Here is a 205,977-nt window from a genome sequence, read left to right on the forward strand (position 1 = left end):
TTTTCAATAAATATGTAATGTGTACAAATACAAAAGACTGAAACAGTTAATAGTTCTGCCTATTGACATTTATTACTGTTTCTTGCTGTTAACCCCTCATTGATAAACATTATATATTGAGCAACCTATGGATTGTTCCTTTATGACCAGTATAAACTATTATTAAAGGTGTTATTATGTACAACACGCACGGGAAATTGGTTCTGAAATATGCGGGCAGCATTGTAAAGTCAGATACAGTGTGGTGTCTCGTTTGTATGTCTGCATTTGTGCGTATGATGCGATTCGATTACTAACGCCGATAGAATTTTTATTTCTTGAAATTATCTGTGGGTTTAATTACGTAAGCAGAGAGAAACTCATACTATATAGGAAGTTAGAGTTGAACACTGAAAATAAAGAAAAAAATAAATCGAAGTAGATGTACTTTTTTTTGTTTTTTTTTGTTTCGGACTTGTTTATTCTAAAAAAAATTCTACTCTCCGTCCGGAAACCTTCATGGACTGTCAGTATAATGGTTTATACTCGGGCGCGGATCCAATGACGGGCGTATCGGACGTAAGCCCCCTAGAATTGAAAAAAACCCAACATTTTTTGCATGAAATCTTGATTTTTTACAAATTTTACCCACAAAATTTTCTTTAATTCTATTTACGCCCCCCTAACCTGAGATCCAGTATCCGCCCCTGATACTGTTCTAAACCGATATATTTTCTTCCAGTTATTCTTCAGAGAGACTTTCTCTCCGCTCTTTTCATCAAATTACCATACCCTTCACGAAGTAACTGTACATAAACATATTGTTTAAGACATTTCTGAAGAATCACCATCTTACAGAAAATGAATATTTTATATTTCTAACAATGGCTTGTGGACAAACTGTACAAAACGTGTAGACTAGGGTAAACTGTCTTCATAACGTTATCTCTTAGATAGATTTGCATCATAAAAAATTATGCCTTTTGTATATTTGACCTATTTAGAATAGTTTTAGAATAAGATAGAAAAGGTACAGAATAAAGCAGTGCGCTTAACTGCGGGTGGAAGAAAACTAACTTCTTTCCGGAAGTTATGAATGATCATGTTCTGTAAGATGGTGATTCTTCAGCTCCAAAATATTTGAAAAAATAGATTTGGATCATTGCATAAACATATCACACGACAGCCCTGTAACATCCGAGAAGCTCGCACAAGAACTCACTTGTATTGAAATATATAAATATTAAAAAGAACAGATATGGTGAAATGTAACAAATGCACCGGCGTATAACCTAAATTCCCCTTTTTTTCCTGTGATTACTACACCAGAAATCTCCTAGTGTAGTTAAAAATATTGCCACAAACTGTCCAACTAATACTTTACAAAAGCAAGTCTGAATATTTTAGAAGACTATTATACTTGAAAAAGGAAAAAAATTAGTCGTTTTTTTAAGGCACTGGTCCATTTCAAACCTCCAACGCAACAGGGATGACGTTCTATACGTTCTATATTTCAAAATCTAGACCATTCACATGATATTAATTACAACGAACCCACGAATATTCGTACATCCCATGGTTATCTTTTTATTTCAGTTCCTTTTCTGTTATGTCATGTCCAACATTTTAAGTACAAAAGTAAAAAATTTCACAAGAAGTATTGGATGCATTTTATATGCATTCAAAAATTGTGCATATTAATGAAATCGGCAGGTGAACCAAATTGCACAAGACTATTTATCATTAATAAAATCCTACATGTCAGCTGGCAAGCGGTGTTGGAATACTTTCATTCACGAATTTCTATGAATGAAATATAATAAATGACCTTAACATACATTACAGCTGCCTTATCTCACGTGAGGTCACACAGAGATCATAGATTTGGGCATAATTAATGATTTTGTTGAATATCACTTTTCTAGTGGTTTCCAAAATATATTAATTAACTCATATCATTGATATCGTCTTAAACTACCTGGTAAAAAATAAACGCACCAGTCATTAATTTTGTTAACATTCTATATGAATGAATGCGTGAACCCGTTGTACTGACGAAAATAATCATTATGATTTCGTGTGATGATCCAACGTTTGGTACGTACCAATAGAGTAAAAAATTCTTTCAGATCTGGCATTGTTTTATACGAATACCATATGTACCAATTAATGTAAGCATTGTAAGGTTCTTTTACGGTATTTGACAGAAAATGTAAGTAATTTACTCATAAAACTACATTTAAAAATTTGAAAAGAAACTATTAAAACACAAACTTTTTTTTCTTCAACTTAATCAAGTACTCCATTTCTATTCTCCATGATTCATAATTGTGACTTTTTGTCATTAATAATACAACAAAGGAAACTCATATAACGCTAATTGCATATAAGTATATTGAGGTATGCGGCAAGAATTTGTTAATATGTTTCATGACACCCAGTAAATGTTATCTATCGGTTACCGTAGTAAATAGTTGATAAATAGAATATTGAACGTGGGCAATTGACACCAGAACCAGGTGCACAGGTAGGGTAAGCGTCCTTTTCTTTTCTAGAAGCACCCGCCGAGATTTTATTTCTTGATTCGTCTGCCCCCAAAGTGGCATTTTATGAGTATGGCGGCGGGTGTTTCTAGAAAAGCAGAGGACGCTTTCCCTACCGATGCATCTGGTCCGTGCTCATTTACTTTTGTTTCTTTAATTTATTCTTGTATTTTTTTTCGTTCTTCGTTGTGTGAGTCTGTTTTCCATGTATTCTTTTGATTTTAGTTCTGTTGATTGCTCTTTCTCATAAAATGTCATGTCCGGTGAAGTCGAAAAGGGAAAGGAAAACTATGACACAGTTAAAAATCGGTTCTCGTGATGCAGACGATCCACGAGTTCATGATGACGACCATAAACTTTTGTAGATGATGCAAATAAGTATGTTTATCCTGTTAGAAGGCTTTCTGCTAATACAAGTGAAGGGTGTCGAATAACACAAAGCTTTATCCGCCATTACACAATAACAACTCCTGGTTACCTTTTCAGTTATGGGCAACGTCAAAAACAGGAATCAGGTAACAAGTTTAAGGGTGCACGCGACCCTTCCGCTCAAAAGGTTGTTAAAAAATCAACTATTTTGGGCAAATTTCGCATGGTTTATTTAGAGTTTGTGGTTGCAGGATAAAAACATACATGTATATTGCCGAAAATATCAGTATATATTTATTTGTACTCGCTCCAAAACATTCAGATTAGTTGGGGGAACCGTCGTAATCTGATTGTTCCTAAAGCTCATCAAATAAATTTGATATTTTTCGGCAATATACATGTATTGTATATGAATCTGATTGTATTTACCGAATGGATTTTAAAAAAATATATTCATATATGAATGGGTATGGTATAAATCAAAACTTTAGCCGCATGTTCATGCCAAAATTTACAACAAATTAGGGGGATATTATGGTACAGTTATTTCACTGTCAGTGTTAAGCTTTGGTCTATAGTTTGTACATTCTTCATATACAGGACACAGAAGGATTAAACCGATATCATATTTTGGAATTTTAAGCAAATGCTTCTGTGTTCTTCAGTACAATCAATAAAATTTGAATTAAATTACTTAATATCTATTAAACGAAAGTCAACCTGTTACACTGCTTGAATGTTGTCATATTTAAAGAAATACCCGTGGGAAAGTGACAAGGAAAAGTTTTCCGGCAATGTCTTGCCATATGTCACCAAATCTATACGGTATATGTGGTCATAATTCACGTTTAAATGCGAAAATCTTTCAGATAAGATGCATTTATAAATGGCCTTAAATTGTCATAAATACTCTTGAATTGCAAACAAGTGCAATACCGTGGTGATAAAAAGTGATTCCATTTTCGAACGAAACATGCTCCATTAAACTCAATTCATAAAGTATATCAAGACCAGGAAATGATATGCAATGCCCTTAACACTTATTCTGTTATATGCACTTTCATGTACATGTACATGTAATAATTCAATAAATGTATCTCATATAATAAGACATACATGAATTTGCACGTATAGCATTTTACGCAGTTTGATAAGCTTCTAGGGAACACCAATCATTCTATTATCGTGAGAGGAAATGGATGCAAAAAAAAATCTGACGAACGAAATAAAAAAATTATCAAGCATACCTCTCTTTCAGTAATAAAATAGTTGATAGTCTAGAGCTACCAATAAAGATCTGTAATCCTGGAATTTATTAACAATAATAGTATCGGTTGACCTACATACCTAAAACATGCACAGCAGGGGCGGATCCAGAAACTTTGATAGAAGGGATGCCAAACGGGGTTCTTCAGGAAAAAGGGGGATGGTAGGACATAATTTACCATTTTTGCCATATTTACATATGAAAATGACAAATTTTCCAATAAAAAGGAGGAATGCCAACCTCCTGCACCCCAGGAGATGCCACTGTACCGTCGTTAGTTGTACCATTTACCTAGCAAGCCTTATATGGTCACTTTCATTGTTGAATATTTTTTAGGTATAAGGGATGTTCGAACTCACCCTCATGATTCTATCCAATCTCAATATCAAACAAAAAATATAACAATTTGCAATCCTAGAGTATGAATAAAAAATCAACAAACGATTCTCCTCAAACCGGATATCTCCTCAAACCGGATAGCTCCTCAAACCTAGATATAATTATGTGTGTAATATTCCATGGCTTGCTCCTTTGCATTTGGAGACAAAGAAAATACCAATTTTAAAATTTATGCGATATTGTTTTGATTTTTACATTTATGAGAGTTTATGACACATTAATGACTCTTGGAACCAACTCCGACCAGCACGTGCAGTCACGTGCTATAACCAATGTGTAGCACGCGCGTCCGTGACTTGCAAATGATTTTTTTACCAATCTCTACCACAATTTTACAAATTATTGTTATCCCTTAAAAGTTTTAGCTACAAAATGCAAATTAAATACCAAATACGAACGCGTCGTATTTTTGTAAAAACTGGTTTATTTTAAAAATTATTGAAATTGAAATACTTAAAGGCCATTACTATCAGGAAAATATTAGACGGCATCTGACCTTACATAGATAATGATAACCAATTACAATATTGGTGAAGATGTGAAAGAGACAACAACCCCACCAGGATGAAAATTGTCAGCTCAAGGCATTGTTCCTTTTATAATGGAGACCGCTTGATAACTTGGAAATCATTTATTCTAATAAATTCGTTTTAAATCTTTCACATAAAAATAAAAGTAGTCTTCTAGTTAAAAAATGTTTTGCGCAACGAATATTACGACCTTGGAAATTGTATTCATTTACCAGGAGACAACTATGACGACTCATATTTTCTATGTGTTGTGAATGAAATGGAAAATCTTCGCTCAGCACCTGTTATCACGTAAGACACACCTGTAAGGTAATATATCGACAGAATTAGATGTATGAACTGCTATAACATCGATACCGATGCATTATTTTCTCATTTGAGGCAAAATATTTTTAAATGTTGCACGCCTGAGATTGTTTTCTAAATGCACTTTTCCCAAATTGTAAACCAACCCCGATCTGTTTAATTTGTTTTGAATGTTTATAAGATAATCCATATCACTGCAATACGTATGTTTTCAAATTGTCAAATTATGTGCTAAGATTTTTCCAAGAAATATTAGAAATATTGGTAAACTGGTAAGTGTATACATTTTCAGGCAATGCCAGTGATTGTAGATCGACAAGTACCTTCATGTATATTTCATTTCCGAAACACACACACACACACACACACACACACACACACACACACACACACAGAGAATAATTGAGCAACCCAGAATCCGCTATAAACATGGAGTAAACCGGTATAGTAAGCGTCCTATGCTTTTCAAGATGTTAAATCCGAGTTAAAACGAAGGAGGGTAATTGCAACATTTTGATTAAATTTGTTATTATGACGGAGTTAACCATACCATAAAGACCAACTTGTTCATGATGTCTTCCGAAAAAAAAATTTGGAAGGTTTTACTTGTACTTAGATATTATAATAATAAGATTTTTAGTTATGAGATGTAAGTGTTCACACGAGTAAATAACTTTACACGAGTCAAAATTTTGCACAAAATTGACAAAACATTTTCCAACAAAAGGGGACAGGTGAGGGTTCTAATCACCGGAACTCTCCCTGAATATTCCAAGGGTCTGAGTGGTTCTATAATTACATCACAATCTTTGACCGATTTTTTCAGGTATTCAGTCAACCTATACATGTCATCAAAAGAAGAGCTAGAGTTTCTGTCATCCCTATGGACAAATATTGTTTATACGGAATGAAATTTTCGTTGAAATTTTACACTTGTTTTATTGAAAATTTTACATGAATCATATTGATAGAGCAGATGACACATTATTGACATCATGAACCTGCTGTGATCTGCACGTGCAACGTACGCGAAATTGTTAATTGGCCCCGTGCGTTTGTGATTCAAAGAACAAAAGAATTACTAACTTTTTTCGCCATGAATAGCTTCCGTTAACATCATTATCAAAATTGCAAAAAAATAATTGAACAATCAAAGTCACTAATCGTCTATGCCACTGATTTTGGCTTGCTTTCTACATCCGAAATGGCACGAATGCGATTTGCTCTCAAATCGGACAGGGAATATATATATGAAATATGAAGTCCCTGAATCACGTGACTTCCACATATAGAATCTTGGTTCCCTTGGTATGATAACTCTTTCGTTACCGTAAAAATGGACCATAACAAAAACGGACCATGAACAGAGACCAATAACCCATAAGCCGTACCCATTAAGAAAACATTTTGATAGTTTAAAGGGTAGTTTTTTTTGTAATCAACACCGATCACAATTTTGAGTTAAAAAATACGACTGTTAATTATGTTTATGGAACTCGTTAATTCAATTAAATTGGATTAATTAACAAGATTATCATAACGTGCTCAGGCCCGATCAATCACGATAATTGATAACTGGCGCCTGCTCATATGTGCTTGATGTTCTGTCCTCATACTTTATATGCATTACAGTAGTATTATTTTTCTTCGAATAACTAATAAGCTTCTTTATGTTGTTGGATAGAAATATTTTATTTTCTATTTTCTTTTAATGTCTTAAGAGCTGCCCCAGGTATATCTACCTTGTTATATTATTGTTTTATATACCTTGTTAGTGCTGGAGTACTATTTGTAAGATATGTATGTCAAGAGAAACCTTAAATATTTTGTTCGAAACCTTAATTATTTCAATACTATTTACTATAGTTTTAAGCATACTAGAATAAATGACATGATACGATTCCATTTCTACGATGATGTGAATACATTAACACGAATGCATGTTGATCAACTATAATTCTAATAATAAAAAGAAAATATAACAAAGAATAGAAACAAACTTTTCCCAAATTGAAGCTGATTTTTTACACTCTTATAACTAACATACCTTGTTCAAGAGTAATCAAGTGAAACAAGACTCGCGCAGAATAAGGATAATGACCAGACAGGGAAAAGAGACACACACAATAAAGAAAATGATATAACCAAAATAACACGTACAAAGAAGCAATGTAAATGAGCAACTCGGACGCCACCAAAAACTGGGAGCATGAACCTGGTGCACCGGTAGGGTAGGCGTCCTCTGCGGTTATAGAAAAAACCCACCGAGTTGCTCATACAATGTCAAGCTCGGGGTAGACGAATTAGAAAATGAAAACTATGACACATTAACAAATCGGTTTTCATGGTGCAGATGGATGCACCGTAACGGTCAACGAGTTCATGATGACGACCATAAAAGCCTAGCAAACTCTAAAACAACGTCTGACGTTCGAAATTCAATCTAGACGCTGCAGTCAGTCATATCAGAAATGCAAGAATCTTGCAAAGTCGGGAAAATGTGAATGATTCTACACGACGTTATCTGATTGTCAAACGACGTTTTTACTTGAATAATATCGAAAAGCCTGTCTGCAGCGGTTGGTAACCAAGAAAATGAGTCAGATTTCCGCTGTGTGGAGCTTGCATTGAACCCAAGTCATAAGATGTCGAGCACTGTACAAAAAGTCCATGGATTTACGGCAAGTTCTTTGTATAACGTACGTTATAGTCGTTATACGAAAACTTTATACAGGTGCTGAAAGAATGGTACCACATGTGAAAGGAAAGTTGAAAATACAGAATGAGAAGTTATCGTGTTTGTCGTATAGTTTTGTCATAAGTTTTGCTTTACCATCGGTCAAAAGACATAATGTTATTCTCAGGTTCCATGAAAATCAATTCTCAGGTGATTATCTCTATGAGAAATTACAGCACATGTTTTGACATACTCGCAGATAGCGACGAATGAAGAAAAGCTTAAGTAAGCTTTTGAAAAATACAACGACTTCTGATCTTTACTGATTTTGGTTTAATTTTTTGATAACTTAATATATATTAAGCAAACTCATTTAATGTTTTGAGAGATACCCAAACTAAACATGATTTCAAAAACCGTCTTTTTTGTTACATATAGGCCCTTAAAGTAGGATTTTGATACTGCACGAAAGTGCTACCATTGCCAACATGGATTATCGATCAATGTAGTGTTTTTATTAATGTCGTCGAAGTTATCACCAGATATTACACGGCATGATGTATCCAACTGCATCACGAGAACTGATTTGTTCATCGTGTCATAGTTGTCCTTTCCTCATCTCTCGTTTACCCATGATGTGATTATGTTCATGAGCAACTTAGCGGATGTTTCTAGAAAAGTAAAGGATGCTTATTCTACCGATACACCTGGTCCATGTACTAAGATTTTATTGAAGTCCGGCTTACTCGTTTACTTTAATTCCTTTTTCTGTGCTATTCTGTTTATTTTATGTTCTTAGTTGTGTGTTCTAGTCGCTATCCTTGGATTATGTTCTTTTTTATTATCGTCCGAATCCTTGTTCCCTCGATTTCTATCTATATTTCACATCAAATTGTATCACTACTATATTATTCCCAATTCTTTTGAATTTTGAAACACGGACTAAATGCTATTTTTAAATGAACAATGTCTACACCTAGCAAGAGGTGATATGCCAGAGTTTCTCATTGTCTTCATATTTGTCACTTATGGAGGGACATTAATATATCGACATTCACTTATTTTGCCCTCTCCTAGTCGATCTGTTTTTTTTTAATTCATATGGATCAGAGTTCCTTCAAATCTTGTTGTATTATTGTATGAGAAGCAGTAAGACAAACGTTATAAGAAAATATGCCTCATACATTGCCTAAAAAAGTTTTGTTTCCGATATCCAGACTTTATTGAGAGATATTATGTTTCTGACAAACAAATTCTAGAGAATAAATTTTCATAATGTCAACAATTGATTTTCTGTATAATTTACTTGTATACTTGTATAATTTTATATTCATCTTGAACTTGACTCGTCTTTCCCAAAAGTTCAAGACTTATTTTTGGAAGTTTGTGTTTTGGATTTACTTAATTTCAATTGTTTTTAATTCTTTTTATTGTTCGTCTTAGAGAACCGATTTTGCCGATTTTGGCCGGTGGCAATTGTATGCTACCCGTTTGTATTGAAATATACCCGAAATAATGAACTGCAGTAGAAGTGGGAGGTGTAGTGCGCTATAAAACCTTGTTTAAACCATATTTTCATATTAGAAAAGCACGTACCAAGTAAGGACCATTGCGATGATTTCCAACATCCAGGTTTTACCCTGATATTACCATTTGTTACATGGACTTTCCCTTTGATTATTCCTTATGACTATTACATAGGTTTTGTCAGGTCGGTAATTTTCTTGTTACCCTTAAAATGTAGAAATAAAAACAATAAGTGACTTACGCAAAACCAATGTTGTTTCCAGTCGCAATGAACACATTATTCACAAGCATAAAGTGAAACCAAAAATAACTACGGAACGATATCTATATTTAGGGTTATATATGGTTTGATTTTAAGATGTTTCAAAATAATGATCTTGTCGATCTGTCCGTGTCCAAAATAAATGACAATCAATAATCGAAACTTCATATTGTATTCATACACATATCTTGAATGAAGTTCTTAAATGCAATCTCACGGGAAAACTTCTATCAGTTCCTTTTTGTAGGTATAGTTTAATTATTTAGTATGCGCATAAATGTAGAAACAAATGTTTTTGTTGACAATATTTGTTGTAGTATCCAGCATCAATTATTATATCACTGAAACATTTCTTTATAAATGTTTGCTAAAACTATGCGGGGATAATCTTTGAAAAAATACAATACTCTAACTGATTAATTCCAAGTCATTTTGGCGCCTGTTTGGACCACCAATAAGGATGCATCTACTGTAGAAATTGGTCTAGCATATGATAAGTTCAGAGTTCAGGGTTGTGAGTATATCTATGGGTGGTCAGTAGTTGATGATGACAAATTTCTTACTGACAAGTTCCCCTAACGACGGTTTTGAAACTACTGTGATTATGTTAGTTAATCAAATTGACTTATGGTAGTAATGTTTTTAATTAGTGTAAGAGCATGTCTTTTATATTTATGGTTCAATTATGTAAGTCTTTAAATTTAGATGGCTAGTATATGGGTGTTTTTTTCCATATGTTTCGGAAGGGTATGGTATTATAACCGCACATCGTTACCGACATTTAAGGCAAGTGCTCACTCGTTATGACGTCAGCTGGCTTGTTATGGAACTGAATTATAATGTTTTTTTTCTTCGATTCATTTCTAAAATCAATCTTATAATCTCAAAAATAAATCAATAAAAACATGATTTGCAACTGTACCCTTAGCAGGTATTTTTTTAAGTTATGAAGCGAATTAATCATTTTAAACAGAAATCTAACTAAACTTCTAAAATAATTGAATCAAATTACTATAATGGATGGTATAGATGTATCAGTAATTAATGTAAATAAAAATGTTATCCATCACACACAAGACGAAATGGGAATTTTCAATTTTTTTGTTAAAACAAAATTGTTACAATGATTATATAATCATAAAATCGATATTTTTTACCAAAAAAATATTGAATACCTTTCTAACTATGATTTGTATTTTTTAATTTTAAAAGAAAAAAAAATAATATTACAAATAGAAATGTTTAGAAAAATGTACACTTAAGAAAAAAAAATAAAAAGATGGATTTATCAATGAATTTAATGATTGTATCATGTGTTGGATTAAATTTAACAAATTAAGTTACATTGTATTATCCAAATACTCATAAACATTTAACCTTTATGTTCATTATTTCATTGTCGATCTCATATTAAAATAAATTGATAGTGAATGGAGGGTAATAAAAAGAAAATTACCGAAATCTAGGCAGTATAAGCAAAAGGAAAGTTTTAAAAGGAAAGTCCGTATAACAAATGGCAATATCAGGTCGAAAACCGGAACGTTGGAAAACCAGCGCAATGGTTCTGACTTGGTACAGGTATTTCAAAATGAAAGGTTGGTTAAACCAGGTTTTTTAGCGCGTTAAATCTCCCGCTTCCATTACGGTTCATTATTTCCGTTAATTTCAACAAAAAATAGGCAGCACCAAATTACAACCAGTCAGAATCGGTAAAAATAGTAGTCAAAACAGTACAGAAGATATGAACAATAAATAAGTGAAAAAAAAAGGAACTAAATTAATTTAACATGATGTAAATCCTATAGCCACGAGTTTCAAAAAAGCATTGAAATTTGTGTGGAAGGTGCGTTAAGTTAAAGATGAAATAATAGCAATATACAAGTAAAAATTACAGAAAGCACTTTGTATACATTACTGAAATCCATCATAACGTAATGCGAACCTGCTTATAGCTTAATAGCAACTTGTTTGCTGTCATTTTGTTCTTAAATAGTTTTTTATTATTTCAACCACAGAGGCATGTCACAACCATATCTTCTCACCAGCTTCAGTCTAGCAACCACAGTAAGAAGAACTGTGTTTTTGGATTTTGGAATTTGGAGATGCACCATTATACATATCGACTGTTTATTATAAAGAATCTATGAACTTCTTTCTATGTGTTACTTTAATTGTGTTGTTATATTGTCTTTCATTATTGCTTTTTTATTTTGTTTTCAGCTGAAGTCGTGCTTTAATTATAATTAGAAGAAGCATTTCCATTTGGCTTTTCTTTGTTGTATGTTGACAAATATAGAAATGTGCTTCTTTGAATAACTTTTCTTTAAAACGCTTATGGTTGTTGAATCATACCATTTTGAATTTTATTCTGCCTAATATTGACTCATAGTATCAATCTGAGTCAAATAAAAAAATGATTTACATCAGAAAACATATTCATATGAGTAAATAAAGATAGAAAATCTCATCCCACTAAATCATTTCACAGAAATTCAAAGGACAAAACAAATAAACAAATCCAACAAACAATACAGATATCAATCTATCTAATCTAGCTTCACCTATACATATACAATTGTTCAAAAGGTCAAATTGCTGTAAAAACAAGACAAGCACTTAACTATACTCGGCGTCACATAAATAACATACTGTTAAAATTTGAATAAAAATATTTTCTACGACTTTATTGACACCTACCTCGTTTAAATTGTTCACTTCACATTGTACTAAGGAAAAATTACAATAATTGTATGTACCACATTTGACAGCTACGGTAAAATAGAAACACTTCCACATTGATATCTTCATATATGATTTACCTCTTATTTTTGTAGGTTACAAGTTATTTAGGCATAATAAAATTTGTAAGAACAAATTATCCTTGGTGCCTAGAACCTCCAGTATATTTACTGTGAGTGGTATTTCTGTATTAAGCGACCACTAGACCGATGTCACTGCTGGTCCAAGTTATATCAAAGAATACATACAGTATCATAATATTTCATATAAAAAACGCTAAAACATTGAGGCTCTATTCCTTGTATCGAATTCAGTACAACTAGATAATATATTAAAATGATCGGAAGTCATCGGCTTTACACGTAACATATGCTAGAACTATTTGCTAAAATACAATACAAGTATCATATAGGTCACATTCCTTAAATGATAAAACGTCTCACCTTTTATATTTATTCGATCAAATAATTAAGTTTACAACAACAAAATAACGGAAAAAAAAGAGAGGAACCGGTCACTAAGACATAAACAAAATGGACTAACATAAGAACGTTTATCATGTACATAGAAATCATACGATCCCCTACGGATATCAACTTTTATTCAGTCTTTTAAATAAACATAAATGCCGAGCTTAACGGGTTATTTTCTTTTTTTCCATCTCTACAACTAATCCGTTTCAATTTTGTGATTATCAAGCGCTTACTTAATTTCCAAAGAAAACTTTTATACATGCATATAAAAGAGCCTGAAGGAAAGTTGTTGATAGTTTCATGGTATAAGAAAGTACCGCTGTGTGTCGAAATTCCATATAAGGTTTCCTACTCGTATATTCAAAGCCGAAGTTTATTAGAAATAATGCTTTTCAGAAAGATTATCTAAAATGAATCAGTACCTACTAGAATAGTTTTTACTAAATAATGGCACGGAATAAACTTGAAGTAATAATTTCAGAAATTCGTTAGGCAAATTAAAGGAACCAGGATTTGAACGGTAATGATGAAGAAGATAATCCTGACATGAAATAAACATGCACAACAAATAACATTAAATAACATGAAATAACCCTAAATAGAAGGAAAACTAAATGAGTATTTCAGACTCCACTACCAACTGGGAGCATGGACCAGGTGCGTCCATTGCTTTTCTAGAAACACCATAGTAGATGCATAGTTTTACAGGTTCATTCTAGCTATCTATCATGGTTTCAATCATTTTACTCTTTAAAATGTAAGTTTTAGATTTGATTTTGTTGAATTATTTAAATGTTTATTCACTATTAGAAATATTTTTAGTTTTGATCATGCATGCAAATGCATATTTAGATAAATTAGAAAATTTGGATACAATATTATTAAGGCCCCGCCTTAGGCGGGTCGCCCTATAGTGATCAGTCTGTCCGTCCGTCCGTAACAAATTCGTGTCCGCTCTATATCCTGAGAACCGTTATGATTTCAAAGTTTATACTTGACACGTATATTTAACAACACCAGAGGGTGTGTCATAATGTATGAAAATAATGATTCATATCAGCTTATTTACCACATGTTATTGACAGCGGGGCCTACAGATATGGCTCCCATCTCAATGATATCGAGTTATTATTATTCTTATATTTCATGAATATTATAGAATGATGGACGTTTTAAATGCAAACTTTATAATGCTATGTTTTTGTTTTGTTTTGTTTTGTTTTTGTTTGTTTGTTTGTTTGTTTTTATAAATAGGTCGTGTTGTGGTAAAACGTTTTGTTTTTGTAAGACGGGTAGCTATTTGAATTACAAACTTAATGCATAAAATTGAAAATATAAATGACATTAATATTGAGTTTTCTTTCGAATTAATGGTATTTTTTCCTGAATATTTTAGTAGGAAGATTTAGGCCTTATGGGCCCCCATTCTTTGGCATCATTTCATTAAAAAAGAATCTTTCGTCAATTCTGTCATCATAATTTTGCATATCTTAACCTATTTAAAAGTAGTTAAAGTATCGCAATGATGTTTAGGTTGAGCAAAAATATGTCTACGAAAGTATGGTATATGTTTATTTTAATATTGGTGGAAAGGAAGATAACTCTAAAACAACAATAAGATTGGGTTTAGGTTAGGGAAGTTGCAGTATTATTAAGCAGGGAAGACCGGTGCAACCACAACTTGACATGCAATTTTAGCAACATGGGGTATTTTTTTTTATACTGGACCGAATATTATTGTTTTTGGTCGTATAATGGTAGCACTGTTGTACATTGAGTCCGTTTACAGTTGTTTATTTTGTGATAAAGTTAGTTGTTACTGGTTTTTGGGGACACGGCGGAGGGCTCTATGATGTTAGGGGGTTTTGCTCCCCATTGAAAATCAGGAGACAATGGGGGAAAGGTGTTATATTAGTAGACGTTATAGAAAAAAATATTGTTAATGCCACTTTGATGATTTGGATGTCTATGTGTTCCTTTTGAAATTCTACGTAATGCAATTTAAAGGAAAAAACTTATCTTAAACTGTTTTGAGTAAAAGGAGTAAAAAAGTTTTGCCCATTAAAAAATTGTTTAAATCACATAAAAATGAATGTATAATGTATTGCAATTAACAAATTTCAAGCAGTAACTAGACACTTGAACAATACAACATATTCAAGCAGTAACTAGACACTTGAACAATACAACATATTCAAGCAGTAACTAGACACTTGAACAATACAACATATTCAAGCAGTGAAATAATTACATCTATACTAGATAGAACAGAAACGTAAATTAATGGAATTTTACACACCAGAAGACCTACAAAAGTACCAAAGGGTAAAAGTTTTTATTGCACTCTTTATTTAAAGTTATTGGCCTTTTTTATATAGCACATAACATAAATAATTAGTTGCGTTTAATTGCATAACAGTATTTTCACAATGGCCAACTTTATAAAGGGGATGGTTGTGATCACACCAAAGTACTTTAGCCCCGCTTTATTTATTTGCGCCTGTCCCAAGTCAAGGAATTTTTTGTCTCTGTATGTAATGTGTTTTCACTTTCACTCTACGTTTATGTTGCTGGAGTATATGATACAACTATTTCACTGTACCTGTGTCTTATGTTGTTTTGTGGCCAGTTACAGTCTGCCCCTGTGTTGTGAGGGTTTCCTCATCATTTATTGAAGACCCATGGGTGGCCTAACTCTTTTTTTTTTATCCCGGTTGGGTTGTTGTTTCTTTGACAAAATCAACATATCCCTTTTCGTTATATAACGATAATAGATTTTTAAATTGATGAACTGATCCATTTAGGTAGGTCTACAAAAATGTAAGTAGTTTTATAACAAATCAAGAATTTGTCACCTGCCACTGATGACCAGGTGCGCGAAATGTTTCATTTTATGATTTCAATCTGAATATATATATAGAGAGACACTTAATTTGCTCTTACCACGTTTATATTACTACATTTCTATTTAATAAAACCATGAATACAGATTCAAGGATCGGCACAAATCATTTTCACACTTTAATTGGACACACTCTTTTCTATCAATACAAGTCATGGGACATGGTTTATATATCACATGTCAGTTTGGGACATTCATATTTCTCTGACAAGTTTCAGAATTTGTACCACATAGGCTTAATTAAGGAGCATGCTTTTTGTCATCATGAATATTATACAGAAGCTTGTATTTTCAATGAGTATATAGTGTTTCAAATGTTTAACTGTCTTTGAATTTTTGGCATTAAAGCATATTTGGTAAAATTATAAGCATTTGTCGTAGTAAAAAACACCTTTCCATGTAGAAGATAATTGGCAGAAAAATGTTTAATAGAAATGAAATGGGAATTTAAAAAGAAACGTTCGTTGGCCCCCTTTTTCTTTCTTAAATATGAAAGATGTCATATAAGTATTCTTTATACATTTTCTTAATAAATGCTTTCTACTGGTTTTTCATAGTAAGGAAAAAAGTGAATATTCCCTACATAATCTAGATGTTCCATTAAGGCTCAATATCTAAAATTAAGTTCTATGACCTATGTTTTTCATATTCTAATTTTACAGTATGTTCATTCAAGGTCATATAGGAGAAAACTTAGGTATATCTCTAGACAAAAAAAGAATGGTATGGTCTTCCTGAATGTCCATAGCCACTCTTAAGTGTTCACTAATTTGTGTTGTAATCGCGGAATAATACGTATCACTTTGATAAAATTACCGGTATGAAGACGGTTATTCAAGACAGCTTCTCCGCTGAAATTTTGTAATATTGTTTAATCTATTAATTCAACTTGAAAAACAATTGACGAAAAACAACAACACTCGATATACACTGTTGTTGTTTGTCTTTTATTGATATATTTACGATGGAGAATTAAGAAAACTAAAAAGGACTTATATTTGTTGAAAGTAGGTTTACTTATAATTAGTTGAGCCTCGCACCAGTCCACAGTCAGGAGATGTTAGTCATTGTAACGAAGTGGGACTCCACGTCTGGGTTCTTACAACTGTGTTAATTTAAATCATTGACTGAGATCATTGGGCTTGAAAATGCAAACAAAATAAAAATATACATTTATTTACACCACAACCACAAGACAAATAAATAATCAAAAGAAAAAAAAACACACGCACGACAATTCTCAACACACACAACACTCAGACACCATGACAACAGTACACAACAAAAGGCACCAAGCACACTAAATAAATACACTTAATTAAAATATAAGAATTTAAATAAATAGATATTAAGTCTATGTCTGGTCTATATCACAGTCAATATCAATGTTCAACATATCACATTTCTGTTTAGCTCATCACAACAGTATTACTTTGAATTAAGTGTATTATCCAATGCATTACTACAAACGGACTAGTATATTTAACAACAGAATTCCAAAAGGCTAGTTAATATTATGACAAATTATAATTTATATTCACTCTCCATTTCAACCAAAGGTTTTATTAAACTGAAAATATTGATAGTTCCATATGACAGAGTTGTAATCAACTCTATGTAAATATATCTTCCAAATTATAGCTGTACATCAGAATACCACAGTAGGGTTCTTTAACGTGCGAGGAACGTGGCATCTTTCCCAACACGGTGCACCACTATGGTTTGTGGTCAGGTTTTCCGTATTATAGCCTGACAACCCCAGCATGTAACAAGCCAGGGGTACCCCATTCCACCACCTGGGGCACACATCCCAGTTGCTCTGTGGGCAGAGCGCCCTAGCCCCCGGTTAGGGTTCTGAGCACTATGTAGTCGGCTTTTACAAGCGTAGCGCTGCTGCAGGCCTATTCTTTTAACACTCGGACCTGCACGGGGCTTAAAGGTATGTTAGCAATTGTTGGAAGACCTTACGGTGACCTTTGCAGGTACTTACTGATTTTGATTCAAGTTATATTCTGGTGAATTTGTTGTGTTTAAGCATATGCGTTCTTTTCTCTGTTGATGGCAAAGATCGTGTTATGTGTGAATTCAGTATGTCGACTTTAATGATTGTGTACAGTTAAGTTTAATACTGAAAATATAATTGTTACAGTAACGCTTCATTTGCAAATTAAAAATGTAAATAAATATATGATAAAAAAATTTTGCATTTGTTCTGTTTTATTTGCTAGAATCAAACCTATTTAGTACTTGACGTTACTACTCCAAATCCAGTCTACTGGAATTGTAGTGACCGATTATTTCAAAGGCTGATTATTTTGATGGTATTGTCATTCTTGAGCTGGCTTCCTGTAACTGCAGGCGTTCTTTAATTTGATATTTCATTTTTTCTATATGTTGTATGCTGAGGTATCCCATTAAGAAGAATTGGATATATTACCCTGTCAACTTTATGGTGTGTTTATTTGTTGTTACAATTCATTTTTACCTCACATAAATGGGGGATGGTTAATGCCTTATAAAACTATTTTAAGCCCATGGCAGACATGCGCCTTTCCACAGTCAGGATGTACTGGTCATTAATGCGTCTTCATGTTGTTATTTGACTCTTTAGTATATTTTACCATATTTGTTCCTTTTTCTATACCTCCGAATATGACACTTTCAATAGACAATATAGTAACTTCTTTGACAAAAGTGGCTAAATCAGATGATTCACTACGGTTCTCTATTACAATTTTTGATCACATCGCTATCCCGAGAGTGCATTTAAATTACCAATTTAGATGCCCATTTCTATAGAGGTGAGATTTATTTTATCCTCTACCGGAAGTGGATGTGTTTGATAATGATTTTTTTCTATATTCATAGCACACTTCAATATGTTAGACATTTTATCTTGTATCTATGCCGTGGTTTGGCTTTTCCAAAAACACATTTTATTTTGACTTTTAGTCTATACACATTTAAAATAAAATGTCCTAAAAATATTTCTTATGTTCGAGGTACACGAATACCCTTATATGTATTCTTACACAGGTCCGGCTATAGTAAAGGTTACAGACCACCAATTCAACCAATAAGCATTTGTAACGTACGCAAAAATAATCCTACGCAGAAATTACCCCTGTTGCTCATAGTGCTGTGAAAAAAGCTCTCATCTTATGTAAAAAAATTAAAGTTTCTGAAAGGAAAAACATTTCTGTACATTTTATAGGTGCATTTTGCTTCTTGTGATGTGAAGCCTAATCTCCATAATGATTTCTAAATATACCCCTATCTTGTGAAAACACTGGGATTTCCCATGCTATTTATAGACACTTCACTACCGGTGACCAGTACTGCACTGCAAGTCTGCTAAACCTACATGCCATTCTGAGGATTGTGAGCTGACATATGTAGAATCATGCTGATATATAGTCCTCTGCAGGTTAAAGTTAAGGTAAAGTCCAGAGAAACCATTGAGTATTGTGAAATTAGCATAGAAGCCTATGGGAAGTGGAATTAGTGGTTTCTAGCCTAAATGTTAATATTTTATAGCCGGACCTGTGTAAGATTTTTGATTGAACTCCTTTTTTTAGAAGTTGGAAACGTCGTGCTATTGTATTAAAACATTTACCAAGATATGCATTTTTTTTTTAAAATCTTCAAGTAAATTTTCATAGTACGGTTTATTGTTTGTAACATCAACCTTAAGATTGAATTCAAAATTAAAAAATATATATTGAAAATGTTTAATGTTGTTTTTTCGTTGCTTGATCTAATTTTTGTCAATTTCGGATGTTTATGCACTATTCCCAAGTTGTCTACTGCGCTTGTAGCACGATACTTTGTTAGAAATGAATGATTTCGTCCTAATGTCAAAAGTGTTTGACAATGTGTTTATTCATGTGTATCAGTGCCCTTATTTAACTTTTTAGTTAATTTTGAAGAAATTTCACCGTTCTATTTCAGTGGATATTATTACTTTTGTTGTCAGGGCTTTCAGGACCTATTTGAAGGTGATCCCTGTAAGTATTTATTATTTTTATGGAGGTTATACGATGTAGCATTTTTTGCGTTTCACCATATTTGCTCCTTTTTAAAATTAAAGTTAATGGCCTCGACAAAAAGAGTCTCGGATAGAATAGTTAACATCTGCATGAATTTATCAGAAGAAAAAAACAGAAATGCTAAGATGATGAACGTATTTGTATTGTACAGATTATATATATATATACAATGTCACAGAATGTGACGACTCTATTCTCTACACTGCTCCATCGGATCAAATTGATACAGGGAAGATAACGTAAACTTATAGAAGGGTCTGAAAAATTCCCAACGATGTTAGAACTGTCAAATTTGCGAAGCAAATTTTTGTCGTTCCCTCCGCGGGACTCGAACTCATACCGCTGTGACATCTATGGCAACACCGCCTGCACTAAGTCCAGCGCCCTAGACCACTCGGCCAGCTAGGCTATATAAAATATAGCTTTCGCTGGCCGGGTGATTCCTCCTCGTAGGATTAATCTAGTGTTGCCATAGATGTCACCGCCTGCACTAAGTCCAGCGCCCTAGACCACTCGGCCAGCTAGGCTATATAAAATATAGCTTTCGCTGGCTGGGTGATTCCCCCTCGTAGGATTAATCTAGTGTTGCCATAGATGTCACAGCGGTATGAGGTCGAGTCCCGCGGAGGGAACGACAAAAATTTGCTTCGCAAATTTGACAGTTCTAACATCGTTGGGAATTTTTCAGACCCTTTTATAAGTTTACGTTATCTTCCCTGTATCAATTTGATCCAATGGAGCAGTGTAGAGAATAGAGTCGTCACATTCTGAGACGTTGTATAATATTGATTTATCCTCTATCCTACATAATAACACATAGATGAACTGTCCCGTACTACCATACATCGTGTACTAAGTTACAGCCCTAGATTAATCCTACGAGGAGGAATCACCCGGCCAGCGAAAGCTATATTTTATACAGCCTAGCTGGCCGAGTGGTCTAGGGCGCTGCACTTAGTGCAGGCGGTGTTGCCATAGATGTCACAGCGGTATGAGTTCGAGTACCGCGGAGGGAACGACAAAAATTTGCTTCACAAATTTGACAGTTCTAACATCGTTGGGAATTTTTCAGACCCTTATATATATGTGCGGTTTGTTTAATATAATGAAACATACAAATTAGTACTTCTTCTCTTATATATGTTCCTTGCACAAGTCTTATCTTTCTTGAATTTCTTTTTATCGACTTGTCCAATAGCAGCATAATCCTAGTTCCCATGATTTCACTTTTTAATTTTGTCTCAAACTAACAAAGAAACTTTGTTAATATCTTCATCAAATGAGTGTGATGTTTCTTCATTACTGTCTGCTTTCTGTTTAAATGTACACATGTTTGTGATTTTATCATACACTCCAGCACTACATCCCTCATGGTATAAACACTGCATTACACATTCTACTTTACTAGCAGAGGTAACAGTTCTGGTTGAATTACCATTATATATCTGGTCCTCAAATACACAGGCATGCCTGACGTTGTTTTGCACATGTAAAGAATCTTAAAAAAATAATTATCTTTTAAATTACTGATTATCGGTTCCGTAGGATTGAAGATGACTAATAGTTCGAAAGTTTAACGCACAATTTATAGTACCTATTAAAACAAATCCGCCATCCTCACACTGACACCAATATAATATCTTATTATATTGATAGCAGTGATTAACCGAAGATTCCCGGTGTAAAAAAATCGATTATTCACACTGTGAAATAAATTCGGCATTTCACTTTCGTACTTTTTCCCGCCAAAACGTCACAACACGAATATCAATCCACTGTTCACATTTTTTAAATTTATATTGAAAAAAGCAACGATTAATGGAGAAAATCTATATAATAAATAGGATGATCAACTGGTTATCGTAAATAACCTAAATATTATCACTCGTGCCAAGAACACATTAGGATTTAACTCGTGCATTGAACAAGTTCCTCACATTCTTTAAATCTAGGCGTTCTTCGACACTTGTGATCATAATTTGGTTACTCAATCTTTCCAATTAATTATCCTCTTATTACCATTTTGATTTGTAGGTTGCCTTCCGTAAACCTCAACCTCACAAAGACATAGGTACTGGTAGTATCTAAATTTGACTCGAACAAATCTTCCAACCGTATCAGAAGGACATGATGCGTTGAGGAACGTCGTGGAAGATTCTTGATAATGACACAGGCTTTGTTTACCTCTGTTATAGGTTGCCCACTTGTCATCAAAACACTCAGGTTCAGCAACGACTTCTATATCAAAATTTGTTAACCAAAGCCAAGTACCTATAAGAAATACTGTCAATTAGCAACATTCTTACGTGTAAAATTGGTAAATAAAGAGTAGGACATTGTGTTTTATACTTTAAATGGAATTTGAAACTAAAAATCTTGACTAAAAATAAAGAATTGATACCGTACAGTACTATAATACTCCATATAATTAATAAAAATACACCAAACCGATGCGTGTAAGTAATTCGCAAATATTGCACTAGTGCAAGTATAGCATAAAGTAATATCGTTATCGAAATAAAAAAAAAGTTTTTTTAACAAAAGATTTACTACAAAGTAAAGTGCATGAGAATTGAAAAAATCATACCTTTCATTTTACATGTTGCATTTTCAAGCGAGCACAATATTTTATTTTTTCGGACAATATATTTCTTATCCAAAAAAAAAGTAGTAATTTAGGTCGCGTGACCATGTCATATCTTTCTGTATTGTACAAACGGAAGTTTCGAATTGAACGTTACGTTAATTATTTACTGTCCAAAACAAGGATATCATATACAACGGCGTGTATTACTGTTTTTCGGGGGCAATTACTCTGCCTATATTTTCAATGGTAGCTGTATAATTCAATTACAAAGTTATAAAACAGTTTATTTTTAATACAGTTTAGTTAACTGTATTGTACCCACCAATACCAATTTATACGGGTTTCAAATATTAAAATGACTCGTGCAATATTTCCTTGAATTTAACATTTAACTGTAAAATAACCTATTACAACTTGAGACAATGTTTTATAATATTCATTCATTAACTCAACATTTTTGTCGTAATATGAATTCTTACACAATGATGATATTTGGGAAGAATACCGAGCTTTTAAAAGTCTTAAAAAATATTAGTATACGATGTCTTAGGAAGTGTAATCAAGGGAACCAACGTCATAGCAGTAATCAAAAGAATGTAATCCAGGGACAAAGACCACACATGGAAAACAGACATATACAAAAAAGAACATAAAGTAACTAAAATAATGCATACAAAGTAACAAAAGCAAACGAGCAACTAGGACTCCATTAACTGGGTGCATGGACCAGGTGCACCGGTAGGGTATAGAACTATATAGAAATCTATATTTCCTGTCATTACCATCAAGTCTTCCATACACTATAATGTAATTGACGTCATATGTGCTTTCTAGGTCAACTGTCCACCATGAATAACCATAGTTTTCAGTAGAGGAACACAGGTTTCCACCACCAACTCGTGCTGAAAGATCTCCATCGACCACAAGACTGGAAAGACGTCCTCCACGCGTAGTCGACTGTCTTGTTGGCTTTCCTAATGCTAGATTGGATGCTTTAAAGTAAAAGTGTGGATACCATAATTACAACAATAATCATAATCTGGAGACAAATACAAGGCAAAGACAGCAGACAAATCATTTTAAATTCCATAAATAAACTAAGAGAATACACACTGAAACTAATGAAAAATGCTCCTAAAAAAATGGCCCCAGCCAGCGCCTCAAAAATTTAAAAATTACTTTAGTCTGAGAAAATTCTCAACGGTTTGTGATGTCATCAATTTCAAACACTTTCTATGAAGTTAACATGGAATTAAAGAATAATTCTAGACTTAAGTATTTTTATTATTATTATTATTGTGTTGCCGGGCCCGGATGCATAAATTGTATACTAACGATATTTTGTAAAATGGTCAGTTCTTCCTGGCCGAGTGTAGATGTGTACTTAACTCAGTAAGTTCTTAAATATCCACAACAGAATTATAGAAGCCAACGCACATTTTTTTCTAATGCAATAACTTATGGCTTTTGTCCCAAAAAAAGGTGTCATATCAACGTTCCAAATTAAAATTAATTGAATGTTTGTTCAAGTATTGGTGACATATTTAATGTGACTTCTTTAATTACTCAGTTTTAGTTTACGTTAGTTATTCAGTTATGGATTTCTGGATTCTGAAGGAATGCCTGTTCTGTTATATTCGTGTCGTCAAAGTTGTTTATTCACTATCAGTAACATGAGTAAGTGTGTGTGTGTGTTTTAAATTCGGTTTGTTTGCTTTTTTGTTGTTGCTGAGTCTGTTTTCACTGCTTTGTCTTTAGTAACCAGCTCATTTATATTCTTGGATTTCCTAAAATTCATGTTCACTTGATTGTATTCCAGTGAAGGCATTTGAAAAAAAGGTGTGTTTTTTTTTAACTTAGTAGCGATCGAAACAAACTGTATCGAAATTACGTGCCATGTGCTAAGTTCTTGAATGAAATGTAGAAAATTATTAGTAAAAAGAACAAAATTTTACTGCATCGGCTATCTTTTTTTTAAAGACAGTACTTGTGTTTCTTTGTTGTGACTTCTTAGTATATGCCAATGGTACTTCCTCTTAATTCCATAGCTGATTGAAGAACACAGTTCTAATTGATTAAATAACATACCTATATCAATAAATTCTAAAGGAAGCTACCAACCAGTAAACTTAATAGGTATCGGATCGTTGCGTCATGACGATACAGCACAAACAAACAAATTATGTAAGTCTAAAGGATTGTACAACGATATCGTTAAAGTTTTTATAACAGAATATAAACAAGCAGAATTTTCAGTCAACTTATATTTTCAAATACAATCCTTGTCTACAAAAACAGCCATACTACCATTTTTGAGCACTGGACCTCTGTCGTGAAAATTCCACACAATCCAAAATGAATTCTGAGCCACCTATGATCGCTTTCAGACAGTCAGACAGTTTGTGTAATCTGTTAGTACGGGCAGAAATATCTAAGCCCAGCTTATCTCTATGTGCAAGTCGATCCTATGGTGACAAAAGGTGTAAATGCTGCAAACAGATGCACCAATCGTCGACATTTACTAGCACTGTCATGGGGAAACGTTTCAATATATTTCGTAACTTACACTGCAAGAGTGCAAATGTGATTTATTTACATCGCTGCCCCGTCTGTGAACTCCAATATGTTGGCGAATCCAAACAATCTTTCCACAAACGTTTAAATGAACACAGGAGCGGCCTTACAAAAAAGCCTTTACTTCCAAAATGTCAACATTTCAGGTTACCAAACCCCAATTTCACGAGGTTGAAGCGGGTAGGGTTTTGGTAAAAGAACTCTATGTCTTCCATCTACACGGAATAAATTAAAAACATTAACTTCTTCTATGCTTGTATAGTTCATTTTCTCTATAGTGTTTGTTTATGTTTCTAGTTGATTTTTTTACAAAGTTTAAGATCATCTGAAATTTGAATTTTAAATTTTATACTTTCGACAAAATATTTAATACGTCACATGTATTCACTTGATGATCAAGTGAGTTTTGTTCACGTTATTTTCACACCCAGTTTATGCTTAGCACTGAAGAAGGTCATAAGTTGACTGAAAATTTTGCTCGTTTATATTCTTTTATGACATTTTTATCGGTATCGTTGTACAATCCTTTAGACGTATATATAATAATACCTTTAGTTTTTGTCATGGCTAATATTATCACCACAAGGTTAAAGAACCAGTCTTTCTTGGTAACCATCTCTCGCACTCGTTTTTCACTTAATACTAGCACATATCAAATATTTCAATTTGTATATAGATGTAAATCCATCATGTACTCTTGGTTTGATTTAAGTCACTTTTATATTTGTATGGCTTCAATGGATATTATCTTAGAATATATCAATTTATTTAATGGTAACAGTTAGTAGGTATTCCGAGGGGACTTGACCATATATTAAAAGACCACAACTGAACTTTTAAACTCTTCAGAAGTAAAATAATTAATAACGGCGATTTAAAATACAGACATTGATCTTCATGAAAAAGAGCAAGCAGTGTCTATATATTTAGAATTATACCAATGATATACAACGATCATTCGATTTATAACAAACACTACAGAAATTTCGTTCATAATACTGATTGAACTACCAAGTTATGGCATATTTATTGTACTAAAATGAATTAAATAACTAGACGGAAACAACTGAACAGGTTCTCTTAAAAAAAGACACGTAGTCCTAATTTATTCGTACGACTTTTGTAGAATCCTGGTTGATTATATATACTTTAAGTGTTTATAAAATTCTTCCATTCGATTTCTACAGTTTTGTTGTTTCTGTCTCTGTTTTTATTGGTTCATTTTTTACTTCCTGCTCTGGTTTTAACCCATTTCTATTGTCTTCATTCTTTCTCTGATTTTAGTTACATTCGTAACCACCGAGATCTAGTGACATGATGATTTGTTTTCTGTGCTGAATATTACTTAGATGTTTTCTTGTCATACGATTATCTCTTACTTGCATTTTTGATATTATTACTTCTTTTTTATGGCATTTGATAAATTGATTCTCTGTGAGAGTGGGTAAAGGCCGTGAGGTCTTTATATTAGAAACGAATAAAAGTTTTAAGTAGGTCAATGAGTGTCAATGCTACATCAGTTTTCAAATACCCCGATGTAGCAAAAACATTGTCTAATATTCATTATGGATATGTTGTCGTACAGCAGACAAAGCCCTAAACAACGTAGTTTTTGTCTACAAAACGTATGACATCAAATGTTTATTACCAGAGATAGACGCAGACAATAATAGCAGTGATAAGACCTGTACTGCCACTACACTCTCAAAAGAAGAGATAGTGCAAAACCATAAATTTGTGCTATCCTCTCTTGATCTCCCTACCAAAGACCATGATTGTGTATTGGATTCCTTAACTCCACAATAATCCATACCAAGAACGTTACATTACTGGATCTGCTAAATGTACCACCAAACCTCTTTCAAAACTTCAACATTCACAACTGTCAAATAGGGCCTTCAGTCCTAACACAACATTTGTTTATCCCGTAGTGGTATTAAAATGTAATTCAATGTGGGTCCTGAAAAATTCGAAAGATCTTCTGGAGACCCTCAAGTCAAGATTTTTACCAGATTATAATAGCATGAAAACCTATGATTTTTCAACACTTTATTCATAGTTTTCCTTTCCTTGTTTGTCTACCCCGGACTTGACTTTTATGAGCACCTCGTCGGGTGTTTCTAGAAAAGCAGAGGACGCTTACCCTACCGATGCACCTGGTCCATGCTCCCAGTTTTTAGTGGAGTCCGAGTTGCTCATTTGCTTTTGTTACTTTGTATGTATGATTTTAGTTACTTTATGTTCTTTGTTGTATATGTCTGTTTTCCATATCTGGTCATTGTCCCTGGCGAACAAATGTACCATTTCACATGTTTAAACTGTATGACTGATTGCTGCGATGTCCTTGTTTTGTGTGGAATGGTCTTAAAAAAAGAAACAAATTGGTCGATATATGGAAAAATACGAGAAAAAAGATCATTTATAACAAAAACGTTTAGTTGCCACAAGATATCACATCTAACCTCCTTGATTGTTATTGTATGGCCATCTTTACCACGGGAACAGATCATTTCACAATGTCGATAGTGGATTTAACATCTAATTCTGATATGACGTCCTTCAAAGGCTTTGAGACCACAACTGTGGTTGATTTTCGATTGCTATATGAGCAGCTATCACTCGGGGTAAAATAATGCGGCATAAATAGTCAACCCGTGGTAAAACAATAATAAACTGGAGTTTCCGTGATTTATTTCTTAATTACATAATTGGCAGGTGTTTCAAGAAGAGCAGAAGACGCTCGTCCTAATGGTCCATACTCCCATATTATTGTGGTTAGAATTGTTGTATTGTTCTTTACTTTTATAGTTACTCTCTAATGATTCGTGGGTCATTCGTGGTAATTAGTCTTTTTTAAGTCAGTGTCTACGGATCATGAGTATCCTATCACTGGTTCTAATCATAATTTCTGTGCTTTAACGTTAAATATCAGCCTATGTATGATGGATTTTGAACTGCCTACACAATTATATATATATATATAATTATAATTATATATAATGTGACGACTCTATTCGCTACACATCGGATCAAATTGAAACAGGGGGAAGATAACGTAAACTTATAGAAGGGTCTGAAAAATTCCCAACGATGTTAGAACTGTCAAAATTTTTGGTCGTTCCCTCCGCGGGAATTTCAAATAAGGACTAGTATCAAGAAAGTTGCTAGAGTCAACCGTTAGATCAAGGATCAGGTCTTTGGTAAGGATTAGGTTCATGGTTATGTGTAGATTTAGGCCTATGATTATGTTTATGGTTGGGGTCAGATAACGCTGTTTGTCTAGGGTTATGGTTAAGTCTAGAGTTAGGTTTGTGTCAAGTCTTAGACTTTATGAAAGTCACACATAGAGTTTGTCATGGAGATTGGGGTCAGGTCTCGATCGTTACTTGTTCGGGTTCGGGGCTATGACTTGGGTCAGTGTTAGATTTAGATAGTTAGCGTGCGGGGCAAAGAACTAGGGTTAGAGTTTCTGGTAAGGTCCAATATCAAGAAATTTGTTAGAGTTAAACGTTAGGTCTAGGTTCAGGTTAGGATTAGCGGTATGTATAAGTAAAGGGTTAGGCTTAGGTTTATGTTTAGGGTCGGGATCAAGCAATGTTATTTGTCTAAAGTTAGGTTTAGGGCTATGGCCGATAAATGTGAGAAATAGTTTATCGATTAAGTTACGGTTTGAGGAGGAGATACACTTTGATGTCGAATAAAGTTAGTTGAAAGAAAATGGTTAAGGATAGAGTTAGGGTTGAATCTTCAGAATTGCGCAGGGTTACTTGTGTACTAGGTTTTGTATTGGTTAAGGCTTCGTATTAGACCTATGTGTTATGAATGTTAGTGTTACAAAAATAACCATCTAGTGTTAAACCTCATGTCAGGTTAAAAGTTTAAAGATAGAAATAGTTAAGGTTATGAGAAGTGAAGGGGAAATTGTAAGTGATTAGAATCAGTAGAGTAGAGACAAAATTCGTTATAGTCGGGGGTGAGAGTCAAGAATTGTCAGAGTCTGGAGTAAGAGTCAAGAGTCGTTAGAGTCGGGGGTACGAGTCAAAAGCCGGAATAAAGAGTCGCTAGAGTCGGGGTAGGAGTCAAGAGCCGGAGTAAAGAATCGATAGAGTCAAGAGTCGTTAAAGTCGGGGATAAGAGTCAAGAATCGTTGGAGTCGGGAGTAAGAGTCAAGAATCGTTAGAGTCGGGGGTACGAGTCAAACGCCGGAATAAAGAGTCGTTAGAGTCGTGGTAGGAGTCAAGAGCCGGAGTAAAGAATCGTTAGAGTCGAATTCAAGAGTCAATATTAAGGGTCAAAAGAAAGAAAGAGGAGAGTAAAGAGCTAAACATAGCCTCAAAAAGGGAGGGGGTTAGAGTATGGAAGGAATATCAGCGAGTAAACTTGCAAAAAATAGTCTTAAAAATAAAAGTAAAAAAGAATTGTTATCATTTTGTTCTCAGTTGTCGAAGAAGAAGGTCGTCGTTTACAAGATGTCCACAATCTGTCCAGAATGCAAGATGATCTTTACAAGTAGGTATAATATGAAACGTCATTTTAGGAAAACTCATGGATACGAAGCTTCAATTCATCGCAGTGAAACCAGGTGTTCTCCTTATTTTAGACCATCGCAAGGATCACTGCGTCCATCATGCTACGAGAACCATGCAAACAGACCAATACAGTGCACATACGCATCCTGTTCAGCAAAAGACAACCTTTGAAAGACAGAATCGATGCAAATGGTTTATTGGACAACGATACTTTGATGACAGAACTACACCAATATGGTTTGAGAAAAGAAAAAACCAGGATACTTTCATGAATGGACTACGCCAAGACCCTTTTACTTCGATGAAAGGGCTACGCCCATCGATCCAGGATGAAACTTAAGAAAGCTTGCCCAAGGATCCACCTGACAAAAACGTTTTCATACAACCGACAGACGATACCTTACCTTTCGACGTACCCAAAGGATACTTGGACGACCATTTCATGCCCTGGGCCCATCCCTTTACCAGTATTTTAGCAGGAGCCACCGGAAGTGGAAAAACGATGTTTGTACGCCGATTCGTACAAAACGTGAAACACATGATGATGCCTAGACCCGATCAAATAACGTGGTGCTACGATGTGTACCAGACCATTTATGGAACCATGGAGGATGTCGACTTTGTGCAAGGACTCCCAGACCTTGGCACCTTGGATCCCTGAGAGAGACACTTGCTTGTTCTAGACGATATGATGAATTCTGTCACTGAATCTATCTCAAATCTCTTCATGAAATATTCGCACCATAAAAATATAAGTGTCATGTCGTTAGTCCAGAATCTGGTCAACAAAAACAAGTATCACAGAACCACCAGTCTGAATGCTAATTACCTGGTTCTTTTTTAAAAAATCCCAGAGACATATCACAGGCCATGACCATGGCCCAAAAACGTTTCCCAAAAAGACAAACTACTTTATGAAATCGTACGAGTATGCCACCGCCAAACCCCACAGATGATCGACATGAAACAGGGCATTCACGACAACTTGAGATTGAGAAACAAGATTTTCCCATGGGAAATTAAGGATGTGTTCTTGGATGAAAAAGGATAAGTGATCACTTCTTAGTTGACTCGCGAAGGAATTGGACGCACCCGGAGCAATAAAGATTTACAAGATAGTTCCCTGTCGAGGGATTCATTTAGAAGAGGTCACCAGACGTGTTGCCATACACGTGAAATGGACGACAGAATGTGCACAACGCAAACCAAAGAATGAACTGTCAACAGAAAAAGAGGTCCCAAAAAGACCTCGTGATAGACTAGCGGGAGAAAAGAAAAAAGTCAACCAGAAAACAGATGTGACACCTATAAATGGAACTATATAGAGAGGATTTAGGAACAAAGATCGTATAGCTGTATTAAGAACGTAAAACTTACAACATCAGAATATCAGATACTAGTGGAAACCAGAGTAGAGTATCGTACATCCTTGTACAACGACCTTGAGAAATCAAGAAAGTTACAAAAGTTCAACAAGATGAATATTGATCTACGATACCAGGACCTTATACAATGAGAGGATGTTTCATCAAAAATAGCAGGAGCTATATGGGATATTCAACGAACACCAGAAGTCATGTTACCAAGGAACAAAAGGAAGAGAAGGTTAAATGGAGTGGGAAAAAACAACCTTGACGTCAACGATACTCAGACGGCAAGAAGACTCATAGTAAAGCAGAATCAAAAGAAGATCGGATCGTGAAGTGTTATTTAAAGGGGAAGAAGAACACTTCATGGAACAGACCATTGAGCAGGACCCGGATTTGAAATACAGACGATATAACGACTGATGGAATATGAATTGCAAATAAAATATAAAAGAAAAAAATGCGAGAGCATAATAATTATATTTACTATAAGAGCCTAATAACACTGGTCGAAGTTTGAGTGTAAGTAACTTGAAAACATACTAAAGCAGTTCAGAATCCTTATTAAAAACCCATCATACACAATACTTAAACAAAAAAGGGGGCGAAGGAAACAAACCACAAATGAAAATATGGAGAGAAAAAAAATTCGTAGTACAATGGTTTACCCCCATGACAGGTAAAATCAAGTACACGCGACATGTAAACACTGAAAATATGAAAACAAGAATTTACCCACTAGTGCCCCATACTACGGATAAAATCGATGTAAAGGTTGAGTGTGTCTGTAATAGGTGATGAAATGGTTGACAATAAAAATCTGAAATAAATGAAAGGCAATACACCATTCAAAAGCTCTTAACGTTCCGATTGTACAACGGGTAAACCTTACAATGTTCAGTATAACCTTTAGACAATCGAAAGGATAAAATAGAAGCATTAAATATTCAAACTGAATACAAACAAATATAAAACATAATTAAACAAAAATAATTGACACAAAGATAAAATTGATTTCCCTGTTGTAAACATTGCACCACACGTCCATACACCTGTAATGTATTCCTAAAGCACAATAAAAAGCGGTAAAAAATCAATACATGGGCTATTGGGGCTATTGAAATCACCAGTAAAAATGGAAGTTTCAAACATCTGTCTAATCCGTGAGACATCTATTCAAATTACATAATCAATTGAACACAAATAAAATCAAAGAAAAGTGCCCATTCAGTTTGTCATTATTACACAAAGACAATGAAATAACAAACAAATAATATACAAAAATAATTAAAAAAAACAATTAACATTAATGAAAATATCGAATTAAAACAGCAATATAAAAAAGAAAGATAATACACCACTTTTTATACTTACCTGTTTGTAGAACGTCATACTATATAATGACACTAATTAAAACATTTAAGGGGATACCTATGGAGGTCGTTTCTTCCCTCCAACCTTTAAGGACCCCATGTACTAGATCAAAGGGTCCCCCTGTTCCCATTATTGGGCATGGATCCCCAAGGTCCACTTCTGGTCCCCTCTTACAGTCACTTCCGGTCCACAACCACCGGATGTGACGTCATGCGCATAGGAGTGCTCCACCTGCCTCCACCTGAAAATAAATTAGGCTAGAGCTCATACTAAATTACTTACCCTCTAATCTATATGTTATTTATTTCATTATACTGAATGTTCCATTGTCATTCATTGTCAAATTAAATCCTAGGCTAATAATAAATTCTGTATGTTTGTCTTACGTCTGTATTTTCATCTTTAATTCTTGTTTTCAAGTTTTTTTGAAACTCTATACGTCCACAGTGGATTACACCCTTTTTGTGACCTATATTCAATATACCAGTAATGGCTTTTCTCCCTGCAATGTCAATAAGAGGCTGAATTAACGACAACAACAAACCAAAACAAAAACAAAAACAAAAAAGTCAAGGATTCAGTATTTAACAACAATGTCATTGACGTGAATTATAATTTGAAAACTTTTTTTTCCAGTCCCAATTTAATCTGACACATTAAACATTTGACCATACAATTAGAAATATTTGGATACAGATTCATAGTAACTTCAGAAAATATATCGCTTATTTTCATTCATTGATCGGACAGTGTTCTTCAAACGGAAAACTGACTATGATTGAACTGGTACTTAATATTTACCGGAACCAGTTTAGATCTTCACGAGAGGGTAATAAAACAAAACTATCACTCTCTGAGACATGTAATAGAGCAGAATATTACCTTCGTGTTGAATCAATCCAAATTCAGCAAATTGACATAGTATAATAATATTTTTACTTTGAGTTACTTACATTACCATGTTCTTCAAACAAAACAATGTAAAACGTACAGGTATAGGTAACGCGCTAAAAGGACTTTCCATACCCGTGCATGTCCGGGTGTCAAAAGAATAGGCCTGCAGCAGCGCTGAGCTTGTCGTAAAAGGCGACTGAATAGTGCTCTGTCCACAAAGCAACTGGGTTGTGTGCCCCAGGTGGTGGAATGGGGTACCTCTGGCGTGTTCCATGCTGGGGTTGTCAGGCTATAATACGGAAAACCTGACCGGAAACCATAGTGTTGCACCGTGTTGGGAAAGATGCCACGTTCCTCGCACGTTAAAGAACCCTACTGTGATATTCTCCCGGAGTAGGAACCATAGGGCTCCGCCACAGGAGGCTAAATTGCCCGACTCTACCCACCTTTCCCAATTTCCAGTGGCAATCAAAAGTTTTCGACCCTATTATCCTTGTGTCCCATCCCTTTTTCATTTCATCATCATTTCATGTTCATTTTATCATCAATTTCATGTTTATTTTATCATCAATTTCATGTTCATCGCCTGAATATAGCTGAAATATTGCTGCTCGGACGTTAAACCCCAACAAACAAACAAACATAAACTCTCTAATATAATTTCAGATGAATTATGAATTCAGACTTACTCTACTACATGTAATAGAAGCTGATACAAATGTACTTATATCACAAGTTTATAGGTCAGTAAAAAATAAGAGAAGCATTGAAAAAGAAGTAACAGTGTGATTTTATCATCATGTTACAAACGTGGGATTGCTTTCATTAGTGATACATTAATTATATTTATAATCTTAGAAGTTGGGTTAGTCATTGTCAATATTTCACACTTTGTGAAGGTAATGATGGTAAAAAAACCGAGTTGTTACCTGCGTTTAACGGCGAATTGTTTAATGATACTGTGATCACTATGAATGATGTGTGATCAGTGTAAATAGTAGGTCTGACATTTATTCACTATAATTCATAAGATGGCGATTGCATAAAGAATGTCTACACAAAATATCCTTCTAGCATGCCGTACTGTTCTGATAGTTTACTACTCATTTATGTGAACAGTGAGAAATAACTGATAACAGATGGGTAAAAAGTTCTCTGTAACAAAATTGTATGAGTTGCGAAATACTCTCGGACCAACATGATGTATGGAAATAGACCAGATCGTCATCAGAGCTGTTAGGTCATTACGTTAGAAGAGATCATCGGCTAGTTAAGTGTCCAACAACAGCATGTTAAAAGAGAAGTGACATAAAAATTTCATTTTTAAACAACATTTATATTTATAAAAACTAGAGTATGTTTAGATACGAGTATAACAAACGTTTTCACATTAGGTTAGCGCTAAATAAAGTTAGAATGATTCTTTGTGTAATCACGACGACATAATTAATATGCATAAATGTAAACCGGAAGTAACACCCACTTACCATATATGGAAGTGCTACGTCATTGATTAATATGGAAGTGCTACGTCATTGATTAATATGGAAGTGCTACTTCATTGGTTCTCAATCTTCATTTGGGTGCATTGAAAATGTATACACATGCCCGAAAAAAAAAAATCTTCAAAAATAGCTTGTATATATAATGCAGACTGATCCAATTATCTGTATATGAGCCCGCTAATCGTATTTAGGAAGTAAGAAGACTAAAGTTCTTCTCGTTTTCATCTTCGTTAGGCATACACTTTTACAGGAAGTTGCAAATAAAATAGTGACACTCTGTGTATTGTTCTTTCTTTGAGGCTGGGTTATATCAATTAACAAGCCCGGTAGACTTAATAATGGCCAAGAGAAAGCGTGGGCGGCTTCTTTTATCTTTACATGGTTCGACGCCTTTTGACACAGGTGTCGACACAAGTGTATGACTTCGTCTTTTGTCTTACGAATTTTGAAATAAGACAACTTACATGGAGAATTAATTTGACAGAATACACAATTTATAATAGGCGACCCTAGGTGAGTTTAAGAAAGTTCTTCTGGTACGAACAATATTTCTTTATAGGTCATTTAAAACATTTAATTTTAGCAAAACAGATTTGGAATACGAGGAAGCTTCAGCACGAAACCTTTATGGGTTTCAAATGGAATTATCAAAAACAAATGAAAAATAAACATGTTCGTATTATCCTATAGCTGTACTTGCGGGGTATGGGTACACTTGTCAGCAGTAACGTTCCGGGCGAAATCAATAGACAATAGACAACCTTTATTTAAAGTCGGGAAGACATAAAACAATAAACATAAGCTCTTATGAGCTTTTGAACCGACAAACATAATATTTACAGTCATACATAATCTTGCAGGTAAGTAAAACAATACTTACATATACACACAGAAGATATTTGGACAAACATAAAAACGCATAATTATATCAGTCAGTAGTAAGATACGAGAATACATGCATATGAAGCATGCAAACACTTATAAAAAACTACTGATACTAGCTAAAGAATAAAGTAATAAGCATATAAGGAAAAAAACTATCGTGCAACTAAAGCAAAGTAACCAAAAATTAATACTAAAACTGAACCAAAATGAAAAAAAGTCTAGTATGTGTGGTTGGTATGCTGCATCAGTAAGAAAATTTTAGTCTGATTTTTTTAAAACAAGACAAGTACATTCTTTACCACTGCAGAAAGATAATTGACTTTTGAACTGACTAAAACTTGAAATTTGCCTGAAAGATTCGTTCAGTGAATTCCAAAGAACAGGAGCAGCATACCTGAAAGATTTCTTACCATAGCTAGTAGTTTTCACACTTGGAATCTGCAATAAATGTGTGTATATAAAATTATACTTGTGGTCTTTCTTTTAAATAAGATTTTATAAAACAGGAGGTGCTAAATTATTAAGTATTTTGAATATTTCTATTGTCATTGTTCTTGTTCTTTTTATATACATTGTTGGCATTTTTACCTTGGTTTAAAAATCTTCATGTCGAAATATAGTCTTCATAAACAAATCTTAGAGCCCTTTCCTGTATTTTTTCAATTTTTTTAGTATCATCTTCTGAACAAACATGCCATGATAGTGGGCAAAAATTAAATTTGACTGTATAAATGTGTGAAATATCGTTAGTCGATTTAATTTGCTCAAGTTTTTTCCTATTCTTTTTAAAATGTTTAACTGTTGCACTGCCTTTTTACACACATTCTGTATATGGAAATTAAAATTTAGTTTAAAGTCCTAAGAATTTTACAGTTTCATCACAGCTTTTTTTGCAGATTCAATAATAAGTTTTATCAAAGGTCTTTTTGCGAACAGCTATGGCCTGAAACTTTTCAGGATTTGCCTGCATACAATTAAAGTGAAACCAGTTTATTAAAATAGTACTTTCTGATTGTAGTGCATCTAAATTTAGCGAATGAAAAAATAATATGTTGTCATTAGCATAGTTGTAAAAATCTCCTTTTTGAATAAAATAGAAAATGTCATTAATAAATACTTTTTTCGAATATTTTTGATGGAATTGGTAGTAAACTGACTGGTCGTTGTAAAAAGGTCATTCGTTTTAAATAATGGAGTGACTTGTGCCTCTTTTAGTCTGGTTGGAAATATTGAAGTTTCTATTGAATGGTTAACTAGTTTAGTTATTGTTGGCACTAAGGATGATTTGCCATATTTCATGAGTTAAACTGATATTTTATCAACTCCTGTTGCTTTCTTCACATTAAATTTGTCAATGACCTTTGATACAAAAGATTCATTTGTTGGAACAATTCAAAGTTATTCTGTTTAAGTTCTGCATAAATTTTTGGAGTTGGTCAAGATAACATTTAAAGGTGACCCATTACAGTTTTTCTTATGACATCTTGACTCTTTTATCAAATTTTTTAGGTCAAATATATCAATTAAATCTGCTAGTGTCTTTCCTTTTTCATTCATTCAATAAATCATAGTTCAGATCTCCAATAACCATATAATGATAATCATATTGTGTAATACATTGGGCTAGTGTATTAGAAAACTCTTTACTAAATAATGAGTCTTTTATACATGGTGGTCTATAAATACATATGATTGTCAGTTTTGCTCGAAAAATAATATTTTCTAAAGTTTTATTTTCTAAGTCACACCTTCTTCTAGCTGGTATTTCAGTTCTTATATATGCTGCAATATCGTCACCATTACAATTTCTATCTTTTCTTTTAAGTTTATAACCTGGAACACCCCCTCGGTATCTGTATGATGAGTCAAGTTTTGTCTCTGAAAAAAAAAAAATAAGATCTACAATTTTGTTACTGAATATTTCTTTAACTTCACCAAATTTTGATTTCAAACTGTTGATATTTAGATGAGATACCATGAATTTAATTTTGATGAGTTTTTCTAATAGCCTGAATTTCTTCAAATACTGATACAAGTTCTTCAGAACTACAAGACTTGTTACTGTCAGATGATAACAAGTAGTAGAAAAAAGATTCAGTAAAAGGACAAGCCAAACAGTTTTTCACAGCCATGGATCCGTAGATTTATTGAGTTCTTTATATTCTGATGGCGATATCCCGACTTAAAAACATTATACATCGTTGTTTTTCCAAAACAGATGGTACACCTAGATACAAATATATAGTTCTTGGAAGAGATTCCTTATAATTTGTAAGAAATAATTCAAAATCATCTTCCAAATATACAGAGGAAGATGTTTACAAAATGCTGGAATTTTTAATCGACAACATATTTGTCCAGTGTGGTGGACGTGTTTTTCAACAAACGGTCGGCATTCCAATGGGAACAAATTGTGCTCCTTTACTTGCTGACCTATTCCTTCACTCTTATGAGGCTGACTTTATAGCTGATCTGATCAGAAAGAAAGAATATCGTTTGGCTAGATCCTTCAATCTCAGTTTCCGCTATATAGATGACGTATTATCTTTAAACAATCCTAATTTCTAGGATTTGATACATCACATCTACCCAAAAGAACTTGAGATAAAGGATACTACAGACACTGTGAAGTCAGCCTCATATCTTGACCTACACTTAGAAATCAATGGTAAAGGAAAACTATTGACCAAACTTTACGACAAACGTGATGACTTTTCATTCAGAATTGTTAGCTTTCATTTCATCTGTGGCAACATCCCTTCGGCTCCTGCGTATGGAGTGTTCATATCACAACTCATACGTTATGCCAGAGCTTGCCGAAACTACGCAGACTTTTTGTATCGCGCTATAACTCTAACAAATAGGCTTCTGGAACAGGGTTATGTTGCTACAAGATTGAAGTCATCACTACAGACGTTTTATGGTCGTCATCATGAACTCGTGGATCGTTACGGTGTATCCATCAGCACCATGAAAACTGATGTATTAAACGGGTCATAGTTTTCCTTTCCTCGTTTGTCTACCCCGGACTTGACTTTTTATGAGCAACTCGGCGGGTGTTTCTAGAAAAGCAGAGGACGCTTACCCTACCGGTGCACCTGGTCCATGCTCCCAGTTTTTAGTGCAGTCCGAGTTGCTCATTTACTTTTGTTACTTTGTATGTATGATTTTAGTTACTTTATGTTCTTTGTTGTGAATGTCTGTTTTCCATGTCTGGTCTTTGTCCCTTGATTACATTCTTTTGATTACAGCTATAACCTTGGTTCCCTTGATTACTCTTGGCACATTTAATATGGTAATGGTAGTAGCAGTCTTTACACATTAACGTTTTGTGAGTGCGTGCAACAGCTTTAAAACATTCACCACAGGGATTTCTAACTGGGCCTGGGTTTAACGCGATGTCTCCACTTATAATTAAAATAGCAATACGTCTGTGGCATCTACACTTCAATGCTATCAGAATGGATAGAGGATAATACCTGTTGTGTCTGATATGATGATAAATTGCTGTAAAATTATCAATTACTACGTCGTTTGCAAATTTCACTTCAAAAATTGCGTTAACGTTTAGAGTTCTGCTGTGAGTTATATGTAAAAACAGCTGATTCGAAATGTCAATATGTAGGTCGTCATTGACAGTATTGTTTACATTTTGGATCAGGAAATTCGTGTGATTTGCTTCTAATAAATCCATTATTGCGATCGACATGGTGTTCTAAAAGGTTCATATAAAAGGACAACAGTAAAAGTACACATGCCACTGTGTGGTTCAGCAACATTTTCATTGAAGATCGAAATCGGAACAGTTTAAATCTTAGAATGTGAATTTAATTTTCTTTATGTAAAAAGTTCAATCGAACATGATAGAACATAATGAAATTTTTCTATGTAATCTTCGAAAAGAAGTGATGTCGTCTCTCTGTGGAGTCTAGTCTAAACCAATGATGTAGCACGATCACGTGACCATATGGCTAATTAAAATTCGTATGACTTGGGCCATCGTCGACTTTGAATCAATTTATCTTCAATTAAATGACGTAAGTGACTTCAAGGGGCGTTTCTATGATATATATTAGGTGTAATAAATCAAATCAACCAAAAATTGAAAAAAATAATTTTTTGTGTCATTTTTTTTAACCATTTCAACACGCGGTTTTCGAAGCATCGCAGTAGGGGTCCGACTTAACTAGATCTGAAAGGATAGTCGATGTCAATAATAACCACTAGTAATACTAACAAGAAGTTAATAGATTAAAAGAGTAACCAAGAGAACCAAGATTCTAATCAAAAGAATGGACAAAGACCAGATATAGAAAACAGACACATTCACACAACAAAGAGCATAAAATAACAAAAGTAATACATGCAAAGTAACAAAAGTAAATGAGCAACTCGGACTTTACTAAAACCTGGGAGGATGAAACAGGTGCATCGCTGGAGTAAGCTATTCTAGAAACACCCACCGAGTTTTTCATAAATTGTCAAATCAAGTGTTGACGAAATAGGAAAGAAAAACTATGACACGTTGAACAAATCAGTTTTCATGTTGCAGATGTATACACCGTAACGAGTTCATAAAGACGACCATAAAACATCTGTAGTGATGACTTCAATCCTTTAGCTACATATCTCTGTTCAATCAGCCTAATTGTAGGAAATCTAGCGTGATATAAAAAAAAATCTTCGTACTTACGGCAAGATTTGGTATAAAGTATGAGTTTTGATATGAAAATGACATGGATAAAAAGTTCAGTTTTATTACTTAACTCAATAGTCAGATAAGCAAATGATATGTTCGTATTAGACCCAAAAAAGTTTAACATTTCTTCATTTGTTTCCACTTTCTGTTTTAATGCATGCGCAAAGGCTATTTGATCAAACACTCCTGCCACACATCCTTGTTGGTAAATGCAATGCATAACACACTCTATCTGACTTTGTGAAGTTACGGTAATGGTTGTATTTTCATAATATAACTTGTGATCAAACACACATGCTTGTCTAACATTCACTGGCACTGAAATATAATCCAGATAATTTAAGGATGATACGATATTGCATGCAGTAAGCATTATTAAAGCTATGACCATTAAAATAAATGTTGCGTCAACTGTTTAAAAATATAAAAATAAAATAAACTGATACCTTACCTTTCTGACGTTTTACACGATTTCCATAAACTTAAACCTTACAAAGAGAGAGATATTGGTAGTATCTGAATTTGATCCGAACAAACCTTCCAACTGTATCAGCAGGGCATGACGCATTTACAAACGTAGTGGCAGACTTTTGAAAATGACACAGACTTCGTTTACCTCTATAAAAAGTTGCCCACTTATCTCCAAAACACTCGGGTCGAGAAAATACTTCAATATCGAAATTGGAGAGCCGAACATGTGTTTCTGTATAAGACAATAAATATTTCTGAATAACAATACACAGAAACTACATTTTATAGTTCTATCATATTGGTCATTGTTTCCTTGTTTTATATCATAGCGGACATGACATAGTAAATAGGTGTTTCTCAAAAGTCGCGCTCACTGTAGTTCTCCTTGTTTTTTTTTTGTTTTTTTTTTTATAATATCCGAGATTCTCATTTTATACCTTTACGTCTTTGTTCTTATTTCATTCTTCTAAGGTTATTTCTTTCGTTTTTCTTTGTAATGTTTTAATTAAATATCAATTTTTAATTTAAACAAAAATATTGAAATATCGAACACAACCAGAACAAGGCATGAACTGTCCACCATGAATAGTCATTTTTTTCGGTATGGGAACATAAATTGTAACCGCCCGCTCGATCTTGAGAGATCATCATCTACAGCCCAGCTGGAAAGACGCCCTCCTCTCGTCGTTGACCGTCTCGGCGTTTTTAAGGCTAGATTGGATCCCTAAAAGATATTTTAGTTGTGAAAATGGAGAACATTTTTTAAATGTACAGAAATCAAGAGGTTGTGTCATTTTCCATGCTAAACATACCCTTACTCGTAATTAACGAACGTGGCATATTTGTGTCGGTACAAGTTTTAAGTGTTTTTTTAAGAAAAAAACATATTCGACTTATTTTACTACTCTTTTTGTACAATTTTGTACAGATTATTTTTGTTTTATTATTTCGCATACAAAACAAAAAAAACTGCTATGTAGATAAAGTATCATATTTTCGGAATTTGATACATCTACCCCAAAAAACTTGAGATAAAAGATACTAGAGATACTGTGAAGTCAGTTTGATATCTTGATATCTTTACCTTCTCTTAGAGATCGATGGTAAAGGAAAACCATTGACCAAACTATACGACAAACGCAATGACTTTTCATTCCGTTTTGTCAACTTTCCTTTCATCTGCAACAGCCCTTCAGCACATGCGTATGGAGTTTTCATATCACAATTCATACGTTATGTGAGAGCTTGCCGTAACTACGCTGACGTTTTGTATCACGTTAGACTTATTATAATTAGGCTTCTGAAACTGAGTTATAATGCTACAAGATTGAAGTCATCACTTTAGAAGATTTATGATCTTCATCATGAACTCGTGGATTGTTTCAGTGTATACATCTAAACCATAAATACTTATGTGACAATGCTGTATTTTACGGTCTTTAGAAAACAATAAACACTATCTCAGGTTCTAATAGGTTCTTTATTCATTCAAAGAAAGTATGGTTATAAAACCCTGAAATAACAATAAAGATATTCTAACTATCTATTCAACAATTACTATAAAATACCTTATAAATCTAGTAATTATATATGATACAGGAAAAGTACAATATTCCCATAATTACCAAATATGAATATATTAAAAATGTATACGGTAATATCGGATGTGTTCAAAATCAGTATGATGCATTCTGATTGTAATCTATACTTGTTTGTGATCATAGTTAAATGCACATCTTAAAGAATGCATCTGCACATCACAGTAAATAATATATTTGCTGTATTTGATCTTGTTTTAAATGTTGTGTAGTAAAAATATAAAATAACATATTAGTTAAGCAAAAGCAAATGTTAAAGCAACATTACAATATGTTAATAAACAATACATAAGCAAAGCAAAAGCACACATAAGTACAACAAAACATACCTTGCAGGTTTTGCAAAGGTTAGGTTTACAACCCAAGATAATCTGCTACATAGTACACAGTAATAATAACGTACACTGTATCCACCTGAAGATATAAATATTAAGCTACTAAAAATCTAATCAAAAATGGACAAAAATATTATCTCCCTTGTCTATTTATCCAGTTATTTACATATTGAGTTTATATGCTTATTTAAGTATTAAAATCATAATCAAACACTCATTCAATATGATAAAATCCTAGTTAATGGTTTTTATGTCAAAATTATCACTTTAACCATTATTTATAAATTATTTACAACAATCAAATAATTTATATACCAGATTTAATTGATTTATCTGTATTAGTTACTTTATGCAGTTTAATATATAAGTTTAAAAGTTTATATCAAGTCACACACACTTACACACACTTTTCATACAATCAATCAGCCATTCACACTATGTCATTCATAACTCTCAATCTCACAACTCAAACCAGTTAAAATAAGGTTTCATAGATATATTAATAAAGGATTGAAGTAATAAGACTAACCTTCAAAAGAATAGGAAACTATCCATAATAAGAAGTCCAAAATATGAGTTCAAGTTAGACAAACAAAATAATGGCTTCCATCAGTCAAAACATATAAAGTCAAGTGACCAAAACAAAGACAAAGGATTCCCGCCTTAAATATGACACATGATTGTCCCACAATTCCTATCACCAAAACTGACCAATAGAAATAAATAACCAAAAGTACTGTTATAAATTACTACTCTGAAAATAATTATTACAAGATTAGAATTACTAAATTAAGACTAACTGCTATCAGGAGAATACTATCAGCTGAAAACATGAATACTATAAATTAACTGTAATCAGGTAGATTCAATCAGCTGAAAACATAATTTCATAAATTTAATTAAGAATAAAATTAATGAAATACTAAACTATAATTAACATGACAATTAATAAAATATGTACAAAACTTGACTCTGCCACACTTATTTGCTCTACGTGTCAAAGTTTTTCTTTCCACTTTCGTCTACCCCGGATCTGACTTTTCATGATCGATTCGGCAAGTGTTCAAGAAAAGCAGAGGACGCTTACCCTACCGGTGCACCTGATCCATGCTCACAGGTTTGAGTTGCTCAATAACTTTTGTTACTTTGTATTTATTATTTTGGTTATTTTACGTTCTTTCTTGCGTGTGTATCATGTCTGGTCTTTGTCCCTGTATTACAATATTTTGATTTCCGATACTACATTGGCAACATTTTTGGTATATCCCCTCAAGTGAGAAGTCTGAGGACTTACCTTATTTGTATTGAGTTCCAAAACCAAATAAAATATAAAAATCCATACAAACAAAGGTACATAGCAGGATCATCTACTTGTTTAACAAAAAAGTTGCTCGTACGGCTGACTACAATTTTGTCCGCAGTGTAGGATGAACAACAACAATACTGTTTACTCGCGTAGTGTTATTTATCAAATGTGGATTCTCAAAACTATACTTTCAATGATTTTCGCTCCATTCGCAGAAGAAGTGAACTCTATTAAATTGTTGACTTTTTAACATTATATAATACCTCATCCCACGATAAATACAAACACTGACAAAAAGGGATTATCCACTAAGAATTAACTGCAACAATGACGCATGAACCTGTTCATTAAGTCAATCTTAAACTAGACCATCTTCTGTCTTTATAGTTAGACAAGCGGGTGCAACTGTAGGTAAGTCAATTACAATTTATAGTTTTTTTTTAGAAACAATCCAATGCGAGCAGATTGTATAGCTATAGTGCTATAGTGTCTGTTACCATATGATTAAAATATTTTTCGTTTCAATTTTTATCTGAGCATTTGGATATTGCCTTGTGTAATAAAAGAGCATGTATCATAGAGCAAACATTTTCTTTCCAATAACTTGCTTATTAATATTTTAAGAAATGTGTTTTACTAGGCCAGGTATATATTCTTGATTATAATAATGATCCACGAATGATTGTAGGAAATTTCGTTTTTTTTTTACTCCGTTAGGATGGTCCTAAGACATATAAATGATTTTACAATATACGCATTCGTCTTGAGACATTAGTGCAGAAAAGTGTGTAACTTACACATTTTAAGAGTAATCAAGGGAACCAAGGATATAGCGGTAATCAAAAGAATGTAATCCAGGGACAAAGACCCGACATAGAAAACAGACATACACAACAAAGAACATACAGTAACTAAAATCATACATACAAAGTAACAAAAGCAAATGAGCAACTCGGACTGCACTAAAAACTGGGAGCATAAACCAGGTGCACAGGTAGGGTAAGCGTCCTCTGCTTTTCTAGAAACACCCGCCGAGTTCCTCATAAAAAGTCAAGTCCGGGGTAGACAAACGAGGAAAGGATGCGCCATAACGATCCACGAGTTCATGATGACGACCATAGAACTTCTGTAGTGATGACTTCAATCTTGTAGCAACATAACCCTGTTTAAGAAGCCTATTTGTTAGAGTTCTAGTGCGATACAAAAAGTCTGCGTAGTTTCGGCAAGCTCTGGCATAACGTATGAGTTGTGATATGAACACTCCATTCGCAGATGATGAAGGGATGTTGCCACAGATGAAAGGAAAGTTCACAATTTTGAATATAAAGTCATCACGTTTGTCGTAGTTTGGTGAATAGTTTTCCTTTACCATCGATTTCTAAGTGTAGGTCAAGATAAGAGGCTGACTTCACAGTGTCTGTAGTATCCTTTATCTCAAGTTCTTTTGGGTAGATGCGATTTATCAAATCCCCGAAATTAGGATTGTTTAACGATAATACGTCATCTGTATAGCGGAAACTGAGATTGGAGGATCTAGTCAAACGATATTCTTTCTTTCTGATCAGATCAGCTATGAAGTCAGCCTCATAAGAGTGAAGGAATAGGTCAGCAAGTAAAGGAGCACAATTTGTTCCCATTGGAATGCCGACCATTTGTTGAAAAACACGTCCACCACACTGGACAAATATGTTTAAAAATTCCAGCATTTTGTAAGCATCTTCCTCTGTATATTTGGAAGATGATTTTGAATTATTTCTCACAAAGTATAGAAGTGATAGAATATGTTGTGTAAAGTTAAAATTGGAAAAAAATCAGGTTTTTATACCGTCAACACCATTCAAACATTAATGCGGCATGTATTTGGATAGTATTCATTTCATTTATTGTACCCTTCTATTCATGCTAACTTCAATTTTATATATTTTATGCTGAGCATGATTCTTCAACAAGTAAAGTATTTTCTAATGAGTCAATGTCAAACGGTACAGTATTAGTATAAGCTCCAAGCTCTAGATAAAAAAATAAGAAGTACAATACAACAAATTTATTTAAAAAAAACTGATTTATAATACATTTACCAAATCTTATGTCCGGAAAACTTAAACGTTGTATGAAAGCATGTATAAACAAAAAAAGATAATATTTTTGAAGAATAAACATTGGGCTTTTAAGTAGTAGTCTTTTTAAGAATCATGCAAAGTCTGAAATATATGATACACCCCCAAAAAAGGCTATATATTTTTATTTTTGTAATTAGGTTGCCTTATGGGTCTATATTGTGAAATGTGTAATTATTCATTCATATCTGCCTGCTCTTAGGAGATAATCAACATTGAAAACCAATAGATTCTATTGTATTTGAGTGTCATTTACAGAGTTATCTCCCTTAATTTTGAAATCTACAGTGCATTCTATATATTTTTCATCTCCTATGAACATGGAGTGTATGAAAAACCACATGTTACTTTCTGTTTACTATGACATTTTAAATAAAATATCAAAAATAAAAATATGTAGGCTTTCTAACGATAAATCACATTTTGCATGATTCTTAAGTGGAGTTTTACTTAATTGGTTGGTAAGAAAAGTTCTTTTGGTGTAGCCTTCAAAATTTTATTTACAAGCTGATGTTAAATGATAATGGAGTACAAATTATACATTAGAATTCATGAAAGCGTAAAACTAACATTCATAGACTCAGAACGATGTTACAATGACAATTGTTTTCTAATACACCAAAATATGATACAATATGATAGAATAGGAAGAGTTTTTAGTGACTTTTTGTCACGAAAAGACAAGTCATGAACGTCTCTCTTTTTCTCAATATTATAATTAAACGGAACAATTGTAAAAGTTATAATATGTTTACTGCAAAAACTTCCAATGTTTGTCTTAAGATAACTCATCATAATCTTGTTAATACTTGTACAAATTCAGTACAAATTGGTAAATATTATACACATATTAGGTGCAGTAGATTATGCTACTTAATCGGATTACCATCCAATATTCATAACTAACTTTAAAAGAAATCATGTGTGCTTATTTCCCAGTTATGGTAAAAACCTTTACTGTAATATGCGTTATGTTTTAGCTTAAAAATAGATTGAACGTCCGAATTACAATGTAAACCATGCACCCATTTTCATTAGTACAAAACCACAGAAGCTATAGATAATGGGCCAACGAGTCTTATTTGCATTTTCCGATACTATTATTATCACATTACCGATTTAAATTTTATACAACGAAAACACTATTTCACATTGATTTACCCATTCTCCCATTTCGCTTCTCCGTCTTTATTTGTCTTTCGTTGACGTGACTTCTCAATTTATGACTTGACAATTGTCAATATACCTTGCTAAAGACAAAGAAGCCAACTTATTACTTAGGTTTAATTTTCCTGATACTTGAACTTCGCACTTAAGAATTGTGCTAGTGACAATATATCCGACAGTATAATAAAACCACAGCACAAAGATAAAACAATGCCTCCTGTATATCCTATATATTGAGCTGAAGGTCTGTTATCCATAGCACTCACTCGTGATCGTTTATGTGATGATAGAGACTTTTTATCTATTGCCAATTCTTTTTTCAAATTTTTCAATCGCTCCTCTAAATCTGGCACATGTTGTGAGGACAATACGGGGCACTTGCATTTCTCAGTAGATGTCACTGGTGTGGATGTTGTTTGTAAGTTCCTTGTCGACGGCAACGCACGTGACTGTGACGTCTCAGCGTTCGTATTACCACTTGTTGATACAGATGTTTCGATCAATAACGTCGTCCATGGAGTAGTATAATCACTGTTGGATATAGTCGGCACGTCATCAAATGTCGGAACTATTGTACTTGTTCGATCATGGAAATCTGTCACTGGGTTTGTCGATAATTGTATACTGTCGCTACCTACTGTTGATACCTTGTCATATATTGAATTTGTCCTTTGTGAAAATGTTGTCGATTTATGTGGTGAAGCCGAAGAAGGCTTAATGTTCTCATGTGACAATGAATGTGTTAAGGTTGTCGTATAAGCCGTTGTATTACGGTGTGAAGCAAAATCATCAACAATTTTCATGAAATATTGTTTTGCTAATGATTTGCCTGGACATAAAGTTTCTGAAATATAATTCATTCTTTATTTCGTTATGCTTGGATATGGCTAATACGTTTTAATGACAACTAGTACATGCAACTCGCAAAGGGTTTGTAAGAGGTCATACTAAGTTACCGAGGGTTCCACTCTATAGATAGGTCTCTGCAGATAATTCTATGAAAATTTGTAGAAAAAAAATGTATTGAGACACTCAAACAAGCAAATCCAACAATTTTTTCCCTGTAAAACGTGTATATCGTTGAACTCCTTACATTATGGAGATACATGTAAAAAAAGATAGATATTCTATATTTTATTATAAAATCTGTAGCCATGATAACATTATGAAAACCATATATCAGTATTCATAACAAAGTTGTTGGCTTCCCAAAATCAAGTGTCAAAACATGTTTTCTAAATATCGGGCACTTCAATCTTATTGGCTTTTAATTAGACTGCTGGCACTTTAAAACGGCAAGGAAAAGGAAGGAGACGTAGTGTTGTTGTTAAAATATAAGTGCATCTTTTTTCTGCTCATTTGTTCATGATTTTCAAAAGTTTCGTATTTAATTTTTTGAAAAAAACAGCCAGCTGGTGTAGAGAACTTAATCTGAAAAGGATCTGAATCTTTTGAGATTGTTTAAAGCATACATTTTAAACCTATTTACCTACACAAGTATTACGTCTACTTATGCATGAATACTCTACTAATCACAGTTGATATGTACACCAAGTTTCATCTTTAATTTTCAAGTTTTACTAAATTAGACCGGGTCAACTTTCGACAGTGCTCCACGGTCGAATATGCATAGTGCAAACAAAGATATTACCCGGATGTATGGCAATTGTATCAGCATGAGACGATACAATTTCAAAACAATCCTGTAATATCCTAGGTAACGCACTTACGCCAGGCCTGCTAGTGTGAAAGGCTAAAAATCGGTATTTAAACCACCCGAAATAATCTAAATTGCAACTTCATATCAACTGCGGGCAAACAAAAATATTCGCGTAGAATAGAAGAAAATGTCCTTTTGGCTAGGTTGAGTATGGTACCTGTGTAAGAACCTTGTTTTATCTACTTTTGTAAGTTGGCGTAAGGAGGTAGGCCTAGGGTAAGTGACATAACTCTTGAAATCAGTGTTATGTTTGTATCAAAATCAATTTCACCAAAGCCTGTCAAGCTTTCATTAGAAACTGAATGAAATCAGTTCAAGTTACTTTGATGCTTATATGGGATTGATGTAAAATGCTGAAAACAAAAGTTCCAGTTATTTGTAAGAGTTGTGTCCCTTACCCTAGGTCTACCTCCTTAAGTCACATTATCATTTCGTCAATAGAAATAGAATCAAGTTATGATTTTTTAAATAAATGTATTTGTGTGTAAGTGTAGAGCATCTGCAGTGTTTAAAACAAACAGAATAAAATAAAGGTATCAGAGAATAAGAAACATTTTATGTGGAATAACATATTAAACGGATGTATGATGTGACTTTCGAATGAGTTACAAGTCCACGATGAATACGGGACCAATAAAAACAAACTCTATAATTACTATACCGAAGCGTCAAATTGAAAGCAGATGGCTAAATAATGAAAACAGGAGACAAATGGGGCCTCACTGGAAACAACAGAAAAAATATAATTACTTTCAAAAAATGAAGATGACAGAAAAAATTAAGCATTGCAATAAGAATTGACTTTACAATTGTGTTGCGAAGTAAGTATGTTATGCGGCAACAGCAGCACTGTCGCTTTCCAGGGAGTAAATTTGATAAGTACAAGTTACAAGTTCACTGGTTTTTGAAATACGTGTGCAGAATACTGAAATTTGCAATATATTCTATGACTGATTTTTCTGGAGACGTGATATTATATGACGGATTAGAATTTGAAAATCAAAATCCCTGCGTTTTTAATCATAAAGGTCCAATTTTAAATCTCTATCATCTATGTTCAATGTAAAGTCTAGGTTTGAGGCCCAAGAAGGTACATCAGTTGTATCTTTAACTTAAAGGGAATTGAGAAAATCTTACTAGACGTACAAAATTGATATGCTAAAATTTCTTACTTGTGAGATTAGTTTTAGATTGCAAAATGTCAAAACAATCACATTTTGGAGTTAACGGAGGTAAAACTTTCCGAAAGTATAAAATCCATATTTGTGCCTGTGTTTTTTCCGTATTGATGCTGTCTGTTTAACTGTATTTGTCCAGTTATTGATTTTTGTACCTTTTCGTAAGAAAATTTCGATGAATAATTGTATTTATATGCACTACCGTAAATTGGGAAATGTTGGCATTAGTTTTTGTTTTGGAAGATAACGAAAAGTTAAAACACTAATCGTAATGAATGCACCAAAACTAAACACACCCATACTAAACATGACCATTTTGACAGAAAACCGTCAAATCAACCCGACACTAAAATATCCCAATTTACGATAGTACACAGTGATACATGTATGTAATGAATGCATTAACCTGACTTCTATTGATGATATAAAGATAAGAGTGGTACCGAATTCCGCTTTAACTGACAGCAGGATTGAGGTCTATCAGTTTTTATTATTGTTATTATTATTTATCTGACTAAGAATGTAGCAGTTATTTTTGATACATCAGTTTCTGTATTCGTAGTTATACATAACTATTACTTTTTAAAAAGTAAAACAATGTGTAGTGTTGGTCACTCTGTGAATACCATTGAAAATGATTTTTCATCTTTTGCTCATATTTACTGATGTAATATAGTGGAAATTACTTTACTAACCGTTATACCAAAATCCTTTAAATATAACCAAAGGCGCTCTAGAAAAATCACCTGAAATTTTGCAAAACATATAATGTTTACTGAACAAGAATTACAATAAAACTGAGCTTGTAATTCATTAAAACACATTGTTGACAAATTTCTCTTTAATCTCCATACCAGCCAGTTTTTCATAGGTACTGCAATATTGAAAGTATGTTGCTGTATTGCTTCGACTTTTCGCTTTGTGTATCAATTTCGTTAAAATTGTTCCTCTTTCCTAGCGATACGTACCGTTTTAAGGGTTTCATTTAAGTATGCATTCATGTGGTGTCCTCTCATCTGTATTTTTATTTTTAAATGTATATTTGTAAAATATTTTAGTTACCTTTAATGCGGGTTTTATATAGAATTATTTTGCCCCAGCTTGGGGCCTCAGGAATAAATGTTACCCGAAGGCATCGAACATTCTTTAACACAAGTCTGTGAACATGACCAAAACTGAAAACCTGCAATTTATTATTTCACATAATTTTACATTTGTTTAGAATTTATATGTATTATTGGGAAAAGATAATAAAAAAATTAAAATATGTAACGGATATTCATTCAAACGCCCCTTCTAAAAGGCAAGTCTGGCTCTATACAGAAAAAAAATAACAGGCATTTTTATGGTATTTTTTGTTTTTGTTTTTGTTCTTTTTGTTTTGTTTTGTTTTGCTAAAAATGGAGACATATGTCTTAGTTATTTAGGGTTATTCTCTTATATAAAAAATAACGTTTTTCATAAAAAGTCTTGATCAGTTAAATACCTGTTCTCTGTTCGAGTTGGAATCTGTATATTGTTCATATTGCGTCTCGATTGAATTTGTGCATTTCAAACTAGTGTATGCCAACGTCATAGTCATAGTTTTGGAATTAAAGATCATATCATACAATCCGTATGCTTTTATGTTTCCAATTTCAGTGTTTTCAGGTATATCTAACTAAAATAGAATGGTTGTGAATGATAAATGGTTGATAATCATATTTAAGGCCAACATATAACAGCATATATCTGTTCATGGTTTAATTTGTGACGAAACCGTTTAGATTATTGCATTTGCCTTTCTTATTGTCTGTACTGTTTATATAGCGTTGCAATTAGTCTTACTTTAAAAGAAGTCTATACTGGAATCAAAGATAAAGATTAACTCTCAGTCATTTCGAAGTTATTTTTCCAACCACAAAGTTGGGATTTATGCTGTTTATCTTTCAAAGATTGTTTAATAACAATAGTAAGTATCTGAATAAACAAAAGATCCTTTGTAAAAGGTTGATATTTTTATTTTTAATACAATATTGTCAGTCAGTAAATAAACAGATCGAAAGTTCTATATAAGGACACTGCATACCTGTACAAGTAACAATGCTGACCCGAAATGACCTACCAATTATGACAATTACATACCTAGATATGTCATAATTGCATACTTACTACAAGTTATTTATATGTTTAGGTATTTTTCAAGTGATATATTCTGATAAAAACGTATTTGTGTCTTCTTTTTGACATAGAATATTGGAGTAATAATAGAGTAGTTCCATGAACCGATTGACTGTCTGTAAATTTGTAAGTAAATAACATTATTTTGAATACGGGTAACAACAAAATTACCGAACACTAATCCGATATATAATCAAGTCAAGTCCAAAAGAAATCTGACAAAATAGATATTACATCATCGGAGTAGGTGGTATCACGATGGTCCTGACTTTTTATAGGCATTTCAAGCGATATGGTGCGTTAAATTTAGGTTTACAGCGCGCCAAACCTCCTTCTTCCATTTAGCCGTGAATATACAGGTGGTGATTAATAGCATTTGCAAGCCATAGTTTCATAATCGGTAAATCAGTGGTCATATCAGTACAAAGAATAACTTACAAGAACAATCATTAGTCATTGTTTTAGAAGAGTATTTTTCAAATAAGGACTTATATCTGAAAAATAATTTGGAAACAGACCTTTTGAGACGCATTTCCATATGTTCCTGGTCAGGGGTCTGTTACGCAGATATTTTATGGCGTTTTAGGAAATCGGAGTAGTTGGTACTTGCTCTAGCGTAGTTAATCAATTGTGAAGTATAAACACCATATGCCGTCTTTTTATCGTACATCTTAGTACTGAGATGACCATTGTTGTCGAATTCGAGATGAAGGTAAAAAAAAACAAGCTGTTTCTATAGTCTCCTTATCTCAAGCTCTGGTGGATATATTGAAAGTAACCATTTACCAAAAGAATGGTTGTTAATATTAACGCAAAATGTATTACGTCTGTATGTAAACTTAAAGGATTTCGCATCTTTTATATTTCTATTCTTAAGGAGAAAACTCAGTCGCGTATGAATACCAAAACAAATCGGCTATGAGAGAAGCAGTAAGCGCCCATCGGAGTGCCAACATGTTAATGAAATAGAGCTCCTCCAAATGTGACAAATATGTTATTGAGAAAACTAAGCATGCTACAAACCTGCTTTTCTGTGTAATACACTTTACTCTTCTGAGACGCTTAAGAAAAATATGTGGGTTTGTAACCATGTTTGTTGTCCATCTATTACTGCTAACAATAGCTTTGTAAGTTGAATTGACATCTCTTTCGTGGAGCAAGATGAAGATCCAGCTATATACCGTTTTTATGGATTATTATATGTTTTGGACATGAAAGTTTTATTTCGAGGTTGAGAGAAGACATGAATGACCTGTGGGTGTTAAAGATTTCATCTTTGTCAAAAGAAGTACGTTTGAATGTGGCATTACCTGGAGGGTTACTATCAATTCCAAATTCCTTGAAATGGGCTGCACAAACAAATACAATGCTGTTTGAAGCTTTGTCGGCAGAAACGATTACATATTTGTAGTAAGTGATTATCTCCATCGACAATGGTGGATCAGGTATTACTTTAGAGTTAAATCCTTACTGTGTAATAAAATTTTTATCTTTGTCTTATTTGATATGAATTGAATGTGTTAGTAACAAGAATATGATTTGGAACAAAACATTACGGGAAAAATTAAATGATTGGCAAATTGCTAGTTCAGTTAAAGTTGTGGACATCGATTTGACAACTCACGAATTTGGTCACGGGGGTTTGACATTTTTTAATGTCAGAAATCTAGTGGTCTTTGCCTCTCTTTGTTTAAAAAGGGCAAACAAAAGAATCTTTTAACTGAACGAATCCTTTTCTCTGCAAAGTAGCAAAAAAATAATAACCATCTTTTGTTTACGGAACAGTTCTTCTACATACTATGTCTTGGCCACTAGAAAAATTCTTTGTGAACAAATGAAAAATCAAACATGATATGTAGCTAAAATTTTGAACATTTCAATCGATAACATATTTGTACATTTTTTTTATTATATGTTTTAACAGTCATTAGACATCTTAATGGATGTCAATTTATTTATACATATATTCGTATAGTGTGGACTGTATCCAAAAATACTACCACAAACCCCAAATTTGCAGTTCTTTTATTATTTAGCAATAATGTACATGTTTCATGTGATTCAACTCAAGACATACACTTTTCTAAAAATTGCTACCATTACATAAATTTCATAACGACTCTCAGCGAATAACACAAAAACTACTTGAAAAGGAGGCTTTTGTAGATGAGAACAATCAACTTGTCTTTTATGTTTCTAAGGGGAAAATGAAGACTTTGGTATCCCATCAATGAACTGGAAGATTTTAACTCATAAGTTTCCATAGAAAGAGCAAGGGCACTACCAAATTCCCTTAAATCTGCTTTTTTTTTCAGAAATTCACCAATGCAAAACAAATGGCCGATCAACTAAACCAGATGTATACTTGAAAATATGACAGAAAGTCTTATATCGTGATCTCTTGGTCTATTTAAAAACATGAACATGTTTATGTTTCCACTTTGTACGCAAGTAATACACGACTGCAAATTTTAATTCATCGCCGCGACCACTTTGTTTTTTCAAATTTTCAATTATCCATTTCTTAGTACTTCATTCTATTGCTACAGTGCATGCTTTCATAATGCCAAATGTCATACGTTTTTCTATACAAGAATCAGCAGTCTTCACATAAGTCACCTGATCAAGATTATACTAGTTATGTTGGTCATATTAGGTAGAAGCCTTAGAGTAAACATTACAATTTGTCATTTGGCATCCATCTTTTGTACACGCTCGATTATAATACATTGCATTTAACGCATTTCAGGCAAATTCCAAATGTTCCTTTAATCAGACACGAATTCAGCACCTGCATATGGAGTTTTCATATAACAACTCACGCGTTTTGCGAGAGTTTACCGAACTAAGCAAACTATTTTTTACCATGCTAAACTCCTTACAATTAGGCTTCTGGACAGGGTTATATAACTACTACATTTTTATGGTAGTAAAAGATATCGTTATAGTGTATCTATGAGTGAGAACCGATTTTTTTTGCCGTGTCATAGTTTTCCTTTCCCCTTTCAAATATCTGGGAAATGGCAATTTATGAGCAACTCAGTTGATGTTTTTAGAAAAGCAAAGGATGGTTATCCAGCAGTTGCGTCTGATCCATGCTCCTAGTTTTTGGAAGAGTTATCCGGGTAGCACATTTGATTTTGTTTCTTTGTTCCTTTTATTTTGTTGTTTCATGTTCCTTGTTGTATGTGTCTATATTCCTTGTCTAGTCATTTTCCGTGGAATGTGTTCTTATTGATTAACGTTCGAATGCTCGTTACCCTTGACTTGCCTTTCATTTAAAGGTTAAGGTTCATCAACAATAGAATACTACACAGTGTTTAATGTGGTATACAAACAATGTATATATCAAATGCTAATTGTCAAAGACAAAACATTCCTGGGCAAATATGATTTCCTTGTCTGGTCTTTGATCTTGGAGAATACCTCTTTCTTTTCCACTCGAATCTTGATTCCCTTGATTACACTTTCATTTAAAGATGGTATGAGTAAAACTTAATATTGTTGACAGACTTACCATATTGGTTTGATTATAGTTTTTCTTGATTTCATATTCAACTGTCCGATTAGATGATACCATGTTTGAATCTTTGTGAGAAAAAGAAAACGATGATTTGAAACTTAGTATTTTTCATAGTTGCGAATATTGATTTCTGCCATTTAAACTGCCATAAAGAAAAACCTCATTAAAAATACTTGGACAGCGTCTGTCTTAGATATGATTATTCATTAACAAAAGACATGGGAAAATGAAAAAGAACATTAGGAGCTCATGTAACAATAATGTTTTTGCTGAATAAATGATAGAAAAATGATACCATATTTCACAAGGGTTTTTGTTTTTCATGAAATTAAAACAAAAGAAAGTGTCTTGTATTTAGTTGATCTTATAAGAACATTTTATTTTGATAAAGCATATAGGAAAAACAGTAATACTCATTTCCCTGCATTAGATTGACCAACCGTGTACCCTATTCATATTACAAAAAATATGGGTATACTGACAAAGTTTGTAATAATGATTTTTCTCTCTTAGATTTTTAAAGGATAAACGTATATTTAAAGAATTTAGATTATTTTTTATCCTTGAAAGTACATAAGTTATGAAATGTTAAAAAGACTGCATATTACAAATGAGTGAGGAATCAAAAACATGCGTAAGTTCATACTTTTGATGGTGGTCGAAAAAAAAAGATTGTCAATCCCTATTGCCATGGTGATTTTTCGAATCTCTGAATGAAAGTTATATAACAAAAACAGTTTTTGAGTCTTAGTTTTAATTAGAAATTACCTGAAAAACTTGAAAAGATAAGTACTGTCGGCTATGGAAAAAAATAAATATTACTGCTTTCACTACATGCTCATTCTGATATGTCTTTAATCTGATGTTTGAATAACTGTTTAGCATTTCCGAGAGATTCGATGTTTTAGTTTTTAAAAGAATCATTCACAAGTGAATCTTTTAAGCCATTTTGATTTGAAAATTCCAACGGATGTCGTTTTGAAGCGTCCTATTGTGCTTAGAATAACCAGCTACCAGCCTCGAGAAAGCCATTAAAACTTTATTTTAAATTTCAAAACTTATAAGATTATTGTTTGCCTGATTAATGGTATTTATATAACAAGAACAGTACTTTTACTACAGGTTCTTTACTGCGTGTTTAATATAAACAAACATATTCAATTCTTTAATCATAAAGGAAAGTATGGTATGAATGGAACAAGCATTCATAGATTCAAAGTTAAGTTATGTATGCTTTAACGATACTGTTTATGCAAACGAAAACAACTATTTGACAAATTCGTTTAGGTATTTATGTAGGAATTACAAACGTGCCCGATTTCAATTATGTGTAAAACAAAGTCACATAACGACGATTTTTTCCAAATTACCAAAACAGCTGAGGACCAAAACTATTCTATAAAAATATCTAGCTCAAAACATTATATCATTTGATGGTGTTAAAGGTTGAAATTTAGAACGTGAACACAATGTAGCAGGTTTCATACATTAACGTAATGAAGGGGCATCTGTACACGAACGCAACGTGAATTAAGAACAATGTGCGAGAAAATGTAATTAGGGGTGCTCATGCGCGGTTGGAAGATGAAGTTTTTGGCCTTTGCGTTTGGTCTAAAAAAGTTTTATCCATCGATGTATTGTTCAAACTTCCGCCATAAATCATAATAATCCAGGTTTTTGAGTTCATTGAAGAAAAACATACATTTAAATTTTATTGTATCGTCAGGTTTCAAATTAGCACTTTTTTTGTTAAAGAAAGTTGAAGTTTGAAGATTTTATATATAAAAGCGGTTTGATAATGTCATGTTCACAACTTTATTCTTAAAAAAGTCGGGCGCAAGTTGTTCGATTAAATGAATATGTTCACGTTTGTGCGAGTCGAATAGAAAAGTATGATTTTTTTCGTAAATGTTTGTACTACGCGTGAAATTTAAGTTTTAAGTGATTTCCTTCGGTTTTTTTTATGTGTGTGTGTTTTTATTCTTTTATCCTAAAGATTTAGGCAAACAAAATCTGAATATTTTTTATGTTTTCATCAATGTATTAAAGAAAAAAGACAACACTACCGAAAAAAATATTATAAATACACACCTTGATACAGATATACTTTAATAAGTCCAGTGTAATAACAATTGCACAGCAGCGATATTATTATACATTGTACTCGTAGAAGATCCAGGTTATTCATCTTTTCCGTCTCAAATTCCTAGAAAAGGCATGAATGTGTTTACAAAAAGTAACACCACTTATCTTTATACAGAAAATCATGTAATTCTTTTTTTGCGCCGTCCCAAATCAAGCTAAGTCACAACACAATGCTATGAAGGTGAAACGTTTAGAATGGGTTTTTTTCAAGTTTTTACTTAAACATCTGTATTTGTTGTTTTTCAAAGCTCAATTGCCTGCCAGCATGTTTTTGTAAACTGAATATTCTAAGAATGTCATTATTATACCTTGTATGAATTATCAGTGTTTCAAAGTCCGCCGTTATCATACAGACGCAAAATCTTATGGCTGTCAAACGATTAGGTTCATACGGTATATTTTTTTCATATTTTTTCAGATGGAATCGGTTTTATTAATTCAAAATGCTTCCTGTTAATAGAGACACACTTTAAGGAATTTGATTTGATTAAAATCTTAATATTGTTCACAAAATCAGAAAAAAAGGTACAATTCTGTGTCATGGTGGAACATGATATGACTTGAAGGAATCTCTATTTTGAGTGTAAAAATCATTTGCTTAGGGCCATAACGTTCTGAAATAAATTTCTGTCACTGTTATGTTCATTCTGTCCATTTTTCTACAGATTTTGTCAATAATATCAAGTTATTTTTTACCCGAAACTTGTCTTTAATGTAATAACCTACTCGTTCAAAACCATAAACATCGAAGTTCCCCTTAATTGAATTTTCCGCCTGTTTAAAAAAAATATTTTATTTTTCGTTGATCTTCACTTTAATTATTACGTCTTTTGTTATCATTTTGTTGTTAACGCAGTCAATACATTATGAACAGCTTTCTAAGTATTTCTTTCCAATAAAACATAATTTGAATGATTAATTATATGATTAAACAGCTATTTTCGGTCGCTCATGCATGTATGAACGTATCTCCTCGGAGCTCCCAAACTCAATGAACGGCTAAAGGCCGTTCATGTAACGTTTGGCAGTGGAAAGATCAGTTCATACATGCACGGACGACCGAAAATAGCTGTTTAATCCTTGTAATTCCATCCCGACATTTGGAAATTCTTATTTTTTAATGTGCTGAACCGGTAATTGTATTTATAGAATTTAGTTATAGGACAATTTAATTTTTGGGGCGAACTTAATTGTAGTTAGATTTTAAGCATTTATAAGTTTCTTTCCCCGAGCTAAAAATTACTCTCTGTAAACAAACTGTACCGGTAAAATCAATGTCAATGTAATTAACTCTTCTTACGGCCATATTATGCCGTTTTGGTCGTTGCCAAACTCTCTCGAACTATACAGTCGCCATATTAGTTTCAATTTGACCGGCGTTCATGCATGTATGAACGTTCTCGCGAAGTCCATGGAAGTGTAAACTTTCTGGTATCGACCAATCAAAAACGGCTATAAGCATGAAGAATCTTATGATTAGAATTATTATAATATGATTGAATCAATCATTGTAGGCGAAAATATTATGTTATAAAGACATGCAGTAAAACAGACGTCTTAATCACATTTTCAAAACACATGATAAGTTTCATTTTTGGAAAGCGTTACTTAAGGTAAAATGTTTATGTCATGATTGATAAACATTCTTGTTAAAATGGTAAATTATATACTGTGAAATGATAATAAAGGCTATTAATATTGACTTCAAGCATTCGTGAAGTTTTATTTCGGAAAGAAAAGCATCTAAAGCATCTTATTAGTCACCAACTTAATACATTATATCAAATAATCTGCTCACATGTATTTTATAGTTATTTAGAATAGTTTTCAAAAAAATGAGTACTATAATAAGCCAGACTGACATTTTTTTTCGCTTTTTAATTTAAAGTATATCAGAACGTATATATTTTTATTACAGCAAAAGCAGTTGAATAAACATATTACTGAAATGTCGGTTAAAATATAACGTAAAGACATTGCCTTTACGTGAAAAAATAAAACAGATACGACCGAAACTCCGGAAAACCAATCTTAATATAATTAAGTTTAAATGTACATGATGTAAGAGGTTGAAAAAAATAAGGGGTTACTGTCCCTTTTCTCGTTTTTTGTAAATAATAAAATTTCAATTACTTTTTTTATAGAACACATTACCGCAAACTTCATTTGGAGATAATGGAGTCTAAACAATATTTACAGGATGTCATATAATGCATGTAGATTGTACAGGAACCGTTCGCTCTCCGTGTAACAAAGACGGTCTACATACACAAGTAGTTAGCAGATTAAAACTAAATGCATAAAAATTAGAGGTAAGGGAAAGACAGACGAAACACATAACGTTTGAGTTAAATAGTCTTTTGTTAAGGAAGAAGCTTTCATATCATATCAAGCAGTATTTGTTCTTAATAGTTCACATTTAGAATAATCTGATACTCTTAATTCTGAAAAAAAAAAAAAGATTATCTATGTACAGGTATGTTCTGCATGACAAGTTCTTAATTATTATTTCGTAAATGACAATGACCGAGTGCACATAAACACGATATCAATTGTTTAAAACAAGATATGTTTACAATTGATTTGTAAAAAGGATATTTGGCAGTGAATACCAAGAGTTGTTTAAACATAGCGCAAATATGACAGGGGATTAGGTCTCATATACATTTGTTCACCTTTCTGGTTATTCGTTTTTTTTTTAAGAAGTCCGAATCCGCATTTGGTTTTAGTTCTAAACTGTGCGTAGATGAACCTTACATATTGCATATCTACACTTGGTCCTTCAGGGCCCATGAAGCTCTTGTGCGTAAATGTTTGTAGTTAATTCTATTTCCTGACTTGTCTTCTTTTCCTGATTTTTGAGACATCAGTCTTCGTTTGCCTACTTTTTAACGTTGTCAACTCACTTACTCGAGCAACTTCATTGTCCATTGTAGACATACAATTATTTTTTTTTATTATTATTTTTAATCATTTTTCTTTTCATTTCACAAACACAGTCTGCGATTATCCAGAAAAGCAGAGGACGCTTACCCTACCGGTGCACCTGGTCCATGCTCCCAATTTTAGTGGAGTCCGAGTTGCTCATTTGCTTGTTTTACTTTGTATGTATGATTTTAGTTACTTTATGTTCTCTGTTGTGTATGTCTCTTTTCCATGTCTGGTCTTTGTCCCTGGATTGCATTCTTTTGATTACCGCTATAACCGTGGTTCCCTCTTCCAAACATAAAGTAGTTTAAGATGACAAAAAAATAAAAAGTTTCAAAAATCGATTTCATTACATGTAACAGAATTTTGCACTTGTGTATACTTTGCACAACATACTAGCATCTTGTAACATTTTTGTACTATAATTATTTTTACCTTAGAAACATTAATGTTGGTTTGATATAATGTTTTATAATTTGTCGATTCGTTGCATGAATTCTCACTGTATTTCAAAGTAAATCTCCATAAACTTGTGTTAGATCTCGTTACGGAGGTTACCATTATGTATTGGATGGTAGTTGGTTCTGTTCCAAATTCTTCCATTAGGTCTATCTAAATTAAACGACAAAAGTTGTTTTTGTAAAATGATATTTCTGTAACCCATGTCGCTTAGATACTTACATTGATCACAAAACAAAGTAACTCCATAAGATAACACATCTGTATACTACACATGTTTATACTGACATAAAAATGATAGATACAAGATTTACAAATTCTTATCATATGAAACATGAAAAATGATATATTATAAAAGAGTAATCAAGGGAACCAAGGTTATAACGGTAATCAAAAGAAAGTAATCCAGTGACAAAGGCCAGACATGGAAAATAGACACACACAACAAAGAACATGTAGTAACTAGCCATACATAAGTAACAAAAGCAAATGAGCATCTCGGACTCCAATTAAATTCGTATCACATACTTACAGCAGACTCTTCAGCTTATATTGGCCGAGGATAATACGGCATATGAAACAGATTTTGGCATGTATCAAGATTAAATATTTTATGAAAGTACATACCTCTAACAGCTTTTGATTCCTAAAGTAGAATATTCCTATTGTAATCGGAGAAGTATCCATATCATCTAGATAAAAAAGCTGATTCATCAGACATTTAATGCAAAAAATATCTGGAGTGCATGTTAATATTCCTTTAAGAGTCCCTTAAATTGTATTTCATTTTTTTTAAATTTTTGTGTTCATATTATCTAAGATATTCACACATGTCGGTATTTACAATATTCAAGTTTTACTGGAATCATGACCTTGTAAACTGAAAACAGGAGAAGGGTCCTTGATAAATTAACAATTTTTTTTTCTTTGCTTATTCACATTTTTCAAAACAAATATTACATATTCCACAATTGTCATTCCTTGATCAATTGCAACCCGCAGGAAGGTGTTGCAAAAATAAAAATAAAATAAAATAAATTCGTTATTTCGTTCCAAGTTTTGTCTTGACATTGAAAATCTTTATTTTTCATGAATATGCATGGTCCTATGTATCGCGATTGTTAATTAAAAAGAGAAAGATAATAGAAACCAACCAAACTAACAGGGGTATCTAGAATTTCCCAGAATGTAATTATGACCACTTCAATCGAAACATCTGGATATCCCAGAAAATAACGATGAACACTTCAATCGAAACATCGAGAATAACCCAGAATGTAACTATGGCCACTTCAATCGAAACATCTGAATATCCCAGAATGTGACCATGACCACTTCAATCGAAACACATCGGATCATGTCAGTAGGATTATTATAAATATCAGGTTATGACAACTTTCAAAAAATGAACTTTGAAATTTGCAACCCAATTTGCTGAATATGTTAAATGATAGTTTTAACATTTTGTATAGCTAACTGAATATCAAAGAGGTAAAAAAAACATTTTTGTTAACTCCTCTGATTATCATTTTTCAAGGAAAGGGCAGACAGACATAAATACATTAACAAATACGCCTAATACCGAGATCAAATATGAAAGACAAATAGTTACAGATTAGACATTTTATTTCTACATTATGTCCACACACATACTAAAAGTCGTAAATACCTCTCGAAGTTAAACAATAAATAACACAAATTCACAGTCTTGATTCAATTTGCTGCAATATAAAACTTAAGAATCTTTAGATCAACAATGAAGTTATAGACTATCAACGATATTATATGACAAATTTGCTATATTTGGTCTTCCCACACTACATAATAATAAACACATTACACCACAAACAAATTCTCTTACACCAAGTTTGTCATGAGAGAATAATGTAAAAAGCCTGAACCCTATCACTTACTTATAACCAACAAACACTTTCTTATCATCAATTAGATCAATACAGAACAAAGAGTATGAATGTACATGTACATTACCAAACAATTACAAAGTTAAATTAAATTTTAAAAAATCAAATTAGACTTTAAGAAGCGATTAGCGGACTAACAACAATATATTTTTTTTTCAAATCATCAAGACAACCTTGTCAAAAATGCTGGAATTCTTGATTAACAAGTACTTGTTAAGTGCAGTGGATGTGTTACTTCAACTGAAAGTCAGCACTCCATTGAACAATATATGGTCCGATGCTTGCTGATTTATTCTTTCACTGTTATGAGGATGACTTTATAGCTTATTTAAAGGGATAAGCCAAAACATTCGGTCTTAGATTCAGTTATAGAGATAACATTTTGTTTTGTTTTGTTTTGTTTTGTTTTAAATAAGACTTGATTCGGATATTTTATTGGAAAGGAAAACTTATGACCAAACTATATGGCACACCCAATGACTGCTCATTTCGTATTGTCAACTTTCGTTCATCTTCAGCACCTGCATGTACAATTGTCATATCATAACTAAAGTGTTATACAAGAATGTTGCCGAAACTATGCGGGCTTTTTGTACCGCGCTAGACTTTTCACGATTACAATAATGCTTCTAGAACAGGGTTATATTGATACAAGATTTGTCATCCCTACAAAATTATATTATTGTCATCATGAACTTATGAGTCATAATGGTTAATGGTGTATCAATATTCACCATGGGAACCGATTTGTTTGCAGTGTCTACTACGAACGTGACATTTTACAATCTATTCAGTCGGTGTCTGTTTCTAGGAGGACGCTTACCCTACCAGTGCACTTGGTCCATGATAAAATGAGTGTAGTACAGTTTGCTCATTTATTCCTTTTTCCTTGAACGTATGTTGGTTGTTTTAAGTATTTTATTGTGTTTAGCTATTTTCGTTGTCAAGACATTATACTTTGATTATGTTTCTCTTGATTAGTTTCGAATCTTTGTTCCCTTGATTTCACTTAAATTTAAAGGGTAACTGTCACCAACAATAAAATACTAACTATTGTTTAATTTAGTCAAACAAACTAGATATCAAATCTAATAGTAACTAAATGACAAAACATTATAGGCATGATTTTTATCGACTCAATGAAGGACAGATGAACCGACTTATCAATGCTGGGACGCCTTAAGACGTGGCGACTTTTAACGATCTGTTTTTATTTATTTATTCATTTATTTATTTTCTGATTTTTTATCTATCAATCTATTTATTTGTTTTCATGTATCAATATTTTACCTTGGGGTGCATTAAATGGTTCAGAAAAATTATTTGGTATTAAAAAATACGGTTCTCCCCAACTTGTTCCATTGAGTAAGCCTGTGTTTAGTATGGCAAACCATGCATCATAATGATACGTAAGTGTGGTAATCAATAGCTGGTACAATGGATCCCTGAAAAAAGTAACTTATATAAAGGGGGACTGCAATTTTTATGATATAAAGTGATTTAATATTTACTCTTGCAGAGACAAATTAGTACTTATTGTATAATGTAACTTATGTATATTTGAGCCATTTGAGCCATCCTGTTCTACTGAAAATAAAAAAAAGTATCATTTTATCGGTTATAACGTAAGAAAAAGGCGGTCGTTCCGAAAAAAAAAACACGTGCAGGATTCTTTTACTTTGCGTCGGATTAACTCTTTTATATTATAATTAAGATATGTTTTCTAATTTGTTTAACTTTTTTTGTGCATTTTCTTCATGTTTTCATGTGCTTTTATTATTTCAGTATTTCTTTTCTCTGCTTCTCCTTTGGTATGGACTTTAAAGTTTTGGAATTGAGTATCTAAACTTACGTCCAATTAAACTTCACTTGTAATGCTGCATTATTAAACGAGCTGTCGACCAGTCTATCTGTTGTCATCCATGTTTTCATTTCCTTTGAATTTGACAGTGAAGTATTGAACACCATCCAAGCATGAATATCTCCATACGTATTGAGGGTTATAAGGGCAACCTGTGTGAATATACAATACTATAGATGTTAGCGTACTTGTAAGTATATGAGTACACTGAATTAATTCTCTATGATTTGTTCGCTTATCTGCTTCTTGAACGGCTAAATATGCAATAACACACCATAAATAATGCGATACGGACAAGTGATGTCTATATTTGATATTAAAATCACGTGGTTGTGACTCGTTGTCTTGTTTGTTTTTATTGTGACGCATTTCTAATAAAATGTGATTGGTCGATAGCGGAGTTATGACATTTCTTACGTTTTTTTCTGTCACAACTGATAACTTCATTGACAGACGATCGCTAGAATCAGATAGAAAAAGATTTTATGACCAGTAAAATTGGTGTTTCATGCGCATTGTGTATTTTCGGGTAACATGTATATGTTTGACTATAAAGTAAGTTGAACAAGATGGGAAATACAGTAAACATTCAAGAGTTTACAAAGTAATGGAACGTTACACCTGTACTTTGATGTTATTGGAGATTCAAAATATTATTTTCTATTTAGATAAAAAAAAAGTAGTTTTTAATACAAACAAATCAATAAGACATTAATTTGTTCATTTTTTGGAATACTGATGCAATTAAATTAAAATAATATTTTTTTTTATGATTAACCTAATAAGATGTCGTATTCAGAGTCAAATTCAGAATGTACATTTGCTGTTTTTTTCTCGATATACAGATGTAGATATGAATTTGTACGTATATGAAATGGTATGAGATAATTTTCAAATGCTTCAAGGATAAAAGCTGTAAAGTATACTTAATGTGTAGTCATAATGGCGTACAACAACTGACACTTAACTAAATCCAAAAAGGTATTTGGCCTGTATATACACATTTTATAGCTAACCCTTCAAAATCGTTATTTGATCAATTTTAAATTATTACACATGAGCATTGTTAAAACATAACAAAACATTTACTCCTGTTAAGTATTTCCATCTGATCATACTATTAATATGCTATGAACAATGATCACAGTGGAAATTTTACATATTTTGCCACTATTTGCCCTTGGATTACATTCTTTTGATTACAGCTAGAACCTTGGTTCCCTTGATTACTCCTTCCTGAAATAATGTTTGTACAATACAAACCTCGTCAGGTGGATCACTTTGCCAGCTATCAATTACAAAGCTTCGGAAGTTACCATATAATATAAGATCTGGTAGTTGCATTATTTGCATATATCTGTCCCAATTATCAATGCTTCCTAGTGTACTGGAACGACTCCAGTAATCTAGCATGTTGACAATTCTACCTTCTTGAAGCAGCATTAGATTGTACACCTTCCTTATACCTAAAGATAAACGATACTATTCCTCGATGGCAATTCCTTTTAAATATACAGTCTGCAATTTGCAGCAGTAAAAGACGAAAAATGTAGCAATAGTATAACCACTACTATGGTATTTCACAAATTAATGTTGAGGATTTGGAATTTCCCCCACTTCATCCACCTTTTTTGCAACGAATTTCATTCATGGAGATCGAGAGTAACTACACTAGGTTTTCCCAAGAAAAAACGGTATTTTTCAAGCAATTTATATATCTTTCGTGAATGCAAAGCCGTAATCATTTTCCTTAAACATTTATGTGATATTATGTTGCCTAAACATAAATTGCTTGTGTGTTGTGCCTGTGGTTGTGAAATATTGTTTATATTGTTTCACTTTCGAAATAACACTAAGACTTGCTTGTTAGACTATAATGCATAGAAGAATGTTCACGTTTACATTTTGGGAAGCTGTACACGTGGGAACTAGACAGATCTTATTATATGGACAGATCAGGGTAAATTTCGTATCCCCCAATTTATTTTCCATTGTAATGTTTAGATCAAAGAGTAATTTCCCTTTATTTTAAATTTTCTAGTGCGTTCTATGTTATTTATTTCATTCTTTCTATTTCAGTCAATTGCAAAACAATGTCCATTTTGTTAGATTACACTGTCTTTCGGTTTTCCATGACAGGCCCTTAAAACTTTCTTTGTACCATTTAAATTGATGAAACGGACACCAACATATGTGACTTATTCATATTAACTCAATTTTAATAGAGATATTTATAAGATAAAGAGCTAATATTAATGGGATTAAACTGTCGGGACATTCCTCTTATTTTATCACAATTTTAATAGAATAAATAAAATATCCCACACCTAAACTAACATCAAGCAGGTTGTTCAACGTGTAACATTACAAAAATGTCTGTTGGAACACACTAGATGTCTACTACAATTTGCAATGACCATAGTAAACGTTAATTTATCAGTGATCGTACGTTGCATTTCAGAGACGGTCCATATAGAAACCAGGCAGGTTATAATATATTGACGACACAGAGTAAAATCGTATCCACAAATTTGTTTGTTCCTATGTAATGTTTAAACTCGTTAGAGAATTGTTTCTGTATCAAAAACTTGTGGGTGACTCAGAACATACATTACAAATTCCCTACCAATTGAATTATGAGAATATCAAATAGTCATTTCCCTTTTTTAAACGTTTCAAGTGCTTTATAGGGATTTTTTTATATTCTTACCTTATTAGTTAATCAAAAACCAACATTCACTTAAAAAAAGCCTAAGTTTGTTTTTCCTAATAGATAAACACGATTGAGAAACAAAATTTGTTATGTGCCAATCATTGCATGTGTTTTCTATGAACACTTCTTAAAAGCTCAATAATGTCTTAATTTATGAAATACGAGGTATTCCAAATTTTTTAAAGCTGACGCAGTTTCGAAACGTGATCTACAACTGGGCACACACTTTGTATATTTTTATCTCTTTATTTTCATATACAGTTATCCATTCATTGGTCATTGTTTAGGCATGCCTTTGTTCTTTTATGTTATCTTATATAATTTTCAATCAGACAACCTAGAAAGGGCAATTAACGACCCTTCAAATCATATATCGGACAGCCGTGAGTAAGATAAGTGCATTAAGTCCAGACATTTGTGTTCTTGTGCTAGGTTATGATGAGTCGTTTGAAAAAAGAAATACAGGAAATAGACATTAGTATATAGAAATAATAGAATTATTAATAATAAAAGAAATTTTAGCACCCGACATCATTTTTCACTAATATAATGAAGGGTATAAACAAAATTATCGAACTGACTATCTCTAGGCAATAGTCATAGGAATATGATTAACCCTAGGCAATAATTATAGGAATATGATTAACCCTAGGCAATAGTCATAGAATAGACAAAATGGAAAGTCTCTTCAATAAACGGCAATATCAGGGTAAAGACTGAAGAGGTGTAAACTACCAAAATGGTCCTGACTTGGTACAGGAATTCCGATTGAAAGGGTTAATTAAAGCAGGTTTTATAAAATTGCCACCGGTCAAAATTTGGAAAATCAGTAATCGAAAAAGTACAGAATATATTAACAATAATCAAATGAAAATAAAAGGAACTAAACAAGTGCATGTACATTACAAGTAAACACACAACACAAACTGCAAAATAAAACCTGAACTTTGGGGGTATAGAAGTACAGAAAATGAATTTGTAGATATTATAATATATTATTAATCAATCATATATAATCTGTTTGTCAGAAACAGTATATTTCCCAATAAGATATGGATATCGGAAATAAAACTTTTTAGGCAGAGTACGAGACGTTTGTATTAACACCATGGCAGAAAAGGTGCTACTAGAACTAGAATACCTGAACCACAGAGAAATTAACACCATATACAAAGGCAGCTGGTATATTACTGCACAAGAAAAGACAATTTTAAATTTTAAAATCAAAACCTTCTCGTTTGTCATTAATGTTCGTCCTTCGAGGTGAATGTCTGAAAATAATGCAGTGAGAGATGTGTTAGTAGTCTCCTGAATTTCTAGTTCTGGTGGATAAATAAACGGAAATCACTGTCCAAATTTAGGATTATTAAAACAAAGAACATCGTAAATACATGTATATCGATGTGAAAAAAGTCGATAAATCTGTGCATATATTAATTGCTAAAACATTTATTTATTCATTATTGATAAGAGAAATCAAACAAATATAACAAGACATTTAGAATTTTTAAAAATACTTACCAGGTGCCGCCCTTGCTATGTTTATCAAAAGTATTATATGTAAAGCATTAAATAAAACCATGTTTTCGCTTCCCTGTCCTAAAACATTACTGTTTTATCCAACGGGTTATAGATCATATCCCATATGCTGAAAACACAAATGATTTCTGTGAGAAGAAAGTTGTGCGTTAGAAATAAATGTATATAATTATATGAATAAATTGATATTCATCTAGAGTACTAAGAAATCCCAGCTTCATAATAAAGCAAACTCCTTTACACCCGCGATGTTCGAAATCAAGCAGCGTCAAATGAATGGTAAACATAATTCAAATGAAAAATAATTAAAATGTTGCATGAGCAAAAAATGAATAAAAAATATATTAGATGAAGTTACTTCCTATCTGTAAGTCAATGCATGAACGGTTTGAGTGCTGAGAATCGCACCAGGAAATCAGTTCCAACGACATTGATATGTGCAAGGTACATTAACTTGGATTTACAACAACAGCAAGTTCTGCACGAGAACACAAACAACTCTCAATTCACAGATCTCGGAAAGTTCAATGTGCTTTTCACAACTGATGTTCTAACTGCAAATGAAATTAGTTCCATTTCGCTTAATATAAATAAAGTTTGATTATTTGAAATAGAATATTACTCTTGAAAATGTCAAACTTGTTAATAAAACCACTCATGTGTAACCTTAAGAACCTTTGTTAAAAACATTCGTCCAGACTGTTATACTTATCAAAAACACTGACCATCTATTCATTGTGTATAATATGAATACAAATATATTTGTATGCAATTCGTAAACTTCAAGTTATGCGAATATCTTACTATAAAACGATTAAAAAATGCCCCAAATATAATGTACATGTACAAATGATTTTCACCACATATAAACAGTAAAGACCAGAAAATAAGTTAAACAGTTCGTGTAAATGTTAATTTTTATTTTGTAAAGCAAACAACAAGTGGCAAATATCAGTAGAGGAAACTACACTTAAACTTCTACATCATTAATATCAAAATGTGACACGGAACTCACGTGTGTTGTATTTGTTACATGGCCATATACTATAGCATTCATATAGGATGAATTAATGCTTCTACAGATTGATTCTAAGGATAGTTTTGTGTTGCACATACGAAAAAAAATTGTATGAGACTATCTTTTTTCTCATAGAAGAGACCAGAAAATTCCTAGTTATACATTTGCAAGAATTCCTCATCTCAATTACGAGTTAAGGATGTTAGCTTTTCATGTTCGGACTCCTCTGGTTTTAATTATTTCATAGCATTTATATTTTTTACATAGTAACCCCCACATTTCTTTTCATAATTTCATTTAAGCACACCTTAAAATGGTATTTGGTAAACTTTTATGAAACCATTATTATTTCTTCAGTGTTTTAATAGATAAAACATACTAGGACAAAACCAATCTGCCAAAATATCAAATGCTTGTATAAAAAAACAAGCACATTTTTTTCTATTACAAGATTTCACAACCCTCTGAAATCCCTGGTTTTCTTAAATAGAGCAGCGAACCTTCTGAAGATATTCGTGAAAAGAAAAAATGACATATTTAAACTCGTGCTTCACACTTTCGAGCCGACAAGCATACAAGAATTAAGGGTAACAACAAAATTACCGAGTACTTACCCGATCCGTAATCAACTCAAGTCCCGACTTGGTAAAGTCATTTCAAACGAAATGGTGGGTTAAATCTATGTTTTACAGCGCGCCAAATACCCTCTTTCACTGCGGCGTAAGGTGAATGACATTTGCATGCTACAGTGTCATAATCGGTAAATTAGTGGTCACATCAGTACAAAATTATAAAACAAAATTAGATGAAATAAATAGCATTTACATAAAAATCATGTAGTATCAGCAAAGATAGACTAAATAAACACAATATTGAAGGCAACTTCCTGGTTGTAATTCACTGCATGATTGGTAGAATGGTTTGAATCGCAATAAGAAATCAGTTATGACATTCATATGTTAAAGGTACATTAATTAGGAATTTACCGACTGCAAATCCTTAACGAGAACAAGAACGAGAGACGGTTCTACAATTTATTTAATCTTAATTAAGTGATGTTTAACTTTCAGACAAAAAAAAACATTGGGTCAATATTTCACCTTTAGACTTTTTCTGCTAACATTCTTAACACTTTACCATTATGTGTTTTATTGTTCCTTTGCATACGATTTCAACAATAATTTATAAAACACAATGGCTTTCTTGCTAACAGACATACAGTGACAAACGTGGGCTTATTACAAAGTCCATCCATCCTTCATAATAAACTACAAAATTGTAGGTTTTAGCATGTTGTCAAGTGATAGTAGTCTAAAATGCACGCGCGATTTGCCGTAAATTTTGCGTATAAATAAGCCGTAAAGTAACCGTATAATGGCATTTTGGGTAGCTGGATGTCATTTTACTGAGTATTATCCAAGACCAAAATTTCAACTTTTTTACGTTTCGACTAAACATATTTGATTTTTTGTCTCGTATTCTAAGCTATAAAACGTGTACATAGTACAACATGCATCTTTTTTAGTTATAATATTGATTGACATCGATAAATAATAAGTCATTTACTATACAATATCTATTACTTTCATTTTCAGTTTGAATTTAAGTTTAGTTAGTTCTTTTAATATGGTAGTTTGTTTGTTTGTTTGTTTTTATTTTGGTTTGGTTTGGTTTGGTTTTGGTTTTGGTTTTGTTTTTTGTTTTTGTTTTTGTTTTTTTTTTTAATTGATGACCACCTACGGGATTCGATCCAGAGTCCTTTAGGTTTGTAGTTCCTTGTCTTAACCATACATTCGGTTTCTGCGACACATTATAGGATGATGGGAAAAAAGGAACTAATACATTGGATTGTCATTGGTTTTACTAGTGTTTTATACGCATTTTAACAAACGATATGTAATTGTTAGACGGTTAAAGCATTTTTATTTGAAAGTATAGTACATTTATGTAAAACACCTTGGCTAGCTTAGGGAAGATCTATTTTTTCATCAGTATCATCTATGGGTCAGGAAATAGCATTTGGATCATTTTATTCGGATATTAGTGTACATTTTTCAGTTGCAGATTAAAAAGCCCATTAAGGTGTACTAATTGCCAGCAAAAAATAGAAGTAAAATATGATTTCACTTCTTCAAAAGATGCCAAAATTAAAATGTTAATAAAATTGTAATTACTGTAATTATTTTCAATACCTTAGCGTGTACGCGAAATAAGAATCTCATTTAATATAACTGTATGCAGAACAAGTAACAAAATGTCCATGGATCTGAATAATGCTTTATATTGAAATATGTCATAATAGACAGAATTAATTGATCAGTATGGAGACAATTTTGTGGACTTTTGTGTCTCCACCATTCGTATGCCTATACGTCAATGACTTTCTTGTCCAAAATAAAGTAGACTATCAGCTTTCTTTTAAGCTCTAGTGTTTTGTTCTAAGTGAGGTTTTAAATCATCAGCTGCACATTTTAGTAATCAACAATACCAAAAATGTGTTTATGTCCCGTTAGAGGGACATTGAACGGTAAAGAGTCTCTGAAAACGATGGTTCCTTCTCCTTCATATTGACATAATTGTTCATTTGGAATTTCCCATCATCATTATTCTACAGTTTGGAAGTGATATTAATGCGTGGTACATTAAAGAAGCTGGATTGCCGAATTGCGTTATTGCTTACATATTTCATATCATTAACGTAAACAAGATTTATTTTAAATCAATGTTAGCTTGAATACATATTGTTTTTTTATTGATCTCTGATAAACATATTTTCAAGTACAGTAAATAAAAAACTATTCGGGTCCAACATTTATTATTCAGGTTAGCCGTAAATGTTTAACATATGAATTCGGTTTAGCAAGTACACTGTTGTAACTACTCATCTATGTTCTGCATTTCAACTTACTAGTAACATTTCTTCTTTTATGAAAAGCAAAAAAGCTGAGTGTGTTCTACTCATGCAAACAAACAAAGAAACAAACAAAAAAATAGCTACGTGGACTCATAGCTACGTGGACTCCACTATAAACGGGAACCATGTACCGTGTGCAAATTTTCATTGTTGTACTACCGTCATACATAAACATAACAACACGTTAATATGTGTTCGCCGCCGCTTATTAATGCAGCTTATTCCGAAACGTCAACAAAATGTGTTTTATTGTAATGGTATTGTTGTATGCACATGTACATTTTATTTCAATGCATTTTACATGAGCATAGAGCATGCATTCAGTTAAACATCGTTGGGATTATATATATATCTATATATATAATGTCTCAGAATGTGACGACTCTATTCGCTACACCGCTCCATCGGACCAAATTGATACAGGAAAGATATGTAAACGTATAGAAAGGTCTGAAAAATTCCCAACGATGTTAGAACTGTCAAATTTGCAATGCAAATTTTTGGTCGTTCCCTCCGTGGGACTCGAACTCGTACCGCTGTGACATCTAAGGCGACACCGCCTGCACAAAGTCCAGCGCCCTAGACCACTGGGCCAGCTAGCCTATATAAAAATACAGCTTTCGCTGGCCGGGTCATTCCTCCTCGTAGGATTAATGTAGGGCTGTAACTTAGTACACGATGTATGGTAGTACGGGACAGTTCATTTAGATTTTATTATGTAGGATGGAGGATCAAATTAATGATGCATGTCAGAACGAATCAATATTATACAACGTCTCAGAATGTGACGACTCTATTCGCTACACCGCGACAATATATATATATTCAAGTTGGGTATAAATAAAGAAATTTTCATAAAATATGTTAAGTTCATCGAAATCAAAATATTGGTAACATCTCAACTTAAAAACAACAAATCCAATCAAAAATATAAGGAACCTGACCAGGTAAACAAACTAATTTTGACGGTTGGGTAGGTTTACAGACGGAAGGAAACACCACTACGAACTCCTTTCTTCGCATTCCGTTTTTGAGTGCTTAAACCAAAGTATACAACGTCCTAGTAAGTTTTGAAACAATATAACGATAAAATGGAAAGTAGTATTAATTCAGGATTGGCAAAGCAATGTTTTGTGCCTGGGGTCATATTCCTGCACTGGAACATCAACATGAATATGTCATTCGGTAAAACGAGATTTTAAAATGCTTCTGTTGGAGAGGAACGACAATACTTAATATTTCGTACTTAAAAGACTGACAGTCCGGAACTTTCGTAAGGACTGAAGTATCGATGTTGGGACGTATACCACCTAATATAGATAACACATGTATTTCCGGAGTGGATTCCCATAATGATGTTTTAATGATTACTTATGTATAATTACTTACTTGACATATTGCATTTCTCCTTCTTCCTGTTCGTCCCAAAGATTTACAAGATTGTGAAAAACAAAAAAATCGTGATCATATTCAAGGAAATATTTAAATAGTTGGATACTTTACTTGTTAAGTAGTTTTAAAAGTTAGTGTTTGAGTTTTAGTTTGATTTTCATCCGATTACTTTGCCGGATTTAGGATCTATTTTACTTATGTTTTGCTTTGAAGAAAGCTTCAGGATGACTTCAGTTGTCTTATTTGTTTTAATACCCTTAGCAATGACGATGGCTGCACAACTTAACTCTGGAAAAGGAGTTTGTCGTAAGGTCGAGATGTAAGTTAATAGAAGAGTTTATTCCTTATCACGGTATATAATATACTTAAGAAATTGGAAAACCTATATATGTAGTTGTTAAGTATTCGAAAAGTCTTACGGATGAAATAAGTTTTTTTCTTTTAAAATATATAAAAAATTGAAAACATCTTTTCAACAGATACAAAACAAAAACTCAGAAACAAATAAATATTTGTAAAAGAGTAATCAAGGGAACCAAGTTTCTGGCGAAAATTAAAAGAATGTAATCCAGGAACAAAGACCAGACATGGAAGGCAGACAATCACAACAAAGAACATAAAGTAACTAAAATAATACTACAAAGTAACAAAAGTAAATGAGCAACTCGGACTCCACAAAAAACTTGGAGCATGGACCAGGTGCACCGATAGGGTAAGCGTCCTTTGCAAGTCCGGGATAGGAAAAAGGAAATCTATGACACGTTGAATAAATAAAAGAACATAATGCAGATGGATATACCGTAACGATCCAAGAGTTCATGATGACAACCATAAAACTTCTGTAGAGATGACTTCAATCTTGTAGCAACACAACCCTGTTCCAGAAGCCTAATTGTAAGAAGTCTAGCGCGATACAAAAAGAACAGCGTTCCAATGTCCCCCGCGACAAATTTCGACCAACAAACTGCCTTCTTTATCAGTGTCAATGTAATGTTACAATAACCCTGAACAGGGCTATATAAAAATATTTAGAAAACATGATGTTTTACTAGCATTCTGTTATATAAAAAAGTGCGGAAAACTTTAACTTGAAATTCATTGAAATTTTCTAAGTCCAAGGGCCGTAACTTCGGTAAAAATCATTCAACTGTATCCAGAGTCGAACTTAATCTGTAACTTCTCATAGTAAGGCTACTTATAAAAGATAAAATAAATTGGTAATAGCGTTACAAAAAAAGTGCGGAAAACTTTGAATTCACTGAAGTTTAAGGGTCGTAACTTTTGTAAAAATCATTCAATCATAACCCTAAAGTCGAACTTAATCTGTAACTATCCATAATAAGGCTTCATACCAAAAACAAAGTTATTTGGTAGGAGCATTACAAAAAAAGTGCGGAAAACTCAAACGGACGCCCGGCATTTCCATATCCCCTCGCGGCGCGTGGCGGGGGACCAAAAAAAAAAAAAAACAACAAATACTAGTACTTTACTTTCAAAAATCATAAAGTAGTTATTTCAATATAATATAAAATGATTAATAGATTGTAACAGTACTGGTTCAGAGGTAGTTTCGTGCTTATCGTACAAAACTCTGAGAATGTATGCAATCAAATAATGTTAAAATATTAAAGTATTAGTAAGACTAAAGACAGCCGAATATTTTGTATTAGAATCTATTTTATTGAAGGAAAACCATCACAACTGTTGTGCAAAGAGAGGTTGTGGTAGGAACGACAGAGATCCCATGTGTTATTCTCAGTTTTTTAGACGAACTGTCCTGCATGAACCGACCAATCAAAACAAGGTATGGCGTTTACTATATATCACGTACTTATTAGTGTATATGTCATTCGTTGAACTCTTTGCGTGTCAAAGTTGTGACTTATTGCACTTCGTGTTTTGAAAGGATAAAGTTATGGTTTTCTTATACAAATTACGGAATGTAAAACCGGTTCAAAATACAAAGATCTCATCGTCTTTCAGATACAGTATTATGAATCATTTGTGACTAATATTAGATGTTTTGTCGTTCCTTAACAGAAATGTGACAGAAATGAGAAGCGCGACAGTGGTAGAAAAAATACCACAGATAGTTAGATTCTGTTGCCCTGGGTATCAATTAGTAAATGGTCGTTGTTCACTGGGTAAGTCTCAAATAATAAGTCATGTGCTTGAATAATATTTTCTGCATATTAAGAACCCATAAATTGAGTTTTTTGATCTCGTATAACTTCAATTTCTAGTTTCATTTAAACCAGTTCGTTCAGTTATAGTTTTCATTTTAACGCACCTCTCTGGATGCTATTGTTATCCTTTTGACCCGATTAACTTCTCTCCTCTTAAAATTAGTGTATGAGCAACACATAATGTTCAATCTGTCCGCTTCGTATTGTTTTTGAATGAATATACACGTTTACTTTCTATAAAAAACTTGTAGCAACTTCAATTAATTTGGCTCATTCAGTTACTGTCTACCGATCTCCAATTAGATTCTTTATATAGCTAAAATATCGTCAACTTGTACATGTACTAAACTCTGCAACACTAATTTCATTTAAATAACTTTAAATAGTAACGACGAATTCAACTACAACAAAGTCAACAACAACTAAATTGTCTTCAACAACCACAACATCACCAACAACCACATTATCCACTACAACGACTAAGTCGACAACAACTAAACTACCTACAACAACACGAAAAACAACTCCATCAACTACCATAACAACTCAATCAACAATTAAATCAACAAGAAAACCAATGAGACAACCATCAACAACTTCCGGAGACCAGATCACTGAGGATGTTGTCACATACATTAAAGATTTGAATAAAATAGTTACTCAAAGCCCCGTAAAAGAAGAGAGCAATTCAGATCCCATTAACATGAAGGACATTATGCTTTATGTTGCTACATCCTGTGGATTGGTTTCTATGGTTGCTATGGTAATTGTAATTGGAATTTGTTACAGAAACTCGCGTAGAAACAATAGAAGGTAAGCTATAGACATATCGATTCCGATTTTATTAATGGAAGCTGCTTCCAGATAAAGGAATCTTTTTACAAGATAGGAATAATCATTTGAATGCATAGACGAAAAAAAATATGTTTACTAGAATTAATCACAAGCAACTACGTATACGAATCAATATGTTTCACTATTATCTGAGGTAAATTAGACTAGGCCTTGACAAAGTTTGTCTGGAAGCAACAATATTTTTGTTCCTAAATTCTAAACATTTTTAAATGTAATTGTATATTATTCTGTTTGCAACAAAGTGTATGAAGGTTGTCTTTGTTTTCTGATTTTTTTGTGTTTGGGCCATGTACTTGGATTTTTGTGTGTGTTTGGGCCATGTACTTGGATTTTTGTGTGTTTGGGCCATGTACTTGGATTTTTGTGTGTGTTTGGGCCATGTACTTGGATTTTTGTGTGTTTGGGCAATGCACTTGGATTTTGGTGTGTGTTTTGGCCATGTACTTGGATTTTTGTGTGTTTTGGCCATGTACTTGGATTTTGGTGTGTGTTTAGGCCATGCACTTGGATTTTTGTGTGTTTGGGTCATGTACTTGGATTTTTGTGTGTTTGGGCCACGTACTTGGATTTTGGTGTGTGTTTGGGCCATGTACTTGGATTTTGGTGCATCTAGATTTTCCTATTATTTCCTATAATTTTTTTTACCGTTGTAGATCTCAAAACACCGAGATTGCTATGGAAACGAGTAAGTATAAATACAGGACATACCAAATGTGTCTCTTTCAGTATAGAAATTTCGATCTGCAGAATAATACATTACACAACTGATAGAAATGGAACAGTGAAATAAACTTAAGTTATATGTAAGGTGGATAAACAATCCAAGATTATAAATTCTCTTTTGTCTAAAAGTAATGAGTTTTGTGTTGACATTTCAAACAAAAAATGGTAAAACTTCAAGTAACTGACTATAACGTATGTGCCTCTTTGCAATTTATTCTTCATTAGTATTGTCTACTTGAAGATTAACATATGGTTTGTTAAATATAAAATATGACATTTCAAGACTAACAACAAAAACTTCGGTACAAACAAAGCTATCACTTCTGATAAACTTGAAAATATAGGAATCTTATATGGTAACAAGTATGTCATGTAACGGTAGCTAAATAGGTTTACTTAAACAGGGTGTAACTATACGTTTACTTCTATTATTAGACTGTTGCCTTTAGGTTAATACATTTTTATTTGTAGACAACACAAAAATATTGCATATCTTCTTTTGCAGTCAACAACATTATAAATCAAACTAACAGTTGTGCCGTCCAAAACATGTCGATTCCAACCCGCCAGGGTAGTCAAATAACTTCAAATCTGTGTAGAAACAAATCATCAACCCCACCTCAAAGATCACCAGAGAGTATTTACACAGCAAGGAGTCAGAACTGTCAAAATGACTATACAGAATTGCGCATGTCTGGCCAACGTCCATCTAGTGCAACTTCCGCTGGATCCAACACATATGACGATTTGATTGGCTTTCTAGAAGATCCGTATTCAGTATACGACGAATTACCAGACTGTGAGAATGCATCAATTTGCAAAAACAGTACAAACATTTGAGGATACAGTTGATTTGGTCACTTGGTTTTTGTTTTTGTTTTTTTTTCAAAACTTAGGATTAAGTTTTTTTTTCTAGTATGATTTTTGGCTTTGCCTTAATGGAACTCAAAAAAACATCTGACTTTGTTGATAATGCTCCGCTATGGTGTTATATCGCTGATGTCAGGCCAACAAAAAATGTGAGTCTTCCTATAATACCATGTGCGTCTACGTTAAAATTTGAAAACGATTACTATATGTCATTTCCGAATTACATCACTTCCGACAGAAAGATTTGAACCATTCATCTAGATACATTGTATTTAGGACGTTTCTGACAGTCCGTTCCTAATGAAGACCAATAAATACAACTACGGGGGTTGATATAAATAATTATGACGGGTCCGAGGGTTCCGGGGATTAAAATAGTTTGATGATTTCGTGTAAAATATGGGCAGAAATGAAACAAATGAAAACCTGAGCAACCCCTTCCAACTTTGATGGATCGGCACCTCAAAATGTATACATGACAACGGGACCATTGAGATTTTGGTATGATGGTGATCAGGTTTTTTTTTTTTTTTTTTTTTTTTTTTTGGGTGGGGGGGGGGGGTCGGTTATGTTTGGAGGGGTTGTATTTTTTTTTGGTTACAACCTGCACAATGTTGTATGTCTTATGAGTGTAACATCGTCGTCTCACTACAGTTTCATCATTTGCGCGAGATTTTTTCAAGTACATTTGTGAACAACACTATGTAACCACAATATAAGTGCAAGTATCTTGGACTTCAAACTGTAATGTAAACTACACCAAGATCCGGTGAATCAATTTCTATTCGTGGTTTTGTCTTAAGTAGGACTCCACCTAAGGATCATGCAAAATGTGATTCATGGGTAAAAAGCCTACATATTTTTATTTTTGATATTTTGTTTGATATATAATAGTAAACAAAAATTAACATGTGGTTTTTCATATAACCGTGCTCTTAGGAGTTAAATATTATATAGAATGCACCGTAGATTTCAAAATTAAAGGAGATAAGTCTGTAAATGGCACTCAAATACAAATTAGTCTACTGGATTTTCAAAGTGGATTATCTCCTAAGAGCAGGCAGATTTGAATGATTAATTACACATAAAACAACTTGATTACAAAAATAAAAATATGTAGCCTTTTTTGGGGTGTATCACATTTTTCAGATCTTGCATGATTCTTACAAAGACAGCTACTTAAGTAGTAACATCAGTTATTCAGTAGAAAATTAGTAACTAGTCATAATTATTTTTGGTTGATGGGGTATGTTTTGTTATGAGACGTTGGTTTATTTAGTAATTTTATTCTATTTTTTAGCTAAACCAACGAACGATTTATATATGTAGGGTGCAAAGAGACCTATTCTGATAAACACCTCTTTTTTTAAATATTAAGTATACTGAGAAAAAGTGTGTATTAATAAACCTACTTTTTTATCCTCGTGTTTAACTATAGATCATTGTATGACTAAATATTTTGATATGAAAAGCGATATATATTGTCTGTCTTGTAAATATCATTCCATGTAATATTTTTTTATATTTATGGTCAATTCAAACTTGATATTTAGTGTTAATTGAAAAGTTAATTATAGTGTTGTCATAACTAAGAGGTCAAGCCGGAATCTTGTAATGAAAGTTATACCGCCCTAATCTTTTTTTTTAATTTCCTTGTCTGACCTAAATTAACGGGTAACGGAAACTAGAAATGCAAATTATCAATATCAGTATCTTAAATACTTTTTAAGTTTTGTTTTCTGAAAAAAAAATTTATTTTACTCAATGAGTCAATAATAGTAGTTATATTAATTTTTTGACGTTGCTTAGTAACGATAAAGGAAAACCATATTTAAAATGAAATATGAAAATGTTTTGAACTACTAAACAAAATTTAGTTCGAAACCGACATTTTTCTGTTTTATTATGCTTTGCGCGTTATGCTCCTTTCTTTCTCTGTTTTTATTTTATCTTCACATTTTCACATTTGAATATACGTATGATGGGGGTATTGATTAGTTTTTAACAATTCATATAAAATTCAAACACTGCTAATTATAGAGGTAATTTATGGTGCAGAAAAAACACCAAACAAACGATGTTTTTTCGATGTATAAATGAATTATATCTTTACGTAGCTATTCATTTTTTAGAAATCATACCATCACTCACATAACTCCATCAAATAATGCAAAGTTCCAAATTCATACTTTAATTTGCAGGATTATAAATTAAAACCTGTAATGTGAACTGTAACTGCTTCTAAATGTGATATAAAAGTGAACGTGGTGGGTTATTTACATGCATGATTTACATATTGTCTGATTTGTATGTAGACTGCTCAACTAGTAATGAAAAGGTCATCGCCTTCTCTGTTTGATAATTTCCTAAAATCCCCTATTCCTCATTTTGTAGTTCTGCTTGATAATGCATTCTGTAGTTTCTATGTGTATTCATTTAAGTAACAGTGTATATAAAAGCAGACAGGAGGTGATTTGTGCATGCCAAAAACCCACCAATTACAGTTACAGACCACATACATAGTCTGTTTTTTTTTTTTTTTTTTTTTTTTTTTTGGTTGTTGCGCTTCTTAAAAAAAAATTATATAGTATGTGTGTGAAATTGGTACTTTGCAGGAGTTATTGTTCTTGATTTGGTTGATTTTAGTGGTAGATTAATGTGTGGTTTTCTCAAAAGTGCAGATAAAAAAAAAAGAACTACCGTGATATAAAAATATAGCATATGTAGACGGGAAAAAAATCATGTTTGGTGGGTTTTTCTACATCATGAATCATCTAGTTTACGTGTATTAAAAAGAAAATCATGGAACTGTGTAAATGCTCATGTCATGACTTTTTTTAATTTACAGAAAATTAATCGACTGAATCAATAATTCTCCCAAAGAGAAAATGTATGCGGATACATCTATTTCAAAAATAGGAACAAAGAAAGATAACTCTGATTAGTCAATAGTTCATTAATTTTTGAAAATCTAAATTTGGGTGAAAAGGATAACTAAAATATATATTACATGTTGTCAAGGGGGTTAAATGATATAACAAAGTCCATGAACAATCAAGTCTTAGAAAGGTTATACCAGGACATTGTGATATATTGTTAGAAGAACAGCCGAACAGATATATCCTTGATTTTTTGATGTTCTCAATATAATTCAAGAAAAATCATAGAACAGAAGTCATCCAAGATCATTAATGTGAAAAATCATTGGGTCATTATACATATGACCGTATTTATTTTTATCCGGGTAGAATTTGTGATACATCAAAATTTAATTATTTGTTTTTGTCCTAATTTTAGACGGACGTTCACCGCAGATCTACCCAGCTATGATCGGTAACGTCAAACGGCAATTTTGACGTTTTGAAACACAATTACAACTAAAGTTTGTTTTATTTTTACATTTATTGAAACCCCTTTTTTTTAGATTTTTAAATGTTGTAACTATAATACACCAAGATGTTTTTGAATAAAGGATATGTAATTTATATATACATTGTCGTCTACTTCAGTTTGGATTATTTGTTGTATTTCAGCATATTTAGATGAGTTTATAGTATTTGCCTGTGAAGGACGAAGACATTTGTCCTCTAATAACACTTAACTTGATAATGCGCCGCTTTGTTTAATCGCTGATGCCCAGACCAATGGTATTTATGCGAGACCTTCTATATATAACACACGTTGTGCGTCAACCTTGGATGTTTTTTAACAATCACTTCCTAACTGAATACATTATTTCCGAAATACGAAACTTCCGACAGTAGGCCATTCATATTTCAGAGTATTTAATAAGGTGAATGTTAAGCATCAACAATTTGATTTTATGACACTGGGTTGCATTGTTTGAAAAACAAGTTTAGTTTAAAAGAGAAACAATAATTGTCAGTTGGTCGCAACGATGAAGCAGGATATTCTGCAAGAATTAAAACACGGAAGTGAAAATTGAAGTTCAAATTTTCAGACTGTTAATTCTGTCAATAAAGGTCCGGCTTAGTTTATTTGAAGTATGTAGGGTACAAAGAAATACCCGGTAGTTGGATGGTCAATGTGGAAAGAAGTAAGAATAAAGTGAAATGTTGGATGCACCTAGAGTAAACTGACATGATGCTTGTATAGTATGAATTCAAAAGCAGTAATGGATGTACCACTGGTTACTGCTTAGATTGAACAATCGAAAGATAATTGTCGCAAACCTGATATATGTGTAGATAACTACATTCCATTAGAAGTTGAAACAAACTGAAACATCCTAATTAAAAAAAATTTAATGTTTTCTTCTCTAAATCGACGTGAAGAGATTTAAAAAATAACAAGAGAAAAAATTATAAAGATTAAATACCGATAGAAGATTAACAAATTTCAGCCTTGCAACCTTCATAACCTCGCCTGTCTTAATCCTGATCATACAATAACGAAATTATAACCCCAATACATAAAGGCAATCCAATACACATGGTACCCAAAACAACTTAGTTCAAGTGACTACCATAATGACCATATAATAAGATTGCTTTCAAAGAGTAACAAATTTCTTATAATTAATTTTAATAAGAAGATTAAAATTGAAGCGTTGAGAATCTTAGTCGTTTGGTTAATTGTAATTTTCTACCCGAAGTACTCCAGTTATTTTTCTAACATGATCACATCGATATTTTCTCTTCAGGTATTTTTGACTTGAAAGCAAAATTATAGTGTCATTAGCTGGGTCATTATTTCTAGTGCTAGATTAATGGTCATGCTATTTATTTTATGTTGATCTAGTTTTCTTATTCATTAACCTGCGGACGTTTTTATTAGAACTGGAGTAGTATTTATAAAGCTGTATAAACTACAGATGAGTTTTGTGTCTACGCGAATGCAATCATCGCATTGTAAATGGAACTTTTAATCCAGTCTTATCCTTAGATTCTGTGAGATTTCGGGTTTTTTTTCTCATTGGAGATGTAATTTGTGATAGACCTCAGCTGAACCCACAGGTATAAATTACATTGAATTTAAAATGAGCACATTGCAAGTGAAAGGTGGCTCGGGTCCAGCCGGACGGACTCTGAAAACTTTAAACAACAAGAATAATTTAGCCACATTGTATATGAAGAAACAGCTAGAACAATTACACAGGGAACAGACATTTTGTATATCACATTTAGACAGACATAGGTTCGAGGTACACGACTTTCTACAACAAGTACAGAGAAAGGATTCAGACAAACACCCAGCTTCCATAAAGTAAGTCATTTTTGTTAGTGGCAGAAGCAGTGATGAATTTTAACTCTAAATCGGCACATAATTTGGGAAACCACCCTAGGACACCCATCCCCTTCTCATCCTCGTAAAATACATGGTGCAACTATTGCGTTTATGGAAACTTAAAACAAAAGGAAAGAACGACAAAAATAAGATTGTCTTCAATTTTCTTTCAATAAAGTATTTTGTTTATATTTTTTTCTAATACTAATCTTCTTAAAAATTTAAAACGTCAAAATTTAAATCCTACTAATCTAGGTTAATTACATGGCCATAATGCCGTGATGACGCCAGGTTTATTTTAAGTTTAATCGCACATGAAACCGTTAAATAAGGTAACCAGTGTACCTGTTTCAATCCATCAACTGTTTCCACTGGAAAAAAACACTCTTCCATTTTATGTAAATTGAAAACAACAAAAACTATAACTTCATTTTTTTTCCTGAAAATATAATAGAAATCAAGGAAAACCTTTTTCACGGGATAAAAAAAAAAACGATTTATAAGCCAATATTATGATATTGATATGAATTAATAGCGCACTATAACTATGAATCGAGAAGGGACAAATTTTAACTTAAGCAGATTCTACAACAGGGTCATTACTTTTCTAGACGCCCATCGATCTTATAATACCATACACAATAGACAAACATACATATAAAAGATAGAAAGGGAAAAATGACGTCTTTGCGATGAAGATGGAAATGCTTTATTAAAGACAGTGTTGACAATTATTGAGTATCGACATGACCCTCTTTGATAGGTCTTATTAAGGTTTGGTAAAATATAGAGACAGTGTGAGCCACGAGTCATATTGAATAGAAAAAATGTGAAGGATCGTATTTATGCCTTTAAATTTCTCTGGAATTCAGCCTTTCACAGCCTTTCAGATGAACCCATACAAGTATCAGTATTACCAGGTATAAAAGTACAACGTATATATATTTTCAGATACCTCGGAAAGGCGGAACTATCAGAAGATTTCGATAAAAATAAAAATGAGACACCAAGAAGACAAGATTGCCGACAACGAAATCGACGACATCGTCGGGTCAAACCGGAAAGACCCTCCACGAACAGTGAAACGCCCGTGCATCGGTCTAGCTCCACCATACAAGATCCAATTCCAAGGATATCTAGTGAGAAGTTGATCGACCGACAAAAAACGTTCAGCGTCCCAATCCAAAAACAGTTGTTGACGTCGACTGTAACACCACTTCCATCACTTAACGGTAGACGAGAATCGGTTTATTTTCAAATTGCGTCGTCTACCGCAGCCGACATGAGTAGTGATTCATCCGACGGCGAAGACGACGAACCAACAATAGAGGTTAAAGCAAAAGATCTGTCGAATAGACGGAGATCATCTTTTGTTGCATGGGTTCAAGAAAATGGTGCAGACCAAGCAAAGAAGTTGAAAGAGAGGTTGTACCAGATGTCGTTAAAAGACAATCCTCTGGAACAGCGAAGAAATTCTTTTTCAAAGTTTTTAAAACGTTTCAAAAGTAAAAAATCCATGACGCCGGTCGAATCGCGTCAGTTGCAAGAGATTTCAGAAACTACAAGCCCAGAAGGTGAAGAACTACAAAGATTTAATTATTCGTATCCTATGGACAATAACCAGAATGACATGATGAAATCTATTATGCTCAACAAGGAACGAAGGAAAATCCCTTTAGACGATAGAATTGATTCATTTTATGAACGACTTGCCCATTTGAAAATTCCAGTTTTCAATTTCAAAGATCCTCGCCCGAGGTTGACTGCACTGGAAAGACGAAGGTACACTTTATTAACGAAAGGACTGAAAGCGGCTTTAAATGAATCTAGCGACGAAGAAGACTGATATAAAACAACTGTTTTGTGATATATTTTCTATTCTATAGGAAGGTGATATCAGATGGAGCTCATTTGTATGTATGATTTCTACAATTCACAAATATCTCTATTTGTAATTGTAACTTAACTTTGAATTTGAGGCACACTTCTTTAGTCATTCTAGAACGGATATAGTTAAGAAGCAACATTATTACATTTTGAAACGTCCTCTTTACGCGTGAAAAATGATAAATCTTTGAAAAGGTAAACTTATTCGGTAACATAATCCTGTATTCATAAACATGTTTTGCTATGGGTGAATGGTTTTAAGTGTTGGACGAATGTGAATTTTAGCTCAGCTTTCAATGGAGGATTATGGCGCGCAACCCAAACATTTGGTAAACCTTGATGAAAATACTGAAGTTTGCTAAGAAATATAAGTGTATTTAGCTTGAACAAGAAGATTGAACATGAAAATTATGATTTTGAATTAGGAATGAATATCTTTCAACTCATGAGAGGAGAAAATTATTATTTTGAATGTTCAAATCATGAGAGGTTGGAATTCCAAATGATTGGAACTACACGTGTAATAATTTCTTTTATTTCACTTTTTAAGTTTAATTTTTAAAGAACTCCGGGGGAAATGTCTTTTAAACCACGTGCAGCATCTTTTGATTTTTCATGTCAACTTTAATGCACGATTCATCCATAGAACCAAACTAACCGTGCGAAAATTGTCAAACTTCGACACCTAGAGGACCGGATACGTTCACGTTAAATTCATTTCTTCGCTTTATGAATATTTGATGTCAGGAATAAGAGAATATTCCGGTAATTAAAATACTATATGTTATGGTTCCTAAAATGAACTACTGAGTTATTTGATGAAAACTGCAAGAAGTCATTTTTCGTTTGAAGGGCACAAAACAAAGTGTCTTTCTACAACTTGGACTTAAATGAGACTTTTGTATACCTTATCATAAAGATCATATTATAAATTAAAAGTTGCAATCTATGATGGTTTTCAAGACGACGACGGAGGCCAAATAATGATATAAGGCTCACGTGGACGGTTGGTCAAGATGCGTTCAAAAGAAATCGAATAAAAAATATAGTCCTAAATAGCCCAGAGGAGCTTGTTTAGGGTAGTAGCGCCCATTGAAAACATAATCCGTAAAATCACTCTAAACGAGCCCCATGAAATAATGCGTTATTTTATATGCATATATACCCGTTACTTTTTAACACATTCCGTTTTAAGACGACGAAAAGTTTTTGAGCCAAAAAGTACCAGCAATGTCATTTTTATATAAAAAGGAAAATAGATAATAGGTCAAATTAATCATTATCCATTTATAATACACAATTAACTGTTTAGGGTTCAGGGAAGCTAACAATCTAATACCCATATCACATTGAAGCATGAAGAAAACCGAAACAGGACACAAAATGAGATGAATGAATTGGCATTAGTTAAGGACATTAACTAAAATGAAACAAACACTCAAAGGAACTAAATATTTCATGCATTTAAGAACAACAACGTTGGATCAATTATACAAACCAGCTTCGCATTAGTCTTAACACACTGAACTGGATTTTAATGTGCTACCTTAAACGAAAAGTGAAGCCACTGGTAGGCACGTTACCCTACCTGAACACAATTATTGAACTCCAAGCCAACCAGTTGTCACTCAATGTCTGATATGCCACATGCTTGCGACAGAAGTAATGACTACCAATTTTAAAGTCTCTTTGGGATGACTCGACCATGGATTGGACTCACTGCAGGCGAACACACTACCATGAGACCACTGAGGTGGATCCAATAGAACTTTGTTGCGTTTGCAAAAAGGTGTAACTAAAATTTCGACATTTACAAAATATCCATGTTTATTTACCTGTACCAGGACAATACAAAATATCAATAACAAGTTCAATTAAAAACAAATATAATCTTTCATTAACAATCCTGCTGTATCATTCATATAATTTCTAAGTGTGAAATTTTCAATGGAACAAACCGTTTAATGAAATATTATTAAGAATAAATTATTTATAAGAGAGCAAGAAAAACAATAATCAAGGAATGAATAAGTGGTGAAGCCAGGGGGTCCAAGGGATGGAACCCCTTTTTTGAAATTTTTTTCAAATTTCATCCAAAATTTTTGCATAAATGAACAAATACTAGATGGGAACCTCCTTTTCAAATGTTCAGCTGAGAAGCACCATTAGAAAACTAGGACTCTAGTTTTGACACCCACCGAAAAATAGTGGTTTGCTCCATATAACATTTTGTCTATATCACCTCAATGTATACACAATAAAGTCCACTACATTGTTTGTTATGGAAGTACCAATGTTCTTATAATGGTACTTTCTAAAAATAGGGTAAAATTTACATCTACAAATGAAAGAGTAATTATAGATTACACTAAAGGAATGTTCAGAGCTAAGATAAAAACTAACTAAAATGAACTACCTCAATAAGTGATAAGCATTAAAGAAAATATTGGAAAGAGGTTCTGATACCATGATCAAACCAAAACACAGTTCATTATTTCCCTTTAACCCTCATAACAAATACCTGAATCGTGTACTATTAGTATTTTGAACATAACCTCAGCTCTGGCCCAAGTGCCAAGAAGTTTAAAAATACTTAAGTCTGAAAATATTCTTAACTTCCATGGTTACTCCTATCAAAATCTTGGAAACTGATGATATCATTAATAGTTAAAAATTTTCTTAGACAAGAAATTTTTCAAGTTTTGTGGAGCTGGCATCATTTGATAAAGCACTCACTAGACTTATGTACATGTAAATTCCTTAACAAGCCAAAGGGACCTACATGCACGTAAGTCTTAAGTTAGCTTTGTGAAACAATGACCTGGTGACAAAATTAATTTTGTAATTAGTAACTGCAAGCAGTACAGTGTACATTGTACATGGTTATATTTACTTTTTATATTTGATCACTATTCTTCATGTACATGTACTAACAATATAAATATGAACAAAAAAAGTAAATCTAAAAATACATGTAATTATCATACTACATGTACTTGACTAGAATATAGTTATGGCAACTTTTTGTAGTTATCTTGTGACCCTTGATACACAAGAAATGATACAAAAATATCTTAATACACCATTACCAGGAATGGATTCAATGAGGGACCCAATGTGCCTTTCCAAAATAGTAAAAAAATTATTATTTCACAATTGTACTCTCTACCCTAAAAAAAAACCTCTTAGAAATAGCAATCATGACTCACTTTAACTTAACTATTAAGGAGGGTAAAAATCTTAAAGATTAAACCAAACTGGGTGGCAAAATTTCTGATGAAAAATAAACCAAACATTTAAGCATCTTCTTATCAGGTATACACAATGATAGCTTATTCAATACCCAAAATAATGGGTAGATAATTTTTATCATTGACTAACGTTCGTTGGCTATGCCTCAGTCCAATATGGCTAACCTTGGACCAATAACTAAGCCAATACTGAAAACCTTGCGCAATAATACTATAATCCAACAGGTAACTATACAGAACCAGATAAAACTGATAGTCACATCATAAATAGGTTAAAGCCACTTAGAAGAATGACTGTTAGTATTGAAATGGACAAGGATAATCCATTTTGCTCCAAATAAAGATATAAAAAAATTCAGTTGCCGTGATCAATTTACGTACAGTAATAGAAAGAAATAAAAAATGTTCATACCCATAAGATTCATAAAAATATATGTACTTCATCAAAGCAGGTACAGTGGTTCTGTGTATTATCAAAAGTTATCAATTGAAAAAATATATTTTAAGGAATAAAGGATAAGGTGCACTTACTGAATGTTTCATTTAGTACAATCCTAGCCACCATGCTAATTATGGACTTGGGGTATTTTTGAAAAAAAATTGATATACATTTCTTTGCAGCAACAATAAGCTGTCAAAATAAACAAACAAAATGACCAAACTATGACAATTTCTTTCCTGTTGTAAATTGTTTGAAATATTGTGAACGAAACATCAACGATCATAAAAAAGTGAGCCAATTTCATTCATAAATCTACCTCTTCCTTACTGGCAATTTTACTACAATGACAGGATGAAATACAATACTTTAAAGTCACAAACAATACATCAGGATTTTGTGAGGACAGATTATCAGGGAGATAAAGTGACATATACATATAAAAATCAAACCAAAACATTCAATAGATTACTGATGGGTACAATAGTTGGTAAAAATTATTGTCATGGATATCAATGTACACAGTTTCCAAATTATTTTCTGGTTAAATAGAACTTTAATTTGTGAAGTAAACATGATAACATAACTTATTAATACATAATTTCATAGTTTAACAGAACAAAAAATGGTACCCTCTAGACAATACTTTTTCCACTTATTTTTCATTGGGAAACCACACTTGAGTCGACAGAACATTACAAAATAAACTATAAAAGCGCAATAACTAATTAGGTCACAGATATTACTCATGAAGGCATGAATTGTGGATAGAATATCATGATATTAAGATCTTTGAGTACAAGTAGATCCATTTACACAAACTGTCTATTTCTATATTAAAGTGTTCATTTCATCTGAATTTGTACAACACCACATAAAAATTGTTAGAATAAAATACATCTTTCATAAAAATAACAATTAAATTTGAGCTGCTTATATGTAACAATTGACCAATCAAAGAGTATGGAAGTCATGTGATACTGTTTATTGGAATATATAAGTAAACTGATTATTCTTTGATTTTTTTTCCTGAAATGATAAATTAATGTTTTTAAGCCAAATTGTAAAGCATAAAGTAAAATAAATTGGTTATTGCCAAAGCAATTAAAAACTTTAAAACATAAACATAGCACTGCTTTCATGAACAGCAGATACAACAGATTCTCAAAACATTCTATAATTAAGGCACAACAAAATATCTTCCTCAACAAAAGCACAGCTTAAAACAACCCTTGCTAAAAGGTATGCAGGATCTTAAAGAACCACTTTTGCAACACAACATACATTCAAGTTTTTATAAAGCAATTTATGTGCTGGTAGGTTTACAAAAGAGGACAATGTATATTACGATAAGTAATCTTATACATATAACATCAAGATCACAAAGGCATCAACATATTTACTAATGCAAATTTCAATAAAAAAAGAATCAACCAGAGATACAGAATACTGATCAACAAGTCAGAACATGAGAAATTCGAAAGAAACAAACAGGTTATTATATAAAGTTTTATCATCTAATATAAGCACTCATGCGAAAAATTCTACTCATACAACCATACGAAAGGAGAGGAAAATAAATGTGCATCTAAAAATATGGCAACATCTTGGGGGATTAAAGCATAAACAATTAAGATCCTTTCAGAAATTGGTCACTATTTTATTTAATTTTTTTTAAGCTTGTATTTCTAATGCATATACTTGTAAAAAGGATAAAAACTCAAAATAAAATATTTTTTTTATAATTATAATGCCTACTACAAAAAACATTTTTTTTCAAAACTAGTGCATTATGGGTATCCATATTTCTTTAACAAACAGAAATAATAATGTCTATGTTTTAAGACTATTCAAAAATGTCAGTTGTTACCCACAATGCAACTTTTTATCATCACAAATATTCTCACACAATTTGTTCACCAACTCACATTATCTACAGAGATTTCTCAATGGAATCAAAAAGCATTTCAAAACAATGATGAAAATAAGTTTATATGATGAATTTAAATCCACAGTATGCAGATGAAAGACCTGAAACCAATATAATAAATAATGCAGTCATTTCTAAAATAATACCCAAGGATGAGTGTTAACAAACACAAGCAGTGGTAATGAATGCAGCCTAATGCCAACATGTGATGAAGAATATTGATAGAATGCTGTGACAAATGGCTTAATAATATTGACAAGTTGGTGTATTAGAAATGACTGCTGAAATCATACTGTATTTTAATCTTATATAATGTATGTCCATTTCTCCCAATAGCAAAAAGATGGTTTTGTATGGTTGGCCTTTTCTAACTAACTTTTGCTTTCATAAATTCAGTTACCATGAAAACACATCTTAAATATAAGTAAAATTCATAGCACTATTTTTGTAGAGCTATAATTACTTATGTGTTTATCTTAATCATTCAAATTAATCAAAGTGTAAAGTGATCTATAATTTCGATAGATATTGTGTTTTACAAAGAAAGAAAACAGGAGAATTATTTCCATGGTGATGTTTGGTGTTCTTCTTTAGTGACCTCCCTGTTGTTGAACTTGAGGTTGTCCTTGACCATGTTGTACTGGTACTTGCCCTGGCTGTAATAAAAACAACAAAATTATAGAATGTTTACACATATCCAATAGGATTTTACCTGACACTATATTTAGGTATACACTGAAGCTTTCATAAGTGATGAACACCTTGAGTGCCACTTTGCAGGGTGATCCTCTTAATATGCAAAGGACCATAAAGTATCAATTGAACCAATTAAAATCCTGATTCTTTATGGTCATATAATGAAATATGTTTTGTACCGGTACTTCTTTTATGCAAAGTCTCAATAAAAGTAGTACATTTTTATAGATGATGCAGTGCCAACACACAAAGAGACCCATTCTCACATTAAAATAATAAATAATCTCCCTTTAAGAACCTCAGATTAGAATTATTTTACTAGTTGAAATCTACAGGGCCTGTACTTTCTTAGGACAAAACTTCACTAAATTTTACAAATGCTTCAGGAAAGTTGCAGTGCGACACTTAACTGACAAGATATCATAAGTTCCCTCCTTTAATTTAAAAGTGTGAAACAAAAGCAGTTTATCCCTGCTAAGAAATATCTACAACTTCTGCTATTTTTTTGTGGCCGAATGTGTGCTAAGAAAATATCTTGAAGGTGTTCTAAATTATTAAAGTGTAAATTAAGTGTAAGTGTTTGTAAGAATCAGGCTAAATGGGAAAAATCAGAAACATGCATGTCAAAACCCCAGCGATCTGACAATAAACTATCACTCAAGGATGCTTTCTCTATTTGAAAAGACTATTATTTGATCTCTGCATCACTGGCTTCACGCAGATATTTTTTCATAGAATCTTAGAAAAATGAGGTTTTTGACAGAGTTGTTTGCCCTTGAAATGTTCATTTTCAATGCATTTCAATGAAATTGTTACTCTATGGTCCAGCTTGACATGGAAAATCTTGTCTATTTTCCTTGATTCTGATAGTGCAAATAGTCAAATTACACTATCAAAATGATGGGTTTTTTCATACTATGTTTCATCTACTGCCTGATATTTACAGGGACTGACACTTAATTAAACAATGTATGATATGTTATCAATGCCATGTAACCAGTGGCTATGAATATGAAAGGAACCATTTCAAAAAAATAAAAGTTTCTACTACTGAAATCATTAATGCCTACCTGATTATGTCCAACAACTGGCTGAACATTTTGAGCTTGTTGATGATGAGCTGGTACCCCTCCTTGTTGATATACTGGTACCTGGTGTTGTTGTTGCATTGGAACTCCACCTTGCTGTACTGGTACTTGTTCCCTATGTACTACAACTTGTGGTTGTTGTTGTTGAGCTGGTACCCCTCCTTGTTGACCTGGAAGGGGTTGCTGACCTGGTACATGGCTAACTGGTGCCCCTCCTTGTTGAGGGACACCCTGGTGATGAGCTGGGCCACCTTGGGGTACACCTTGGGCAGCCATCTGGGCCTGATGTTGGGCTGCCATTTGTGCCTGGTGTTGTTGTGCTGCCATTTGAGCCTGATGTTGCTGTTGTTGGTCCATATGAGCCTGGTTAAGTTGAGCTTGTTGTTGGAAATGGAGTGCAGCATCAGGGTTTGGATGGACTTGTTGCTGTTGCATTTGCATGTGATCTACATTCTGATCATGTGGAGGCTGCATCTATTTATAGAATAATCATACAATTAGAAAGAACTGAACTGTTTAAAACAATTGAAAAAAAATAATGTTCTATCAAAACACACCCAATTTTGTGCTTTCAATATTACTTAGTATAGGTAATATAAAGAGAAAGAATATTTACTGTAACTAATCAAGGACAGCATAGTTTTATGTTTTAAAAAACCATGTCAGGGTTATAGGTAACAATAACTAATTAGAAAAGGCGAAAAAAAATCTACTGTAAAAGGCAGGAAAATTAACTAACCACCAGACCAGGTTGAGCATGAGAGTCAAATCCACCTTGCTGTCTTCGTTTCATTTCTTCCTCCATCAACATTTTTTCATATGCTTTGTATTCCTCATCTGTGTATTGCTGCTTCTGATCAATGGTCTGAAGAAGCAAAAGGAAGATTAGAAAAGTAAAAATATTTTAGTCCCCCCCCCAAAAAAAAAGAAAAAGGACTGCCGAAGTCATAAGACAACTTGGAGTCTTGGCTCTCTGAAACATTCAACTTATCAATGTCAACATATCCTAAACTTTTTAGCCTTCAGTTACATGTACATTTATTATTCATCATTTTACATATAAAGAATGTAAACTGATTGAACATACTTAATATATTTTATAATATAGTTGTTTCTTTTTTATATACTACAATTGCCAATAAACTTAATCAATATTTCAGTCTATTTTAACTCAAATAAAAGTAACAGGATTTTATGAAATCATAAACAGTTAAGAAAACTCTCTGACTTTTTTTCAAGTTTTGTGGTTCTGGGGCATGATTTTACAAATGGAATTCCTATTCTTTCTCTGATATTTTTTAAAACCATAGTGCCCATTACTACCAGAGTATGTGGCAACAGACATGAATAAACTTTTTAACAATGCAAAAGTTCATGTTCAAAACATCATCTTAAGGAGGTAGACCTAGGGTAAGGGACATGACTCTTGAAGTCAGTGACATGTTTGTATTATATCCAATTTCACCAAAGCCTTTCAAGCTTTCCTTTGAAACAGAATGAAATCAGTTCAAGTTAAATTGATGCTTACATTAGATTGATATAAAATGGTGAATATAAAATTCCAATGATTTGAAGAGTTGTGTCTCTTAACCAACATGTAGGTCTACCTCCTTAAATCTGCTGGAGTATTTAATACAATGTATTTGTATGAGCCTTCAGTTCATAGATTCTTAAACATTAAACAATACCAGAAGTTTTACTTTTCACTTTAATCAATTACAGCGTTTCTTCAGGACAAAGTTGAATAAGTGACACTGACAATTATTTACTCTCTTTGACAAATTGTTTCCTTATGAAGCCCTTTAATTAGAAACTGGTTTATTTATAGATCATATTCTGGAAATCCAAAATTAATACCACATTGTTGATATTTCATAACTGGTTAGTATTTCTAAGTACAGTTTACAACCCTTATTATCCAGAAAATCCATTTTGTTTAAATCTTACTTCAACCCAATAAGGACAACCGAAACAAAAATAATCCTGCTGCCTTACCTCCCAAGGTTCGTCTTTCTCAAATTCATTACTAGCAGTATATTTCATGAATTCCTCGAAGCTAACTAGCTTGTCTTTGTCCTTGTCTAATTCATTCATAACATGTTCTCTCATGCGATTCATTTCTTCATATCTTTCATTCATATCGTCCTCCGGTGCATTAGGGTCATACATTTGGTCGAGCTAAAAGTAGAGAAAAAATTACATGTTAATCAAGGAGAGAAATTGCATGGTTGTTGTGCAAGGCATATCCCCACTGATACAGGAAGTTTATAACAGAAAGAAACCAAAATCTGTTACACCATATGACCCATCTATATAAATCTAAACACAAAGGTTACAATAAATCCACCCATTTGGAGCACAGATTTTTCCATCAATCCAATTTGTGAAAATTGCAAAGACCCATGAAACAATTTTTTTTCTTTATGAAATAAAAATATTGCACTCACACCCTTGTGCAATATAAAACACCATTTGAGTTATGTTCCCAACACTGTACTATTTCTCCAACAATTTAACCTATATGGTAGTGGCAGATCCAGAGTGAGGTGCTGGGAGTTGGCAACCCTACTTTTGAATCGGAAAATTTGTCATTTTTCATGAGCAAAATTGACAAAAAATGGCAAACAATGTCCTGGCACCCCCTTTTTAAGGAACCTCAGCTGGCACCCCTCCATTTCAAAGTGTCTGGATCCATGGCTATAAAGTGATGGATAAAACTACAATACTGTACCTCCTTCTGGAATAAAGCTTCAACTTCCTCCTCATCCAAGAATCCATCACCATTAATGTCTGTAATAATTAAAGGAATTCAGGAATTAAATAAGTGGGGAGCATGACAAAGAAAGTATCTTCCTGTTTTAATAACAAGGAATATAAACAATGTCAAAGGTCAAATATAGTTCATTTAACAGGGAATATGTGGGAAAAATGATTTTTTCCTCCCAAATATTAAGTTTATGAAAAGATAGCAACTAAGTCTCTCCAAAACTTAGATGAAAAAGATAGCAATGCAGCATTCCCAAAATTGCTGATGTAAATGTCTGTTAATTTACTTATATTTAGGAAAATCTCACACAGAATTCAATTATTCATCATAAAAATGTACTTGAGCTGCAATGAAATAGTGATATCATGGACTAACCACACTTCAAGAACTGTAATAAACTAGTACATAATACAACAAATGTGTTTTTATGTGTATTAGTGTAATATTACAGTCACAAAGCACACATTTCCAGTTTCCAGTCAAACATGGGGTTTCTTGTGATGTTGTGTTAAGAATTGAGTAATCTGTAGCAGTTAAATTGATTCCCACATACAAGCCAAACTTTGTTCTTGATTTTTCACAAAACTTTTTTTCTCAAAATCCTTTATGGTTACCTAATGCAAAATCAATATGACACAGGCAAAGGGGGACTTAAATCTTGTAGGATGTTAAATACCATCAAAATCTTCAACCCCTATGCACACCTTAATAAAGGCAATTGTGAAATTACCTGTCAACAAGATAATGGGAAAATCTAACCAGTGATGCTACTCAAAGCAGAGCAAAAATATAAAACTAAGGAATTCATCTTCCCTTCCTTCCATACATTTATTAACATTTCTAGAAGTGCATGACACATGTAGCTAAAAATATAAACTACACATGTATTATGGTACCATAACAGAGACAAGTCATTCTTCTGTCAAAATTAAGGGAGATAACTCTGTAAATGACACTCAAGTACAATAGAATCTATTTGATTTTCAATGTGGATTATCTCCTAAAGGCAGGAAAATTTGAATGAATAAGTACACATTTCATAGTATAGACCCATAAAACAACTTAATTACAAAAATAAAAATATGTAGCCTTTTTTGGGGTGTATCACATTTTTCAGATTTTGCATGATTCTTACAAAGACAGCTACTTCAAGATTATGACATTGAAAGCATGTTGTAAAATTTAGAAACAAACAGTAATACAACTAATTCTACTTCATATACTTCCAATTCCTCCTTCACCAAATAAAAAAAAATCAAACCTATTACCGATCACACCCTAATATATTTATAACCTGATCCATACCGTGCATCTTGAAGAATGTTTTAGGTTGGAAATCATTGGGGTCCAAGTGATCATTTTTTTCCCAAACTTCTTCAAGTTGGTGTTTGCTTCCCTAATAAAATTCAGAAAAAGTATTAGCATCGGAAAAGGGAATGAAAAGGCAGGGAAGGTAAACAGCAGTATATACAGTTAGTACAGGACTTATCAGGGAGTTAACCATGTTCACAAATACTGCAGAAAAATTTAATTGAACTAAATATTCTGATTAAATAGATTTTTATAACTGATTATTTAAACTATTTCAATGATCTTCCTGTGTACATGCAAACACTAGCATGCTACTCAAAAGAAAGAGGTTCTAGTATATGTAGTTCATTTTCAAATTTTTATACTTCTGCAATCAGTTGCCAGCATGAACATGATTACCTCCCCTACTACCAATCAAGCAGACATTTTTTGGCCAGATTATCATGAAATATCTCAAATTAAGGCTTTTGGTAGTTTAGTAATTCTTAATACTGTGAAAAGTTTGATTTGAGTAAAAAAAAAATATAATAAAAGCCTTTTTGAGATGTTTCATGGGTCCACGACCAGGACAATATTTGACAGCAGATCCTACCATGCATGTGGAAAAATGTCTTAGGATTAAAATCATCTTTATCCATATGGTCATTCTTTTCCCAGACATCTTCCAACTGAGCTTTACTGGCCTACAAATCATGAGGAATATCTCGATGTTATGACAGCAATACATAGGCTGATAGCACACACCTCTAAATGACAAACTGGTCTTGATATAGAATAAATCTACTACTGAAGTTGATATTCATGAAAATATATGTACAATATATACTACCAAACAATTCTATTTAAAAAGTAAGAGATTATGAAGATCCGAAAATCAAAAGCCTCAGAAAAATTTAGTCTTCTATGATATGATATCTTTTATCTTTGCATAATTTCTTTTAGGGAAAATTTATCAAGAAAAGCAAATGTACTTTTCATCGCTCTCAAACAAGTATTCTAAATATCCCAACTTTATTTGATAAATTTTTTGTGTTTTAGTAGGTTTGTAAGGCACTGAAAAACCTTATTTTTTTTGTTTTGTCTCTCAGTTAAAATGGTATAAATAAATGTGAGGCCTTACAGGATGATGAAGTTTAGGATGTTCTCTATGTTTCTTCTGCTGTTCTTCATATGTTTCTTCAGCTTTCTTCTTTTCTTCCTCGGGTAACTTCTTCAATTCTTCTTGTCTCTCATGTTCTTTCTGCATTTCATATTCTTTAAATTCTTCCCTTCTTTTCTTATCAAGTTCGTCTAAGTCATTGGTAGCCTGAAATGGGAAAAAAAACATTTATTTTACTTAGTAACACAAGAAGAGTAAGACCTTTCAAAATTAATTACCTGGTTCTTGGACATTCCCCGGTCTCTTTAGAGAATGTCTCATTACACATTTGTAGTTCTATGTCAATAAAATAAAAAGGAAAAAGGCATCCTTGTCACTTTTTAGGAAATAAAAGGAATGTTTCCTTCCCTTCTTTTTGGAAAAAAATGTCTTGGAACCAAGAAATTAACTTAAAAGGGCAAAAGGGCAAACAAGCCTAACCATGTTTAACATATTCTACCGATCTAGATGATTATCTACATAATGAAAAAAATACTTCTTTATTCTTGAATCAGGATGCTTAACCGCTGAAGGCTTTGGTCTAACATTACTGAAGAGTATGTTGCTGGAAAAAAAGGCAATGAACAGACAGACAGACAGATAGACTTGTACCATCATATGCCATCTATTTATGTTCAAATCAATTTAAAATAAACAAATCTTCTACCTTAACAATAAGTTTTTCCAAATCTTTGACTTCAAAACTATGAGGATTTTGTACATCAAGATGGTGTAGAATTCTTTCATCAATTTTCTGTATACCTAATGAGTAATAGTAAAAAAATATTAAAAGGAGCATCACAAATATACATACAATAGCATATTAAGTAAAATGATAGATAGAAAAGTGATATACTATATTTTTTAGGCTCGACCTTTGTGAAGATAGAATACTAAGTAAAATGATAGATAGGAAAGTCATAAATTATTTTACTATATTTTTTAGGCTCGACCTTTGTGAAGACATATAGAGCCTGCATTTTAACCTGAAAAACAATCTAAGGTCTAAAGACTACATATATATACATGTATATATATCCTATTCTGTCTTCACCGATCATGTCAATACAATATTGTACTAAACAGGGAAAAAATACTTTAATGTTTTTTTTTTGCTTCCTCAAATAATATCTACATAAAAATCAATCAGAATTTTGTAAAAATTTATATTGCTCTACTAGGAAGAAAATTAATCATTTTTTGCAATTGATACTATTTATAGAAATCTAATAAATCAATAACTGATACTTAGGGAGTTAGAATACAATACCACCATAAAAATAACCCTAATAACTCTCATACAAGTAACTATCACCAAAATGAAAGGAAAAAAAGATGTAAAAACAACCAATCACCCAATAGTAAGGTGAAAAAGTTGGAATTGAATATAAAATTTACACAACAAGCTAAAATCAAAGTACATCTATTTAATTAAATGAATCATAACACCTAAATGGAAAGCTGGGGCCTTTCAACCATTTTATCTCAGTTAAAATAAAATTGTTTTCTCAAAAGCATTTCTCTTACATACAAAACTCCATTGATTCAACTTGACTACTAGATATACATTAATTTCATGACTACTAACTGAAATGAACTCAACATGAAGTTAAGGACAGATACTTTAATTCCTAATTTTACTCATTAAATGGCATGATTTTATATCCTAGTTAATTATTAATCTTAATGGGACTCTGATTCAGGAGATGTTGTGGCAAGTACATGTAAAGTGTTATACTGCATGTCTTTAGGAGTGAAGTACACCTTAAATGACTCATTTTAAATATTAAATATTCCACATTTTCCTATTTGTTCTTCCTCCCCCTCCCTGCCCCCAAATCTCTTCAGGCACCAAAACCTAATCCTGGATCCATAATAGATTCCAACCAAAAATATGTAATTTCACCTTTATAAAATCTCATACAATTGCAAGCTTCTAGCATCCAAATATGGGAACTTATCACACGTTTCCTCTTGATTATTTCTGGAGGAAAATATTACATTGATGTACAACAATGAACTATATCATACATCTAGATTGAAATATGCTTGTCTAGTAAATGCATAATAAGTGATTGTATATAAAACCCTGTATCGAATACCCCATATGCTGGTGGCCCTTGGGGTGATATAGGAGTCTCAGGTTGATACTGCATGTGATACAGATTTTGGCATGTATCGAACTATTATATAGGTATTAATATTGATTAACTAATATATACATATTATCACAATTATATTAAGTTAACAGCTATATATTTAACAGATTAAGTGACTTTTTCCTTGTAAGAATCGTACTACCATGAAACACCTGCTACATATATCATGTTTAACCTTTAAATAAAACAACATTTCAAACTTTGTTACAAGATTTTATAACGGCAAATAATTCAGAATTCTTTTTTCTATACATACATGATAGGAAGGCTTGGTAAAGTGTTATACAACTAAATCAACTTTTTCTACAGATCATAGAAATTCTTTCGTTCTCAGTGATATTATTGGTCAATATTTGAGTTGTAAATCTAAATACAAGGTGTTTTATGAAACTTAAATGATGAGACCAATGGTCATTTTCTATATGCCACATTCAGCTACAAAAACTGGTTTCTTAATACAGTGAAACTTCTCTAAACTAAACATGATTAATCAGAAGACCTGTATAAAGCAAGCATTTTTAAAAGTCTTTTGTGACACTTTTTGATGTATTTTGAACTTGTCTAAACCAAACACCTGTCTAAATAAAACTAAACTCCGAAAGGGTTTTTTTTGCACAGGTGTTACTGTGTAAATTTTCAAAATGATACCAACAGTAGAAAAGAGTTTGATGGTAGTACAGTTCTTGTCAGAAGTGCTTGTGTTAAATGTGTACAGGTGAGGTCAACATTGTGTATTTGTTGATGTGCTACAGATCAGACTACATATCAATATGTCTACATTGGCAGGATTTCAATATACTGTGAAGTTATCCCTGTTTGTTGTTTATTAATATCATGATTTCCGTTTCCATGATGAATTGAAACCGGAATTAAAAACAAAAAACACTAGATAAAGTGATGCCCCCGCATTTAACCATCATACAGATATATCATAACTCATAATTGTAAAAAGCACTTTGTCAGATGTGTTATTGTGTCTGTGAGACACAAATGAAAACTGTTATTTCCATGAAATTTTTTAAGTTCAGGGCCCATATTTTTGGTAAAACTCAGCGTAGCGGAATGAAACTTTAACTCATTCTGTAACTAATCATGAAAGACTCACATACCAAAAATCAGTTCACTATCTTCAAGGATTTTCAAAAAAAAGTGCGAAAAACTTATGGGACGGACAGAATTACGGACGGAATTACGGATGGACGGACAGGGGTAAAACAATATGCCCCCCAACTTATCGTTGCAGGGGCATAAAAATGTTAACTTTACATTCATGAAAAGATAGGTGGTGAGAAATTCCTTAGATTACTGAAATTTTGGGAAACCATGAAAAACTGCTTCAACAAATAAATATGTACACTGTATTATTACACAAGTTGAGAAAAGCATTTTTGACTAATTAAATAGGAAAATATGTCATGTCTAACTAAAATAAATACTCTGAAGTGTTCATTTCATCATATTGCTGCAGAAATAAAGTTGATCATTTGACTTGGTTAATTAAGAAAGAAATCAGTTAGAAATCATAGATCAAGTTATGACAGAAATCTGTCTTACTATGGTTATGCATGTGTGATGTATATCAGAGATTTACATCAAGGATGAATGGTAGATCTAATTTATACTTCTAAATCCAATTATATTTAATGTACCATTGTACTTGTATTTTTCAGTCAAGTAAACAAAATTATACAAACTTATTCCCTACAAATGATAAACCAGATTACCAATATCAGTCAAATATAAACACAGAGAAACCTGTCTTAACCAAACCCTATAAAAGCTAAATGTCTGTCTAAACCACACACAATTAAAAGTCCCATTTTATGGCCAATTAAAATCAATTAATAGATTTTCAAAAATACACCTGCCCCATTTTTTTTTACATTTTTTCACATTTACAATTTCCAGATTTTTTTCCCTGTCCGGTGTGGTACAGGTTTAAGACTGCTTATTTAAACATCCTTGTAATAAAAATGGTGTTAACTATACTTCGTGTTATTGCCAGTCAAAATACAGAGAAAAGAGGATGGTATGCGAGGATAAAACATATGGCTTAATATCAATATGCATGAAAGAAGATCTCTCCATGTTATTTTAAGTGTTTAATGATTTAAAATGACAGTTCCATCTGCCTCTTGTAAATCTAGACAAGTCACAGGACAAAAATGAAGATAAAAAATAAAATACTCCCACCTGCCCCACTTTTTTGTGGACCCCTCAATGAAAATCGATCACTTGAAATTTAGCTGGCCTATCAATTAAATGTATATAAAACCTTGGTAAACAAAATACCAGTCTAAACTGAACAAATGATTAAGTCTGAAGGAGTTTAATTTACACAGGTTTCACTGTAATAAATCAGAACATAATCTAGAAGGAGAAATGAGCAAAAACTTCTCCTAGTTTGCGCTCACTTCCCCCTTTTGTCTTCAACAGTGAGAAGTTTTTGTAATAGATTACATAGACAAAAATGTCAATATTGTAATTTTGCAGTTATAATTTATCGAAACTTCTCCCCCTCACTGATGGCTAGATTAAGCCCTGATAAATAAGTTCATTAATTCAAAGCTTAATAAAATTACATTGGATATAGGTAAGATAAGTCTGTACTATCTATTGGTGAACTCACTACACTGCAAAGAAAAACAAAATCGTGAGAACCACATCAGCACAACAACTAAGAATGCAGTTTTTACTAGGCCAGTTTGTCGTTCATTCATTCACAGTTTTTAATGACAACACGCATGTATAGTTGCTAAAATAATATTATGGAATGAGGATTTTTCGTTAAATATTGACACTCTTCTTTTGTTATGATGATGTGATAAAAATACCCACTGACAAGGAGAGTTAGGAAGACAGCAGCTGCAGCAACATGTCAATCTGAAAAAAGTCATACCTCCATGACGCGATATGTAATGAAAGACTTCCATACCATTCATGGTCTTCACTTTTTCACGAGCTAAAATACGTAGTCTGTCGACTTCTCGTCTTTTGATCTCATCAAGTCTCTCTCTGATATTGTGAGCAACCATTTCTAGATGTACTGATATCTTGCCATTCTAGAGGGAAATATATAGTATAAAAAATAATAAATACACTTTAAAAAATACAAATAAAACTTTACTACTGTTGGTCACTGTATCTTCGAAAGTTTGTAATGATCAGAGGTTCAAATAACAGGCTTTCAAATTTACTTTTCAAGGATGAAGGTTCAGGCCTTTTAAATCCTAAAATGAAAGTTAAATCTCCTCAATAATAGTAATGAAAACATTGTAGGACCTAAATGTAAGAAATTACAATGATCCTGCATCAGAAGTAGAGGGTCATCGACATCAGACAAGTGCTACTTTGAACCCATGATTTAGACCTTATTATAAAACAGATTTAGACCTTATTATAAAACAGAATGCACCTTAGAACATATTCAAAATAATGCACATCTATTTGTATTGTTTCAATAGGTTATTCAGAACTTTTCTTCACTGACTTTAGTTTTTACACACAGTACAAAAAATACATGTATATACAGCTTCTCCTGCAGTAATGAGTGATTTTATTTATTTTTCCACTCAAGGTGGTCAATTTAAAATTTTCAACTCAACATGTGAGCATCGGCAAGCATGATCAAATCCTAATTTTACCTTAGAGAGTAGAGAAATAATATAAATCAAGAACAGGCTGAAGGTGAATTGGTTTCTCCCATGAAATCTGTAGAAAATTAGGAAATGTAAAATGGCGGGAAAACTCTCGCAGAAATTTAATCACATGCATTTTAATCACTGGCTCAGAATGAGAGAAATAGTATTACATCTGTTTATAGATCAATAATATTAAATTCTATAATGATTCTGACATGAAAGTGTAAACTGTGAAAACTGAGAACCCCAATTAGCAGGGGGATTAACACCTAGATATGTGTATATAACACTGAATGTAATGACAGGTGTTGTCCTAGTAACTTACAAAGTAAACACTGGAAATCAACAAAACTATTACTACATCACAAATCTAAAACTACATGTATATCAACAGCTATAACATATATGTGGAATGCACATGTACAAAAAGATGTAAGGAAAAATCTTCAATGTACATTTGGTGGTAAAAACAATAATGTACACATATTTGATTAGGACAGTTGAACTGGGTATTAATATACTCCAGATAGAGTTCACTGCAGGTTTTGGGAGGGAGCTCAGCTATTTATTATTCTTTTTTGGGGGGTAGTATTAACATCCTGCCCTTTTCTCAAACCTATTAACCTTTGAAACAGTTTATGTGGGAGATTCTCCCCCATGGACACTATCTCATGGGGAGATTTTCACATACAAACAATTTTTTATGTAAAAAAAAAATTTTTTCAGAATTTTTCACAGTAAATATAGTAACTTACAAAAAGCCTACCTCAAATCTTATATTTTTGTGTGGGAGTTTCTAAATTTTTCATTGTTTTTGAGGAAGTCTCCCCCTAATGTGGGAGATTTAACAGTATGCTTTTTCTGTCAATTTCCCCTAAATAGATGGCATTGTTGCATGCATAATGTGCCTTCAAATTTTCTTATAATGTGCTAGAGTGACCTCATATTTTCCCTCAGTTACTCTGCCCTTTTCAAAGCTGTAGGGAACAATACCAGATTTATGCTGATAAGGCTTAAATACAAGATATCACAAATTAGAGCAAACCTTTATATCTGTAGCATTTGTTTCTTCTAATTTCTTTCTAAACTCAGGGTCTTCCTCTAAAGCCTGGACAACTTCTTTTAAATACCTATCATATTCTAGACCTGTGTCCTGAAATAATAATAACATCTGTTATCTATCTAATATTTGAACTCCTACAGTAGGTTAGTAATACACTGAAAATTAAAGCTGCCATCATGATCATAATCATAAATGTAAAATTATAGTCTTACATTTACTTTTTACTACACCTAACAATAAATACAGTTTAAGTTTTTTTTTAAACATCATTCTAACCACAGACTCCGTTTCAATTCTAATATACAAAACCTAGGTACAAAAAAAGACTAAAAGAACAACTTCATTTTCAGTGACTATAATATTATCATTACATTGTTTATCACACATAAAAATATGAAGTTGTTTCATGGGTGTGGACAGTTTTCTGGATGTAAACTACATGTCCGAAAAACAACAAAATTTACAATTGTCAGGAGTTTTTGATAAATCACGGATCATTGTAGCATCATTATGACATCATTACAATGAACTTACTCAACAAAACAAAATTTTTTTCTGTGTATTTATACGTTTTACTATTCCATGAACAATGTTTACATTTGTATGTTATTACAACCTGATCAATATTTTAAGCAATATTCATAGCTTAATGAGCCTACACATTTAGATTTAGTGAGAGTAAATTTTCAGTACTTGCTAAATTTTGCTAGTAGAAACATTTCTTAGATTCAATCCTTGCAAAGATTTATTTTAGAAAACAACTAAATTTGGCTTATTACAATTAAAGGTAGTTCTACTACTAATGTATATGTAATTGAATGTATTGGCAGTAGTTTACAAAGTTTTGATGTCTATCCTTTGGCAGATACATCAAATTTACTCAAATATTTTCAAATCCCAAAACAGTTCTGAACAAGAACAGTATATTATTAACTGACCTGATCTTCATTTTCACCTTCTGTACCGCCTTCTTCTGGTTTAGCATCAGGTTTTACAGGAGGACACACAATGCAATGGAAACTCAGGCAAACACCTAAAAGACCTATAAGGATCTTCATTTTTCTGAAAATGTAGTAGCAAAGATTTGTAATTAATTTATATCTGGAATTTTTTTAAGCAATCTAATTTTCACAAAATTTTGCAGCTACCAACGGTCAACAGATCTCAAAAATTGAAATAGTAATATATTTTACCTGAAGTACTTGTAACTCAAGATAAATTATGAATTTTCCATGCAAGGTTATAGAGTACAAAAAAAAAATAGATTCAGCAATAATAGAATAAACAGAATCTGCAGAAATTATAAGTTATAAGGTGTTTTTATCACTTATCTTCTTCTAAATACATTTTGTAGATCCAATTTTATAAAATTTATAGAACTGAATTATAAAAAGATGAATTTTATTTCCCCCTTATTTGTACCAGTAGCAATTATCCATATAATTAACACAAAACAAAATGTACCTAACAGAGACAGAAAGTCTTTATGTTCTGCATGGAAACAATGTACAGTACAACTGAACAAGAAGTTCACAGTAAACATTTATGTGACTCAGGTAAAGTTATTGACCAATAAAAACATGACAGTTTATAACTTACCGTTAAGTAACATGCATTTTCATTCTTTTGAATGCAAAAAACGTAACATGAACATTTGTACATACTTCTTCATGTAGATTTTTTAACTCATCTAAAGCTTTGATACATAGTATTTATACTTGCAAAAATGCATGTTTTAAAAAATGATAATCATTAATGATGAATTGGTGTAAAATGACAACGGTATTTACTTAGAGAGATGCAATAACAATACATTATAGTTATACAATTCATGATGGATTATACCACACCATAAACATAAAAAAAAAGTCTATGTAAAACACATTTCAAATTTAAATTATTCTGATGTAATAGCTAAATACTGTTCATTTTCAAAGATGAACAAACCTGGGCACTTTTAGGTACATATAAAAGAAATTATAATACTTCAGTACCTATTTAAATATATAAAAGTATTACAGTAATTTTGCTGTTTCATTCTTTCAAGTCGTCTAGATAACTATTTCCCCTCCCAGTGAAATAGTTTTGACTATTTTTTCTTCCGCAGTAAATTTCACAATCAAATTTCTCTGAATTTTTTTGGGGTCATTCATTTCATTGGTTTAAATTGAATGATGTCATGGGAGAAAACTCAGAAGTTATTATAGTTTTCAATATAATAAAACACTTATTAACTGAGTAGTAGCAGTTTTATTGTCCCCTCTGTACTAACTACTGCCCTTGGCGTTGCCTCAGACAATACTTAGTACCTGGGGGACAATAAAACTGCTATTACAGTTCCTTCAAACCAATAAATGTATAATACTGCAATAGATAATGGTAAATCTCTAGCACAATTTTATGCTTTAGGTTTAACATTTGTGTATGCTAAGGTAGATACATTTGTAAATTTTGTGCATTTTTGCAATTTCAAAATCCTGAAATCATTTTTCACCGTTACTATATTCATGAGGTCTTGCATCATATTTTACATGCTGTAAGGAAAGGAATAACAGTTATATTGATTTTACTAAAACAGAGTTTATATGATATCTGCAAACTGTCAATTTTTTATATGAATAATTTAAAGAATGGAAAATAAAGATATTCTTCCTCCTTGAGAAAATAAGTGACTGTGGAAGAAGATAAGAAAACTATGCACATGTTCTGTATTTGAAAGTATGGAAACAGTCAAACTTGTTTAAACCAAACCCCTTTTGAAAGAGCAACCAAGGGAACCAAGATTCTAGTGGAAATAAAAATAATATAATCCAGGGACAGAGACCAGACAAGGAAAACAGACACATACAAGAAAGAACATAAAATAACCAAAATAATACATACAAAGTAGCAATAGTAAATAAGCAACTCAGACTCCACTAAAAACTGGGAGCATGGATCAGGTGCACCAATAGGGTAAGAATCCTCTGCTTTTCTAGAAACACCTGCAGAGTTGCTCATAAGAAGTCCAAACCAGAATAGATGAAAGAGGAAAGGAAAACTATGACACCATGAACAAATCAGTTCTCATGGAGTAGATAGATACATTGTAATGATCCATGAGTTCATGATGACAACCATAAACTTCTTTGATAACTAAAGGTATTGAACATACATGTACAGGTTACATACAGAGATGGGGTAATTGTATTCATTAATCAGCCAAAAATCTGATTACATGTCATTTAATTTAATCAATTACTTTTCAAAATACCCTGTAATTCTGATTACTTTATGATTACAATGGAAATATTAAAGCCTCAAATGGTACCTATGAATAATGTATTATGTCAACAACACAAAAAAACAGTAAAATGATTGTTAATCATTCACTGCTTTTTGTGTAAATTGTTCATTTGTTTGTTTTTTTTTCTTCTTTTTTTGTGAAGATATTACAAAATGTTGATTCAATACCAACAAGTAAAAACAAAAATATAATTTTTCTGATGATGAAATGTTAGTTAGAGCTATCAAAAGATCCTATATAATTGTTTTAATGAATTAGATAACAATAAAATGGTGCAAAATTGATGTGTGAGGCAGACATGGGTAGTTATGAAAATCTGCTAAAGGACAAAGTTGTGAGCTTGAAAGGCAATGATATACATGTAGATACAATTGATGAAACAAATTCTCCTCCAAGGAAGAAAGCCAAGACCAAACTGTTTTCCTTTCTTGATTCTCCTGCTACAAGAAGAAAGTGTCATAATTCTGTAGTTGGTTGTCAAGTAGCAGACTACTTAAATGAGCCACTGTAAAATATGGAATGTGATCCTTTACAATTTTGGAAAACTAAACAGAGTGTTTATCATCAACTGTCCAATCTAGCTTTGGAATATTTTCCCATTCAGGCATCATCAGCTGCAGTAGAAGGACTTTTCTGCATAGGGGGGAAAACATTTTGACCAGACCAATGCAGACTTAAATTTAAAACATTTCAAAGATAGATGATGATCAAGTGCAATGGTTCTTAAAAATTCAAGTGAAAGTCACAAATTGTTACTTACATAGCATATATTTTATAGATCTATGTGGTCTAATAAATTGGTGAAGGTTGATGTTCTACTATATTTTAAAAAATAAATTCATAGTTATTTGTGAATTCATTGTTATGATTACTTGCCAATGTAATCATTAATTTAATCAATTACTCCCAGAAATGCTGTAATAATTAATTTAATTTAATCATACATTTGACTAAGTAATTGTAATTTAATCAAATAAACTGAAAGTAATCAGACCCATCTCTAGTTACATAAATTGAAGTAAAGTTATCACAGATTAAATGCTTCTGAAAGTACATGTATATTATACAGTACTCTTAAATCATTGATAAAACAGATCTAATTTACCCTGAGTGACAATTACTATGCCTATGTTCACAGTTCAAATTTCTCCCAGAACTGTTTCTTCATTCCACTTTGGTTATGTTTTTCTCTTTTCTTCCAGTTTTAGTACAAAAGCAGAGAGAAAAGCCAATAATGAGGACACACAGGTGTATGTTGTTGATAAACCTGAACTAAATGAACAGAGTGGTAGAATTTTATACCATTATTTCATAAAATTTCATACTAACTTATTCAGGAATCGTTTTCAAAGGAATTGCATGTATGATTAATAATTCCTTAAAACCTGCTTAGGAAAAAGAATTGTCAGCTTTGTGAAATTATGCTCTTGTCATTTCAATATGTGCTGCAGAAACTAGTGATGGCTTAAGCAGTCTAAGCCTTATCATTGTTTCACAAACTGGTGAGTCTTTGAAAACAGCAGAACTTAGAATCTTACACCATCATTCAAGACATTTGTTGTATGTCAAAATACTCCAGATAATCATGACATCTGCTACGGCATCTTTTAAAACTGATGTACATTGTAAATAAGAATTAGTTTCCCAAGACGTTTAAATCATTTGGACTAATTAAAGTAATTTTGTATTTTGTCTATGAATATATATGTCTGTAGAAGTCAATAATTAAGTTACAAAAATGTATGTAGAGCTTGAATTCGACAGAAAGATTAATAACTACTTGGCTAATATGAGCTTTTGGTTTTTGTGGGGAAGAAAAGCCTAATAATCCGGACTGGAATAATGTTTAAACCCCTGAGCAAGAGTAGTGAAACATGGACACATGTGGGATTCTTCCCCACATGACCCACATTCTTGACCACTAGCTCTGCCAAACTGCCACTGGACAATTCTCAGATGTGCCTTGTCTAGATAACCATGACGCTTTTTTGGGGTATTTTGATTAAAACTTATCTAACGTTTGTGTCACACTAATGTCAAATAATAACTTGCGGCACAACTATTTGGACTATCGCCGTATCGGAACTGGTGAAGTCAAAGAGACCAAATTATTGACTTTAAACCATATGGAAAGTTGAAATACAAGTGAGGAAATGCTCTGTACCTTCGAAATCGATATTGTTTTTGTTGTCGTTAAATTATACATAATATTTTGTTCTTTGTTTTGCCGTTCGGATATTAGAAAGCAGTTGAATTACGATAAACTCGAGTATTTTTACCTGAAACGTGTTGATCCTCTTGTTCAGAAATGTTTATGTCAAACCGGAAATCAACATAAAATTGACGTGTCGTTCCGAAAAATTGTAACGACAACTTTGATTGGATAATGAGGTGTAGAAAGGCGGGGTTATTCAAATAGTAATCTTAATTTTTTACCACAAGTTTCACCCCATAATATTTTTAGCCTTGCTTTGCACCGCATTTAGGTTCCAAAATATAGATAGGTCACTGCAGAAAACTTTCTGACAATTAGTGGAAATAAAGCTATATAGAGACACTTAAACAAGCAAATCCATATATTGTTTACTGTAAAAAGTATTTATATTTTTCAAAACCTTACATAATGGAGATCCATAAAAAAGATAGATATTCTTTTCTATTTTGTTGTGAAAATCTGGTAAGATAATAAAAGTATACACCAGTTTTCATAACAAATTTTGGGTGCCTTCCCAAAATTAATTGTCAAAGACAGGATTTCTAAAATATCAGGCACTTAAAAACCGCCAGATAAAGTAAGTTGGCATGGCATTATTGTAAAAAAAAACATTAAAAAGGGTACCTTTTTCTGCTATTTTTTTTCATGATTTTAATTCTTTAAGTTCGTGCAAAATTTTGCATTTTTGAAAAACAGCCTGTTGGTACAGGGAAGAGAATCCAATCCGGTGAGGACCTGAATCTTTCCGGATAGCTTAAACCTCTTCACTTTTATATTTAAGTACGATTGCTCTACAATCCACAATCATATTTCCAACAAATTTCATCTTTTATTTTTCAGTTTTACAAAATTAGAACCGGGTCAGTTTTGTGTACGAAACAGTGCACCTGAATCCCATTTGTATAGTGCAACCTACATGTAATTCAATTAACGCCTCCCCCCAAACTCAAATCCCAGATCCGTCCTTGAAATGATGATTGGGGGGTTTTACGGTCTTGACTATCCTTACGTATCTCGCACGACCGCCCTTTACGGGGATTCTGTTAGTAGTTGGAGGTAGCGGAGCCCAGACTTCAGGATACCCGACCGAAGAACTGTCAAAGTATGCCCCTGAAATCCACAGTTTCTTCACATTTATAGGGTATGTAAGTCTCGTCACGTGACTCCGTGGTTTCGTAAAAATGGGTCCTAGTCTACCATTCAAATGTATGGAGGTTCGTCATTTACATAGCATTGAGTTCAATATTAAAAGCGAAGTATCATTTTTGGGTAAAAATGCTGATTAAAAATGACAATTATCAAGTTCTAAGAGATAAACATGTTCAGAATAGCATAAAATAGAAGATTTTGCATTGTGAGGCAGCGTTTGAATTTCTCGGAAGTACACACTACAATGCATATCGGTCTTCGGATTTCAATACGTTCTACACCGGAAATTCCGGAAGGGAAACTGAAACTAGAACGAGACTTACAAACCCTATATCAACTGTACACGCGTCGGTGAGTTTTTAGTTACTGCTTTCAATGGCTTTCCACTTTGAACAAGTACACTTGTGTGGGAACAACGGGCTTATTCCTATTACCAAATATGCAAATTGGTTGATTGATTGTTGGTGTTCAACGCCCGAGCAGCAATGTCATTTTCAGCTATATCCAGGCGTACTCCTACAGCGTAGGAGGTTGGAATTCTGTTCCTCCATACCCCAACGTTAGGAAATAGCTTGCCAGACAACCTCTAGCACTGCTGGAGTATCTCCAGGCGATGGACATGAAATGGATGATAAAATGAAAAAGAATGATGATGAAATGAAAAATGGGATGGGACACAAGGATTATAGGCTAAAAACCACTAATTCCACTTCCCATAGGCTTCTATGCTAATTTCACAATATTCAATGGCTTCTCTGGACTTTACCTTAACTTTAACCTGCAGAGGACTATATATCAGCATGATTCTACATATGTCAGCTCACAATCCTCAGAATGGCATGTGGGGTTAGCAGACTTGCAGTGCAGTACTGGTCACCGGAAGTGAAGGGTCTATAAATAGCATGGGAAATCCCAGTGTTTTCACAAGATAGGGGTATATTTAAAAATCATTATGGAGATTAGGCTTCACATCACAAGAAGCAAAATGCACCTATAAAATGTACAGAAATGTTTTTCCTGTCAGAAACTGTTTAAATTTTTTAAATAAGATGAGAACTTTTTTCACAGCACTATGAGGAACAGGGGTAATTTCTGCGTAGGACTATTTTTGCGTACATTCCAAATGCTCATTGGTTGAATTGGTGGTCTGTAACCTATAAGGTCGACGAATTTTGTGTGCAGTTGGAAATAGCTAGAATCGGACAATTTAGCCTCCTGAGCGCGAAGTGTACTACAGGTTTTCCGTATTATGGCCTCGTGACCCCAGCATGTAACACGTACGTCAGGGGTACTCCATTCAACCACCTGAGGCACACAACCCAGATGCTCTGTGGGCACAGCGCCCGAGCCCCATGATCACTATTTAGTCGCCTTTTACGACAAGCTTAGCGCTGCTGCGGACCTATTCTTTTGACACCCGGACCTGCACGGGACCCAATTAATGCAAATACTGGTGATATAAATCTCCTTCTCTTAGATGTTGAGGAAGGGCTCAGCATCAAATGTAGTTTTGATTAGTTTTGTTTTTGTTTTTTGTTTTGTTTTTTGTTTGTTTTTGGGTTTTTTTTTGTGGTGGCTCTTTAATCAACCCCGCGGAAAGTTTGCTGGAGATCTTCTGTATATTATTTTTTTGTTTATTGGGCCAATTTAAAGCCCTCCTTTTTCTTTCAACCCTTTCCAATCACAGCATGCACTTAAATAAATACATGTAAACTAAAGAATTTCCTATAGAATATATGTTATAATACATTGATTTTATTCTAAAGTTCCTCGGAAGGGGCTTAACTTTGAGGTATTGCTGTATAATGTGTATCACACACATACAAATTTAGCATAGAATGCCAAATCCATTATCAATATGGATACAATAGGAAACACATTTTTTCTTTGAAAAACTGGAAATTGCCCATTCAAGAAATTTCCTTCTTAAGCACTGAAAATATTATTACATGTGAAATTTTAGGGTACAATTGATGAAACTTAGCTGTCATCAAAACCACTGAAAAGAGCAAATGAATGCATGTATTCGTGCGAAGCCCTAACTATGATTCATCATGTGCTGATCTATGACCGAACATTTTCTTTAATGGGATTTCCTAAGAGAGCAGCAAAATTATTGCTGTAAGCAAATAGAAAAAAATCAAGAGAATAATTACTGTATGTACATAAACCTAAAATAAAGGAAGGCTCTAATTTCTATCTCATGTTTCGCGTATTAAATGACCAACAGATTTTCCCCCGTGGCTTGAATTCTGTAACCTGGAAGTACCCCTGCGCCAACACGAAATTCCGCCCCACATGCAACATACTGCATGTCTGTTATGTAAATAATATCATCATGTCACAATTGTTGTAATTGTTTTTCTTTTACATCAGTTAAACGTGTTGGGACCGTTTCGCCATGTTGGGGACGTCTGATTTCTGCTTGAAAACCAGTCGTATAAGTCGCCGCTGGAAAATGAGGGGTAGGCACCTGTTGCAAAGAATTTCAATGTTTTGTATGTCATATTTCCCATTCAAACGTGGTTAAAAACCGTTCTAAGAAACATGGGAGTTCCGAAATGCAGTCCACTTGGTGTAACAAATCATTTACACGTCACAGTAGACCTTGGAACAATAACTTAACCCTTTAACCTCGCTTAAAATTGCCGTCCAGAATGTTATATTGCACAGGGTGTATACGAGATATCTAAAATATGCAATTAATATGAAAACTGCTTATCACAGAATCTGTCTTTTTTATGAAAACCTGCAAGTCGTGTTCGTTTTTCTTGCTTTTGTTTCCAGGTCTCAGTTCCATATAACAGCACAAACTTTACATGGTCTCAAAGGTCCTCGTTTTTGTAACTTGTAAGTCATTGTTGTTATATTGTTTTTGTGGTTACTGATATTTGGCGGGAATATTGCGATATGACATCGTATAACCCCTATAAAAATAGTAAATATTTCCAGGGTGCATCAAAAGACCAGTTCTTCAATAAGTCTTAACACGCCTTCAAGTAAGCTCCGTGAAAGGCCCCAACAACAAAATAAATTCTGTAATAGAACGATGACATACGACTCGAAGACACATTAATTACCAATATTAGAGCGAAATCGTCCATTTCTAACCAAGTATTATGCTACAAGCACAACAGACTGCGACAAAGATGAATGATTTCTTTACTATAAACTACTTGAACAAAACTCCAGTCTTTGTTTAAGTGTATATAGTTATCGCCCTTTAAAAGAATCAAACGACCTGCTCAGAACCACTCCTTACCCGTAATACCAAAACAGTTGGGGCAACATACCTCCAAATCAATACCAATCTTTCTTTTGTAGTTTGGAACCTTCCTGTAAATCAACCATCACATGTATTGTATCGAATGGAAACCAAGTGTAGACAAAAGGCGACAGTGCCATACCAATAATCGCCAACATTTGTTCACAGTATAAAAATGATAATAGCATAGCTTAATTAATGGGAATGATGAGCAATAGCCACGTCTAAAATTTAAAAGGGAACTACATGCATATAAAACGTAAAAAAAATAATAAAATGGGCCTAAATTTTCGGCCTTCGTCAGGCGCAGAAAGTGTATTTATTATTTTTAAATTAATGAGGACCTTCTTTTCGAGCCCTTAATATCCATTACCCCAATAATCATCACCAGTCATCCCTAAGAAGTGTCAAATCTTGTGAACTTCTGGGAAGCGCCACAAATAATCACATGGAAACCAACAGAAGACATAAAAACATATTTAATTAAGCCCATCATTAAAAAAGAGTTTGCTGTTTACCGACTTACGATTTTAGATTAGTAAGAAGGTGATTTTTTTCTTTGAAAAATGCCAAATGCCAAAAAGTGAATCTAATGTGCTTAAAACAATAAAAAAATAAAATTTTTAGGTCGTCCCAAGTAAAAAAGAAGTTTTTTTTAGTTGTTTATATTTAAGTGTATACCTTAGAAGGCTTGGTGTTAAATTTGAATCCAATCTATTGGTTTAAATAAGACTTGATGATTAACACAACACTGACCTGCACATAACAGATGTGGTTTTACGGAACCAACCGAAAAATAATTCAAAAATCAAAACAAAACAAAAAATTGCTCGACTGAAGTTAATATACGGTAGAGAAAGACCCTAACAGAAAATTTCTAATTTTAACAAGAGGCTCAAGAGAAACCGAATCGCTCACCTGGTTCATTTGCGTATGTGAAAAACCTGAAGAATGAGACAGGCTAATTTAAAATTAATTTGTCAAATGCAGGAAATGCATTTACACGACCTGAACCAGAATTTTGCGAAAGGCAAGAGTTTTTGGATAATAAAAAAACTGATCTTAATGATGTTAAATGGTATTAGTTAAGATTTTCAAAGGCGTCCAAGTGAAAACAAAAACAAAAACAATGCTTCAGGGGCTAGAACTGCTACATCAGTTGACGAATTGTTTCGAACATTCCAGCTCAAATCCTTCTCGTGTTAAATAATATAACCCTGTCAGAATTTAGTTAAAGGAATTGGTTCTCGAGTTAATTGCAAAAAAAACTGTCGTCCGACCCCGTTGCTCTATTTTTAATAACGACGGCCATGTTTTTTTTTACAGATAAAAAAATTCCAACTGTCAATTTGTGTGGGATACCCCAAGTAACCAATACAAAACTTTCATTGAATTCTGTGAAATGGTTCGCAAGGTGATTTTCAAAGTTGTCCATGTGAAAAATGTTTCAGGGGTGACAACTCCTACATCAAATGTTGAATTGTTTTGAAAATTTCAGCTAGGTCGGTCTCTTGATGCTAAACAATATTACCCACAGCCAGAATTGGACTAAAAGCAATGGTTTTCGAGTTGCTTGAAAAAGAATGGTTTCAGACCCCTATGTTAAATTTTTAGTAAGTGGCCATGTTTTTTTCATGGATCATCAATCCCAAGTCATTTTGTGCACTATATTCTAGAAAACAAAGATACGCAGTTAACATCCTGCAGGTCTAGTTGTTTCAGAGATTTTCGAAAATTTATCCATGATGAACGGATGCCAAATGATGGCATAAGCTCACCTGGCCTTTGGCTAGGTGAGCTAAAGTGAAATTATGTTTCAATGCATAATCGTGTCCGACTTAAAAAGTGAATGGTGTTAAATGAAATTGAACAAAATGTAACTCTATCCCACAGCTATTACTTGAATCTAAAGAAATGTTGCAATACTTTCATATCATTAGCTGCAGACCATGCTAAATCATTGTACCAAGCATTAGAACTTTGGAAAAATGCAACCAACAAATTTTATATGGAGCCAGTAAAAACATGACAACTTGCAAAGATCATGGTAAAAACATTGTGTGCATGTAGAATTAAATGCTCCAGGTCATGTTTGTTTAATGAAGATAAAAAAACAGCAATAACAAGATGTTTATGATTTAATGGATGTAGGTAAAAACTAACAATGACTGGAACAATTTTTGCACTGATTTTTAAATATCAACACAGTGTGGTAAAAACAGCGAGACAACATGATAATAAAAGATCTATACAGCTCAATGATATGACATGATAAATGACACAGATGAAGTGTTTATGCTGATGCTGCTTCTACTTGTTGTTCATTGTCATTTGATTCAACTTTAGAGGTCTCATCTACTTTAACCTTTTTTGTTGGACTGGTTTCCTCTGAATCCTCCTCTACAGATCTTTTTTCTGCTGTATTTTCTTCTGGAAAATAGAAAAAAATAATATCTAAATACATGTTGACAGAAATGACAAAATGGAACTCAAGCAATGTAGCAAAAATGGGTCAAGGACCGGAATGGCAGTTGCTATAAACATTTAACCTGAAGTAGAAGACGAGTGACAGACCTGAAATCACATCCCACAACGTAAGCCAAATACTTAAGCTGGGTACCAAATATTTAGTGACTTCAATTCATAATCGTTGAGAAAAATGTAACAGAAATATTCTCACTGCCCACACAATGACCATTTAATAAATAGATTTACACCAAGACAAATAGACCAAAAATTTGACTAAATTGACCAAAAACTTGACTATCAACTACAGATCTGTACATTTGGTACAGATAAAACCAATGTTTCTGTGACAGGAAATGTACAAGGGGAAAATTTCATGAGTAATCCCAATTTTTTATTCAAAATCCGACTAAAAATTGTACAAATTAAACTTCAAAACGGTTCAAGATCGGCCCATCTACCCTGTATACATTTTCAAGACTAAATTTCAAAAGAATAGATTAGAGACCTGAATCATAAAAATCATGTTTTTTTCTATTGATTTTAATGATAACACCTGTTTTTCACCTCTTAGACTGATTTCCAAATGGGTTTTAATCATAAGAGGCCCTCAAAACATAGGTCAACATTAACTCTTTAGTTGCAATAAAATAAAACCGATAGAGGTTAACCCAATAGTTGTCAACAACAAAATAATATCTAGTTCTGGCTAAAACCCATAAAATTTGGTAAATGGGATACACTGTTGAAGCTTTTGAGAAAAATATTTATGAAAAGCTAAACAATGATGTATATGGAAATATCATTTGTCAACTTGTTTAATGTTGTATATTGAAAATCAATGACTGATGATGAATCTTACTAGCATAATATAAGATGAACAAGATGAGTTAGAGAAGTCATACACAATTTTCATTTCTTTTCATGTGTATATCATGTTGTATTTTAATTCTATAATTGAATTATCTCCCTTAGTTTAATGGTTTAATACTCAAAATTTTGACTCATCTGAAGTGGTATTTTTTGTTTTTAATAAAATATGAATTTTAAGTATACCTGTGCTTTCTTCTGTTGATGCATTCTGATTTGTATTTTCGTCACTTCCATTTTCTTGTGTTTCTGTTTTTTCTTCTTTATTCTCAGCCTCCTCCGACTCTGTTGTTGTTGATTCTGTTTTGGTCTGAAGCATAGATTAATAGCTCAATAAACAAAAACAAATTAAAAAAAAAGATCTTTTTAAAAACAATATGGTTTTTATTTGTTTTATTTTTAATGTATATGAGCAAAAAGAAAATGCAGTCAATCAACTGTCAGGTTAAACACCTCGAACTAAAAATATAACAGGACTTCCTTAGATCATTCAAATATTACACTGAAGAATTTACCTCTTCTGTCGTTTCTTTCACTTCTTTAGTTTCTGTGGTCTGGGCCTCAGTTGTCTCAGTAGCGGCATCCCTAAAATTTGTAGGAGAAAATAACAAAAATGATCGGGAAATTAAAATCAAGCGTCATAAAGCCACCGCGTCCCTTCCAAACAAAGAGATAACAAATACGCCACAGGTAAAAGAATTTCTGATTCCTCATTTTAAAAATTGCATGTCAACACGCCGGAAGAATAAGACAGATATTTATGGCTTGTGGTAACATAGGAATATTATTGGAAAACCCAGATATCATGGCGGCATCTTCTGTATTTACGTCATACATAAATTATCGTTTTTTCGTTCACTACTCAATTTGCAACATCCTAAATTGTACATAACAACACTAGCCGAAAATATTACAGATATGTTATAGTTTTTCTTCGAAAACCTTAAGCCAAAGGTTACCGGGTTCAATGTGTCTTTGTTCTGTGTTGACGGAAAAGATGATCAAGAACAAAGGAATTTGGTTCTTGTACAATGATGTGATCACTCAAAACCAATTTTTTGTACGATTTTACACACAAACTACTACTACATAATACATCAAATGGTTACTTACTTTTCTACGGGCATTTTGATTCTTTTAATAGGATGTTTTTTTAACAAAGAAATACGTTAAACAGCTTCCTGCTTTGTTACACGCCGGTATGCAGACGACTGAACTTCCCGCCGGACCAAGCGACAACCTTTAGGCGCAAAGTGCACGTGGCAAATCAAAGCTTTTGATTGGTCGAAAGATATCGTATTTTAATTGGACGCTTATAATTAACACTAAAATGAATTCACGTGATCAAAAAATGGCAGCGCACTGCAATTTTGATGCATTGAACAGTTTATTGAAGGTTTCCGAATTAGATCGAATTTCTTAAATTTGTAACATTTTCCCACCTTTACTCATTATATACATCGATCATACATCATATTGGCCGGTCAAGGTCAAGGAGTAGTTATCGCGTGCATTTTTTCATCCTAATATCTACCGAAATTATAAGTTCATGCCCAAATTTAATTTAAGTCGGAGAAATACGGCTTGCACATTTTTGATAATTTGCTCTAAATAATTTGCTATCATACAGCAGTTTTCATCAAGGAATAATATTTTTGAGAGCAGATCAGCAAGAATTGCTTCTGTCTCGAAAATGGCGAGATCTATTCCCTGACCAGTAGATGTTTCTTCTTTCTAATTGCATAGTGGGCGTGTATAATTTCTTTTATATAAGCCCATAGTGCCTTTCTTCATCCTATTTTCTCTGATGAGAACTACCCCACCCCCATCTGAGCCTCATTCCTTACTCTCTTGTTTTCTTTTGATTACTGTAAAGTACTGTCCTGACAACATGCATGATAACTTTATGTTAATTTTGCCTATAAATTTCATTGAAGGTATGGAGACATTTAGTATCATGAGGCTCAAGATTAAAACTTAAAAGTTTCATTTCTTAAAAACTTTCCTGTAACATATTTATAAATTTGAGTGAAATTTTGTATGATGCTTCAGGTGTAGGTCGATGAAGTATGTTAGAAAAATAACAAATTCATTCTTAAAAGATATATTTAGATATAAATTGTGTCTGGACACCTCAAAATGTAGGAGGTATAGCAGAGATAGGCTTCATAAACGATTTCATCCATTGCAATGTATTTTTTATATCTTAAAATTTTTCTTTTTAACAATCTTAGAAGTTCTTTTAAACAGTCTTAGTTCCTTGTTAGTGAAAATATTCATTAGGATAACTGAAGATATTTCTTCTAGAAAAATCAGGATTTACCTTACTCTGCATATGAACTTGCAACTTACAAATTGTTCCCTGTTAATTTAATACATCACATTGTCAAGGATAACTAACAAATAAAAATGAAATAATCAAGATTTGCATTGTATGTATTTTTTATTTTATTATAATTCAATTTCATGTGTGGTTTGGTTATATCTAAATATTAAGAGAAAGTAATAAACATAAATGAAATTGTTTTAATGAGACCATATGGTTGTTGATCATTTAACTTAAATGGATAAAAAATTCTGTTGACCATGTCTTGGTTTCTAAATTTTTTCCAACACTTACTGTGTAAAAGGTTGATCAAAAGTGTTGTGGGCTCCCAGTACAAAAATTGCTAATTCTTTTGAGTGTTTTTTTTTTGTTTTTTTTTTTTTTTTTTATAAGATCTGAAAACTGTCTTGGAAGGAATATTGTTCAATAAATTACTACACATTAATTAACACTATTAAATATTATTTTCATTTTTTTTTGGCCACTTGTACTCTACATGTTGGCTGATTTCACATTTTAAATAAAATTTAAAATGCTTTTATATATCAAATTGTTACCAAAATGAAACATAAAAATGATTACCCTACCACCCTATGTACAGTGACACTATGATATATACTAATATGTTGCAATAATAAAAAAAAAATTCTGATTACCATACCCATGTGTTAATATATTAGTGAGATAAAGGTGCATTGATTTCTAACACCCAGATCAACTTTATAATCATGTTTTTATTATCATGGTACTCGCTATACCTTGACTCGTTATACTGCAGGCATCATCAAAAGACGCAGTGGTAAGGATTTGTAATGAGACAGCCATTCATACAGGGACCCAGTTTTCTAATACTGTCATTGCCAATGTTTCTAATTGCCTGTCATGTGATCAGAGAAATGCTCAACAGGTATGTTTTAGTAAATGTATCAAGGTTGTACACATTTTACCAGACATTCTGTCCATTTGAAGTGTTTAAATGGTCATTAAAATATATAAATTATCAAAATATATACGGTATATGCATATTTTGTACCGCATATGCATTTTGTCAATTTATCTAAAATGCTGGCTTATTAATATTGTCTGTCTTCAAACTGAAATGGGATGAAAGTGAAAGGGAGAATATTAATTGCTATGTGACGATCTCATGATGTAAATTTGCTTGTATTTGTTACAATATTTGTGATTTTAACGAAAGGAATCTTTATATAACTGAGAAGTTACTACAAAAAATTTTTCAATATCACAAGCTCATAAAAACATTCACAAAATTTTTCAACAGATACAAGGAACTTACTTTCAAAGACAGATGTACTTGTAAAGGATTAATACTTGCAGACATCTCTCACCCTTTATTATATGGTAATATTCTACACAATGCATTGAAACCTCAATACTTATATACTAAGTTATCTAAACTTTCGAATAGGCTCATTCGTAAGGTGTGTTTAATTGTGTAATATTTTTTATCACAGTGGCCAGAATTTAAAGGGGCAAGGTTGTGATCATGCCGAAGTTATCCTGCCACAATTTTGTGCCTGGCCCAAGTCAGGAATTTCTGGCCTCTGTATGTCTTGTTTCATTTTTGCCTTTACTTTATTTTTTATGTTACTTAAGTATATAGGGGCAACTATTTCGGTGTACCTGTGTATAATGATGTTTTGGGGCAAGCTGCAGCCTGCCTTGTGATATGAGGATTTCCATGTCATTCATTGAAGACCATTGGGTGGCTTTGGGCCGACATTTTCATCCCGGTGGGGGTTTTGTCTCCTTGACGTATTCAGTACACCATACCTATTTTCGTTCTATTGTATACTTCAAGTCCTCTTCTGGTATTTAAGTAAGATTTTTAGAAGTTCAAGAAATTGTTTAAGTTTTTAAAATAATTTAGGTCACTATTGTTATTTTACATTCTCTCTGCAACACATCACTTTCAGACGCTGAATTTTTGTTCTCATCATACTGTACCCTGCTGACTTGTATATGCATGTTGCCGTAGAGCTCTCAGCTTGAGCTGTGCTCGGTATTAATATGAGGCAGGTGTAACTTTTAAGAGTATGAATTCATAAGACAGAGAAGCCTGTTAGAAAGCTATGACACTTTACTTTTAAAATGAAATATTTAGCTTTTTCATAATGTCCCAAATAAGTTTGGTTTGTTTTCATGGTTATCAAAATGTGAAACAACCAATGAACTTTTAATAAATCCTGACTTAGTAGTGGTATTATGACATGGTGTCCTGGTCACAGGAGTTTTGATTCCTGCTACTCTAGCTAATAGCAATTTGCAGGAGAAGGTGACCAATTATTATCCTTGGTTTTCAAATCCCTTGCTTGTACTCAAAGTCATTCATCTGTATCTCAGGCTCTATATTTCCTTAATTTAAATAAAAAATCCCTATAAGTTTGTCAATCCGTTATAATTCCTATATTTTTGTCTGAAGTTTCTTTTTTTCCTTCATCTTAGCATATTCATCTTCTAAAAATGTGATTTGGTTATCTTCAAGACTATGTCAAAGTACATATACTTTGTATGTTGTAACTTGGTAAGCAATTATTTGATTCTTGTTAAAATAGGTATATATAATACCCCCCTTCCAACCAAATGGAGGACATACTGTTTTTGTCGTATCCATTTGTGTCTGTCTGTCCATCACACATTGGTAAACACAAATCCTCAGAAACTACTGCAGTGAATTTCATGAACTTTTGTAGGTAGTTAGGGTTTGATATTTAATTGTGCACTGTATTCAAATTTTTTTATACAACCGCAAAAAATTTGCAGTGGTACATGTATATAGGTGTGGCGCTGTCATTGTCGTCTGTAGACTTGTTGTTTTCATGTGATAATCTGTCAGTACCAGTAAGTTGATCTTTATAAAATTTCATAACAATGTTCTAAACTGAAAAAGAAAGGTTGATGTTGATTTTGAGGGTTATAGAATTAGAGGCCAAAAAGAAGCATTTCATGAAATTTTACTGTACAACTCCAATAAAAGAATAGGAATGTCTGTGATAATGTTCCAAAACATTCTTTACCACAATGGTCAAACTTGGATGTTTTTTGTTTTTTGTTTTTTTTTTTTGAGGGGGGGGTGGGAATGACTTGAATTTTTCAGAAATTAGGGGCTAAAAACAGGACCAGAAACATGCATTTTCCTGTTGTCCAGATAATAACTTTAGTATTAGTGTATAAATCTTTTTGAAATTGTATTTCAATGTGCAAAACCACATAAGGAAGACTGAGATTGATTATCAAAGTTGTGACTTAAGCAAAGTAAGAATAAGAGGCCATGAAGGGGCCATGCCCAAAAAAATTGACTTGTTAAATTTTTTGCTGATTTTGAAATTTTTTTATTTTTTTTTATTGGATCCCATATGGAAAATCCCAGTCTAAATACAAGAGCTTTAAGAAGTATGCTTACCAAATTAACTACAAAAAATGTCAATTTTACATATTGTAAATTTCGATATGCTATGCATGTGTTTTAAGGAGAAACTTCTCATTAGCAGCATTAAAATAAAAAATGTAGGATGATCATAATCAAAATGTGATTTTGAACCCCTATCAATTACTGTTTTTTGAGATAATGAGGTACAAAGTGATCCATGAATGCACCCTGAAGCAGACTTAAATTGAATTTCAAAATATTGTTCAATATTGTGTCCAAATGGGTTGTTGTGTCCATATGAAATGTAAGTCCCTATGTTTAGTGTATCAAAAACTAATATTGTGTCCACACTTGCCTAAAGTGAACAGAGTTCAACTGGTTGTATTCATATCATGCTGCATTCTGCAAAGCTGTTTTTTGTCTGTGGAATTTGTGGGAGAAATGCCACATTGAACTAAGAAATATTCCAAAATATACAACTTAGGCAGCTTGTCCTCCTAACTACTCTGAGATTTCCCTTTAACAAGGGATGCAACTCTTACGAATACCTATATTCTTATACATTCTTCCTTTTTTGGGAAGAAAGATAGATGAAATGAACAGGCTCTATTTGATGCAACAGTATTTGTTGCTTCTCATGAAATAAGTAAAATGACCTTCTTATTTGTAGTATGATAAAATTGATAAGTTTGATAGCTCAGAATATGTCAATTTTGTACCCACTGGAACTACTCAATAGAAATGGCAGGTAGGCTCAGTTGAATTTTGTACATTTTGACTTTGGAGGAATAATTTTCCGAATGAGTGTGTTAATGATTTATAATGTATATAATATTAAATATTTTTCCTTTGTTATAAGTTATATCTTTGAATGTCATTGAAATTTGGCTTAATACATGTAATCAAGTTTGGTGAAAGGAGAATTTTTAAAACTTAATTTCAAACTTGAACCAAATTATCAAATCTATGACAATATTTGTACTTATCATGTACTTGGGAGACATTTTACATACAGAAAAAAACTGTAATCATTATTCTGTTTTGGAGAGAATATGACTTATCTCCCTTATTTGATAAAAAATCTGATAAGAGATCTGGTTAGTAAAATTTAAAGTTTACTAACGGGTGTTGTAGACATTTTTCAGTGGATATTTGGAATAAATTCCATCAAACTAAAGTTAAAATATCTTCTGTTGCAATGAGTTTAAAGCTGGGTTCAGTGTTTTTTGTTAAGTACAAGTATGTATTAACAATGGTGTTCTAAAATCATTGTTACCACATAAATGTTTACCAAACAGAATTATCTCCCCTTAAGGTTATTTGCAACTTTGTCCTAATATACTACAGGTTGTAAAATAAGTTATTGATTAAGCATGTCATAACATCCCCAAGGCTAAGCTAGATAAAATCAGGTAACACTTTGATGTATTGATTAGCATATCTAGCTCGGCAGGTATTTTCAGGTGTTCCATGTTAATTCCAACAAACCTGTTCCTATATTCTTTCTTATCAGTTTATTCTGACATGACAAGGGAAGTAATTTTAATGTCAATCACAACCTCTTACCATTTTTAACAGATTCCTTATAAGTTGCTAGATCTTAGAATATCTATTAATTTCCATAGTGATTTTCATTTATTATTAATAACTATTCTATAGTTCATTTATGCCATTCATACGTTTATTGAAATAGATTATTGGTAAATTGTCACCTTCCATAAATGGTATATAGAAGCTACTACTTAGAAATTCTATTCTTTGTCCAGTATCTCAACAAAAATCATAATCTTAATTCTCTTGTTTATAAATTAAAAGCAAAATTAACATTAATGTTAATTTTTTTGTATATTGTGATATGGGAATAAAAAAAAAAATCTTGAAAACAGTATGAATACACTTACCACTCTCCCTAAAATTAAATCAGATCTTGAATTATTTTACAATTGATTTGTAGTAACATTTATTATTATTAAACCCCCACTTGTTTGTTAAGGGATTGAATTTGAATTCACATGTAAACATTGAGCCCATGATTAATTCATCTTTGAATGTTATTAATAGTTCAGATTTTGATATAAAAGAAGCTGTAAATTTATAACCTTTAATACTTAGGGCCTTATATATGCAGTGTTAATTTCCCTGATATTTCTGAATATCCTCTTAAGAGTAATCAAGGGAACCAAGGTTATAGCGGTAATAAAAAAGAGTGCAATTAAGGATGTTCACTGGTCATGTTCAGCCATTTTTGTCTGATTTTCCCACTTCTCAGGATTTATCTATTTCATAGCATTAATATTTTTATCCTGACTGTCACTTTTCTTTTCATACTTTCATTAAACTCACCTTAAAATATTTTTTTTTAAGTTTTGATGAAATCCTTGTTATTTCTTCAGTGTTTTTAATGGATAAAACCTACTACCGTAAATTGGGATATTTTGTTTTAGTGGTTTTCTCCTAAAATAGGGGCGTTTTATTGTGGTGGTTTTAATTTTGGTGGTTACCACACATTTTCATGGACAGTTCTAGCAGTCACAATTTTTGGGGTGTTAAATTTGGCACTGATAAGACAGGTGCCAAATATGCCAAAATCAAAATACATGAAAAATTTCCCAATTTTTGGTAAAACAAAACCTATGGAAAATTTAGAGAAGTCCTTTTCCCACCAATATTTCAAATGCTTATATCTCAAAAAACAAGCATGCTGACCCAACTATTATTTCTTCCTATTATGTTCTAGCATGAAAAATGTTACAAGATTTCTCAATTCTCTCAACCCTTTAAAATTCTTAAATAGAGCAGAAAACATCCTTTTAAAAATGAAAATGGCATGAAATCATTTCTAAGAACCAGTAGCTTAATCCAAAAGTCAGAAACAAATATCTGTGATCTTTAAATACTCAAAATCCTCAAGTAGGCTGTAACAAATAAATCACCAAAGGTCAAATGTGTAATTTTCAAAACTGTGTCATATGTCACAAATTGAACACTACTGAAACATGTGCTAAATGTTACTAAATGCACCAGGAAATATATTGCTTGAGAATATGGTGGTGTCATCCATAAAAAAATCAGATTTATTTTACCAATGATTGAAAGTCCTCACCAGGTTGTCAGTAGTGTCTCTATCTCTTTTACTTTCATTTGGCAGGTTTTTTCTACATACACAAAAGCTCTTTAAATGTAATTTAATGTTTCTAGGAAATGTTTTCACCTAAAAAAATACCCAGGAATACAATATTTTGTAAGTATCTGAGCCAGGTTATAAATGGTTAACTATAAATTTTCCTTTTTAAGGTACTGCTAAATTTAACCACGCTGTTCCTACAAAAAGATATGGTTAAAATTAGCTCACATGTGATTGCTTGATTTATGACTTTAAATTTATGTGAAATGTTTAAATTGTACACATTATTAAATCAGTATTGATTTTAAACACACAAGGGCTTCATTGTGATAAAAAAAGCTGTGAATACTTGAATTAGCACATCAACGGACAAAGACAGATGGTATCGATTTATAAAAAAAGATATTTAAATCTAAAAAGTATTGTGACTTGGTCACTTCTTTTAAAGCTAACAATGTCTTTTTTTTTAATTCAAGTTCAGAGAGATTTTATTGTGTCATATTTTGATAATTATATATTTAAAAAGTAAAAGATAGATCCCATTATAAGTATTTCTCATTACAAGAATATATGGTATTATTGTTATTTTGAGAGGCATGGTTATTTCATAGGTGTGGATTAATTCAGGTATTTCTCATATCAGAGTAACATTAAAGAAATGCAATTAAACAGTTACCTTTCAGTTACAAAATGAGGTCACTATAGCCAGTTTTTGTAACACCTTTCATAAAGGAATTCTTTGTTTGGCTAGAGTGTAGTATGAAAATAGTTATTCCCAAGGATAGAAGGGTGAATTAAAAGATATACCCAGCATTGACTGCTGGAATGTTTTGACAGTCAAGTAATGGTTAGAATTCCTGTAGGTGGTACATATCCTAAGGCCTTCCTTTTTTGTGCCAACAAAAGAAAAGAATGAATGTACTATCTGTGATTTTATCAGAGATTTGCTACTTGTTGATAAAGAATTGAATATCTAGCTGTTCTCTGTATGGCAGTACTACCCATTGTTGGAAAAAGGGGGAAACAAGGGAAAAACACTATAGGGGTCGCTAGGCTATTTTTGCATGTAAATATTCAAGCTTAAACCTAGTTTAAGCAAAATTTATAGAAACTGAATGACTAATTTTAGTTTTATATGAGGAAATGATTTTGTGATGTTGTTCTATATAAATTTTGTGTATTATCTAAGTTAAAATCTCCATATTTTAATAGACCACTTGATTGAAGTGGTTTTAAATGTTTTACTTGCACTTTACATGCTCAGATTACACACAGCATTATGTATACTTAATGCATTCATAACCACCCATGCAATATCATATCTATTCAAGAATAGAGAAAATTAGCAAGAACCTATTTGAAACTGGAAGAATTTTTGATTTTGTAAAATAAATAGGTAAAATTTGTTTTTACTAGCCTTTACTATGAAGTTAAGTTAGATTTGACTGCATTTTTTAAAAAACTAAAACTGTACCCAGTTAGCCATGAGTGCAAAACTTACTTCTATAAAAGGTAAATAAAATTTTTGTTTCATGTAATGCTTTGTTTATATAGAAATATTCCACATTTAACAAGGTTTTATTTGAATTTAGAATTATTTTGCATTTATGAAAATAAGTATTTATAAAACTTGCCCCTACTAAGGGGGTTAGTCATGCTGTCATGACTAAGGGGGGTTAGTAAGTTTTCCTTACCTTACCCATCTAAGCCATGTCAGCTTGACAAACCTCCTTTGTAACAAACAGTTTTACAAATTATGTTTTTGTAAATTCCAAAATAATTCCTAATTAAATTAATATCTTGTTATTTGTAGTTCATGGGGATAAAAAAAATTGCAAATTCAGTTTACTAGGGATATATTAAAGTTATTGATACATTGACAAAAGAAAGGGTGCACGGCTTTATATTGTGTATATTGGTTCAATATTCAAGGAAGACTATTCAAGTGGTTAATTTTAAGCAAGTATGCTGAATTTAGTATATATATCTTGGGGAATTAATTAAAATTCTCCTATTAAAAGACAACATATTTGCATATCATTGAGGTTTGTGGCATTATATTATGTTTGAAGAAAAAACTACCTGACCAGAAAAGTAATCAGAAAAATCTGATAAAGTGACCAGCATTATTGCAGTTTGTGATAAATCAATAAATCTAATTGTTACTAAGTATGGTGTATATTATCTGAGGATCAACACTAAGTAACAATGACATCTTACCTAAGTCTGTATTACATAATATTATATGTGTGGTAAGCTTTATTGGAGGCACTAATTGGGTTACTCGTAGTTATAGCCCTTTGTATTATGAAAATTTCAATCCATGAACACATTACACATGTTAATCATTTTTTGTGGTTTTATACACTGAGAAAGTAAATAAAGGTGGTTCTATAATAAGCTTTTATATATACACAATGTACACACATGAATCATAAGTTTTTGCCATCAAATTGATTTGTATACATTCCTGTAGGTGTACACCTGCCTAATTTTAGTTAAGATAATGTTTGAATGGCTGATACATATATATAGTTTTTTCCCTTTTGATGTTGCTTTGTCAATTAAACTGTGTATATTTTTACCATTCCATGGACAATTATATCACAAAAGAATTATCTGTCAATTATCTTTAGTTGATGTATGTCAGGGTGTACAAGCATACACACAGTGTGCTACAAAAAAATTCAAAGTAAAAAAATCCAGTTCTAAAATATGACAAAGTTAAAAATTCCTGTTGTGTTTATAACTTAAGAGAAAATCCTGTAACTGTGCTGGTAATGACCAGGAAAGTACAAGTAACTGTAGCAGGAATTGAAAGCAGGACAAGGATTCTCATGTTAGGAATTTTCATTTATTACATGTCTCGCTCTTCAACAGGAGGATTTTTGTTATCTTTTCAAAACCCTGCTGGAATCCTGGTTTAGTCCAGTTGGAGTCCAGTTGACATTTTTACACAGGAAACCTATGTATAGTTTTGCATAAACTTAACATATTCAGGGTTGTTTCCAATTGTAACACAAGTTCCTACATGTACATGTATATGTATAATTGATTGGTTGGTGGGGTGGTTTATATAAAAAAGAAATAATTTGTCATGTTGGATTTATTAAATATGCAAAAATACATATTGGTTATATTGTTTGCTTTTAGTATGGCAACAAAGACTTTGATAGATGTCCAAAAGTTAATAGTCAATGTGCATTTTTTCATAATTACCTAGAAGTCCATGAAGGTAATAATGACTAAGTTTCAACTGGGATGTGTGTAGCAAAGAATTTAGAACAAAGTATTATTTGTGCCAACACTATAACTGCTCAAATTGGGAAAGATGTTATTAATTTCAAGATAATGTTCAAAATGAATCAAATTTGATAGACTTAATTTTTGTGTGACTTTTGACACAAAGTTCATTGATTGATTTCACTAAAAGTTTAAGATTGATTGTAATTAAATAGCAGTCTTTCTAAGAATCATGCAAAATCTGAAAAATGTGATACACCCCAAAAAAGGCTACATATTTTTATTTATGTAATTAAGTTGTCTTATGAGTATATTGTGAAATGTGTAATTATTCATTCAGATCTGCCTGCTCTTAGGAGATAATCAACATTGAAAATCCAATAGATTCTATTATATTTGAGTGTCATTTACAGTCTCCCTTAATTTTGAAATCTACAGTGCATTCTATATAATTTTTATCTCCTATGAACATGGGTTGTATGAAAAACTGCATGTTACTTTCTGTTTACTATGACATTTTAAACAAAATATCAGAAATAAAAATATGTAGGCTTTCCAACCATGCATCACATTTTGCATAATTCTTATGTGGAGTGCAACTTAAGGTCTAATAAAACAATTGGAGAATATATTTTGACATTAAAACTTTCTTCAATGTTTCACTATACAGTTTTCTAATTGAAACAAACTGCAGATAATGAGTGCCTAAGCGGGATTACAGGCCTTCCTGTAATTTTTGATGTAGCAGTATGAAAAATCAACATGGACTCAAAGGGAAGGACCAAAATAAAGTCTTCTTGATATATCAGTTAGAATTAGATGTCTTGTTTAAATACTGTTAGTCAGTTCTAGTTTCTAGTTGGTATGCTTTATATGGAGGATCCTGGAATGTATACAATATAGAGGAACACATATGTAGCATAAAAAATGGGGAGCAAAAAAGTTGTTTGTTAAGAATTTAATTCTGGATGTAGCATCTCTTCTAATTAGTTGCCTTCATATTCACCAACATTTTTTCACAATCAGTCCTTGCATTAATAAATTTAAATGAAATTATTTTACTTAATTTCACAACAGAAACTATTATTATACATGTGTACCACTACCAGCTTGTTGAGCGGGTGGTATATCGGAATCACTTTGCACATCCGTCCATCTGTCCTTCAGTCAAAATTTCCTTCTCAATTATCTTGGATCCCATTATGGATAGATTTATTTCAAATTTGGTGTTTGGCTTCATATAGATGAGGCATCTGTTGTATATATTTTTGCTGCTCTCTAATATCAACTTCCTGTAAGAATTGGGGTCTGTATAGCATGACAGTGCACACACCTTCATGTTATTTATCCGATATAATTTCCACAGGAAAGTTTCCACTCAGATTGGAAATACTTGAATTCACTGAAATATATGACAAATTGTTGCTTTTTCTATGAGAATCCTTTATTTGACTTTGTTTTTTCACACAGCTCAACACACATTCACCGTTTGAACAAGTATAACAATGTTTGGCTGATTATACAAATTGAAATCTTTCACACACCTTAAAAAATTAGAGTCTTCCTTTAAAAGCTTGAAACATGGAGTATCATAAGGATAATGACACCAGATTTTGGTATTGAAAAGTATATTAATATATTTTCTTCTTTTTTTCAGTTATTAGAATCATTGAAAGGTCTTCTACAAACAGCTGTATTCCACAGTTACACATCTCCTGAACAGTTACAGTCCTTGTTTCCAAGTGTGTTCATAGTGATGCCATACTTAATAGCTTTTTACATGACTGCAAAAAATTACGATCATATAATGGTATCATGCTGTCATCATTGTTGGCTTAAGACATTTCATGTCAAGACAATATCTTGAGTATAAGTTTATAGATCTTTATAATTTTAAACCACATGTGAGGGCGGGCATTGATTTTGTGGGATTTGCTTTTTGAGGAATAAGGTGCAAAAAAGGTTTTATTTGATTCTGGTCAAATTCTTTTTCTGCTCAAAAAGAAGCTTGGGATTGATTTTGGGGGTTGTGACTTGAACCATTAAGGAATTTGGGGCCAAAAAAGGCTGGAAACAAATATTTTTATGATGTCTGGATGTGGAAATGTGAATCGATCTTTTTGAAATTGTACCACAAGGTGTCATTCCACAAAAGGAAGGCTAGTATATTGGGGTTTTGACTTGGACCATTTAGGAATCATGGGTCAAAGAAGCATTTTCATAATGTCAGGACAATAAGTTGGGTACAAGTGAATCAATCTCTCTGAAATTGTTTTTTCAAGGTGCCATACCACAAAAAGAAGGCTAGGATTGATTCTAGGGTGTGACTTGAACTGATATGTAATGGGAGGCCTAAAAGAGGGCAAAAAACAAGCATTTTCTGATGCGCAGATAATTAATGATTAGTAATGGCCTGCCATGCTAAAACAGCTCATGGAGAACCCTGAACTACTTGAGTAAAATTGAATGGATCTCTTTGAAGTTGTAGTCCCAGGTGCCATACCCCTCAAACGAAGGCTGGCATTGATTTTTTTGGATTTGATTATTGAGGAATAATTTTATTGCCTACATTATGTTAGGAGCAGTGATTATTAATTGAAGAAAACTGCACATTCAGTTAAACATGATCGCTAGGGAAGCAGAGAGTATGGCTAATTCTGTTAACAATATTTTGGACTTGATCAAGTTCAGCTTTGTCTCAATGGTTGCAAAATAAATGAAAACACAGCAGGGGAGTTGATGTTGGGTTACGATTCTTTTGAGGCCATATCACTAATCTGGTTGTAAGAAATTTCTATTGAACAGCAGAGGCATGTTAGGTAAAATTAACTGAAAAGGGCAGGGCACTTATATAGAAACCATCAAATAGAGCTGGGTGCCCTCACCCACTCAAAACCATCTGAAGGGATCACTGTAAAAATGAAAAAAAAACTTGGGCACAAATATTTTATTGTTTTATTTTATCACTATACATGCATGCTGAACCAGACTTTACAACCATTTATTATTGATGTCATGCATTTTTTATCTTCATTTTGTTTCAGGTAGTTTTCATAAGAGCTTAAAAGACTTGCTGATAAAGATAACAGTGGATAATATAAATAGCTGGAAAAATTATTCTATAAATAATCAAGGTAAACCTTAAACATTATCTCTTCTCATATGTCTCACTGAAAGGTTTCTCATTAGACCTATGGGTGTTCAATGATTAGAGGGTGACTACACAGATGAAACCTTTTCATTGTGTGACATTAAGAATAATAAATTTGGGAGTCATTTTACTTTAAAAAAAAAGAAACACACCCTAACCAATCATACACTATCAACAGAAATTTGATTTCAAAGGGTAATTTTTACTCGTATATTTATTAAGTATTGGCTTTTAACAAAGTCAGTATGTTATATATGAACCTGTTCAGATTATATTGACCGAGGATGAGGTCCGAGATCAATATAATCTAACAGGTCCAGATATAATTATTGATTCAGTGAAAGTCCTTAATTTATATATTATATATGTAGATAATGTATTTTCATTTTTGTATGCATTGTCTGCGATGCTTCAGCCATGATATGCTGACAGTAATTGCGGAACGGAACAGTTTACATCCTGATCTAAATGTAGAAGTATAGCGTCAATATACATATAAATAGAAACCTAGCATCAATATATTTAAAAATATAAACAAGGCTTTATATACGTTGAATATCTTTTGCATCATGTGATCATAATAACCAATGAACAAAGAAGATTGTTACACCATATGTAATATTAATGAATACCTAAAGTCTTGAATAACTGCCATGAATGTGAACTATTCCATCATTTCCAGAGTAGATCCTTGAGGAACAAAGGAAAGACTGAATTTCATACTTAGTGAAACTTACCTCAGATTGTCATTCTGAATGAGTATAAGACTCCATTTCTTTTACTTACCACCATCAAACAATATGACTCCGAAATGAAGATTGTAAAAATTATAATAAAATTTGTAAATTTTTGTTTAATATGAACTAATGAACCATAGATTTCATGTGTTTGTCTCTTGTTTGTTTTGTTTTTTTTCCATTTTTTAAACACATAGCAATTGAAGAAAAAAGTCTGCATTGATGCAAGGATAGAACTGTTCAGAAAAATTTTGTTTTAAACAATTTAGAGATTGAACTGATGTTGACTATAAATATTCCCATTCAAGTACAGTTGTAATGTTTGTCAACTCACATGTATACAAAGATCTTCACTTTTAATGCATACACACTTTATGCATAAAATCACAAAATTACTAGATGTTTTGCTGGCCAAGTATTTTACACTATAGAGGAAAAAAAATTACTTTCAAGAGAGGCTTTACCAAGTTTAAATTTGCCTGAATATAGCTGAAATATTGCTGCTCGGGTGTTAAACCTCAATAATCAATCAACCGAGTTTAAATCAAAGGTCCACTTGGGAAACCCACAAGGCCTCAAAAGGGGTTAAAGGTCCAGGACCACGGTAAATTAATAAGAGGGTCTTAGATCTTGGACCACCACATATTTGAAACTAATGAAGGTGGCTACAAAGAAGAGAAATAAACTTTACAGTAAATGGAAGGCAAGGGACTGTAACGTTTTAGAATTATAACATCTTGAAATAAGTGCTACTCTTTGTCAGTACATGGGTAAAAAACACACAAGTCTTTCAATGAAATCTTGTTCAAAATATTATCTGAAATGCAGAAATGGTATTCATTTATATTTTTTGGTGTCAGTAATTTGAAATATACATTATATGAAATGCACTGCTATTTCATTATCTAAGGGAGATAACTCACTTTCCCCATCATTTTATTGTAACTTTGAACTTACTTTTCTGTATCCTCTGACACTTCAAAGATGAACAAACTGTCAATTCCTCTTCAATGGACCAATAACTATGTGCCCACATTGTCAAATTCATGTTTTTTTTCCATGATTCATTATTTATACAATAGTTGCTTATAAAGAGGGCATTACCATGATAAATTGACTGCTCGAGGACAGTGATATTGCCCGAGATCACAATAATGTCTGAGACACATTCAAGAGCATTATTATGGTTGAAGGCAATATTACTGTTTCAAGGGCTATCAATTTATCATGGTAATGCCTTCTATACAAGCAACTATTGTGTTTATTTCATTGAAGAAAATGTGATTTAAAAGACGCAAATAGTGTTTCTGCATCAGGAGCAGATGTGCGGCTTGCCGTATTTACATTGACAACTGCTTGATCACAAATGTGTTTGAAGAAGGGGATGTAACTCTAAACTTGTAACTTGGCATTACCACGAGGTGATAATTATCATATCATGGTATTGACTGGTAAAACTTTTTACTGCAGGTTAATTAATACCATGTGAAAAGGTTTTATCGTATTGAAGTTACTGATTTTTCACTGATATGAAATAATTTTCGATTTTGCATGACTTACAGATTCCAGCACTTTTTAAGAAGATCTTTAAAAAGATCTGAATGAAGGAAAGTATGTCAGTGTTAAGTTTTTACTCTAAATCTATATATTTCAGTTTCTTTAGCACGACTTGTTGATTTTGATTGGAGAGTTGATGTTAAGACAGCTTCAGATTCTATCAGCCGAATGTCTGTACCTACCTGTATACTACAAATGAAGGTAATTAGAAAATAGTTTCCCCTAGCAACAGGGTATACATGTGACTGACACTGGGTAGATGGCCATGATCTTGGGGTACTGTTACAATATTAGATTTCAAGGTGTTCTAATTTTGGCTATTTTTCCAGTGGACAGAAAAGGAGAAAAAAAATTTATACCTGTGATTATGTTCACTTGAAGGAATCTGCAAAAACTAGCAACCAGCAAGAAATTAATATGTTAACAGTACCAAATTTCCAATGAAATGTTAATTTTCTATTGAAACCCATAATTAAATCCCCAGTGTAAAAATCCAAAATTTCTGACAAACCACTATACATGCTAAATATGATACCAATGACTGTAAGGACCTGGGGATTATTTTAATTGCATATAAGTTTTGTTGCAAAAGATTTTCATATGCCTTACTGTCTTAGTGAATGTACTGTGATCCAGATAAAAAAAAAATGTGAAAAGGGCACTCAGAATTTAAAGGCATAATATCTGTGGTAGATATGCTTTGTCATTAATTTATGGGTCTGTATGATGAAAGGTATAAGTATTATTCCCAATCTGTCTGGACTTAGGAGATAATTTACATTAAAAAAAAAACCAATACTTTTTATAGTATTTCAGGGTCATTTTCTCTGCAACTGCTTGTCTCAATCTTGATATTTTGACACAGGCTTGGTATAGGTTTGCCATATCATAGAATTTGAATTCCGACTTGTCCATCTACAACTTCTCATTGCTGAACATGTATTAATTTGACCCTAAAATGTTCATAACAGTTTTCTCTGCAACTACTTGTCACAGTCAGTTGTTTCTTTTGTTTCAGGTACAAGAGGATATAACTAAAGTTGGAGAAACAGCAGATGAAACAAATATAAATGTAGAACTTTCAAAGGAGACACTTGATACCATGTTGGATGGTCTATCTAAAATCAGAGACCAGCTCTCATCAGTAGCTAAGCGGTGATATGTTTCTGGAAAAGGAAACTAGTGGCCATTTAATTAGAACCGTTATGTTTATGCAAAAAATATTGACTGGGGCCCAAATTTTAGTGTCACAAAGTCAATGGTGCAATAAATGTATATTTGTAATGTTTTCATATATTCAAAACAACCTATTTGAGAATTGTGATTTGTTCTTGAGTTAAAGAAAAAATGTGAAGAACTAAAATTTTGTCTAGGATGTCTATTCTTTTGAACTTAAAATTGTATTATGATTTAGAAGAATAGCCCATAGTGAGATGTTTTGAAATAAGAAAGATCTTGTTTTTATTTAAGTCATATTTGGAAGAAGTAAACTTTGTTTAATGAAGTTTAAACCTATACCACTGTTTTAAAAATTTTTTGTAAGTATCAGATTGCCTAAAAACTGCATTGATGAAAAAATATTGGAGCTGGTCTATCACTGTCAACAAATTGAGTATTGAAAACCAAAAATATTGAAGCCAACTCCAGCACTTAGATATTCACATATGTACCATATACATAATGAAGTCTCAAGATGAAATGATTAAGTTTGAATTTTTCAGATAGATTGGAATTGCTTGTGATATTGACTTGAGAGTTGGTTTGCAGTTAGATCTTGGTATTGTATTTTTTTTTGGTTTGGTTTAATTGAATAATTTCAAACATTTGGCCCTAGGACTTAGTATTTCATATAAAAATGTCTCTTTCTTTTTTTGAAAAAGTTGAATTAGGTACATGTATTTTCAATTTACTTGTAATATCTACGACAGTCAATATCACTAGTAAATTTTTAATTTCATTTAGAAGTTATAATTTATCATGACATGACAGAGTTATATCCCTTTGATTTTATTTTTTCTTTGGTTTGAATGAGTCATTATGTTTACCTTCTCACAATACTCGGTGGATCTTGGTTTTTATACAACCAAAAAAAAACTGAATTTATAATGATATCATACTATCATCCTCATTGTCATCATTCATAGACATGTGGTTTCCAGATAATAAGTAAAATACAAAGGTGTAGATCCTTGTGATATTGTACCACTAAAATCGGAGTTTGTTGATTGTGCGTGAATCTTTTATAAATTTGGAAAATAGGCCAGAAACAAGTATTTTCTTGAAGTTTGAAGAGTAACTTGAGTAAAAGTGAATGGATCTTTGGGAATTGTGCTAGTAGGTGCCATACTGCTAAAGGAGATTGGTTGAGGCTGTGACTATAATATTTAGGGATTGAAAAGGGACAAGTTTGATTCCAGTCAATTTTTTATCCTTTGAATGTTTTGTCACAATCCGAGCTGCATCAAGCTTGAATAAAGTGTCCATATTTTCCCAAACTATTGAGAGTTTGAACTGTTGGCTGCAATGTGCTTTAATTAGGATTTTTTTATGATGTGCCAATGAAGGATGTTTTTAGATAAAGGAGACCCTAGAACCAATATTAAGGAGATAGACCTAGGGTAAGGGATACCACTCTTACATATGATTGGAATGTTTGTATTCACCATTTCACATCATTCTCATGTAAGCAGCAAAGTAACTTGCACCAGGGGTATTATAGTATAGGGGAGAGAAACCCATTACAAAATGTGTGGAAGATTTTTGGGGTATTTAGTTACACCATTTGTGAAGCGGACCTTTTTACTTGACTTTGACTAAAGTACTTTATCGTTACTATCCGACGAGATAGTATAGACAAAAAAATTGCCGTTCTAACAGCCTGTGACATAGATTGGTTATAAATATACATTTCATGCTTCTTTACATGAATAAGGATTTTATTTTAATCAATACATATGACAAATGTTAAGATAGCTGTCAATATTCCTATTTTTCATGCCTGGTCATTCAAATATTTGATTTTTTGTATATACTTCGCAAAGTGGTTTTGTTCTTTCAGTTGTTACAGTCTGGCATTGAATTAAAAATTGGACGATTATATATGTAAACTAAATGAATGGAATGTATTTGGATGCAGGGGTTCTGAAACGTCCCTGCATCACAATACATTTCATTCATTTATTTTGTTCATATAAACATCCAATTAATTCAGCATCAAGTTTTTAAAAAAAAAGAAATAATTTTATCCTTTAACTTTTATACTAATTTTGGAACTCAGTTGCATGTTTAACCCAATAAGACATGGACTTCATATTCCTAATAGTATTATATAGTCTCTGAGTAAAGCTATATCCAACCTCAGAATTCCACTGAGTGCATGATTGAGGTATTTTGGCTTTAACGGGACCAATATGGGTAAAAATCAATGATATCTTTATTGAGAAGTTGTGAAGGATATGATAACAGTTTTAGATGTACATCTTGAAGACTACTAGATTTTTCATTTTTTTTTTTTTTGGTGAGCACATTTTGTTTTTGTTTCGGTTTATGTAGTATAAACAGGCTCTTTTCCTTTGTTATTCATTTGTGTCTTTATTTCCTCATTAATATATAATGCCAATACTTTAAACAATCATATTCCAACTAAAGGTGCATTGTAATCAGGAAGTCAACATAAAAAAAAACATTGAAGAGTACACAGGTTAAATGATGCATATATATATATACATATATGCATGCATATACATAGTATATTTGTAAGTTTTATTAGGTGCTTTCTGCATTAGCGTTTGCCCAAGAACTCAGGAGTAAATTACACTTTCCAAGGCATTGCATAACATGAACATGTTATTATCTCATAAAATTGTATGTATGGATTAGATTGGTGTCAGTGGTTTTCCTAAAAGTACTTCAACAACTGGAGATTTTTAGAATAAAACATGTATGTAAAGTGGTCTTGATTATTTTCCTTTTAAAATAAACTCTTACAGTGTTTAAAAAGATTTTTTAAAGTTTGCTTTAAAATAAGTCTCATGATTACACCAAGATTCATATCACAGGGTCTGTCAATTAATACTTGTCATGTCTAATATACATGTAGTCACTGACTGGGCTAAAATTCATTCATAAATATATAACTTCTATATTTATTCAGATATAAAACTTTATCACAAATATGTCCACGGTACGGCGAGTTAATTCCAAAGTTTATTTTCCTCCACATAAGACCTGAAACACAGAAAATTAGTTTAATCAACGAAGAGTATGAAATCACTAAATCATACATACCTACGTTCAGATATGTCAGAAAGCATCAGTCTACAACATGGAAATTAGTCTAACCGATTTAGTTATTTACTCAGTTAATTATGATGAAGTAACTCCTGTCGTCTAGTTGCTTTTATTAACAATACCTTTAAATTCAATGTGAACATATCAAATGGTATTATGCAATATTTTGATATGCAAAATTATCATTAGTACTACATGATTTGACACTTAAAAACATTTTACTGAAAATCAAAAATATAAATTGTCCATATAGATGTAAATAATATAACTATAACATTATGGTTTTTACATTAATTGTTCAAAGTAATTCATTCACGACCACTAAGACAGACAACTTTATCTGAGCTGAAGGCATTAATTGCCACACAAACAAAGGTGGACAATTTGTAAACAAACACAAAATACATTGTGCATTACTGATGGTTTTAAAACGACCAAATTAAGTAGTAACATATTTCTATACAGTTAAAAAGCCATAGATATTGCCACGAAAGTGAAATTATACGAAGATATTTCTTTTCCGACAAAATTTGTCGTTGGAACTCTTCGTTACTCCCCATTATAACCAAAATTTCAACTGTTGATTTCGGTAATATGCTTCATTGTACAGCTATAAAAAATAGATAGCAAAAATCTGTAGACATAAATAAATTTCCGTTCCCAAAATGAGCCTGATATATGCATGGAGTTAAGAGAAATCACACTTTTACCTCGCCATTCTACAACTATTTATCGATCCGCCATCTTGGTATCCTGGGTTGCATATCCCTGCTTGCGCTGATTTTATTCTTTTTCAAAGGATGGCTTGAAAGGCTTTGGTGAAATTGGGTATGATACAAACATATCACTGATTTCAAAAGTTATGTCCCTTACCCTAGGTCTACCTCCTTAAAGTTTTCAGTTTGGTTAGTTAGTGATTTATATTCCAGGTTAAGTTATTTGTAACGTTATGAACAGATAAAATACCTTATCTAATAAAACAGAAAGTACCGCATACATACTACACCATGCCATTTTTTTGTTAAACAATATCAGGAATATGCTCAGGTTGTGACATATATTCAAGTTCTTTATTTTCTAGGATCAAGAAACATTGTTGAAGCTTAAGCCCAGGGCCCATGTTTCAAAAATAAAATCTCAAAATGAGATTTTCTTCAGTCTTCGTCGATTGAAATTTCAACCAATCATATTACTTGAAATAAAAGATTTCACTTGCGCAAAATCTCAGTTAGAGAATTTTAATGAAACTGCGCCCTGGGCAGATCAGCTATAAAGTATAAACACTTATTCATACCCCCACTTTGTGATTTCAAATCTGGAATGTGGCTTTATACATATAGGTTGTAAGTTATGATGGTTGCTGCCTGATATGAACTTCCTTTGTGAGTTGGAGGGTATACCTAGCACATTACCTAACACAAACAACATGTGAAACTTTAAAATGTTCCAGGCTGGTTATGAATTTAAAGGCATACGATACTTTTCAAGATGTAACATTTGCTGTTTAAGGCCTTTTAAAGTTAATTTCTTGGGTCTCAATCTGTTTTATACAAGCCTAAAACAATTTGAGTTATATAATGATCTGTAGTCATCATTGTGTTTCGCTGTTGTTAGGTGTTTGTAGACAATTTTCTGTCCAGACAATAACTTGAGTATAAGTGTAAAAATATTTATGATATTATACAAAAAGTTGCCATACCACAAAAAGTTGCCATACCACAAAAAGTTGCCACACCACAAAAAGAAAGCTTGGATGTATTTTAGGGCTTGACACTTGCACCTTTTCTCATTCGGGGCCAGAAACCTGTATTTTCATAATTCTTATCCTGTGTCAAATGATAAATCGGAATCAAAATTCAGATCTGTATAAAGCTTATTTGGTGTGTCCATACTTGCACCAACTGTTCAGGGATAAAAAAAAAACTGCACTCAGGATATTTTATTTATGAAAGCAACAAGGGAGTTATTTCTGTTTTAACCTTTTTTTTTTGCCCCCATCCTTTTTTAAAAAAAAAACTAAATAATACAGGTGCTTTTTACATTGTTTATTGACAGAAAAAGATTCATGATCATTTTATTGAAAATAAATTTGAATTCATTTTAACTTTTATGCAAATGGTAAATGAGATGCGGGATGTTCTGAGATCCAAGTATTTAAGTAATTAACTTTGTGATGCCTAGTTATGTTTTATTAGAGAGGTCGAGTTTTAGAGTAAGTATCCCGCAAGGTTTGTCTAAGCTGTGTTACAGTTCTATCAAAGCTGTTCCTTATATCTTAATTAAGGAATGTTGAAACATAACCCCAACAGCTTTTATGAAAACAAGTTACGTAAACTCGACGAGTACTATTTTACAAGCATTTTCCGAGCGTATTTTTTTTTATATAAAAACTACTCGGGACATATCCATACACAAAAGAGTGTATAAGACTTTTCCTCCTTTTATCAATTTGAATTTTTTTTGTTTCACTGAAGTTTTCTTAAAAGTGAAATAAGGGTAAAAAAATCACGACTAAAGGCTTACTCATTTTTCAAATATTTCAAGTAATAATGTTAATGATTTTAGTGCAGTTAAACCTGTCTAAACCAGATCCTGAATACTTTGAAGAGCTGTCTTAAACAAACTCTGAATGCTCTGAAAGCCGGTCTAAACTTGTCTAAACCAAACCATGAATAGTCTGAAAACCTGTCTAAACCAAACCCTGAATACACTGAAAACTTGTCTAAACCAGGCACTTTTTAAAGTCCTTTTTTATCGATTTAGACGTATTAACCAAACACCTATCTAAACTGAACTACTTTGGTTTATGCAGTTTCACTGTATAAGGACAGAATTGTTCCCTTCAGCTGTATACTGTTATCAGTAAAGCTATCTCAGTTCTGTTTATCATGTAAGTCACTGGGCTGATAATTTGTGTCTCTGGTATATATCTAATACCCCTCATATATTTTAGGGGGGGGCATGCAAATGATTACATCCCTCTGTCCATCTATATACCTTGTAAACACAACTACTTATTGTGTTTCGAGGAAACTTAATATGAAAGGTCGTGCCATCATATGAGATAAGGAGATAGTACAACTAAAGGGTTTTATTTGATGTCAACAGGAAGGTATCATTCAGAGTATTATTCAGAGAACCCACTCAATTTCTAGTTGTTAAAAGTTTTCCTGCGAGTTGATAGAGGTAGTTAAATGTTTCATACCATGACACAGAAGTTATCATATAAGTTCATGATGGAAAACTTGTACCTATACATCTTAATATTAGCTTTAACTATATCCTTTAAATCTGATAGGAGAAACTCCCAAAACTCCATAATTCGTTCGTAATAAAATTTTATAACAAGGTTACAAACCACAAAGGGAAGGTTGATATTGATTTTGTGGGTTATAGACCCAACTCTTGTAGAGTTAGGGTAAAAAAAAACCAAGTATTTCATAGACTTCAACTATGTAACTCCAGTAAAAGGTTAGGAATGTCTATATTGTTCCACAATATTCTACACCACAATGGTCAGACTTGGATTGATTTTTGGGGTAGAGACTTGAACTTTAGAAATTAGGGGCCAGAAAATGTCCAGACAATATTTTGATCCTATTTCTTAATTTTTCAATTGGATACCCTGCATTTTCACATAACTCTTATGCTTCATGAGTTATAAGTATCGAAGGCGCCACACTCCAAAAAATCTACTTTTTAATTTTTAGTCTGATTTTGCAATTTTTTTTAAATGGATACATTTTGAAAATCCCTGCCTGCATTTTCCAATAAGATTTAAGATATCTCAAAGGTTTTCAAGTTGTAAGGGTTTAAAGGGGTTTCACTCCAAAAAATCTAATTTTAATTTTTTGGTCTGATTTTGAAAAGTTTTAATTGAATTTCAATTTTGTGTTATTTTATGACCAAACCAGTTGTTGTGTACATAATGAAATATTAGTCCATCTGTTTAAGTGTGTCGAAAACTAATAGTGTGTCCACATTTGCCCCAACTATTCAGGGTTCGAACACTGTAGTCGTACCATGCTGTGCTTCCTGAAGCTTTTTATTCTTGATTACAATTACACAAATACCAGTTCTATGTATACTATTCATTTAAATGTAAGGTCTGAAGAAACCCACCTAGTCAGAAATCCATAAATCACAAACTTCATATCTTTACAGTCAAAACATGTACCTTTTTTGCTCATCTCAACAAAAGATCCATGTAATCTATTGTCATCACTTTACATATGTTGTCATATGTTGTTAACTTTTTAAAAATAATCTTCTCTTCTGAAGCTGCTCTGTGAATTACATTTGTATAACCAATATCGTCACTGTCGTCCTTTGGGTATCTACTTTTAAAATGTGTAGATCTGTGTTTCTTGACAAAAAAGACTAGAATGTGAAATAAACAGTTATCACAGAGACAAGTCTTGCCTTTTCGATATTGTTAATATAATGGTGTGTTTGTTTGTTTTTTTTTTTTTTGTGTGTGTGTTGCTTTCATATTTTGTATAATAGTATGAAATTACCCAAACAAAATGCACTAGGCAACAGATAGATGAACAAGCTTCATAGAGATCAATTAAGTTCCCTTTGAGTTTCCTCCAAACCAAAGTAAATGCAAAGAAAGAAGAACCAGAAAAAAAGAAGAACCGGTGAAAAGAGTAATAGAGTACACCCTCATTACATTGCCACCTTTTGGACCAGACAAATTTGTGGCGGTATAAGAAGTTAGGGATATATCGAGGGAATAAATTGCATATAACTTTAGGTAAAGTGAACTTAAGAAATTGATGGCAATAAAAGAGGGACGGCCATTAAAGAGGAGTGTTATAGCAAGGGAGCACTGTAAATCCCTTCCACTCATGCAGTGGATGGAATTCAAATAAAAATGTCTACATGAATAAGAAACCCTAATGTTAAAATTTAACATTAAATTTTCTAAATAAACAAATCAAGGCTGTGGAAGTATATGCATAAAATTGGCATAAATTTGTGATGCAATGATGGTAATGCATCTGCACACCAAATATCAGTGACCTAGCATAAGGGGTTCATGTTTAAATGAACTTACTAGAAAACTAAACGTTAGGTTTGTTGATGCTATCGCCACCATCATCGCCAGAAAAGCAAAACCTAAGTCTAGCCTTCCACAACTTTCAACGCAGGCGAGACAAAAATAATATATGTACAGTGGAAAGCATTCAGTGGGGTTTTGTACACACCATCTCCTCTCTTCTATTTGCAGTGTCTGAATTTTAGTCCTATTTCTACTGTACTACAACAATTTAGTTTATACTGTATATTTATTTAATTATTATATTACAATTGACAACAGTGATTGTTCAATACAGTAACATTTTATATATGTCACTGGCAAGTATCACATCTACAAAAAATGGCACTCTAGTACAAATAACAGTTAGTAGAATCTCAGTTAAACATAAGAATATTGTGCAATTAAGTCAAAAAAAGCAACAAAAAAAAAAAAAACATAATACATGGTTTCCTAATGGTAATTGGGAATTATAGAAATTTTTTGGTGACCAAAATTCTTGGATATAAAATCATTTATGTTATGTATGGCTTTCCAATGAATGATTTACTTTTGTCACATTTAAGGTAATCAAAACTACTTGATATGCAAAACAAATTTGGATATCATATGATACAAATACCAGGATTTATTATCTATACTACATCACTTTCCAAAGCTTTGGACAAATACATAATCGACCAACAGAGTGGTTAAGAATGTGCAAACAGACATATAAATGAGACGGGTGAAATTGTACTAGGTAATCATAAGTTTATATATGTAATTCATTATGTAAGTGAGATCTTCTATGGGACTCTCCTTTAGTCTGTAGGGATTTAGAGAGTGACATGTAAGAATTAATTGTAATTAGATAGGTGTAAACTGGAGATACTGTCACATGATATCCTATTGTCTATACTATAAAGAGCTTGAATCATTTATATTGTAGCTTGACAATAATTTTTTTGTAGCAATGCTTGTTGCATTTCATACAAAATAATGCAGCAGTTTTTTAAACTATGTATATTACAGCGAGTACTATTATTAACTTCAGGAAACACAGTTGGTTTTCCAATGACAGAATGACCATTACCTGATGAAATGTCTTTGGTAGTTAACTGGACCATTACCAAGGAAATTCAAACTTTACATCATTTCACAGGTAGTCTCAAGTTTGAAAGTTTAAACCTTTATGTCAATAGTCTAGTAACTACCAGGTGATTGTCATTTAATCAAGAGCGGACCAACTCTATTCTCTGAAGTTAACTAATTTACTTGCTGTAATTGTATGTTTTACAGAAGCTAAACATTATATTTTTTTACAGAAACTTAACATTATATTTTTAAACTATTAAGATTTGCTTACTACAATCACAGTCAGAGTAGAATTTCAAATTGAAAAAAAAGTTCACAGCAATATTACACAATCTGTTTCAAGGTACGAAATCTTATCAGCACTTACTGTTGGGAACAGACAACAAACATGACGTAACCAGGACGTGTGGCCCAGACGGGATAATCACCACAATCAATCATTAACAATAACAACAATGTAACATCAACATGAGCAATTAACAGACTAACAATGGACTTGGAATGTTTGTTCTTCCAACTAAAATCCATGACGGAGGATTACGGTAGTGTAAATTCAGAAATCATTGCTAAAAATGTGACAGGGTTGGGATAGAAAAAAATTTAAACTCTAATTCTGGGATTTTAAAGTATCGATGTGTCAGAAGCAGTCTTAATATATTCCGATCTAAAAATACAAAATCAACAGTATTAATGCACTCAATAATATCTGAATTTACAGAATACAGATTTAATCTTCAAAATGAAATGAATAGTACACAAATAGCAAAGATATGAAATAATAATCTGTTATTAATAATGCATTATGTGCTGCAAGAAGTGCCCAAAATAGAAAATATTATAATACATGTGTAATCATGTGCTTCATATGATTTTCATGTTAGTTACAAGCACACAATCACATGAAAAACATCATAATGTGACTGAATACTTAAAATATATATGTATAAACTATTTTCCAAAATAAAAGGAATGATTGGCCTAAGATGGAATGTACAACTGAATTCATACTTCAATTAAAATATGAGAATACTTGTACTTAGAACTCTTAGTTATCAGAATTTTGACAATGTATATGAAAAACTGAATACTAGTACTTTTATCATGTATATGACAATGAAACCTAACAAAAATTGAACAAGTAAACTGAAAACCCTATCAAATGAAACCCTGTATAAATCACACGTTCATTTAACCCAATCATATTCATAATATTTCTACATTTTAACCTGGTCCCCTTCAAAACCCACCCTCCCCAAAAAAAAATCTGTCCAAAAGTATTTGTTTCTACAGGTTTCATATGATGATAAGAGTTATAAGATGTGAAGCAAAAAAGCCCAATATAACACTGCTGTTAAATAAAATAAAGAAAAAAAACAAGACCAAAAAACAAAAAAAAATCCAGGCTGTTATATATATTTAAAAAGAATTTGATGTTTAAAGATGCTGCGGTACCTGATGCGATATGTCTACCTTGCTTACAACTTGAGCAGAATAATACCCTGTCCTGAAGTTTGAACTGTTTCAATGAAATGACAACAATTTTAAGTATTTAACCACATTTATCATTTGGTCAGACCAGATAAGGAGTAAAAATTACTTTCAGTGATTACATTGTATTTTCAACAGAAACACAAAACTATATTGATGAAAAATTTCTATAACAACTTAAATGTGACCTTCATTTCTATACATTGATCAAAGTGAGGTTTCATTCTTATACTGTAAACACACCTATTTTCATGATAAATTTTAAATTTGCTAATTTAGCCATGATATTCTCTTATTTTACAAGCAAGAAAATTTTATGAAATCCCCATGATAAGTCTTTGGATTATGGAATAGATACCAAACATGGTGCAAGTCACAAAAATAAATAGCAGAGAAATTGAATAGATATCCCAAAACACAAAAATATGTACCAGTGAAAATAACCTGGTTTATATTAATATGAAATATTACACATTTTATGACAGACAGACAAATAGAAAGGACAGAAACTAAGAGTCTTGCCCAGACAGACAGGACAGAAACAAAGAATCTTGGCTAGACAGGCAGGGCAGAAACAAAGAGTCTTACCTAGACAGACAGGGCAGAAACAAAGAGTCTTGCCTGGACAGAAAGGGCAGAAACAAAGAGTCTTACCTAGACAGACAGGGCAGAAACAAAGAGTCTTACCAAGACAGACAAGGCAGAAACAAAGAGTCCTGCCTAGACAGACAGGGCAGAAACAAAGAGTCTTACCTAGACAGATGGGACAGAAACAAAGAGTCAGACAGGACAGAAAGAGTCTTGCATTAAAAGGGGACATGAAAAGTTAGTATGGGGTCAGTTCAGAATGTATTACATTACTTAAACAGTATTAACAAAATCAACCAATGATGCAAATTGAGCAATTTAACACAACTGTGATCTCCCCTTCACAAAAAAAATATTTTTATATTTATCATTAAATTCATTGTTTTTACTTTGTTCTTACAGCCTGGTATTTTCTCTCTCTGACTGCTGCCATGAAGCAAAAATCAAATATCAGCAACTACAAATGACAATGTTGCATCAAACTGACCGTGTCATTACTTATATATAGAATAGAAAGTTTTGAATGTCTCGACAACTCATCACATCTCTCCTAATGAATGGTCTCACTGTGATATTTTCAGTCTCAAAAAATGTCATTAGTCTGTACCGATTTACCCCATATTGTATTTGCCAGGAGATTAAAAAAAACTATTTTTATAAAAATGTAGATCTGGGATATCTAGTGGTCCCTTGGCACCAACAAGGCCATTTTGCAGACATATAACAATCAAGAATTTGTAATATTAGCACTTCAGCATGTTTAATAGACATTAGTTTAGCTCTATGATCATAGCATCGTTGACAAGGACATATATCAACAACTATGCTGTGTGAAAAAAAACAACAGTAAATCAAATTCTACAATACAAATATGTTATAATGTAGTAATCCTCTTTAGAAACAAATATCAACACTTACATTATTTAACAAAACATGAAGTAACAAACTGGTATATCACTTCATAACAATAACAAGACATTTCATTGTAACATTCAAGTACAAGTTCACTTAAAAATTAGGCAAATGAAGATAAAGTTGACAAGACAAAAATTTTTGTGAACTTTCTTAACCTTAAATTATTTATAAGTCACATATTTGATTTAAAAAAATATTTTTAATTGAATACTATTGAAAAAATATTTTCTGTCATTTTCGTCAACTCAGGTCACCATAAAACAAATCAGTTTTCTTCTCCCTTCCCAAAACTCTACTCAATACATAAAGTGGTTCTTCTATCACTAATGGGACATACTGGATGATTTTAGTTAAACACTACCATGAAAGCTGGCTTACCAACTTACCAACCTCTGCATGACTTTTATGTGAACTCATACACAAAGTGGATTTAATGATGCAGTATTTTGAATATCACTTCCTGTACATGTACCTCTAATATAAACAACTAACAGAATTTAAGACCAAGATATTTAAAAGCATGAATGTTTTGAAAATTCAAAAACTAGTTTATGCCTTTATAAACACAATTTTGTTAATTTAGAGAAGAATGCCATTAATAAAATCTCACATAAATTCTTTGCAAAAATGTTGAATCAATGAAAAAAAAAATCTGGGGTAAGGTATTCATATACTCAGGTACTGTACATTTTGTCTTTGAAAGGCACTATAAATTTGTCCTTGAGTTTGACATATCTGACAAGGATTCAAACTAGTCATGTTCTAAAATAAACCCATAGATTCTTGAATAATAAAATAGACCCTGAATTTCAAAGTAAAAACATATCAATAAACAAATATATAAAAGAAAATGAAGCCTAGGATTATCTGCCCCTAGTTTCTGTTTTAACAGTATGCCAGTCAAATGTAACTTCTTTAACAGACAATTTCCTATACGAACATAAATTTAACACAATAAATGATCATACTTTTTTAACAATTGGAAACAACATAAAATTACATTGTATAATATTGTGTATTTACAATTGTTGCAGATAATGTTAATTAGTAATGAAGCATGTAGGATTTCGTAGCAACAAAAAGGAATTAATGAGATGTTTTCACATGTAATTATACATGTACTATGATCAATGCCGATACAAATGGTGTGATCTGTCATTTAAGATTTTTCATATAAAATCAAAATGTAACATCGCTGTACAGATTTTCATACAGCATATTGCCTTCTATTTAATCTTGTTGAACAATTAACTAATTTGAAATATCAGGACCAAACAAAAGTTATGTGAAAGTATTATTGTTTGTGGGGTACCAATTTTCATGGTTTTTGTAGGTTTGGTAGACCATGGAATATGGTTCCCAAAGAAAAGGACATTTTCCATTCATTAGTACGATAGAGAATCTACGAACTGATGATTTTTCCCTCAGCCACAAAAATTGGTACCCACAAATAAAAGTACTTACAGAGTATATCATATCAACATAGAGTGGAAGTGAAATAAGGCTATTAAGCAGCTGTCTATGTAAGAATCATGCAAAATCTAAAAAATGTGATACACCCCAAAAAAGGCTACATATTTTTATTTTTGTAATTAAGTTGTTTTATGGGTCTATACTATGAAATGTGTAATTATTCATTCAAATCTGCCTGCTCTTAGGAGATAATCAATATTGAAAATGCAGTAGATTCTATTTTATTTGAGCATCATTTACAGAGTTATCTCCCTTAATTTTGAAATCTACAGTGCATTCTATGTTAATTTCTGTTTACTATGACATTTAAAACAAAATATCAAAAATAAAAATATGTAGGCTTTTTACCCATGAATCACATTTTGCATGATCCTTAGCTGGAGTGCTACTTAAGCCTTGTCATGTGAAAATTCACAAGAATAGGTCTGTACTTCACATTCAAAAGTATACGAAGTGTTTGTTTGTAGAATAAAGATGAAAACTTCTTGTGTGTAGATATGATGATAAACATGTGATGCTTAACTATTTCTGCATTAAAATAAGTTTGGTAAAAAAAAAAGAAAATTCCGATAACTATGCATCATACTGATGTACCTAGAAGTAAGTAACAGAATACTTTACTTTAAATGTATTAAACAATAAACTCTGGATCAAATACACATGTATAAATCAACAGTAAGACTTACAAGTCCTATAATTGTAATAAAAACAATCATTTTACAGGTTGGTTATTTATGCAACAAATCTTGGATGACAATTACCATCACGAGTACTGCACTACAAATGTATCTTTTCAATAAACAGAAAAAAAAAACATTTACATTATGTTCAGGTTTCATTTTCATTTCTATACATTTAATTTATACTTAAGTTGACAGTTCGTAGCACTCAAACATTTTTTTACACGTTTCGGAATGAGCAAATCATTAAAATAAAAAAAATCTAAATTCTCTAAACAGGTCTTATTCACTAGGCTGACCATTTTGTTTGTGGGGTACCTACCAATTATGTGGATTTCACGGGTAAGGTAAACTACAAAAATTTAATTCCCAAATAAAAAGTTTATTTACTTTAAATTGGGTGACAGGATCACCAAACCACAAATTCAAGAATCCACAAACTTCTGTGTGTTTCCCCTAAACCATGAAAATTGATATCCTCGAATATCAGTACTTTTACAGAAATCAAGAAGTCCCATACTTAGATATCATGGAGATCAGGGGAAAATTTAATCCATACTGTAAACATGCAGGGTGAAATGACCACATGCAATACTTGAAAATGACATATGGTCTCTCAAATTTTACCCCAGTTGATATGATGGACCATTCTTAGCGCTTTTCCAGCTAAGATATCAATAAATTCAACTGATTTTATTCCTGATAATAAAATTCACTTTTGATAAGCTTTTCTTTCTACAAACAACAACTACCCTATGTTCACACTTCTCTAACAGATACTTGAGAAAGTTATATTGCACTATAAATACTGGTGTCTTAAGTTAAGACAAACCCTGCATCTTTATAATTGGGATGCATTTTTATTATCCATATGCAAACATATGGGTTCAGCCCCATCAAACATTTTTGTTGGGATTTCTGTCTGGATCGTTGATAGCAATGCCTACTTGGTGTCAGAAATAGTAGAGTCCACATAAGTAAGAATACTCTGCTCCTAGTTCTACAGGTCTTTGCATTAAATAAAGCCCTCAGGTATTAACCTAGACTAAATTCTACACAGATATAGATAGAGTGCACATATCAAGCATAAACTTATCTCCAAATGTAAAAATATAATGGGAAAAAATGGAAGAAATGGTCAGACACTGAACAAGAACACAAGTCTAATCTAGCCATCAATGACAAGGAGAAGTTTTAGTAAATTGTGTTTGAAAAATAACATTAACATTTTTTGTCCTTGCAATTTATTACAAAAACTTCTCCCTGTCAATGACAAATAGGAAACGTGAACATTGACAAGGAGAAGATTTTGCTCAATAATCCCTCTAAATTAGGCTCTGTAATGAGATTAAGTAAAATAATCTGATTACATTCTTTAAAACAAGTGACATTTCTAATAATCTTAACATTTTTTGGAGTTCAAGGTTTTGTAAAAAAAAAAAAAAAATCGAGGTTTTTTAAAAAAAATATTGGTTTGAATTTTTGGAGTGGAATAAAAATTCTCATTTTACTAACTATACATAAGTTTTGTTTCAAGATGGACTGATGCTCAGAATAAAGGTTCACTGAGATGCATAAAATTTTATTTGGTAGATAATTTCCTTAAAGTAGCTTTTTTAAAATAGTTTTCTTTATGGTTCATATTTGATACACATCTGAACATAAACAAAACTGTTTATTCAATAAAATTATAAGGCAAAGCTGAAAATGCTACCAATAATCCAAAATAAATTCTTACAAAATGCTACCCCCAAAAATACAGACTTATACAAAGGAAAAATTGCAACATATTATTTTCATGAGTTTTTCATATATTTAGGACCACCATGAAAAACAAAATAAAAACTTATGTTATCAATTAAAATATAAATATATTATACTCTGTCAGAAGAAAAAATTAAAAGTCAACAAATATTTTTCAGATGATTTCAATCATTAATGGAATGTATTTATTTAGACTGGGGCAAAATATGGAGTTCATGAGTTTATAACGGCAAAAATAGATATATTTCACTACCGGTTCTAAACATGTTTCCATATGCTTTGAAACATATGAAAACATATGTTGCAATTTTTCCTGTGTAACAGTAACAGTAGAAAACCTGATTCAAAATAATTGCAAGATAAAATTAATGTACAACAATACTCCCTCCAGTTTTTAACCTGATTTAGTCTGTAACAATGATACATTAAACTAGATCACAAATGATTTTAAAAAATATACACACAATGTTATGACATATTAGGTCCACTGACAGGTGATGATGGAACACTATAATTCTGCATCGGACGAGGTTTAATCCGCGTATGTGGTTTGGTCAAACACCATAACAAGTCACGATACTGATTTGGCCATTTGTAAACAAAATTGTTTTGTAACCAAATAGGAATATCTTCTTCAGCTGATCCCTCAAATAATAGGGGGATAACTTTGGTATTCCTTGGACCATTCTGATCCACCTCCTTCAACATGAGGCTATAAATGTACTGAATATGGAGTTCGCTATCTTCAATCATTTGGTGACTTTCATACATATCAACTTCTATTTTATATTGTTGAGATACACACATCAGGATGAAATCAGACTAAAACGAAATATGAGAACTAATTACATTCATCTAAACATAGGTGTTTTAAATAGACAAATTTAAAACAAGGGAAACACAAGCTTTAGCATCTCATCACCATTAAAAATGTGGAGTCTGTGTCCCTGACAACTGACCTTAAAATATACAGTTATATATTTTCCAAAAGGTTATGTAGAAACTGTGTTTTGTAAAAATTTAAAGAATACATTTTTTTGTATTGATTCTAGAGTGTTGCTAGGATGTTAATAAATTCGTGAGTACCACTGTGACCTTGACCTCTAAACTTTAAATATTTTATGTTTTGAAGAACTTAATACTAGTAAGCACTAAGTTTTGTAAAAAGCCATCCAAGTATACAGATTCAACAATGTTCACAATCTAACATTATGTATTCACAACCTCATAAGCAGGGATATCACAGAGAGTTTATAACATGAATGTTGGGCAATCCTAAGGGGGTTTTCAACGTCCTTGACTACCCTTACGAGTTTTGCATGGACAACCCAATAATGAGGACTTAATTAGAAAGTAATTTAATTTTTTTTTAAAATATTTTTGTTGGGCAATATCAACAAGTAATATTTTATATCACAACAGCTAGGCACTGCAATACATATATTCTACTTAAGATAATTTCCCTAATCTTAATGCAATGACTTGCTAACTCTATTGATAAATCACTGTACAACACTTTACTTCCTCAAATATGTTTCTTCATGTAAAAACTTATTTACATGAACAAGATATTCACTATGTTTCCTAAAATAAAGATCTGTGTGGTAAACCATTTTTCCCCAATTTGCCATTTTGGCTAGTGGAATACTGAACTTGCTAGCCAAATAGAAATTCAACTAGCCAATTTTTTTGTTTCTTTTTCTGTATTATCATCTATTTTCTCCTGGATTTGACTCCTTTCTACCTTTCTTTTTCTTTCTTCAACTATCTTTTCATTTGTTTTTAACTTTATCAAAAACTTTTCCATTTTTGAATATTCCCTCCCATTGAAGTTTTTCATGTACTTTACAGTTACAAAATAAGTACTCCATTTCTGAACTCATTTTTTAAAAATAAAATTATATTTCAACAGATTCATCATTACGAAACGAGAAAATGTTTATCATTCGCTTCTTGTTCATTTTTATTTTGACAATAAACAACTAATTTGCAAGGTAACATATCTTAAATTACCAAGATAATTTCGTTTGAACACTAATACAAGATCGGAACCGTCACATAGGTTTTGGCACATCCCGTTTACTGGGAATTGAAACGGCAGATTGTAAACAATGCTTTACAAGTCAATAAAATTGTACATATTCAAACTAAACTTCTTAAGATGTAGGAAACATGTTGAATATATGATGTTAAGGGATGTTTTACTTCATAACCTGTTGGCTGGTCAACTTTTCTTGGAACTTGCCAATCAAATGACGGTTGCCAAATTGACGAGTGTAAGCCAATGAGAACTTGCCAAATTACACATCTACTCGTATTTGGCAAGCTCGCAAGTGGTGGTTTCCCACACTGAAGATACATACAACACAAGATGTATAGACACAGTGAAACCTTTTAAACCTTGGGAAAACTAAAACCTTACTGGACTTAGCTAAACAAAGTCCTTTCATGCATGTGTTTGAACTCAAATGTATTTTTAAGCAGGGTTAACTGAACACCAGTGCAAATCAAGCCAATACATGTATGCATATTACTATATTTGCATTTCTCGCTAGGAAACGGACATATGTAATGAAAATTTTGCATGCAAAAAGGACTTATGTTTGTTACCTTTGATAAAAAGACAGCCAAACAAATAAAATTTCTTTCTTTTTACTTATAATTTCCTACATTTCATAATTAAATAATAACACATGAGAACACCACTAACCAGTAATTCAGTAATTGACCAATTGGGAAACAGAACTTCAATCACATGACTTGCATTTTCAAAGAAAAGCGTCTTTAAGTTCAAAGGGTAAAAGCAAAACTATACCGACTGTATTGGAAAAATCTTAATTACTGTTCAGAAAACTTCTACATTTACCTCATTATATCGTTGTGCACACCATTCCTGACGATTCTGAATTTCTTCCTGAGGCATTCTCTTATCAAACATGTCCATGCAACATGTAAAACCATTTTTCTCCAAACACCGGCAAAGATTTAAGACCTTTTGTATATGTTTCTTACTGTCTCCAGCATAGGTAACAAACACTTTGATATGCTTAAATGCTGAAACAATAAAAATTCTGATCTCATCCACTATATTGAAATCACATATTCAAAATACTCAATGACATCGCATTGAAATAACATGTGACTTTCGTGTAAGTTACATGTAAATAGGAAGTAATGATTCACCAGAGTATCATGTTTTCTGAGGGAACAATTCAAAAATTGACATCAGAACCATTTATGTAATTCCGGACTTAGCTAAACTGGAAGTCAAAAACATAGTAGTGATCTAGAAATTTTGCTTTCCAATCTGAAACAGTTTATTCTGGAATGTGGAAATACTCAAGATTTGCTGAAACTGAGGAATAAAGGCTTGTCATTACCTTCATGGGAATCAGTAACTTTTTACCACTCATTTTTTATTTTAATTTTAAAATCAAATTTACTTGAAATAACACAAAATGTGACCATATCTGTAAAAATTGGGATGAAGATCAGATATTCTGCAATGAATCGTGAAATGTATTGGATCGTGACAGAGTGGAATTTTTATACCCCTACCAGAGTTAGAAATGGTAGCCTGCCCGCCAGCCCAAGACTGGCTATTTTTTGGCAGAACTGGCTAAATTTAGCAAAAATCTATATAGCCATATAGTAAATATATTGAAAAATTGTATTCTGGACTATCTAGAATTTGTGTGAGTTTCCTACCCTGACCCTACATGCAAAACATGAGAACATAAATTACCATTATAAAAAAGGATAATGAAATACTTGTAATGAGTATTCAAAACTCAGTATGCATTTCTTCATAATTATGTACAAATTTTAGTTCACAAATCAATGTGTAATTTCTAGTTTTGCAAAAAAAAAAACCTGATTAAAAAGATCAGTGGTATTTCATCATAAATGAAGTTTTTACAAAAAAATATTTATCAGGTTTTTTATGGTACTAGTATTTAATTATATACATAATTTCAGCTTATCACTATGCTGTTTTTGAGATTTGGTACTAACAAAAATTGCTGACAGAAAATGTGGAAACTGTTGGACATAATGATTTTACACTCCATTTAGAAAAGTTGCCAATCAAATCTTCTGAATTATAACAAGAAATCAATTTAATTGGATGATAAAAATGGTTGTAATCTCTTCGATTACCTTTTCTATACTCAGAAGGCTTCATATCATTAGGTACAGACTGAGAATACTTCAGCAATGATGGTCTTCCTTTTGAAGGTAATGAGGATGGATAAACTGCAAATTCCTTGTTGCGTAGAGGGAATGTTCGTGGTGCTTCCACATCCAATTTTCTAGCTCCATCAGTTGGAACAGCACTTTTGATGTGGAGATCTAATATCCTACCATTTGATACTTTATGGTTTGCTGGTAAATGAAGTTTAAGATTTGGGTCCTTGCTCTGAGCTCTTCTTCCTTGTTCATACTCATGCCTGTTTTTCTCTTGCATGATATTGTTGTATTCAGAAGAAGGCCTGAACATTTCCGACCTGGTAAAATGGTCTAATTGAGCAAGTGGAATTTCCTTAGCTGATGGAGGCGTAGGACTGGGACTAATTAGGTTATTATTCTGCATCAATTCTGGATGATTAATATTAAGACGAAGATCAGGGCGTTTTGCATGAACTGGTGGACTTTCACCATCTCCCATATGATTTAGATTCAGCGGGCGTTTGGTCATATTCATGCGATAATTTTGGTCCCTCTGTATAGCAGCTGCAATGGGTTGTCCTTCTTCCTGATGGGTGTAACCAACATCCATTTCTACATCCTCTGAGGTATAATGCTCACTTTGATCGATATGAACTATCTTAGAAGCACTATCAGGAATGCCTACACTGGTGTAATCTCCTGTAGGACTCCTATGATTGTTTGTATAGCTTGTTGAGGTCAGGTTGTAGTCTTTTGTTGTCACGTTCGAAACACGGGATAGCATTGTATCACCATTCCTAGATAAATCATTAATATTGTAACCTATGGACAGTGTACTGGGACACACTGGATATGAGTTTTTTCTATGGATACGTGTACATACAGTATTGTTACAATGTGCTGGAGGTGGTTGGGGAAACATTGTACCATGAAATCCCAGACTTTCATGATGGGTACTTGGTTCATAGCAAGAGTTCTGTATAGGGAATCTGCACCTTTCAAATTCCTGTCCATGTTTTCTGTACCTATCATGAATATCTGAAAAAAAGAAAAAAAAATTATTAGCATTCATTAATTATAGTACTACCGGGTACATGAATAGATTCGTTATTCTCATATTTTTTTTTGGTGAAAATCTTTTGTGATATGAAAATACAATTTACAGGAGTTGTTTTATTAGCAGAATAGATCATGCTATGCATTAGTCAAACACATTGAACCTAACCTCTAACCTTGTAGAACTGGAGTAGCTCAAGATAAATACCAGATCATGCTTGTACTAGTCAAACACACTGAACCTAACCTCTGACCTTGTGAAACTGGAGTAGCTCAAGATAAATACCAGCTCATGCTTTGTACTAGTCAAATACACTGAACCTAATCTTTGACCTTGTAGAAACTCCTCTATTGAATATGTAACAATGAAGCTTAATTGCTGCAGTCATTTACAATGAGTTGACTGTGACCTCTGACCTTGTTGAACTGGAATAGCCCAAGGTAAATACCAGTTTTGCTAAATGAATATATCTATTGAGTAATGGAGCTTAAACTCTGTGGTCATTTAAATAGAAACCTTCATTCAAGTAGTTTAACAGCTGAAAATAGGAATTTTTTCCTACTAGGTAGAAGACATTGACCTACAGAATAGGAGATTCTTACCTACCAGCAAAAATCTCCCATTTTGCAGGTAAAAACCTTCTACATTGTAGGAAAAAATCTCCTACCTTCAGCTGTGTTTAACTGCATGAATTAAGGTGTCTATTAAAATGACCAAATAGATTAAGCTCCGTTGTTATTAACTCAATACATGTAGATGAGGATACTTAGCAAACTGGTATTTACCAGTTCAACAAGGTCAGAGGTAAGAGTAAACCCACGGTAAGTAAATTTGACAATTTTTAGGTGTTGATGTTGGTCATCTGAATTTTTCTTTTTCGTTTTGCTGTTTCAGATGCCATTGAGATTTTTTTGGCAAAAGATTAATCATTTTTTTTGTTGCCAATAAATATGTGTAAAACATCTTGTTAATACAATACAAAATCTTTGCCAAGAAAATTTCAACAGATTTCTTTTTAAAATTTTTACTTTGTAATTACATAACCAATAAAAAACCTATTTATCGTCATAACATTTACATATCATCTGGTTGCTTATGGATTGCAGGTAAAAACACTGAAATCTGTTACAGTATATACATATGTTCGTTCAAAAAAACTTCCAAGAATATGTAGACCAGAGGCAGATAAATCTGTCAAAACATGACATTTTTTAACTTTCTTTTGAAGAAAATCCCCAAATTTTCAGAATGGTAGAGTCAAAATGATCATGATCAATAGTATTAGGGACCGTTATGAATGTAAATGTACCACTGGATCAGTAGGTTTATTACACTAATGTTTCAAATCTTACCATATTTCCACTAAGACTTGTACTTTATAATAATATCATTTAAAACAACCATTCTTAAAAATTTATTCACAATCACTGTATTCAGCAAGTTTTTACTGACCCTACTTCAAATTATCACTATATCAATTCAATGTCTTTACAGGAAAATAGGTCGTTTTAACTTCCTGCTGTACAGGTAATGGTAATGTGTACTGGTAATGTGTGATGTGTAATGCATTGTGGCTAATTTTCTCTAGTGGTAATGGTAATGTAATGCATTACTTTACAAAATTAACCAGTAATGCTCCATTGCTTTCAACTATATTTACATTACAATTGGTATTTCTTATTTCTGTATTTCATCCTTAAACCAATTACACCTTTAGTCTTAGACTTAATTGTTTTCTTTCTGTGCGAGTTTTTTTTTTTTGCTCCTTGTCTTTTGCTTTTTAAGTGTCTCTAGCACTGTTTTGTCAACTGAATTCCCACCCTTTGTTTGTACCTACTATATTGTAATTACACCTTAATGAGTGAGTGGTGATCTAAGTTTGGGGGATACTAGGAAAGCCAGAGAACATATTCTTGGGTGATCAACCTACCATGAAGATGATTTTCCAACACCTCAGCAGCATCCATTCTCTCCATGTCCTTCAGTGCTTTCATAACTGCTCCTACAGAGTTACCATTCCTTTTAATATAATCTTCAAAAAGTTTCAGTGTGTTTCTGCCATGTCCACTTTGTCTGGCATCAATATTCTACCAAATAAAAATATTTAGGATCAACTGGAAGAATTTTATGGCATTTAACCTCTTTCCTCAACACAAAGTTACAAAAATATTTCATAACACACAAATTTAAAAAAGTCTCAAAGGTCAGCAAAAATCCAGGTTAACTGTAAAGTAAATTAATTCCTTTTTATTATTTTTTTTTTGGGGGGGGGGTGGAGAGCAAGGGGGTGGGGGCTGTAATTCATGTAATTCATGGTGTAACAAAATATTGGGCTGATGTGAATAATAAACAGTGATTCTTTCACAATAGAAACAGCTTGTGCTTAAAATCTTACTGATAACTAAGCCAAAATTTTTAAAACATTTTAAGCGATATAAAAATCCCATATAGTCTAATGTAGATATGACATACTGTGAAAAAACTATTGGTCGTGGGTTACCAATTTTCATGGCTTTCGTGGGAAGGCCAAACCACAAAATTTGGTTACCAACGGAAAGGAGATTTCTATTGATGTGGATACTGAAACCTTCAAAATCACAAATTAAAGACTTCATGAATTTGTGTTTCTTCCCTTATCCACAAAAATTGGTATCCACGAATTAAAGTACTTTCACAGAATCCAATTTCACATAAGTATCTTGTAATGACTTTTGTGCTTTGCAAAATTCTGAAAGTACTATAACTCACTGCTTTTGGAAAACTACAAAATTTCAGTGATGTGGTAAAAGTTCATACGACCACACTAACTTAACAGAATAAATAAACTTCATTGAAAGACAGAAATTAGAGAATCTAAAATAGATCCAGGCACCCATACATCCAAATAAATCAGATTCAGCAAAATGGTCATTACAATTAACTAACATCTCTGGTAAATCAAAATATACCAGTTCACCAATTATCATAGAAAACTAAAGATTGGGGGAATAATTAAGCTTCCTTCAAAAATGACAAAAATTGTACCAGAACAAGATCAAAACTTATGGAAATGTTTTTATTTATCACATGTGGACAGATGGACAGATAGTGGTAAACAATAATAACTCAATCAAAACACTGCATAGAATAAGCATGACAGGTGAACAGAGTCAAGCAGCTACTAGACCTTCTTTCACTACTAGTGATGCAGGTAAAAACCTGATTTGACCCTTACATCTCATAAAGGTATACTACTGGTAAATAAGTACTTTAGTAGCAGTCTTTGTAAGAATCATGGAAATACTGTAATATGTGATACACCCCAACGAAAGGCTACACATTTTTATTTTTGTTATTAAGTTGCTTTATAGGTCTATATGCTATCATGTATAATAATTCATCCCAATCTGTCAGCTCTTTTTTTGGAGATAATTCACATTGAAAGTTTCTATTGTATTTTAGTGTCATTTACAATGTTACCTCCCTTAATCACTGCTTCTACTGTACATACTATATAATTTTTTTCTACTAAGAGCAAGGGTTATATGAAAAGCCACATGTTAATTTCTGTTTACAATAACATTTTAAACAAAATATCAAAAATAAAAATATGTAGGCTTTCAAGCCATGAATTACATTTTGCATGATTCTCATCTGGAGTGCTACTTAATGTAAATAAATTTGTTTTGCACCATCTACTGCATTAAACATGAATGCAATAAAAAAAAATTATTGCAATATTTGTAAAATTGGGTTACAATGCAATAATTATAATTCACTTTTAAAAAAATTCATCATAAAGAACATGTAATCTTCACTTTTGTAACAAAAATTTAAAACGCATTTTACCTAAAAATTAATTTTACTGAATACATGTAGTCAAAAAATAAATGCATGCAATAATTCTAAAATTGTACAATGTATTTGAAATGTTGACATTATAGCTTACTTACAGTAGCAAAAAAATGTTAATCCCTTTTTTAATTTAATATGAACCTTTTGTCACTGCTGAAAACAATCAGTAAGCCTTTTACATTAATATCAACTAAAATTCACCACTTAAACAAACTTCATGCTCCTTAATGGAACATGAGGTTCGTGACCTTAGATGTAAGTTATATTTCTACAGAGCCTCATAGCCCTGGGCTCAAGGAAGTTACAAGATTACTGTACCATGATAGTCATTCTGGAACAAATTATTTTAATAATGATATTCCAGTTTTTGTGTGTAAAATTTTGATTTATTCATTCAATTTCAAGACAATTAACTATACACGTGTATATGGGTTAAAAACTGTCAAAACAATAATCTCAGTAATAAGATAGCCTTTTAAAGCCCCTAATTTCTAAATGATTCAGGTCACAACCCTTAAAATCAACCCCAGTTTTCCTTAGATACAATTTCAAAGAGATTCATTTAAATTTACAGAAGTTATCGTCAAAACATTGTGAAGTAGCTGTTTATAGTCCATATTCACCCCCTTCATTCCTACACTGTTCAAGTCACACTCTCAAAATCAATCCAAGTCTGCCTTTGTAGGGATGGCATTTTGTGTGCATAAAGATCTATTCATTTGTACTCAAGTTATTGGCCAGCCATGTAATGTCTTCAGACAATGACAGCAGCATGCATGGGTTCAAATGAATGGAGGTCAAAGGTACTAGACCCTTAAGTTCTGACCTAGGACCTTTAAAATTTAATACACCTACATTGTAGGTCCTGGACTTTCAATCCAGACTTACATTTTCATTGACACTTTATTGGGGAAATTTGGCTTTCCATAAGCAGTCCATTAATTTGAAACTTTGAAAAGTCCAGAATGTTCCACTCAAGCTCAAATTAGCCCTCCACAAAACTGTAAAAAAACCAACACTCCTAAAATCTTGTAACTTTGAAATAAATAATACTAATGAATACTAAGGTCCTGAATCAGCCCCTTAAATGATATCTGAATCACAGATCTGCATGTATTTCATTTATATGCCGACTAGTTTCAGAAACTATATTTCTAATAGGATTCCTTTAAGTAACCTATTCATGTATGAAACAGGAACATCCATTCTCGAGAGACCAACCAAACAAGAAGAAGTGGTAATAGATCTTTAGAGGAAAAAACAGAGAATTCAAAAGCTTTGCTGAGCATAGTATGATACAACCGCAGTGGTCAAACCCATAACAGTTAAGGCAAGTGTGGACACATTATCAGTTTTTGACACACTGAAGCATAAGGACTTATTCATAATGGACAAAACAAATGGTTTGGACCCTATATTGCACAAAATTTTTGGAAATTTTAAAAATTGAACCAAAAATTAAAAAGTTGATTTTTTCGGTTGTGGCCCTTTTGGCATCTTATAACTCTAGTAGAAGATTTTTGAAAGAGATAACATTAAAAATAGCAAAAATTGTTGAAAAAGGGCAACAACTCAAGCATGGCTTAACGAATTAAAACCAAAATTTAACCAGAGATAGATCTCATCATGCTGAACACTTTTACCCTGTCAAAATTCAGCTAAACCTAATGGTTTAGGAGATATATGTGAAAAACTACAGTCTGACCCCTATGTTCTATTTTTAGTAACGGTGACCATGTTTTTAGACGAATCAAAAATCCCTACATCAGTTCTATACAGGATATCCCAAGGAACATTCATACCAATTTTAGTGCTAATAAATCAAGTAGTTTCAGAGGAGATTAGTTTTGTATAATTGTTAATGACGACTGACGACAACAACAACGGATGCCAAGTGATGGCAATAGCTCACATGGCCTTTGGCCAGGTGAGCTAAAAAACAGTAGAAATCATCCAGCTTTTCTTAATCTTATTGATTTTGCAACGATGATAATCGTAAATTTGACAGAACAGATGCGTTTACACACGCATTTCACTTACTGACACATTAAAAACAGCTGAATGTAATTCTGAATGCCTGGTAGAGCTCATGTTTTGTCTCTTTTTGTAAATCAAATAATTCCTTCCCCCACCCTAAAAGTGAAGGGGTAAAGTACAAATGAATTTTATTGAGTTTTCACTAGACCTTATCTAATGTCACTAGTCTGAGCTATGAGCAAGTACACTTCAGTGGACTGATTTAAAGTAACAACCAATAGTACACTAACCTTAGGCCAAATAAACAAAATGTGTTTCCTGTTACACCTTACTTAAGGGCCATTGATGAAACATTAAGTGATATCTCACCACTTAATGGTGAAAACAAGAGGCTCCCAGGAGCCTGAATCACTCACCTGGTCAACATTTTGTCTTTCAATGGCAATAAATTCAACAAGAAGTTGTCTAACAATTCTGACTCAAGAAGACTTTGGTAGGACTTATCATAAGGACCATTACATGGCTGAACAGATGTAAATTTGACCACAGATAGATCTCACCATGCTGAACACTTTCACCCATGTCAGAATTGGGCTAAACCTAATGGTTTTGAGATATATGCGAAAAACTACTGACTGACCCTTTTGTTCTATTTTTAGTAATGGCAGCCATGTTTTTCAATGGATCAAAAAAAAAATAAACATAATTGTTATGCAAGATACACCAAGAAACATTCATATCAAGTTTGGTGCCAATTGGTTGAGTAGGGTCAGAGGAGATTTTTGAAAGAAATAACATTAAAACAGCAAAAAAAAACATTGAAAAAGGGCAATAACTCCTAAATGGCTTAATAGATTAAAATGAAAATTTGACCACAGATAGATCTCATCATGCTCAACACTTTCAACTATGTCAGAATTTGGCTAAACCTAATGGTTTTTGAGATATATGAAAAACTACTGTCTGACCCCTGTCTTCTATTTTTAGTAATGGTGGCCATGTGTTTTGACGGATCAAAAATCTAAACACAATTTAGTGCAAGATACCCTAAGGAACATATGTACAAAGTTTCATATAATTTCGCTAAGTAGTTTCAGAGGAGAAGATTTTAGAAAAATTGTTAACGGACAACAATGACGATGACGATGGACAACGACGACTGACGCCAAGTGATGGCAATAGCTCACACGGCCTTCAGCCAGGTGAGCTAAAAAGGGGGATGGCAAAATGTTCAAAAATGACTATTAAAAACTTCAAATTAAAATTTGCTAAAAATTTAAATTAACCTGTAATTTATGGTACTTAACAGCTGTACAAAGCTTAAAAATAATTCATGAATCCACTTTCAAGTTATCATCTGGAAGCTGTTGGGTCCAGACAGACAGACACTCAGACAGACTGACACACAGCTTTCTAGAAGGTGGCGGGATAAAAAAATAGGGTAGGTACATGAAGGTAGTGATATATTTTTTTTCCGCAGTGTATTTTACAACTTTTTTTTTCACTGAGTCCATGTGAGAAGCATTCTTACTTTAACAGGGATTATTGAAAAATAGCATAAAATACTTTACAATACAATACTTTAGCTGAAAAAGATAGGATGAGTAGGGTGGGTATGGTAATGGAAACACATATTTTTTTTTTAATTTGGCCTTGCTTGAAATGTTAATAACATATGGTACAGGAACTTGTATAGGAAATGAATTTTCAATATGTTACACACATGTCATTGTTCAAATCTGTATCTATTATCTTTATACAAATTGAAATTCAGATTAGTTCCATTATATTGGAACTGTTTTAAATCCAGTACAAATTATAATTTCTATTTCTACTACATTTTGTATAGCTAATTTAAATATAATGATTTGGTCTGGGACAAATCTGAATCCAACTGACTCATTGAAAATGAAAAGGCAAAATAGAATTTAATTATACAAGAAACAAAAGTTATATGATGTTGACTGTTGAGTAATTTCTGGTTCGGTTTGAAATGTTAATCAAATGAATGAAAATATCGTTCTTCTGATATCTTAAAAATACCTGATTTAATACTAGTAAGTTTAAAATATAATTGTCAGTGATTTAACATTTGCTTACTATTTTCCAATAAACTAAACCAATCATAGTTGCTAAAGAAAATGCAACAAAAAAGTGTTATGGACGGATAGTGGTACTAAATAGGATCATAATTCCCATAAAAATTAGAGAATCAAAATTTCCAGATAATATGCACAACTACATTAGTGTTCTTGCTACATACCAAGTTTTATGAAATTCTGTTGGGTAGTTTTAGAGGAATTGCAATGACAAGCTGATGCATGATGATTTTCAATCTAAGTTCAAAACTCAAATAAAAATCAGACAAGCCAAATTTCCTCATAAAATGCACTACAAATGGTGTTCTGCTTGAGAATCAAAATTTCCTGATAATTTGCACAACTACATATGGTGTTCTTGCTACATACTAAGTTCAGGAATTTCTGCTGAATAGTTTCAGAGGAGTTGTGATGACAAGCTGAAGTGTTACAGACAGTGGAAGGGACAGATGGATGGAGTGACCAACTCCTGACCTGCTTCCACCTCATATTTGATGAGTTTCTAACAATAATAAACATGGAGGCCAAATCTTTAAAAATTAGGGTTGTCAATAGTCAGATTAGCAAAAAGATAACTGCTCATTATGCAAGCCCCCACTTTCCCAAATTAGATTCTGCTGCCTAAAATGCAATAGATAGTAGGTATGATACAGATCTGATAATAGTTAGCCTGGGGAAAGCAGTATTAGCAAAAATGTTGGAAAAATTTATATACATTGTACATTAAGTCAGTAAACAGGAAGTAGATATATGACAGATCTGAAACTGTCAAAGGCAGTATAAAACCACTATTAGAAGTTGCACACAAGCTGAGAGTTGTAGTTGTGGAGCAGTCTTAGAAATTGACACCAGCATGTCATCCATGGCTGGTAAAAATGATGGTGGCCTTCCAGGATTGCTATATAAGTTAATTAAAATTTTTGAGCTTGGGCTTGTGTGTCAGTAGTGCTGGTTGAAATGTACCAGAGATAAAAATTACTAGTCACCCAATGTCCATGGCTTCTAGATTTTGAGCTTGGCTAATAAACTTTTGGGTAAAATTTAGCTGATCATATAGAAAATATTGTAAAAAAATAGGGTTTGGGCTACCAGCTTGTATTTCCTTATTTTTACCCTATATAATACTGCCATATACAATTCATGTAGAAAAAATACATCTACGTGTAGTCATTAGACAGGAAGTAGACAAAGGACAAATCTGAATTCCTTCAATGCAAAATCGAACACTATCATTGATATTGCATTCCAAATAGCAATTGGCTGTGATTTGTAGTTCCTAAGTTGGATAAGTTCTACAAATTAGGAAGTTGATATGGGACACTAACCAAAATCACTTACAACATATGCCCCACATGTACATTGTATCTATATTAAGCCAAACATCTCCAAATCATTGAATGGTATGATTAATTTCAAATTTAAAATCAATCCAACCACTGGAAGACAAAATAATTGCATATATGATGGAAAGATGGACCTGGTTAACATAATATACCAACCACTTGTTGAGTGGGGATATAATTATTAAGCAAACTAAGCACGGAAGCATTTACTATTTGACTGCCTCAGAGTCCTCAGGGTTCTAGAGTGCAGGAGGTCATGGGTTTAATCCCTGATTGAGTCACACTTACGACTTATTAATAGTTAGTCACTGCTCCTCTGCCAAGCATGCAGTTTTTAAGGGGAAAGAGTGCTAACTGGTAGAGATAATGTGTCTGAGTGGCATGGCATGTGGGCTGTTGCTTCTAAGAACTAGCATAATAAAATACTGCTCAGCATGTTGGACTAATACAAAGCAGGGTCTGTTTGATTGGTCAAACTTTCTCATCCTAAAATGTATGAAATATCTGCTACAGGACTTTAAATCATAATCTATCTAACAACCTTGACCATTAACACTTCATATGCCAGCACAGCTGACAAATTTAGTCAATGATTTGATTAATACTTACTGTAGAAGAGGATGAATTACTCACAATGTTGATGATTCAGCAATTGTTTTGTTTTGTTTTGTTTTTTTTTTATCAACCCAATTTTTTAGTTTTCAGTGAATCAGACATTTCACCACCACAACAAAGTAAAAGGCAGTTGTACTGGTACAAAAGAACAAGATCAAATCAAAATCTAATTATTCTTTAAAATGTCTCTATTTTGAACTACCTTGTGTTATTATCAAAAATCAAGTACATGAGAATTGTTCAGTCAAAATCAAGAGTGGGACCAAAGTATTGATAACAAAACATACCAAAATTTGTTCAGTACTGTATCCTAAGTTATCTGCCAACACACGCCAATTGTTGCCAAGGACTAATTCTGGGTCCAGTTTATTTGCCAAATCATTCCATGTTAATTGGCCCACAAAAGAGAAAGGGATGTTGTCAAGGTTCTCCATTACAACAGTTAATGAGTATCACCTACATAACGTCCATTTTCACAGTTACATCTCCTGCAAAGATAATTGTACATGTACCAAATCTGTTATACAGACAATGAAATCAAATTTCTCTAAGGTTCTGGTTTAATAAATACTACGAAATATCAATATAAATATAATAAAAGTAAGCAAAAATATTTATGAACAACTTTTTATTTTTAATTCATCTGATATTGATGTATTACTTCATACCATTGTTACTTTATTGACAAGAGGCTCCCAGGAACCTGATGGGCTCACCTAGTTAAATTTTGTGTTTCAATGGCAATAAATTTAACAAGGAGTTGTCAATTTCGACTCATGAACACTTTAGTAGGACTTATCATGAAAATCATTTCAGCAACTGAACAATTGAAGGTTTCTTTCTAATTATCATAGTTTTCAAGATATTGGCAGAAAACTTAAAAAAAAACAACAAAAAAAACCATTACTTTTCACCTTTCAAGGGCACAATAAGTCCTACAAGGAGTCATCTGACAACTTTGGCCTTTGGCCAGATGAGCTAAAATGGACGAGGAGTTTCAATTTTTTTACATGAACATGCCAAACCTCAATACACTGATTTAACTTGTAAAATTTAAGTCGAAGACACATGATATGTGTAGCTTGAAAAATTGCTTATTCAATGTAATTTTTTTTAACATTTACATGAATGAGTGTAGGCTTACAGATCTAGGGGCCCTGAGTTCACCGCCTTACTGCCCTTAGTTGGGATATTGTAAAGTGCACTCACTGCCAATGTATTTTACAGTGAGTTTCACTAATTTATTTTTTTTTTTGTGTTGTGTACATTGGGAAACCTTATGGGAAATTAAGATACATGTGATAACCATAGGGCTCACACCATTTACAGTGCTCGCTAACACTTTCATTTTATGGAACTTCAAAGTAAGAAAAAAGACCCTTCCATACTTTTGTCTTGAGCAGGCTTAATCAGTATTTCTGTGAGGCAGATCAAACACTTTCTCGTAAAAAATTGAAGACTTCAACAAATTTTTTATTGGAATGTTGCATTTATTATTTCACGTAACCGAAGTAATACTGAGCTCATTAATAAACACAAAATCGTCTATTGGCAAGCATTAATACTCCCATTTTTATAATGATAACCTCTCAACTCTAACCTAAAGACCTATGGCTACTGCAAAGTAATATTTCCATTAAATTTAAAATTTAAAAGTTACAGTAATTTAAAAAAACACACACATCTGAAAGAAAAGGAAAGATACACGCAGTATCTCATCAACTGACGAATACATAGACTTAATTTGAAAATAATTGAAATGTTGAGGAGTCATGCCTGCAGCATCTGTTGCAAAAGATACATATACATGTAAACAACATCTCTACAGCTCCAAGGCCACTGCATTAAAGTGGTAAAATCCATTAATTTAACAAAAATATCGGTTGTCAGGTATAGACAATAAGATGTTTGCTCACCAAAGAAACAATTAGATTTATTACAGTTGTGTATTCATCTGCTTTTAGATATAAAAGGTATTATCGGAGTGTTTGCGTTCTGTCAGACAGGCAGCCATCAGTGGCCATTATTATTTTTTTGTCTTCATACGCCATCTACCGTATGATCTATCCAACTACCTGTTGAGTATAAGATTCTGTGAGACAGGAAAATCATATCCACAAGGAACAAAAATGCGAAGAAAAAGATATAACCTAACCAATTTCATAATGATATTAATTTTTTTTTCATTGAATCTACAACCTATTTTTAGAAGACATTATAATTAATTAGAAAATAACAATATTTAAATTTCTTCTGGTTATCAGCTTAAAATAAATTACCGGGAAAGGGGATGTAACAACTAATTACACAACATTGCAGACCGAATCCTTAGAAATATTTCGACTTAAAATGAAGTTCATTTCTATGTTTAGAACTTGCCAATGTCTGAGAAACCAGTCAAGAATTCAGCTAGGGTTGCGGGTAATATGTCTTGAGTTTTTCTATATCATACATCCTCTGGAAGGCATATGATATGATTTGGCATGATCTAGATCTCTTTACTTATAGACTCTTATATAAATGTTTGCATGAACATGCTCCTAATTTAGACAACAAAACAGAAACAGTTTTGAAGAGAAATAAGTTGATGTTCGTTAGGCAATGGCAACCTGGCTTGGAAAATCTGTTTTGCATGGGTTGGCCTTCATTTCGCCTACCATTTCAGCAAATATGGAGTAGGCAATGCCTAAATCAGCAAGCACCGTGAGGTTTACCATACATGTACCGTCTATGTAAGACTTTTTAAAACAATAAAAACGTTACAAAGAATGGGGTTGATCCGGATGAAAAATTTTTGCTTCGCAAGTGCAACATTTTTATTTATCTTTAAGCAGCAAGCGAAATCAATATTTCTATTTGAAAATATGTCTTGTTAATTAATGGGGGAGTTTTTTTTAATGAATGAAAAAGTTGAAATTTTTTCTCCCCAAAATATTCCAATCCTATACTCCTTTCCCCTCGTTCTTAAAATGCTCGATAACTTTATAGCACTTTGCAATAATTTACATTTTTTTACCCCTTAAGGGCTTCTCTAGCAACATCCATTTCAGTTTTGGTCGGTCAGATTTATCTGTACAGATACTGGAAATATTACAGTTCTCCAAAGATGGTGGGAATATTTTACAAATATCATGTTACGTAAACGAAATTCAGACGACAGCTGCAAATTCAAAACAAGAAAATGATTGCCTTTCCTATTTTAGAAAAGCTGTGCTTTGATTTTGATAATGTAATCAGAGTTATATATTTTCCAAGGCGGGTTAGATTCTTGGCAACAACGAAAGTGAAACAGCGGAGATACACGTACGTACATCCACATGTTTCCCGAAGTTTTTAAAAACATCACGTTCACTTCTTTAAATAAATGAAAAAAATAGAGAAAGACTTGACAACTATCAGAAAAGATGAATTTATTTTTACTGTAACATAATCTTAACCTATATTTTTTTTATTTGTTTGATTGAAGGAAATAATGAATTTTCTCCATAAGGACAGTCACTTTTTGTTACTTCTGGGACATGACTTTTTTTTACATTAGTATACTGGGGAACCTTATTGGAAATTTAGAAAGTACATGTAATAACCATAGAGCTCACATCGCTTCACGTGCTTGCTATAATTCCTTGATTTATCAGGGATTGAATTTCATAAATTTTTCCACTAGGTAAAATTGGCAAGTACTGAAAATTTACACTTGCTAAATTTTAGGTTTTTGGGTTATTTCTTGACTTCACCCATATTATCTTTAGAATTGCACTTGCAAATTTTAGCAAGTGGAAATAATTTCTACTAACAAAATTTGCAACTTGCATTTAGCAAGTATTTCCCCTTAAATTCGATCACTGTTTATGGTGAACAGTGTTCTGGGATTTTTGAAAATTTTAGATTTCTAAGGTTTTGTACAGGAAAATTCCAAGGATTAACTTTCCCACAGTTAAAGTCTGCTGTCCAGGGTGACAGGAACACTTTTAGAAGATGTTTTCATTTTAACCTAATGATAAACAGATGGGGATTTATTTTGGGGGTTGTCACTTAATATAACGAGAATAGATATGATGAATATCACAAAGAGAAAACAACCCGACCAGGATGAAATTGTCAGCCTAGGGCCGCCCATTGGTCTTCAATGAACGATGAACGATGAGGAAACCCTCACCAACTGGCCCCAAAATATAATTATAATTAAATACAGTGAAAGAGTTGCCCATTTATACTCAAGTTACATAAAAATAAACTAAAGGTGAAAACGAAACAAAACATACACAGACCTGAAATTCCTGGCTGGGGACTGGTGCAAAAAATGTGGAGGGGTTAAAATACTTTGGCATGATCACAAATATCCCCCTTTAAAAGCTGGCCGCTGTGAAAAAAATATTACACAATTAAACATACCTAAAAATCAGTTTGAAAAGGTCTGAGTGCCTTATTTGTTACAACGGAAATAAAGAAACTAAATATAAATTAAACAAATGTACATGTATAAACTAAGAACCACTAGCAGTAAACTGACACGGTAAACCTACAAAAAGTAAAGTCTCATCGCATGTGAAATCACTTCCAATTTTCCAATGCAGCGTTGAGAACCACTATATACCATAAGTCATTTTTCTGCTAAATGCTGTTTGGAAGGGTCTTTATGTATCCTCGCCATAAATTGTGATTTGTAACAGCTCAAAAAGAGGTTCACAATAAGTGGTGCACAATTGGTCCCCGATGCGTATGAAAATGTTGTCTAACAGGAATTTGAGTGCTGTTAGCATATCAAAAGAAGTCCAATGAACGTAGCTTTTATGTTACTGAAAAATGATCTAGAAGAATTCAAGTCCTTATTTATTAAATGACCATTTGATAAGATATGTGAATTTTGTTTATGTGGAAGTGTAGTGTATAAAGTTGAAAAATCTAAACTTTGAACAGATTCAAAAGATCTTACATGGGCATGTAATTTATCAAGCACTTCAAGCAAGTTTTTAACACTCCAAAAATAGTTAATAACTTACATTTTGTAATACCACTATTTTCATAAGCTTTGTTATAAAAAATTATAATCAGATTTTTTATGGTATATTGTGTCTATAAGTAAAATAAAAAGTCTAGTTGTGAAGCAATGACTTGAAGAGGAAATGAATTTGTGAAGTTAACTGTTTAGGAATTAGGGACTGAAAAGGGACTAGAAACAAGCATTTACGTGAAATACAAATAAAAACTTGAGTTAAAGTGAATGGATCTCTTTGAAATTGTACCACAAGGTACCATACCTTCCTAGTAATGATTTTTTTTTTTGGGTGGTGGGGGGGGTTTGTTTATTGCGAAATAAGTGGCCAAAAATAGGCTGCTTCAGTTTTGGTCAATTTCTTTTCTTGTGTCAAACAATAATCATAATAAATATTCTAAGATGTTGATCAAGCTTGAATGATGTGTCCATACTTGTCCCATTTGTTCAGGGTTCAATCTCTGTGGTTGTATCAAGCTGCCCCCTGCAAACATTGGATTTTATATTGTGTTTTTTTCTAAAACATACATCGTATCCAGTTTCTTTTTCAAATTACTTAAACATATTTATACAACCACAAGAAACCAGTTATATAATGATGCCATGCTGTATTTTATGCCTTTGTGCATAGAAATATGGTATCCAGATAATATATAATTTTAAGAGACTGTCCATTTGGAAAACAGGCAGTTCCTATGATGTGGATGGCAGGAAAATTTTATCTTATGGAATTTTTTGTTCCAATACAATGTTTATATCATATGTATGTCAAGTAGTACCAAGGTTTTTTAAATCGACAATGGATGACTCAGAAAATGATTTTAAAGTTCATTAAATAAGCAACCAAATTTTCCACAAAATGAATTTCAATGCTTTCTATGTAATTTTTTTTTCTCTTTAATCATTGAAGTTAATAAAACCAACATTCAACTTTGAGAAAGGATACATTTGCGATATGAAATCGATTATTTTATAAAAAACCAAACAAACAAAATTTGTCGTGTGCCACCCACTGCCTGGTTTTTGCATGGAAGCCCTCTTAAGACATTTGGTGTCTAGACAATACATTGAGCATAATACTTAACTATATTAATTTTCAGGGATTCTGTCAAGTGAACACATTTGCAGGTATTAACTTTCATGGTTTCATAAAAGATTAGTGTTACATTGTGTTAAAAAATCAATTTGGGCGGTACTTTTTTTCACTGTTTTCTGTCCACTACGAAAATGGCGAAAACTAGAAAACAGAAGGTTTTCTAACCCTACCATCTTACAATTTACCTTAATACAGGGCCATTCATTAGTATGTTTACAGTAACTTGAATATAAGAGTTGTCTTAAAGACATTTGGTGTCCAGACAATAAATTGAGTATAAGCGTGGTCTTTAAAACATTTGTAGTCCAGACAGTGAGGATAAGTGTGGTCTTTAAGACATTTGGTATCCAGATGACAACTGAAGTTGGAAATTATCTCTATGAAATTGTAACACAAGCTGTAATACCACAAAAGGAAGGCTGTGTTGATTTTGAGGGTAGTAATTTTACCTGTTTAGGAATTGGAGGAACAAAAAAATCCACTTTGATTATACTGGGTAATCAAATTCCTAATAAACATTGAATCTCAATTCAAATTCAGAGCTGTATCAAGATTGAAAGGTACGTTCTCATGAATGAAATTTTCAGGGATTTGATCTCTGTGGTTGTATCTAGCTAATTTAGCAAAGCAATTTATTTAATGGACAATTTTATAAAATGGTTGTTAGTGTGGTAGATTATTTTTCAGGTCCACTTTAAACTGTTGATTGATCATAAAGACTGAAATCATTTGAGATGAGAGTTAACAAACTTAAGAACTGTTTTTTTTTTTCCAGTTGAGATTACTTGTACTACCAAGTACATAATTTTAGCCTATTATGGCAACTGTTGTTTTACCTTTGCAGATTTTTGTGCAACCAAACAGACTATCATCAAACACCATTGATGATCAACCTCCAATACCAGATTATCAAGAGAGACAAAATGAAACATTAGATGTACAGAAAGCTAGATTATTGTACCAAAGCAGAAAAAGGGGTATGCTGGAGAATGGCCTTCTATTAAGGTAAATTGTAGGATGGTAGGGTTAGAAAACTTGTAAATTAAAGAGGTTGCTCAAAAGCATAAATATTGTACATTGGTATTGACTTTCCAATTGAAAACTTTTTATAGTTACGAAGAAATAAAGTTGTCTGGAGTGATTTAAAATTGTTCATGTTGAATGGCAATCTTGAATTTTGAACCCTGAGATACATGTACATGTAGTGTGTAATGAATGTAAGCAAAAAAAGAGCATTATCAGAAGGAGATGGTGCAAGTCCTATAAACCTGGAAAGGTCTATGAATATTCTACTTTTGTGGCCACACCGTCTTAAAATGTTGTCGAAAATCTATTATATCCAGAATAAGAATAAGAACCATTACTTACTCCCTATAAAAACTCAAGAATTTCTTTAATTGATGAGGGAAATTCTTCTTCTTTTGAAAAAGATTTTCTGCACTTCAGTCATGATAAAAAAGGTATTTCTCCCACTTAAAATCACTGAGTTCTAATACTGATGCATAAGTATCTAAATCTGTCTTCTTTGAGAACATGACGATGTAGGGTAAGTAAATTTGTTAAGTAAGTTTATATTATATTTTTGATAATCTTTATCTTTAATTTTTCAGTACATTTGCAGCTAAATATTTAAAAAGTTTTGATGAAACAGAAACGAAGATGTATGATCAGCTGATAAACAAGCCTTCCAATGATTGGGAAATTTACTACTGGGCAATAGGTAATATAACTTGAAATACTGTAATCGTATTCATTTGTGGTGTACTATATTTGGCTATTTTTGAGTAAGACTAAAAAGCTTGAAAAATAGTACACACTATGTAACACTTTTCATTTTTTTTTTAACTACAAAAATTGATACCTGCAAATAAATTGACTTGTCAGAATCTGAGAAAATGAGCTACCTTGAAAATTAATGTGTTTTCAGTATAAAAATCACTGTTTTTTTATAGAAATTCTTGATCTCTACAAATTTGAATTACCATACTACAGCAAACCAACTTTTGTGAGCAGAAAAAAATTTAAAAAATTACTGCTGCTAATAAGCCGCTTCTCAAAGTGGTCTTCTGCCGGTGAATTTTCCTTGCTTCCCAATGAATGTTTTACACAGTAACTAAACTTTTTTTTGTCAATCTGCCTTGCCGAGAAGGGGATGCTTGGTTAACATGGATGCATGGAATACATGGAAGAATACAGTACATGTTAAAAGAGTGTTGGCTACAAAAATAAAATGAAATAAAAGCAAAAAAGCAAATTGATATCCTGAGACATGAGGATAAATATCTAAAAAAATAAGATGGTTTACAATATATGAAGAAATATTTTTTTATCATTTTAATGTGACTTATTGATTTTATGTCTTAATGGAAAGATTTGTTATCTCATTGTAAATTATCTGCTTCACTAATTCTGGATCACTACTGTGAAATTTCATTAATTTGTAGATACCAGTTCTTGTGGATTAGGAAAGTTCGTGGATTCTTGAATCTGTGGTTTTGAGGTTTTCAGTGAACACATCTGTGGAAATCTCCTTTTCGTTGGGAATCACATTTCGTGGTTTAATGGCCAAACTTTGGCCTACCCACAAAAACCATGAAAATTGGTACCCCATGAACAAAAGTACTTTCACAATATTTCAGAATAATTATTTTTATACGCTGTCTATTTTAACAGGATGTATTATGGTATACAAATGTGCATTGTCCCTCTGTCCATGTAAACGTGTTACACCATAACTTGAGAACAACTGATTCAAATTTCTTGAAACTTAATATAGATGTGTCTTATGATAGTCAAACAGTCTGTAAAAACTGCCTTCCAATCCTCCCATACATTTATTGATGGAATAGCCCTTAGAAAGAACCAATATGGGGAATTTATTTTAGAGAAATATTATACCATGAACACTGAAACATGTTGTAACATTTTTTTGTTTCTTTTATCAACTTTCTGTGAGATGGGAACTTTGAAATTTTCAGTTTATGTATTTTCATGCAAAATTTTCATCGCAAAAATCTTTGCTCCCTTAATCAGCATTATTGCTTCAATTTATTCTCATATATAACATGCTTTTAGCAATTTTGTCCTGCTCTTATATAAATTAACCTATTGAGCAATAATACGGAATGAGTCAGGATATATATATACTTAGCGTGACATCCTGTACAACCCTGTGTTATTCCAAATAATATTTATTATGTTTTTTTTTCACAAGATGAGAGGCCTATGAAATGCTTGTGGCGCAGCTGTTTATTAATGTATTACACAAGTATGAGACCATACTTGCACACTTAGTTGACTTTTTTTTTCTTTCATAGCCATATAATGAAGATATCTATTTGAATTTTTCACTTCATTTAACAAGAGATTATTTGCATTTAATAATTATGGTTATTAATGTCATTATTCTTCAGGAAATAAGCCAACACCAGATGAATATGACAACAAAATAATGGAGTTGTTGAAGAAACATGCAGCTAACGATGATCTTGATGTCCGTATCAGACAACCCGATTTATAGGATACAACTTCTTTGTTTCTAACTGAATATTTAAACTGTTACTGAACTATACCACTAGTCTAAGTCAGCAGTACCTAATTAGCTCCCTTAAATTCTCGTGTTTTTACGTGGTACTGTGACTGAATTTATAAAGCTTTGTCAAGTTCACCAAAAGATTGATTTAATGGGGGTTAAAGTAACATGGTTAAAATTTCTGAATTTTTTGTTTTGTTTTTTGTTAAAGATCCATCAATCATTTATAGAAACTTTTGTATAATGATTTGTAAAATATGTATATATGTAGAATGTTTGTAAGTTTGCATACTGTACAAATTGAAATAATTGATCATAATAAATTAATTGGTTTTTTTTCTAGATGAACTTAATACAACAAAAAAGTGTAAATGACCAAGAATTTTTTTTAAGTGCTGAACCTGATGACATTTCAATTCAAACTTAAGCTGAGGAGGATGCAGAAAAATTTTAATTTACTTTAGAGATCTGTTGGTCATCATAACAAATGAAGGACACTGATACAAAATGATGACATAGTCAAAGTTAAAACCACATTTACAATGTAACATTGACATAAAGTGATGACATAGTCTAAGTTAAAACCACATTTACAATGTAACATTGACATAAAGTGATGACATAGTCAAAGTTATAACCACATTTACAATGTAACATTGACATAAAGTGATAACATAGTCAAAGTTAAAACCACATTTACATTGTAACATTGACATAAAGTGATGACATAGTCAAAGTTATAACCACATAAAAGACATTTGGTTTCTGGATTCTTTCTCTCACATGTTATGGAGTGGATTTGCAATACAAAAGCTCTTTAGTTACGGAATGTTTTTAATTTTTGAACAGGTTGAATGAAATAACCTAGTTTGTGACAGTTTACACTTGTAAACCATAAAGTTGTTTACAAAAAGTGTAAACTAGCTTAATCCAGGTTGTTGAGTACAACAGTTCAAAAGTTAAAAACATTCCTTATAGTTTAATTTCTAATGAATGATAGTCCTAATATTAGTAATTGATTCATAATCAAAACTTTGGGTTTTTTTTGGGTGGGGATAATTTGAATTGCAGAGTGCAGACCAATCAACATTAATGACATTATATTACCAAGCTAGGTTATACAGAATAACCTGGTTTGCTCAAAGAGCTTCTTACAAATGAAATTGAATTATTAAAAGTTGGGTTTTATTTAGCTTGTGGCCGTAAATGCCACCACATTATCTTTTACCACTTTCCTTGTCTTAGTATACTAATTGGTATTTTCTCTAAATGCAAGAAACTAACCTTTCCAACAAGGACAGCATCATAACATAATATGACAGCAATTTTTTTAGGTTGATAAAAATTGTTCATTAGCATCTTCTTATGCCACTCAAGAGACATTTTCAAAAGGATACAAATCCAATAAACTGTTAGCATTTTTTCAAGCAGTTACCAAAATTTGTGTATCAGGTCAAACTTGTTAGTACATTAAACTAAAATAACCCCTATTGATATGTCAGTCTGATGAAAATGTAGACATGATTTTTTTTTTTTTTTAAACCAGAAAAACAAAACAAACCAATAAATAATAATATACTTCTAAGTGCAGCTTGGTACTACTGCAGAAGTAAAACTCTTTGAGTATAAACATACCATTCCAACTTTATATACCGTTACTTTGAGCTGACATAGTTGTTGTCTCTTCGACATATCCACCATTTTAACTCTCATTTATTAAATTTTGAATGCAATTAGACATTTGACATATGATAAGAATATGACCAGAATCAAAGAGGCCCCTAATTCCTAAACAAGTCCAGCCACAATTTCAGATCACTTTGTGGTACAATTTCATAGTGATCAATTCCATTCTCCTAAATTATCATCCAGAAATCAGAAAAAATGCTTTTTTCTGGTGAGCTCAAGTCACAAACCCAAAATCAATTTGAGACTTCCTTGTGTGGTATGGCACATCACAGTGCAATTAAAAGATCTATTTACTCAGTCATTATTGTCAAAACAGAAAAAAGGCCTCGAATCGAATAGTTGTCATTATCGGGACACCAGGAAAATACTTGTTTCTGCCCCATTTTTGGTTCCTCATTTCTAAACTGTCCAAACCTTAGTCCCCAAAATCAATCCCAGTCTGTCCATCATGGTATAGAATATTTTGGAACAATATCGCAGCATCCGTATGCTTTAAGTGGAGTTATATACTTAAATGAAAAACTTGTTTTGGGCCCTCATTTCCAGTACTTATACGCCTATAACCCAGAATATCAACACAAACCTCTTTTGTTGTAGCTTTTGGAACCTAGTGATTAAAGTTTAAGAAAATCAACCAACCAATATTGAAGTAATCACACCAAAACCAAGTTTCTAACAACGATGATAGCCCTGTACCATCATACAACTGCAAAAAATTGTGGCTGCATAAGAAAAGAAAGCACTTGTCCTACCAGTGTTCTACATGCTTGAGTTAAAAATAAAGATATAAATTTTATCTAAATTAAACTGAAGTCAAATTTTGTCTTTTCATTATACCCCTCACAAACAAGGTTTGGGACAGTATATATAGCTTTCAGAAAAACAGAGGACATTTCCCTACCGGTGCACCTGGTCAATGCTACCAATTGTTAGTGGAGTCAAGTTGCTCATTTGCTTTTGTTTCTTTGTATGTGTGATTTTAGTTACTTTATGTTTTTTGTTGTGTATGTCTGTTTTCCATGTCTGGTCTTTGTCCCTGAATTACATTCTTTTGATTACAGCTGTAACCTTGGTTCCATTGATTACTCTTTCACCCTGTCTGTCTATCCGAACCATTTCCTAATCAGCTTGCAGCATTATTACTAAACTATGTGGGATGTAAAATAACAACATGGATATGTGCATACTGTCAGGAATCTACGTTTGGACAATAATTGTACAAAATGATGGCATTTTTTTACCATAACTTGGTCTAATGAGTTGTCCAAAACTCTTCCTCAACTATTTGCAGTATTGCTATGAAACTTTATCGGGTGTTTCCCAAATGGAGATGTGCATATTGTCAGGAATTTATGTTCGGGCAAGAATTGTAGAAATTATGGCTGTTGGAATTAAGAATTTATTTAGCAAAACTTAGTCTGATGCTTTGTTCACAACTCCTTAACAACTTGCAGGACTGTAACGACACTCAATGGAGTGCTAGATTACCTTATAGATATGTGCATATTGTCAGGAATTAGTCATATTCTGTTTTTGTGTTGTCACTAAAAAATAGTACCGATTGCTGTTTGGAATCTGGTGTTTTAGAAATGGCAACAAATGCTTAGTCTACCCACCACACAAAATTGTGTCCAGTATGAATCTTATGTTCACATTGGTCCCTAAATGTACATGTTTCAACAGACTGTGGAAGGTAATGACTTGTTTATTTTTTGTCTTAAGGTATCTGACCTTGATTTTGATCGATTGTGGTTTCAGATCCTATGACAGATATTTCATGTATTTCAAGACAAGAACATTTGACTTATCAAGCAGATCATGCTTTATAATAGTCCCCCATGCCAGTAAGCATGCCAACACACTAGGACACATTATTCTGACACTAAGCCAATTCATCATTGCTCTATCTCATATATATATATATATTCAGTGTGCTTTATAAAGAAGCAGTGACTGCCAATTCTGAAATCTTTGGTATGACTTAGCTAGGGATCAAAACCCCAAAATACCACATTTTAGTTGTATGTCTAACTTTTTAGTATTACGGAATTATGGACTTCTTAGAGCAAATTAGAAATAACATATTAAGAAAGATAATTTATTATAAACCATGAAAAACAACAGCACTTTCATATACATTCATTCTTAATCATTCTATCTTCAAGTCATGTTTCAACCAACAACTCGACCTAACACTTTCTCAGAGCATTTTGATGTCCTGGCATTCACTCTCACTGAGGGTTGACAGTCTCGGCAAATCCTACTCTGTTATTTCCAAGGTCAAATTCAGAGTAGAATGGTCCTATGAAAACATCTCCCAAAATCCATAATGGTCCAAGTGGGGGAGGAACATCAATTCCAGCAAATCCACTAAGACAAATAGTTTGACCTTGTTGTGTGACCTGTTTCAGATAGAAGTAGGATTTGCACAGTTGTTAGTAAAGCAATTGTTATGACTAAAGATAATAAAGACATGCAATAATGAATAGTAAAGTCTTATACATGCTAACCATGAGATTTCTAAACTTGAATAAGTAAAAGACCTTTCAAATGAGATTCAAATAACAGCTACAATTTGAATTAGGTTCAGTTAATTGTATGCCATCAATTTTCCACTTCGTCAGGATATACTCTATGGCAGATTTGACCATACATGGATAGCATAATGTTAGCTTAGGGATACTGCATGCTTCTCTTAAAACAATGAAAACATTTAACATCACATGCATGCAATAATAGTGGTCAAATAACTGGGTTAAAACCTGGTCTAAAGGTTAACATAATACGAAGCTGAATCAATGAACAACTTTAAGATTGCTAATACAAAATTGTGTATTGAAGTATCAGTGTATGCCAAATTTGCAGTTTACATAAGCAGTGTTCTAGGATTTTTTTTTTTAATTTTAGGTTCCCACAGGAAAACTCCAAATAAAGATTAACTTTCCCACAGATTAAGTCTGCCTTCTGATCTTCACAAATCCTTCAAAAATTCAAGTGTTCTACTTGCTAAAATAAAAGTAGAATAAAATATACAAGTTTCCCACACCATAAGTGGAAACCTAGAACACTGAATGAGAAATATTTATTTTAAAAAAAATTCTTAAAAAACAGCAGATTTTGAAATTTTTAATTTCAATAATGTCATTATAGAAGTATCAAAATGCTCTTCTTAGTATGCTTTTTAGATAATATTACTTCATCGAATGAAAACAATCTTCAATGTATCAGCAGCATTAAAAAGAAAACAAATAAAACAAAAGCAGATCTTGGACAAAATCACAGAAAAAAGAAACCAACAAAGAAAACAACATGTAGAGAGTGCTGGTGGGTATATACTGTGACAGAGTTATTGCATGAGAGGTAGCTACTTTTGTGATCAATTTATAGAATTAGAAGATAAATTTCCTAAAACTAAAATCAGAGCAATTCAGAGGTTTTTATCAATTCAAAAGGTGACAGAAGTACTTACTTCCACAGTATATATTACATTGTAAGATAGGAATGGATCGTGCAAGTGTGGATAAACCAAAAAAGATTTTCTTTACCAAATTAGAACAAAATTGTTCAAGCTTTTTTGTATTTTAATATATGTTTTTTTTTTAAATTTCAGAATAAAGTGCCAATGTTATCAAATTGATAATTTTTTAAAAGAATCATTTATATTTTTTTAATTTTTTTTTTTTATTATTATTATTATTATTATTTTATTGATTCATGTGCTTTTCTTGAAAAGATGAAACATTCCATCAGATTACTGTTAACATCCTTGAAATACCAGATATTTAGTTTAAGTTAATTGCACATTCTCAAAAAAAAAGATAAATGGCACTCAGCATGAAATTTAATAATCCAAACTTTATTGTAACTCAACACTGAAGTGAGAGCCACTGAAAGAATCAGTTCGATGGGTTCCTGATGTATTCAAAATTTTGTCTGATTTTGTCAATCACTTGCACTAAATTTATAGTCTAAGCAGTTTGTGCAAACCCAACTCTACTTTGACCAAGGTCAAACTCGGTATAGAAAGGGCCAATAAAGACATCCCCTAAAATCCAGAGTGGACCCAATGGAGGGGGGACATCAAGTCCAATGAAGCCACTCAGACAGATTGTCTCGCCAGCCTGTGATACCTATAACAAAAAAGATTTATAATGCAGTATTATACCTATCCAAGTACCTAGCTACAATGACATATTTTTGTACTGGTATGTTCCAAAAACTATGGTCATCATATTATGTGTGACATTTTTGTCCATGGTAAAAAGCATGTTTACAGTAAACAGAACATAGACTATGACTTCAATACCTGTAAAAACAATGAGTGCAAAGGGAAGGTCAAAGGTTGAAGGACAAATGAAGAAGTTCATCAATTGGATTAGTGACATGAAAAAAAGAACTGCTTATATTTAAATTTTCAGTAATATTCACGAAAAGTCTGAAAAGTCTGTCCTAAATCATGGAAAGAAAACACATTGTGACATCTTGACATTCCTTTGATTGAATGGTCAAATTAAGAAATAAATCACAGAAACTCCATTTTATCATCGTTTTACCACTGGCTGGCCATGCCATTTATGTTGCATTGTTTTACCCCAAGCAATACCGAGGGGGTAAATGGCATACTGTGAAAGTACTATTGTTCGTTAGGTACCAATTTTCGTGGTTTTCGTGGTTAGGTCAAACCACGAAATTTGGTTCCAAATGAATAGTAAATTCCTATTGATGTGTATACTGAAAACTTCAAAACCACAAATTAAGAATTCACAAACTAGTGTTTCTTCCCTGATCCACGAAAACTGGTATCCACAAATTAAAAGTACTTTCACAGTAAATGGCCAGCCTGTGGTAAAACAACGATAAAATGGAGATTTCTTGATTTATTTCGATTCTAATATGATTAGTTTCTTCTTATTTTTTAATAGAAGCAGCCTATGTGTTTATCATGTTTTTACCATGACTGTGGTCTAAAGAGCTTTGAAGCATGTCATATTAGAATAACTTTCTTTGTATGACAACAGGTCTGTGTTTCTTTCCTTCCTTCTTTCCTCATATACAAATCATAATGTTTTATTACTTGATAGTATGACTATTAACTCAAAAGGATCCATTTAAATGACAAAAAATGTTCTTTCTTAGCGTACAAAGAAAATTACAGGTAATCTGTAAAAAAAAAAACTTTCTTCTCCTTACCACAGTGATTTGTGCAAGTTAGGATTTGAGGAGTTTTTTTTCATAAAAAAAGGATTTTATGACAAATAAGCCTTATACCTGAAGAATGTATTCTTTTCCAGTCAAAGTAAAACTTTTTCCAGCCAGCTGGAAGCTAATTGATGGCAAACTGTCTATTTTACTGCAATCAACCACATACTGAAATGAAGGACAGATATTAGTTAAAAATAAAAACAAAAAAAAAACAACTGTTCAAATTAAATCAAAATGAATAAAAATAAGATTAAGGAGGTAGACCTAGAGTAAGTGGACACAAGTCTTACAAATCACTGGAACGTTTGTATTCAGCATTTCACATCAATTTCATGTAAGTATCAAGGTAACTTGGACTGATTTCATTCTGTTTCAAATGAAAGCTTGATAGGTTTTTGGGTGAAATTGAATATGCCACAAACATATCACTGATTTCAAGAGTTATATTCGTTACCCTAGATCTATCTCCTTAACTTTCACCACTGAAACGCTCTCACATAATATAAAACAAGTCTTATTGACCCATATACTATAATGATTGCAAAATCAAATAGGAATGAAAGAAGATTTACAAAAAGATCTACTATAGTATTTTCTATGTAATAATCAGGCATATTTTGTTTTTGTGGCATAACATTCAGATGGTACACTTAAAATGTACAGTACAAAACCTCATTAATTTATCTAAAATTTCGATGCACCATACTTTATAGATTATTTCTCCCTTAAAATGATGAAGTCTTAATTGTAAACCTATATATTTTCAGTGTAACCATTTCAATAGGCTTAACTATGAAATCAGAATAAGATATTTAATTTTAATCTTATTTTATTTACTGCTAAAATGCATGATCATTTTAACTATTTGAGAGTGAAGGTGCACTGACAAACTTTAATGACCTCAACTTCAAAAGCTGAGGGTATAAATATATTATATTAATATTGAGATAGACAATAATATAATCTTAATGTGATAATCCTCATATATGGTTATCAGAAATGACTAACCTCTCCCTGTGCCAATGGTTTGGCTCCAATCATTTCATTTAGCCGAGTGACTTCTTTAGAAGGACCAGCCAACAGTGAGGTACCAGTATCAGCAATGGCTTGACATCCACCATCACAAAACTTTGAGGGTTTACCATTCATCATGATGCTGAACAAAAATAAAATTGGAAATCATCTTTAAATCATTTTATATACTTGTAACCTACTGAAAAATCATTGTATAGGCTGAAACTGATAGCTTGAGGTGACTAAAAGGGATTGATTGATTGTTGGGGTTTAACGTCCGAGCAGCAATATCTCAGCTATATTCAGACGATCGACTAAAAGGGAAGAACCATTTTTGAATATAATGCTCATTTATTCTTAGTTTCTCCAGTATTAATATAAGTATATTTGGGTTAATATGATTTTTGCCTGCGCCTGCGTCAACATTGTTCGTCACTGCCATCAGAATATTTTTTTTATGCTGATGCTCCGTCCATACTAATGGTAATTTGTCAATTTTCTTCGTCTTTGTCTTTGTCCCCAGACCGTGAATATCCTTTACCTTGTTCTAATTTTGGTCTCCTTTACATAATATTCTCCTATTAAGCATTATGGTTAAGCACTATTAATTGCAAAAGTGGGTAATTTTTTTAGAAATATGAGACAAGCACTGTACAAGGATCATTAAACAAAGAAAGCCGAAGTACACATAGAGTAGGGGGAAATATTTATAAAACCAAAACACCTACATGTACTGACATGTATTAGGTAACACAAGAGCAATACACAACCTTAAAACTATTACAAACTGAGATTTATTTTTATGATGGCTAAGATACTTGTGCAGCATTATTGAATTTAAACAACAATTACAAGTTTCCTTACTCAGGATGTGATTAGTACTGATTGTATCGTAACTGAAGATATTTTCCTATCTGCTATCATACAAATTAAACAAGCCTGATAAACAATGGATAATGTAGTTTACAATAAATACACCCTAATCTATGTATATACTTTAAACAGTGACATTGTACTTTAATCTGTGACAATGATCATGACCTTCCAAAGTAGAATGTCTTGTTTTTCTCTAATCAACATTTATCTATACATACTGATAACACTGACCAAGAGTTCATTTAAAATGAGATAAACAGTTTTAAGATTAAATTTCAATTAATCTACACACAAAGCATCTTTTTTCAAAGCCTGCAGTTTTTAGTTAAGGTCTAAAAAGTGTTGTTTCCAGCTATTCAACAACTCTACCTCAAGACCCTAACTTTAACTTTTTTATTCCAACTTCCCAAAATAATAAAAAGTAACACTGACTGGCCAGTTTTCAATCATCAGTTGACTCATTTTTCCATATACCAGTATATGAACGAACAGCTTTTTGCTAATCAAAAGATGTCAGAAAACAACTTGAAGTTGACTTAATACCTAAAAATTTTGCATAGAACATAAATTTTCCTGTCAGAATCCCCTAAATTTTGGAAAAAGCAGGTAAAAAAATCTGATCTACTGACCATATAAATTCTAGGTGATGTAATCAAAAACATATTTTTCTAGACCTTTAAAGGCTTCTTTAAACATGATATGAATCAGATGCTATTGTCTTAAGATATAAACAATTATATCTTATGCCATAAGACCACAAAAGGTGTATTGCATCATCTCAGTTATCTTACTTTTACAAAGACTATAAATTTAAAACAGGAAAACATGAGAAGTGACTGGGAAAATAGTACATCAATCAAATTGGCTGTTAGTTAGAGTATACAAGCATAGACTCCATGCTTCAAACAACGTAACATACTGTACTATTTTTTTTTTTAACTTTGAAGTAAACGGAAAGAAAAAGGGTCAAAATAAGTTAGTGTATCATCAACCACTATTTCTCTCACAAATGTTAAGAAAAGTACCATAATGCATATGCTTGTATATTGTACACCCTGTTCATCTTCCAAAAAATTCAACAAGTACATGTATTCCCACCAGCTAACAAGAATTATAGAAGGCATTTAGCCAAAATTTTCATTTAGGGTTACTAATTGAGTGTTTACAGCATTGGACTTCAAACATACAGGTTTAATACTACTGTTTATTAAAGCAAAATACTTGTCAATGACTCTGGAACTTTCTAGCATTTCTCGTATAATATGATCAACTTGAACCATTCATTACCTCAGATACTACTATTAACAATAAAATGTAAACCTCGCTCTACAGATTAAATTTCTGGTTAGATTGGAGCAGTGATAGGAAGACTTTGAGATCTTACCCATCCATCTTGAATTGCCAGTATCCTTTCCTTGTAACATCAACATATGTAAAGTTTCCTTTGTACAACTTTGGATCACTGCCACCCAGTAGTAGTTCTCCACCCTCTGCAGCACTAGGATCCCTACAATGAAAAGGTACATGTAGTTATAATCCACTTAAAGTAACCTACCAAAAAACTGCATAGCACCAAGAACTATTGGAGAAGAAAAAGATCAAGCTATCCTTAAAAAAATATTAGACTTCCCTTCATTAACTATCAAAAAACTACAGACTGAAACCAAAGTTTATTCATCTCAAAGAAGGAACTTTTGTTTGTTTTTAAAGGGTACTTCTTTTTTAAATCAATAATAAGTGAAGACCATATATCATTTAAAGAACAAAAACAGTAGGCCCTGTCTAAATTGACAGTAGAATAAACCAGAAACTTTTCTCTGCATTTGGAGAGTATTAAACCCAAACCTTCAGTCTCATGAGAGTGGAAGACTTGACAAACATTTGCTACAAAACAAAACTGGTAACCATTATAAAAGTTCTTTCAATGCATATCATAATATAAAAAGTATGTGCATATTTGCAATTTAACTAAAACAATGTACATTTATTTTGACATCTTGATATAAACTTTCGAAAATTGTAGAGATCTAACAACATTACCAAATTAAATATGCATTATTATTTAGGTATTAAAGTATAAACTTTAGCAATTAATAATTTATAAAAACTGATCAAATGTTAAAACCACTGTCTTTTGTTTTGTTTTAAATACTAAATGTATACTGTTAACAAACCTTTCTGGGATTACTTAACTTTTCCTTCTAACTTCATGAGTGAGAAAAATTCCAAAAAATAAATTGTGGCTGATAACATAGCCAAATCTACCAGTACACATCAATGACAAGGAGAAATTTAGTAAACTCTGTTTGAAAAAAGAATGATATTGACATTTTTGTCTATGTAATCTATAACAAAAACTTCTCACTGTCAAAGACAATTGATAGAATTGAGCAAAACATAGCTTAGCCTTTGTTCATTTCTCCCTATATATTAGGCCCTGTAGTAAGTTCTTTCATTATGGAAATAATCAGTAGCAAACTCTAATTGATATCCTGAAAACATGTATCAGTGAGTGGGTTGACAGTAGAACATAGTGCAATTTCAACTACAATGACCACTGATATAATGACAATGTTATTTATCTACCTGTCCAGGTAAAATGAGAAGACTGGTGCTGGTACCAGTTTCTGTTGAACCATGTTGTAAAATACTGGTGTTACTTTATCTACAGAGATGGTATCATATCCCATTCCAAGAATTCCATCAAACTTAGCAGCAACAAATGTGATGCCAGGTTGTGTTACGGCCTCAGCAAATGTCTGGTTTTTGACAGCTACGCTACCAATCTAGACCATAAAGTTTATAATATGAAGGGTATTTTAATACCTATTATGCTTATGGTTATACATTTACTTAGCCCTTTCTTGTGTTTTCCTTTCAATTTTAACATTGAAAATTGTTTTGTTTCAGGTCAGTAGTGAGAAAACTATTGTCAGTGTGAACAATGAATCTGGGAATTGTTTAGATCTAACAAATTTTGATCTGACAAATTACACTCATAATATAAGGAGTTTTGAACATTATTAGCATCACCTACTGGTACATCATACCATCTGAGAAAATAGCAAAATAACACTGAACAATTCACATAGTACATTTTGAACTCAATTAATTTCTCCTTTCTCATCCAGTCTCATTTGGATAAATGATAATATAATTATTCTTACTTGTTCGTCTTGCGCCAAAATCAGAATTAATGTAATTTATATACTAGTACATTGTATTTTTGTTGTGAGCAAAACTGAACACTTTTCAAACACCCAAGACAGCAACAGCTTGCAGTAATGTAATTATTATTTGACTAGAATAAGGAAATAAAAAGCTAAAGCAGTACCAAAAACCCAAATCAAATTCTGTAACATGGCACGCAATGCATTGTGTCAAAATATCCAGTGGCAGTGACAAGTAGTTGCAGAGAAAATTACTGCAATTAATGTTTGGAACAGCGTTCTGATTAGCTTATCTGGAAGGATACTAATAGAACATCAAGTCCATCTATAGAAAAACTAGATATTAATCCAATACACCCACATAACACTTACAGTTACAGTGTCTGTACTAAGGAAACCAGTTAAACTTCCTGTTCCATAACGAATGGCAAAACTTGTTCCGTTCTTTTTATAAGTGCTTGATTTAGTACTGTCATATTTGTTGTGTAGCACTGGAAAAAAGATAATTCTATAAAAATAGTCATTTTGTTAAGAATTAAAAGAAAGCTACAACAATGGATCAATATATGACCCCCTCCCAATTTCTGTCATGTCCAGGACCTTTAATTTCTGTGGCAGGACCATCAAAATCACAATATATTGATTTTTGCACAAAGCACTACCTGTAGCATGCATATCCCCCTGGTACTGGAACTACAAGAAATGAAGTTGTACTATGTTTTACTATTTTGAGGACTTTTCACTTTATTAATGTAGACCTTTCATTAAGAATTCAAGAAGTCTAGGGCCTTTTACTATTGAAAGTAAATTTTAATCCCAGCATTCATTTAGTACCAGTCCATTTAAAGTTCAGAGACTTTCTATGGTAGAGCAGAAGAACCTGCCAAACATAAGATGCTTGTTTTGTTGTGCAGGTAGTACATTTTTACATAATGATAGCCCTTTCTGTATTCAGATCTGTAGTTTTGAGAAACAATACATTTATCTCCAACTAAAATAATTCTATTCAAGAATGATAATGCTTGCTATAAGTGCTAATTTCATACATGCATGTAATATATATGACTTTTGTCTAGAAAGTGCAACAACTAACTGACGAACTAAGATGTGTTATGTGGTCTGTAACTGTATCTGAACTAGAAATAAAAGTGAATTTGGCGGGCTTTTGGCATGCATGAGTCATCTCCTGTTTGATATTTATAAAGGCAGGTACTTATATACAATGTACATGTATCTGCAAAGCTCTTTCCTGTGGAGACATGATGAAGTGTTTTGTGGAGCAGACTTTAAAGTAGCTTGTGGCCTGTATACAAAATAAAATAAGTATAAAGGGGCAGATCTAGACACTTTGAAAATGAGGGGTGTCGGCCAGGGTTCCTCAATAAAAGGGGGTGCTAGGACATTTTTTACCATTTTTTGACAATTTTACACATAAAAATGACAAATATTCCAATAAAAAGGAGGGGTGGCAACAACTGCACAGTGCCCATCTCCCGGAATCCAATGAGTACCTATGGGTGGGAAATTGGGATTTCAGAACAGAGTCAATTTTATAATCATCAGAACTTAACTGTGAAAACTCTAATAAATATAAATTACAGTCAGGACTACTCACAACATGCAATGTCTGAAAGTTTACACTTCTTAGATGGAACCCACAGATTGGATGATCCAGTATCAAATATTACATTGAACTGCTGTGGTGGAGTTCCAATGGTGATTGGTCCATAGTATTGGGCCTGAAAAGTAAAAATGTAGGTAGTATACATGTACCTAAATAAACTACAGGGTGAGGGTTAGGGATTTTTATGATTTTTCTAAACAAATCATATCATTATATTTCAATCACTTTCTTCATGAGGTGCTGTCATGTGTTTATCATTAATATTAATGAGGTGTTAAAAAAATTGTTCCTGCTATGCTTAATTGTTATGCCTTTTAATAAACCAGGACTTTAAGAGTGTTTACTGTGTCAGACTGACTATTAAATTACATATAGAATCTCTTTTAAAGTTCAAGAAAAGTGATTCAAAACAAACAATGGTTTGAGTGAAATTTATTTGAAAACAGTAAGCTTTACTCATCTTTTTCATGATTATTAACACTACCAGGAAACCAGGAAAATACATTTTATTAACACACTGTACTTAATATGAGACAGTCAGAACTTTATCTAAATTTTTAAGTATGGTAAACTGGACAAATGGATACAGAAGTATCCTGATCTTTTCAAAAAAACCTTCAGAAAATCGAACAATTATTTACCAGACAAGTATTAAGACTCCCAATCATGAGGAACTCTGAATAAATATACTAAAAAGTTGAACATGAGTAGCCTCAAACAAATAAAATCTTCCGTCAAAACTAGATGTTCTAGAGAGCCTGAATCACTCACCTGTGTAAGATTTCACAGGAAGTCGTAAGTGTACAGTTGATCTTAAGTAATGACGTCACAACCAAAAATAGCAATATGATGTCAAAATTTACAATCAATTTCACACTTACAAATTTTCCTGAAATTGACACCTGGTCTTTATAGCTTTCTAAAGCTGGACCCTTGATCTTACTGTACTATTGTCAGAAGAATCATTTAATCAATAGAGAGCATCTTAGTCATTCATCCCGGAAGGAGGTTTCCATATTCTAAAACAAATATCTCAGTCACTTTTTGACTCTTCAAGGGCAAGAAATCGATATATCTTTATGAAAAGTCTGTCTCACCATACTGATCAATTTTACCCATGAAAATTTGGCTAAACACATTGGTTTTACAGACATTTCCACCATTCCTCAATTCTTAGTAATTGTGGCCATGTTTTTTCAACACATAAAAAATCTTCACAGATTGTTAAGGATATCCTAACAAACATTCATACCATGTTTGGTTATAATCTATCCTACTACTAGTAATCTCAGAGGAGAATATTTTCAAAGTTGGTAAGTTGAGGTAAACATCCCTTTCAGGGCCCAGAAGTTATTCATCTGTCAACAAATCTTCCTGAAAACTTAGGTCTAACTCATTATGCTGAACAATTTTACTTCCTGCCAGATTTTAGCTAAAACCAACTGTTTTTGAATTACGTGTAAAGTTCTGCAATTTGATCCCAATGGTCTATTTTTAGTAATGGCGGCCATGTTTTTTGCCAGATAAAAAAATCCCCACACAAGATTGCTAAAAATGCCCTAAGGAACATTCAAAGTATGGTTACAATCTGTCAAGTAGTTTCAGAGGAGACGATGTCTAAAAAAGTTCACGGACAATGACAGACGACAGGTACAAAGTGATGGCAATAACTCACTTGGCCCTTCAGGAATTAATGAAACATTAAGAGATACCCTGCCAAGTAATGGTGAAAAAAGGGGGATGGCAAAATGTTCAAAATGTCGCAAGTTGAAAACTACATTTTTTATTTTTTTGAAAATTGAACTAAACCTGTATTTTATGAGAAAGGGTAAATGATTTTTTTTTTAAAACTTTTGCACATGCAGTTGTTTAAGTACTTGACACTTGCGCAAAAGTTTTAAAAAAAAATTCATATACCCATTCTCAAGTTATTATCTGGAAACCGCCAGGGCCGATAGGGTATAAAAAGTTATTTAGTTAGGATAGGTTTCTAAGATAACTCTTTTAATATACTTACATCCATGTAATCAGTGAGTGGTTCTGGAGCAGGTCCACGGATGTTTTCCTGTCCATATCTCCAGTTCAATGCTTTCAGAGATGACCCAAATTCATGCAATGTCCTTCTCACTGTTTTAACTTTTTTCAATGGTATCCTGCAAATTAAATATCAGAACATACAAATATTTCAGTGTCAAACAAATTCTAATTTTAGTAAAATCTTTTTTTTATATTGGTGCAACCACAATGTGCCCATGCAACCATCTCGTCACCATCCCTCGTTTTACAAGATAGGATTTTAAGTGTTCGGTGATTACTACAAACAATATCGGAAATATTGATTAGTTTTTACACCAGATATGATATTTATAAACGCGTACTGTATTTCTTTAATTTTTTTACGGAATTACTTACCTGTGTAAGGCCGTGCATATACTGACGAGTAACAAACAGAAACAGATCTGAAGTCCTTTCATGATGAATTTTTAATTACTGCACAGGAAAATGCCAGCAGTACTCGACGTTTTATATAGAACTAAAAAGTTTTGTTAAAATCATGTGATGTCTGTTCACGTGATGTGTGACCTGAGTCATCCCCCTTTACAGCAAGTCACGCAGACGTAGATTGCAAAGCAATTTTTTCTCCGTCGTCTGATCGACTCACTTTTTACCAGTGTTGACTTGAAGATCTCGTATACGATTGTTACGGCCGAAATCGGAATATGGCGCATTCCGGAATGGGGAAATTCCGATTTCGACGGTAACACGAGTATTGTTTGACATGCCCGAAGTTGACATTTTTTTTATCTATGTACATATATATGTTTAATGTAATTTTTTATCAGTGTCCTTCGTATCAGTACCATTCAGAGTAGCCAAGGATTTATATGTAACTATATTTAACTCTTTGGTGTAAACCACCGCGACAGAATTTGATAGCTATAAGAAGCAACAATGTCAAAACAAAAAAAAAAAAACAGAAGTATTGACACTGACTTCGATGTCCTGGCCCGGGTACAAGCAAGCATAACGTCCGCTCCAGATGGGCATGTCCGTCCAAAAATCAGATTCTTCTCCTGGAGACCTATGCATACCACTGGCCAGTCTTTGCCAGGTAAGACTGTCACACACATTAAGTTGATTCGTATCAACAGCGCGGATACTGAGGTCTACACGAAATCGCAACCCTCACTCCTGCAATGTTGCAAGAGAGTTGGGATTGGGTTCCTTAACACAGAATCGGAGGAATTCAAAATTCCATTTTGATGTTTCCGCGACAAAATGTCGGGGAGACATTTATTTCTGTATCTTCACATTTCCGCAGTCCACCATTATGCTGATATTACGTACCGTTTGCATGCGTGGCTATGACGCATAGATCTAAAAGAACTTTTACTATAATTGATGAAAAATATCATATACAGCAAGGATTTATATACACCAACTCCTTGTATACAGTTAAAATCTATTTTTTTTAATCAAGTGTTATTTTCTTTTTCAAAACTATGTACACGTCTTGCTGTTTATAAATTTTGTAAAACTGTCTACTGTAGTACAGAGAACTGCAAATGTTGGTTGAATGTTCCACTGTATGATCGTACATGTATATGGATAATATGAAAATTTGTAAGTGTCATTCTTTGTCTGAATTTGTTTATAATGGTGGGAATGTTTATTTCTGGTTCTATTGTCAGATGGTACAAGTAGATTTGTCGGGTACATTGTCAGTTGATCGTGAATGAACTCATAAAATACTATTAGTCTTGTCTGAATACGCCTAAGCAGATGTTCTTGCATGTCTGAAATGTCTGTTATTTACCCCTGTCCGTCCGTCCGTCCCTCAGAACAAAGGTACACCTAGTAAATGATCCCAGTTTTTAATGGAGTCTGAGTTGCTCATTTACTTTTGTTACTTTGTATGTATTATTTTGGTTAGTTTATGTTCTTTGTTGTGTGTGTCTGTTTCCCATGTCTGGTTTTGTCCTTGGATCATATTCTTTTGATTTCCGCTAGAATCTTGGTTCCCTGGATTACTCTCTTACACAACAGTTTTGATCGTTATTATAATACCATAAACCTTAAAACCTCGAGTGTTTTTTTTTTACAATGCGTCAATGTTAAATCTTTCAACTCTTTCCCAGAGAATTACATTATGTGTAGCATTTAAAGGTAGATAAGCTTCATCAGTATTCTGTTTTATCATGTTTAGCACCACGTGAACGCTGATACGGCCATGCTTCGTATACATGCAGACACACGGCTGTCAAACGGTTAACCGAGGGAGAGCCCGATGAGAGTCGGTAATCATCGGTAAATATTGGGAAGCGGTCCGTTGGTCGGTGAATCGAATTGGTTTGTTTATATAAAAAATAGACATCTTAGTTTCTTTCCATACGTAGCTGGTATAATTAGTCAATCAAAATCGGAATGTTAACTGTGAGGTAGCTGCGGTAAGCATTGTTATAGTGGAAAACGTATAGAGTAACTCAGTTTGTGCTCTTAAAACACTTTAAGTAAGACTGTCCTACTAGTTCACTATGTGTTGCGTGCGGAAACATTCACCATTCACAAAATATCAACAGCTTCAGGTGGGGGGGTACGCATCCCAGACCACCTGCTTCGGTTATAATATATATATATATATATATATATATATATATATATATATATATATATATATATATATTAATTTTGCTATATTGAAGAGCACCTTGTCTCTGTGGTGTGGGTCGGCAGTTGTCAGTCTTTTTTTCAATACGTTTTGCTCCTGACGAAGGCCGCGAGGCAGAAAAAATGGGCCCCATATTTTTTACATTTTGTACGTTTTATTTATCCAATTTAATGCATTTTAATCAATAAAAGCAATATTTATTATAAAGATTTGTTCGAACCAATTACTAATCGATCAGATTTCCAACAAGAATTTCTAATCAAAATCATCGATCAAATTTTTTTAGGAGTTTGATCGACAAGTGTTCGATTATCAAAGCTAATCAATAGATTGCCATTCGATGTGCAACCGATAAGTGATCGCTTAGTTATGTCGGGATTTATTTGAATAGTCAAACACATATGCTGCTCTATGACCTAATTATCTCTAAATGATGTAATAGCTCAAAATTCGGAATGTTTTAAGTGTTTTATGATCCTTTGTTAAAAAATAGAACTGGTTTTTATCTAGTTTAATCAAGGAGTCTGTCCCTGTCTTCCAAACTGTACACAAGTATTTTCACAGATTCAAATGAAGTTGTATATAGTGTAATGGGACTCTGCAATTGCCGTCAACTGTCGATTATAGACCATATGCATAAAGACTGTGTAACCCGTCAATTTAAAGGGTTATACTTCCCTAGATCAATTTGCACTGTCGACGATTATGAACTTACCAGGCTACACTGTATTTTTGTTGACCCTTAAAGAATTTACGGACAATTTTGAAATTCAATTCTTCATATCGTAATACAATGAACGTTATTTGTACAAACTTTGAACAATTACCAAGGGTTTAGTACTCGAAAACTAATTCATATACTTTATATGATTCTTAATTCTGCATGCGGTACTTTTTCTTTAACAAGAATTAACAGAGTCAAAAACCGAATGTCTACTCGGTTTAAAAAAAAAACAAACTTTTTCAGTTACTTGCCAAAACAGTTTATTATACCATATAGTGATAGGGGTGTCCGTCCGTCAGTTATTCCGTTATAAATGGGGGCCCATCTCTTATCCATTACTCCTCCCACATCACTGAATGGAATTAAATAAAACTTTTACGTCATCTTTATTTCATGTTCTCATTATGCACCTCCTATTTTAAAGTTTGATTCAAATCAAAATGGAGGTTAAAAGGTGCAGGTTATCAAATGGGTGAGTGGGGTCATCAAGTTATTGAGAATTGCTCACCAGTTTTTTTTTCTAGTTTCATTTTTGTTGTTTACATACATTTATTGTATTATGCTAAAGAAAACCCCCACCCTACCCTACTCCTACAACGTAAGAGGTTGGATATCTGTTCCTCCATACACCAACACCAAGTCAGAAAATAGCTTGCCAGACAACCTCTTGCACTGCTGGAGTATACCCTACCCCATTAAGAACTAGTTATTGGCACGGAGGAAATTACCAAGGGCATAGACTATAAAATATTGAACCCCCTACCCATTTGGAAACATTTTATACAACCACAAAAACAATTGCGGTCGTATTATAATGGTAAAATAACATTGTCGTCGGCGGTGTCGTCTGTTATAGTTTGTTAAAGTATATAACTCATCGGATATTGTTGAAATTCCAACTAATTTTTCCTAGGTACATGGCAGAGGGCTCCTATTGTTTTCCATTTGTTTTAAAACATGAAAAACATGTTTCAATTTTGCCTGTGTAGTAAAATATTAACATCAATAGCAGATTTATCAAATTTTAAGGCACGGCTAAAAGGAGGAGGGACTGGGATTTAATGTTGAGTAGATCTACACACAAGCATGTTTCAGCAACAGTCGGAGTTGAAATTTGTGTTTGAAAATATACAGCCCCATTTACAAGCACAATTTTACATATGTGTACATTTTTACACATGTGTTTAAATATACATGGGTGTGCAAATACTGCATGTAAATACAAACACGTATATATGTACATTAACACGATGTGTAAATATACTAGTTGTACATCACCTGATGACCAGATGTAAATATGCACAAGTACATGAAATAAATTGTAAGCATGTAAATGCAAAAAGTATAAATACTAACAGGTTTGATTTAACCTAATCGTCCATTGAGACATTGGGGTTGATACTTAGTGCTATCCGTGAAATGAGTCCGTTCAAAGAGGTCATTTGAATAAACCTACATATAAGTATATGCTTTTTACGGAAGCCCGTTAGTACCATGTGAAGCTCTTTTTTTTTTATCTTGTTATAACAACTTAACTAACTTGTTATATCAACTTAGCTAACTTGTTATATCAACTTACTAACTTGTTATACCAACTTGCTACCTAGTTATATCAACTTACTAACTTGTTATACCAACTTACTAACTAGTTATATCAACTTACTAACTTGTTATATCAAATTAGCTAACTTGTTATATCAACTTACTAACTTGTTATACCAACTTACTACCTAGTTATATCAACTTACTACCTAGTTATATCAACTTAGCTAACTTGTTATATCAACTTACTAACTTGTTATACCAACTTACTACCTAGTTATATCAACTTACTACCTAGTTATATCAACTTACTAACTTGTTATACCAACTTATTACCTAGTTATATCAACTTACTACCTAGTTATATCAACTTAGTACATGTATATAAACGGTTTAAACGGCCACATCCCAAAACAATTGCATTAAAAATGGACCGAGAAAGGATATGCCGCTTTTATTTTGACCTTGGATTCAGATATTCTGAAATATTAGAGTTTTTAGCACAACATCATCATATTATCATCATATAATTTTTTGCATTAAATGTCCCATACAACCACATAGCCAATGACAATTGTCCGGCGTCAGATCCCTCAATCTCATTAGATTTCAGATTTCACACAATACGTATGCTATGCTGTGGGAGTTTAGAAGGTCCCTGGTAAAAATATATGACTTGTCATTTTTTAATCAGGATACAAAATACTTAAAACTTTGTTGAAATGAACTTTTTTCTTCAAAGCAAGTTTACATGATTACAAAAAACTCTTCGAAAGGCAGCTTTACAATGAAGTGCATACTTCACTGAAAACAATTCTACAATTAATTTTCTCATTGAAGACAAAGTTACCATGAATAATGTATCCCTGATTTCTTAACAACTGCAGTTAAACTGAATTAAAATCTAAAGCAATCTTTATCTAAATTTCTACTACTTATAGAACTTTAAACTTAATCACAATTAACTTTGCCTCTCCATATTTTTACCAACAAATTCAGTTTTACCAACTTGAAATTTACTTTCTACCTCATGTTTCTTATCCAAGGCAGTTCAACTAAATCAAAATTTAAAGCAGTTCAACATGAATTAAAATTCAATTAACACTTCCTCAGTTTTCATATCAATCAAAGACATTTTAACTAAATAATCAAGCTGTTCTACTAAATTTAAACAAATCTTTGACCCTATATACCTTAGCTAAGTTGATATAACAAGTTAGTAAGTTGATATAACAAGTTAGCTAAGTTGATATAACAAGTTAGTAATTTGATATAACAAGTTAGCTAAGTTGATATAAAAAGTTAGTTAAGTTGTTATAACAAGATAAAAAAAGAGCTTCACATGGAACTAACGGGCTTCCGTATCCGTGAGCTTCCGTAGCTTTTAAATGTTAGAAATTTATTTTTTTATTTTGTCTTTCGACATATGTTCCCGACTTCCAATTTTAATTTATTGTAAGTAATCATGAAACCAGTTAGTTTAACATAACAATTATAGTGACGGACAGACAGACAATTGTTATATACTGGGATAATAAATAATTACGATAAATAGGAATGATCGTGAACAATCATAACAATGGACACATTCCGGGTCATTTGTTCACGAATGTATTCCACGCTTGGAGTCCGTCTTCGGCTGCATGGCCCAAGAAATGACAAATATACCAGTTCAGATGAATTAAGCAAAAATTTAAAATATATGTAAAAAAGATCGTGCAATCGGCTAGCCATTCGAAGACAAAATAGCTAGTTCTTAAGATTATAAAACTTTTGAGACAAGTTACACAATTAAGTCTGTTTTCAAACACTGACGCAAGGTCATCTTTTATGGTTTAATTGCCCATCACTGTATATCATTTCCTTATGCAACACAATTTTATTATCATCAATTTCAACATTCCACTGAGTTAATCATATCTCTCCGATGTTGTGCACTATGAAGGATAGTAACAAAACTAACTAACTAATGAAATCTATAGGCAGTATTCAAAAGGAAATTCCGTATAACAAATGGCAATATCAAGGCAAAACCCGAAAAGTTGGAAAATCTCCGCAATGGTCCTGACACCGTACAGGTATTTCAAAATAAAAGGTGGGTTAAACCAGGTTTAATAGCGCGATAAACCTACCTCTTCAATTATACGGTTCATTATTTCCGGTATATTTCAACACAGATGGCCACCCTTAAGTAGACACCACCAATCAAAATAGGTAAAACAAGTAGTATAAAACTATGAACAGTAAATAAGTGAAAATAAAAAGAATTAAATACAATAAACATGATGTTAATCCTAGCCACGAGTTTCAAATGGTCTTGAATTTTGTGTGGAAGATGCGACAAGTTTAAGATGAAAATAATAATAATATTCAAGCAAAAACTGCAAAAAAAATAATTTGTAGACATCTGTTTGTCAGAAAAATCACACAGGCGGCAATCCTGATACATGCAATCTCAACATGCATATCTAGTCGTTTCAGTAGGCATCTCCATCAAACTTTTAATTAGTCTGAATTTTCTCTGGCCCTGCAACGCTCTTCTCTATCAAAATACAAATGAGGATAAGGTCATAGGAAATTCGGACTCAAGCCACTGTTGTTCAGTGAATGTTTCTAACACCAAACAAACAAACTGTCAAAAGCCCACGTCTTTAACCTTGGGTGATTCCAACTTCAAAATAGCAGGAAATGAAATTGTCGTCTTTTAAAGGCAAGATTTCCATCCATTGTGAGGATGTGTCGACAGAAGACTGAATATCGACTGACTGCTTGATTATTTCTTTTAAATACACGCCCTACAAAAACTTATATAATAATCCCTTTTGGATTCAGTGTCCGGAGCTATTTTCTGAGCCGGCCAAATCAGAAAATAGCTCCGGACACTGAATCCCAAAAGAGATTAACTTATATAAATGCTTAGCAATTTTGCTTTTACACACGTGTGTAAATTTGCACATGTAAATGGAACTTACATTGTTAAGTATTATAGGGGGGACATGAATTGTATTTTTTTCCGTCCATGGCTTTGTTATATGTTTTTCTAAAATCTGGGATACATTTTTTTAATCCCAGGTCCATACCCTCGTTAATAAATTGGTTGGTTCCTTAAACACAGTTCAACAGAAAGGGTTCAACCCCGTGGCGTTGGCCAGTAACACTGGATCTATTTCAAAACCCTAGGGTCTTACACAGGTGATATTCAAAGTTGAAATTTATTTATTTATAAAAGGCCTACAAAAGTCATTGGACGACTCCTTATTAAAGTTATTGTCTTTGAAAGGCGAAACATGTTGACTAATATCTGAAATACTATAAAAGGTACAAAAAATACTTTCAATCGATGAAATGATCCTTACGATAAAGGTAAAGTTGTAGGGTGACTCCTTTTTAGAGTTATTGACCTTGAAAGGCGAATTTTGAACCAGATCACAGGCTCCTGGGAGCCTCGACTTACAAGGTATTTCGGTCCATCCTAGACTGAACTTCGACTTTGTGAGACAGAAGTAGTGTATCAGCTTCAAAACAAGCTACATGTATCTTACACCTATATATAAGCAAATGTTCTATAGACAGTTGGATAAAGCGATTAACCCAATTAAGTTATGGATCCGAGTTGCAGAAATTCAGAATTACTGTAACTCACAGATAGTTGCAAGATGCATGCATGGATCAAGGTGAATTTATATTCTTATTACATTTGTAAATGGATTTATGTGCTTAAACAGTACATTACTTTTACCTATATATTTGTGTATATGTACTGAATAAAATCACTTGAATAAATAAAATTTTGGTTTTTCATTTTTTTTTTACATTGAAAGAATTAAATAGATGTGGAGGAATAATATTTTATGGGTGGTTGGCATTTTGAAAATTGTGCCTCTCTATCCCCATGTGATTATTTATGGAACAGACCTTAGCATGGTACATGACTGTCTTGTCTTTTTTTTTTATTATATGATGTCCACATTTTTGTCAATATAAGAATTTGGACGACGGTTTTGTACATCTTTAGTGTGTACCTTCTCGACGTTAAAGGCTTGATAGTTCCCGTTGTTATAGCAATTGATATTAATACTCGGTCTTTTTATTAATAGTAGTTTTATGTCACATTCTTTTCTAAGTGTCAGAGTACTCCAGCAGTGCTAGAGGTTGTCTGGCAAGCTATTTTCTGACATGGGGTATGGAGGAACGGAATTCCAGCCTCTTACGTTGTATGAGTGTGTCAGGGTTGATTAATACAGTACCGTGAACCCATACGACTAAAATCATTATATATGTGAAATATTGAATATAAGTCTTTTTATGCTTTAGAAGGAACATTAATGCACAGAATCCATGCTTGTTGCGTCCTTGAATCACAAACGGCGAGCATTTACAATTCAATGCAATTTCTGGAACAAGCGTGCACGCAAAAAGTCTAACGGAATTACTGAATAATGATGATACATTACCATCGATCAGTACATGAAAGAGTAGTTTCGAGCGGAAGTAAAAGAATATATTCCGAGCACGCACAAGAAAGAATATGAAATAACCAATTAAAATAACACGTATAAAGAAACAAATATAAATGAGCAACTAGGCTTCTATAAAAAAATATGGGAGCATGGACTAGGTGCACCGGTAGGGTAAGCACCCTTTGCTTTTCTAAAAACATCTGCCGAGTTACAAACATCTTCATCAGGAGCTAAGCTGAACTATTGAAAGAGTAATCAAGGAAACCAATATTCTGGCGGAAATCAAAAGAATGTAATCCAGACACACACAACAAAGAACATAGAATATCCAAAATAATACATACAAAGTAACAAAAGTAAATGAGCAACTCGGCCTTCACTAAAAAACTAGGAGCATGGACCAGGTGCATCGTAAGTGTAAGCTTCCCCTGCTTATCTAGAAACCCGTCGAGTTACAAACATCTTCATCTTAACTATTGAAAGAGTAATCAAGGGAACCAAGATTCTAGCGGGAATAAAAAAAATGTATTCCAGGGACAAAGATCGGACATGGAAAACTAACACACACATCAAAGAAAATAAAATAACCAAAATAACACATACACAAAGAAACATAAGTAAATGAGCAACTCGGACTCCACTAAAAACTGAGAGCGTGGACCAGGTGCACCGGTAGGGTAAGCGTCCTCTGCTTTTCTAGAGACACCCGCCGAGTCGCTCATAAAAAGTCAAGTCCAGGGTAAACGAAAGAAGAAAGGAAAACTATTACACGTTGAACAAATCAGTTTTCATGGCGCAGATGGATACACAGTAATGATACAAAAGTTCATGATGACAACCATAAAACTTCTCTAGTGATGTCTTCAATCTTGCATCAACAAAACTCTGTTACAGAAACCTGGTTGTAAGAAGTCTAGCGCGATACAAAAAGTTTGTGTAGTTACGACAAGCTCTGACATAACGTATGAGTTGACAGTTGTGATATAAAAACGTCATACGCAGGTGCTGAAGGGGTGTTGCCAAAGATGAAAGGAAAGTTGACAATACGGAATGAAAAGTCATCGCGTTTGTCGTATTGTTTGATCAATAGTTTTCTTTACCATCGGTCTCTAAGTGTAAGTCAAGATATGATGCTGACTTCACAGTATTAACAGCATCCTTTATCTCCAGTTTTTAGGGTATAGGCGATGTATCAAATCCCCGAAAGTATGACTGTTTAACGATAATACGCCATCTATATAGCGGAAACTGAGATTAAAGGACCTAGCTACACGATGTTCCTTCTTTAGGATCAGATCAGCTATAAAGTCAGCCTCATAGGAGTTAATGAATAGGTCAGCAAGTAGAGAAGCACAATTTGCACCGTTTGTTGAAAAAAGTGTCCACCACACTGGACAATTATATTTTCGATAAAAAAACTCCAGCATTTTGAAAACATCTTCGGTACGTTTGGAAGATGGTTTGGAATTGTTTTTTACAAAGTATGAGGAATCTCTACCTAGAACTACATATTTGTAACTAGGTTAACGTCTTTTTTTTGACAACGATGTATAATGTTTTTGAATCAGGATTTTAACTGAGTATGGGGAACTGAAGTATAAGAGTTGAAAAATCATAGGTTTTAATGCTATTGTATTCTGATAATAATCTTGAATTGATGGTTTCCAGAAGATCTTTCGAATTTTTCAGGATCCATATGGAATTAATACCAAGTGTCGTGATAGGACTGGAGACCCTCTTTGACAACAGTGAGTGTATATAATTTAATAGTTTTGAAAAGGTAACCAAGGGAACCAAGGTTATAGCAGTAATCAATTAAAAGAATGTAATCCAAGGCCAAAGACCAGACATGGAAAACATACACAATAAAGAACATAAAGTAACTAAAATCATATATACAAATTAACATAAGCAAATGAGCAACTCGGACTCCACTAAAAATTGGGAGCATGGACCAGGTGTACCGGTAGAGTAAGCGTCCTCTGCTTTTCTAGAAACACCCGCCGAGTTTCTCATAAAAAGGTAAGTCCGGGTAGTCGAAA

At 32.6% G+C, this 205,977-nt stretch overlaps 9 protein-coding genes and 1 long non-coding RNA gene across 17 annotated transcripts; 4 read left to right on the forward strand and 6 right to left on the reverse strand.

Annotated features, from left to right (window-relative positions):
- Window positions 1-42,368: 42,368 nt before the first annotated feature.
- Window positions 42,369-43,497, reverse strand: LOC148609800 (uncharacterized). Of its 2 annotated transcripts, XR_015914518.1 has the most exons (3): window positions 43,370-43,497; window positions 42,835-42,919; window positions 42,369-42,420 (listed from the first exon to the last, which is right to left on the reverse strand). It is a non-coding gene; the product is annotated as an uncharacterized LOC148609800 (long non-coding RNA). The 2 variants fall into 2 exon arrangements; XR_015914517.1 differs by having other exon boundaries at window positions 42,835-43,497.
- A 2,678-nt stretch (window positions 43,498-46,175) lies between these two features.
- Window positions 46,176-71,414, reverse strand: LOC148609801 (uncharacterized). The gene is made up of 13 exons (XM_088541057.1): window positions 71,211-71,414; window positions 69,561-69,687; window positions 66,590-66,792; window positions 65,318-65,478; window positions 64,756-64,910; window positions 62,171-62,235; window positions 61,520-61,696; window positions 58,103-58,217; window positions 56,006-56,076; window positions 51,815-51,988; window positions 51,391-51,511; window positions 51,024-51,074; window positions 46,176-48,274 (listed from the first exon to the last, which is right to left on the reverse strand). The coding sequence occupies exons 2-13, from the start codon at window positions 69,619-69,621 to the stop codon at window positions 47,547-47,549; spliced, it is 2,082 nt and encodes a 693-aa protein (XP_088397183.1). The 5' UTR covers window positions 69,622-69,687; window positions 71,211-71,414; the 3' UTR covers window positions 46,176-47,546.
- A 3,441-nt stretch (window positions 71,415-74,855) lies between these two features.
- LOC148609802 (uncharacterized) lies at window positions 74,856-80,088 on the forward strand. The gene is made up of 6 exons (XM_088541073.1): window positions 74,856-75,221; window positions 76,590-76,706; window positions 76,943-77,046; window positions 77,475-77,901; window positions 78,597-78,628; window positions 79,172-80,088. Exons 1-6 carry the CDS (start codon window positions 75,100-75,102, stop codon window positions 79,504-79,506), a joined length of 1,137 nt encoding a protein of 378 aa, XP_088397199.1. The 5' UTR covers window positions 74,856-75,099; the 3' UTR covers window positions 79,507-80,088.
- A 4,447-nt stretch (window positions 80,089-84,535) lies between these two features.
- Window positions 84,536-86,930, forward strand: LOC148609803 (uncharacterized). Its single transcript, XM_088541934.1, has 2 exons — window positions 84,536-84,762; window positions 85,735-86,930. Exons 1-2 carry the CDS (start codon window positions 84,536-84,538, stop codon window positions 86,627-86,629), a joined length of 1,122 nt encoding a protein of 373 aa, XP_088398060.1. The 3' UTR covers window positions 86,630-86,930.
- Window positions 86,931-88,479: 1,549 nt separating this feature from the next.
- LOC148609804 (nucleobindin-2-like) lies at window positions 88,480-111,813 on the reverse strand. 3 transcript variants are annotated; one of them, XM_088541066.1, is made up of 12 exons: window positions 111,719-111,813; window positions 107,092-107,215; window positions 106,136-106,243; window positions 104,385-104,511; window positions 99,958-100,052; window positions 99,273-99,458; window positions 98,147-98,237; window positions 96,806-96,864; window positions 96,070-96,252; window positions 94,814-94,939; window positions 94,057-94,548; window positions 88,480-92,946 (listed from the first exon to the last, which is right to left on the reverse strand). In XM_088541066.1, the coding sequence occupies exons 2-12, from the start codon at window positions 107,209-107,211 to the stop codon at window positions 92,881-92,883; spliced, it is 1,653 nt and encodes a 550-aa protein (XP_088397192.1). In that variant the 5' UTR covers window positions 107,212-107,215; window positions 111,719-111,813; the 3' UTR covers window positions 88,480-92,880. The 3 variants fall into 3 exon arrangements, with proteins under 3 accessions (XP_088397192.1, XP_088397190.1, XP_088397191.1); XM_088541064.1 differs by having other exon boundaries at window positions 104,349-104,511; XM_088541065.1 differs by lacking the exon at window positions 98,147-98,237 and adding an exon at window positions 98,745-98,835 and having other exon boundaries at window positions 104,349-104,511.
- Window positions 111,814-118,188: 6,375 nt separating this feature from the next.
- LOC148609805 (uncharacterized) lies at window positions 118,189-120,663 on the reverse strand. 3 transcript variants are annotated; one of them, XM_088541072.1, is made up of 4 exons: window positions 120,518-120,663; window positions 119,920-119,989; window positions 119,591-119,714; window positions 118,189-118,498 (listed from the first exon to the last, which is right to left on the reverse strand). In XM_088541072.1, the coding sequence occupies exons 1-4, from the start codon at window positions 120,529-120,531 to the stop codon at window positions 118,362-118,364; spliced, it is 345 nt and encodes a 114-aa protein (XP_088397198.1). In that variant the 5' UTR covers window positions 120,532-120,663; the 3' UTR covers window positions 118,189-118,361. The 3 variants fall into 3 exon arrangements, with proteins under 3 accessions (XP_088397198.1, XP_088397196.1, XP_088397197.1); XM_088541070.1 differs by lacking the exon at window positions 120,518-120,663 and adding an exon at window positions 120,201-120,256; XM_088541071.1 differs by lacking the exon at window positions 120,518-120,663 and adding an exon at window positions 120,093-120,133.
- LOC148609806 (COMM domain-containing protein 9-like) lies at window positions 120,348-138,217 on the forward strand. Of its 2 annotated transcripts, none has more exons than XM_088541067.1 (6): window positions 120,348-120,464; window positions 122,509-122,637; window positions 133,146-133,230; window positions 134,533-134,622; window positions 137,031-137,134; window positions 137,952-138,217. In XM_088541067.1, exons 1-6 carry the CDS (start codon window positions 120,372-120,374, stop codon window positions 138,090-138,092), a joined length of 642 nt encoding a protein of 213 aa, XP_088397193.1. In that variant the 5' UTR covers window positions 120,348-120,371; the 3' UTR covers window positions 138,093-138,217. The 2 variants fall into 2 exon arrangements, with proteins under 2 accessions (XP_088397193.1, XP_088397195.1); XM_088541069.1 differs by lacking the exon at window positions 120,348-120,464 and adding an exon at window positions 120,690-120,800.
- Window positions 138,218-150,172: 11,955 nt separating this feature from the next.
- LOC148609807 (uncharacterized) lies at window positions 150,173-171,400 on the reverse strand. The gene is made up of 6 exons (XM_088541076.1): window positions 171,261-171,400; window positions 169,632-169,832; window positions 161,407-161,563; window positions 158,411-159,457; window positions 157,119-157,306; window positions 150,173-155,074 (listed from the first exon to the last, which is right to left on the reverse strand). The coding sequence occupies exons 2-6, from the start codon at window positions 169,776-169,778 to the stop codon at window positions 154,721-154,723; spliced, it is 1,893 nt and encodes a 630-aa protein (XP_088397202.1). The 5' UTR covers window positions 169,779-169,832; window positions 171,261-171,400; the 3' UTR covers window positions 150,173-154,720.
- Window positions 171,401-171,606: 206 nt separating this feature from the next.
- On the forward strand, window positions 171,607-179,099 carry LOC148609808 (succinate dehydrogenase assembly factor 2, mitochondrial-like). The gene is made up of 4 exons (XM_088541080.1): window positions 171,607-171,765; window positions 176,278-176,438; window positions 177,044-177,153; window positions 178,847-179,099. Exons 1-4 carry the CDS (start codon window positions 171,694-171,696, stop codon window positions 178,951-178,953), a joined length of 450 nt encoding a protein of 149 aa, XP_088397206.1. The 5' UTR covers window positions 171,607-171,693; the 3' UTR covers window positions 178,954-179,099.
- Window positions 179,100-182,738: 3,639 nt separating this feature from the next.
- LOC148609809 (lysosomal aspartic protease-like) lies at window positions 182,739-195,040 on the reverse strand. 2 transcript variants are annotated; one of them, XM_088541078.1, is made up of 9 exons: window positions 194,953-195,040; window positions 194,558-194,693; window positions 192,532-192,655; window positions 191,289-191,407; window positions 190,333-190,532; window positions 189,131-189,253; window positions 186,865-187,012; window positions 185,923-186,021; window positions 182,739-183,056 (listed from the first exon to the last, which is right to left on the reverse strand). In XM_088541078.1, exons 1-9 carry the CDS (start codon window positions 195,012-195,014, stop codon window positions 182,886-182,888), a joined length of 1,182 nt encoding a protein of 393 aa, XP_088397204.1. In that variant the 5' UTR covers window positions 195,015-195,040; the 3' UTR covers window positions 182,739-182,885. The 2 variants fall into 2 exon arrangements, with proteins under 2 accessions (XP_088397204.1, XP_088397205.1); XM_088541079.1 differs by having other exon boundaries at window positions 182,739-184,784.
- Window positions 195,041-205,977: the final 10,937 nt, after the last annotated feature.

The sequence above is a fragment of the Perna viridis genome, chromosome 8 (assembly GCF_037379345.1).
Source record: "Perna viridis isolate PV_CMFRI_1.1 ecotype Kerala chromosome 8, ASM3737934v1, whole genome shotgun sequence".
NCBI classification, from domain to species: Eukaryota; Metazoa; Mollusca; class Bivalvia; order Mytilida; family Mytilidae; genus Perna; species Perna viridis.

Excerpts from the sequence above, each read along its gene's own strand:
- LOC148609801 (XM_088541057.1), bottom strand. The coding sequence starts at position 69,621 with ATGGTTTTATTTAATGCTTTACATATAATACTTTTGATAAACATAGCA. Across the intron at positions 65,479-66,589 it reads AAAGTGATCCACCTGACGAG|GTTGCCCTTATAACCCTCAA; the intron begins GTTTGTATTGTA and ends ATATTCACACAG. Across the intron at positions 48,275-51,023 it reads TAAAGGATTTTGGTATAACG|AAACTTTATGTCCAGGCAAA; the intron begins GTTAGTAAAGTA and ends ATTATATTTCAG.
- LOC148609802 (XM_088541073.1), top strand. The coding sequence starts at position 75,100 with ATGTTTTGCTTTGAAGAAAGCTTCAGGATGACTTCAGTTGTCTTATTT. Across the intron at positions 76,707-76,942 it reads AACCGACCAATCAAAACAAG|AAATGTGACAGAAATGAGAA; the intron begins GTATGGCGTTTA and ends GTTCCTTAACAG. Across the intron at positions 77,902-78,596 it reads TCGCGTAGAAACAATAGAAG|ATCTCAAAACACCGAGATTG; the intron begins GTAAGCTATAGA and ends TTACCGTTGTAG.
- LOC148609803 (XM_088541934.1), top strand. The coding sequence starts at position 84,536 with ATGAGCACATTGCAAGTGAAAGGTGGCTCGGGTCCAGCCGGACGGACT. Across the intron at positions 84,763-85,734 it reads AAACACCCAGCTTCCATAAA|ATACCTCGGAAAGGCGGAAC; the intron begins GTAAGTCATTTT and ends ATATATTTTCAG.
- LOC148609804 (XM_088541064.1), bottom strand. The coding sequence starts at position 107,211 with ATGAAGATCCTTATAGGTCTTTTAGGTGTTTGCCTGAGTTTCCATTGC. Across the intron at positions 98,238-99,272 it reads ATCCTAAACTTCATCATCCT|GGAAGCAAACACCAACTTGA; the intron begins GTAAGGCCTCAC and ends GAATTTTATTAG. Across the intron at positions 96,253-96,805 it reads AAGCTTTATTCCAGAAGGAG|CTCGACCAAATGTATGACCC; the intron begins GTACAGTATTGT and ends CTCTACTTTTAG.
- LOC148609805 (XM_088541070.1), bottom strand. The coding sequence starts at position 120,241 with ATGTATGACGTAAATACAGAAGATGCCGCCATGATATCTGG. Across the intron at positions 119,990-120,200 it reads GATGCCGCCATGATATCTGG|GGATGCCGCTACTGAGACAA; the intron begins GTTTTCCAATAA and ends TACAAATTTTAG. Across the intron at positions 119,715-119,919 it reads TGAAAGAAACGACAGAAGAG|ACCAAAACAGAATCAACAAC; the intron begins GTAAATTCTTCA and ends TCTATGCTTCAG.
- LOC148609806 (XM_088541067.1), top strand. The coding sequence starts at position 120,372 with ATGTGTCTTTGTTCTGTGTTGACGGAAAAGATGATCAAGAACAAAGGA. Across the intron at positions 120,465-122,508 it reads TCACTCAAAACCAATTTTTT|GCATCATCAAAAGACGCAGT; the intron begins GTACGATTTTAC and ends GTTATACTGCAG. Across the intron at positions 133,231-134,532 it reads GTTACAGTCCTTGTTTCCAA|GTAGTTTTCATAAGAGCTTA; the intron begins GTGTGTTCATAG and ends ATTTTGTTTCAG.
- LOC148609807 (XM_088541076.1), bottom strand. The coding sequence starts at position 169,778 with ATGGAGAACCTTGACAACATCCCTTTCTCTTTTGTGGGCCAATTAACA. Across the intron at positions 159,458-161,406 it reads GTTGGAAAATCATCTTCATG|ATATTCATGATAGGTACAGA; the intron begins GTAGGTTGATCA and ends TCTTTTTTTCAG. Across the intron at positions 155,075-157,118 it reads GTGCACAACGATATAATGAG|TCTGATTTCATCCTGATGTG; the intron begins GTAAATGTAGAA and ends ATTTCGTTTTAG.
- LOC148609808 (XM_088541080.1), top strand. The coding sequence starts at position 171,694 with ATGAAGTTCATTTCTATGTTTAGAACTTGCCAATGTCTGAGAAACCAG. Across the intron at positions 176,439-177,043 it reads GAGAATGGCCTTCTATTAAG|TACATTTGCAGCTAAATATT; the intron begins GTAAATTGTAGG and ends TTAATTTTTCAG. Across the intron at positions 177,154-178,846 it reads AATTTACTACTGGGCAATAG|GAAATAAGCCAACACCAGAT; the intron begins GTAATATAACTT and ends ATTATTCTTCAG.
- LOC148609809 (XM_088541078.1), bottom strand. The coding sequence starts at position 195,014 with ATGAAAGGACTTCAGATCTGTTTCTGTTTGTTACTCGTCAGTATATGC. Across the intron at positions 192,656-194,557 it reads CACTCACTGATTACATGGAT|GCCCAATACTATGGACCAAT; the intron begins GTAAGTATATTA and ends TTTACTTTTCAG. Across the intron at positions 186,022-186,864 it reads AACCATTGGCACAGGGAGAG|TATGTGGTTGATTGCAGTAA; the intron begins GTTAGTCATTTC and ends CCTTCATTTCAG.